This window comes from Rutilus rutilus (genome assembly GCF_951802725.1).
Source record: "Rutilus rutilus genome assembly, chromosome: 10".
NCBI classification, from domain to species: domain Eukaryota; kingdom Metazoa; phylum Chordata; class Actinopteri; order Cypriniformes; family Leuciscidae; genus Rutilus; species Rutilus rutilus.
The window spans coordinates 25,742,328-26,030,685 of record NC_140215.1 but is presented as its reverse complement, the minus strand read 5'-3'; the positions used below and the strand labels follow the sequence as shown (position 1 = coordinate 26,030,685).

The window sequence follows — 288,358 nt, the reverse complement described above, 5'->3', positions numbered from 1 at the left end:
TGATGGCTGATCTTAAACTTTTGTGTACCAGCTGTAGCAGGTCCAGTGTTCATCATGTTTCCTAGATAGAAACTCAAATTCTACAAATCTTTTTAAATAAATAAATAAATGAAAAAATGAATAAATAAATAAATAAATAATTTTAACTTACAGTTTTATGTATTTATATGTTTTACATCTTTTAGCGTCAAACCATTACACTTATCCATAGACAACAGTTCTTATGCTAGTCATGTAGGGTAGGCTACATTATTGCATCTCACTCCTTCTCAGGGTTATTTTCATTAACTAAAACTAAAACTGTTCAGAACATGTTTAGTAATTGAAATAAAGGTTAAATAAAATAAAATAATAAATATTATATGGAAAATATTGCCTTGGCAACAAACTAAAATATATTTAAGCTGAAGCACTAAAAAAAGAACTAACTGGAAATAAATATAAACTAAAACTGGACTAAAACAAACCACAACAACATAACAAAAAAATTACTTAACATTAAAATGAAAAATAATAATAATAATAATAATAATAATATTTTTTAAATAAAAAATAATTCAAAATAGCATGCTGTCAGAAAAGTGCTTATTTGAAATATTCTTATTTAACATCATGATAAATGCTTGATTTTAGACATGTTTTCAGCCCTTACTTATCAAACGTTGTATCAGTTCATGCAATCCTTAGAATCGAATCCATGACCTTGACGTTGCTACATGAATTCTTTATTTGCCCTTTATAAGGTGTTGTCAACATGGATCATGATGGTGTGCTATGATTAGGTGTGGTAATCGGCCTGAAGCAGTTGCTGAAGAACATCTGTTCTTGATGGAATACTAGGACTAAGTTTCTGTATATGAGCAACAAAAGCCAAGAATGTTCTTGGTGGATTATGGTTATTGCATAATATTTGATCTCTGATCTGAGACAACAACAAAAGCAGAAAAGCATCCTGCACTCATTTACTTCTTAGAATTTAAGTTCCTTATTTTCCATTACTTTAATAGGGAGTTCATTAGTCAAATGCTGTCAAGGCACCATGAAACCAGATGCCAGTGCCACGTTGGCAGTCGTGTTATCTGGGACTTTCACTTGCGACCATGGGGGAATGCTGGGAGTTTTTGTTTTGCTCTGTCCTAGTTTTTTTTCTCTTGAAAGCTTTTATTTTTAAGTGTCTCGTGTTTAGCGTGGCCCTGTTAGCTCCTGCTTGTAGATGCTAGAACTTAAGCAGTAAATTCTGATGAAAACCATATTTGTGCAGGCAACATATAAATCAAAAATGTTTCTTTGTTATAGCAGATGTTTTAACAGATAGTAACAGTGGTAGATGTTTTTGTGGGCTCTTGAAAACAGGACTTTTTGGATATGTATCCCTGTCTTCTGCGTTTGATGTCAGAACTCAGGATTGATGGCATTGAAGGGTTTGAGTTTTGTGATATCATCAGAAATGTATGCTTTCTTGTGGCTCCAGAGTGACTACACTTGTGAAAAAGAAGTACACTTAAGCATGCTTTAAAAAGAGTCCTTTATACTGAAAAAAAAATATTTAAAAAATAAAGTTGAAAAGAATATACTAAACTCTTGTAATGCATTAAAACAAACTGTACCTGTTGCATTTCCGGATGTCACTGGTTGGCTGTAGCTTAATCTACAGATGATGCGTGATTCAGAATGAACGAGAAATATATATTTTAATTATTTGATGCATAGAAGTGGACAACTATTCAAAAAGTTTTATTTTGTTTGTGTATGTATGAGTTTTGATGGCATAGTTGCACTGCACATCAACCTCTACAGAGGACACTAGTGCATCATCCTATACATTGCCACCAAGTGGCAAGACATTGTACTTTATGTGGAATTTTTTTCTCCAAACCGAGATGGCCGATGGCCATTCAGAAATGCCAATTTGCTCCGGAATATCAATCAATTTTTTTTAGTCCTAGGAGACAACAAAAAATGTTGTAGCATCAAGTAACATCTAAAGCCCTATTTGGATGGGATTAGTTTAACATGGAGAGGTGTGGTAAAGTAATTATTACCAGAGCTTCTCTGTGATTTTAGTCCCGTCCGAATGTGCCATCTCAGTAATTATTACGGGCGACTTTTATCGTCTGAAAAAAGGTTCGGAAAAATTACCTCAGGTAATACTAATCCTGTGCGAATAGACCTGCTGTAAATATGTACGTAAATATTCCGTCATTTCCTGTTTAAACTTCCAGTTTAAAAGTATGGAGATGCTTGAAAAAGCAGTTGCATTCTAGGCGGTGTAAAAGTCTGTGGCAAAACTCAAGTTTTTTCCACATACCATTCAAAAAGAAGGTCCAAAGTACTTGTTAGAGACATGAAACTTATTTTAGTGTAAGGTCAGTGCATAATACCAACATAATCCAATCTGAATTTAATCAATACATCGTTCGACCGGACCTAACTGTTTTATATATATATAAATATAGGTTATGTGTTTGTGCACATGGAATCAGGAAGGTAAATCATGATATAAATTGAGTTACCCTTCCCACTTCTGCTAGTTTTACTGAGATCTTATCCTGTGTGAATTATTATCTAATTATTATTACAGACATCCTGTGGTAAAATTGTGGTAAAAAACGAATCCCATCCGAATTGGGCTTTAGCCTTGCTCCATTCTCATTGCTCAGGACAAGGCCGAGCAATGCCTTGCCACAACAGTATTTCTTCAGTTAAAAACAAAAACAAATACTGTTCACTCAAGTGGACATATGAAAATCTCTTTGAAAAATTTGACATCACACTTCTTTTTTACAAGGCTTACAGCTTACAGCGTCAGTGATTGGCTCAAAACAACTTGGCTGAAAAACTGAGCACACACAAGCATAGATGGCAGTTTCAAATCCTGTCAATCAACTGCCAATGAGATGGCAATGCTTTCTCCCGGTATTAGACCTCTTTTTTATATAAAGTGTATAACCTGTTTTATGTATTATTTTACTGATCTTGAATGTATCATAATGTCCCTGGTGAATCTGAGCTTGAATCTCTAAAGGTATCTTGATTTAAGTCCCTGTTATAATGGTCATCTTTGTGTTTTACTTCTGAACTGCCGCACTTTATGTTTGAGTCATGGTTGTTACAGGCAGTCCATTAGGTAAAATTAGGTCACATCTTCATTCTGGTTATTGACCATGTCTCATAACAATGGATGGCCAAGTTAAAATCTCTCGGATGACTGGCTCCTTTTCCTCCAGACTACCATTTCTTACGATATGACTTAGAGACAGCCAATGTGAATGCAGATGGCCTCTTTAAAATGTATGGCCTCAGGTCAGATCTGAAGAGTGCTAATCCGCCTTACAATTTCCTCCTCCACTGTCTTTTATCTTCTGGTGTCCAGATGCTTTGGGAGTATGAGCGTAAATGTCAGGCCGCAGTGCACTATCATCCAGTGTTTCACATATTCTCCCAGTCTTCGTCTTTTCAGGTCACTAACAAGGTGGTTTGATGACATCCTCCAAATCTTTGATGTTTGTGATGTTTTGGCTCAAGACTGCTCATTTGATGTGCAAGTCTTCTAAGCCAGGAAAGTTCAGAGATAAAGGGAAAGGACACATTCTCATTTTTACTTTTGGTGATGTTTTCGTCACTGTGTCTGATCTCCAAAAAGCTTGATAAAGACAAGTGTTTGATGTGTTTTCTTCTCTTGAACTCACGATATCTGATCTCCTTCAGTATCATTAAGTCTCCATGCTCCCTTGAGGAGTTTGTGTGTGTGCATGCTTGCGTGCGTGTGTGTTTTTACAATGCTTGAAGTACAAAATATCTTCCAACAGTATAAACAGTTACAAGTTATAATGAGATTTCATTTTCATGGCCTTGAACATTGCGACCCTCATCTAATTTTACATGAAAGGCAGGACAGGCCTAAAACTATTTATTATATTTTATATATCTGTGATATTTTATTAGCAGTAAAAGTCATTTTTCAAGTATGACAATTATTTTCTACTGAATAGAAGCATTTACTTAGTACCAAGTAGACTGGCTGCTTAATATACTGTATGATAACACTTTATTTTGATGCTCCCCCAAATTACATTCTACTGACTATAAGTAACTTTGCAACTACTGTATATGTCAACTTATTCTTCTAACCTACTCTAGTGAGAGTTAGTTGACATGTAATTGCAAAGTTACTTATAGTTAGTAGAGTGTCTAAAATGTAACCTTATTTATTTTATTTTTTTCTTTGTGCTCAAATGGGTGAGTTACACTCTGTTCACTTGTTCTAGTGGCATCAATCAAAAGTTTGATCCAGAACATTTAGTGAGGCAAAACTGCTTGGATGGCATAACATTGTTTTGAGTGTGCATTTTCCTCTATAATCCTTTGGGGCATGAGATCAAAACCTTCTAGTACTTTAGGGTCATATTTGCTGTTAGAGGGAGTGAAGTAATCAGCTAGAAATGTACAGCAATGCTGTTAGTTTGAAATATTAATCAATATCCTTCTGCATCTCTTCCTCTCTGAAAGGTTTTGATGCTCAGAGTGAAGAACATAGTAAACAACTTCCCGATATGACACAATGGAAATTACTCTTTAATATCACATACCCATGCCCCTGTCCATTAAAGCTTGTAAACATATACCGCTATGGAATTTATCTCTTATTCATATCTTCGATTTTGGCAAAGGTACATTTCTGATAAGCTCCAAAAAATGTTTCGCAACCTTTAACTTCGTGAACTTTTCAACTGTTTTAACAGAGCCAACAACTCCAAAATAACCAAGGGCTGTGTTATGTATCTTGAAGTTATCTATTGTGTTGAGAACGTTTTTGATTATGGTAATCTTCACAGCAGACACTACAGAGATGATAAGCTTTATTATTTGTTATATTATTTATTATTTTTATATATATGTATCAACAACAACATACACAGCATCAGTGGCCCCAGACGGACTCACTGGTTCACATATTCATTTACACGCTGTGAAAGCAACAAGCGTCAGTCTCTTGGGTTTGCAAGCACAATTTATACTCGCAGCGGAAATACAGAAAGGACATGATTCCGCAGCTGAAGAAAATTGAGACTATGAGCAAATATGCCATATACTGCAATATTATTAAATTGAGTCCTCATATACTCGGTGCCATTACTTACTGTTTATACTCCATGGTGTCAGATATATAGAATGTGTCAAATATATATATAATTATAGCCATATTCTTTGTACTCTCTCAAACAAACTTTTATACAATTCTGTAGAATTAACTATTCACCAGCTCAGTATAGATTTAATTCATTACTTCTAAATTAGCTTTTTTTCACTGTGTTGAAGGAGCATTGAGATAAACCATCTTTCAACAACCAAGGCAATAACACAAATGGCTGTCACAACAATCATAGTACAGATTATTATAGATTATAAGTAATATCAATACAATGAACACAAGCCTAGATATTACATCCTTTAAAAACCAACAAAGCAAATTCACGACAGTGGTAAACAGATTAATAATGTTCAATTTTCAAAGAAAATAAAAAGAGATCACAAGCTCACGAAAAACTCACAAACACATATAATATACGGTTTAAGGCATTGGTGGCCTAAAGTCTATAATGTTTCACTTTTTCATGTAGTCTTGTTTTCTTTTCTTTTTTTTTTCTTTCTAGTCTTGTTTACACAATACATACATCAAATTTGAAATCATTTTAAAGTATCATTAAATCCTATTATAGTATTACACAAAAGTAATGAAATGTAACCATAGAGTAGATAGCATAACCCCACATTCATTCATTCAAAAAATAAAAATAAAAATAAATAAATATTAGTCGTCTTTGTGTTGTACAACCTGAAATACATTTCAAGCATACAGACCAGCATAAATCACTGCAAGCCGGAGGGAGGACACATTTCTTTCATTTGCTTGGTTGCTTTTTTTTTTTTTTTCTTAATCAGAAACACTAAGCCTTTGTATTTCAGCAATGACTTGTAGGTAGAAAAATCTGTGACAGGGTAATGAAATAAAAGCTATATGATGTACAGTACACACTGCAAAACTAGTGGAGGTAGTGAGTTTTCTCCTAGGACTCTATACATAACCTACACAGAGACCCACTACCGTAGGGCATACAGCTATGGGCTTTCCTATGCTTTGGTGGCAGCATCCATCTTTTAATTAAGGATTTTCTGTATGGAACATGTCACCACAGATGCTGGGGTGGAGATATCAGTGTATGAATGTCAGTAGATGTAATAACTTATTTTAGATGTCTCGCTTCAGCTTGAAGCCTCTGGAGGTGGTTACACCTTTATAAAACTGATTTGGTTTCACTTTATTTTGATGGTCCCTTTAACACATTCTGTTGACTATAAGTAACTTTGCACCTACATGTCTTCTAACTCTCATTAGAGTGTTAGTAGAGTATTAGACTGTAGGGTTAAGTTGACGTAGTCGCAAAGATAGTCAGTACAATGTCTGTTAGGGGAACATTACAATACAGAGTTAGAAGATATTAAGCAGTCATCTAATACTCTAATGAGAGTTAATTGACATGTAGTTGCAAAGTTACTTATAGTTAACAGAATGTTCAAAAGGGACCATCAAAATAAAGTGTTACCACATTTTGACCTCAAGAGTATATAACATTTCTGGGTTAGAGTCACTTTATTAGGCATCTTTAACTATGTACTTACACATAAACATGTTAGGTAAGCTACAACACACTTTGCTGCTATTGAGGTGGGACACGTGTAAGTTTAGGGATGGGTTTGGTGGTATTAAGGATTAAGGGAAGAGTCAACTGTATAATGATACAGAAATTAATAACAGCTGTAATTACATGCAGGTAGTTTTTACATACAAGTACAGTGTACAATGTACACAATAAGTGCATCAAATCATTATTCATATATATATATATATCAAATAATTTAAATGTTAGTACATAGTAAAAGTAATATAAAATTGGGACCACATTTACTACTACTTCTTTGATATATTAATTGTCGGTTATTCTATTAAGAATAAGTATTTAGCATATTTATTTATGCATGATTAACATTTATGTTCTGTTGAGATTTTGAATTTATTTAATAATTTATATTTAAATATGATACTGTATGTAATTTAATTTATTTTGTATTAAGTAGAATCTTTCAAGTTATTAAAATGGCCTTGTGATATAATAGTAATGCACCTGTACATTTATAGTTTTTTTTTTTTTTTTTATGATGGATCTCTCCACCAGTTGCTTTGCTCTGTACAATTTATTTAACAATCATTCACAAGGAAAATACAAGTCCGCTAAATATAGAAACTAAGAAACTATGATTATGAAAGATTAAATTAACATATGCACTTCATATGTTTTTATTTAAAAATGTTGGTGACTGGGGTGAATTTTGGAGAACGTCACTTTAATTAAATGTATAAAATGTTGACGTGATGAGCACAGGTTTGCTATTTGTTTTAGAAAGCACGATCTGTCATCAGTTTGCATGAGCCAGTAATAGATCATGATGCCTTCTGAGTGAAATCTGTCCACTGCCTTAGTAACAGATGCTGCTTAATCCTGGTTACAAGGCTAAGCTGCCTGCAAAAGAGATGAACGTTTTAATACATCATCTAAAAAAAAAAGGTTTAAAAGGACATTTTGGCTTGACCTGTGCACACTGCACATAAATCAAATCCAATCTTTCAGACTGACCGTCATTGTGTAGGTGATGTAATTTGATTTGTTTGTGCAGACAGTTTAGTTCATATCCAGTGTATCTAAATCTTCACTTGCTATAAGCGTCAAGAAAACCTAAAATGTCCATCCGCTCATGTCCATCATGACATCTTGCTGTTATTCTGAACTCCTGAGGCACATCAGAGTGACATTTTGAGTGACATTTTATACATTCATGCAAATGCATATGTCCAAAGTCATTGACTTGATCAAAATAGCGAATGTCATATAATGGGAAAAAGTGAGAGCAGTCAAAGTCTATAAGCACAATATTGTAAAAAAAAAAATAATAATTCTGACTACAAATGCTCTTCTGACTAAACACATTTTAGGCAAGTATGCCAAAAATCTGTTTTCTGTCTGTGTAAAGTTGGCTGCCTCAGTGTTTCTTGTCATCTTGACTGATGGTGCTGTTAAACTTGTATTTTCATCATGCTAACTTTGTACAGAAGTGGCAAGGTGAAGCATTTCGAGGAAAGACTACACAGCATAGCCGAGAAGAGCTGAGAGGATGTGTATGTAATCTAATGAGAACACTTGAGTTGTCTGTTGGTTTAACACCATGAAGAATGTGGTTAGTTTAGGCTTCAGATTATATCCTATTAATCAGAAGAGAGCTGTGGGCCACAATAGCACAATGTGTTCGAAGCTCTCACCGTAGACTTCTCAAACACACCTCAGGGAAATCAATGTTTTACAGCCTTACCATTTTCAGCCCTAGCACCCAAGTCTGAGAGCATTAACAACAGTGAAACGCCTCCAGGCAGAGGCAGGCGTTATGATGTCCGACTAATTAAAGTGTCCCTCAGCTCATTTATGAAATGACTTTTCTACAGTTGTTTGCCATCTCTAAAAGCTTATTGTTTCACTGGATTAACATGGCAGATGTTGTTGCTGTCTGTTCGGACGTATTCATTTAAGTGTTTAGAGTTTAATTGATTCCATGTTCCGCTAATCCAAAAACATTACGTCAAATGTTTCCTTCATGAGAGCATTTCCTGAATTAAACTAGCCTGTTTTGTGCAACAACAAAAAAGTGGTGGCCTATGAAACATTGAATTCACAATAGGGTCGTATCCATATTATCTTTCACAAACGACATATGTGCCAGCTACAGCAGGCTGTGTTACATTTTACTATTGCTTTCACACTTCAAAACGTATTCTTACTAAATTTACCAAGTTATGGGTTTTTCTCTTGCTTTGTGGACTTTTTTATACTATTAATAAGAAAACATTTTGTAGCATGCCAGTTGTTTTTCCAGAGGGAACACATGGTTTTAGTCTGGATCCAAACCTGACGTTTGCTTCAAAACGTCATTCACAGGAGGATCTGTAACACTGGCTATACATTGGTTTCATTGGTCTCATAAAAAAGGAGTCATGGTGGGCTTGGAAAGGTCAGAACTAAATGCATCTGCTGACCTCATTTCTCTTCTAATTAGAATAAAACTGAAACATCTGCCAAACAGACATCCATCCAAACCCTCTTGAAGACTGAGTGATGCAATGCAATTTAAAGATTGGGTCATTTAAAAGTATTTCGATCCTTTTTCAAAGCTTGCAATCAGGAAGAGTTCAAATGGTCAGTTTCAACCACAAATGCCATCACCTTTTCCGATCTCAAAATACTAATGGGATGCTGTTTAAAAATGGCAGAAACAAGTGAATCTGACAACATTGTCTGGAGGATCTAATAAAACTAATCTTTGTGTGTGATCCTGAATACCGACCCATTATCCAAGGCATGAGCAACACAGGGGAAGGATGCTATTAAAACCCTGGCTGGTGCATCAGGGAAAGTTTGGATGGCCAAGCGGCATACATTTAATGGGGGAATTGGCAGGTTTAAAAGGGGTGCTGTGTGATGGGCGGCCATCAGGGCTGGGGAGGAGTGTGGATAACAAGATATCAGTACATTACTGACATTGTTCACTGCAAAGTAGGTTCAGAGAGCAGATGCACATTAATTAGAAAGCCAAGGGAAAAAAAGAGAAACATAGAAAGCAGGGAAGAAAGGGACAGACATTTGGAAAAGAGAAGATAGGTGACAAAATAAACAGAAGGGAGAGTAATAGGAATATTCCAGGGAGCTCGATTTATGCTCAACTGGATCTACGATGTAAAGAAACCTTTTGCACATAATGATGTTTGAAGTGAACATGAGCAATGTAAAGTATACAGACAGAAGTAACTCAGTGCCATCTTTTAAAACCAGAGTTTCCCAAGCATTTTTGTGTTATGTATCTCAAAAGCCCTATCAGTAGAGCTTCATCAACACCAAACCAGAAATGTGAATTTGGGTGAAAACAAGTCTATGAAAACCTCCATAGTCATCAGAGTTGTAAAACAAGTCTTATTGCTGAAATGTATGCAGTTCAAATCAGTTGTGTGAGAATTGTTTTATGACCAATTTACCTTCATTGTTTCATTAATGGTGCCTATTATTTGGTTTTCTTTCATAATAATGGAACTGAAAAACATCATGACATGAATCAAAATGAGCTATTCTAACTAATTACTACTTTATATGTTTAAAAGTTCCCCTGGGATTGACTTACAGTCAATGTGACCACTTACTAATAAGTTAGTAATAATGTTAGTAATTATGTTTGGATGCAAATTGCAGATGAATAATTTTTCAAAATAAATGGTGTACATGCAAATTTATGAATAATTATATATATAAACAAGATACCACAACAAGTATGTCATAACCTCCTACTAAATTTCAGCTTGATTTTCTTAATTTTTTCTTTAATTTCAAAGTGGCTGAGAAAGTGCAACATACTTATCACTGCAGGTTCTCACTTTGGCAGTAGTTTAATTTTACTTAAAGGCAGCCATGAATTTGATGTTTTCTATTTTAGTGGCTTCGACCATTTTTACTGACTCAAGTCTCACCTCCCATGGGCATCAAAAATATCTGACATTAATTCTCATTAATATCTGACTCTCTTTCTCTAACCTGCCTCAAATTTTTATTTTTATTTTTTCTCTTCTAAAAGAAGGAGAAATGAAACAATCACAAATCAGGTTTGAATGATCCTATTTGAGGACCATATATAAGGACCTTAATAAGATAATATTTCTATACAATTTATGAGAGCATGTAAAAGCAGTCATAAATCAGTCTGTGAGATTATGACAGATCGGCATGAGTTTAACCTAATCGGGTGTCTTACGTTCTCGTTCAGTTGAAGTGACCTGCATTTACCGCAACTCAAGACGATGAGTCACAGATTGTGAAGGCCATGAAGGACATATTTCAAAATAAAACAAAACCTCTTTGGCTCCAAAAAATGGGATGAAACCAATTGCCAAAATCATTGTCTTGTCTAGCAACAGACCATCATCATTAACCACCACATTAGGTGTTTGTAATACTGTAGAATATTGTGACTACAAGCATGCTACCTCAGACTTTGGAGAGCTGTTATATGTCTGTGTTCAAGAGTTCTGATCACATCACATAAGTGAAATATTTTACATTATGCGACTACTACTCTGAAGAAAACCTTGAACTCAGAACAGATTTTAAAGAATTATGCAGGCACTTAAATCTACAACAAAAGGATAACTTCACATACAATGTCTAAGGCGTGCATTCCACTAGCTATTGTCAGTCATTTACATAGTTGTATGAGAATCATAGGAGATCAGTGCATGTAGCCATCCCTCGATGAGTGCTAACGACTCCAGAAACTCTGCTTCCTGCTGAGTTGATGGACTCTGACAATCGCATTTTTGACATTACCATTATCACGATAAGGCCGACCAGTGAGCTTCTTCTCATCCTGAAGAATCGTTGTCAGGTTTGAATCTGATCCAAAATTCCTCTCAGCAAACTCTAAACCACATGCATCAAACGCTGCTTGTTATTCATTGTGGTTGCATAAATGAGTGTTTTTCTGGGGTTCTGCAACACCAAAATGACTTCCTAATTCAGTCAGAAATAATTGTTTCGTCATTTAGTCTTTCTTTTGCATTCTTAATGAGTGAGAGTAACAAGTAACAGACCTTCAACAGAAGAGGATGAGGTTGGTGTAACCGCTCCTACTGAGTTGTTTTAGGGCGGCCTGTGGGACACCACCTTAAGTATATACATTTATACATTTATAGTCTCTAGCGAGTTTGTGATGGATCATAAAACAACGACCAATGATGTGGTTTGCTTGGTTGCAAGTAGGCGATAAACAATCTAAGTCTGTCCATTTGAATACAGCCGCTCCCTTCTACCAAAGTGTAAACCCTGACAATATGTCAACATCAACCCCAGTTCTCCTCCATCTTTCCCAGCCTTGGTCCTCTGAGAATCAGCACGGTCCCATTGTGCTGACAGTGGTGTAGTTGAACTTAGACATGGACGCTCCGGTGGCAGTGACCTCATCGTCACCTTCCCTGAAGCCTCTTCTACGGCAGGGCCAGCAGCAGCAAGAGAAAGTGGTGAGAAGCGCCTTTCGAAAACGCTTGTTCATAAAGCAGTAGATGATGGGGTTGACGCAGGCAGAGGTGTAGGACAGGAGGTGGATGAACGAGATGGGGGCTCCAGAGAGAGCCCTGTGGGCGGAGGGAAGGTCAAACGCTTTCCAGGTGTTAACGGAGTATAGGGGCATCCAGCAGATGAAGAACATGGCCACGATGACGATGAGCATACGGATCACTCGCTTCTTTGCCATCAGTTTAGCCTCGGAGGTATTGCTACGGGGTCGGTCCACCTTTGCGGAGCCCGTTGGGGTGAGGGCTGACATCTCCATGGAGTTGGGCCTCTTGGACACCTGGATGTAGCAGCCGTCTCCGTCATCGCTGGGACATAAGACTGTGGCGCTAATACCATTTTTCATTCCTGTAGAGAAAACATTGCATTTTCCTTAAAAAGAAGCTCTGAGTACTGAGATAAACACACATCAAGAGAAGGCTTACATTTTGAAGCAGATTTGCATTTGCTGAATGTACTGTAGTTCTAAGGTGGCAGATAAAAAAAAAAAAAAAAGTGTTAACGTTTTAGGTAAGCTCAGGCTTTAGGCTTTTTTTTTTTTTTTGTGAATGAAATGCTGCATCAAAACCGCTTTGTTGTTGTCATGACATGCAGCACACATCTTGTTTTCTATTGGTCGTGTACAAAAAAATTACCATCTTTGCAGTATAAATGTGGCCATATATATATATATATATATATATATATATATATATATACAGTGCTATGCATAAGTGAATACACCCATGCTAAAGTTGACTAAAAAGAGGAATAAAAAAATCATATTTTGGAAATTGAACTTAATGCCTTAATTTAAAAAATTAGGAAAAATCCAACCTTTAAGGACACCAATTTTCTTTGTGAATGAATAATGTATCGTAAATAAATAAATGTTCTTCCTTAAAATACATGGTGCATAAGTGAGTACACCCCTATGTTAAATTCCCATAGAGGCAGGCAGATTTTTATTTTTAAGTTTTTTTTTTTTTTTTTTTTTTAGGATACTATGCATCCTGATAAAGTTCCCTTGGCCTTTGGAATTAAAATAGCCCCACATCATCACATAGCCTTCACCATACCTAGAGATTGGCATGGTTTTATTTCAGTTAGCCTAAAAGCTAGTTTGATTTGCATTGAGAGATGATCTTATGGAAAGTACCCCATGCCAATCTCTAGGTATGGTGAAGGCTATGTGATGATGTGGGGCTATTTTAATTCCAAAGGCCAAGGGAACTTTATCAGGATGCATAGTATCCTAATTTTTTTTTTTTTTTTTAATACTTGGGAATTTAACATAGGGGTGTACTCACTTATGCACCATGTATTTTAAGGAAGAACATTTATTTATTTACGATACATTATTCATTCACAAAGAAAATTGGTGTCCTTAAAGGTTGGATTTTTCCTAATTTTTTAAATTAAGGCATTAAGTTCAATTTCCAAAATATGATTTTTTATTCCTCTTTTTAGTCAACTTTAGCATGGGTGTATTCACTTATGCATTGCACTGTATATATACATATATATATATATATATATATATATATCAGTGGGGATATCCTGCAAGGGAAGCTCGGCTTCCCCTATAATGTCAAAAAAATAATGGTCAAATATGTACTATTGTGTAACACCTCAAGGGCCAGAGTTGAGAACCCCTACCTTAAGGAAGCGTTAAATGGAATCATAATTGTTACATTTCTTATTACATTTCACAGCTCTTGTTTCTTTCACTAAACAATAACATTTATAAGACCCCACAGCAGGTTGTATTTTGACATTCTTGAGTTTCCATCTTTTGCACAAATTATTAGCAATAAAAATGGGAAAGGAAATTACATTTTGCTAATTCAACTGAAAACATCTTAATGGGTAGAGTGGTGACTCAGCACTGGAGAGTTTGAATGCTAGATTACTGCAGCCCAGGGGAAATGGGGCATATTTATAACATTAATAGAATGTGATTTAGTCAGAACAGCGGAATTCAGGATGGGACATAATCAAAGCAATCCAGCATAGATTAACTTCTAAGGGCTCCATTAATGAGCAATTTCAAGGAAATATTCAAGTCTATATTGCCTCCTTTTGTCCTTATTTTTTTAGGGGCAGTTACGGAAATTTTTCACAGCTGCAATTATCTTTTTGAAAGTCCTATAGGTCACATTTCATTACTTAGGACTGGCTACGACTGTACACATAGACAATTAAGTCCTCAGGGCAGGTCATGCAATATGGTCACAGCGACTAGCACAGTTAATACCCTTTAGGATGGTCTGGGGCTTACTAAAAAATGACACTAAATCAGATTGTACTGTGTTATCGCCTTCATAGGTCTCACCGCACTGTCCCTTCTTCTGTTCCAATTCAAACTGTATTCCACGGTAGAGCTCACGAGATATGAGCCCATAAGCGATGATCATCACCACTCCAGGAATGAAGAACAGAACAAATAGCAACAGGATGCACCTGAAACAAAGATAAACCTTTTGAAATTCCCAATCATCACACAAGCTTGCTCTTCAACCAACATTCTCTATTAGACTTGAAAAATGTTTCACGCGGATAATTCAAAAGATTTTAAATTATATACAGATTTATTCTGATTATACAGATTTATTCTGATTATAATTATGAATTATTTTAAATCTAAGTAATTAACATCAGAAGTGCATAGCCATGCATCCGCACATCTTGAAGGAAACATATTTGTGCCTAACAATGCCTATTACATGCCTAGCCTATATTCAGAAAGAATAAGGAAAGTGTACAAGCAAACTCAAAGGAAGAGAGAGAGAGAGAGAGAGAGAGAGAGGGAGAATACTGTTGTCATCCCTTGCTGTCTATGTACATAGCAGTAGCTGTCATAAAACATGAATGTGTCGCAAGAGGCAGCCAGCTGATTAAGACATTGGCTCCTTCTTTATATGTTTCTCTGTTTTTGTCTTGTATAGAGACAGACACAGACAACCAATGATGTTACATTATGACTAATAACGGGATGTTTTTCCCATTAAAGGGATGTTCCAGGTTCAAAACAACTTAAGCTCTATGGACAGCATCTGTATCATGCTCTCAATTACTACAGACAATAATTTGAATCTGTATGTCAATTTGAGAACAAACATTGTGTTTACAGGTATGCAGTATAAGAGTATAATATATACACTCTCAGAAAAAAAGGTACAAAAGCTGTCACTGGGACAGTACCCTTCAAAAGGGTTTTAATATGTACCATTTAGGTACTAATATGTACACGTTTGGTACCAATATGTACCTTTGAGGGACTTATATGCACTCTTTAGGTACAAAGGTGTACCTTTTGAAAAGGTACAGCCACAGTGACAGCTTTTGTACCTTTTTTTCTGAGAGTGTATAGTATAAGAGAAGTATATGTGGGCAATGCGTTCTGGAGGCTTTAAAAACAGAAATGTGCATCTCATGTTTTAAATAAAGCACTTTATTTTGAAGATGGTAACATCTGATGTTCTTGTACTTTATCAGGTGAAAGTAAAAGGGTTTAGCAAATGTACGTCATGACTGGAGCTGGATTTAACTTTGCATAGACAAGATTAGTAAGCAATTTTATCTTGTTACAGTCAGTGTGACATGTTTAATGATTATGGCTGAAGTGTTTTTTTTTTTTTTTTTACAATGTTAAATAAATTTTTTTCTTACCCAACATAGAAGATTGTTCAAGATTTACTAAAAAGGGCAAATTAGCGTGACAGCGCAATTCCAAAAAAGCGCAGATGGGAGTGGAAAGTTCTGAGCGTGATCTACTGATGACGCAAATGAAAGAACACAGACACAGCTGGATCATTTCCATAATGACCAGCGTAATCTACCAAGAGCAGCTCAAATTAGCGTCTGGTTTGAAACATTGCACAAATTGAATAGTGCAAACCTTAGTAAATCACCTTACATTATTCATTTAAATACTCTCCTACCATAAATTTTGAGTCTGAAAGGGAAACTCCTACAAATGCATTTAAGGTGCCTTTTCAGCGCAAATTTTTCACTTTGTGTCTCTATTTAACACCAAAATAGGGTTTGCGCAAGCTGTTAGTAAATCTGGCCCTTAGTATGTGGAGACAACTATAAGGTGTAAACTAGGCAATTCTCTAAATGTACACTACTATTCAAAAATTTGGGGTGAGTAATATATATATATATATATTTTTTTTTTTTTATATATATATATATATATATATTTTTTTTTTTAATTACTAATCGCCCGGTCGTGTTGCTGTGATCCTCAGTCGTAAAGGAGCTAAAGCTAGGCCAGTCACTCACTGTGAAACCATTCCAGAGACTGTTCATTCTGATGGCAGCTGCATCCAACTTGATTGGTTATATGGATTAAACATTGGTTCTTTTCTCAAGGTCCTGTGTTAGAAGCTCATTGTCATCGCGTCACACTCATGACAGATGCTTCTCTCATGGGCTGGAGAGCGGTAATGGAAGGCCGCTCACCTCAGGGTCTTTGGAGGAGTCATCATGTCTCTTGGCACATACAATGCCTGGAGATGATGGCTGTCTTCATGGCATTAAAGCACTTCCTCCCAGACCTGAGAGGCCATCATGTGCTCTTCCGCACACACAACACATTGGTAGTCTCTTACATAAATCACCAGGGGGGTCTGCGTTTGCGTCCACTATGCAAACTGGCGCACCAAATCATCCTGTGGTCCCTAGAGAAGATGCTCTCTCTGAGAGTGGTATACATCCCGGGCAGTGGGGGTTTCTTTAAGACTGCAAGGGAAGCTCGACTTCCCCTATAATGTTAAAAAATGTATGGTCAAATATGTACTATTGTGTTAACATTTTATTGACTAAAAATGCATTAGAAAACGTTCATCTCAAAGACGAGTTTGTTCAGAATCAGTTACATATAGCAGGTCGGCTGACTCGATTTCCTTCTCATACATTCCCGTAGCGTCACAGTGCATTTCCCTGTTGAAGCCCAGCGTCCATTGACTTCAATGGGGCTGCTTTGAACTGTTTTTTTCAGTGCTTCGAAACTAGACGGTCATTGGATAAATGCTGCGATTATGTCCCGCCCACGGACACTCAGCGTCTCTGGGGGTGAATGGAGGAGTGGGCTGGCCTGGACTCCGGGCTTCTGCGTGATGATTGGAGGGTCTGGCGAAAGGCTGCATCTCCTTTTGATTGACAGTGATTTCATACAATAAAAAGTCGCTGAAGCTATTCGAGCTCAGTCCATCGCGGATTTTTCAAGTGTAGTCAAAAGACAAACTGCAGCAACCTATTTCTTGGTATTTGCTTGTCAAAATTGCTAGCCAATTTTCATAATACATTTCACACAATTATACATTTATACCTTTATTATATTATTACTTATTATATTTTTTATATTATTATTAGTAATAATTAAAAAATAATTATTAAAATAATTACAAATATATTATTATTATTAGTAGTGTTCTACTTTATTATATTATTATTTATACCTTTATTATATTATTACATTTATACAATTATACCTAACTCTGCTGGCCATTGAGAGGACACTGGTCAAGTGACTGGAAAAAACGCCTAGTTGGAACGTCAGGGTCACAGAGCATTTTCTTGAAAAGGAACGTTGGGCAGAATTTATGTATAAATAAATGGACAATTTTTATGATGTAGGCCGAAAATGAGCTTCCCCTCTTTGAAAGACCAGCAGCCGCCACTGATCCCGGGGTACCAGAATGTAGGAGCAGACATCCTGTCGAGGCAGGGGCTGAGGCCCGGGGAATGCAAACTTCATCCCGAGGTGGTGTAACTTATATAGGAGGTTTATGGCCAAGCTGAAGTGGATCTGTTTGCGTCTCAGGATACAACTCACTGTCCACTTTGGTTCTCCCTAACACACCCAGCCCCCCTGATTGCTCTGGTCCGCCGGGACGGATTAAGTCTACTCCTAGTAGAACCGTACTGCCCGAGCAGAATATTCTATCTCAGGCGGGAGGTGTGATCCTTCACCCCTGCCCTGAGATATGGAACCTGTGGGTTTGGCTTCTGAGGGAGCCCAACTCATAGACTCAGGTCTCTCAACTGTTGAGACCATACTTCACTGCAGAGCTCCTTCCACAAGGAAGCTTTATGCCTTGAAGTGGAGACAGTGCGACACTGGGATCCAGTTAACTGCCCGGTTGGTTCAGAACTAGAGTACTGGGCTATCCTCTTCCATACTAAAGGTGTATGTGGCAGTATGTGGTGTATGTGGCACCATATGTGGTGTATGTGGCAGCCATAGCAGCTTACCACGTCCCTTTGGATGGTGTATCTGTGGGGAGGGACCCGTTAAGAACACGTTTTCTTCGTGGCGCTTTGAGGCTTAGGCCTGCAATTTGTACCAATTCCAATTTGTACCAATACCAGAGTTCCAGCTTGGGATCTGGATATTGTGCTAGAAGGTCTATCTGCGGCTCCCTTTTAGTCCCTTGAGACAGTTTCGGAAAAGTTTCTGACCTTAAAAACTGTGTTCCTTCTAGCTATATATTCTCTAAAGAGAGTAGAAGATATTCAGGCCCTGTCGGTATCCCCCAGGTGCCTTGAGTTTCAAGGTCAAGGCATTCCTTTACCCAAAGCCAAGCTATGTCCCCAAGCAGCCGACCAATAAACCTCTGCCTAATGTTCTGCAAACCTTCTGCCCTCCTCATTTCAGAGATCAGGACCAGGAAAAGCTGAACCTTGTGTATCCAGTAAAAGCGCTGGATACTTATGCCCACAGAGCTACCCTGTAGAGGAAAACCAATCAGCTATTTGTTTGCTTTGGATCATCCTAAAAATTTTAGTCTCTCTGTTTATCCCGAGGTTTACTGTAGTTAGCTGGATGCAGGCCATATCCAGATCAGATGGTGGACCTGCGCCTAGACACGACCAAAACGCATAATGTAGTCAGCCAGATCCGGGCAGTATCCTGATCCGATGGTGGACCTGCACCTAGACACGACCATTGGAACATTTTGATAATAGTGTAAACCATTGATACATTTTATTTCAGGATTCTTTGATGAATAAAAAAGTTCAAAAGAACAGCATTTATTTGAAATAGCAATGTTTTGTAAAATTAATGTCTTTACTGTCAGTTTTTATCAATTGAATGTGTCCTCACAGAATAAAAGAATTGTATTTAATAATACAAGTATTCAATATTTAATTAAAGTATTAAAAAAATAAATCATACTAAGCCCAAACGTTTGTAACCTCTATGGCTCTATTGAAATAGTGCTTCAAAATATTGTTTGTATATCAGCCTGAAACTGTCAGAGCTGTGGTGTAGTGGTCTGTGCACATGTTCTGGACACTGTTGGCTCAGGAGGAACCAGGTTTGAGTCTGACTCTGGTCCTGTCCTGATTCCACTCAAGTGTTGCATGCGTTAATCCACTAATTTTGACAGACCTAATTTTATATAATTAAACATAAACATATGTATTTATTATATTCCTTTGCTCACTCGGTTCCTCCCTGTCCACACCTGTGCTCTAGTCAACTGGTCTAGTCTAGTCTAGTATGCTGCCGCGTTGGCTCGTCATTTTCACCAGCATCCTCACCCTCCACACTTTGTTTTTTAAAGCTCTGCATTTTTAGACGACAATCCTAAATTTCCTGAATTCCTAACTTGTGCATTTTATCATTCGTGCGCGTGTAAATGATTGAAAATAGGGACTTTAAGCAGCAGCTGCTGACACAACGGCAACAGCATTTTGGTTTTCTGTTGCGCATGCATGAATTTAACAACTATTTTTTGACGTTCTACTGTAACCGTCTACTACGGGAGAATAGCCGATTTGCCGTAGTCGATAATTCGTGACAGATTAAATAAGTCCCTAACGCAAGTGCAGGTAGGCACACACTGTTTATGCACTCGCACAAATGCGACCACGTCAAATTTTGACTCGCTCATTCTCAAAAAATGGTCGCTGTCTGGAGCCCTGATAAGTGTGTTACTCCACACATGAGCACTTACCACGCTTGCTCCACCTCGATCTTCGGCCAGTCATGGCGGCACATGTGAGCCGTGATGTTGTTGGGTTTGTTCAACTTAATCAGGGTGCTGAAAATGGGATAGGGTATCATAATAAGGAAGGACAGAACCCAAGTGGAAGCGATGACTTTGTAGGCGTGGGATCGGGTCTGCCATGCACGTGACTTCAGCGGGTTGCAAATGGCACTGTACCTCTCAATGGCTATAGCCACCAGACTGAAGGTAGATATGCAGACGGAAATTCCTGTGATAAAGCAGAATGACATTTTTGATCAAAATCGGTACATTTACAATGCGCAAACTGCAGTCAAAAGCTTAAAGATCGTATCTAAATAGTTTATCCACCAGGTTTTCTGATTCAGTTGCTCTTATCGTTGTATTCACTGCACATCTGTGATTTTTTCCGATAGCTTGATGCCTTGCAAAATTGAAAGTGACAAATCCTTAATACGTTCTCCTAAAAGTACAAAGCTTTCTGAAAAACATTACGAAATGGCATTCTTGTTGGTGAACGTTGTAAAGCGAGATTTCCGACAACCCCTCATGTTTGAGGAATTACCCCGATGCCCCAAGAGCTTTGATCTGATCTCGCCCTCCGCACCAGAGCTCATCCCAGGGAAATTGTTCTTTGCTTTACAAATCCCCTTCCTTCTCCGCCTCATCAAAAAACAAACAGTGGGAGGGAGGCTGTGTTTGGCACTGCGTGTTGGATGTGCTGCCCTTTCGCACTCCCGACACTGTGTGGGCCGCGGGCCGCTCGCACACACTCAAGCAAATAAGATCTGCTCTCTTCTGAACTATGTCATCTCCAGGGCCTCCATCAGACAGTGACCATAATGCTGGAGAAAAACATCCTTTAGAAACTCTATCTGATCGCCATGCGTGCAAGGACAAATCATGACAGTGTAATTGTTTTCGAGTCACCATAGCTGATTAGTTTCTTTTGACTTTGTGCCCATGACTTTTTTTGCAAATATGCTACAATATACAGTAGTCCGCTGCTGTCCAGAACAGAACTGTCTTAAGGTTGTTTAACTGTCTCACTTTATTGTTGTGTTTCCCTTCAATCCATTTGCCAGAAGCCCTTGTGTGTCAAATCTGACCTTGGCATTGTATCGGTTGGTACTGAATGGGCATTGACTTTCAATTAGGGAGGTAGTGATCCATGAAAAAGTGCAGATCAAGCTGGGTGCATTCATACATATGCCTACATCAGTGGCTAATTTCTCAAAGTGAGAGTCAGTGCCAAGATCTGAAATCCAGGTAATTGTATTACAATTTAACAGTAGTCTCACATAGCAAATTTGACTTGAATCATATACAGACCCTTTCCAAAAAATTAGAATATCATGGAAAAGTTTATTTATTTCCATAATTCCATTCAAAACGTTAAACTTCCATAGATTATAGATTCAGGGCCCACAACTTAAACGATTTCAAGTATTTAGTTGTTTATTTGTACATAATTTGGGCTTCCAGCTCATAAAACCCACGAAAGCAGGATGTCAAAAAAATTAGAATATTACATGAAATCACACAGTAATTACACAGTGATACCATGGTCATTAAACCAGGTTTTGGTTCTTTTGGCAGTGTGGGCAGGTGCAAATCCTGCTGGAAAATGAAGTCAGCATCTCCATAAAGCTTGTCTGCTGAAGGAAGCATGAAGTGCTCTGAAAATGTCCTGGTAGACGGCTGCGTTGAGTGGACAGCACAGTGGACCAACACCAGCCGATGACATGGCTCCCCAAACCAACACAGACTGTGGAAACTTCACACTGGACTTCAAGCATCTTGGATTGTGTGCCTCTCCATTCTTCCTCCAGACTCTGGGACCTTGGTTTCCAAATGAGATGCAAAATTTGCTCTCATCAGAAAAGAGGACTTTGGTCCACTGTGCTTTATTAAATCCAGAGTCAACGCAGCCGTCTACCAGGACATTTTCAGAGCACTTCATGCTTCCTTCATTTTCCAGCAGGATTTGCACCTGCCCACACTGCCAAAAGAACCAAAACCTGGTTCAATGACCATGGTATCACTGTGTGATTTCATGTAATATTCTAATTTTTTTAAATCCTGTTTTCATGGGTTTTATGAGCTGGAAGCCCAAATTATGTACAAATAAACAACTAAATTCTTGAAATCGTTTAAGTTGTGGGCCCTGAATCTATAATCTATGGAAGTTTAACGTTTTGAATGGAATTATGGAAATAAATAAACTTTTCCATGATGTTCAAATATTTTGGAAAGGGTCTGTAAATATGTGCACTGCAGTTTGGGAGCCACAGTGAAACAGCTTCTGCAAAGAGATGTACAGGAAATACCAAATAAATTATTGGAAATGTGTGTAAACTATTATGACACATTGGGAAACACTTTATTTCACAGTGTCTTTGTTACACGTTACATGTACTTACTGTAGTAATAGTAAATTATGCTAATTATATGCAACTAACCCTGAACCAAACCTGGTAGCAGCACTTTATTTGACAGTCCTTTCCCACACATACATAATATGTACTTATTATAGTGATTACAATAACTGTGTAATAACTATACTAACCCTGAACCTACCCTTAAACCTAACCTTAACCCATGTAATTACCACCCAGTACACGTAAGAGCACATACTGTAAAATAAAGTGCAACCCCAAACCCTAATCCTAACTCTAAAAATATTTATAAATGTATATAAATGTATAGTTACACTGTAACAAGGACACTTTACAATAACCTAATGTATAGTTAAATGCATTAAAATACCTAAATGTATAGTTATACTGTAACAAGGACACTTTAAAATAAAGTGTAACCACACTTTGTTTTAAAAAGTAACTGTGATGTGGATGATTGGCTCATGAATATTATTTAGATCATGGATGTTAAATATGCACACAATTCTTTTAAAAATACTTTTGACTGTTTTGATGTATAGTTGACATTAACTGCTGTTCATCAGGTCTATTACAGAGTATTGTTCATATACAGCTAAAAACTACTTGCTCAGTTTACTTTTTAAAAATGAAATAATGCAACACAGGCCTACTTGAACATTTTGTCAAAGATTAATTTAATTGTGCTCACTTAGGCTTGGTTTCAAAATCATGGCTTAGATTAAGCCAGGTTTAGGCCTTAGTTCAATTAGGATATTTAAGTAGCTTTTAGAAAGGTGTTTAAAAAAAAAAAAAAAAAAAAAAAAAAAAAAAACATTACTGATGTGCATCTTAAGACAATACAATGGCACTGACATAATTATTTTAAGATATGTCAGTGAAAGTTGCTTTCAGTTTAAACATCTTAAAAATCCACTTTAGTCTGAGACTAGGTTTAATCCTTGTCTTAGCACCCAGGTTTAAATTGGTAAAATAAAAGTTACTTAATCCATTTGTGCTGGTACATGAATCATTCATTGGCGTTAACTGAACATGGGCAGAATATTTTTAAGAGAGGGATTTTTTTTTATTAATTTTTTTAAGATTTACTTTTTTATTGGGCTTTACTTCAGTTCATTTAGGTTCCCCATATGTGGAATTGAATTATTTTCAGCTAGAGTTATAGAGTTTTTGAGTGAATAACATAAATGTCCAAAATAATAATACAAGCAATAATTCTTAATCCTTAGGTGTGGCGAGCATCGGCCACTTTACCACACAGTGCATCAATTCAGTTATAACGCTTTATTCCATCATTGATCATGATGAATTACTGCTGCCACGATTGAGAGAAAATGTATTCAAACACGTCTTTTTTTTTAAATCAAGGAAGGCTTGTTTGCACAGAAAAGACTGACTTAATTTAAATATTCATGCCCCAGCAAGCATTTCATTGATGATTGCACCTGGATAGACTAAACTGAAAAGTGAAAAAAAAAAGAATATCTTTCAACATTTTGAAGGCACATACATTTCTGCAGATTTAGGGAATAGTGCTTAAAGCCAGTGCATTTGAAGAAATGACAGTCCATCTTACCCATAAGATAGGCCACAATCTTGCACATAGCAGCTCCAAAGATGAAATCCTCCAGCAGGTTGGGAATAAGAGTAAATGGCATACAGAAAACAGCCATCATAAGATCACTAATGGCCAGGGAGAGCAGGAATGAGTTGGTCACCGTCCGCATTCGCTTATTCGCCACCAAAACCACAATGATGAGCAGATTACCAAACACGCTCAGCAGGAATATGAGGGAGTATAGCAGTATGCGCAGCGAATCCATGTCTGAAAGACAAAGATCAAATAACAGAGCAGCATATTAAAAGACAGATCCCTGCTTTTGAAATGACAAAATATCAACAATTAAACCTATAAAACCTATTCTATCATGTTTGATATGCACATTTCTATGATGTCTGATTGATAGTTTATGCTTTTTTAGCAAATAAAAGTCGTTTTAGTATATTTCTACAAATGTCCCCTTTGCGGTATATATGTCTTTTTGCTGTGAAATCTTTACTGATTTTTATAACTTTTATATTTTTGGTAATGTTTTAACATGAACATTTACTGAACTGAAGCAACTTGATTATCCATAAAATATATATATATATATATATATATATATATATATATCATTGTAAAAAAAAATCAAATATGATAGATTAGGCTTTTGAGGAATGTATATTGCTCCTCTAAATTATCCATAACAATATGCATTTAAATATAATCTTTCTAAGACATATTATTAGGAGACATTGAGTGACAACTGAAACTTACATTGCATTTTATGTAAATACTGTAGTCTGTTATTCTGTTACAAAAATCTGGAGATATAAATATCAGCAACGACACTAAATTGCATATTTTTGCTCAGTTTGGGTCTAGTGAAATTGATTAAATAAAAAAAAAAATTCCCCCTCAAATATGAGATCCATATTCTTATATTTCATACAATAAGAGACATAATGGATCAAGTAATGATACTCAAGCAAAACACACATGCAAACTATATATAGTCAACATTTGAAGTGGATCAAAACCTTTCATCAAAGATATACATGAATTTTGAACAATAACCGTTCTTGTCTTAGGACAACTTTGATGAACTTTTTTAATCCACTTCAAATTTTGACTACTGTTAGGGCTAACTTTGCACATATATTTAATTACTGAGATTGTTTAAAAGGTCGCATTTAATGAAAGCCTCCACACTCTCCTTTGATTACTTTTTGGGTTTATTTTCCACACTGTCAGCAATTTCCTGATGTAAATTATATATTTATATATGAATCACAGATAAATGTAGTTATTTCTAAATTGTGCAGAGAGGAAAGACATGACCTAAGAAAAACATTTTAACAATTTGAAGCTCATTGTGACATGTTGGATAGAGTTTTTAATTAGCAAGTAATGGGACTGGGATTCGTAGATTAATAAACGGAATGCCTCTAATGGTCCTCAGTGTGTGTGCTGGTAATGGAAAAATTCCAGCCATCATTAAATAACATCTCCAGTAAGTATAACAGCTCACTCAAACACTCGCTGTGTGTTTTTCAGACATGGCTGATGGATTCTGTTTTTTTAGCTGATCAATTTTGACACAGAGAACCATTCTTCCTGCTACAGCCTGTCATTTCATTTAAGCAATGAGTTGGAAACTTGATATCTGTAACTGAAATGCTGATGTGTAATTGGAAAGTTGATCAATCAGAAGGAACTGCAGTGATTAATGGAGAAAAATTGCAGAATTAAAGCAAAACAATATTAGAATATGAATCGTAATTCTGCACGAACGTCATAAACTTCCAATGTATTCATTTAATGGGATTATAAACATGGATCCCTTAATTTGCCACTTCATATTTATATGTTTGAACTGAAAGTTTCAGAGTATTCAACCCCTAAATGATAGTGATCTATCCATATGGGTAACATTATTATATTTACATAAACAGGCTGTGTTGCTACAAAAAAATAAATAAAAATAATAATAATTTTAATACATTTTAAGTCAGGACCAGATAAGGTTTGCATAAATGTTTCATACCTTCAAGATTTATTATGCTAATACTAGACTGTATGCATCTTATCAGAATCTGTGCAGTTCCTACAGAGCTGACGTGGATTCAATTCATTTCCGCTGAGTTTAATAAAGGCATGACACTTCATGCTAGACAAGATACAATCATTGTAATGCCACAGAATAAATAAAAAGAAACAGCAAAACATATTAATGATCAAAGTAGATATGCTATTGTATTTTATATGACATTTCATATAATAAATAATAAAACAAATATAATTATTTGTTTAGTCGGACAGGAAAAAAGGAGAGTTCAGTGATGTAACCAAAGATACAGGGTACCAAATGTAGAATTGTGAGAATCAGTCATTAAAAACCATATTTACACCATTATTCTGAATATGAACACACACCCCTTAATGTCTAAAGTGTTTATGACCTGACATGTGAATTATTCATTAAACTTGCACATTATGATAAATTTGACCAGTGGAACACACTGATATACTGTGAAACACAAAAGAAGATATAAAAAATAAAATAAATAAAAACACACACAGGCAAACCATTTGCATATGACTGCCTCTAGAGCACTGATAGTTTTACATCATCGCACCATGCCCCGCCCACTGGTGTTCAGCCACTTAACGGCTGACAGGTCTACACCGGATGTGAGTGTCGTGTCAAAAGAAAATAGAACCCATTATAATCACTGATGCTGTCTACACTGCATACAGTATACTTACTGCAAGTATACGTACTGTATACTTACTGCATACAGTATACTTTCCAAGAGTAAAATAATGTTTGCTTTGACATGTGACACAGTTTGACAATTCTCCTTTTTATGTAAAATTGCAGTTTAGTTTAAATGATTTATCTGTGCACATCAATATATATATATTTTTAAATCCATGTGCCCTTTAAATCTTTAAAACATCTTCCCATCCCTCTTGCATCAACCACTCTATTCTCTTATGATCTGTTTACTGGTGTGAGGGCGGAATCAATCTGCCACTCACATGACATCACAGCAATAGCAAACCACAACCATCCAATGAACTCCCACTATATAAAATCAAGTCCTACAGTCATAGGCTATTTTTTCTTTTCTTGTTTGAGAAGCCGTTTCACTCGGATATACAATCCCTTTCATGCTGACTTTGTCAGGAACAAGTTCAGTACCACTTTAGTTCAGGGTCCGTCAATAGTGGGGAAAGAGTTAATAAGCAGTAATCAGGAGTTTATTGAGGCAAAAGTTGTAGTTAATAGTAGTGTTGGGAGTAATGCATTACAAAAGTAACGCCATAGTACTATGTACTTGAATTACATTTAATAATTTGATACAATGGACGTATTGTATACATACATGTTTTTACATTGTATTTATATTTTGAAAATACCTGCATGTAATTACAGCTGTAATAAATGTATGTAATTACATTAGTAATTACACTGTTGGCCCTTCCCTTACACCTTAATCCACCCTTAAAACCTGTATCACACCTCAATAGCAGCAAAAGTGTTTTACAATACCACATGAACACAATAAGTACATTGTACTTATTTTTCAATGTATGTAAGTACAGTACTTAAAGCCACTTAATATTAAGTGGGACCTTGTTTGATTTTAAGAATTTTCCAACACTGAGAGATATTCCAGCACCAGAGAAAAAATTAGGCGGGTAAAATAGTATGTCTATTTCCTGTTGCTGGATTTCGATGGTTGAGATGACTGCAGAGACGGATTCTATTTGTGAGATGGACATACTCCCATTATTTTCAGTTTGTCAGAGAAAAGGTAACAAGAACGTAATAGTCAAGTGCAATCAATGTGTGACACAGAGGGAACTCTCTACATCGAGAAATAGCACAAGTAACTTGAAGAAACACCTGGAACGGTGCCAAGTTAACACTAAGCTAACCAAGAGAGCTGCAGGGTCGGAGAAGAGACAGAATGCTAAAAAAGTAAATAATAATTACATTTCTCTTGGTCTGCCATGCTGCTTGAACCCCGAGAAGTGAAGAGACTGGTGTCCACCCAATGCATGCCAGGTTTGTGCTATTAACTTGAATAAGAGAAAAGAAGCGAAAAGAAAAAGAGCTTGTGCGTCTTGCCATGTCATTAGGCTATAGGCTGCATTATATAGGCCTCTATTTCTATAGTGTTTGGTATCTCTACCATAATTTACCAGACTTTGATCGTGACAGTGATTGTTACTTATTCTATTGTGTCATGAGCCTTCAGTGTGCCTATTACTGTTAGTAGTAGGTAGTTAGTAGGCTCGGGGGCCTACACCACATCGCCTTCTACTTGATGTATAATGAGCAGCAATAAAATAAATTTTAGAATGCCTAGTCACACTTCTGTGATTATTTTGGTGAAAACAACTCAAAAGTAACGCAGAAGTAGTGTAACACATTACATTTTAGAGACAGTAATATTGTAATGTAACTAATTAGTTTCAAATAACAGTAACTAGTATTATATGTGGCAAGCAGGATGAGGCGGAGAGCCATGATAGAACGGCCGTGACGCACCGGTCTCGTATCTCTCATTGAGGAGCGGAGGCATAAAAGGAGGAGCTTCGATGGTGAAGGACGAGAGAGGACCAGGCCTGGATTTTACGTTGTGTTTTGCTTTATTATGTGTGGCGGCAGTTGTCCATGAGGGGCTGCCGTCTTTATTTTCATTTTTTAAAAATCTTTAAATGTTTGCCGGTTCCCACCCCGTCTTCTTCCTTCCTCACACTGAAATCGCATAGTACTATATAATGTATTAGATTTTGGAAGTAACTTTCCCAACTCTGGTTAATAGTTAGTTAATAGTGCGAATTGGACCCTAATCTAAAGTGTGACAACAAGCTCTAATGGCATCCCGGATCGAGTAGGATTCTATGTTTGTTCTGAGCATTTGACTGCAATTTGTTTTAACAAAAGGCGTTTTTTAAAAATGTTAGTTTCCACATTTATGACTCTTTTTTGTTTGTGTGTGTGTGTGTGTGTGTGTGTGTGTGTGTGTGTGTGTGTGTGTGTGTGTGTGCACAAATACATGTCACAAGCTATTTAAGACTTAATCTGCTCTTGCTGTAGTGATATTTGACATAGAAAAGCTCCACAAACCTTTCAAAAACAGAACTGAATACTAAGCCTTAATTTTTGGGCCTAACTTTCAGACATTGACAAGAAGCCATTTTTTGGGCAAAGTTCTATGTATTCCAGCTGTTTTCCATTACTGCATCTGCAGAGAGCAGTCAATGTGAGTCAGCATGAGCAGGGAGGCTTATGGGATGTGAACAGTCATATCCTGTTTGTGGCTTAGTCAGGCTAAAGCAATCAATTGAGGCCACCTTTGACTACAGTGCAGGGTTCTGTGTGTGCTCCATTACTGATAGCCTGTAGCCTCTAGTCTTAAAGGATTAGATCCACCAAAATGCTGCTGACATCCTCAGGACTTTGATCTCATGTGACTGGCTTGACTAAAATCGATATAATCTCTCTCTTTCCCGTTGTTGCAAAAAATGCTTCCGTGTTTATCAAGTACTCTCTGCATGGCACTACTTTCTGTGGGAAGCTTTAGCCTAACTATGTGGGAGAAGCGTGAACTAAACTGTTTTCTGTAAATTCTGTCATAGTCGTGGGCTTCACCGGCCATGGGATTGACTTGATTTAGGGTTAAAGGCAGGGACACACCAAACCAACGCTAAAGAACTAGCGCTGATGAAAGCCGACTGTGTTGTCGCCTCATGTCACCTGCGTCAGGAAAAAAAAGCTGTGCTTGAACACACTGAAAGGACTGCAGGTGACTGTCAACTAGCATTTATGCGTTATGCGCCTCTTTGTAAGGAGATATTTGTATAAAAAGGGAAACCAACACTGTAGGCTGCAGATACACAAACCATAACAAAGCACCACGTGCTTACACTGTAAAAAAAAAGATTTTTTGGTGAAGTAAATACTACTGAAAAAAAACAATGTAATTTACATGAAAAAGTTAGTTCAGGCAAGAATAAAAAAAACGAAGTAAATTCCATATCAGTACTTAATTCAAGCGAGTAGAAATGAAAGCGTAAATATCAACTCAATAAAATTAAGTAAAAATTACTCAGCTTTTCTGATACTGGGGTTCCCATCATGCACTGGACCTTGAATAATTAATGAGGTTAATTTTTCACTGGTTTCCAGCTGTATTTACACTGTTTTATCATTGCTTTTGTTGTCAGGATTAGTAACTTGCCATTTTGTGAAATTTCGAGTAAATTTTCTGCTCAAAATGACACATTCAAACACAAAAACGGTCCATCAAATGTTACCGTCATTGTGTATTGTCTACCAAGTATTGAGGTCTTTGCATTCACATGATGCTTAACATCTGACATGCTGTAGTATAAATTACTTAGATAATCTAAATAAAGCACATACTATAAATGACTGGTATAATTCAATATTATTGTTTGAGTGAAATGTAATGCAAAGGAAATTTCAACTAAATCGATATTAATCAACCTTTTACTAGCCAAGTTAAAATTACTTATTTTCTGTGTTACTTTCACTTAACTAGGTTAAGTAAAGTTTACTTAATTCCATATTCCAAGTAAATTTAACTTAAAGATTTCTAATTAAAGCTACTGATGAATATGTTTAGGTTTTTACTTGGCAAATCTTTGTAAATTTACTAGCATTTTCTGAGTGAAAAAAGTTGCCTAGCTTTTTTCAAGTAAATCCTACTCCAAATTTTTTTCAGTGTACCGTTTTGAATATCAATCATGCTGATCACTTTCTTAATTCCATTCGGCTCATGTTACTATGAAAATATTCCTCCAGGAACACTCAGGTAAGATGATGTAAAATAACAACAGCGGTGTCTTGGCTTCTTTGCAGGCTCTTTTGCTATTATTCTCGTGCACTGACTCATTCGGTAAACTGAACAGCCAATCAGAGTTCTCTCTCTCACCGACACCAATTCTACATGTTGAATCAGCCCCCTTCAAAAGACAGAAGCCGTCCAACTAGAGTCAACGGTGCGGAACACACTGAACAAACCAAGTCGGTCGATGTTCAAAACCGGTCCGACACTGCCAGATGGACGATCATCGGCTTGTTGTGTCCCTGGCTTTAAAACAGCATGTGTCATCATTGCTGGTTGGATTAATTTACTATTTTGATCTCTATGATATAATCTATTATATTGTGCTTCATATTCCTTTGTATAAGCTTTACGAGTTCAAGTCATTGAAAACCCAACTAGGGCCCTTCTTTTCATAACTACGAGTACTTATGAAACTGACAACAGTTCTCTTGTGAAAAAGAAGTACACTTCAGCATAATTTTTTAAATATATATACTTTCACTGTGTGAAACTGTCTCTGTCTATGTATTGTTGTTTGTCCACATGCATAAATATATATCAGGAGTATAATGGCGGGCAATTGTCTGTTCCTCTCTGCCCTCGCTTCATTATGTTAAATACGTGTTAAATACACATTGTTTTTGTGATGTTTTTGGCCCTCTTGGCTTTCATAGACATAAGAGTCTAGTGGCTCAGATTACGGGTTTGCAATAAGAATCTAGTGGCTCAGATCTCGCGTTTGCCTAGACAGCGCGTAGATTATGGGTCTACATATCTGCAATAAGAATCTAGTGGCTCAGATCTTGCGTTTGCCGAGGCAACGTGTAGATAATGGGTCCGCAATGTATATATATGTAGGGAACTGAGCACATGGGAATTCCCTTTCTCTCTTTCTCTTATGATTGTGTGCAAACTAGTGTTTGCATACTATTATTTAGGCTATGGTTCTTTTTGTTTGATATTATAATATGAATGTTCAGAATATGCAGCCTGTCATTCAGACTGTGTATTCAATTGTCTGCTTGTTTCTGGCTGCATTTAATTTTGACGAAATTAAATGTTAAATTCTCTTCTGATTTGAAGTCTATATTAATACACTATATTCAGCCTTTCACCTAAACCGTTTCTACTTGTCTGGTTGATATTTGACTGCATTGAATTTTTGAGAAAATTAAATATGTACTCATCTTATCTTTGAGGAGTAAGATGTCTGTATCAATATACTATTGAGCTTTTTCATCCAGACCGAAATTTGGCTGCATTTAATTTTTGAGAAAATTAAATATGTACTCATCTTATCTTTGAGGAGTTGTTTGTTGTCTGTATTAATATACTATTGAGCTTTTTCATCTAGACTGAAATTTGGCTGCATTTAATTTTTGAGAAAATTAAATATGTACTCGTCTTATCTTTGAGGAGTTGTCTGTTGTCTGTATTAATATACTATTCAGCTTTTTCATCCAGACTGTGTTTACTTGTTTGGTTGATATTTGGCTGCATTTAATTTTTGAGAAAATTAAATATTCATCTTATCTTTGAGGACTTAGATGTCTGTATTATTATACTATTCAGCTTTTCATCCAGACCGTGTTTACTTTTCTGGTTGATATTTGGCTGTATTTGATTTTTGAAAAAAATAAATATATACTCATCTGATCTTTGAGGAGTCATTTAATTCTGAGGAAATAATTGGGTAATTCCTGGGGGGAAATGGATAACACCTCATTATATGGTGCCCATCTCCCTTCAGTGCCCTCCATTGAGTTCTAGTCTCAGTGACGATCCTCCGAGGAGTGTCGTAAAGCAGTCAGTTCGGTTGTTTCCCACCGGTTCGCCGCTTCAGGGCACCGAGGTGCCTGCATTTCCCAGCGATCCTCCGAGGAGGGTTGTAGAACAGTCAGTTCGGTTGTTCCCTGCCGGTTCGCCGTTACAGGGCACCAAAGTGGCTGTTCGTCCAATACCAGAGGCCAGTCTCGAGAGGCTGGTTCCTTTTAGTAGTCTCAGTAGTCTCAGCCGTAGTCGTCTTGGGATAAGACAGATCTGAGCATGGGCGTCGGAAGAAAAAAAAAAGTGGGTGGGTCCTCCCCCAGAAAAAATGTTTACTGGAGTAACTTAACTGTTAAATACCATTTCATGTATTCTGGTGCCTTTTAATTAAAACAAGTAAACTAAACTCCACTTCACGTCGGGCGGTTCTTTGCCTCCACGTCGTGCATTAAATGCACAGCTATCCGTGGATTATCCCGCTAATACCATGGTCATTTGCCAGCAATGACAACTTAAAGCTGTTATTGATGTTTGCAACGCAATATTTGACTGGAAGGGTACAACGGGAGGTTACTTTCATCAGTTGCGGCTCGTTGAGAAATATAATGTAGCGATTCAACGGAAATGGAGTTTAATCTATTAGGGAATTCCTCAAGTGGAAAGGATTTGACTGACGGCGCTATGAAAAGAGAAATGCGCTGAATCAGAGACGGTAAAAGTAAGTGGGTCCAATATCATTGGTCTTAAAAAGTGGGTGGGTCTTGTCCCACCCATATACAATGGTTCCGACGCCCATGGATCTGAGGACAGTCGTTATCTCGAAGAAGGCTTCGACTAAGAAGAAGTCCTGATGCTGAGGCCGTCAGACTTCTGAGGGCAGTCCCCTCCGGGGAGAAATGGTTTCCACCTTATCAAAATACAGTGCCCATTTCTCTTCGGCGCCCTCTGGGAAGTGACTCTTTGAGGAGTGTTGCAGCGCTGCCAGTTCGGTTGTTCCCTGCCGGTTCGCTGCTTCAGGGCACCGAGGTGCCTGCATTTCTCAACGATCCTCCGAGGAGGGTCGTAGAACAGTCAGATCGGTTGTTCCCTGCCGGTTCACCGTTACAGGGCACCGAAGTGGCTGTTTGACCAATACCAGAGGCCAGTCTCGAGAGACTGGTCCCCCTAGTAGATTTTCTGGCAGCGTGGAAGCTACTGCCAAATATATCTCGTTGGGTCCTGCTTACTATAGAAAAGGGTTCAGAATTCAGCGGTTCTCATCCGCCCAGATTTATAGGGGTCCTCCCTACGGTGGTGGACCCAGAGCAGGCTCTGATTATGGAGCAAGAAGTACAGACTCTCCTGCGAAAGGAGGCTATAGAAAGGGTTCCTCCTCCCAGTAGGGAGTCAGGGGTTTACAGCCATTACTTCATTGTTCCAAAGAAGGATGGAGGCTTACATTCAAACAGATTGTGTCACAGATTCAGTCTGAGGACTGGTTTGTCACTATAGATCTGAAGGATGGGTCCTTCCATGTAGCCATCCATCCTTCTCATCACAGGAAGTCCCAGAGGTTTGCTTTCGGGGGCGAAGTGTACCAATATCAGGTTATTTCCTTCGGCCTAGGTTTATCATAGCTCAATCCGAGCAGGTGGCGGTTTGGCATCGAGATGTCGTTTTGTCTCACATGAGAAGGTTTGGCTAGGCCAGTCATTCACTGTGAAACAGTTTTAGAGACTGTTGGGTCTCATGGGCCTGTACATGAGGCCCCTACAGTGGTGGCACAGAACCAAGGGGTTTTCTCCGAGGGGAAATCTGTTTTGCATGATCAAGGTCACGCGGCGACACCTACATACCTTAGTCATGTGGATGAAACCTTGGTTCCTAGCCCAAGGCCCAGTGTTGGTGGCTTCTTATCATCGCATAATGCTGGGGGGCGATCATGAGGGATCATAAGTGGTCGCTCGGCGCAAGGTCTATCGGCACATGGCAGGACCATCTTCTTTCTTGGCACATAAATCGGCTAGAAATGATGGCGGTGTTTCGAGCTCTCAAACACTTCCTCCCAGACCTGAGGGGCCATCGTGTGCTTGTCTGCATGGACAACACATCGGTGGTCTCTTACATCACCATCAGGGGGGTCTGAGGTCACGTCACTTATGCAAATTGACTCACCGGATCCTCCTGTGGGCTCAAGGGAATTTGCTGTCTTTTTTAGGCATTTACATCCCGGTTTTTAAATCATTTTCATAAATCAGGGAGCAGACATCCTGTCGAGGCAGGGTCCGATGCCCGGGGAATGGAGACTCCACCCTGAGGCAGTGGAGCTCCTATTAAAAACTTTGGTGCAGACGTGGCCGAGGTCACGTCTGTACGCATATACCCTCTTTCTCTCTGTTCCCAGGGGTTCTGGAGAGAATTCGTTGGGACGAGGCCCGTCTTCTGTTAGTAGCCCCGTTTTGGCAGGCCCGAGTACAGTTTTCGGACCTAGAGTCTCTCCTCGTCTGCTCTCCTCTGGAGATTCCGCTCAGGGGGAACTTTTTCTCTCAGGCGAGCAGGTGGATCCTTCAGCAAGCGGGTTGAGCTCACTTTGAGTTGGAAACTTTGGGCTTGGCCTCTGAGGGGGCCCAGCTCATAAGTTCAGGTTTATCAATTGAGATTGTTGAGACCATCCTCCACTTCATAGCTCCCTCCATGAGGAAACTCTACACCTTGAAGTGGATATTTTTCCCTTCCTGGCAGAGAGCACTAGCCAGACCCAGTTTCAGTATCTGCCCACTGGTTGCAGTGCTGGAGTTCCTGCAGGAGCGTTTCTCCGCAGGTCTATCCCCCTCCACACTAAAGGTGTACACGGCGGCCTTAGCTGCTTACTACGTCCCTTTAAGTTGAGGGAACTTAAGTCTCGTGGCACTGTGACCAAGAGACTAGGAGTATGGCTGCTTCTAAAACATTATCGTCAGGAGTTCCCTCCAAATTTGTTTGTGATGTAGCAGGATGTTGCCTTGCCGCACACATTAGTGAGGTTTTTTACCTTGACCTCGGCTCCACTCCAGGGGACTATATTTTCAAAAGGCAAAGCACTGCTACTTCTGCGGACTGATTTACTTTGAGCAAACTCTCTGCTCTTCACCACGGGGCTTCTCAGGTGCTGCGAGCAAATCACTCCGCCCAAGTAGCAGTGCTTCGCCTTCTGAGAATATAGTTCCCAGTATGTATACGGTTAGAAGATGACTGTGTCTCATGTGACCTTGTTATTTGTACACGCTGTGACTAAACAAATCACAAAATGTAAATAGGAAAATGTTGGCGTTATTTTGTCTTATTGGGAGCAGTATGCTAGCTGGAGCCATTTACCTCCCGTCTTTGTACTAAGCTAGGCTAGCGGTGTGTGCGTCAGACAGAGTTATGGCACTCACGGAGATGAAAAGGGTATGAATGGACTTATCTAACTCTGGGGGATATGGTGAATAAGCTAAAGTCCCTAAAAGTCGGCGTGTTCCTTTAAAGTACAATACAAGTGCACATTCAGTGCAATTAAGCACACTTCTTTTTTCAAAAGGGTTGTTAAGCTAACTTAGATGGACCGCCCACAAAGACCAGACAAACAGGCTGAGACAAAGTAGAAACATATAAAAGAAATCGCTGGTGAGTGCTATCAAAACTTAGTTAGGAGAAAAGAATTATGAGGCAATAAGTTAGATTACAGAGAATGAAACGATTGATCTCCTTTCACAAATGAAATGTTACAAAGGGACCTTCTAATCCAATTCAACTACCTCTGTGCTCTTCTCCCTGTGGATAAATGTCTTCTTCGGCATATTTCACCACGCAATCTTGGCGTTTGTGACAGATGTTTGCTTTAGGATGATATCTCAACACGTCCTTTCTCGCACAAACCTGCACTGTCAACTTTCGCAAGTCACATCACTATTCAAAACATCCAAGACAGTATGGTGTGTCCAAACACTGTCTTGGCGTTTGTGACAGATGTTTACTTTAGGATGATATCTCAACACGTCCTTTCTCGCACAAACCTGCACTGTCAACTTTCGCAAGTCACATCGCTATTCAAACCATCCAAGACAGTATGGTGTGTTCAAACACTGTTGGTCATTGATCATTTATTTAACCCTCTGAGGCTAGAAGACTTGTAGATCTTTAAAAAAAAACATGTCTAACCATTCAGGGAGTGATATTACTTTCAAACCACCATATGTGAGGGCCTTTTATTTATTGGGTATTTCAATGTGAATTTTCATTCAGCTCTATTAATAAATAAAAACCATGCAACATGGATATTTTAATGACATACTATTCAAGGCTTTTTGTTGACTTCAATGCTTATATTTGTAGAAATAGGGACAAATGGGGATATAAAATACCCACAATATGGACATCTAGAATATTTTCTATTTAAAGAGAGATAATTTATTATGTTATTTTAAACCACAATTTATGTAGGTTAATGGGTTAAAAGGGCATATTATTGCTTGAAGTGCCCCTATTATGCTGTTTTAAAGGTTCCTAATTTTGTTTTGGAGGTCTCCTACAATAGATTTATGTGAATCCAGGGTCAAAAACATTTTACTTTTCTCATAATATACATTGCAGAATCACCTATTTTCCTCACATTTTCTGACAGTTCGATAAAGTATTCAGTCTCTCTAAACCCATCCTGTTCAAGAGCCTACTCTGCTCTGATTGGTCAGATGGCCCAGTCTCTTGTGATTGGTCTACCGCTTATTGCATGTGTTGGAAACTAAATAGTGTATGAACAGTAACGATGGCATCGTTTTTAGCATATCAAAAATAGCGTGATGTATACAACACTTAAAATTATCTAAAATGTGTATACAAGAATACAAGATATACAGATCGTTAAATCAGATGGATATTGTTTAAAAGTGAACTGAATATTTGTTCTTAGATGGGATAAACTGCAGCTCATGTGATTAAATGCCTTGGCTCTGTGTCCTGTAAACAAAACATTATTTCTCATCATCCCTCATCCATTTCCATCTTCCAACACTGCGCCTCTAGAGCCGCATAGCTACCGTTTCAGCTGTTGAACTTCCCCTTTCCAAAACCCTGCTATTTCATCAATGCTTTTGGCCTCATAATCAATTCATGGGGAGATTGAACTGGGTTATGAATACAGGTATGGCAAGCCGTTTTAACATTTCATTTAGTGTCTATATTCATGCTACAAGTACTTTTTTATTTATTTATTTTTTTTATACTAGTATCTAATTAATACTAGTATCTAATTTTAATACTAGTATCTATTAAATACTAGAACTAATTAATTAGCAACTAGTGCTTATTTTTTAGGTACTTGTGCCTATTTGTTAGATACTAGTGCTTATTCTTTAGGTACTAGTACCTTTTTAATGATACTAGTACTTATTCCAAGTGTCTAGTATTTAATTATACCTAACTTGTTTTATAATAACGATATAATAATAGTCTACCTTTTTAATGGTATTAGAGTAAAAAAAAAAAAAAAAAAAAAATGAATAGGCATATGTAATATACTGCATATATGCTCTTATTTTGACATGAGTCTCATTCTCAAACGCAGATTAATATTCCGAATTTTTGATTGTAAGGAATTATGAATGCTCTCCAAAAATCCCAATCTCTGGGTATTGTGGTTATTTGGCTGGTGGGTATGAACCGGTTTTTGGATCTACTTAACTGTTGTTTGAATTGTATTATTGGCAGTTAAGTCTTTATTATATCCTACTGTACATTCAAAACAATAAATGTCATATTAAACACATATCTTTCCTTGCGTTAATGCTAACCAATTAGCTAGATAAACCAACAAAGCCAGTTACTTACGAAAAATCTATCTTCTATAGCCTTCTATAGCCTATACCTATTGTTGTTATGTTGTCACTGTCCCTTGCCATTATTGTTGCTTGTTCATTGTAAAACGTCCTTGAGCCCTGGAAAGGCGCTATATAAATAAAACATTATTATTATTATTATTATTATTATTATTATATGAACTCTGATTGGATGGTTGAGAGTATACTCATGTTTATGTAATGATCTGTTAAAAGAAGATATCTCTTAATATTTTCTTACTAGTTCCTTAGAGGTTGAAGATATCTGCAAATGTACTTTTTTAATTGTAACTAGTGGCATTTATTATCTTACCAGTCACAACTGTTTTTTTTTTTTTTTTTACTCGTCTTGTTATGACTAGTCAAAATGGCCACTGTAGTATGGCAAGCCGCATTAACATTTAATCCTTAAAACCTACTAGTATCTATTTTCATGCTACTAGTACTTATTGTTTATATACTAGTATCTATTCCATTAAGTACTAGTGCTTATTCTTTAGGTACTAGTGCTTATTTTTTTAGGTACTAGTACCATTAAATGTAAAACTAACTAGTACCATTAAATGTAAAAATAATTGTAGAAATCAATTAAAAATCTTACTAGTAACATTTGGAATAAATACTAGTATCTAATAAGTATGTACTAGTATCTATTGAATAAGTACTAGTAGCTAATTAATAAGTACTAGTATCTATTTAATAGGAACTAGTATATATTTAATAGGTACTGGACTATTTACTATTAGTATCTATTGATTAAGTAATAGTAGCTAATGAATAAGTACAAGTATCTATTTAATAGGTACTAGTATCTAATGACTAGTATTGAACAAGTACTAGTATCTAGTAATAGGTACGAGTATCTAAAAAATAAGTACTAGTACCCAATGAATAACTACTAGTATCTAATAAATACGTACTAGTCACAATTGGAATACATACTAGTCAGAACTGAATAGTTGATATCTGAATGACAGATCCCCATAGAAGTCAATGGCAAACATTTTAAATGTGTTACTAGTAACAAAAGAATAGTTACTAGTCACACAAATAAGTACTAGTATCTAATGAATAAGAACTAGTATCTATTTAATAGGTACTGGACTATTTACTAATGAATAAGTATTAGTATCTAATAAATAAGTACTAGTACCAATTTAATAGGCACTAGAATCTAATTAATAAGTACTAGTGTCTATTTAATAGGTACTAGTATAATGAATGAGTACCAGTCTCTAAAAAAACTAGTATCTAATGAATAACTACTAGTATCTTTTAAAAAGGTACTAGTATCTAAAGAATAGGCTCTAGTACCTAAATAATAAGCACGAGTACTTAATGGAATAGATACTAGTATTTAAAGAATAAGTACTAGTAGCATGAAAATAGATACTAGTAGGTTTTAAGGATTAAATGTTAAAATGGCTTGCCATAATATGGGTCTCAAACCAGAGAAGGATGAATAATGAATAAAATACAATCAAGGGGAATCAAGATATCATTAAAGTTGGTTGCGTGAATTATGAATCTGAGGCCAAATGTGAGTGCATAAATATTTTACACTTGCATAAATTTGTTTCCTCACACGTCAGCTGCATTTTACATGCTCCAAGTCATTGTTATAGGACCACTGCTATGACTAACTTGAGGGGAATAACTAACGTGGTATTTTTCTTAAAGTGTAATTGTTGTCATGAACTATTTCTATTTTTTGACTTGAATAAAATCAATGAATTCTAAATGTGTTACATTCTTACATTTTTCAGTTGACAGTCACAGTGTAGATCATCTGCTTTAAGTGGCATGTCTCTATGCTTTCTGATATTTACGTGTTTATATTCTAGATTTTCAGTTGTATTCAGTGTGATTTATTTAGTGAGTGTTTTTTTTTATTATTATTATTTATTTATTATTATGTTTAATGCTCTCAACCTAACTGGTCAACCTTTTTTTGAGCCACAGCAATATATTAAAATATAGAGATTTAAAATATAAATTATAAAATCCAAAGATAATATATTGACCCTTTAAATAGTGCCTTATTTTTGTTAAAGTGCCCCAGTTATGCTATTTTAAATGTTCCAATTTTTATTTTTATTTTTTTGGAGTCTGCTACAACATGTTTACGTATATTAAAGGTCAAAAAACACTTTTGTCATAATATAGATTGCACATCACCTCATTTCTCAAAGAGCCTAAAACCACTCATTCGAATATTCAGCGGCCATTTACACGACACTCTTTTTCAACTAAAAACAGAAAACAACGCGTTTTAGGGGCTTGATGCTGACTTTTTCAAAGTCCAAGTTTGTGAAAACGATACCGTTATTGTCTCCGTGTATAGCCTACTACAAAAATTTTAATTTGTGAAAACGATGACTTCATGCGCATGTGTGCAATCTGCATTAAGCCTTGTTTATACTCAACGCGTCCGCACGAGCGCGAAGGTGCGCGCGGCAAAAATTATGTCATTGCGGTGTGGGTGGTCGTGCGCGTTGGGTTCGCAAGACCCAATTTCGCCTGGTGGTGTGCGCGACATTCTTTGTGAAGCCTTGGTTATACTTTCGCCTGCGGACGAGGCGTTTATACTTGACGTGCTCGCCGTTGTACTATTCTGTGAAACGATAGGGGGCGACTCGAGTAATTGTCCTCTAAACCATCAGGAATCAGCGGTGAGAAGAAGAAAGCTACACACGTGACAATGTTTATTTTAGTACACCACCACCAATACCACACTACAAAAAGAATCGTGTAAAACCCAGTAAACCCTGAGATTATTACTCGTGGCAATAAAACAAAATATATGGATATGAGAATGTGTATACAATACAAATAAATTAACAATCTCTAACATATTTTCTAATTTCACTAAACATTTCATTAAGTTTCATGAACATTTTTATTAAACATGGACCTTTATGTTCATTAAAAATACTTTTTATGCTATTGAATGCTCATTTTTTAAATGTAAGCAACTAATTTAGACGTGCAAACTGGGTGCTGGTGTGGTGAGAAGTTCGAGCTCGGCCAGATTCGGCTCGAAGTCGTTCATCTTCGGATGCGGCGCCACGCGCGTTGTTAAGCCTCTGTTAAGCCTGTTTTATACTGCGTCGAACTGCCGCCGTAGCTACGTCGTAGGCTGTGTGTAGCGCGCGTACCCTTCGGCGTACCCTGACGTGCACCTCTCCAAAAATGTAACAACGCGTCAATTCTACGCGGACACAAGCGCTGTGATTGGTCTGCCAGAACCCCTCCCTCGGGGTAACATGCTCCCCAGGTGCGCGTCAACGCGGACAACGACACAGAAGTATAAATTAAAACCAACACGTTGCCTACGGCGTATAGGCTCCGGCGTAGGTCCGACGCAGAAGTATAATGAGGCCTTTATACTTTCCGCGACCGCGAGGGCGCGAGGGTCCGCGTGACGTAAAAATCGTCATCGGGGGTGCGCGCGGAGGCTCGTTGCGGACAGCCGCGTGCCTCCCAGTTTTTGTGACCGCGCGGACAAAAGGGCGCGCGTTCATTAGGTTAAAACCGCGAAAGAGATGGAAATAACATGGACGCCAAATTTGAAAAAACGGAAAACGTGTGCATGCTAGAAATAGAACCAGTGCCTATCAGTACCAAGCCTGTTGGAAGCGTTTCCAGGCAAAATAGAATAGGAAAAGATGTTTATATGTCATTTTGACACGAATACATATTAATAAATGTAATTTTGATGTTTGAAAGTGTCTAGGTTTTGACATAAATGCAAATATAAACTATAAATATAAAAAATATTATCGATTATACTGTCCAGACCGATCTACTGCGCATGCGTTGAACGCGTTCACCGAGCGGACCTCAACAGAAAGTATAAATACAAGTAGTCCGCGTCCGAGCTGTGCGCAGCTGTTGTGTATGCGTCCAAACTGGAGTATAACAGAGGCTTTACAAAATCTGCCGTGCACACAGGCGAAATGGGCCCTTGCGCACCCAACGCGCGCGACCGCCCACACCGCGATGACGTCATTTTCCCCACGCGCACCTTCGCGCTCGTGCGGACGCGTCGAGTATAAACCAGGCTTACCAACACGCGCGGCGCCGCATCCGAAGATGAACGACTTCGAGCCGAATCTGGCCGAGCTCGAACTTCTCACCACACCAGCACCCAGTTTGCACGTCTAAATGAGATGCTTACATTTAAAAAATGAGCATACAATAGCATAAAAAAGTTATTTTTAATTAACATAAAGGTCCATGTTATGAAATAACAAACTTAATGAAATGTTTAGTGAAATTAGAAAATATAAGAGATTGTTAATTTATTTGTATTGTATACACATTCTCATATCCATATATTTTGTTTTATTGTCACTAGTAATAATCTCAGGGTTTACTGGGTTTTACACGATTCTTTTTGTAGTGTGGTATTGGTGGCGGTGTACTAAAATAAACGTTTGCTGAGTCCCAATTCGCATACTATCCGTCCTAAATAGTATGCGAAACTAGAATTAGTACGTCCCAAATCGTAGTATGCTGAAATGAGTATTCCAAAGATACCCGGATGGTCTACTATTTCCGGTTAGAATTCGAAGTGCAGATCAATGCACACTCTAACGGCTAATATTGCCCACAACCCATTGCGTGCGGGAGGGAGGAGCTTTGTGGTGATGGTGGTGATGTAAACATGGCTGGCGGTGTGGTGAACAATCGAGTCCGATTGAAGAGATGAGTCCGAGCTGCGTCAATAGCAGAGGAGAAAGACCGCGAAATTTAAAAATACGACCGGATGCAGAATACACACCAGATGCAGAAGCGGAGATGCGCCCTCAGTTTTTAAAGCAGGGCTCAGTAGTTTCGGGATTTCTTCGCTGTATTCTCGCTTTTTGCTCGCAGGTTTCTCTCTAGAGCTCCCCCCACAGCTTCGGAATAGATATTTGACAACACTGTTGTAAAAACTCGTTGGCGATTCTCAGACACCAGAGGCTAGTAGATCAACGACATCAAAGCAGATGGGACATTCTTTAAAACGTCTTCTTCATTCGGATTCAAACAGCGTGAGGGAGCGCAAAAATGACAGCATTTTAGCAGATTTCTTTTGGCCGTAAAGCAATTGTTTACATCGCGAGACCTGATATCACGCGATACTTCCTGAAGCGGCGGCCGGCGGCCCGCCGGCTCAAAGTTGCAAGTGCGTATTTTCCGCTCACGGGCACCAGGGGGGTGCGAAACCACCACCATTCAACCCGAAATAAGTATTATAACCATTCCAATGACTCCGAAGCTGTTCAGTTAAGGTAAAAAAGTTACTTAGATCACCTTTAAGTGTAAGAATTCAAATGTTTAACCCTAATTAAAGTTATATTTTATTGTCTCGTAATATTAATGGGTTTATGTTGTGCCAAAAAAAGTACCGTGTTTATCTTGTAGGGTAAATAAAAAGGCTCTAGTACAGTGTCATGCAAGTGTCTTTTTTTATGTATTTCTTTTGATGTTTCTGTCTTAGATTTATACCTTACTATAAACTCTTATGAAAATAAACACCTTTTACTACACTAACCATAGTTTAACCACACTGACTTATTTGTAGTAATACTGTGGCTGTACAAATGTCAACTTTATCGCTCCAACCAAAGAAACACGGTTACTACACTTTTACTATAGTAAAAGCATGGTTCTTTTTCATCGGGTATTTTTGAGTATTATACTGCTACATAAAGAATAAAATTAAGTATAAAATACGTTAAACAATAGTTATACTATAAACTTTAAATATTTTAACTCAGAAAATAAGTAGCTTTCGTTACACACATTGCACATGAACGTCAGAACCAGCCGCCTCACAAACGACCTGCGTTTGGTTGACGCCCTGCTTCACTCCTCAATTTGGTAAAACACATTTGTAAATGTATTGTGGAAAAAAAGATGGGAATAGTAAATAAAATTATATTGGACATATAAGAATGAATGAAATGTAAAATGTTTTGTTAAACAGTCACGGTGTGCGTAACTAGGCAACCACGTTCTCGTTCACGTTGCATGACGTCATCGAAGTATGTCCCAGAACGTGCATACTCTTTTGCTACACACTCAAAAGTATGTATTTTTCCTCACAAAAAAAGTACATACTTTTAGGTCGTAGTATAAGTAGGCGAATTGGGACTCAGCCATTGTCACGTGTGTATAGCTTCTTCTTCTAACCGCTGATTCTTGATGGTTTAGAGGATAATTACTCGAGTCGCCCCCTATCGTTTCAAAGAATAGTACAACGGCGAGCGCGTCAAGTATAAACGCCTCGTCCGTTTGGGGAGGCGGAGACTCACGCTGCGGAGCCAGGCGAAAGTTTAAACAAGGCTTTATGTGTTCAATATATAGATGCGTAGTGTTTCTTTACAAAGTGACATCGCCAATTACTGGCCTGGTATGAATAACTCAGCATTTTTTGTCGTTTTCGCGCATCCATGTGAACGGGGATCATTCTGACAATGACAATTTTCAGTTTTTAGTACAGGGTTGTTATGTAAGTGAACCTCAGTCTCTCTAAACCCCTCCTTTCCAAAAGCCTACTCTGATTGGTCAGATGGCCCAGTCTGTAGTGATTGGTCTGCTGTTTAAAGCGCATGTAGGAAACGAAACCAAAGTAGTTTAGGCCTCGGCTAACTCCAGTGTTTGAGGGCGGGTCAAAGTAGATGTTGTTTGTGAGGACCCAATGAAGACTGCAAAGAAGACTTTTGGGAAACAATAACTCCAGTTAATGTGTGCTTTAATCTTTGAAACTTTGCAGGCCTTTTACATCCATAAACAGCTATATTACACACTATATGAAAGACAATATTAGAAAAAGCATTATAGGGCACTATAATTAGATGTATGTCTAATCATGGATTTTGGTAGAAAGCACGACGGTCAAAGAAAGTCAAGTGGTTATCAGTCCTTTTAGGCTGCAGTCAATATTCCCAAAGCAGAGAAGTAATCCATGCTATTTCCTGTTTGTAATTGGTCTCCACAGTGAGGCCAAGCGCCTGTCCGTAATTGAAATAATCATCTGTTTGCTAATTAAAATGCAGGACATAACACAGGATAAACATTCGGCAACAGATTGTTTTGAGTGTGACTTACTGCATTTGTCAAAAGTGAGCGCGGCGCTACAACAGCTGGCTGAACATATAGCTGAAATGGAACAAAGGTACCCAGACTCTCTTTTAATCATTCTTGGGGATTTTAACAAAGCAAATCTCTCCCGTGAACTGCCAAAATACAGACAGCATGTTACATGTCCTACCAGAGACAGTAATATATTGGACCACTGTTACACCACGATAAAGAATGCGTATCACTCCGTCCCACGGGCAGCTTTGGGGCTCTCTGATCACTGTTTGGTTCATCTTATACCGACCTACAGGCAGAAACTGAAATCAGCTAAACCTGTATTAAGGACTGTAAAAAGATGGACCAACGAAGCAGAGCAGGATCTACAGGCCTGCTTCGATTGCACTGATTGGACTGTTTTTGAAGCTGCAGCCACCGATCTGGATGAGCTCACAGATACTGTAACATCATATATCAGTTTCTGTGAGGATACATGCATTCCTACCAGGACATTCTTATCATTCACTAATGATAAACCATGGTTTACTGGGAAACTCAAACAGCTTCGTCATGCCAAAGAGGATGCTTACAGAAGTGGGGATAAAATCTTGTATAACCAGGCCAGAAACAAACTGACAAAGGAGATCAGAGTTGCTAAAAGAAGCTACTCTGAAAAGCTGAAAAACCAGTTTTCAGCCAACGACCCGGCATCAGTCTGGAGAGGCCTGAGGAACATCACCAACTACAAATCACCATCCCCCCCATCTGTGGAGAATCAACAACTGGCTGACACTCTCAATGCATTCTATTGCAGGTTTGAGAAGCCCAGACTCACACCTCACACCCGCCCTGATGTGCACTTCACACATCCACCATCACCTCCTGCAACCCCTCTCCTCCCCCCTTCTGCCATCCAACCTGAGCTTAAGGTCTGTGTGGAGGACGTGAGCAGAGTCTTCAAAAAACAGAAGACTAGGAAAGCTTCAGGCCCAGACGGCATCTCATCTGCTTGTCTAAAAGCCTGTGCTGACCAACTGGCCCCAGTCTTCACGCAGATCTTCAACAGATCATTGGAGCAGTGTGAAGTTCCCTGCTGCTTCAAACGCTCCACTATCATTCCGGTTCCCAAAAAAACTAAAATCACTGGACTTAATGACTACAGACCTGTCGCTCTCACGTCTGTGGTCATGAAGTCGTTTGAAAGACTGGTGTTGGCCTATCTGAAGGACATCACCGGACCCCTGATGGATCCCCTTCAGTTTGCTTACAGAGCAAACAGGTCTGTGGATGATGCAGTCAACATGGGACTGCACTATATCCTGCAACATCTTGACAGACCTGGGACTTATGCACGGATCTTATTCGTGGACTTCAGTTCGGCCTTCAATACCATCATGCCTGATCTTCTCACAGCCAAACTGACTCAGCTCTCCATGCCATCCACAATCTGTCAGTGGATCTCCAGCTTCCTGACGGACCGGCAGCAGCTAGTGAGACTGGGGAAACTCACATCCAGGACCCTCACCATCAGCACTGGCGCCCCCCAAGGGTGCGTTCTCTCCCCACTGCTCTTCTCCCTGTACACTAATGACTGCACTTCTAAAGACCCCTCTGTCAAGCTCCTGAAATTTGCAGACGACACCACTGTCATCGGTCTCATCCAAAATGGTGACGAGTCTGCTTACAGACTGGGGGTTGAACAGCTGGCTGTCTGGTGCAGTTATAACAACCTTGAGCTGAACACGCTCAAAACAGTGGAGATGATCGTGGACTTCAGGAGAAACACCCCAGCACTCCCCCCTCTCACCATCATGAACAGCACTGTGGAAGCAGTGGAGTCATTCAGGTTCCTGGGCTCTACCATCTCCCAGGACCTGAAGTGGGCAAATCACATTGACTCCATTGTGAAAAAGGCCCAGCAGAGACTGTACTTCCTTCGCCAGCTGAAGAAGTTCAATCTGCCACAGGAGCTGCTGATCCAGTTCTACTCAGCCGTCATTGAGTCTGTCTTAAGCACTTCCATCACTGTCTGGTTTGGTTCAGCTACCAAATCGGACATCAGGAGACTACAACGGACAGTCCGGACTGCAGAGAGGATTATTGGTGCCCCCCTGCCAACCCTCCAGGACCTGTACTCTTCCAGAGTGAGGAAGAGAGCAGGTAAAATCATCACAGACTCCACTCACCCTGGACACCCCCTGTTTGAACTGTTACCGTCAGGACGGCGACACAGATCACTGGCCACAAGAACTTCCAGGCACAGGAACAGTTTCTTTCCACAGGCCATTTCCCTTCTGAACACTTAACATGCCCCCCAAAGCATATGCCTGTAAGTGCAATACTCCCACTGTCTAGTGCAATAAACTCAGGTGATATTTATATCTATATTATTCATACTACTCAAAATACTGTAAATATGTTTATAATCTGTAACATGCGCTAGACTCCCACTGTCTAGTGTAATATTCTCTAATTCAGGTGATATTTATATTATTCATACTACTCAAAATACTGTAAATATGTTCATAATCTGTAAATGTTTATTCAGACTAAACCCAACTGTGACCCTACTTTTTTACTTTTATACTATTTTTATTTATTTTTTATATATTTTCATTCTTAGAATTTGTATTACTGTGTTCTTGTTGTATTTGTATTTGTATATGTGCACTGGAAGCTTCAGTACCAAGAAAAATTCCTTGTGGGTGCAAGCACACTTGGCAATAAAGCTCTTTCTGATTCTGATTCTGATTCTGATTCTGATACATCAAAGAACACTACACTGCATACTCTATCCTATAATGCAGTGTGCATGGCTTGGCCTTCTTTTTCAAGTGAACCGTTTCTTTTCTTAACCCATTTATTTTGACTCATTTTTTGATCAGACTGTCAAAAGAAAAACAAGAAAAAAAGCCTATTGTTCACTTGCTATTTTTGAAGATCTCGTTTAAGTGTTGCTGTGGTGTACAGAGTCCTTGAGCTGTGTCCTAGGAGAAATTAATGGATGTGGCTCATTTCTGCAAGCCGATGGCCTTCAGTGATCCATCAGTTTGCTCCTCTCCATCTGGATCATTCTGTAAACTGCTGTATAGTACTTCTGTATTTACCAGAATAGGCCATTCAAGGACCTGAGAGACATTCTGTTAGCAAAACACAACAGAAACTAATAGTATTCACCACCGCATCATGATTATCAGCTGGTAACAGACTGTGGAGAATCAGGGAGCCTTGCAGGTGTTAACTGTAAAAGTGTCAGAGGATGAGATTGCATGTTGCTGAGTAGAAGAGCCCACACAAGTTTACAACTCAACAGTCTCAACAGTCTGAAGTGTCAGGTGAAGTCGTTATAGATGGCAACACTTTTATTTACATTCAGAAAGGTTATTAGGAACATTCAGAAAACAGACATTTGTTTATCCAATTAACTTTAAACCTTTGGGCAAGTGAAATCAGTGCAGTGGAAGAATTTAGCAGGTATTTGGGGGGAAATGCCACTGAGCCTGAAAAAAATTCCATCAAAAATTTAAATGAAAAAAAAAAAGAAAAAAAAAAACCTGTAGTGATTTCCTCCATTTTAACTAACATGTTATAATTCATTAAATTCTATTTAAGTGTTATTTTTGTATTATTTCAATGTTATTATGGTATTTATTAATAGTTTGAATACATTTTTCAGTTTTAATTAACTTTTTGTTAGTTCACATTTTTCATCCAATATTTCTATTTTATTTGATTCCATCTTTAGTTAAATTAACGAAAACAATGTTTAATAGTTTTAGTTTTAACCCTGTTCTATTCTAGGCCTGTCTAGTTATGGGTTAAGTGTCTTTTTAGTTACTTTTCAGATTTATTAATTGATTCAATTAATCTGTTAAACGCACACCTCAGGTCTTTAGGGACCCGGGACGTCATCCATTACCCTCCTCCTCATTAATTATTTTTAAAGTTAGACATCAACTTTCTGTCACGTCTCTGTTTGAGTTTAGTTCTGTGATTTAGTTTTCCCCTGTCTGTTCCATTAGTTCATCTGTCTCACCTGTGCCCTGTTAATCACCCCATTTATTATCTCGTTAGTTTTGCCCCAGCTGTGTCTTATCTCCCTGATCTGTTTCCCAGTGTATTTTAGCCCTGTGTTTTCTTTGAGTCTTTGTCGAGTCATTTTATTGTCTTCATTGTCGCTGAGCCTGTGTAAGAGAGTTTTCTGAAGTTCCTGAATTCCTAAGTTCCTGAGTATTGAAACCAGCTCCATTGAAATCCTGTCTCCTCGTCTCCAACCTGCAATACCCTGACACTTTCTTAGTATTCCTCAATCAATTCATTATAAACAATATAACAAGAAAAAAAATTATAAAAGAATGCCTGTTTTCCCAATCATTTTTTGTACAAATTGTATAGGGTCGCTAATGACCAGAATATGTAACAGTGTATTTTTTTTTTTCTGCACAACAGTAATTTAATCTTTGATGACTCAATAAGTGCAATTCACCTTTATTCCACAAGCTGACATTGTCTGATACACAATGATGAAGTGACGTTTCACTTATAGTTACCGCAGGCAGAAAACAAAAGAATAGGAAATATCATCAGCAAAACTTAAAATGACTGAACACAATCGAATATTAGTGTCACTGTCACTTGATGGTGGATCTGGTGAAGAAGCTGTCAGCGATCAAAATATTGATTTTGAAGATAATGTGTTTGAGATCATGAATATAAGTCAGATGCTGAATGTACTGGGAAATGAGCTCTGATGAGGACAGTGATGATGGTTTAAAACATTTGCTCAAACTGAACCCTTCCAAACTCCAAAAGGTAACAAAATTATTGTTCTGTAATTGTTACTCTAATATCAGGAGAGTTTTATATTATTGCGACAGGCAGAGATTCATCCGTGTTAGATATAGATCCGGGTCGCTAAAGATCCAAATATGTAATAATGATTGGCGAAACATTTATGCATTTAAGGTTTAAAAAATCAATGGCATGCTGTATGTTATTATGTGGTTAGAAAAATCCCATAATAAAGGTAAAAAAGCAATTCAGGAATAAGGAAAGCATGTCCCTTTAAAAACAATTAATAATTTCTAAATTAGTAATTTCTCACTATAAATTACATCAAAAGTAGAAAACGTTAGTCAATTTTTTTTATTATTTGCACTCAGTGACCACCAAACGCAACTTTTAGAAGCCATCTATTTTTAGCTTAACTGTCACAGAATGGAAAGCACAGGATTGTGGGATATCATAGGCGGCGAAGGAATTCAAAATTTGATCAGATGAAGACATTCTCCGAAGGCAGCATTTTTTAGCTTTTGGATGCAGCCACAGACTCTTTCCAAACACAAATATGTATGGAAAATAAGTAAGTAATGCAGTGTGGACACAAAATTATAATAAATTTGCTCTTAAATGACCGGGTAGCAAATGTTCTTGAGTTATTTGCTTTTACATGAAAGCCAGAAACATAGGTAATGCCATAATTTTGATTCGGATCACTGTCTGATGTGCTGAAGACAACCAAACAGCACATTTGTCAATTAAGACCATTATACCCGTTTAGGCACATCGTACACTGCAATAATACAATCACAATTTTTTATTTTTTTCAGTGAACAATGTGAAAAATTTATTCTGATTTGCTGCCTGCTAAATCACTGTAGCTGTATGAAGCCATATAGCATCCAAGATGTAACCAAGATATATCCATAGATGTATAACCCACTATGAAGAGAAGTGTAACAGACAGGCAGTAAAGCAGTAAATTATCTCATGATTGGATCCTAAATATGTAAATATGCGTGAATCATCATCACGTCAAGAACTGTCAAGGAAGTTTATTAATCACATAAAACGTTTCTATATTAAGCAAAAGCATGACGTTCTGCTAACCTTTGTGTCCTTTTAAATTACCCGGACGGAGCTTCATCTCTGGAATCTAAATGTTAAGGGCTCATGACTGATGACCTCATCCTGAGAAGACTCAACGGGGGTCTTAACTGAGATCAGAGGTTGCATTGCTTTAAGCCAAATGACTTATACTACCTGCCTTGTCAAGTTAACACAGCACGTGTTTAAACTTATACTATAGTACTTCCCAACTGGTAGGTCGCAGGTAGTGTTCATTTCGACATCAGACAACGCTGACTTCATTAAGCACTAACTGTGACTACAGTATATCAACATGCAATATTGTTGACGGGAAAAGACTCAACTAAAATGTAGTTTAAAAATGTAAAAAACTTTACCAAAATATGTCTATATTAAGCAGAAAAAAATGTATACGGTTTTAACAAGCCTCTATGAGCTTTCGTGCTTGGGGTTGCCATTTGAGTTTCAATACCCCAATCATGTTACGTTGATTGGGGTAGACGTTAGCCAGGCTATATTGGAATTACTATTAGGAATTTCACTATTTCAGCTCTTGAGAGAAACTTTTGAAGTAGAGAGTGTTCATTTATACGATAATATTATAAATCAGGGGACTAGATGAGTAAATGTGTCAAATGAACCATGCGAGTTTGACATTCTCTTGATTTGTGCTTAGAGGGGAATTCAATTTAATTTAATTCAATTCAATTCAGTTCATTTATAAAGCACATACATCTACAAGTGATCTGGATGGGTGGTGAGTAACAAGTCAGAAAGGTATTTAGGTATTTAGGTGCTAGATTGTTGAGAGCTTTATAAACAAATAATAGAATTTTTAAATCAATTCGGTATCGGACTGGCAGCCAGTGCAGAGAGCTTAAAATGTGTGTGATATGATGTAATTTGCGGCTCCCCATGAGCAGACGGGCAGCTGCATTTTGGAGCATTTGGAGACGAGAGATGGATGAGAGAAGTAGCCCGACATACAATGAATTACAGTAATCGAGTCAGTAATCGAAAATAAAATTGTGAATAACAGTTTCAAAGCTATCCCTACTTAAAAAAGCTTTGACTTTGACTAACAGGTGAAAATGGTAAAAGCTAGCACTAACTACAGCATTAATTTGTTTGTCTAATTTAAGACTACTATCTTGGTAAAATCCAAGCGTGCCGCACAAGCCCTGAAAAGTGAAGCCAAAACGTCTCGATCGCCCCCCGGTGACTGGTCCTAGTATAGGTCATAAGCCCCGCCTCCCCGTGTTATTCAACGGGACGTGAGACCAACTAAACAATTAAATTACACTTCAAATATCTTTTTTCCAAAGGTGGTTTCTTTCATTTGCTGTCGTTTTTATCACGCTGATGTAAGTTCAAGTGTCTGTTTAAAAAATAAGTTGGTTTTTAGTTAGTTACGTGATGCGGTGGTGTAACGTCATGATTGACAGCTGTGATTGACAGGTTCTCGAGCGAAGTAGTCACTGAAGCACCAACGGACATTTTTTCGGGATCTTCGGAGGACTGAGGAGATTGTATTTACTTTATTTTAACAAGTCTCTTGTCGTACTGCAATCAATTTTTAAAAAAGTGTGCAGAATACACTCTCCCTGAGTGCATTCTGCGAGAGTGAGGGCGGAGCGCTGATTTCGCGGCTTTACTTCCTGCTCACTACTGCGCAGGTCTGGTCCCGAGATCGCTACTGCGCAGACTCAAGTTCCAATATGTCAGCGCCATATCAGGACTCTGGTGGCTTCAGTTCTCATCAATGGAAGAGAGCGAAGGGGTGTCGTCCATCTTTTTTTACAGTCTATGGTAAAATCCTATATCTTTAACGTCAGATGTAAGGTACGGCATGAGGTAGCCTAAATTGATAGAGTGTTCATCAGAGTGCTCTTTAGGCCCAAATTGGATAATTTGGGTTTTATCATCGTTAAGTAGCATAACATTGTTAGTGAGCCACAATTTGAGTTTGTGAAGACAGACTTCCAATCTCTTAAATGCAGAATTATCTTTATGTTCTATAGGTATTTAATACACGGCTCAGCGGAATACTAGATTCTGATTGGTCAATCGCGCCATCCAGCGGTATGTTAACACAGGCTCATCCAGGTTACTGAAGTCAGCAACGTTATATGCTTGCTAGGAACAGTTTTTCTTCGTGGAAGTTTTGCATTTGGTGAGCTAATAAAAAACTAGATGTACCGCATGGCGGTACAAAATATGACCGCCGCTCAGGCCTGCACTGGCTTTCCACAAAAATAAATGACATGGAGCAATTTGGCTGTATTGCGTGTTTATGTATATAAGTTGTATATTTTAAAAGACTGTCTGGAGTATTCCTGTGGATCATGGATAATTTAGAGTTTTGTAATTATTTGCTATTACTATTTAAGTTTTATATCAAAAGTCATTAGTTTAGACATCTAACATCCGTAATGTGAAAATGTCACATTCATAACAGTGGTTTTCCCTACATAATGTATTATAAAAATGAGTTTCAAAAACACACTTATTGTGTTCAAGCAAGTCTTTTTCATGCTACATTGGTAACAACAAACAGCTTTAAAAAAAAAAAAAAAAAAAAAATTAAACTCATTCCCACTGTACCTAGTAGAACACTTAAGTAAATGTCCCATTGAAATTAATGGGATTTTATGGATTTAGGTGAAGAAAGTGTACACATAATACATTTTGGTCTGTACCATGAAGAGAAAACTGATTCAACTATATAAACTATATATTTTCTGAAAGCGTAGACTCTCAGGATGTGATCTAACATGGCATGAAACATGTCCCACCCACCTCATTAGTATACTGCCCAAGCATAACACATTGGGTATTGGTAAATCGGGTATATGGCTGATACCTAAAAAAAGTAGTAGTATGTGCATGTCTGTCTGTGTGTGTGTGTGTATGTGTGTGTGTTTGTGTATGTGTGTGTCTGTGTGTGTGTTTGTCTGTGCGTGTATGTATGCGTGCGTACATGTGTGTGCGCGTGTGTGTTTGTGTGTGTGTGTGTGTGTGTGTCTGTGCGTGTGGATGTCAGTGTGTGTGCATGCTTGCGTTTGTTTGTATTCCTGCATGTGTGTGTGTGACAGTATCATCCTAAACCAGCAACCCTTCGCTCAACAGCACCATCTACAGGCCGATGAGTGTACAGTCACTAAATGTGCACATAAATGAATTTATTTTATACCCCCCCATGGATGAAATTCTACGAAACTTAGCATACCCCCAGAGGATGTCAAGTTAATCATACACATGAAATATGGTGCAGTTCTGAACATCTCAACTGAAGATAGGGGCGATTAAAGCAGAATAATATTGCATTTTAATTTTTTATGGGAAGGGGCGCAAATCACTAATGAGTGATTATGGGCTAGGTTGATGTGGGCCCTTAAGACCAACATACCATAAAAATTTCTTCATCCTCGGTGCCACGGTTCAGGTAGTTATTTAGGAAAAACTGCATTTTTTGGGTTTGGGGGGGCCCAGCGCGGGGGGGGGAGTGGCCCCTGGGGACCAAATGAAATTTTTCTGTAAAAGTCTAGTGGGGCTACATGCCCACCAAATTTCATGTTCCCCGGTGTTTCGGTGTCCCTGGTATCGTTGACGAAAAATTCAGTAGATGACAAAAAAAAAAAAAAAAAAAAAAACTTTGACAATCCCTATATGACCTATACCTATATCCTATACCTATACCTATAACCCTATATGCTAGCGGCGGTCATAATTAAACCTCAGTCAAATCAATATTTTGTGTATAGTTATTTAACTATGTCATCCAGTATGGTGGACTCGCTCTCTCTTGTTTCATACAAACGCAGCTGCTGCCACTTTGCGACTATTGTTTTGTACACTGTAATGCATTATAAGATAACAAACCGGTACAATTTTATTGTGTCTTTTAGAGGGGTATAACGGCGTATGCAGGCAAATATGACGCACACACAAACTTAGCGTGACTACTCTGTTTACTCTCTCATACATCACTGACATAACACCGGAACATATCCGGAAACACATGTACAAAGTGCATCATGGGAAATGTAGTCACATAAACAGCGTTAACACAATATACAACATCTCCTTCCCCCTTATTCTTTCAGGTCTAACACAAAGATTACAAATTAAACTGTAATATCAGTAGTCATGAATTTAGGAAATTCAACTTCTCTTATGAACTTTTTTTTTTTTACTCAGAACATTTAGTCTTCTTGTTGATTTCCTTATGTATATGAACACAACTAATTCCCTGGGAGTGAGGGTAGACTACCTCAAACCCTAGCTGACCCTTTTAGGGATTATTCTGCCCCGAAGCAATAAGGGTAGCTCATAACTAAGTATAATCCAAGAAACGCTGAGGTGGGTGCCGCTCCCTAACTGGGTATCGGCAGCCTATTTGGTTTCCAATTTCTGTCAGTACAACAGGTGATGCCTGTTCCTTTACAGATGGACAATTTGAGGTCTTGGCAGGCTCAGTGGTGAGTACTTCAGGAGCTGTCTCTAATTTGGTCAGTGATATCCGCGACTTCGGGAAGATCCGTAAATGCGTTGGCTCCCTTAAGCAACTGATCAGTGTGTCTCCTCCAAGATTCCCAGCAGTTTTGACTTTATACGAGACTGGACCCGTCTGGGCCTCCACAGTAGCCGGAACCCATTTCGGACCACCACCATAGTTCTGGGCCAGCACTGGTGAGCCTATTGAAAAGGTTCAGTCCTTGGCTCACAGGTTCCGTCACTGTACCTGATTCTTTTGCTGTCGTAAAACAGTTTCTTTGAGTGTTGCTGGTTTAAGCAGCTCAAAGCTTGTCCTGAGCTCTCTATTGAACAACAAAGACGCTGGTGACACTTTGGTAGTTGCGTGAGGAGTACTACGATAGCACAGCAAGAAGCTATGAAGGCGTTGATGAAATGTCCCCTGCCCGAGTGAAGCTTTCAACGCATGTTTCATGGTTGGACAAACCTTTCTGCTAACCCATTTGTTGCAGGATGGTAAGGTGATGACGTGATATGCTGCACCCCGTTTGCTTGTAGAAATGTGGCCATCTCGTGAGATGTAAATTGGGGGCCATTATCTGAGACAAGTTGCACTGGAGGTCCAAGTCTACTGAAAATTTCTCCCAGTTTCTCAATTGTCTTTTCAGCTGAGGTAGATTTCATGATAGCCACCTCAGGCCACTTACTGTGTGCATCCATGACAACCAGCAGCATTTTGTCCTGGACTGGGCCTGCAAAATCAACATGAATGCGATGCCATGATTTCTCTGGATATTCCCATGGCTGCAACGGTGCCAGTTGTGGTACATTACGTATGCGCTGGCATGACGTACATGTTCTTGCCTTTCCCTCAATTTGGCCGTCCACTCCTGGCCACCAGAAGTAACTCCTGGCAATTTCTTTCATTCGGACCATTCCACAGTGTCCCACATGCAGCTGTTTTAGCACTGGCTTGCGCAGAGCTGGGGGAATAATCACTCTTCTTCCCCACAGCAAGCAGCCTGACTGCACTGAAAGTTCATGACGTTGAGAGATGCATGGTTTTAGCTCCAGGTCATCGCTCTCCCCTTTTCCTGTCATGATGATATCCATGACCTTGGACAGGACAGGGTCATTGCATGTGCTCTTACGTACTTGCACAGCTGTTACTGGGGCCCTTTCCACCTGGCTGAAGTAGAAAATTTCCGCAACTTGTGCCTCTTTTATCCAGTCAGCGAGAGGCAATCTGGACAGACCGTCCGCATTTCCGTGCAATTCCGACTTCCGATATTTGATGTCATAGGTGTGAGCGGATAACAACAAAGCCCATCTTTGCATCCTACTGGCAGCAAGAGAGGGAATGCCATGGTGTGGGACAAAAGTGGGCGATGATCGGTCAGCAACGTGAACTTCCTTCCAAAGATGTACTGATAAAACTTGCGAACTCCAAACACAATGCTCAATGCTTCTCGCTCGATCTGAGCATAGTTTGCTTCTGCTTTACTCAGACTCCTGGAAGCAAATGCGATCGGCCTCTCTTGACCATTTGGCATGATGTGGGACAAGACAGCTCCCACACCATATGGAGAAGCGTCGTAGGCCAGCTGGATGGGAAGAGCAGGGTCAAAATAAGTGAGGGCATTTGATCTTAAAAGTGTCTGGCATTCAGAGGTCCACCTCCAATTTTTCTCATGACACAACAATTTGTGCAGAGGTTTCAGCAGCATAATTTCAGCGTAATTTAGTAAACCGAGGAAAGATCGCAGCTGGCTTACATTTTCGGGCACTGGAGCATCCACAATGGCCTTAACCTTGGATGGAGATGTATGTAAACCAGAGGCATCAATGACATGGCCTAAGTACTCGACTGAAAACTGGAAAAATTCACATTTATCCTTGCGCACTCTCAATCTGTATTCTTTCAGTCTCTCAAGGGTAGCATCCAGATGTTGTAAGTGCGACTCTTCATCAGTGCCAGTCACTAGAATGTCGTCTAAGTAACACACCACTCTGGAAGGCCTGCCAGAATCTGATCCATCGCTCGCTGAAAAACGGATGGAGCTGAAGTAATTCCGAATGGTAACCGTTTATACCGAAATAGGCCTTTGTGGTTGTTGACGGTGAGAAGTTCTCTGGACTGTTCCTCAACATGCATCTCCAGGTATGCTTGGTTGAGGTCGATTTTACAGAATTTTTGCCCTCCTGTCAACCCACCACAAAGATCAATAATGTGAGGCAAGGGGTATTGTTCTGCTGACAACACTGGATTTACAGTGACTCCCCACAGATCCATATGCCTCCGTCTTTCTTTAAAACTGGAACAATGGGTGTTGCCCACTTACTCACACTGACTGGTTCCAGCACACCCTCCTTCATGAGTTCAGCTAAGCTTGCCTCTACCTTGGGTTTTAGCGCATATGGAAGGGGCCGGGCCTTTAAAAAGCTTGCCTGACCACAGTCAGTTTCACCTTGATTCCCTCCTTGCTGCCCAACTCCTGTCTGAAAACATCACTGTGTTTTTGGAGAATACCTTCAAGGTCCAGTGTTTTAGGTGTCATATATGTATGGCCGGCCAGTCCACCTTGAGTTGCTCCAGCCAAGAACGTCCCATCAACGAGGGGTAACCACCCAAGACCACATACAATGGCAGTTTTTTTGTTTGTCCGTTCAGTTCAACTGTTACCTAAGTGAGTCCTTTCATGGCCACCGCTTCCCCAGTGTAAGTCTTAAGAACCACATCAGGTGGTGTGAGTGGCAGGTGGCTCAGTATTTCGCTGTATACCGCATCCGACACAAGAGACACAGCAGCACCAGTGTCAATCTCCATTTTCACAGGCTGTCCTTCCAGCAGCATGGTGACCTTATAAGCCTTGGTTTCACCTGCGACAGTGAGCACATGCAAAGGAAATTCCTCATCAGATGTGTCAGTAACCTCCTTGTTTTCCTGCCCAACTGCAAACACGCGTTGCTTTTGCTTCCTTCTGTATACTGGTTTCTGCTGCGTTTTTTTCTTCTTTTCTGTTTTATTTTTACATGCACGCTCAATGTGTCCTTTTTTCTTGCAGCTGCGGCACTCCACATCTTTAAACCAGCACGAAACAGGTGAATGTCCCGTCTTACCACAGCGAAAACATGGGCCTTTATTTTCAGTTTGTTTTTCGGTCTCCATCTTATACACTTTACTGTTTGAGCTCAGTTGCTGTGCTTCCTTTGCAGCCAATTTCATAGACACACTCAGCTCTTTGTAGTGTCAGGTTGCTCTCCGTTAACAGTCTTTTTTGTATGCCCTCACAGCGGAGTCCGCAGACTAATCTGACCCGAAGTGTGTCATTTAGCACTTCACCAAATTCGCAGTGTTCAGCAAATTTTTTTAGCACCGCTACAAACATTGTCACGGTTTCTCCTTCCAGTTGATTTCGTCGATGAAATCGAAATCGCTCTGCAATTACTAAGGGCTTTGGAGAGAAATGTGCTTTGAGAGTGCCCGCTATTTGATCATACGTTTTCTCTCCCGGTTTTTCTGGCTGCAGGAGGTTACGCAGTAGTGTATATGTCTTTGGACCCATCACACTTAAAAAAGTGGGTACAACTTTCTCTTCAGTAATAGCATTCGCTGCAACAGAGTACTCAAATCTTTCTGTGTAAGAGCTCCACTGCTCACTACTTTCATCAAAGGGACCAATGTTGCCAAAAACTGCTGCCATTTTGTGCTGTTCTCTGTCGCTTTCAATCAATTCAGTCACTTATCTGAATCGTTGTCTTTCTTCCCCTTCTTCAGTCAAGAGGTGGATAAGCAGCAGGCTCGTATTATTTCTCATTTCCAGCGATCTTGCCGTCAAGCCGCTTCATTTCCGCATTACACCACACACGCGGATTAAAAAGATCCTAGTCGCCACTTTATTCTGTCTTTTAGAAGAGTACAACGGTGTATGCAGGCAAATATGACACACACACAAACTTAGCGTGACTACTCTGTTTACTCTATAATTAAAAAAGTAATTGTGTGCACATCCCACCTTCTGGTAGGTGCAGGACAAAAGGAACTAATAAAGTGAACAAAATGTGATGTCCGCAACACTGCTTATAGCTCCCATATTTAATAAAAAAGGCAACGTTTCGACCCTGCTGGGTCTTCTTCAGGCAAAATATCTGTTTACTCTCTCATACATCACTGACATAACGCCGGAACATATCCGGAAACACATGTACAAAGTGCATCATGGGAAATGTAGTCACATAAACAGCGTTAACACAATATACAACAAATTTTAAAACAGTTTGATCTCAAATAAATATCTGTTATTCCCATAATTATTTATGTGGCGAAATGCAGTGTAATAAGTCATATGACTGTACCATAACCCTTAAATGTCAGTCTAGTTTGAACTTGCCACGCTAGCAACTGCTCTCTCCGCGGAAGCTTTGCGTTTAAAGACCAAAAAAAATATTTCAACTCAGATCAATATTTCGTGTCTATTTATTTTCTTATGTGGCAAGTAGCCGTGTAATAAGCTGGATAATGTACATCCAGACGGTTGTTATCTCAGAATAAACCCCTTCAGGGTGATTCAAGACCCTCATCACCCTGTCTGTGATTATTCTGAGATATGTATCTCCTTATGATATGTAGCTCCTTATCTCCTTATGTAGAGTTTGGTGTCGTCCACATAGCAATGGTACGACACACCAAATCTAATTATAATTGATCCCAAAAGAAGCATGTATAATGAAAATAATAGGGGTGCCAGATTCGATTCCTGGGGTACACCACAGATGAGGTAAGCCACAGAGGATGAATGAAATCCTAAACTAACAGAGTTAGACAATTAGACAGGAAAGACTGGAACCATTTGAGTACCATACCTGTTATACCAATAGAACGTTCCAGATAAGATAAAGGAATACTGTGATCTACGAAGTGAAAGCGCAATAGATGACAAATATCATGCTCAGTACAATGTTGATCAAAATAATTGAGATAATCAGTTTAACCATTACACATGCACCATGACAAGTTTTCACTGACTTAAATTCCCAGACTTTTACCCCACACACACCTCACAGACACAGTCCCAGATTAAAATGCATGTATGTGCTGTTTTAACTGAAAGCAACTTGCACTTTTTAAAAAGTATTTAAAAAATATATAAAAATGATTTAAATGTCCTAATTAAACTAAGGCCATACTTGGCTTAGTCTAAGCCCTGTCTGTGAAACCAGGATTTAGTCAAATAAAACTTGACTAAACAAGCAAATAACCAGGATTGGTTGATTAAAATATAAAAGATATATATATATATATATATATAAACATTAAAAAGGGCATTTGACACAGGACTAAGACTAAAACAATTTAAATAATAATACAAAATTATAAAAACAAATAGCTGACACCAGTCACAGGTTTGTTTTGATGGGGGTCAGCAGAGAAAAATATGCTAAGATTTAAAAATAAATCACTGAGATGATACCAAAGTAAGCATGTGCATGCCATATAGACTCATCATGAAGAAAAATGAATGTGTAGTGTATGCTAACAGTCCAAAATCAGTGGATTTGAAGAGGCTGTTGGAGCACTATGTGATGGAGATAATGACAGACGTCTGTTTGATGATCAGGGTTTATTATGGACCCAACGACAGAGAGCCCAGCGGCCTCTGCTGATGGAGGAAATGGACAGCGAATATGTGAATTGTCGAGAAGTCTCTGATTAGGCTCCTCAGTGGCAATGCACTAAATTTAGCCTGGACCCCGGAGGTATGCTGAACGCTTACTCCAAACCACCCACAGAGAAAGAGGCATTGCTTGTTTTCGCTGTAGAATGTGAACATATGTAGCGTGTGCCTTAAAGAGCTGTTTCGACATCAACTGACTCTAATAAAGGCATGTTCAATAAGTCTTTAAATAGCCTAGTATTTTTGATATAAAAAATAAAGTATATAAAATAATAATTAAAAGCAGTTAATTTAGATGTTGAAATAATCAGACTTGTTTTTGTTACCAATATGATTCATTATTTATTTTTGAGTCACATCTAATTGTTTTGTTTTCTTCTGCTTATATGATATGTTAACTTCATTATGATTAGTGAAATTTGTCTAGAAAGGCTCTAAAAGGGATTCATTTAATATTCAGTTTTCATATTCTAGAAATCCAGTCACAACCATGAAATTTACAATCCTGTTAAAGCGCTCAACAGTCTGAAGCCTTGGGGACACTGTTTTTATGGCTTCATATGTTGCAAATGGCAGTTGGAGCCTGTCGTGTAATGTCCATCACTAATCTAATATAAGGAAAATTTAACTTCTGTTTTCTTCCAGTAAAGCACCCTTTAAAAACTCCTTTAATGCTTTGGGATATATTGTATACTTTGATAGTTTACTGTTTTATGTTTTAACGTTAACATTTCAGGTGATGTTTTTATATAAGTCTGTAGAATTACTACTACTGTACATTTTGCTTCTTCGTGTCATAAAACGTCTCTCGCGTCATAATGCCCAGAGGATGAACATCCAATGAACGCAGTGAAGTCTTCTGAATTATTCACATGCTTTGACTGTGATTCTAATAGCAGTGGAAATGCTGCAAACTCTATTTCCTGAATAGGCACCGCTGGTGTCATTTAGATCTGTAAAATTTAATGAACTTGTTCAATCCAATATTTTCTCATCAACGTGAGCACATGTGTTATACTTCTTGGATAGCTTAATGAAACAACAGTAAAACCAACAGTAAAAGTGTGTTTTATTGCTAAATTTTACAAGTGCCAAACTAGTACAAAAATGCTTGTTTGTTTATAAATACCCAACAGAATGTTGCAAATAAACTAACTTTCTGTCTTTCTTTATTTGATGATAAAAATAAAAAAAAATGCATGCTTCATTTTACTTTAACTTTGTTTTATTTAATGCAGTTTGATGTCGCACTGACATCTGAATTACCACTCTGCAGTGACAAATCAAGCTGTAGCGATGCTGCCAGAAACAGTTTACAGTTTTCCAAGATATAACAAGTATTGACCTATCCCCTACACCCTACAGTAATAATCCTTTAGTAAATTGATATACACCATCTGATATAGTACACCAATTTGATATACACCACTGCTGAATGATTACCATATCAATGCCATATTCTAGTTATATACCATGATACAGGACATACACATCCTGGAGTCATCATGAAGAAGAATGAATGTGCAGTGTATGTTAAAAGTGCAAAATCGGTATTTGAAGAGGCTGTTGGAGCACTATGATGGCAACAATGACAAACGTGTTTGATGATAAGGGCTTTTTCTTGATACAAGAACAGAGATCCCAGCAGCCTCTGATGGAGGAAATGGGTAGCAAATATGTGTATTATCTACATGTAGCTAGAAGTCTCTGAATAGGCTCCTTGCAGGCTTACGCTTTAACTATCTAACTTTTGTGGTTAGCAACTGAAATGTTTTATTTTATTTTGTTTATTGTATGTAGGCTATAATCTTTAACGCCCCAACCACTTCAAGCTTTTGGGGGGTTCTCCAACCTCTCCATAATGTCAAAGTCAAGATAAGCTTTTAGTACGTATTTGTTAGAGTGAACGAGAACGAGTGGTTTTGAATGAACGATCTGAAACGGCTGTCTGGCATGTCGAAAGATCCTCACCTTTGGCGCGCGCTGGTTCCGTCTTGGGCAGCTGGCGCGCGTCTCCGCAGGTGCCGTTGGGAAACTCCAGACTTCCGTTTGAGGTCCCATTCTGAAGCTGGAGACATGCCCAAATTCCAAACGTATCATTTAGCGTTTGTAAATCCATTTCGGACCTAACCACAACTATTTTAGTTGTTCCTCGCAATCATTAGTCAACAATCAGTGTCTAATGAGAGCGCAATAGTAGCTAAGTGGCTTAGAGAGTATTTTACGTTTAAAGAGGGTATTAAAAAGCAATAAAAACAACAAAACAAAAAAAAGGTAATCAGGGATAAATAGGATTCGTTTATGCAGGTTAAAACGTTTCAGCCGTTGTTGCTCAGCAGTGTGAAGGCACAGTTGCTCTGTATGAGAATGTGATGAAGCGCGGAGCGGCACTGAGTCTCTCGCGCGTGGACTGAGGGTTTATTGATGAGCTCTTAAACAGCAGTGGTGGGAGGTTGGGGGTGTGTCGGTGGGATTCAGGGATTTGAGCATCCTGGAGAGGTGGAGACATTGAAAGGAGTTTGTGGAGTACGTGCGCAAAAGGTTTAGGGAAAGTTATCAATGATGAGACAGGTGGAGTGGAGCATCAGCTCCCTCTTGTGGAAGCAAAACTGGTTGCAAGACGTCGATTTTCCAAGGCTGGGCATTATGTTTGGACACTACTGTATATTACTAAGAATTTAGAATTGCATTGTAATTTTAACTGCAAAAGCCTCCTTCAGGATATATGTAGTGCAGTTTGGTTACTTGGATTTCGATATTGTGGACTTGACAGTACCTAAAATGAGCACACTCTTTTTACAGCCATGAAATAGCCATGTTAACCAAGTATATAAAGTGTATAAGAGATATCCTTGCAGACTTTATAGATTTACAAATGAAGGTGCGTGTCTTGTTAAAACAATATCTTTTTTTTTATATAACATTTATTTCGGGTAGCGTATAGTCACACAGCAACAGAGAATAACCCTCCAGCCACGGGACATGGTTAAATAACTCACCTTTTAGATCAACCTTTGGCCTTTCAAAGTCCTTCACACACACTTACACAGTGCTAGATAACACCTGAGCAGAAGCAGGCAGCCACCTCCTTTAGACTGGGACACTGAGGAGACTGCAGCTGGTGAGTGACATACACTCCTTTTCAGAACATAGATACATATACGTTTAAATATTATATGCTTTGAGGTGTAACTTACAATCTGGAAAATAGATTCAGAGTCATGTCATTTGAATGTTTTTATCAGAATAGAATAGAATAGAATAGAATAGAATAGAATGCAAATTGAATGTATAAGTTGGAAAATATATAAAGAGTCATGCCATTTGAAAGTTTTTATCAGAATAGAATAGAATGAAAATTTAACTTACAACTTGGAAATATATATTCAGAGTCATGTCATTTGAAAGTTTTTTTTTTTCAGAATAGAATAGAATAGAATTGAATAGAGTAGAAATTTTACTTCCAATTTGGAAAGTATATTTAGAGTCATGTCATTTGAAAGTTTTTATAAGGATAGAATAGAATGGAATGGAATGGAATAGAAATGTAACATACAATTTGGAAAATATATAGAGTCATGCCATTTGAAGCTTTTATCGAAATAGAATAGAATTTAACTTACAACTTGGAAAATATATGCAGTCATGTCATTTGATTTTTTTTTTTTTTTTTTTTTCAGAATAGAATAGAATAGAATAGAATAGAATTGAATAGAATAGAATTGAATACCCAGACCCCTTAGTTCTCGTTTGGAATCTTGTTAAGAAATGTTATCATGCGACTTCCTGGCCCGTTTGACAGCTTAAGTGAAATTCTTGTTTTCAAATTATTTGTACCAGATGAGAAACTTGAAGCAAGTAGCATTAATTATTAAACAGCAGAAAGGAGGTAGTTTTAGGCATAATGCAATGGTGTGAAAGCATTACCAGCTCATATAGCAGTTCATGAAGCACTCAAGTGTGAGAAGTGTACTTCAGCTCAGCTGATGTGTGAGGTATTATGTAATTGATATGGCATCTGTGGTGCTTTAATATACAGCTATGTTTATGCAGTTTTCCCTGGTAAAACATTTATGAAAATGAACAAAGGCTGTAGGCAATCTTGCTAAAGCCGTGGAAGCCTTGATGACGGGTCCTCACATTTGAGTCTACTGTTTTGTAAAGATTTTATGATTGACATTCGTAATTACTAAGATAATGTACAAGCATTTTAGACCAAAACATAGTTTAAAATAAATACCGTCAGCCACTTTGATAACAATGAACAATTACAGAATCAGAGCGCTCCCTCACTCACTCACTTTCTTTCTTTCTTTCTTTCTTATTTCATGATCTGTAATCATAATTGCAGAGACAAGGTACAAGCGTTTTAGAGCAAAGTGTACTTGGACATAAAAACATTTATCCACTTTGTTAACAATTAACAGTTGGGTCAGAGCGCTGACTCTATTATTTATTTATTTATACATTATTTCTTTCTTTATTTTACACATTCCTGGTATTATTGCGCATGATTAAAATGTTAATACATTTAATACTTGCTCTACTCATTTAATGTGAGCTAATTAAATTTAGTAACTAATTTAATTCTAATTTATATTTAATTAAGAAAACATACCTGCTCTGCCTCTGAAATGATTTTATCTTTTATGTGATTTTAGCTAAATAACCTGCTCAGAAATATAAGTGAAATATGTTGACTTTAAACCTAGATTGGCAGATGCACCCTAACACAGGTCGATGATTATATGGCCTTTGATAATTCTATATTACCCCAGTTATCACCTCCATTACAAGAACATAAGATTACATAATCGTGTCAGCTTGGAAGGGTTCCTCTTTGTTTAATCTGCACTTGTCTGCTGCCATTTATTACTAACACCTGTGATTTATCTCACAACATTTTGTCATTATAACTCTGCTGCGTATAGTGAGAAATGAAATCAGTCTCCCCTCACTTCAGTGGTACATTCTAGATTGTAATCACCAATTTGATCACCAAATGACTGTTAATGAATTGTGAGCATCTGATAAGATAACATCAGATGTACCAAGAAAGAGTATATTATCACATGTTAGATGACCTCGGCGTGAAGGCAACACTGATCAATAAATGTTTCCAAACAGGAAAAATGGCTGGGCCAAAACCACGTATTATTTCTCTGACCAAGCGAGAGGGACAGGGCTATGGCTTCTACCTCCGAGTGGAGCACGGCGAGGAGGGTCACCTGATCCGAGCCCTGGAGATGGGTGGCGTGGCTGAGCTGGCTGGTCTGAAGGATGGAGACCGCATTATCAAAGTCAATGGAACTTTTGTGGACAGTTTGGAGCACAGTCAGGTTTGACATATTTGGAAATGGCTTTTCTAAATGTTAAATTAATCTCATGATTGTGGCTACTGAAAGGAAAACAATGTTTTATTCTAAAAGTTTTACCTCGCACTTGACTTTTTCTCGGGTCAGGTTGCAGATTTGGTGAGAAAGAGTGGGATGAGCGTCACGTTGCACATTCTTGGAGAGGAGCCATATAAGACAGCCAAAGCCAAGGGTGTGAATCTTGCCGACCCTCAGTCCCAGTCAGGTCAGAGCCAACCCACCATGAATGGAGTGTCTGCACCAGCCGCTAAAGCCAAACTTTGTTATCTGCAAAAATCCAGCAGTGGATTGGGTTTCTCCTTAAAGTCCACCAAAGGTAAGCTATAAAACTCTCCCATAGACAGATCTTTGACTAACAGCATAACACCTGGTCTAAAATTTGGGCCAAGGATTGACTACTTGAACAAAATAGACCATCTGACCAATATGGGACCGTGATAGAAATGAAATATCAAATGTGTGAAGAAAAATTTGTAATGAGTACACTTCAAAATAAAGGTTCCAAAAGAGGGATTTCACACCCTTTCCACTATAATGAACCTTCTGTACAATGGAAAGATTCCATGGATGTAAAAGACTTTTAATGAAATCATAGATGGCAATAAAAAAACTTTATTTTTAAGAGTGTAAAAAGTAGATTGTTCCACAGCTATAACACATGCGCACACACACACACACAAAAGCAGTAAATCTAGTTAAATTTCTCCCTCAGTCTGAATATCTTTTAAAGATTTGCCTCTAAACTGGCTAACGCTGGTAAATCCAGTCATTAGTTCATCCTCAGAAATGCTCATAGTCAGCAAGTCAGGTTGCCAACTCAAGAACGTGTTTTCCAGTGCTGTCAACAGTCAGCAAATGGTCATCTGAGGCTGAGAAAATTAAAGGTTAACTCCTTTTCTCAGGCCTGTCTTGGATAAATCAACCAATATGTTGATAATTGTCTGAAATATTTGGAATGGCTTGTGAAATGAAGTACTCACAGTAGTTATTTGTTCTAACCCTGTTTTCTCTCAGGTACTCATGGCATGTTCATGACAGAAGTGGTGTCAGGAGGAGTAGCTGATCAGGCGGGTGTGAAGCTAGGTGATCGTTTGGTGGAGATAAACAGCGAAAATGTTGAGAGTCTCACACATGATCAGATTGTGCAAAAGGTAAGTTAAATAGTCATCCTAACTACAATAATTTCTGTCTAACATTTCCTCTTTGTCAACAATTTTATAATACAGTTGCTTTAGGGTTTCAGAAAATCTTTAAATGGATCATTCTGTCATCATTTACTCACCCTCATGTCATTCCAAACCAGTAGCCTTTCTTTCTTCTCAGAACACAAAAGAGGATATTTTGAAAAATGTTGATAACCATACAGTTTCGGTTCCCATTCACTTCCATTGTATTTTTTTGGCCATCACTGGGACCCGAAACTGTATGGTTACCGACATTCTTCAAAATATCTTATTTTGCCTTCCACATTATGAAAGAAAGTCTTACAGGTTTGGAGCGACATAAGGGTGAGTAAAAGATGATAGAGTTTTCATTTTTAGGTAATCTATCCCTTTAAAGAGGCCATATTATTTCTTTTTTGACTTTACTAGAATAGGTTTTAATGTTTGCATGTTCAAAAACACATTATTTTTCACATATTTTACATTGTTGCAGCACCTCTCTTCCCAGTCTGTCAGTAATGTTCTGTTAAGTGCCTTCGGAAGCCCCTCCTTCCATAATGTGCTCTGATTGGTCAGCTGGACCAGCGTGTTGTGATTGGTCAACCGTTTCAAGTGTGTTTTGGAAATGTCATGTCCCTTACCATAACCGCGAGTTTCAACACACTATTAATGTAACTCATCCAGGCTTCGATTCTTTTTTTGCATATGCCTTGGGCAGGAATTATATTAAAGAAACATTTGTGACGTGTACGTTACCGGAAGAAAACTCAAGACTACAATTGAGGCATTTCAGGTAGTTCAGAAACAGTGCTTAGTGACATAGTGAATAAATCCCTTTGGAATGACATTGTGCTTTGCAGGCCTTTTTCACGTTCATACAGCAACATTAAGCACTAAAGTTGTAAATGTAAAAGTAGTCAAATGGATATAATAAGATAAAAAAAATAATAAAAAAATCATAATAGGTCCTCTTTAATAGTTGCCTTGCATGCTGCTGAAGACCTTGACCCTAATGTTTTACCCGGCATTACCCCAAATATCAGTGCTTTGAGGAGAATATTGTAATAATGTATTCCCTTTGTTATTGCAGGTGAAAGCAGCCGGTGACAGAGTGATGCTTCTGCTGGTGGAGGAGGATGCTGACAAATACTTCAAGAGCAAAAGCCTTCGACCAGGGGTGGCTCATGCCACGGTCAGGCACCTCTCACATAAGCCACGCATTGCAGACATGATCAAGAAAGCAGATGGTTATGGCTTCATCCTGAAAGAAGATCCTAAACGTTCAGGTGAGTGTGTGCCATCTGCCATAGTATATCAACATGAAATTCGCATTTACCCTTTTACACGTCACTTAAGTCAAATGTGTTATCATGCTCATATTGACTTTTATCTTTTGCTTTCTGCTGAGGGATGTGTTATAGCAGTGCAGTGCACCAGCCAATGCATGTAAAAGTAGTTGTAGATTTGAATATTTAATGTCACAAGCTATTTATTCTTTTTGTAAGTAGTACGAATTTCATCCTTAAGATAGTTATTTTGCAGATGCATTTCATTATGCGTATAAGTACACTAATTGCATAGATGGACGTCTCACTGGAGCAACCTGAGATTAAGTGCACTGCTCACAAATACAGCAGGATTATAATGGTCTGGGTCCTGGAAATTTGATGTTAGCAGCCCAGATTCTATTAACCATTGCATTACTACCGTTTTGTTTAGCATGGTGGTGCCAACTGAACTTACTGAAGTGTATTGCAATGTAAGGACAATGTTGTCAAACTGACATTACCGTGACTGAGGAATTTTGATAATGTACAATGCTGTAATGGCTCTATGATGCTGTAAAAAGCATTTCAGTGTGATTTTATACCTTGACAGCATGGATATTTGAGTTGACTAAACTTAAAATGTTAAGGCAACATGAACATTTACTTTCAATTCTGCTGTAAAGCAGCTCTAAAAAGACAATACTAAACAGTCATTGTTCAATTGAAATCAGTTCAATGTTGATACATTTTGGTTCAATACCTGTGTAAATTATGAAACCAGTTCAATTCAGATAAAATAATATCTACTACAACCTACTCTAATGACAGTTAGTTGACACGTAGCTGCAAAGTTACTTATAGTTAGTAGAATGTCTAAAGTGGACTATCGAAATAAAGTGTTACCTTTGCACTTTGGTTGGTTAAATATGCATATTTTTATTAGAACTAATAAATGAATTCCAATACTAATAACAGACTTTGTGAAAAGATAAAGTGAGAAGTAGAAAAATGTCTGTGTCATGTTTCAATATTTGATTCATATCATATGTTGTGCCGTATCTCAGGTCATTACATTGGAGAAATAGACAAAGGAAGCTCTGCGGAGAGAGCAGGACTGAAGGATATGGACCGACTTGTGGCTGTGAACGGAGAGGAAATCGATAACCTCACACATGACCAGGTGGTGGACAAAATAAGTAAAGGAGGAAACAAGTGCTGCCTCCTGGTGCTGGATGCTGAAACCATGAAAATGTACAAATTGGTGAGTCCTTTTCATTCACTGACATTGCTGCAATACAGCAATAAACATTCATTTGAATGTACAATGTCTGGTGACTGTGTACTTGAATTAAAATAAAAAATTGGGCACACTTTATTTTGATGGTCCTCTTTAGACATTCTACTAACTATAAGTGACTTGCAACTACATGTCAACTAACTCTCATTAGAGTATTAGTAGACTGTCTGCTTAATATCTGCTAACATTTTATTTTGATGCTCCCCAACAGACATTTTACTAACTATAAGTAACTTTGCAAACATGTCAAATTATTTTAACCCGAACCCTACCACCTAACCCAAACCTAACAGTCTACAGTCTACTGATACTCTAATGAGAGTACACATAGTTGCAAAGGTAGTATTGTATGCATAGTATGTCTAATGTGGACCATCAAAATAAGTGTAACCAAAAATTGTAGTCTTAAATATGCCACTTGCATTTGTTTTATATTATACATTACATTCTATATTAAATTATTGAATAATACTGTAATGTCAAGGGTGGTGCTTCTCCACTTCTGTACTGGGAGGAAATGAGAGGATCCCTGCCCGGCTATCCTGAGCATGAACTTGCTCCAGCAGTGCCTGCGCCTGTCCCAGCTGTACCTGTCCCAACTGTACCTGTCCCAGCTGTACCTGTCCCAGCAGACGTGGACTGCAAACCCAAACTGTGCCGACTTGAGAAGACCGCTGCTGGATTTGGTTTCCATCTCAATGGCATCCAGGGAGTTAACGGACAGTACATCAAAGAGGTCTGAGAAATGCCCTACACTGACATTTATAGAAAGCTTGTCTAGATCTATTTTTTACAGGTTCAGAGTTTCAATAGGTTCACTCAATAGGTTCAATAGGTTCACTCATGACATTTCAAACTTGTATGACTGACTTTCTTCAGCACAACCCAAAAGGAGAATATTTAAAGAATCTCCCTGCTGTTCTTGTCCATTTAGTGAAATTGAATTGGGTGTGGTGTCTGTCAAGCTCCAACATATCAGGAAAGCACCATAAAAGCATTATAAAAGTATCATAAGTGTTGTCCACAAACCATATAATCCAAGTGTCATATACTCAAAATGTAGTTATAAATGTAAGATTTAAAATATCCATCCATTTAGATGGAACGTTAACCATAATAAACTTAATGTGGTGCATATTTGTCTGTAATACATCCATTAAACAGGTAAAAAAAAAAAAAAAAAAAAAAAAATAGGTAAGATTTCTGCAATAGTACTAATCAACTGAACGTGTTTTAAATAAACAATAACCAAGTTTATACATTTATCATCAACCAAACCAGTTTATTTGAATCTCACATATTTTAACTAATTAAATATTGCTAATTCTACAGCTAGCCATATTTTAACCATGTTCATACATGTTAACTGAATAAATGTAATCGTTTTCATGGCGAACAGAACACCCATATTTGGAAATATGATTATTTAAATAAAAATCTCAGTTTTGTCTGAGAATCTGAAATTTTGACTGCAATTTAATTTGTTATTCACTTATAAGCTATATACATTTATTAGTATTAATATTTCAGTAAATGGAGACTTAAGCCACTTGTATGATACTTTTATCAATTTGGAGTTTAATAGACTCTCTAGGAAAACAAATTTAAAATAATCTTCACAAATATCCTTCAAATATAGAACATGAGGGTGAGTAACTGTTTTTCATTTGGAGAAAAATAATCCTTTCATGAATTTTTCTGCCAGGTGGTGAAAGGTGGAGCAGCAGACAGAGCTGGACTGGAGGATGAGGACATGGTTGTGGAGGTGAATGGGGTGAACGTGGAAATGAGCACACATGAGGAAGTTGTTAACCTCATCCGCAAGAGTGGGAACACGCTGGTCCTCTTAGTGGCTGAGAGGACAGCCTATGACCACCTGAAAGCACAAGGGATCGCCATCACCCCTCAACTGCTGAATAAAGAGCCCTCCGCTGATGTCCCAGCACCAGCTTATACACAAGAGGACAAGAGGAAAGACTCAGAAAGTGACAGTGAAAGACCAGCCACTCCGCCAGCTCAAACCCGTTCAAGGGTCAGTACTGCTTTTCAACATTTCCCATTATCAGCAGACAGAACTACCTTTTAAAAAAAAATAAGAAAGGGTTTCAACATTTACAATATACCTCACAATACTTTTCAGTCCCTCCAGGATTTCACGATTTTTTTGTGTGATTTTTGCTATCAAAATGACTGATTTTGTGGTGGTAATTTCCAGAAATTTGTGCAAAAAATTGCGATTTTTATATTTTATAATTAGGACATCACATTTACCGTAATAGTATTATGTCAGATGCACAATAGTCATACATGACACAAATCACAAACAAAATGCATAAAGCTTGTTTATTTTGGTCTAATCAAATTCTCATCAAATTAACCTTTAAAACAACCTATGGGCAATTTTTCTACCTGACCTATGTAAATATTAACAGCAGGTGTAGTAATTTATACTGTAGAACTGCGTGTAAATCCTGAGTTGAGGGGTCCTGAGCTGCAGAAGGCAACCAGTTCACTTATAGTGCGGCGTTTTGCATGCCGTCCCCACTGCGTATACGCAGCAATACGAAGTGACCGTTCGAAAGGGAACTACTCGGTTACTATCGTAACCTCAGTTCCCTGAGAGGAATTTTTTTTCCCTGAGAAGAGTATTGCGTAGCCGGCCACACTAGTAACCTGGCAAGTTGTCGTTTAAGTCGTTAAACCTGCTACAATGGCGTTTTTCTGGGACTAATATCATATAGACAGTAAAAGAATAACATAGGCTAAGGCCGCGCCCGCGCCATTGGATGTGCAGTTGCCGCAGCACAGCCAATGAGTGAGCCAGACACTCACTGTGCAGCTTCAGTAAATCGAGGAAAAGGAGTTTCCCCTTTTCCCGCAACATCTGTATCCACGTAAAAATGCATTGAAACATTCATTAAACGAGATATTTCAATTGGGTGATTATAATTTAATGTTTTCTGAGGTCTTTTTAATTTTTGTGATTATTTTGCGGTTAAATTAGGAATTATGCAGGATCGCCAAAAAATGCGACATTTTGTTGATTTTGCGTTGTATTCAGCGATCGCGGAATCGCGAAAAACTGGAGGGACTGACTTTTTGTTTTTATGACCCATTATGTCATATTTTACTCACCCTCATGTCATTCCAAACTTGTCTGATTTTTTATATATATATATATATAAGAAAGTATTGCCTGCTCTTTCCCATATAATGAAAGACAGGAGGGTTCTGGGTTGTTGAGACCTAAAAATGTATTTCTAAAAGTAGTCCATACAAAATATGTGCTATATTTTCTTCTGAATATGTATTTATATCTGAATATGATTTTTGTTTGGAATGGCTTAAACGTGAGTAAATGATGATAGAATTTGAACTTTTGAGAACTATTCCTTTAAACTAATTCATTCAAAAGTTTGGGCGTCAGTTACTATTTTACTCAAATAAATGCTGTCTTTCTGTTCATCAAATAATTCTGAAAAGACAATGATTTTCATAAAGTTAGATTAGATTAAGAAAATTAGAAGATTTCCATATTAAGCAACACAACTTGTTAACTGATAATAATTATGTTTCTTGAGCAGAAAATCATCATATTAGAATGATTTCTGAAGGATCATGTAACACTAAAGACTGATGATGCTGAAAATTCAGCTTTGCCATCAAAGGAATAAATTACATTTGAAAATATATTCAAAAAGTTATTTGACATTGTATGAATATTTCGCAATATTACGGAATTTTTTATCAAATAAATGCAAGCTTGGTGAGCATAAGTGACATCAAAAGAATCCCACAAACGTTTGAACAGTATACAGTATATTGTTATTGTATTTGTTTTGTCATATTCTATGACTAAACCCCCCCCCCCATAAAAAAAAAATCTTAACTCCAGCATCTATCTTTTCACCCTAGGCTTCTTCTTCATCATCCTCATCATCATCATCATCTTCAGCATCAGATGCGAGTGAGGACGAAAGACTCTGAACACACCACACTTTCCTGTACCAACAGATACTTTCAATAATATCACTTTATTTTAGTGTCCTTGTTAGACATGTTACATGTACTTACTATATAGTCATAAAAGGAAATTATGCATAATTACATGCAACCAGCCCTACACCAAACCCTACAGTAAGTGCATGTTTATTATTTTACTCAGTACTTAAATATATAATTACACTGTAACAAGGACACCTTAAAATAAAGTGAAACCCTTTCAATACTGTGATTTAGTGACAGGTCGATGCACTTACCTGATAAACTACTGCACAATCTATTAAGAGAGGAAATGCCCATTTGAACAAGAGACTGTAAGAACATTGATTAAAGAAAGGAAAGTAAGGATATCAAATACAACAGATTATTTCTGTACTGATTTCATTGGGATCTACAACAACGACAATCTATTTAAACATTATTTCACTTTTGATGCATGAAATATTAAATTACAAGCAGTTACAGACTTTCAGACAATGCATACTTCTTGATGTGTAATTTATTCTACGGAGGTTTTTTTTTTTTTTTTTTTCTGGTGGATGCCTATTGAATAAAACCTGCTCTTTATTTGGTGCAACATCAAATCGAATTCTGTGTAACCCATTCTTTTCATTTTAAAGGTGCATTTACCAAGTTCTTTAGCAAGTGTTGGCATCACTGTTCTTCGTGTACCAATTACAGTGTTGTAAGACAATGTTTTATGCAAATTGCACTGAGATTCAGAGAGCAATCTACACAATAATTAAAGTCGGCATGTAATTGAAGTTGCGAAAGTCTTTTATTCCATATTGTGACGTATTATTCAAATTAAACATTGGACTTGATTTTGTCCATTGGGAATTGATTGGATGGTTGTGGTTTGCTATTGGTCGATCTCATGTGTGACAGGCTGTCCCGCCCTCACGCTAGTAAATGTCATCAGAGAAGAAATGTTGGTGCAAGAGGGAGGGGAAGTTATTTTGATTACAGAGGTACATGAATTTAAAAACAAATAATGAGGTGTACAGATAAATCATTAAAATGAGAATTTAGCATTTTGTGGTGACTTCCATTTTACCTGTCCCAAAAAAACTAAAAGTTTTAGACCCGTTTTTGCTTTTGTCCGTCTTCCTGTGTTCAGATCTTTTCTGCTTCTGTGGCTGTACAGGTACTGATTCTCCAATTGTCTCCACTGGTAAAGCATGAATAAGTGTAGATGGGTCCACACCATGTCGGAATTACCGTAATTACCAGATTTCAAGCATTCACTTTCTCGTAGAACTAATTACAACTTGTAAACATTTTCTGAGAGCTCCGACTTGTACCTCATGACTGATGTATGACCGCTACAGATTAATTTTGCTATAGAAACCCATAATTTCGAGTCCGAGGATGTGAACTGCTCTGAGTAGAATGTCACGAGTCGTCAATTACAACGTGTGTGAACGCAGCAAATGCTTTGTTGCTACAATAATGCCCAATCCTATTCTTGGAGTTATAACTCCCTTCAAACACAACTGAACCAGCTAAATAAGAACTTCAGAAGCACTTGATAATTACAGATGTGTTGGAAAAGGGTTGGAACTGAACTCTGCAGGAAGGTAGATGCAACAATTAACTGTCTAATTTTCACTCTTCACATCACCAAACAACACTATCCTAGCATTTCTACAGAGGTGGCAGCCAATAAATGTAAGAAATCTCGGAGACATTTGGGCCGCTATCTTGCACCCAGCGCAATTGACTTTGTACACCGACGCATGCATCATTCCTATTTTGCACCCGATGCACAGCGGACTTTTCCCTCCACAGACGCACGTCGGTAAATTAGGGAATAAATTTGCGCTCTGTGGGGGCGGTTTAGGGAAAAGAGGAGGCGTGTTCCAGCGCAAACGTTCCCTGGTGCTATTTTGCAGTTTCAGAAAACAATTCCGCCACTGACCAGGAAAAACCTAGTCTAAAGTCAGTGGCGCGTTATTAAGATGCTATTTTAAGGGCGCATGCTTGGCCATAATGTAGCGTGTGCACAACGCGCATACACTTTGCAAACACAGACGCAGCAGTTCCAATTTTTGCAAACCATACATAATTACAAGGAAAAACATTACCACACAAGGGAAATCATTGTGGTGTCCATGAAGATGTGAAAAAATAGGTATAAATCTAGCTTACACATTTACCCAAATTATTATACGCCTGTTTAACCGAAGCTAATTTGGGTGGGTTTCTCCCATCCTCATACAACTTCACTTCACGTCGGTCTCTTCGGCTGTGAACCGCTCCTGGGGTGCGCCTGGCAAATCCGCCGTTATAATAGCAATCCGCCATGGAACAAGCGCATCTGCTTTTAAAGTGAATGTGAGATGATGTTCTGATTGGTTTATTTCACGTTACGTCCAAACCACACCTATGAGTAATGTAGCTACTTCAGACCAACCCATTTTAGATTTGCGTCGAGATCCGCCCACAAAGTTACTTACGTTTTCGCGTTTGATACTTGCGTTTCAGATCGTTAAAATAGGGCCCTTAGAGAAACATCACCGGTCACGTCACTTCAAAATGGTGAAATACGTTGAGGGGACAGACTTGCAACATGCATATTTAAAACACTTTTTATAAAAAAAAATAAGTATGCAGAGTACAGCCTTCAGCTCATGTGAGTGTACACAATTTAGATGGTTCTTCACTAAAACACTTCATCTCCTAATATGTAAAACCTTTTAAATCAGCACCAAACTACTAAATGCACCTTTAAGAAACTGGAAATGCTTGAAAAGCCTTTTAATTGAATTCTGAGCTGACTTCATTTGAGCATAAACCCCAGACGGTTACATCTCTGGCAGAGCCTTTTTAGTAAATCAAAAGCACCCGTCCATCTAACACAAAAGAATAACACCATAGCCCTAAACTAACATATATGCCAGTGTGATTTCAGATTATGACTCTCACTCACTCTATACAGTATCAACATGTGAATCATTCTTAATGTCCCTGGACAAGACATGAAATGATAGTAACGATTAACAGGCTTGTAAGAAAAACAAGAGTCCAACAGTCCACTGTAACATCTCTGGGTGTTGCTGAGATATATACAGTATGTGTTTGTCTATTAATGATAAAAGATGGTTCGAGGCTGATTTCATGCCAAACAAACTAGTAAGACGGGTTATTCCACCTACCGTGGAAAACATAACACCTGGTATGGGAATTTTTGTGCTCTTTATAAAAAATTACACCAATATTGTATGCAATTTTGTTCCCTCCAATAATATAAGTCTATTCAAATGATACAGTGAACCAGCATCACAGTCTTTAAACCCAAAGTCAAATAAACACTGTCTCTGGGCCCCTCCTGATTCAGGAAATACAGACCCAATAATACTCATTACAGGATAGAGGCATGAAAGTCCTTCAAAAGAAAAGGCACATTTCAGTCCTGCGCGTCTGTCTCTCTGATGAGGTCACTTGTGAGGTCACAGGGTCATGTGCTTCTCAGGTGCCTGTTTATGGGCCAGGTAGAGGAAGAGGATGCTGGAGAGAGCGCTAACCAGGAAGATGACGTCAAACCAGCGGTGGTAGAAGTTAAACTGCAGCTCTCCCAGTACCTCAGTCACTATAGTGCGGTACTCTAAAGGCATGCTCATCCGCATCAGGAGCACCGACGACACAAAATACATGCCCTACAAATAGACAGCAGAGAGAGAGTGTGAGATTCCACACCATTTTGAGTATAGTAAGGATTTACAATATTAACAGTTGGGAATCAAAAACAGTTGCACTTTTTTTAAACAATACTGGAACCAAATTTGTTTTTTACTTTTGACGCTTTTAATGGTTCTTGAACATATATTGGAAAATTAATTTAGAATTGGAACCAGGAATGTTTCTTTATGATTCCTTTCACAATATATTGGAGACTATATTAGTTTCTATCAGTCATATATTTTTTTCATGAGATAATATTGATTATAACATAATATTAGACTATTTTTAATTTGCATATATATATTTGAAAAATTATTAATCAGTTATCTATAATTTCTGCTGCACACTGAACTGTTTTTACACTTCCAGAGTCCATGTTTTTGAAAGAAATCTCTTATGCTCGCCAAAGCTGTATTCATTTGATCAAAAATACAGTGAAAAACTGCAATATTGTAAAATATTTTTTTCTATTAGAATATATTTAAAAATGTAATTTATTCCTGTGTTGGCAAAGCTGAATTTTCAGCATCATTACTCCAGTCTTCGGTCACATGATCCTTTAGAAATTATTCTGATATACTGATTTGCTGCTCAAGAAACATTTCTTATTATTATCAATGTTGAAAACAGCTGTGCTGCTTAATATTTTTCTGATAAACTGTACAACATTTTTATTTATTTTTTATGAATAGAAAGTTCAACAGAACAGCATTTATTTGAAACCGAAATCATTCGAAACACAAATGTCTATCACTATCACTTTTTGATCAATTAAATATAAATTTTGTGGAAAAACATAAAAACAAATATTTTGTAGAAATCATGACATTTTTGTTCAAGATTATTTGATAAATAGAAAGTTCAAAAGAAGAGCATTTATTTTAAATATAATTCTAGTGAAACGTAAATGTCTTCACTGTCACTTATTAATTTAATATACATTTTGTGGAGATATATATATATATATATATATATATATATATATATATATATAAAAAGATGTATACATATATATGAACTATATACAAGTTAATACACCCATGCTAAAGTTGACTAAAAAGAGGAATAAAAAATCATATTTTGGAAATTGAACTTAATGCCTTAATTTAAAAAATTAGGAAAAATCCAACCTTTAAGGACACCAATTTTCTTTGTGAATGAATAATGTATCATAAATAAATAAATGTTCTTCCTTAAAATACATGGTACATAAGTTAGTACAGCCCTATGTTAAATTCCCATAGAGGCAGGCAGATTTTTATTGTTAAAGGCCAGTTACTTCATGGATCCAGGATACTATGCATCCTGATAAAGTTCCCTTGGCCTTTGGAATTAAAATAGCCCCACATCATCACATAGCCTTCACCATACCTAGAGATTGGCATGGTTTTATTTCAGTTAGCCTAAAAGCTAGTTTGATTAGCATTGAGAGCAATGCAAATCAAACTAGCTTTTTAAGGAAGAACATTTATTTATTTACGATACATTATTCATTCACAAAGAAAATTGGTGTCCTTAAAGGTTGGATTTTTCCTAATTTTTTTAATTAAGGCATTAAGTTCAATTTCCAAAATAAGATTTTTTATTCCTCTTTTTAGTCAACTTTAGCATGGGTGTATTAACTTATGCATTGCACTGTATATATATATATAAAAAAAAGATGTATACATATATATGAGCTATATATATATATATATATATATATATATATATATATATATATATATATATATATATATATATATATACACAAAACAATTTTCCATGACTGTAATGTACAAATAATTATCAGTATTGGCCAAACATTTGCTGATGTATGAATGTGTCTTAAATTAACAAAAGTTGTCCCTCTAAAATAGTGCAGTTATTTCTGGTCTATTTTATATTATGTCTCACCATGATCTGAGCCAAGACGAGCACAATGACATTGGAGGACTTGCTGCTGGAGATGGCATAGAAAAACTGTGAACAAAAGAAAGAGATTACCCAAAACTGCTTTTTATGAGCTTTGAACATCATTAATGCTTTTCAGAAACTGAATTCGGCCAATACCATGTTGCAGTTGCTCAAGGATATAATCTTCTCCCTTTACACTGGCTGAACCAACACGCCTACGCACATGTAATACGTGACTGTTTTCCCCTAAGTGATAAGACTGAATGAAAAAAAAACATGTTCATCCTTCATTACCTTTGTGAGTGTGATTAAAAGGCCTCGAATGGACGTGACTATGATGATTCCCACCAGGATAAAGGAAATGTGCTGAGACCAGAACTTGACCTGTGGGAAAACAGAGGTTTAAGTTCTTCTGCACATAAATTAAGAGGCTTTATCCATTAGAAAAGGGATGAGCAGCATTTGCGCTTAGCAGTAAAGAGCGAGAGTGAAGCCGGACCAAGATTACATGTTTAAGAGGCTGAATCATTACCTTCTCATGGGGAAAGATTAAACGTCATTAAACAGGCTGGGGAACAATTAACTGCCAACCAAAGCAGTAAATGTCAGCTGACACAGCACACACAATCACAGCTTGCATATACAACCGCAGTCATGAGTATAAAGTCTATTAGGGCGGATACTAGTACACAGCGATTATGCATATGATTGTGGAATAACAAATGTAATCATTTACTATCATTAAAAAAGGTAAACAAACAACTGGTGTGGTAATTTGTCCTGCTGTGACAATGCGATTGAATCTGTCTGATGAGTTTTATATATTGGCCAATAGGAGGCAGAGAAACACAAGAAGATGAAGAGACATTAAAAATGTAAAGGTGAAGGGATGATTTATGCACCTCTATCATCACCAAACGTTATCCTTGAAAAAAGGATCAGTTTTGTGTAAGTAAGATAAAAAAAAAAAAAATAAGTTAATACTTTTATTCTGTAAGAATGCATTAAATTGTTCAAAAGTGACAATGTTACAAAAGATTTCTAATTGAAATTCTGTTCTTTTGAACTAACAAAAAAAAAAAAAAAAAAAAACCTCACCATTTCCACAAAAAGTTGCCATTTAAGAAATGTTTCTTGAGCAGCAAATCAGCATATTAGAATGATTTCAAATATGGCTGCTGAAAATTCAGCTTTGCCATAACAGGAATACATTACATTTTAATTTAGATCTGAATAGGAAATTCAAATGATATTACACAATATTATTGTTTTACTGTATTTCTTATCAAATAAATGCAGGCTTGGTGAGCTTGAGAGACTTTCAAAACAATGCAATGCTGAGTAACAAAATTTGAGCAAAAAAAGAGAAAGACAAAATGAAGACTCAGTCTAATGGAGATTTAGTTAGCCAAAATATGTAAAGCAGTTTAAGTTAATGGTGATCATAACGTACATCAAACTGAATTCCGAGGTAGTTGACTGTGATCTCGATTCCTCTTGTCACCGGGTCAGTCTTCCCAACACGGTCAAACACTATGTTTATAGTGGCCTACGAAGAACACATTACATCACTGAGTGAGATTCATTCTTACAATACTCTATTAGTACATGCCAAACATAATGTGAGAAAACTATTCTTACCATGAATATTTTCCACACGCAGTAGATGGAGAAGAAATAACCCAAGAAGTTGAAGTATTTCCCTTGAAATGTTTTTGAGTATTCTATCCGTTCCTTGGGATACAGAGACATAAGACTGTTCATGTAGTGCTTTTAATATTTATTTTTATTTATATAAAGGGTATAAATAACATATTTTGACCAAAAAAATTACATAACTACTAGATATTTTAAAGCCAATTATGACAAAAGACTAAAACAAATCATTTACAATCATAAAGTTGCGCTACAAATAATCCGTATCCATCAGTTTGACTGAATGAGCTGTACAATTTCCTTCATGTTCTCATGTTCAGATTACAATGTACAGTTAATTAACATTTTTGATTAAGGCAACGTGTTACATTTAACACGTCCGTAATGTTGCTGCAGAAATAATCGGGGGTAATTCGTGGTCTGCGGTAGAAATGTGTTAATGCTTTTACACTTTTTAAATGTCCTTTTAAATGTTCCATGGTTGAAGGTTGAGTAGAATAATGGCATCTCATTGTATCCAGTCTTTGAAAATGCTTACTGCGTTCATAGAGCAAGCCTTTCGTTGATTTTTTTACAGTTTAACGGAAGTTGCTCCCATAATTTGTGCAAAGTGCCATGGGGCGTAGGAAAAAGGTGGATAGAAATAAATCTCAGGCACTGTATTTCATTTGATAAATACCTTGGTGGCCTGCAGGTCCACGGTCTCCAGAAAAAGCTGTCTACTGAGTTCCTCCAGAGCATCCACTTCCTGCTGGATCAGGGAAAGATCTGCAGTGCCAGAGTTAAGAAACAACCCTCAGAGGAACCACAAGTCATAGCAAACAAATGTTCAGCCTGTGGTCCTAAACCGGTGCATCACAACACCAAAAAATGGGTGCTCTCAGTGTCGAAAACAACAAATACTGTAATACAACATGAAGTGAAAGAAAATACAATCCTGACTACGTTAAATTTAGGTTTATTGTGGAAGCTTGTTTCTGACACGGAATACAATTATAAAAAAAAGGTAATTGTGACTTTGTATCTCACAATTAGTACTTCATTACTTGCAACTGTGAGTTTATATCTCTCAATTCTGAGAAAAAAAAAAGTCAGAATTGCAAGACGTAAACTCACAATTGCAAGAATTGTCAAATAAAAAGTCCTTTTTAATTTTTTTATTCCATGGTGGAAACAAGTTTTAATAGTTTATAGCCAATTTGAATTAAAAATATGAATACATTTCAATGTTTGACTGTGCTTTTGGCAAAACTAAAAATGTGTATTTCAAAACCAGTTTTTGAGAACCATGGCTTTTAGCCAGCAGGTTAACCAGTCTATTTAAAACACACACACACACACACACACACACACACACAGTGTTTCCATGTTTTATGGAGATTCCGTAGACATAATGATTTTTATACTGTACAAACTGTATATTCTATCCCCTTACACTAACCCTACCCATCACAGAAAACCTTCAGCATTTTTACATTTTCAAAAAACATCACTTAGTATGATTTATAAGCTGTTTTCCTCATGGGGACCAAAACTTTCCCCACAAGGACAAGGATTTTAGATATTGCTATCTTTGTGGGGCCATTTTGTCCCCATAATGTAGGGTTTACCAGACCACACACAAACATATTTTACTGCCCATTAACTAATGCTTTAAAGTAAATTGTTGAGGCAGTCCTTTAGGAGTGAACAGGTGTTAAGCTCTTTGCTCAGACACTTAGAGCACAATGATGATAAATATACATGATCTCAGTAACTCTCCAGTTGCTGGGTCACTCCTAAATGAGACAGAAGGAGGCCTGTAACTGCTGTCTCAAATAAACCGGGTCATTAAGGATACTCTCACTGCCTGATGGTGAGGAGGTCACACTCTTTATCATCCCCCAAAATCCTGTCTGTTTATTCTGCTCCTCTCCACGCTGGTACATCTGCCTTCTTACCATGGCAATCCTACAAAGAGAAATTAAAAACGTATTAAAAAGAAAAGTATTATTCTGTTATGATAAAACTCTTAAATACAAAAACGTATGTTCTTAAACTATTTACTTTGTATGGTCATATAACATCCATATGTGTTGGGTCAGAAGAATTTTTTTTGTAAGAAATACATATTTTTGTTCAGGGTTCAGGTGATCAAAAGTGACAAGAGTAATAAAGTTACAAAAGAGTTATATTTCAAATAAATGCCGTTCTTTTGACCTTTCTATCCATCGAAGAATCTTGAAATGTATCACTGGTTCCACAAAATATTAAGCAGCAAATAATAATAATAATAAATGTTTCTTGAGCAGCAAATCAGCATATTAGAATGATTTCTAAAGGATCATGTGACACTGAAGACTGGAGTAATGATGCTGGAAATTCAGCTTTTCATATATAAATATAAATATATTATATTCTATATAAACTTTTGAACAGAAATAGCCTTTATGTTATGGGTGAGTAATGTTGAGAGTGAACTGATTGGATCACTATCTTTATATCGCTTACCTTTTCTTTTTACTGACAATCATGTCCATAGTCTGGAGCAGTCTTCTCTCCAGGGCCAGGATATCACTGTCCGTCACATTTCTGAGCAAACAAACCAAACAAATATCTAGCATAAAAAAAGAAAATACAATACAACACTCTTTTCTATGTTACTGTACGTATTATATGTGTCTGAGAGCAAAGTTACCTCAGGAAATAAGACATGTATGTATAAGGACAGTTCACAGCACCAAAGCCAGACAGAAGAGCCATCAGCGTGACCCCAATGACCCCCACACGACTGATCAGCTGCTCTATGGACAGAATGCCTGAGAACACAAGAAAGAGATATACATCTACATATTGAGCTGGAAAACATAATTTAGATTATTAATATGTTTACTTTCTTAATACACACTTAATGTGCATGATTCACTGATGTCCATTATTCAAAATGAAACAAATGTTTGTTCTCATAATCTACTTTGAAAAAAAAAAAACATTGCATATACCAATCAATTCTATGTTGTTGTTGTTTCTTGTTAAATATCCTGTTTCATTCAAAAATACATAGTAGGGGTGGGTGATATACCGGTAGACATGATTCTTTTGGCCGCATAATTGGGCTTGAACGATTGAATACACATATTTAAGTGTCAAAATGCCCGTCTTTAAGCATCCTCGTAAACAGAACGTGAACAGTTGAGAAAGAAACGCATGTGGAACAGTATATTGGATCCATGCATTCCGTCTTAAAGTGACAAGAACAGTGCCTACCATGTTTTGGACTAAGAATAGGGAAAGGATCGCCCAGTTTCCAGAAGAAATACATGAACGTGAACCAGACCACACATGAAAAAAGCAACCTTTGTCTATGCACTGTAAGAGAGAAGAAAGCAAACGTGCGGTGCATGAGCAAATTTTGAGCAAATGGAAAAGTTAAGGAATATAAAGTGAAAACTGAAATGACTTACATAAACGTATATTACTGACCACAAAGTAGCCAATGTAGAAAGGCACCACAAATATTAGAACTAGTAATATTACATACAAATTCAGCTTCCAATGGAAATACCTGGACCTGTTTAGAAACAAACAGCATGTGATCATCTGATCTACAGTTCTCATCAATTATGATTTCATCAAGTAAATCATGAATACTTACGTGCTGCTTAATGCACCAAGAATCTCAAAGATAATGAGCTCAAACATAGTGCAAGAAAAGGCAAATGTGACAGAGAACACCACCTGCACAACATACTGTCGAACCTGATGAAGAATTGAGAAAGATCACCTGTATGAGAAATACTGAAAGGCCAGAGTCAACAAAACTGGGTTAAATATATACTCTTATGCACAATACCTCATAATCTTTAAACAACTGCCGCATGAAAAACAGCCACCCGAACCCGAAAAACAGCACCTGTGTGTAGAAAACTATGTTAGCTGGAGCATTAATACATTCTTCAAGCTTTTCTTTGTGGAAAAATAATAAATACAACACAAACCAAACAGCTTCAAAAGTACTTAAACAACTACTGAGAAGAATGATGGCCAGAGATTGGAGAACTTGTACTAAAATGAAAAATGTATAAATATAAATTATATATATGTATATATATGTAGGCCTATATATATATATATATATATATATATATATATATATATATATATATATATATATATATATATATGTATATGTATGTGTATGTGTATGTATGTATATATGTATGTGTATATGTATGTATAATATGTATGTATAATATATATATATATACACACACACACTATTTTAAATACCATTGTGTTTCGTTCAAATGTAAAATAAAAAAGACCTGTAATTAGGAATACATTATCATTATCATTAGCAGGCATATGTTATATAGACAAACGGACACTGTCATAATTTGAGCAATTAATTTAATCCATTTAACCTTTGTAACATGTTGTTCATTGTACAATTAATGAAGTAATGACATTATGGGATCATTGTTCATGTTGATATGCATTTAACAATGTCAGAGAGATAAGACTTACCTGAGAAGTGAACATAATCACGGAATCTACGAAGAAAGACATGGCGTAGCATGTGGTACCAAGTTAATACACAGAAAATGGCAAACGCGCTCTCAGCTCATAGTGTTACAATTATCGGTTAATACAGAGAAACAAATATTGAACAGAACAAGTGTCTGTCTGACCAAGCTGTCAAGCTGCTGACGTCATGACATGGGACACACAGGTTTTCCGGCGCACAGTAATGTCATCATCGATTGTTTCGTAATGCGTTCACTAGAGGGCGTCACCACCTCAAATATTAAGAAAGCGCAAACAGACGAGACTGTTATATCATAGATAGATAGATAGATAGATAGATAGATAGATAGATAGATAGATAGATAGATAGATAGATAGATAGATAGATAGATAGATAGATAGATAGATAGATAGATAGATAGATAGATAGATAGATAGATAGATAGATTGCAGAGAGAGAGAGAGAGAGAGAGAGAGAGAGAGAGAGAGAGAGAGAGAGAGAGAGAGATCATGCTGCTCTTGTGTGTGATTGAGGGCAGGGCTGGGTGTTTCATTATTAAGATTGAAAGTCTCATCAGACTGAAGCAACATATGGAACAGAGAACATGGGTGTCTTGGCTAAATCACATCCTGTGAAAAGCTGTCACCACACAGCAGTCCCAATGGGCAATGGCCCATTCAGCCTGTGGTGTCATTTTTATAACATATAAATATCAAAACGTCACTTAGCCTACATCATTTGAAGATCTTTTTCCTTTGCTTTATTAATTTTAGTTAAATGTCAAAATTCAATCAAATTGTATTTTGCATATTGTCAGACCTTTATGGTAATAATTATAAATTTCACCCACAAAAAAGGAAAAATTACAAATAGGATCATGTTATAAAGAGCAACAATTTTAAACAGTGATCGTGGCCTGTACACAGTGGTTCGATTTTTGTGATGCAGAATTCTCATGTGTCTCAAAAGTTTCAGAAGAGAAGAGATCAGTAACGAACGTCCACTGAAGGCAACTAGGCAAGTTGAAGTAAACATACAAACAAAGTTTGCATACAAGGGGAACAGATCAACGGAAGATGCCACTGTTATTGTGCTTCATAATCTTTTGGAACATCATGGAGCACAAAAACACCTATGCACGGCTGCTTTTCATCGACTTTAGTTCAGCCTTTAACACAATACGGCCAAATACTCTCCTGCTGAAACTTTGTAACCTTGGACTGAACAGGTAATTATGTTACTGGATATTGGACTTTTGAACCAACCACTCTCAATGTGTGAAAATAGGCGAGCACGTTTCAAACACCATACATCAATACTGCCCCCCAGGGTTGCTTGCTCAGTCCACTACTCTACACACTATACACACATGACTGTTCCGCCTCCTTCCCCACTAATCACGTCATTAAGTTTGCTGATGACACAACCATGCTCGGCCTCATAGCAAACAACGATGAGACGGCATACAAGGAGGAGATTGAACTACTGGCGGAGTGGTGTCATCGGGTCTGTCCTCCCGGAGATTTCATCTGTGTACACCTCCCGCTGTCTGCGTAGAACACACAACATCATGAGAGATCGGTTCCATCCAGTACATGGCTTGTTCTGCCTGCTATACCATCGGGGCAGGAGGTACAGGTCTCTTCAAGCCAGAACCACCAGAATGGCCAACAGCCTCTACCCCCCAGGCAGTTAAACTGCTGAATAAGAACTGTTCCCTTCTCACTCCCCCTCTCACTTAACATTATCCAACAATTGCAATAACTGCGAACTGGACTTTGCATTGATGCAGCGCACAATTATACACATTTTCTGGTTAATAAGGATTCTTCGCCTCATATGCCGTTACTTGTTAGTTATATGTCGCTTTGCCCTGTTTTTGTGCTATTGTTGATCTCACTCAATCTGTCTATTATGCATATTATCCACCAATGCAATAACTGTGAACTGGACTTTGCATCACTGCAGCACACACAATTATAATAATTTTTCCTGGTTACTAATGATTCTTTGCCTCTATACTGTTTTTCTTGTTGTTCATTTGTCGCTGTGCCCTGTTTACAAAATATGCTATTGTTGATCTCTTGTACTCCATGAAATTGCACTGTCGATTGATGCTCTAATGTAATTTCGTTGTATCACTGCAATGACAATAAATTATTATTATTATCATTAAACCCAAGTGCAGCTTTTATGTACAAAATTTGAACAAATACAAATAAAAAACACGACAGCAGCATGACTCTAAACCTGAACATAAACCTGAACATAAACCTGAACATAAACCTGAACATAAACCTGAACATAAACCTGAACATAAACCTGAACATAAACCTGAACATAAACCTGAACATAAACCTGAACATAAACCTGAACATAAACCTGAACATAACGAGTAACCGACAGCAAGTTAAATAAAGCTAGACAAAGAACAATGGTAACATGAGGGCTATTTATACACAAAGACTAATGAATAACAAGAAACACCTGAACACAATGAACCAATAAACCAATGAGAGCATGAAACATAAAACAAGGGAACCGATCGGAACATGACACGAGACATTGGCTGCGTCCGAAAACTTAGGCAGCTAACGTGTTACCTCTGCAGGACTCTGCAAGCAGCATCTGCACACGAAGGTACCTCACGAAACTGATTTCGGACAGACTTCTATGGCAGTGTTACGGTTTAATGATCTACAGCAAAATAGAGCGAGCTTAGGTGAAAACTAAGTGAATATTTAATGACTACAATAGTAATTCCTCGCTAGAAATGGCATCATAAGTGAAAAACATTGATCAAAAATGTACATTTACACACAAACTGACGACCAGCCGCAACTTTCAGACGCCATATTTATTTTTCTAGCTCAACTGTCACAAAATGGAAAGCACAGGATTGTGGGATATCAAAGGCATCAAAGGATACATCTACACTGCCTTCAAAAATCTATCAGAAGAAGGTATCTCAGGAGACAGGAAGTGAAACATTCAGATATGCCTTGATGCCTTCCGACCTTGGAATGTGTCCTCCGAAGGCAGCATTTATCAGTTTTTGGATGCAGCCTATAGGAAAGTATAAGACAGGATCACATGATGGGATAAGGGAATCACATGACAAAACCAAGAAATAAAGGAACCATGAATACTACAAGACATGAACTATGAACATGCAAAACAAAAAACAGGTTTTGTTTCATATTCAAAGTTCATCGGTTCCCTCAATGGGTAGCCCCTGACACGGATCACCCACCCCAAAACAAAAACAATGCAAAAAGCCCAGAAGGGTGGAGGAGCGGAGGCATTCAAAGGGGAGAGATGGAGGGCCAGGCCCGTGAAGGGGAAGAGGAACTGGATCATGGCCTGGGCTGTTGAGCAGTGGTGGGCCCGGACTGTGGAGCAGTGGGACAATGTACAAGACCATGGTGGATCAGGTGGCCATGGTACAGCCATCAGTGAATGCGGATGTGAGGACCACCAAAGCAGCAAGAGATGACCTCTGGGAATCAGGAGGCCATGGCTGAACACAGGCCTGGACAGTCCTCCTGGTCGTGAAATAGTGTGTGGCAAGTCTGTTAACGGACTTTGTGGTTGTAGCATGGGGCACAATGAGTTCAGGGACGGCCTCCTTGGCCATAGCAGTCGCCGACGACTCAAAGGGAAGTGTTTGCGGCCCATAACAGGAAGTGCAGCTGATTGTGACAGGACTTCAAAAGACTACTGGACTTGAGACCACAGGACTTGGAAGCACGGTCATGGTAGAGATGTCCAATGCTGGACCAAGCTCCGAATCTGCATGCAATGTATTCCATAATGGCTGGAGGCTCTACCATGGCAGCCATGACATGACGAGGCTCTAGCCTGGCTAGTACTGAAGGATTCCTGGGATTCTCATCCGCAATTCCTACAGTAAGAGAGCATCCACTCAGTAATAAAGCTAGGTCAATATATTCCTCAAGGGTTTCTGGTCTGTTGCTTTGGAGCATTAGATAATCCATTTCGGAAAATGCCCTTAAGTGCCACAATATTAAAATCCACCTGGGAACATAGTTCACAAAAACCTCCGCCATAATCCTCAATGACGCGATCACCTTGACGGAGGAGCAGGAGGCGAACTGCTGGGTTAATTGTTGGCGTTCTAGCTTTCTGTAATAAACCTCCACTGAAGGTAAGTTAAAGTGAACCCAAGTGCAGCTTTTATTACAGAACTTTAACAAATAGAAATAAACAAAACATGAAGATGGCATGACTTAATTATAATTTAACTTGAACATAAAACCTGAATATAAACATGAACTTGACACTGACTCACTGACAGTAGGTTGCATAAACAAAGACTTAGACTTAGAATTAGACTTAGACTTAGAATTAAGGGGATTGTACTATATGTAGGTTGGTGGAGTAAATCATAGATTGTAGGTAGTGTCAATGGTTATGGCCTTTGCAATGTTTCACTCGTTTCAATTGAAACGGGCCTCATAAGGAGCCTCCACTTGCACTCGAAAAAGAGCCCTGCCATCCCATCATCACGGAAATGAATGGGGGCGAGGGGCAAAAAATGACACCAAAATTAATAAAAATGTCCCTAAAATTCAAGATATATGGGTGAAAAATGTCCTTGTTGTTTTTAATAGTTATAACAGACCATATAATGCTGTTTTCCCGAATATCAGCACAATTGCAAATGTGACAGCCTATTGATTTCATACAACAGTTCAATAAACAAGAAGTTAATGTTAGGTGACTTTCATTTTAGTCTTATTATATTTCACCAATGAAAATAGTTCCAAACAAATCCACCGAGGCATTGTGCGTCTCCAAGCAGACTCCAATTGCAAAGGCCGCCTCTGGGTGGCGGTAATACACTTATGTGTCTGTGATCCATCATAAAACAAGAAGAAGAAGAAGAAGAAGAAGAAGGACATAGGTGCAAAGCCTGTCTACGGAAAGCCTGTTCACTCCAACGCCCTATTAAGTCCTATTGGTTGTAGTTCCAATCAGAGTTCCACTGGGGCGCTCGCCATGAGTGCAAAATGAATGGGAGTCAATGGGGCTAGACGGCTAAATTTGTCTCCCTCACCCGATTGCCGTTGAGAAATCTCAGATTTGACTGTAGGTTTTGCAAGTTCAACATGGGTTATAGATCGAAAGTTGAATGAACGAGTACTTATTTCTTTTCGATTTCTTACAGGTTGAGTTGTTGTTGCCCATAACACGCTAGCATTCTGCTAATGACATCATTGACATTTTGAAAGACTTTTTAAAGCAAATAAGTGACTCTAAAAAATCTAACACCAAGCAATGTGTAATTTCTTTGCATCCCCTTTTGAAAACAACATTCAAATTACTAGACAAAAAATGATATCCTAAGAAAAGTGGATTTTGAGCGGTATAGCTCCATAGACCTCCATTCATTCTGCACTCGTCATGTGAGCGTCCTCATATGGAACAAGAGTAGAACTGCAACCGGAAGTTTATTGAGTGGCACTTCTCCCCTCATTAGACATTCTCTGATAGGTGTGTGACTATGGAAGCACATGACAGGATCACATGATGGGCTAAGAGAATCACATGACAAAACCAAGAAACAAAAAGCTTGTTTGACTGATCGGCGGCTGACTTGAAGCACCGCATGCCGGTTAGAAATTTTGTAAGACTTGAGACGACGCCAATGCCACGTCACTGTGACATATGCCAACAAAGTACCTACTCAAGAGCGGCTGCCCAAGCTCTGATGACGTCATGATGACGTTCTATGATTGGCTGGAGTCCAACTTCACGTGTCCATTTTCAGTTCCTCCCCGACTGCAAGCAGCAACTCTTGCCGATCGGTTGCATCCAGCCACAGCCGAAGTCGAATGCACCTATTGGAACCATGACTACAAAATAAAAGGCATGAACCATGAAACAAAACCAAAAACAGACATGACAACAGCTCCTCATACGCATAAAGTCTGCATTGAAAATTCTGAGATTTTTGGGACACTTAAATATAATGGTTCCAAAAAGGTTTTTTTTTTTTCACAGCGATGCCATAGAATAATCATTTTGGGTTCCACAAAGAACCTTTCAGTTCTTAAAAGAACCATTTAATTTCTTAGATTTTTCCTCTATAGAACCTTTTGTTCAATGGGAAGCTTACAAGTATGTTAAAGGAGAAGTTCACTTTCAAAAAAACTTTTGCTGATAATTTACTCACCCCCATGTCATCCAAGATGTCCATGTCTTTCTTTCTTCAGTCGCAAAGAAATTAAGGTTTTTGATGAAAACATTCCAGGATTTTTCCCCATATTATGGATTCTAATGGGACCCAAACGGTAGAAGGTCCAAATGACAGTTTAAGTGCAGCTTCAAAGGGCTTTAAACGATACCAGATGATGAATAAGGGTCTTATCTAGCGAAACGATCGGTCATTTCCAAAATAAATAAAAAAGTTTAAGTTTTATAAGCACAAATGTTCGCCTTGCTCTGTTCTGTGATGCGCGTTCGTGACGTCACGTAATACGCAATTACGTTGAAAAGGTCACGCTTGAAAAATTTCTGTCCTGAAGAAAATGTTCTTTTTGGCTTTTTAATATTAAAACACCCAGGATACGCACACGAAATGGGCATTTTAAACGATAAACTGACACAAATACATTTGAAAATGTGTATATGGTCCTCCTCCTGCACATTTGTAAACACGTCAAGCGTGACCTTTTCAACGTAATTGCGTATTACGTGACGTCACGAACGCGCATCACAGAACAGAGCAAGGCGAGCGTTTGTGCTTATAAAACTTAAACTTTTTTATTTATTTTGGAAATGACCGATCGTTTCGCTAGATAAGACCCTTATTCATCGTCTGGTATCGTTTAAAGCCCTTTGCAGCTGCACTGAAACTGTCATTTGGACCTTCTACCGTTTGGGTCCCAATAGAATCCATTACATGGGGGGAAATCCTGGAATGTTTTCATCAAAAACCTTAATTTCTTTGCGACTGAAGAAAGAAAGACATGGACATCTTGGATGACATGGGGGTGAGTAAATTATCAGCAAAAGTTTTTTTGAAAGTGAACTTCTCCTTTAAAGGTTCATCGTGGAGCCGTAGATGCCAATAAAGAATCTTTATGCTATCCACATTAATATTTTAGCACTCTACTAGTACTGTGTCAACATTTGTCACAAAAAAACTTTAGGAGAAACATCTGAGAACATCTGAGTTAATACTTGACTAAAACATGTCTTGTGAGCTTTAAAAGACCAATAAACATCTGATTCTTGAAGTGAAACCCGTTGAGAACAGCTGCTTTAGCCAACCACCACTCTTCTTTTGCTACAACTTGCCGAAAGTAAATAAGCATTAAGTCAAGACCTCCCGCAACACCACAAAAGGCTTGACTTCTTCACGGCCCCTGAAGTGCTTCTTGACAGTGCTGAGGTGTAAATTGAAACAGATGCTCAGGTGTCCCTCAGCACTGTCAGCAGACAACTTGAGGTGACAGAGAGTTTTCTAATTCATTGGCTGATTTATTTATATACTGTAGGAGTCCATGTCTGATGTGTGGGGAAGCATCCGCCGTGGAGACTACGAAGCGATGCATGCTTAGTGTTAGTGTTTCTAATGAGCTTTTGGGACTCTTGGGAAGTCAGTATTCTTTGAATGTGAGAGAGCTTAAGAAATACAGATCTCTCAGGCCTCTTTCAGATCCTATCTTTTATTTTCATATAACACATTGATTGTCTGGAGGTATTTCTCCTTTTTATGTGAATATGCTTTATGTTTTTCTAATTGAGAAAACACTGAACACAACAAAGCATTAAACCCTGCAAACAGTTTTAACATAATCCATTTACAGGGAGTCAATGAGATTAATTGGCTCTAATGTCACATAAATATCAGCATCTGGGTTTCTCATCCTTGGCTCAAAAGTGGCTCATCTTTGACCTTTTACTAATTGCACACATTCTATATTTATTTATTTATTTCAATTATTATTTTGAAATGGTATTCTTTATGGTAATGTTTTATCTCTAAAAGGGTTGCGTGTCTGTGTGTGCATATGAGCGAGAGGGAAAGAGAAAGTCTGAAAGCATGTTTGTGTATGTGTGGGAGGAAACAGCTGTCACACACAATCTGTGTCAGAATCCTCTTCTGTGAGAGCTAAATTAAGCCTGTCCCACATGGGCGCTCCTTAAAGACACCTCCATGGCAGTGTACACACAGCTCAAACGTCCATTTCATGGTTCAGGGCATCAGTGTCAGCTTTAACCTTCAGCTGTGGTGATTAATGTTATAATTCTACACAAATCTGCTCATTTTGCAGTCTCAACCTGTGCAAATACAACCCACACATTGCACAAATTGTGCACAAATGCATGAAATATCATTGGTTGAGCCAGCGTTGCTGTGTCTGGCTGTTCGCAATGTTCAAACAAATGTAATGTCTCTGCAAAATAAGCTGTGACTGGAGAAGGTACTTAAAAAAAAAAGTGCCATGCTATTCTATTCTATTCTATTCTATTCTATTCTATTCTATTCTATTCTATTCTATTCTATTCTATTCTATTCTATTCAAGGAACAGTATCTGATGATGAACAGAAGGATTTGTTGTTTTCTATTCAAGGAACAGTATCTGAGTATATGGTGTTGAACAGAAAGATTCATTATATTCTGTTCTGTTCTATTCAGTTATATTCTAGTCATAGAACAGCATATGATGAAAACAGAAGGATCACCTCAATTATATTTTACTCTATTATATTCTGCTGTACTCTATTCATATAATATCATCGATGAAAACAGACATATTCTCTTCTCTTCTCTTCTCTGCTCTTCTCTTCTCTTCTCTTCTCTTCTCTTCTCTTCTCTTCTCTTCTCTTCTCTTCTCTTCTCTTCTCTTCTCTTCTATTCTCTTCTCTTCTCTTCTCTTCTCTTCTCTTCATGGAATGCATCTATAAAAATCCATTCCGTTCTGTTCTACTCTACTCATTGACCATTATCTGATGAAATGAGAAGGATCCAGTGATAAGGATCTATTCTATTCTATTCTATTCTATTCTATTCTATTCTATTCTATTCTATTCTATTCTATTCTATTCTATTCTAATATTTATGGAGCAGAATCTATGTAAAATGCATTAAATTATCTGATGATATGAGAAGGATCTGTTCTGTTCTATTCTATTCTACTCTATTCTATATGTTGGACTTGAAACAGCATCTAGAAAAAAAATTATTCTATTATGTTAGACCCTATTCATAGGACATCATCTGATGAAATAAGAATAATCTATTCTATTCTATTCTATTCTATTCTATTCTATTCTATTCTATTCTATTCTATTCTATTCTATTCTATTCTATTCTATTCACACAACACCTTACAAATTATTCTATTGGTCCACACAAAATTATAATTATACATTATAATTATAATTAAATATTTACTTCTTATTAATTGTTTTAACAAGACAATTTAATATATTATTTCATCATGATTTGCAGTGTGTGTGTGTGTGTGTGTGTGTGTGTGTGTGTGTGTGTGTGTGTGTGTGTGTGTGTGTGTGTGTGTGTGTGTGTGTGTGTGTGTGTGTGTGTGTGTGTGTGTGTGTGTGTGTTCACTACTTACTGTTCCTAATGTGTGTGCACTAACTTGGAAGGGTTAAATGCAGAGGACAAATTCTGAGTATGGGTTATACTTGGCCATCACGTCACATTATGTCAATCAATCAACAACTTTGAAACGGTTGCTGAGCCACTATTTTGTGAAAGAATTGTTTATTCTGATTATTATTATCATAAATAAATTGTACTATGTATTCATCATATTGCTTTTTTTATAGCAATAAGCCATTTGAGGTTGTGTTTACATTGATTGTAAGGCCAGAACACTGTATTGTAGGCCTGCACATTTCATCACACAGCACTTGAAAAAAGAGCTCTTACAGCATCACAAATATGTAATCGTGATATGATTCTTTTATTTAAGGTCTGGAAATATGAAACGTGGAGGTGTGTTTATTTTGGCTACAGCGCTGGTAAGCTGTATGCTTTACAGCCTCTACAGAGTGTGACAGTGGACATGTTGAGGCAGAGAGAGAATACCCCGCCACAGATAAATGGTGATACCGAACAGAGATAGATGTGATAAGGAGAGAGAGAGATCTCTAAAAGAGAGAGAGACAGAGATAGGTTCTGCTATTGCTTTACACATCACAAAAATAAAACATTCCCCAGGGCTGACACTTCAGAGCTTCATCAATGTAGTGTGGAGGAACTCTCTTCCCCCAGGCCACGCACAGAAAGGACGAGATATTTCGATCTGCATGTTTGTGGTAATTAGAAGCCAAATGAGTCTTGTAAATTCTTTAAGATGCTTCAAGGGGTTTAAGAGGTCAGCGGAGGATTATACTATAGGTATTGGGCGAAGGTGAAGACTGCATAGATTTAGTATATGAGTACAGACAGGGTGTAAAACTGCACTACAATTGTAAATTTTCCTTTTCTTGTTTGCCTGTTCACCTGAAGTAAGTGATTTGTATTTTTCAAAGTCAATTGTGATTCTTGACTTGAGATATTTGCATTTGGTATGGCTACATGCACGCATTAGGTGTAAACAACAATGAACACATTTTTCTACATTTTTTACAGTATTTACCAATGTTCATTTATATCTCTTTTTTTATTATTAGAATAATTAACATTAACCTAAAAGTGTATTAAGTCCATAATACCTACATTAACTAATTAAATTGTGTTGTAAAGTGTTACCTTAAAAAAAAAAAAAAAAATCACTAAATGAAGTGAATACCTGAAATCATTATGGCTGTTCCTCTATTATCTAAGTGCTCCTTTATGTATCCTTTCTGCTATAAAGGGAAATGTCCTGAACACTGCACCGGATCATTGCCTACCATGGGACTAATTTTACAAGGCTAATGTCCTCTCTCTGTTAGGATTAAAACCATTTCTCATCTTACTCAAAGGATTAGTGCACCCAAAAATTAAATTCTGTCATTAGTCACCTCATGTTGTGCAGAACCTGTATGATTTTCTATCAGCGGTGGAATAAATCGTGAGTTTATTTGTTTTGTATTGTTTTGACTATTTGTGCTGGTCACTCTTTCAATGCAATTCCAACGAATGGAGACTAATGCTTTCAAGCTTCACGAAATAAAGTGTCATTAATGTGATCTAAACAACCTTAGCTTTAAGCCTCCTGAAGCCAAATGATTATATATATATATATATATATATATATATATATATATATATATATATATATAGGTTGGGTTTCACTTTATTTTGATGGTCCCTTTAACACATTCTGTTGACTATAAGTAACGTTGCACCTACATGTCTACTAACTCGCATTAGAGTGTTAGTAGAGTATTAGTAGGCTGGTAGGGTTAGGGTTTGAATAAGTTGACATGTAGTTGCAAAGTTACTTATAGTCAGTAGAATAGGGGAGCATCACAATAAAGTGTTATCAGATATTAAGCAGATAGTATACTAATACTCTAATGAGAGTTAGTTGACATATAGTTGCAAAGTTACTTTTTGGCCCGGTTTCACAGACAGGGCTTAGACTAAGCCAGGATTAGACCATAGATCAATTAGGACATTTAAGTAATTTTTATAAACATGCTTAGAAAAAAACATTACCGATGTGCATCTTAAAACTAAAAAGGCACTGATATATTTTTAAGATCAGTCAGTGCAAGTTTATTTCAGTGGAAACAGCTCAGACTTACATTTTAGTCTAGGACTAGTCTTAAGCCCTGTCTGTGAAACCAGGGGATAGTCAACAGAATGTTCAGAAGGGACCATCAAAATACCAGGAACTGATTTAGGTGTAAGTGCTGAATGCTGATTGAATTAGGGTAGTTGTGGCGTAATGGTTAGAGAGTCTGATTTGTAACCCCAAGGTTCTGGGTTCAATCCTCAGTACTGGCAGGAAATGTTGGTACATAAATAAAATTATGTAGTTATATTATTGTTCATTTATTGAATGAACAGCGCTCTCTTCCACTCTCATTACCCACAACTGAGATGTCCTTGAGCAAGACACCTAACACCCAATCGCTCCCCGGGTGCCGCAGCAAAAAAGATGGCTCCCCACTGCTCTGGGTGAGTATGTGTGTGTTCAATACTCACTGCTGTGTGTGTGCACTTGGATGGGTGAAATGCAGACCACAAATTCCATGTATGGTTATGAATACACATACTTGGCCTCACGTAACTGTTTTCGCTTCAATTACAAGTGTGTGCGTGTGTGTGTGGGTGTGGGCATTTGTGCGAAGACCTTGTGAATAAAGGGTGTTAGAGGAGCATCACAGGTGAGAGTTCCAAATCATTCTCATGCCATTATCACCCCACTAGACCTTTAATGAACAGATTCAGTGCACAGGAACTCTTTCAGGCAAAGAACTGATAGATCACACTTTTCAAACAACACATTACAAAGACAGCTTTTTTAAGTTTAAAAAAACAAAACAATAGAGTATTTGGACATATATATACACTCACCTAAAGGATTATTAGGAACACCTGTTCAATTTCTCATTAATGCAATTATCTAATCAACCAATGACATGGCAGTTGCTTCAATGCATTTAGGGGTGTGGTCCTGGTCAAGACAATCTCCTGAACTCCAAACTGAATGTCAGAATGGGAAAGAAAGGTGATTTAAGCAATTTTGAGCGTGGCATGGTTGTTGGTGCCAGACGGGCCGGTCTGAGTATTTCACAATCTGCTCAGTTACTGGGATTTTCACGCACAACCATTTCTAGGGTTTACAAAGAATGGTGTGAAAAGGGAAAAACATCCAGTATGCGGCAGTCCTGTGGGCGAAAATGCCTTGTTGATGCTAGAGGTCAGAGGAGAATGGGCCGACTGATTCAAGCTGATAGAAGAGCAACTTTGACTGAAATAACCACTCGTTACAACCGAGGTATGCAGCAAAGCATTTGTGAAGCCACAACACACACAACCTTGAGGCGGATGGGCTACAAGCAGAAGACCCCACCGGGTACCACTCATCTCCACTACAAATAGGAAAAAGAGGCTACAATTTGCACGAGCTCACCAAAATTGGACAGTTGAAGACTGGAAAAATGTTGCCTGGTCTGATGAGTCTCGATTTCTGTTGAGACATTCAGATGGTAGAGTCAGAATTTGGCGTAAACAGAATGAGAACATGGATCCATCATGCCTTGTTACCACTGTGCAGGCTGGTGGTGGTGGTGTAATGGTGTGGGGGATGTTTTCGTGGCACACTTTAGGCCCCTTAGTGCCAATTGGGCATCGTTTAAATGCCACGGCCTACCTGAGCATTGTTTCTGACCATGTCCATCCCTTTATGACCACCATGTACCCATCCTCTGATGGCTACTTCCAGCAGGATAATGCACCATGTCACAAAGCTCGAATCATTTCAAATTGGTTTCTTGAACATGACAATGAGTTCACTGTACTAAAATGGCCCCCACAGTCACCAGATCTCAACCCAATAGAGCATCTTTGGGATGTGGTGGAACGGGAGCTTCGTGCCCTGGATGTGCATCCCACAAATCTCCATCAACTGCAAGATGCGATCCTATCAATATGGGCCAACATTTCTAAAGAATGCTTTCAGCACCTTGTTGAATCAATGCCACGTAGAATTAAGGCAGTTCTGAAGGCGAAAGGGGGTCAAACACAGTATTAGTATGGTGTTCCGAATAATCCTTTAGGTGAGTGTATATACTAACATAATTGAGTACTCTGTAAGGACACCTGTGTGAACTTGAAGAGAACTGATTTCATCCTCAAGAATACACTTTGTACAGGCATGTGAAATGACACTGAAACAGATAAGTTACTACTGAATATGTAATGTAAAAGTTTACTCTATACTGAAGTTGAGTGATCCTCTATATATCTATTTGGATGAAAGATAAGACCAATTTATGAGGGTTATCAGACCCAATTTGAAATCTGTGTGGTGAGATAGAGAAACTGTAAGTGGGCAAAAGTAACAAGGTCATCCAGAGTCTAAATTAATAGCGACTGGAAAGAATAGAGATGAGGAAATGCAAGAGCTGAGTTCAAACAAAGTTCATTCAAATGAATTGTAGATAAGTTTCAAGTGAAGCGTTAGACATCAGGTAGAAATTTGCTAGGAAGTGATTTGCTGACATAAATCTGAGAGATTATAGGCCAGGGTCAAAAGCTGCCTGCTGTAAATGGTTCATCTCTTAGTGATGAGTTACGTCAAGCACTCATCTCACTTTAAGCCTCATGCCTTAACCTTTGTCCATCCCTCGGTCTGTCTCGCTCTCCTCCAGATGTTGAATGATTTCTCTAATACTCCCTCTGGGCCAGACTCATATCAGTACACAACTCATATATATCTAACTGTTGGCTCTTCAAACAAGCAGTAAAGGAATTAAATAAAAGGATACAACTGCATTGATTCTTCAGATAGTGGATAAACCAGCCTTAGTTTATGAGGAGCAATGTTAGTGCTGTCAATCGATAAAACAAATTCAGATCTGACATTGAAGGTCTCTCACAATCACTCTAAAAAATAATGATATAATAAGGTAAACAAAACCAAATATGTGTGGCAGGATAAGTGATGTTGCCCTCCTATTGGCTTAAGTGTGGCTTCCACCTCGGAAGCGGCCACAATATTTAAGGACCCTTATTTTGACGGGTGTATGGGTCCTCGTAAGTCAGGGTTCTTCCCTTCCTGGCAAATTTCGCTTCCGTTCTCGTTTCTTCAGAGTTTAGTTAGAGCGGGTCTGGCAGTGCTGGCATTATGGCAAGTTTGTGGCGAAGTTCACTCAGCAGTAACAACACGCTACAGGTGTGTGAATGCTGGCCGGTAGACAAAGAGTAACCATACAATTTTGCGTTTGGTGGTTGTTCTACCTAAATCGTAAATGGGGAATGGAACATCACTATCTCTAAGCCCTAACTGAAGACGCTACCTGTGACACCGCTATATGTGACACCGCTATATGTGACTCTGCTGCTGTTTTGCTTCCCGGCAACATTTTTTTTTTTTTTTTGCTTCCCGGCAACATTTTATTAGTTTTGTTTGTTTTGCTTCCCGGCAACATTTTCTTTGTTTTGCTTCTGGCAACATTTTCTTTGTTTTATTTGTTTTGCTTCTTGCCAACATTTTATTAGGTTTGTTTGTTTTGCTTCCCAGCAACATTTTCTTTGTTTTGCTTCTGGCAACATTTTCTTTGTTTTGCTTCCCGGCAACATTTTATTAGTTTTGTTTGGTTTGCTTCTTGCCAACATTTTATTAGTTTTGTTTGGTTTGCTTCCCGGCAACATTTTCTTTGTTTTGCTTCCGGCAACATTTTCTTTGTTTTGCTTCCCAGCAACATTTTATTTGTTTTGTTTGTTTTGCTTCTCACCAACATTTTCTTTGTTTTGTTTGTTTTGCTTCTCACCAACATTTTCTTTGTTTTGTTTGTTTTGGTTCTCACCAACATTTTCTTTGTTTTGTTTGTTTTGTTTCTCGCCAACATTGTATTAGTTTTGTTTGTTTTGCTTCTGGCAACGTTTTCTTTGTTCTGTTTGTTTTGCTTCTTGCAAACATTTTCTTTGTTTTGTTTGTTTTGCTTCTCACCAACATTTTGTTTGTTTGTTTTGTTTGTTTGTTTGTTTGTTTGTTTTGTTTTGTTTGTTTTGTTTGTTTTGTTTGTTTTGTTTGTTTTGTTTGTTTTGCTTCCCGGCAACATTTAATTTGTTAATGTGTGTCTCTTCCCTCTTTCTCCAGGAGCCAGCGAGGACTAGGTGTGGAGCAAGGGAGGCTACCTGCTTCATTCGGTAGTGTGTGCTTCACCGTGTGCTGTGTGTGCTGGTAGTCGGATTCATGTAATAGTGAATCACTTTACCCTCCATTTGAGTCTTGCCACATTTAGAAATTAAATAAACACTGCATGTGATTTGTTTTGCTAATGTCCGCAAGACTTAAAATTTGCCACAGCACTTTTTGATTGTTTGTTTTTTAATTAAAATGAAAATCCCTATACTGTTCTGCAAAAAAAGAGAGAATTTCTTACACTTTATGGTTGTCAAATGTTACATTTACATTTACATTTAGTCATTTAGCAGACGCTTTTATCCAAAGCGACTTACAAATCAGGACTAAATTAAGCGAGTCATCATGAAGAGGCAAAAGACAACAACAACGCAAGAAGTGTTCAGAATACGAAGTTCAGGCATTATTCAGAGTAGCATAAGCATGATAAGTGGGATTTTAAGGGAAAGGTTTTTTTTTTTTTTTTTTTTTTTTTTTTTTTTTTATGAGTTTAGGTGCTCATGGAAGAGATGGGTTTTCAGCTGCTTTTTGAATGTTGTCAGGGATTCAGCATTCCGGATGAGGGTGGGGAGAGTGTTCCACCAGCATGGAACTGTGAATGAGAATGATCTGGAAAGTGATCTTGTGGCTTTCTGTGATGGAACCACGAGACGTCGCTTGTTGATTGATCGTAGGCGTCTGGTGGGGATGTAGGCTCGTAGGAGTGAGTGAAGGTAGGAGGGAGCTGAGCCTGTGATAGATCTGTAAGCAAGCGTCAATGCCTTGAACTTGATGCGAGCAGCGAGAGGTAGCCAGTGCAGAGAGATTAACAGAGGGGTGACGTGGGCCCTCTTGGGCTCGTTGAAGACAAGACGAGCTGCAGCATTCTGGATCATCTGAAGAGGTTTGGTAGCACATGCTGGAAGTCCGGCCAGAAGAGCATTGCAGTAGTCAAGCCTAGAAATGACCAGGGCCTGGACGAGGAGTTGTGTTGCGTGCTCAGTTAGGAAAGGCCATGTTAATGGAACATGTTAATGTGATGTATTGCATAAATAGCCTTGACCTTTGAAAGTTATTATTATTTTTTTTAATTACAATTGTTCAGAAAAAGTGGTTAGTTCTAAAAAGATCTATGGAGACATTTTTAAGTTTGACTAAAGTATCCGACTCAAATTATTGCCCACTCGTCTTAGTCTCTCTATTAATCTGTTCTCTCTTTCTCTCTCATTTTGTGTTTCTCTCTTGGTTTTAACCAAAGTCAGTCGGTCTTGGCTTTTTCAGGTACTAATGAGAGGGCGTCTATCTCTTGATTACAGGAGAAATCACCAGTTCCATCTTGATCTTTTTTTCCAGCCTCCATGACTGTATTTTTAAATATACATAGTATGTGAATATGAGATTGAATCCTGATATTTCTTCTGACGTTTAAGCTGCAGGAGAAAGAAGAGATTAAAGCCACATATTTTACTGTGATGAATACTGTCTTACACCATAGGTCACACTGAAGCCAGTTTTCTAGGTCCTTATATCACAAAGCAGAAAGAGAAATCAAGATCAGGCCAAAGGGGAACCATCTTTCACTATCTTCATCTTTCTTCCTCTTTAGTGAAGAGGGAATATTGGAGCAATATTTATAGTAAAAAGTGTTATAAGAATTCCTTTGAGAAAATTGTGGGTTATGCACACTAAAAAATTAAATTAATCTCAGAGTCTGAAACAATCAGAATAATCAGAAAAAATATACCTAAAAAAAAAAAAAAAAAAAAAATTCACAGGAAAATATATTGTTTAAAATGTATTGATATTTTTTTAATTGTAATTGTATTTATTATGGATATTAAAATGAACAACTGTATCAGCTACAAATTGTCAGATGAAGAATTAATTTAAGTTGACTGATTTAATTATTATTATTATTATTTTAAAGCCACTGGAAATCAATTCCAGGGGCACTGACACTGATTTGTACGCATTAAGTTTTCTGGAAGGGTATTATGCAATATAGTACAATACGACTTAGTAGTATATGATCCAGATACTTCAGAGGCTGGTAAACTCTTCAGGGAGGGCAGTGAATATCATGTGATCCCACCCTCATCCATATACAACCCTCTACACATAAACACGCATGTTCAGCGATATCCTGTATCCTGTTAGACAACAGAATCAGGGCATCAGATAAACCTCCCTGGAGGAAGAGAGGGACATAAAGAATAATCCTCCTGCATTATAAATCAGTGAGAGACATTCACTGCCCAAGTGGTGGCCCAATTTATAGACTTCATTTCGGATGGACAGACTCAATCAGTCTTTCTATCATTCTTTTAAGCTGGTTATATTTCTCTCCCTCCCTGTTTCCCATCATCCTTTCTGCTCAGGCCTTTGATCTCTCTCAAATGCAGGTCTCAGCATTTTTTAGATAACACGTTGTATTAAAGATTTGAAAAAAATGTTAGAATCTTCTGGCCAGCCCATCCAACTGTAGTCGAAGGACCCAAAACCACAGCCCAGGCCTCATGACTATCTGACTCCACTGTGGTTTTCTGAACCCAATGTTCCACTTCAGACTAATTCGACACATCGACTCCCATGATGTATAAAGTGACAAGTGATTAAAAGATGGCTAATTCGTACGAATTCGTACAAATTTGTACGATTTGTCTAAACTCACGTGATGGTTAGGTTTAGGGGCGGGGTCAGGGGTAGGTAATTCATACGAATTCATATGAATTGGGCAACTCGTAAAATATGTACGATTTAGCAAAAATCGTACTAATTCGTACGAGTGAGGTCGTATGAATTTGTAGAATTCGTAAAAAAATTTATGAATTGCCGTGAGATCGGGTTGGTCATACCTCCAGCTGACATAGTCATTTCACTTCAGTAAACCTCTTAGGTAGCCTATATTTGATTGTATTTTATAGTTTCCTCCCATCAGAATCAGTGTGCATCAGTTATTGCACTCTATACACCTTCTTGTTTGTAGGTTCTTGTATACACCTCATTATGGGTTCTGCATCTCACTTCTGTGGTTCGACACTTACTGCTCCCTAACTGTTTTTTTTTTTTTCCGTAGCTTCTTTCAAAGTGTTGTAGCACTTTTTTCCTGTTCATGATATTTTAGTTGTTGTGATGACTTTCAATTTCTTTGTCTTCCTGTCCCTCATTCTCCGGTTTAGTGTGTGTCGTGCCCTACTGTCTCCGGCTCTCAGAAAAGAGAAAAACAGACAGTGCCGCTGCAGCACTTTTTCTGCTGTGTCAGGGAACTTCTCAAAGAAATCACACCACTACACACACACACACTTTACAACATCATCATTTCATTGGAGTGAATCCACATAAAAATCACAATTATGTCACCATGTTGTTACAAACCAACAACTGTTTTGATTTTCTTTCTTCTGTGGAACAGAAAAGAAGGAATGGTAACACTTTACAGTAAGGTTCCATTTAGTTAACTATATTAGGTAACATGAACTAACAATAAAAAAAAATGCTTCTAAGGCATTTATTAATCTTAGTTTATGTTAACATTCACTAATGCTTTATTAAAATTAAATTAAATAAATATCAAGCATAACGTTAGTTCTGGCAGGTCACGTTAGTCAAGCTCGCATCAGCTGATCCACATCTACCTATAGGAATACGACACCTATCACCATATACATATATAAGCTCCTTCAGTATTATCAGCAGCTATCGCGTTTCTCAGGAGCTAATTACCCTCCTCCATCCCCAGCTCCTCCTCTCGCCCAGTCAGGATTTGACATTCTGATTCCCCTTGAATCAGAATAATTATTGAATAATGTTGTACTTTAAATCTTGAATTAAATATATTTGCAAATTTTCATGTTGGTTCTGTTCTGTTTACCCCAAGGGGGATTATTGCTGCTTTCCCTGCTCTTATCCATGCTAGGCTGCATGGATGCGCAGGGAGTTCTCGCCCAGAACGGAACCATTCCGCCAATCCAAACTGTATGCTAATTGTCAATCATATTTGACGGTAGTGGTCCTGACAGAAACATTTGTATCCATTCAGATTGTTAATGGACTTGAGCTAACCTGAGCTAACAATAAACAGTTGTATTTTTATTGACTAAGCAATACATTTGTTTAAATAAAAAATACTGTAACTGCTCATTGTTAGTTCATGTTAGTAATGCATTAACCAATGTTAACTAATGGAACCTAATTGTAAAGTGTTACCGATATATCTGCCCTTTCCAGTTAACACAAGAATATGCAGTAATCTCAGACAATTTAATCCAGATATTTTAATCAAATCTGAAAATTCGTTTGAAGAACCGAATTAGCCAGAGATCAGATTAGAAGATCTGGCATCAGTCAAATCCTCTCAGATGTATTCATCGAGGTACGAAGAATGGACCCCTGTTCATGTATTGCCTTTGCATTGGTAAAGCATGGTGTTCTTTCTTACTTTGGATACCTGTCTTTGTTTTGTTTTGTTGTTAAATAAAAACACATTTTGCTGCATTTGGATCCACCTCTCCATCTCTTTGCCTGCACACACTGTAACAACTATAAGTTGCTCTTTACAGACAGAAAGCATAATTGCGCTGCTTTTTCAGTGTTTTACATGACAACTTGTGCTAGAATAGTCAAGTTCATTCAGAAATGTCACAATATAGGGATGAAAAGCTTATAGAAAATTTGCAAGTAAACATGTGACACACAGATATGCTAATTAGGTAGAAACTGCAAAACTAGGTGAAACAGGACAAAATTAGCCCATCGATCTGTTGTACACAACATGCTTTTGCTCCAGATGTAGCCTAATGCTTAAAGTCTTATGTTTGGAGTAATTTAGCCTTTGGAATAAGTAGGGTGAAGGGTGATACTTTACGTTTATTAGGTTTACTGCATGATGATGACTTTCCGCTGATTACACAGCTGCTTACTAAATAAATAAATAAATAAATAAATAGACATTAAATATTGATTTGTGTTGAAATGATTTCAATGTGTAAGAAAAAAAGAGTGACACAAGGAACATGAAACAGGTAGGCTATGTAGAAAATAAGTTGCCAGTATAGTTGAGTGGCAGTTATACACAAATATTTGACCGCAGAATGCCACAGCTGACCAATCAGAATCAGGTATTCCAGGGAGTATATGCAGCACTGGAACGAGTTAAGCTATCTTGAAGCACTGAGCTAAAAGACTGACACATGACCCCTGACTCTTGAGGTCATTCCATCTATGAGCAAATGACACAATCATATTTTGCCTCACATCTAATTAAGAAAAGTCAAATATAATAACTGTAGAGGTGACTGTTCGTGGCAGGCTTCCTTGTCATATGGCCTCTGGGCACATAAACACACACACACCCACGTATGCACGCACACACACACACACACACACACACACACACACACACAGCGTGTTGACACATATGGTCATATGATGTCAAATAGAATGGTTATGCAAAAAAGTTTATTTTTGTGGAAACACAGCTGTGTTGTGTGTGTGTTTTTGTGAGTGTGATGATATACTCAACAGCACATACAAGGAAGTAGGAAGAGAGCAGCTGGGAAGTTTTAAAAGTGTCAGTATACATCCATAAAAAGGAAGCTCTGTTTTCATTTACTTGCAACACTTTACAATAAGGTTCAACTTTTAAACATTAGTTAACTACTGTACATTAGTTAACATGATCTAATAAGGGAAAAAAAGGTAACACTTTACAAAGGTCCCATTAGTTAACATTAGTTAATGCATTAACTAACATTAACTAACAATGATAAATTAATTTGTTAACATTAGTTAATAAGGTTACACTTTATTCCAAGGAGACATAGTTACATTGAATGTACTCAGATAAGTACTATTATAATATATATAATAAGTACTAATATTAATTTACTACATGTACTTACTATTGGGTTAGGGTTTTTTTACGGTTAGGGTTTTTACGGTTTAATTTACGTATAGCAAGTACATGTAGTAACCTGTAACTACGTCACCTTAAATTAAAGCGTTACCGTTAATAAAAATACAACTTTTTATTGTCTTTAGATTAAAATTGTAATAATGTATTAACGTGTACTAATACATTATTAAAATATAAAGTTGTATCTGTTAATAATATATTAGTTGATCTGAGCTAACAAGAACTGAAAAAATGAAAAGTTGTATTTTTATTAACTAATGTTAACAACACTCATTGTTAGGTAATGTTAGTTAAAGGGATAGTTCACTTTGAAATTAAATTTTGGTATGTTTAACTTACCTCAAGGGCATCCAAGATGTAGGTGTCTTTGTTTCCGCAGTAGTTTCAATTTTGATATTTTTAGGTCAAACCGTTCTTGTCTGTCAGTCATATAATGCAGGTCTATGGTCACTGTCTCAAAGAGCATGCACAAGTCCAAATTAAAACAATTTCCCATCGTCCAAATGAAACAATTCCCCATCGTAAGTACACATTGATGGCCTAAGACACGAAACGAGCGGTTTGTGTGAGAAAACGAACCGTATTTATATAGTTTTTGCCTCTTGAACAAAGCCGCGTCCAACTGATCTGACGGCGCGGGCGGGTATAGATATACACTGATGTCGCCTTGGCTAATGAACTGCAATAGCGAAGGCGACATCTAGTGCTAGTGTTTCTATACCCGCACGCGGGCGGATATAGATATAGAAACACTAGATGTCGCCTTCGCTATTGCAGTTCATTAGCCAAGGCGACATCAGTGTATATATCTATACCCGCCCGCGCCGTCAGATCAGTTGGACGCGGCTTTGTTTTCTCACACAAACCGCTCGTTTCGTGTCTTAGGCCATCAAAGTGTACTTACGATGGGGATTTGTTTCATTTGGACGATGGGGAATTGTTTTAATTTGGACTTGTGCATGCTGTTTTGAGACAGTGACCGCAGACCTGCATTATATGACTGACAGACAAGAACGGTTTGACCTAAAATATCAAAATTGAAACTACTGAGGAAAAAAAGACACCTACATCTTGGATGCCCTTCAGGTAAGCTAAAACATACCAAAATTTAATTTCAAAGTGAACTATCCCTTTAATGCAAAACCATGATCAGCAATGCAGTGATTGGCTGGCGGCAAGACAGCAACGAAATTACATCATATAAAAAATAAATAAAAACATCACACACCCGATGAAAACATTTCTGGACCTTTATAAGGAAACAGCCAAGTGACCAAAATGACACAAATATTATAATAAATAAAAGAAATGTGAACTGTTTGCTCCATGATTCCTAATTATTTGAACTATTTCACGATTTCTAGAATTCGTACAGACTTTACATTTTTATTTCAATGTTGTAATTAGCAATTTATTGAATTTTACCTGTGAAGCAGCATTAAGGGATCGTTCACCCACAAATGAAAATTCTGTCATCATTTACTCCCCCTCAAGTTGTTTCAAACCTGTAAGAATTTCTTTTTTCTGCTGAACACAAAAGAAGATATTTTGAAAAATGTCTGTAACCAGACGGATGGACCTCATTGACTTCCATAGTAGTAAAAAATAAAAAAAATACTATGGAAGTTAATGGGGTCCATCACCTGTTTGGTTACCGATGTTCTTCAAAATATAATCTTTTGTGTTCAGCAGAAGAAAGAAAATCATACAGGTTTGAGACAACTTGAGGGTGAGTAAATTATTATTATACCTTTATTTAACCATGCAGGAGAGAACCTCACTGAGATTAAAATCTCTTTTACATGAGTGTCCTGGCCAAGATAGGCGGCCCAATTATTCAAACACACATATAACAATAAAACAATACAGCACACAATAAATTGGTATTAAAAATACAATCTCAGAAGCATTTGCAAGTCATTAAATCTTTCTCTAGCGCATGTATAAGTGTTCTAAAATTGCTGAAAGACACCAAATGATTCAGCCTCAATGTCATTTGGAAAGAGTTCCATTCTGTTGGTACAGCATAATTAAATGATGACAGAATTTAAATTTTTAAGTGAACTATTCCTTTCTCTGTTGACTTTTGGCCTACATTATGTTTTGTTTTGTAAAAGCTATGACTGCTCTTTTGTTTGTACTTAAAAACTGAGATCAAGTAAAGATTTGAGTTATCTGAGATTCTGATATTCCTTCTGCACAAACTGTCTTCTCCGGAAGACCAGTAGCTTTCCCTGACTGAGGCCCCGTCCACACTACTGCGTTTTCGTTTAAAAACGGAGACCTTTTGCTACGTTTGCACCTCCCGTCCACACTAAAACGGCAAAAACGGAGACCCAAAACGGAGAAGTTTAGAAACGCTGCCGACCCGTTTTTCGTTTTGAATCTCCGGAGGGCGTTTTAGTGTGGACGGGTCAAAACGGAGGACTTTAGAAACGATGACGTAGTAGAGGCTCACGCTCGGCTCTATGATTGGGTGTCATCAGTCATGGCGTAGGCTATATCTTTTCTAGCAGCTGTTGTGCAAGTAAATTCTGCATTTTACAATGCTAACTGCCTACATGCGCCGGAGGCAAGCTATCATTCGAGCGATCTGTGACAATTCCCGGTAAAATAGTGACAATGTGACAATTCCCGATAAAATAGTTTACGTTTGACAATTCCCGGTATCGACCGTGTACATGGAGCGTCGGTTTTGGGTTAACCCGGGAAGAACCAGCTCATGGTGGGATAATTTTATCAATGAAGTTGTGTTTACACCGGCTCGCGCATGCCCAGTGTTGGTGAATGGTCACGTGATCCGCGTTTTCAGTCGTTTTAATGTGGACGGAGATCAATTCTAATACGCAGCTAAAACGCTGGTGTGGACGGAGATCGTATTCGTTTTAATTCTCCGTTTCTAAACGAAAACGCAGTAGTGTGGACGGGGCCTGAGAGATCTGGGTTCAAGGCCCGCCTTCAACACCTTATGTCAGTCCATTGTGACAGTAAGACTCCAATAAAATAATTAGGTCTCTCAATGAGTAAAACTCGCTGTGTCTATATTATGATAAACTGCACAACATTATAATAATATTTCATTATTATCTTAAATAATTATTGTTCCTAGTTCAATAGGGTACTCTTGTAAGAAAGTAGCAGTGGCCTCGACAGACTTTAAGTAATCCACTGAGTAAATTAAAAAGGACACTCAGGTATTGATAGACATGTGTATTCTACATGCCAAACGGCTCATCGCCATTTATTGGAAAAAGATAGAAAGGCCTACTATAACTCGATGGTTAAGAGAAATATCTTCATGCATTGCAGTGGAAAAGATAACATATATTCTTAAGGGTAAAGAAGACCAATTTAAGAGGATTTGGAGTCCCTTTTTATTATTTATTGAGCAAGGGGATATGAACAATATAATAGAGGAGGAACAAAATGCTTGATTAGGTATTATATTCATTTGAAAATATATTTTAATTTGCACTAACCCTATTTTATTTTATTTTATTTCTCTTATCTGTGGCTATTATTGATTGCAGTGTATTGTTAACTCTGACTTCCAAAGTACATACCTTATTATCCAATGTTGGTTTGTGCTATTGCACTTTTCATGTAATATGAGCCCCGGGGTTTTTTTTTTTTTTGTACATTATATGTGATGTTACAGACATGTGATGTACATTGTTGTGTAAGTGGTTAAGAAAATGCAATAAAAACAGTAAAAAAAAGTAATCCACTGAGTATTGAGTAATCTAAGAACGGGCCCCAGGAGGAACTGAGGAAACCTGAAGGCTTAAATACACAGGATAACAAAGCAGACAATGCTATTTTTCTTTGACAATATGTGCTAGAATCATGTCTCGCATTACAATTTTTTTTCATGTTCGAGAAGCCTTTTCACTTGGATATATAATAGGGAAGAAAATGATGACGCAGTGTCCGTTTCATGGTGACTTTAAAATGCAGCATGTATATTGAAAGAAATTTAACTAGTAAAAACCATGTCCTGTGTAAACCACTAGTTGCTGCAAAACCACTTTGCCATTTTTATACCACTGCCCTGTGTCTCAAAACGCAAGAAAATTCATTCTGTGCGAATATCCCCAACCATGACAACTGGCCTAGATTGGAATGAATTTGTTTTGCATGATATTACAAAGTTTTTTAGTTTTTTTTTCCCGTCAATCTACTGAATTTTCCATCAACGATACCAGGGACACCGAAACACCGGGGAACATGAAATTTGGTGGGCATGTAGCCCCACTAGACTTTTATGGAAAAAATTCGTTTGGTCCCCAGGGGCCACTCCCCCCCGCGCTGGGCCCCCCCAAACCCCCAAAATGCAGTTTTTCCTAAATAACTACCTGAACCGTGGCACCGAGGATGAAGAAATTTTTATGGTATGTTGGTCTTAAGGGCCCACATCAACCTAGCCCATAATCACTCATTAGTGATTTGCGCCCCTTCCCATAAAAAATGAAAATGCAATATTATTCTGCTTTAATCGCCCCTATCTTCAGTTGAGATGTTCAGAACTGCACCATATTTCATGTGTATGATTAACTTGACATCCTCTGGGGGTATGCTAAGTTTCGTAGAATTTCATCCATGGGGGGGTATAAAATAAATTCATTTATGTGCACATTTAGTGACTGTACACTCATCGGCCTGTAGATGGTGCTGTTGAGCGAAGGGTTGCTGGTTTAGGATGATACTGTCACACACACACATGCAGGAATACAAACAAACGCAAGCATGCACACACACTGACATCCACACGCACAGACACACACCCATACACACACATACAAATCCACATGCACAGACACACACACACAAACACACATGCGCACACACAAACACACACACATACACACACACAGAGACAGACATGCACATACTACTACTTTTTTTAGGTATATACATAAACACGCAATACAGCCAAATTGCTCCACGTCATTTATTTTTGTGGAAAGCCTGTGCAGGCCTGAGCGGCGGTCATATTTTGTACCGCCATGCGGTACATCTAGTTAACATGTATTCCTACTGTAATTCATGACTACTTCAGGTAGTTGTCAGTTTATTTTATGCTATTTATGCCTCGTAAAGCTTTTACAAAGGAGATTTAAAGGCTCAGATATCTTCTAAACAGAAAAACTGAACAAACACAACACAGAGTGATACAGAACATAGACATATTTATTACAAGATGCAAAAAATGAAACTGTACAACTGATAACTTGATATAAAATGACCTCTTGAAAGTCATGGAAAATACAAATTCCTGTAGACCTTCAGAAAAACATAACTGTGCAGTAAAATGAAACTAAGCCTCTGCAATCTGATATATGTAAAATATGTAAAGTGTAAACATTGCTGAGTAAAAATGTACAAAAAAAAAAAGAGTGCCAAAATACAACAAATATATTTTTTTAATAAAACAATAATAATCAGTGTCACTGGTTTGGAACGCGCATCGACCGCTGCCGGAAGCCAGTTATTTTCATTTATAAAGTTTTAAATATGTATATTTTTACGACAAAACCGAACGGATTACCCTCAGAAGGCCTTCGTTTATCCCCCTGGAGCCGGATGGATTACTTTTGTGAAGGATGCATGCACATTTTTGGGACTTGAAGGAGTGGACCCCATAACTTGAGATTATAATCACTGAAAGATCTAAGACATTTTCTAAAATAACTGAAAATGTGTTCGTCTGAAAAATGATTGACATATGCATCTCGAACGGCTTGAGGGTGAGTAAATCATGGGTTTAATATCATTTTTGGCCGAACTATCCCTTTAATTAGACCTTTGTCTCGAAATATAGTCAATAGTTTTAGAGATTCTCATTCGCTTCTTAAATCCACAACATAAAAAAAAAAAAAAAAAACATAAAATATTAGATCAAATTAGTGCATAAGTGTTTCTGCCTGTGATCGCGTCAAGGATCAGCCAAATTTCCACGTGCATCTTGCAAAGCGGATGTTTTTGAAAGTGTTGCGGCAAGCTTTTGTGCCATCTATAGAGGAAAGTAAAATCAAAGGCACCTTTTACCCCGGTGTGCCTTTAGCCCCGTTGTACCCTGCTAGCAAACAGCCAATATCCTTATGCATGCTAATAAGCAACTAGTTAATGGTGAGAATTGGGCCCTAAACAGTGTTACTGCAAACTCTTTTAGCCAAAAAAAAAAAAAAAAAACCAGTCCAAACCCAGATCACTAGGGTTAAAACAAACAAAAAAGTTGGCTAAAGCTTAAACCAGTCTTCTATTTTATTCAATCCTCCTATCATGAACTAAACAAATATGATCTCAATTTATATATCATCTTTCAAGGAGCCATGAAACCAAATATGACAATGGATTCATTTTCAGCCATCTCCACCCACATCAACCTCACCCAATGGTCTTAAGAAGAGGTCTGGAAAGCCAGGTGTTGAGCTCTGAGGCTTTGACAGGGCCAGGTGCCACCGGATCAGTCTGAACATGGCTGAAGAAATGAGCTCACAGTCCCTGAGGCAATAAGTGTTGAGCTGATTTGTACAGAAGCACAAAGCAGGTTTTGAGGAGACCGTATTGAGGCCTACTGCAAACTGCATTAATGTTAAGACATTAGTGCTTCAAGCAAGTTTCTAGCCCCAGGTTGCTTGCGTGTGTGGTTGTGTTCATAGATACCACATGGAAACAAATACAATACTTTTTTTGTTCCAACTTTTTTTTTTTTTTTTTTATGACCTTTGCACAGGGGTTGTCAACTTACAGGTCTGTTTTTGTTTTATGGACAGGAAGCAGAAACACACCAATAAATGCAGATAAAATACAGATCAAAATATTTGTGTGTTATGATGACAGCTTATCATCTTGTGGGTGCAAATTCATCTATAGCAGTAAGCTAGTTAAATGAGGTGGATGAATGTCACAGATTGTGTTGTAGAACCCACACAAACACGATGATGAATGCAAAGCCAGAATTTAATAAATCCACAGGCAATAATCCACACGAAGAGAACAGCATGCAACACATCTAGCGTAAACAAGACCTGAAAGCAATAAACAGAAACAGAGGAACTTTTGTATACATGCAAACAAGGATAAAGACACACACACCTGAACTGAATGACAAAATCAAATTACCAACCATGACAACAAACTCAACAGGGAAAAAGTGCAAACAGAAACAAAGTCTAAACTGAGTGAGATTGTGACAATGCAAAACAGACATTCTCAAAAATCATAAACAAATATATGCATAAAGCATAAAAATATGACCCACACTGTTTTTTTGTGCAGTAAATTATTGATTGTTAAGAGCGTGAAACCGCTGAATTTCAAAAGACATTTGGATATCAGTTTGATATCAGATATCAGTATTAGGCCTAATGGTTACATTTTTAAGTTACTTAAGAACCATATTCTTAGCTGCTTGATATTACTGATAATAATAACATTAATCAAACTACCCAGAAATAAGAAGCCCTGAGGTTTTAGATCAGTGGTTTGTACATAACTTTAGATCAGTCGTTTGTTCAAGAGAACTTTGTCAGAACGTTAGTCAGAGTTCTTTGAAAGTTCCGTCTCATCTGGTTTTGCTTCAGGACCCACATTTTACATTGAATATCATAATATAAAAAAAAAATAATAATAAAAAAATATATATACCTTAAATTTGATCCATCATCTGTTAAGAGTGAGAGCTCAGTTTGAGCAGAGTCTGTTAGAGTCAGTGTGTCCTCATTTTTGCACATCTGTTTTCTTTTTTTATCTTTTTACTGATGACAGGAAGGAAAATAAAAAATTTAAATATGTTAATATGGGCAGCTTTGCAGCAGTCTCTAAGCAGCATCTCCTTTTGTTTTCTTTCATACTGAGATGACGTGTATGCATACAGATCAAGCAGCATAAACTCAAATGACTTTGGAATGTGTTTCATAATGACCTAGAAGAAACAGTTTTAAGCTCTGAACGTTTGTGGTATGCCGTTTTTATTTATTATTTATTTATTTATTGCACCTCAGATGCTGGACTCTTGTGACAAGAATGAGATATGTAAGAAGCTTGCATGTACCAGTACTGTAGCAAAAGCTGCATAAAGTTTTATACTTTAATGTTATTTCTGCCTCACACTTTGAAAAGGTAAGTAGTACAGTAAATAACTACTTTTAACTCATTTAACTTATTTTGTATTTTTTTCTCAGGTAATGTTTCCTCTTTTCCACAGTATCCTACACAAAACAGTGTGTCAACTAAACTTCAGAGATAATAAACAGTAACAGAAGTTCAGAAGGTTGTTGCAATCTTTTAAAATCCATTTTTTTGTATTGTTTTACCCATCCAATTAAATATTTTCTGTTACTAAACATATTTTATGTATTTTACATATCCTGCAAGATTTATAATGAGGCTATGAAGAAGTATTTTTAGATTCATCCCGGGAAGGCCCAGCTGAAACACTCAAGTGAGACAACAAACAGAAACCGACATGATTCAACTCTATGTTGTTTTGCAGTTTTTGCAGAGGTCAACAGAGACAAACACAGAAAGACCACTGTGAAGGACAGAAATGGTGGAGCTCAGTGTAACATGAGGAAGATGTTGTTGATGTGTTGACACAGGAGCTACAGTGAGTAGACTGGCACACATCATCTAATGTGTTTTTTACTGCCTTTGTTTGAAATCTTTAATTCAAATTATTTTTTAATGTGGTTTTCTATTGAAATGGTTGGTTTCCAACTGTTTTATGGTTTAGATATTATTTACTATTTTTCCCTAAGAAAGACAAACAATCAATTATTGGTTAAACTATATATTTTTTCTATCTGCCCACCTGGCCTGCAACCAATCTAATCACTCACATGTAAGGATTTTGGGAGGGATATATTTTAAATGTAAACAATAAAGTCATTTTGCGGCAAGGGTTTTGAGCGGGATACATTTCCTCAAGTTTACCAATTTAATAACTTTTGATTGAAGTCTGTTTGCTCAGTGGCCCAATAGCTGTCTGGTTAGGGGGTGGGTCTAGCCTCAAAGCAGCCAATCCAGTTTAACATGACTGATCAAAGTGGAGGGCAGAGTGGCACAAAGGTGTGAATGTCCCCCTGTAAATGTTTTATTTAAGAAGATTACTTGCCATGGCGACAAATGGCTGTTGCACGTACCGCAGTAACATACATCCAAATTGGTACATTTTCGGCAGTATACGGACCTGTAGTATTCCCCATATCTGGTCAGTAATACTCCTGAATTCGTCCGAAAATCTATGGTGTATACAGGCATATACTGGTCCGTATACACCTCTTTTCATGCAGTGTGTCCAATAAGAGGAACCTCGAGTTAAGGCCTGTTCACACCAGAATGATAAATACAAAGTTCTGTCATGAAACTCTAGATGGTGCAGGCTGATAGGTCCTAACTCAATTAGTCAGCGATCACATCATCTACATGCCCCAGCTGATTGGTTGCTGTGGCATCACACATAGCATATCTATTCCACCAAGACCAAATACATTAACATTACCACAACCATTACCATGCCAATGAGAGTTGTCATGACATAACTATTGATAACTATATTAGTAGACACATCAACGCACAATATCGTTCTGTTTATTCTATGTGTGAGCTGCAGTTTTGTAGTATGCCGCTTAAAATGCTTGAGTATTTTAAAGCAGGATGGATTCTGATTGGCTGTCAAAGTTTTTATCTTTCATCAGCTGGAAAAAAAAAATCATTCTAAAAGTGATTCCATATTGTTTCCCTCAGTCGTAATTGTTATAGGTGTGGTGTGAACTCTGCTCTTATTTTATATTTAGAGCAATTTTACGAACTATATCTTTCTCAATATCATTATATATCTTTATAATATCATAGTTATCGTATGAACGGGCCTTTAATCTCACTTTAGGGAATAATGGTGATAGCTCATATTGCAGAGTCTAAAATTCTGAGACCACATTGGTAACACCTTATTTCGATGGTCCACTTTAGACATTCTACAAACTTTGCAACTACCAGCCAGCTACTAGTTATTAGAGTAGGGTACGTTTATATAACAACCTTGTACTAAAAAGTTTTTCCTTTAGATTTTTATGTACAGACGACAACATTGTCAAAACAATCCCTCTTCACACGGATCCACGAAAACGATTAAAAACGCTGTGTTATGCATGTCAGTAGTTGGCGCGGTCACTAAAGAAAAACTACACACCAATAGACTGAACAAGTGCGTACATGCGCGTATTTCACAAATGCGCATTTTTGTTGTTTCCACGGAGACATTAACGGAATCGTTTTCCAAAACTTGCACCTTGAAACCTGTTTAAAAATGTTGCATTTTCTGGCCCCCAAAATGCTGTTGTAAATGAACCGCCAACACACATAAAAAGTTTTCTATTTGAAAACAGTGTTGTGTAGACGGCCCCTACATAGACTGTCAGCTTTTGCTACATTCTACTGACTATAAGTAACTTAACAAGTACAACTTATTCTACAAACCCTAATCCTACCTAACAGTCTACTCTAATGAGAGTTGGTTGACATGTAGTTGCAAAGTTACTTATAGTAGGTTTAATGTCTAAAGTGGACCATCGAAATAAAGTGTAACCCTTTTCTAAAGGATTCTTTGATGAATGGAAAGTTTATTTGAAAATTGAAAAAATATATCCTTTTTTATTTGAAATAGAAATCTTTTGTGACATTATCCCCTGATTTCACAGACAAGGCTTAAGCCTAGTCCCAGACTAAAATGCATGTTTGAGCTGTTTTAACTGAAAGTAACTTGTACTGACCTAAAAATTGCATTATTTCATTGAATGCCTCCTTGCTGAAAAAGGAAATATTTTTCTTTAAAAAGATCAAAAAGATTAAGACCCCAAACTTTTGAACAGTAGCGTATGTTAGCATTTTAAGTGTTCACATGCTTGCTGAACTGGTCAGCTCTGTGGGTGAAACAGAAAACACTGGTAACAAACTCATTTAATATGTCTTAATTTGCTTAGTGTTTGTTTTACAAATTTATTTTTGTGTATTTTAGCTATGCTTTGTATGTGACCTGACCTTAACCTTGATATTTATTTTGAATACTGTCAGCGCTATCATTTCAGTTACACGTCGTTTCAGTGTTGTCAAGGAAACATGACAGTGGCTTTGACAACACATTTACAATGTAAAATACACATTTCATTCAATATAAAGAAAAAATTATCCCTCGTTTGTCTGGATTATAATAAAAGAATAACTGTTCTCATTGAAAAACAATTGTATTTGATATATGAAATATTTCTGTGAGAACATTGTAATTCAGATGCTTAGCCTATTAATATTTCTATTTCAATTGTTCCTTAAAAAGTACTATGGTGTTACCATGGTAGCACCTTTCTGTCTGTGAGATTAGGCAAGCAACATGTTTGCCCAGCTACCTGAAGTGACTCTCACTGATCTGAGTAATGCAAGGCTAAGCAATCCAATTAAATCTACAGAGTCAAAGCGTAACATTCTCATCGTGAATGTAAACACGTTTACTGTAAGCAGCGCTGTGTGTACGCATGAGAGGAGGAAGGATGGGAAATAGAGATATAGAGAAGGTACCTTGAGAATACATAAACACTCAGAGGGGAATTCAGTAAGAATCAATTGTGCCCGCTGATAGGGTTGTCTGTGTTGTTTCAACACCCGATTCACTAAAGGAATTATATAAATCATGTAATAGCACATGCACATCCAAAAATAAGTGCCGAACAATAATTGCGCAGAACATTCACCATTTTGCATTGCGATTCCAACACAATCTCATGGCAATTCATGGTAACACTTTAAAATACTATTCTGTCATGGTTCATAATTAATGCGAATAATGCATAACATATAATTAATTCTAAAGTAAAGGTAAAGATAACTCACTAGTAATAACTCAAGTAATTCAGAAGGAATTACTAATTATTTGGATCAGTATTCTAAAGTGAAAAGCATGATAATTCCCTAATAATGACTGAAGTCTTTGTAAGCTTTTGAGGTTTTTGTAAGGTTTTGGATAGTAATGACTCAAGTGTTACTACATCGTTTTAAAAGAATATTCACATCATACGAATCCATATAAAAAATTGCCCCCTCTTAAATAGTAACGTTTTCCAGTGAGATTGTGTTACCGGTTCTGGTTCTATTTGGTTGTGGACTAGAAGATTCAGTATAACACACAAATCTGACATTCTACTTTACTGTGACTCTGCAGCATTATTTCTACTCCAAACCAGTCACCTAAATCAGCTCTTTAAAATGCAGGAAGCGTTGAAAATAAATGGTGCTGTCAGCCTGTGCAATTAATTTTCAGCATGTCTGTCAAAGTCCTTATGTGCAATAAACACTGAATGCAGCACTGCAAAAATGACACAGTGCACAACAACAGTCAACATTGCACACGGTACTCATTCTTGAAAAATAGTGGCAGCAATGAGTGGCTGAAAGAATATATGACCCATATGACCTACAGTGCTCTGAGTGTAATAGGGGTAATGTGTTTAGCACAGATCCACAGACAGAACGGATGTTTCTTATCTATCATCCACCTGACTGACTTCTAGTAAAAGATTTTTCCCTTTAGGCTCAATTACAGAGAGTGAAACAGCAGTGGGATAAGAGCTTCTGTGTTTGCTCATCCGTGTGTGAGGGGCCAGAGAATGAAGCTTGCCCCCTGCTTCATTGCCTGCTCATGGGGAAGGTGCCAGGCTGGCACAGGACGTTCAAATGACTGAAAGTCATTGAGATAACATTTTCCCAAATTTAAACAGCTGAGAACTGAGATCCTGCAAGGATCGGAAGCTTGTTTCCGGAATAAAAAGAAAAAAAAAAATCGCCACTTATCTCAAAGTTATGACTTTTTTCCCCCCTCACAATTGCAAATTTATATCTCACAGAGAATTCAGAGAGAAAAAAGTCAGAATTGTGAGATATAGATTCGTAATTACCTGTAACTACCTTTTTTTTATTCCCTGGTGGAAACAAGCTTTGTTTTATTGACAGTGTTTTATTGAATAACAAGGGCACACACAATCAGGAACACAGGGAGGAATAGTGAGGCAAGTCAAACAGGGGGATCAGGGATGGTTCCAGCCAGGTATGAGGGAGTGCTATGTCAGCCCAACAGGAGGCGTCGGAGAAGGGAAATCTAGAGTGAACGGCAGAGCAGATCCAAACAGCGACACTGGGAGAGAAATTAATGAAGTCCGAGGAGAACGAGATAGGTAAGATGAACACCTGGGGATGTAGCGTAGCGATGGCAGGGGAGGGAGAGAAAGTGAACCGGGTGAGCAGAGATAGGGACATGGCGATGGTAGCTGGAATCCTTTGTGGCAGGTGGGTAGGGAAGATCCAAAAAGGAACAGTAAGGGAGCAACAGGAAGGACGGTATCTGGAAGACAGGGGAGCTGGGGAGCTAAAAAGAAAAGGGGAGGGGAAAAGCTAAACTAACCAGACAGGAGCTCAAAAACAAGGCTAGAAGCACATGATAAGTAAACAAAATTTAAAAAATAACCAAATCTAAAGAACTTCAGATAAATGGCAGGAAAACAAGACAAGATTAAGACTAAAGCTACAGCAAGAACAAGATCAAGGATGGGATCTGGCAGACAGGGGAGCTGGGGAGCTACAAAGAAAAAGGGAGGGGGGGAAACTAAACTAACCAGACAGGAGCTCAAAACCGAGGCTAGAAGCACGGGATAAATTAACAAAATTAAGAAATAACGAAATCTAAAATAACTTCAGATAGATGGCAGGAAAACAAGACAAGACTAAGACTAAACCTACAGCAAGAACAAGATCAAGGTTAAGGTAAACACAAACAAGAGCCGGGTAAACTCAGCAAAGCAGAGATTCAGTCTGGCACAGGACAGAAAACAAGAAGGAAATATAAAGGGTGACATACAAACTAAAACAGGTGTGAGCCATAATGAAATAACAAGGCAGCAAGAGGGGCAGAGTAACAATTGACAATAGAGCACATGGCATGACAACACAATCACCATGTGTCAGCCATGTGGTTGAGAAAAAGGACAAAATACAAGCAAGCCCTGGACTGATCAGACAGGCACCCTGACAGTACCCCAACCCCCCACATCTTTGGGAAGACCATGAATCCTAAAGATGTGATCGACTACCACTAGACCAGTTTCCTTGGTAGAGGGCAATTTGGGAAGGGGAATGAAATGAGCCGCCTTAGAAAATAACAGTATTGCTCTTGGAGGTAGGGAGGCCAGTGACAAAGTCCAGGACAATACGGGACCAGGGGCGACTGGGGATGGTCTGAAGCCACAGCAGACCAGCGGGAGGCTTGTTAGAAGTTTTGTTCTGGGCGCAAACCGAGCAAGTATGTTCCTCACGGTAGGCTCAATTCCTCTGTCTGCGGGCTCTATTTCATTGTCCGTGCGGCTGGGTGACAGCAGGCTGGGCTCTGGATTAGAAGCGGAGCTGGTGACCTCCTCCTCAGCGAGGCCGATTGTCAGTGGTGAATCGCAGTTCATCAGCACCCACTCCATGTACTCTGCGAAATTCCCCCGAGGACCCACATCGGGCAGACGTGCCTGGGAGAAGACGCTCAGCGATCAATCTATGAAGCTGGTAATGCACAGCAGGTCTAGAAATCCATTGGTGTGGGTCTCGAAGGATTGCTGCTCCTGCTCCAAGCATAACAGGACTGCCGGTAAGTCCATTCTTGTTACTCTTTTAGTGGGTCCGTTCTTTTGTCACGGGTTGCTTGTATAAACATCATGAAGACGGAGAATCAGTATAATAGTATTTAATATTAAAAGCTCAGAAGATCAGAGAAAAACCAACATATACAATATAACACTGATGAGTACAGACTGAGAATGAAGAAGAACTTAGGGTTTAATACATGGAACGAACAAAGGGAACTAATGAGATACTTCATGAGATGAGAGGTGAACATAATGACTAATCACACAAACTGAGAAACTAGGTCACAGGGAATCAAGGAAGACAGAACCAAAAAACAATGCAACATAACCAAAACAGAACATATATATAAGCATAAACAGATTGTACGAAAATGAATGAGATTTTTATTTCCAGGTCCAAAATAAATTTTTCAACTAAAAATGGAAAACTTTTAAGGATTTTTTTTAGCCATTCCTTTACACAACAACCGTGTTTTGGGGGCCTGAAATCGCAAACTTTTGAAAACAGGGTTCAAAGCGCACAACACTGTTATTGTCTCTATGCAAACTACAAAAAACGCAAACTTGTGAAAACAGTGAAGCCATTACATCTTGTAATGTTTCTTTACAAAGTGACATCGCCAACTACTGGTCTGGCAGCATAACACACCCATGTTATGAACAAATTGTTGTTGTGTAAACATACCCTTTCTTGACATGTATAACACTGCTACCACATGCATTAAGCTGAAGCTGCTCTTGCATGTTTCGACTTTCAGTATTTATTCACTTCGAATATTCACATCAGAAATATCTGCTTTCGCAGCTGCAGTTGTTGTAAAGTGATCTGCCAGGTTAAAGTCACTCGCTTTGAGCAGAGTGTGTGTGATCAGTGAACGAAGCCCTGAGAGAACATCTCCAGCGAGCTCTGGTGAGTGCAGCAGACTAGAGGACAGTGGGGTTAATGGTTAGCGCATGCATATTTCATGCCCGTATGAACTCCAAATTCAGAGGATGTGCAGTGCTATGCTCTCTTACTCACTCTGTATTTGTGCTTAGCATACATTACCATGCTCGATGTATTCACTCTTAGCAGTCAGTAAGTTAATGAGTGATCCAGGTTCTTTCCGGGTTCAGTTCTAAGAACAGTTAGGCATGATAATGTAAAGAGAGATCAGAACATTTGAGATTTTGTGCTCATACATGCATAGGGCCTCTTGCACCAAGCCTAGTAATTGTTCTGGGCCTTGCTAAATATATTGTGCCAGTTATAAATTACTGACTACCTCAGTCACCCAAATTGTGCTTTTCTATTTTTATTTTTTCCTGTCTGGATGCAATTTAAGTCTCCCTATAGTGCCGTTCGTCAGTCATTTGGAGGTTGTTAAGGGAGAAGGCACTGCAGTTCTTTATCTGACCGAGGCAAAATGAGAAATTACATGGTGCTCATTTAAAACATGCTCTGTCTGAAACCACTGGTTGTTGTAGCGAGGAAAGGACTTCAGAGAGAGATTGTGCCCTCTTGGGTGTTTCATCATTCACTGTTTTTAGCTTTTAGTTCAACATGGTTTGGCAGCACTGCATTGTAATTCCTCACACATTCTGCTCAGGGTTTGTACTGAACCTTTGGCTGTGAATTTAGCCTAAACAAATCACCAACTTTATGCAAAATTGTTTTGTAGATCATTTTAGTTTGAGGTGCAGTTTTTTGTATGATTTCTACGTAAGAAACATGATCAACACTGAAAATATAACTGACAGCAATGACAATTTAATATTTTGAATGTTTTTAATTGAATTGTGTTTGTCTCATGTATTTTGACTTTTTAAAGCCTGGTTGCACTATGTCTATTGTTGTGTTTAAAATTGCATTATTTTATGGTGTGTGTCGTACTACAGAGCCCCTAAAGCAGGGATATCCAACCCTGCTCCTGGAGAGCTACCATCCTGCAGACTTCAGTTCCAAACCCGAACACCTTGATTAGCTGGTTCATGTGCATTTGATTGGGGTTGGAGCTGAAATCTGCTGGACGGTAGCTCTCCAGGAGCAGGGTTGGAGATCCCTGCCCTAAAGGGACATGAGATGAGAAAACGAGATGGGAGGAAGTCACCAGTGCTTAAGTTCTCTCTGTTTCTGTTCAGTTTGTCCTGCCTCATTTATGTTTTGTGGAAGTTATTACAGTATGTGTTCCTGGTACCTGAGAGCTATTAAAGTACTTTTGATCATCATCTTTGTTCGTGTTCGCTACAAAACGTGACAGAAGGCAGGACCTAGATAAAATAAGCGGTGTATTTTTTTTTTCTTTTTTTTTTTAATGTGAGTTCATGTTTTTTGTTCTGTTTTCCGGTCATCATGGACATTCCTGCAGTTCGCCTGTTGTGCCTTGAGCAGGGAAATTGCTTCCTTGAGGAACACGTGGAGGAATTTATCGACCTCACATATCAATCTACCTTCCCGGACAACTGCTTATGTTCGTTCCTGTATGCCAGCCTGAACACCACCACTATGGCGTAGTTGTCCAGGGAGGGTCCTCGAGGGAGTCTTATCGAATTGATGGAGTGGGTGCTGGCTTCCTGTGGATCACTGCTCACCATCGGACCCATCGACAACGACGCCAGTCCCACTCAGAATCCAGTGCTCAGCCAGAATTTCTTCAGCTGCAAGGAGAAGCAGCAAGTGTCCATCGCAGACACAGAGCCAGACTCAGCTGCAGTGTGTGAGCCTGTGCCAGGAGTGACCGAGCATAACATTGCAATGGAGCATGAGCGGAGCCCGTTTGCCCGTCTGGTGTGCGAGCCGGCTGTCCTGTCCATCGCCGAGGGTATGTGTGTGGGGCTCAAGGATTGAATTGGATTGTAGACCTGCCCACCCTCCCGTCACTGAGAGTGATTTGCTGGACTTGGACTTTAATTTTCGTTTAACCCCACCATGCCTGTTTTTGTTTTGGACTCGCTGGTCCCACCCAACCTCACAATCCCACCACCTCATCAATGCTCTCCTGTGAGTTTGTGTCTCCCTAGTTTTTCTGTCCCTCTCCAGTCAGTTATCCAGCCCTCAGCCACACCTGCTACCCAGTCATCACTGTCTTCCACCAGTCCATCAGAGCCTCCGTTACCTCCTCTGTGGCGTGGTTACACCGCAGGCCTGCTGTCAGCCACCTCATCCTAGGCATGGGGATCCGGCTCCAGTCTCTGATCCTTCCATTCTACCTCGGTCTGTCACTCTAGCTCCTGCGCTCTTTCCTCCCTGAACTACAGTGGAGACCATCGGACATTCGGCATTGCCGAGCTCCCTTGGAGCGTCGGCTCCAGCTGGGTCAGTCATTGCGTCACCTGCGCCACGAACCTGCAGGCTGTCTGCTGCTCTCCGGGCCTCCACCCCTACGGCTGTGGCTAGCCTCGCCTTCCCTAAGTCTTCACCTCCACCCTTGGTCGCTCCAGCTCCGCCTCAGCCCTCCAGATCTTCCATCTCAGGGGGTTGTCACTACGACTCCATCATGGCCCACTAGACCATCGGCATCATTCTACTCCATCGGCTCTTCGTCTGCGCCGTGGGCTCCTCCATCGTCGCAGTCATCTGCTCTCACCTGCACTCGTCCTCGTTGAGACTACCTCCACCATGGCTCCTCCCTCGAAGGAAACCTTGCTGTGGGTCGCAATCCTGGCTGTGGCCTAGATCCCCACCTGGACATTCCTGCTCAAGGCCATCCTCTGGATCAATTCTCCATCTACTCCACCCTGGACTTTTTTGTTGAGCCCTCTCCCGGGTTCCCGTCTTCCACCTAAACCTCCTCTATCCATCTGCCTGCGCAAGTCGCACCTTCAGAGAGGGGCCCTACTGTCACACTCACACACTGTTTGGACCTTGTTTTCATTTTTCACCATTCCCTTTAGTTTGTTGTCATGGTGGTTAATTGATTTGTAATTTAGTTCAGCTGTGTGCACCTCGTTATCACCAGTTACCTGAGAGTTATATTAAAGCGGGGCTCAGTAGTTTCTGGATTTCGTTGCTGTATTCTCGCTTTTTGCTCGCAGGTTTCTCTCTAGAGCTCCCCCCACAGCTTCGGAATAGATATTTAACAACACTGTTGTAAAAACTCGTTGGCGATTCTCAGACACCAGAGGCTAGTAGATCAACGACATCAAAGCAGATGGGACATTCTTTAAAACGTCTTCTTCATTCGGGTTCGAACAGCGTGAGGGAGCGCAATAATGACAGCATTTTAGCAGATTTCTTTTGGCCGCAAAGCAATTGTTTACATCGCGAGACCTGATATCACGCGATACTTCCTGACGCGCTGGCCGGCGGCCCACCGGCTCAAAGTTGCAAGTGTGGATTTTCCGCTCACGGGCACCAGGGGGGTGCGAAACGACCACCATTCAACCCGAAATAAGTAATATAACCATTCCAATGACTCCGAAGCTGTTCAGTTAAGGTAAAAAAGTTACTTAGTTCACCTTTAAAGTACTTTTGATCCTTCATTAAAACTATTTAGAAATATAAAATAATAATAATAATAACAATAATAACAATCACTTAAAAATTCAATTAAAATGAAAAAGAAAACTGAAAATATAAAAAGCTAAATTAAAATATGAATACAATCCTGTAACGGTATATAAATAATACTAAAATAACATTGATTTGGACCTGCTGTACTGCTTTTTGTAGGGAAATGCATATTCAGGCATATTCTGGGTTTGTGTTGATTGTTGTTTCATGACAACATCAAAGTTGCTCAGTTTTTGCAGCTGTGGCGAGCAGGACGACACCGAGGGCCGTGGGAGAACGGCGCGAGGCCGGTGGCGTGATTACTGATGAGCGACACCTGCAAAACGCACCAGTCTCGTATCTCTCACGGAGGAGGGAAAATATAAAAGGAGGAGCGACGACAGTGAAGAGCGAGAGAGGAACAGGCCTGGACTATTTTATTTGATGTTTTGTTTTATTATGTGTGACAGCTGTCGTCCGTGAGGGGCTGCTGTCTTTACTTTCATTTTGTATTGATTTATTTTACGTCACTAAAGTTGTTGAATGTTCGCTGGTTCCACCTCCTTCTTCCCACAACAACGAACATTGCTACAGCAGCATTTCATTTCTGCGGTGCAAAAGCCTAAAACACACTCTTACCTAAAACACAAACACTATTGCTGCCTTTCAAGCACTAGTATTTCCTTTAAGAAATACTGATCTATTTGAAAATGTTAAGTGTTCTTGTATAATCTACGACTCATTTTACAAGGAAAAAAACAAAAACTTTGATCATGTGCTGAATTCAAAACTGCATGTTCACATACTAAAATTACACATCTACTGTATGACCTCTTTTGAGAATAAATACTGGTAATAATATTTGCTTTAAGAGATGCAACCATTTCATATAACAATAAAAGCAACAAAATACTGTCGGAAGCCAGCAATGATGAAGACTAGCTGTAATATCTGTGTTTGTAACCACAGCCTGCTGAGGATAATTACCACATAAATGCTTACCAGCCACTCAAACCAGATGTGTGTGACTCTTCAAGACAGGGGGAGGGGTGGGAGAAACTAGAGTAGAAGGAAGAAAGAAAGATACAGAGGTTATATCGGGCCAGTTTTAATGGACGCGTTGTATAACAGATGAGGAAAATATGCAAAAAGTACCTCCACACTTCCCTGCACAAAATACGCATAAACAAAGCAGGCTAGAAGACCGTGTCCAGATTGTCATTCTGAGCAATTCATTCCACACTAGATGAATTTATATGACAAGATGCGTGTTTGTGACCGTGTGGCATGATTATTAGATGGCAGGATTATTCACTTCCCGTTCCTCATTGGGATTCCACTCAAGGCCACTTTCATCTTGGACCAGCACACATAACGCACGCAGTCGTGTCCGTCACTGCCTTTGTCGCCATGGTAACAACCTAGTTCCCGTCGGTTAAGGGGGGAGAGCGAGCTGGATCGTGTAATCACTGAGAACTTAACAGACAGTCGGAGAGCTCTAAAGATGGGAGGTGTTACACTAACATTTCCCACCTCCTCTCAGTACTTACAGCAGCGGCCTACGGATAAGCAAATCAGGACTTCTGTAGCTAAAGCAGCTAATCAGCTAATCCATGAAGGGCAATTTATCCCTATAAATGTGTTTTTTTTTTTTCTGCCTTAGCTTAGGCTGAGATGCTTTGCCTACTGTAAAACAAAAATAAGAGATCACAAAGAACAAACATTGTTTGATACTGAAAACAACGGTGGGCTGGGTAAAAATACCAGAAGGCATTAGCGTAATGTTAACACCGAAGATAACACTTTCTTTCAAAGCCCATTAGTTAGGAGTAGTTAATCTGGCAGTGCTGATTTGATAATGAACACATTATCATAGACCAAGCTGATAAGTAAATGAGCCAGATCTGACACACTGGGCATTCAGAGAGAGAGAGGCTGAGACAAGAAGATCATGATGGAGCTGTGTATCAACACGATTATGATGATCTAATAAGATAAGACGTTATCTCCTAGACATTAGGATCAAAATGCATTATGTCTCTCTTAAGGATCATCACTAAATATCTCAGAATATTGGCGCAGATTCCTTCAGACAGATATGGATTTTAATTTCATGTTTACATGACATTATAGTAAATCTACTGTGATGTAAAAGTTCAGTGACGTATAAGATAATAATTACACAGATATTATTAGGGACGCATGATATCTGTACAATGATATCGGTATTGAATATTGGCTATCATAGAGAATTTTTCAGTAGTTGATATTGTACAATTAACTGTGTATGCTCATCGCACACTATTTTTACACAAAAATTACCTTTGCCGTCATTTAATGCTCAGTTAATGTTTAAAAACACTAATATTTAATTATTTGTATACAGTATACCCAAGCCATCCAAGAGGTTGAGGGATATTAATATTAACATTAATATCTAGTTCAGTCATGGGCGCAGGCGGATAGGTCCTTTACGTCATCGTAGTGTGGGCAGTCATGCGGCACCCCAGGGCTGCATCAGAAAGCACATAATTCCCTACTATATAGTAGGCGAAAAACAGTATGTGACAAAAGAAGTATGTCTGAATTCACTGTACTCATAAAAGAGTAGGCAAAAAGAACCTGGATGACCTACTTCTTCTGGCGAGATTCTGAAGAATGCATATGATGGACACTTTACTATCCCATAATGCCACTGGAGAGGATTTATGAATGGCAATGAAGTGACATAACTGACCCTGGTAGGTCACATGATAAGGGCAACATGAAGAATTTAGTACGTCCAGATTACATTCATACTATATCAACAGCAGTGCAAAATATGAAAAGACAATGCAGAAATGCTGAGCGCATGTGGCGGAAGACAAAACTTGTAGTCCATTATAACATCTATAAAGGCAGCCTCCATGCTTTCAATGTGGAACTAGGCAAAGCTAGACAGACTTTCTTCTCAAATATTATAAACAGAAACATAAACAACACACGCACTCTTTTTGCTGCTGTAGAGAGTCTATCAAACCCCCCAATCCAGATAACCAGTGAAATGCTCTCAGACAGCAAGTGCAGTGAGTTTGCTTCCTTCTTCTCTGAGAAAATCAATAATATCAGAAAGGCGATCAGCATATCCTTGTGTGGCACTGAGGTCAGACAGATCAGACCACATCCGCAGAAAGCTGCTAAGTCTGATTTTGAAGAAATTTGTGGTAAAATTTTGGAAGAAACAGTACAGCACCTTAAAACATTAACCTGCACCCTTGACACAATCCCCACTTCCTTTTTCAAAAGTGTGTTAAACTGTTTAGAATCAGATCTCCTAGAAGTGGTAAATTCCTCACTTCTCTATGGGACTTTTCCAAAGTCCCTTAAAACTGCAGTTGTCAAGCCCCTCCTGAAAAAGAGCAATCTGGATAGCAACATATTGAGCAATTACAGACCAATCTCAAATCTTCCTTTCATAGGCAAGATCATTGAAAAAGTTCTCTTCAATCAGCTGAACAAATTCTTAATATCAAATGGATACTTTGACAATTTTCAATCTGGTTTCTGACCACAACACAGCACAGAGACAGCGCTCAAAGATAATAAACGATATTCGCTTAAATACTGATTCAGGCAAATTATCAGTGCTGGTACTACTCGACCTCAGTGCTGCATTTGACACTGTCGATCACAACATACTTCTTGACAGGCTGGAAAACTGGGTCGGGCTTTCTGGGATAGTCCTAAAATGGTTCAGGTCCTACTAGAAGGGAGAGGTTATTATGTGAGTATAGGAGACCATAAGTCTGAATGGACATCCATGACATGCGGAATCCCTCAACGCTCAATTCTTGCACCACTCCTGTTCAACCCGTACATGCTCCCACTGAGCGAAATAATGAAAAAGAACCAAATTGCTTATCACAGCTATGCAGACGACACGCATATCTACTTAGCCCTATCGCCTAATGACTACATCCCCATTGGCTCCCTGTGCCAAAGCATTGATGAAGTGAACAGTTGGATGTGCCAAAACTTTCTTCAGTTAAACAAAGACAAAACTGAAGTCATTGCGTTTTGAAAAGTTCTCAAGGTGAACGCATACCTTGACGCTAGGGGTCAAACAACTAAAAATCAAGTCAGGAATCTCGGTGTGATTCTGGAGTCAGACCTTAGTTTCAGTAGTCATGTCAAAGCAATAACTAAATCAGCATACTATCATCTCAAAAATATTGCAATAATTAGATGCTTTGTTTCCAGACAAGACTTAGAAAAACTTGTTCATGCTTTCATCACCAGCAGGGTGGATTATTGTAATGGACTCCTCACTGGCCTTCCCAAAACGACCATAAGACAGTTGCAGCTCATACAGAACGCTGCTGCCAGGATTCTGAGCAGAACCAGAAAATATGAACATATCACACCAGTCCTCAGGTCTTTACACTGGTTCCCAGTTACATTTAGGATTGATTTTAAAAGTATTATTACTGGTATATAAATCACTCAATGGCCTAGGACCTCAATACATTGCAGATATGCTCACTGAATATAAATCTAACAGATGACATCAAAAGGATCACATCAACCAGAAATTCCAAGGGTTCACTCTAAGCTTGGCGAGTCTGCTTTTAGCTATTATGCCAGCCGCAGCTCGAACCAGCTTCCAGAAGAGATCAGATGTGCTCCTACAGTGGTCACATTCAAATCCAGACTCAAAACACATCTGTTTAGCTGTGCATTTACTGAATGAGCGCTGTGCCACTGTGCATTCGACTGATTACACTGTGTTTTAATCCTCCTTTTGATTCTAAACTCAAATGACGCTAACAATTGGATAAGAGACAAACATAGATTACTTAATTGGAGAAATTGAGAGATAAAACCATGCTGATGACCTGGGTCTGTGGTGGAGTAGTGAGTTTGATGTGTCAATTAAACTTGAGGTTCTGTGGGGTGCGGACTGGATTGACTCCATTCCTAGAGCTTTTGAACAAATGTTTTTTTGGGGGGTGCAGACTGATGGGACAGTGAACCCTAGGAGTCATTCCTAGAGCTCCTCCTGTCCGATTTTAGGGAAAAACGTCACATAGATTTTTAGGTGCGTCGAAAGATCACCACAGACACAGTACAATCCACATGGGATAATCTCACAGTATAACAAGCAGCTGTACAAAATATGATACACCAGTGTTTTGCCACTTTATCTCTTTTAATTCTTTTTATAACTGTATCCACTGTACGTCTGACTGACTGCACTGTATTCTTCCTTTTGATTCTAAACTGAACTCAAATGGCACTGAGAATTGGGTAAGAGCAAAATAATATACACCGGTGCTTTGCCAGATGAGAAGTGTATTCTATGTATCATCTTTTTACTACTTTAATTCATTTTACTCTAATTCATTTTATAACTGTATAAGTTATCTATTTTAATTCCTTGTTTTAATTTCCCTTGCTTTTATTATTCCTTTCAATATAAAGCACTTTGAGTTGCCATAGTGTATGAAATGTGCTAACTTGCCTTGCCTTGCCTACATAGAACGTATTTTTTTTGTGGCCGTGAAGTAATTAATTATTCAAAATAAGTACCTGTCCATGGCTCTTCAGCAGACTTTTAACCGACAGTCAAAGTGGCAAGTCTGAACTTGGGGGAAGATCGCGGGAGCAGCAGCATAACATATCTATTCCAACAAGACCAACTACATTACCATTGCCTTATTCAATAACATGCTAAAACTATTTTGAGAGTTGTCATGATTGAAATATAAATATGGGATATAAGTATGGGAACTGATCAGTGACAAAGATGTTAACTCAACCAACTTCATGAGGTACATCCAAGTGTTGGAGTTGGCGTCTTTTTACAAAATGAATTAAAATATTAGTTTTGTAAAGAAATTCCTTTGTAGGCACAAGTTAGACTGAATATATCTCAAGCCTTGAAGTAAGCTATATGCCTTTAGATCAAATATTAGATTGTTTTAAGATATGAGTAAGAAAGATTCAGTCAGTTCATTTAACTGGTAGTGTATTTTAATGTGTATGTGTAAACAGTGAGACCACAAAGCAGTTCAGCTTGAGTTATCCTTTTTTCAAGTTATCCTCATCTTATCCCCAGATACCGCCTCTGACCATGTGTTGGATGAAGAAACAACTTTTTTGTGTAAGCACTTTGTAAGCAGACAAAGCAACACCACATAAAAAGAAGTTATTCAGAACTGAGAGCTCATGTCGGTGACATGTGTAACGCTTCCTGTTCTCGGCACTGCATGTTTATGTTAGGAGAGCTGTCTGCACCAGTTTACGCTGGTTCTGCCAAATAGCTCCATCTCAGGACAGCAGGAAGAGGCTGTTGGGGCCCAGTGGGAGGGTGAAACGGATGGCAGACCTCAGCTGGTGATCTGCTAGATGTAGGAGAGCTTTCTACAGGGAATACACAACACCATCAACACCATTTGGCTCTGTCTGAACCACCTTTACAGCCTCCAGCAATGAGGGACAAAAAAAACAGACTGAAAGCGAGAGGTTTCTAGCGGTGCTGACGTTTTCACCTCCTGGTCCCGACAATAACCTTTGAAAGCTGCCTTTTGAAATCACATATGCTTCAGTGGCTTGAGCACAATTTGGGAAATTAACCATTTCATTCAGGCTTTTAGATGCCACACAAGCGGAAGGCTTGAATGTGCATGTTAAGATGAGTAAAGACCAACTGTGAGGGGTTCAAATGGGCTTCTTTGAAATGAACTGACCCACATCACATTCAATCAGACGACGCTGATCATAGCAGATGGGTCTTGATGGCTAAAATGTCTTTTTTGTGTCTCCCCAAAAAAGCCTGAGTGACAAAATCTCTGTCCCTATGGTTACCGTTCCTCATTCGGCTCTAAAACTGCCCTAATTATCATCCTTAAACATAACAAACAGAAATGAATCAGGGCACTGGCCAGATGTTAGGGAAACATTAATGATGCAACACATTTTCTCTTCTTTACTTCCTGTGAGTCACAAATGGAAATATTAAACAGACAGAATATACTGTTCCGCAGATGATTATAAGGATGACGATGCTGATGAGCTGATTGGAGAGTAACTGGCTGTGATGATAATGAAGACGCTAAGTGATCCTGATCACCATAATTCTGTTATTCAAAGAACGAGCAAGAGAAAGAACCTCTGCTTGATGTTTATTCTTTGATCCAAGTTCGCAAGTGTATGCTAATGAAGATGAGAGAGCATATGGGGAACAGAAAATGAGCTACAAATAAACAGTAAACCATTACACTGCAGGATCATTTACCACAGTGGTGAACAAATGGCTTGCGTTGATAAATAACACTTGGTCATCCAGAGGGAAAGTCTCATTACTTTAGGCCCTCCCAACATTATGTGCTGTCTCCAAAAGTGCTGAGACTTTAAAGCTCCTCATCTCTGATGTGAGCACAAAGTAAGGATAGCTACAGCAGTAACATTTCAAAGGTAAAGGATACACGAGCTCAATAGATTTAAAAGGTAATGAGGTGGAAAATACAGAAGTAGCAGATATAACTTTGTTCTGCTACCAAGAAGTCGGCCCAGTGAGAGGCAATGGAAGTAGAAGTAGGAAAGGAGAAGAGGCTTTGACTAATGAGGGGTTACTGGGTGGAAAGGGATAGAAGGTGGAGAGATTCCTTTAAAGGGGGATGAATATTCAGTGCAGAGTGTAGACCTGGTTTTAACCCAGAAAACTCAAACTGGGCCATATCAAAGCCAAGCTTAAAGGGACAGTTCATCTATAAATTAATGTTCTGTCATTATTTAATGACTCAAATGTTGTTCAAAGCTTAAATGACTTGAAGGAACACAAAAGAACATATTCTGAAGAATGTTTCAGCTGTTTTGGTTTATACAAGGAATGTCATTGAATCCAAGAAAGGACATAAAGGTGGCATTATACAACGCAAATTGAATTTAGTTCATTTAATAAACTATATTATCGCCCAGCTCAAATCTGCTAAAATGTGACTACAAGGCATGAAGGTATTAAGATATTATAAACATTAACATCATGGTTTTAAAACAAGGTGTATTGTGAAAAGTGCTATTCAAATAAAACGTACTTAATTTGACTTGAATGCAATCCACACAAATTGAATCAATGAAATGCAATGGTTGTATTGCTTCAGGCAACTTGGATTAAACCACTGAATTTTAGTGGAGTACTTTACTTTCTAATTGTAACATTACATTGTGTATTTTGAACTCTTAAGATAGCAGAGACAGTGCACGAATATTACTATGAATGGGGGAAAGTGCAACCTGCAATATGGTGGAATAAGTCCTGCCTTCTAAATAAAACAGCCAATCGCCAGTTGGTCATTGCGTCACTGCAGCTGCTCACAGAAACAGTGGTTACACTTTATTTAGATAGATCCCTTTTAAGACATTCTGTTCCATTGACGCTAAGTGACATTGCACCTACATGTCAACTAACTCTCGTTGGTGTATTAGTTGAGAATTAGAAGACTGTTAGGGATAGGGTTAGTAGAATAAGTTGACATGTACTTGCAAAGTTACTTATAGTCAGTAGAAAGTCTGTTGGGTTACCATCAAAATAAAGTGTATATGAAGCAGACAGTCTACTAATACTCTAATGAGAGTTACTTAACATGTAGGCTCAATGTTACTTAGTCAACAGAATGTCAAAAGGGGATCATCAAAATAAAGTGTTACCGAAACAGTTAGTGCCCTGAGACATGTGCTTATGTGCACTGGCTGCATGGTCCAGCCTGAAATATACACTTTTTTAACGCTATTTGAGCATAAGAAACAACATTTATGGGTCAGTCCATGTCAGATTTTGTTGCCGATTTGAAATGTTGATGTTATTTAAATGTGAGTATGGCAAGCAGTTTTTAAGATTTCATGATTTCCATAGTCAAATACATATGCCAAAAATAGCTGTCGCTGTCTTGACCAGTGAACAGACTTTCCTTTAAAAGGGACTTTGATGTATTTTCTGTGAAGCTGCCTTGAAACAATATGTATTGTGATACGCGCTATACAAATAAACTTAAATTAAACTTAATTACTTTGTATCATGAACAGATAAAGTTTATTCATTGAATTATTTATGCATTTGGCAGGCGTTTTTATTCAAAGCAACTTCCATCGCATTCAAAGTAGGCTGTGCATTTTACTAAGTTCATGCATTCCCTGGGAATCAAATCCATGATCTCAGTGTTGTTAACGCCATGTTGCATTGTTTGAGTAAATTATGACGTTTTGAAGTTTTGGATTAACATAATGAAGCTGGGTACACATTATACATCCTTGACAGAGTATTTTCTTCTTTTTTTTCCCTCACAGGTGTTCAGTGGCAATGTCAAACAAATGGTTCAATTTTATCATCCTCCTGGAGGAGCAATTGTACACTCACTCCCCCCATCATCAACACTAGCAGTGTGGCAAGCATTGCCATCTAGGTCTCTCTTCCCCGATGACCTTTCCAAACAAATAACACATGTAGTCATAGCCGGAGTGTCACTGCATCAACATAATTGTGCTGCCAATGAAGCAATCACTTGTAATGACACACAAATGAATGAATAACTGCAGACTGGCAAGACATTTACTTATTGACATTAAGTAATGAAACAATTAAGAAGCAGACTGTTTTCACGAAGGGAGGTTGCTCCACCACAGCATATCATATAGCAGAAGCTTCTTGCAATATCATACCCAGCTGATTTTTTTCATGACAACTGTCAGTTCAGATGACACAGTCGTTTTTTAACACGCGCATTGCATGCTTGCGAAATCATGCATAATTCAAGGCTTTGTAAATGTGTATGAACTAATAAAATAACAGTCTTGAACTATGATTAGCCGCTTGCTAATACAGTCAGGGGAGGAATGAAAACAGTCGAAAGTCAGACAACCCATAAAGATTGTGCTCACATTTGTTTTGCAAAGGAAGTAATACATTTGAAATATTGCTGATTTTATGTGAAAATTGAAGTGGCAAACAAGTAATCCAATGTATAGGGACTTTATGTTTTTTGTTTTGTTTCAGTTTATGCGGTCTGTGAGGGGCTGCCGTTTTACTTTAGTTGTGTTGTTTAAATGTTTATTTTATTATTACATTTATGTTTAATGTTCAACGGTTCCTGCCTCCTTCTTCCCTTATCAACAAACCTGGTTGCAATCTACAATAGTACTTCTACTTCAGCACTTCAACAGTACTTCTTTAAAGCACAACAAAACAAATTTCTTCATGCCTTAAAATATTTTGCATGTAACTAACCTTTCCTAATTTAATATACGCGGTTCTATGAATATGCAAATTAGCCCCGCCACCACTCACTCGCATCAGATTAGAGATCAACTCTTTGACGATCACATGTTGATGTGATTGGTTACAAGGTAGTTTGTGACTTCAGAAACACCATCGATTTCAAACCACGTCTTTTGTTCACTGCAGTTTAAAGGAGAAAGAATTGAGCAATGGCGTTGACTTATGAATATGCATATGGTTTGTCTTAAAGCATATTAAAGACACCACATAGAAATAAACAAATTTGATTGTCACAACAGGAGGACTTTAAAATAGTAAAATAACAGTCGCGCTGGGCTAAACACTAAGGGAAGCTCTACACACCAACCTTATGGCCACTGTACTCGTACAAATCTATTTATTATTTTAGGATATTCTTACTTAAAGCTAGTCGGAAAATAGAGCGGCTGAGATGGATAGAGCGCCGCTAGCCCCCCTACCTGTCAATCAAGCGCTGTGTGTATTGAATCAGCTCAGAGGCTCCGCCCCTCCACACTAAACTCATCTGATAACACCGAGAGCCGGAGGAATCAAAGACACCGACTACACGGTCGCCCGTTACCGCTAGAGCATCACTATCGATCACGCAGCACGTCTCCAGCTCTCTCTTGATCAAAGCACGCAAACAATATCGACTGGAAGGGACCGAGAGGAATATATTACCCCCTTAACTGAACAATGAACGCGGGCTGATTTTTCAGGTAAGCCGCGCGCGCACGAGCCTGTTATAATAGCAGCGTTTTGCGAATGCAATATTTAATAAGCCTCAAATTACGGGATACTATGAGTACATGCGTATTTTTTTTGCGTGTTTGTTTTTCATTGAGCCACATTCACGCTCGCAGTCACTTACTACACGTTGCTCCGTCGCCTCTGTGGAGACGATGAAACGGACGCGAAATGAAATGATTTGAGCGCGTGATCCAGCTGTGCAGTTCTGCAGTGATGGCTGCACAACATCTGAGTGCTTTTGCTTGTAAACCCTGTGCTGGCGTTCAAAACACACGCAGTGTTGAGTTCAGTGCGCTCCATAACCCTGCCCTTCTGTGTTCACTTGCGCTTCATTTGCTGTGCTTGCTGAAGTTCAATTAAATACCTTAAGGCAGCCCTGAAGTGCAGTTCTTCTGATGGTATCTACGAGACATCCAAGAGCTCTTTGTCTGCCAGGTGAGCAGGCGTGAGGGAACATGTGGTAGGGATGGGAGTTTTAAATGAATAGACTCACTTCCAGGTTTCAGTCTTGTTAGTTGCATGAGTATGGTGTGCTTTTGAAATTGAAAATGTCCTCAAAAAACAGTAAAAAACAATTTTTGTGGATTGCCAATGGGTTCTTAATTACAATCTTCAAGACAGTGTTGTGCTGCAGCCTTTGGAATGATGCAATGTGTTGGTTGTTTCTTAGTACAATATAAATTCATGTTCCAGTTCAATTTGATATTTACATGGTTTCTTGGTGAAAGGCTTATGTGCTATCAACAAGGAACAAACGCTGTATATTAAAAAAATATTAAAAAGCATCAGTGTTTCATCAAGTATTTTCGTTTATTCTTTGTTTGGCTATTATTATTATTATTAGTCACATTTTATTTAAAGAGAGATTATTATTTAATAAATCCTCGGTAAACCGTGTAGCCTACTGATGGTGGCTTTAAAATATGTTAACTACATTCACTCACCGATTTCTTTCTTCCTCGAGTAGCCTAATTTCTGCTTAATTCAAGTTAATTTCTCCTGAGTTGGTAAATTGTTTACCTTTTTATTAGCAGTAGTACCACTAATTGCCAATTAGTCCATTTCACTGTTATCAAGTAGCCTACTATTATAGTGTTTATTCATATTTTGTATGAATTTATTTTTATATTCTCAGTTTTCATTTTAATGATTGTTTATACATTTTTTTTTTTTTGCTTTTGTAGTTATTAGTTTAAATAATTCTCTATCTCTCTCTCTCTCTCTCTCTCTCTCTCTCTATATATATATATATATATATATATATATGTGTGTGTGTGTCTATGTATACGTGTGTGTGTATATAATATAAATAACATAAATGTATAAATAACATTTTTGGAACTCAAAGAGAACGGGAGGCAAAAGAGATGTTGCCTACGTCTTTAGTCTTCATCCACTGCCGTTGAAACAAAAAGTAGTAGCCTATAGTTATTATTAATAAATTATTTTGTATAATTACATAAATTAGGTTTCTGCAAGTATACAAGTTTGTGTGTGGGTGACTGTTTGTGCCTTAGTGGGTGTATCTGGGAGATTTTCCAGCATGACAACAAGAAGCAGTGTGACAGAATCAATCCAAGAACAATGGGACATTTTCTGGAGTATAGAAAAAATGCCTATAATGGGAAATAGTGTCTAGAGACTATGTGTGCAGTTTTAAGAACAAGAAGAAGACCCGGCAGACACATAGCCTGTGTTGTGCTAAAACACACCAAATGTGCAGATCTATGAGAGACTAGGCTATATAAAGCAAAGCGTTTCAAATAAAATTAATCTGTGAATTGTTATAGAACTATTTAGTTCAAGGAATTTTTGGGATTATTATTTTTGTTAGTGCTGTGATTTGTAGAATGTCTTTTTCTTGCTTGTCAGATGGAAAATCTGGTTAATCAGTTAAGTCTCAATTTTGTTTTGTGCATAATGTTAAGTTTAGAGTTCAGCTACTAAAATACACTAAGAAAATCAGAATTTTGCTTTTACAGTATTCATAGTGTAGGTAAAATGACCACACCTTTTTTTTTAAGTTGTAAATAAAACAAAGCTCATTTGAGTAAGTTTTCAGACAGATAGTCTTTCAACTTAAAAAAAAAAATGTTTAATTCAATGTTACTTGCCATGTCTTTGTCATTTGGGAAAGTTAGCAATTTCTGAGTAAATATAGTTTCAAAGTAAATCCTACACCAATTTCAGTATCGGTTTCACAAGTACAAAAACAAACTCGCATTATCTTGGATCTTGGATTTTGAGTTATCCGGATGCCAGGCCATTATTTAACACCAGTTCTCAGAGGAGAGACAGCCCATATGACATGCGTATGAAAACACTGGCAGTAGATGCTAGGGTTGCAGTTGGGAGTTCATTTTTAAAATGAAACATGAAACATGCTGGCTATATTGTCCACCAGGCCAAATCACACATGTGGCTTATTGACCGTCACGTCACTGCATCTTGCTCTTGCAGTTCCTGATCAATGGTAGTATCCATTTGTGTTTTATGTTGTATAGATTGTAAGAGGGGTCAGTAGAACACTGTTGCCTTTTAATAGTTTTCTGGTCAGAGTTCTTTGCTTTTATATATGTTCAATATGTGTTTGTATCACGTTATAGCCTATTGTGTTTAGTACCATCGAGGACAATGGTTTTCAAAATTACTTTAAGAGCGACCCTTTTTAAATTGACACGACCCATACAACCATTAACACGCAATCAAGTCAGACCATGCTGTGGTTTTGTTTGCGCTGCAGTTGGCCATGAGGTGGCTTCTGCTTTTGTTGTGGGGGAGGGGTTAGGATTAGGCAATCAGGTACTGACTTCATAGCCTGACCTAGTCAGACTTCTTACTTCCGCTCAATTTCATTTCGCTTCTGTACTCAGTCTGAGACAGCATAATAGCTTTCCGTTTTCCTCCGGCCTGAAAACAGCCGGCCAATCAACGAACAGAGGGCGGGCTGAGAGCCGTGACGTAGACACTGATTGTACCGTGGATGCGTAGATTTACTTCACATAATCTGCAAAAGTCGTTCACAGCCATGTTCACTCCGGTATTTCGCTCGATGGTTTTGTTTTCGCATCATACTACATGTGTTTACAGTGGAAGTTAGATGCGGCTGAGCATGCGCATAACACACGCCATAACCAAACGTTATGTGATTGGCTTACGGGAACCAATGATTTTAAACTTCAGACAAGCGCCTCCCCGCGAGAAAGAAAACGCTTTTCAATTATGCCATGCCAGACTCTGTCTACGAAGCAAAGCGAAGTAGCAGAGTTTGGTATTACCAGGCTACTGACTTCAACGAGGGGGGTAATAATTTGGCAGGGGGTCGAAATTTGGCACAACACCGGTTCCCGCCGCCTCCCTCCCTGAGTCATGAACTTTGTTTTATATGTATATGTGTCTATATGTATGTATATGTATATGTATATGTATATGGCTTGGTTGAATTCTAATGTAGAATGCGGTCTGTTATTTCTTGATAACAGACCACTGCTAAGTATAACACACCGTTGCCATGAAAAACAGAGCGTTGCTATGGACGCAGGATTCTAACCGTAGAGACGGAATGGACTATATTCTTTAGTGGAAGCAATAAATCGTTTTTAAACGAATAAAATCCTTTTTAAATCAATATTTTGTGTCAAATTATTGATTTATTTTGTAGGTAGCCATGTAATAAGCGGGATAATGTAGAGCGAGGCAGTTGTTATAGCGAATACAACCCCTTCAGGCTGATTAATCAGCCTGAAGGGGTTGTATTCGCTATAACAACCGCGATTTCAAGTATTTAGTTATTTATTTGTACATAATTTGGGCTTCCAGCTCATAAAACCCACGAAAACAGGATTTTAATTTTTTTTATATTATATGAAATCACACAGTAATTACACAGTGATACCATGGTCATTAAACCAGGTTTTGGTTCTTTTGGCATTGTGGGCAGGTGCAAATCCTGCTGGAAAATGAAGTCAGCATCTCCATAAAGCTTGTCTGCTGAAGGAAGCATGAAGTGCTCTGAAAATGTCCTGGTAGACGGCTGCGTTGAGTGGACAGCACAGTGGACCAACACCAGCCGATAACATGGCTCCCCAAACCAACACAGACTGTGGAAACTTCACACTGGACTTCAAGCATCTTGGATTGTGTGCCTCTCCATTCTTCCTCCAGACTCTGGGACCTTGGTTTCCAAATGAGATGCAAAATTTGCTCTCATCAGAAAAGAGGACTTTGGTCCACTGTGCTTTATTAAATCCAGAGTCAACGCAGCCGTCTACCAGGACATTTTCAGAGCACTTCATGCTTCCTTCATTTTTCCAGCAGGATTTGCACCTGCCCACACTGCCAAAATAACCAAAACCTGGTTCAATGACCATGGCATCACTGTGTAATTACTGTGTGATTTCATGTAATATTCAAAAAAAAAAATTTCGTGGGTTTTATGAGCTGGAAGCCCAAATTATGTAAAAATAAACAACTAAATACTTGAAATCGTTTAAGTTGTGGGCCCTGAATCTATAATCTATGGAAGTTTAACGTTTTGAATGGAATTATGGAAATAAATAAACTTTTCCATGATATTCAAATTTTTTGGAAAGGGTCTGTATATACACACACAACATGCGTTTTCTCTAAACTATTTATTTTCAAAACTGACTGCATTTATCTGAATACTCGGCAAGACAGACGTTTTGATAATTTTGTATATATTTGACTGTTTAAGCCCAATAAGCCACAAAAAGACGACAACTTGGTACTTGCAAGCTGTTTGAGCTATCGTTTGCAGTCATTTTATGTGAGCCTCACTTATATATTTCAGTGGTGCGCGTGCTTTAGGTGAGAGCGCAAAAATTACTAAATTCAAACCGAACAAATGTAATGAGTAGGACAGACAGACAGACAGACAGACAGGCAGATATTTAGACGGACGGACGGACAGACAGACCAACTTATTTAGACGGACAGACAGATATTTAGACGGACAGACAGACCAACATATTTAGACGGACGGACAGACAGATATTTAGACTGACATACAGAGATATTTAGACAGACATTTAGATGAACAGATATTTAGATAGACATTTAGACAGACAGACAGACATTTAGACATTTAGACAGACGTAACATGCATTGTGCATGCCGTGACCATTTTCACAGATTCAGTGTTTTGAAGTTTACACGGAGATGATAATGGTATCTTTTTCAAAACGTGTTTTCAAAAACGTGCACTTTGAAAACCTATTGCATTAAAAGTTGTCAGTTGAAAACGGTGTCATATAAGCGGCTCCTAAGGTAATAACTAATGATTTTTACAGTGGAAATGAATCAAATTAAAACTTACTTAAACTGGACAATGACTTTCTTTTAGATCTGCTGTACAGCCAAAACAATATCCGTTCCGTTCATTTCTATTATCACTGTAAAGCTGCTTTGAAACAATCTGTATTGTAAAAAGAGCTTCTGTCTTACTTTCAAGTCAAGTCACCTTCACTTTTTACAATACAGACAGACATTTAGACCGACATTCAGACAGACAGAACGATAGATATTTAGATGACAGACAGACAGACATTTAGATTTTAGAAGACAGACAGAGATAAACTAACAGACAGACAGACCCTGGGCACTGTTTAGCATAAAACTAAATTTTCATCAACTGAACAGCCAGACTTAAACTCAATAGACAAACATTGACACTCCATTTATCAGAAGATCTAAGAGCATGATGACAAATGTGGCTGCCACTGTACATAAAATGGGGAAAGAAATCAGCACAGTATCATACAGAGAGAGCTGAAGCAGAGACAATAGATATGCAATATGCAAGGTATCAGAATCCTACAAAGCCTACAAATAACCAATAGGCAATATTCCAAACATATTTATATATTATCATTTTAAATTGGTTCATGTGCATCTTTTACCCCGACTGCATGCCTGTAGCTCAGTGGTTCCCAATTCCAGTCCTCGTGACCCACTGCTCTGCACATTTTGTAGGTCTCTCTTATCTGACACACTCAGTTCAGTTCATGGAGTTTCTCCTAATGAGCTGATGATCTGTTTCAGGTGTGTTAAATAAGGGAGACATACAAAATGTGCAGAGCAGTGGGTCACGAGGACTGGAATTGGGAACCACTGCTGTAGCTTATTTTGCAACAAAGTGGAGGTTTGTAATTATCGCGGTTCTCTTCCACACACAACACTGAAGAAACCAGGGAAAAGGTGTTTTGACTTTATTCAGAGTTTCCCCTTCATGCAGAATTAATTAGCACTGAATATTTCAAAGACAAAACACAAATCAGAAAACAAAGCCGAATATACACTCACCTAAAGGATTATTAGGAACACCATACTAATACTGTGTTTGACCCCCTTTCGCCTTCAGAACTGCCTTAATTCTACGTGGCATTGATTCAACAAGGTGCTGAAAGCATTCTTTAGAAATGTTGGCCCATATTGATAGGATAGCATCTTGCAGTTGATGGAGATTTGTGGGATGCACATCCAGGGCTCGAAGCTCCCGTTCCACCACATCCCAAAGATGCTCTATTGGGTTGAGATCTGGTGACTGTGGGGGCCATTTTAGTACAGTGAACTCATTGTCATGTTCAAGAAACCAATTTGAAATGATTCGAGCTTTGTGACATGGTGCATTATCCTGCTGGAAGTAGCCATCAGAGGATGGGTACATGGTGGTCATAAAGGGATGGACATGGTCAGAAACAATGCTCAGGTAGGCCGTGGCATTTAAACGATGCCCAATTGGCACTAAGGGGCCTAAAGTGTGCCAAGAAAACATCCCCCACACCATTACACCACTACCACCAGCCTGCACAGTGGTAACAAGGCATGATGGATCCATGTTCTCATTCTGTTTACGCCAAATTCTGACTCTACCATCTGAATGTCTCAACAGAAATCGAGACTCATCAGACCAGGCAACATTTTTCCAGTCTTCAACTGTCCAATTTTGGTGAGCTCGTGCAAATTGTAGCCTCTTTTTCCTATTTGTAGTGGAGATGAGTGGTACCCGGTGGGGTCTTCTGCTGTTGTAGCCCATCCGCCTCAAGGTTGTGCGTGTTGTGGCTTCACAAATGCTTTGCTGCATACCTCGGTTGTAACGAGTGGTTATTTCAGTCAAAGTTGCTCTTCTATCAGCTTGAATCAGTCGGCCCATTCTCCTCTGACCTCTAGCATCAACAAGGCATTTTCGCCCACAGGACTGCCGCATACTGGATGTTTTTCCCTTTTCACACCATTCTTTGTAAACCCTAGAAATGGTTGTGCGTGAAAATCCCAGTAACTGAGCAGATTAGGAAATACTCAGACCGGCCCGTCTGGCACCAACAACCATGCCACGCTCAAAATTGCTTAAATCACCTTTCTTTCCCATTCTGACATTCAGTTTGGAGTTCAGGAGATTGTCTTGACCAAGACCACACCCCTAAATGCATTGAAGCAACTGCCATGTGATTGGTTGATTAGATAATTGCATTAATGAGAAATTGAACAGGTGTTCCTAATAATCCTTTAGGTGAGTGTAGTTTGTAAGGAATTTGTTTGGCAAACAATAAGACGCAAGTCTGACCAATTGCGGTACTCGCAAAGCTCTTTTAAGACACCACCATATACACAAATCTTAGAAGTCTTAATTTTTAACAACCTGTCAACTTCTATGCAGCATTTTACCCAAACATTAAATGGTTATCTTATACTAATACTCTTATGTCATTCCAACCCCCTAAGTCATTTGTTCATCTTTGACTAAATCGATTGATGGATTACTATTTCAATGTCTTTTTGAACTTTTTAATGCATTGAAGTTTTGACTACTTTCAATTGATCAAATTATTTAAGTATATTTGTGTTCCAAAATGAACAGACATCTTATAGGTTCTTACCTTTCTAAAATACCCAGCGAGTTGACAACAAAGCGGTCATCAGTGGACAATGTGTATCAGACTGTGGAAGAATACTAGTGGTAAAAACGCCTCAACAAATGTCTCACAACTGAATGGCAGGGGAAATTGTGTTCACATATAGCCAGCAAAAGCTTTGGACTTTAACACTGGAGAACTGAGATTTGGTCTGGTTCACGTCTGACATTTATGCTTTCCTTCTGAAATGACCTTGTACTAGTTAAGTGATTTCATTGTTTGGCGGGTTAAGATTACTGCGGCTGTTGTGCGGTAATTATATGTGCCTGATATTCTTTGTGTACATTAGGATGTAATGACTTATGAGTGATTAAATCTGCAAATCAGTAGTGCGGAAGTTCTTCACCCTTCTGCCTTTTCTAATTACCTCAACCTGATTGCAGCTCCGCTGTTCTCTTTTTTTCGATTGAGAAAAACACCCACACAAAGAAGACTGCTTCAGAAAATGCATGTCTGCTGCGTGACAGTCACATTCAAAACTAAACCCTTATGGCCATTCAAAGGCGGAAAAGATTAAGAAATATTAAAGAGGAAACAAAAACAGTACATTTTTTGTTTTAGACATGTTTGGGATTGAACAAAAAACATTTTGCTTAATAGCTGAATACTTTTCATTCCCCACATATATAATTTTACACTACATTATATTATACTACACTGTCAAAAGTGATCAGTTGACTTAACTTTTAAAAAGAAATGTGAGGAGACCCTTTGCCTTAAAATGATTAAGTAAATAAACTTCACGTGTAATTGAAAAAAATAAGTTATGTCAACTTGACAATTCCACATAACTTATTTTTTTCATTTCATTTATTTACTTAAGGCAGTTAAATCAACTGATCACTTTTTACAGTGTACATAGTTTCAGGCTAGTTGACAAAACTGTCACCACCAATGTTCCTAAGGTGTTGTTAACTAGTTAGCCTAGTTGTCATATTAAAGGTACTAGCCTATATGTTTTTTTTTTTTCATGTGGTAATAGCTTTTTTATTGCTAATGTTTGGCCAGATTGTAACGAAACTTAAAAAAAAAACACTTTCCCTTTTCTAGGTTGCCTATGAAAGCCTGTAGACTGATTTTTATGTGAGGGATGTTTTTGCCAGGAAAATCAAAAGGAATTGCAAAATTTGTGCTCTTGAAAGTATCAGTTAAAACAGGAAATTTGAATTAAATGAAGTACATAACATTTCCTTAAATCCATCTAAATACATTTGTCTAAATCATCCAGAATTATATATTTTTTAAAACAAAATAAATAAAATTTCACATTTTAGTGTAGAGCCAGGGGAAATTTTGCCAGTTCAAGTACAAATCTGAACTAGTGGACCAGGAAAAATCTTTTTTTGTTGAGGCCTAGATCATAGGTTTTCACGGAGACTTAAAAAATGGGTCGCCAGGATGATATAAGGAAAATGTGTGTGTGTGTGTGTGTGTGAGTGAGTGTGTCAAGTCACCTTTATTTATATAGCACTTTTTACAATATAGATTGTTTCTAAGCATCTTTACAGAGATAACAGGAAAATAAATGCAAAAAAGTTTGTTTCTAGAAGAAAATAAATAAATAGTGATTGTGAAAATAGTGGTGGTTCATTTTTGTTGTAAAAAAGTTATTAATTTAGTTAATTATATATATATATATATACTTAGTTATTAATTGTATATATAATATATAATATTATATATATATATATATATATATATATATATTTAGTTATTAATTGTATATATAATATTATATATTATAATATTATATATATATAATAGTATATTAACAAAATATATATATATATATATATATATATATATATATATATAGCTGCTCTGATGAAAACCGTGATGTCATCGTCCAGCTCAGTTCAGTTCTAATGGTGTCAATGCAGGCAGATCAATAATATTGTTGGATATTAAATTAAATGTCCCCAACAAAGCAAGCCGAAAAGCAACAAAGGTGAATATATATATATATATATATATATATATATATATATATATATATATATATATATATATATATATTAATGACATTAATTAATTAATTAATTAATTAATTAATCGCATCCAAAATAAAAGTTTGTTTTTACATAATATATGTGTTTTACATTTGATTACTTTCATTTCTGTAGTATTTAGCTGAATACAATAGACCCACCTGAAAAACTTGTTTGTCATGTTTATTTCATTTGTTCCTTTATTCTATTGAATTTATTTTTAGTGCTGGGCGATCATTCGTGACAGTAAAATAGGGCATTCTAAGTCAATCTACTGCAGTATCTCTGTCAGTCAGAATGTGGTTAACACCCAGTCATGCTTGAAAAAAATAATACGGTATAGTTTTGAAAAATACTGTGATACAGATTTTTGGTCATTCCGCCCAGCACTATTTATTTGTGCTATCGTTTGCAATTTGTTAATTTGTTCTTATTTTATTACTGACTGTTTACTTGTCTTTTTTGTAAACCGGGTAGTTCAATGATTTCAATAAAGCCACCTGTGCTAAGCTATTACAACAAAATTACCCCAAATAAATAAAAAAAAATTCAATTATCTGTATGATAGTGGTATTGAAAATGCTATTGAATATCTATATTTTTCAATGTATATCGAAGTTGTAAATTCCAGTATCGTGACCACACTAGTTGGTACATCCCTGTTATAACAGCTTACAAAAATATGGTTTAGATGGTTGCCCTAGTCATTCTCTATCTCATAAAATACTAACGCTCATTTAGTTTTTTTAGGCCATTCATCCACACTGACTTACAGTATGCTAATTATAGGGCTGAGTCCCATGGAGCACCCTGGCCTGAGGTCAAATGTATTGCTATGGCACAGTAAGAGCAGGCTAGATTATGATCACCGTAAGTCTTTAGTTCCTGGGACACCATTGCTTGGGTATTAGACTTGAGCTTTACAATGCATTACAAAGTTTGTTCGCCGCTTTAACCTTCAAGCCACCACCATCGGTACATTTGCAAGTCCTCCGTAAGACAAATAGAGAACAATGGGTTGTAACTTGTAAGTACATTAATCTGAACTTTTGCCTTCTTTGGAGTTTGCTTGCGGCTGATAAATCAATGTATTCATATGAACATGTCTCAACAATTTCAAAGGCTAAGCACATCTAAGATCCCTGAACTAAAAATAAAAAAAGCTCCTGCTGTTATAAACACTGCACAAAAACTTCTAAGCGATCGAACAGAAAAGAATCATTGCATGTTAACAGTGTTTTCTTTCTATTCTGAGGTTGTGTGCTATAGATTTATTAGAATGTGGTTGAAGTGTTGACGGTCTCATTCAAGTCCCATACTTTGAGGAAGTATGATGAAGCACTGTGTTTGAACTCAAAGCCGTGCCGTTGTGTGGCAGTGAGCCACAGTCTCTCTGGTCTTAATGAAAAAAGCGAGATTGTCAATCATTTCAGAGCTTTATGACATCTCCATCTGTTCCTTGAGATTATCTGTATTCTGTGTCTGTATTAATTCATAATATTAGTCAGATTTCTTGATTCGCCAAAGCGAAGCGCATAACATTTGGCATGATACTAACATTTCAGTTGTCAGTTTCACTTTTTGTTTAGTCTTTTTGTATTTTCTTGGGAATGTTATTTAAATTTGGTCAATATTTTGTCATTTATAGATTTTACTGCAAAAATTGAGTTGCATATACTATTAGTTAACAAATGAAATTTGTCTAGTGTTGAAAACTGTAACAGAACATTTTTAAAAAATGTATGAATATTAAAAATGCATCAAACATTATGAAAGATTTATCAATATAAATAAAATACAGCATATTTGAAAACCAGAGTTCCTGAAAAAATATATAATTTTAATGAGTATACTGAAGTACTGTTTAGAACTCTGGTGTGAATTCTTCATGCTTTACCTATTGTTCCTATTTTTGTCAAAATTATTATTATTTATTTTTCATGTAGTGTAGAGCTTTTTACACTATACAGTGTTGGGGTAATGCATTACAAGTAACTTGGGTTACGTAATCAGATTACTTTTTTCAAGTAGCTTGTAGAGTAACATATTACTTTTAAATTTGCTACAAAATATCTGAGTTACTTTTTCCAAGTCATGAAATATACTTTGTTTTTTCAGTTTATTGACTATTTACTAATCTCACTTGCACAAAAACAGATTTAGTTTTCCTCAAAATTAAGAAAGTGAAACACAAACTCGGAATATTATGCAAACCTGCAATATTTAAATGTTAACTTACACACATGTTTGTTGTGTGTGTGTGTGTGTAGAGAGAGAGAGAGAGAGAGAGAGAGAGAGAGAGAGAGAGAGAGAGATATTCAAACTAATAACTACAGAAGCAAATTTTTTTTAATAAACAATCAGAGAGAGGCCTGATTATATTACTATAATATTCACAATGTGAGTGGAAAGTGGGTCAAGAAAAGCAATTATTTTAAACCTGTTTAAATATTTACTTAACATTATACATTCATGTCTTTCTCTGTCTCGTGCAATACTTGTTTACAAAGATTTAAGAGTACCGTGAAAATACTAGTATCAGTATTTGTAGTATTTACTATTTTACCAAAGTACTGGTACTTTTGACATCCCTGCTAATTTGACTTAGGTTTTCGCAGCTCATATTTTCTTATTTCCGCGGCCGGTGGAGCGTAAAGCCGCCGAGCCGTCCATTAAAGTGACTGAGGGATGGATGGCTCGCACACGGCCCTGTGTGTCGTTCCACTGCTCTCTGTGGTGCTGTCAGGTGTCAGGGGCAGCCGCTGCAGACTCTGGCCCAGGGGAGGAGACACAAGTGTAATTTTAGATGACAGGCAAACGCTGAAGCTCTGGGTTAGACCTCCAAGCGCCCAAGAGGGTACATTTATCTGCGGTGGTGCTTTGGACCTCAACGAAATTGAGTGAACTTCAATTAGAAGTACACAACGCAAGTGTAATTGAGTCTAACAGAAAGCTTGTAAACCCCTGAGCTGGGTGTGAGCTGGTCACTGTGGTGGCATGTTCAGGTAATTGCTAATTCTGCAGTGAAGGAAATACTGTGCGCAGATGGCTTCTCTGCAGACATAGCAAGTTGGTTATCAAAGACACGACACCATACACTGCTTTTAGTGGGAGTAAAGCGTGTGTTTATGACTGCTGGCTGGATGACCAAAACATAAATTAAAGATATCAGTTTTATGATCTTTTTTAACTTGTTTGAATACCTCTCTTTATCTTTTGCTTTCAAGATGAAAGATGAAATGACTTTATTGATATAGTTTGGTATGGTTAATAATAAACACATTTCTTTTTTTGTGTTCTTCTCCCAACACACAAAAAGAAAGGTAGGCTATTGAAATCTTTAGCTTTAGTGCGCCAGTAGGAAATATCAGCTTGCATTTCCAAATACTCATTTTGCCCTTTAATTGTATTAATTACATGCATCTTGGATATGGTGCCACAATTATGGATTTCTTCTGTCTCATGTTATTCTGTCTCGTCATGTAATCCCCGGTGGACTCGATGGTGAGATCAGATCTCTGTGTGAACCTGAACCATACAGTCTGTCGTCACACCCCTTGATTATTGCAATGATTATTAACAAAAGGAGTGTTTGGATGTTGTAAACTGATTTCTTGTCAATTCTTCGCAATAAAGCAAGTTAGCCTACTTGTTACTTTGGGGTGAAGATCATTTGGTAACGCTTTATTTACAGTGTCCTTGTTACATATGTTACATGTACTTATGCATAATTATATGCGACTAAACCAAACCCCATTCCTAATTATAAGTCTATAGTAAGTACATGTTGTTAATTATTATTGCTTAGTACTTAAGCGTATAACTACACTGTAACAAGGACACCTTATAATAAATTGTAAGTGTAAGTCTCCAGTCTTCTGTGTAAGTCTTCTCTGTGAGAATCTAAAAAGAGAACTGACACATATTTTGTAAATATACATTCTCCTCATTCACTGAACAGTTTGTAACATGAGCCGTACATAAAAACATTCACATTTGTAAGACCTAAAATGTATATAAACCTGCACATCATGGCACTACGCATGAGCGCAGGGTATTTTCGAATCAGAGTGAGAAAATAGTCCAAATATAGAGTGAGAAAATAGAAAATGTTAATTGTTGATAGGATTTCAGGTCTACACCACCACTTTGAGCTCAATCTGATAGATTGAGGTGTTCACATGAAGGCTTTTCAGTCCGATCGAGCCATCATCTGATTATTTTGGTGCATGTACATGTGCGTAACAATAGCTACGTTTACGTAATGTAATTACATAAGTAATGTGCAGCGGTTTTCACATTAGTCACACATCCACAGTTCAAAATTGTACTTCTACATTATTGCAAAACTGGTTGAGACATCTCTACCTCCACAATCTTTGCATGTTACACGGTCTAGGAGCAATCGAAGCAGCCAGTCAGCTGCTGCTTCTAAAGGTGTGGTTAAGGTGGTCAGACATTTCTGTTTGTCAGTGTCATGCATGCCTCAAACTCATATGCCTTCCTGTTTGCGTGTATGCACTTGCAGAGAGGATTTTATTTTTTTGAAAGCTTTTTTTGTCACATATGCACCGTGACAACACATCAGTCAATTTCATGAAGTGTTATATTGCAGTCCTGTTTGATTGATGTTGGTTATTAGTAATAAAATGGGTTTTATTTATTGTGCCTGTGCCAATCAGCCTTGATATCATTGATGGATTTTTCCAGGTATTATAAACCTCCCTGATTGCAATAGGCAGGAGTGTTAGATATTTCAGAATTATCTGGGCGAACTTGTCGGGATGACAGTCTGTACTGTGCGAAGTCCTTTGTGTTTCCCAGGATTCTGTTGAGAGGTGTTCATCCTGCTGTTAGCCGAGGTTTTCTTTGCGATGCAGAGCTCTGCATATTTTGTCAGGTATGCTGGGAAGTTCTTTTCTTTAGCTCTGTGTTTTTGACAAACGTATCATTTAGCTCTTATCACACTGCCTCTGGAAATACCCATTTGATGCATCTGTCACATTTAAACCGTAACTGAGATAACACATCACTGTCTGGGTTAAGGTTTTTCCTTTGGGTCTGCGTACATTTTGTTTGATTTAGAGTATTTAGTTGAAATCCCGATCTGACGTAAATGATCATTTATTAAGGTTTTTATTTATTTTATGAAATGTAAAATAAATTTGACCCCCCCCACATACACACACACACACACACACACACACACACACACACACACACACACACACACACACACACACACACACACACACACACAGAACAACCATAATTTATACAAGAAGCCGCAAATAGAAAGGAATTAAATGGCATTAAAATGTAATTTAAATTACCATAGCATGTTTTCGACTTACCGTTGCATTAAATGACCTTTAAAATATTCACCATGGCAATTCCGATTAACTTCATTTTGCCACTTCATACAAAATTTATTGTTATTGCTGTAAAGCTATAATTAATTATGAAAATGTGTCTGCAGCTGTCTTTGAATTGCAGTCTGAAGCAGTATACAATACCCTGAAAATATGTATTTACACAGACTTAGTGTTCAAAATATGTAGTTTTATATTGTGTATGTCTCCAGCTAACCGGCTAAATCACATTATTACTGTCTTACTGAAATACTCAGCTGTGGGCCACTATTACCTAAAACTGTATATTAATGCAGATTGTCGGTTGTTCTTACTACTTTGTGTAAAGATAAAGAATGGAGCAAGATTTGTTTTACAAACTTTAATGTCACATTAGTCATTCACGTTAGTGCTCGGCTAACGTATGCGCTGTTATTGATATAGTTCCCGCATAAGCACCGCAATAAATTAGAAATTTGCACATCGGTTTGTTGATGGACATACACTTGTAAATGCTGATGGTGAGGAACATCTCATAATGTACCTCAAACTGAGTAGTGTGTCACTGAGAAACGTCCTACTCAAGTCGTCCTTGCGATGGAGTTTCGGGTTGAATAACTAGTCCTTCCAATGTTTCACCATCAGACTCTATCAGACGAAGAGGCTTTGATTGTTTGCAGTCTATGCTGATGGACGTGTTTGACTAGTCTCTTGTGGAAGGTGTCATCATCTTTACCACTGTTTGTGGTCAGCAGCATGAATGAGACCTAAATACACTTTAACAGAGTCATCAGGAATTTTGGCTCAGTTATCAGACACTGCCTTGGCACGTTGGAGGCGATGGTGAGCGTTCTACTTTCAGCAAATCTGTACTCCATCATGTAGCATGAATGCCACCCTTTACTTGGCACAGCTCAGACAAAAGGGCACATTCAGCAACAAACTGATTGCACTATGATGCATGAAAAGAGACAGGAAATTCTTTGTTCCATGGGCTGTCGAGTTGTACAATGCATTCCCTATCTGAATAATACGTGAACAATCTGTCTGATGTGCACATTTTTATCCTCTCATATCATTTTCACTGCTTTCGCCACAATATAAAATGTTCTGCTGATATCCCTAGTACTTTTTTGTTGTTGTTGCTTGCTCGGTCTTGTCAATCCTGTGTTGCATTTCATTTCACGTCTGTTTCCACGCTGTAAAACGAGTGTGTCATTGTGGTCGTACTTTGACCTTATCTTGAATATGAAAAAATCAAGGATACGCAACCGTCACAGAAAATCGTGAAAATATACTACCTGCTCATTTGTTGCAAATGGCTGTTATGGTTGTATCACTATAAATCTCTTATGCTCAGCAAGGCTGCATTTATTTGATCGAAATACAGACAAAGCACCAATATCGGAATAAAGAAAGTCATACAAGTTTGGAATGCCATGAGGGTGAGTGAATAATTATTATTTCTTTTTCCTATTAACACTAGAAGTGCCAGAATTCCATAACTACTAGAACTGCCGCAAGCGGTCATTTTGACCGCTAGATTCCAAACTCTATATCTTTAATGATAAATACCCAATTGAGAGATTAATGCATTTATTGTATTAGGATATCTTTTAAAAACAAAACAACACCAAACTGTACATTTAAACAAGTTTAATTATAGCCTACATCTATAAATAATAATATCCGTAGATGTCCTGAACAAAATGACGGAGTAGGCTAGCCTATTTTCATGTTTACACTGTTCGAAATTCAGTGCGGTCAAGACCGTCTATGGCCGAAATAGGTAAATATGTTCATTTGTTTTTTTGCCTTATGTGTAATTTATATGAAAAACATTTTAAATGAAAATACAGACACTTTTAGGAAAAGTCAGGTATTTTTCAGTTTGTTTTTTCAACAAAGTTATTGCAGATATAAAATTCAAAACGGTCAAAATGACCGTCATGGCAGTTCTAGTGTTAAGCTACACCAGGTGGCGGCAAAAAAACAAAAAAAAACAATCTTCCCTGCATGTGGATTCATGGGAGGGTATAGATTGAAGTGTATGAGTGTATATTTAAATGGATTCCGTGGTAGTGGACTGTTGCATTTGTGGGTGGCTATTTGTGTGTTATTGCCAATAGTCATGTATGTGAGAATTGGCTTCTGTTCATCAGAACAGTTGGGAGACTGTCTGTCTCCTCTCGGTTGAATACCAGACGTCATCCTGTGCCCAGGTACACAGCGGCTTTCTGGACCGCCACTCTCAGGTTCAGAGTTCATCCATGTTTCCTGTGGAACAGATGGAGCCTGGTATGGGTAAAGGTGTGTGAGCCTTTAGTCTTCACCTCAACAAGCTTTTCTCTCTGGGCCAGTGTTTGTTGTCTATCAGTTATTTACTGATATTAAAATTAGTGACGGTACAGATAAGCTAATGATTATTTTAATGTTATGGCTGATAACCAATAAAAGGCAGAAATGAATGCAATCAGAGAGAGAGAGAGAGTAAAAAAAACTATATATTGTGCCTCCCTAAAGTCAACTGAGTACTAGAGGAAGAGGTTTATTTGCACTTTTGTTCTTTAAGCATCTTGCATCATGAACTACACAATAACTCATTTTAATTTAGTGAGTCAAATTACAATTAGTTCAAATATTAAATGCATCCTGAGACTCCTGCATTCTATTTCATTTAGTTGTGGAAAAGAGAAATTTACAGCTAAATTGTAAAATACAAGCATGTACAGAAGAAACTTTTATCGCAGCTTTTTTATGAGATTCCAAAGAGTCTCAAGAGGGAGACATTTTTCTTTTTCTCTGCTGTGACATGATCTAAAGCTGTTTGCTTTCTTTCCTCTGAGATAGTTGCTGTGCTTGTGCGTAAGAGCCCTTATGGAGGACTTGTTTTAAAACCAGGCATGGAGCTTGCTGTGTGTGTGTGTGTGTGTGTGTGTGTGAGAGAGAGACTGACAGCCTGCTAGATGGTTGGAATGAGGGCCGAAACGGTCGCCTGCAGGGTGAGTGCGATACCTCGTGTTGAGCGCCAACTTGGCATATACACAGATACTAGTTCCAAAACCTAGTGGACTGCCTACTGCCTAGATAGGTAGCCACCTTCAAAGGCAACATCCTAGCTGAAATAGAACCTCATAAGTGACTAATTTGGAACATTCGTCATAGACATATAGCTCCTCACACAAGCTGCAGGCGATGTGAGAGGAACTGCGCAATACTGTAATATGCATAAATATACATAGCACAAACACATTTAAGGTAGAATGGGTTAAAAGTTGACACTGAAAAAAAAAAAAAAAAAACTTTTCAGTATTGAGTGAAATTATTTATAATCAACATTCGCATTGTCCACCTTTTTGGGACTATTATTTTTTTGCACTTATTTTTAAATAGTGTTTTTTATATACTATTTTGTCTAAATATCTAGTTTAGTCATGAACCTCTAGAGGGAGCGGACTGATAGGTCCTTTTACATGCAATTTGCGAGCAATCACGGCACAAGCTAGCCAATGAGATTGCTTGTTCAATATTTCAATAGTCTGGTTCAGTGTTTTCGTGTTAGGCTGGTCTTGCAGCACACTTTCAAATGTACTCTGAAACCCTCTACCTCCCCAGCTCCACCTGCCTAGATTTGCTACGGTATTTATGCATGTCTATATGCAGCAGCATATCTCACATGCTCACAGCAGTGTGTCTGTGCATCTATTTGCAGTAGCAAGTCCATACTTGCACTGCAGCAGCAGCAGATGTAGTTCACCAAGACCAAATACATTGTTGCCACATTCGATAACACGCTAAAACTATTCAGGGAGTTGTCGTGATTGAAATAATTTTTTTTTTTTTTTTTATCTTACAAGTAAATTAAGGCATCACAACATTTATAAATGTACAGAATGAAAAAATATTATTAATTGAGATTTGCTGAAGATTACTTTTTAACAATGTTATTACATTATTAGTGTTTTTAAATATTTTTATATGCCCTATATTTTTATACTGAAATAAAATGGGAGACAGCCGAATTAAAGGGAAATGAAAATGGTCATCAATTGCTTATCCTCATGCTGTTCCAAACCTAAGATTTGGAAACAACGTGATAAGATAAGATTTTCGCTCATCTTCGAAACCCAAATAAAGATATTTTGGTAACACTTAACAATAAGGTTAATTAGTTAACATTAGTTCATGTATTAACTAACCTGAACTAACAATGAGCAATACATTTGTTACAGTATTAATTTTATTGTTTGATCATGTTCGTTCACAGTGCATTAACTAATGTTAACAAATGCAATCTTTGATTTTAATGTATTAGTAAATGTTGAAATTGATATTAACTAAGATTAATAAATGCTGTAGGAAGTACTGTTCATTCTTAATTCATTTTAACTAAGGTAGTTAACTAATGTTCACTAATGAACCTTATTATAAAGTGTTTTACAAATATGGTAAACTGATGCTCTACTGCACTTGCTTGACGCATGAGAACAAACGCCATTGGTTCTTGTGGAAGCTGACATGCAAGAACAAACCTTGATGTGTAATGGACTTTCAGTTGAGGGACAGAAATTCTCTCATTTGTTTTTGAAGATGAACAAAAGGCTTATGGGTTTGGAATATGAAATAAATAAAAACAATTATTTACCTTCAAGTTACCTTGTTTTTGGAATAGTCTTCACCTCATGATTTGGCCTACGATGCCTTTAGGTTTTGGAACAGATTAAGTATGTTCAGATGTCAGGGTTCTAGTTTTATTGCTAACCTTTAGGTCAAAGTGCTGTTTATGGGGATTATAGCAGCACTTCCTGTTCAGGCTTCTGTTCAAGTTGTAGATCAGAAGCAGAAAACCAAGCCAGACTTATTTAAATGTCATGATTTAGTCCTCATCTAAAATAGTGCTGAAACCAGAGATCTCTCACTCTCAGACAGAAAGAGGAAGACTGAGAGGGAGTAATGGGAGCGGATCGCTTCACAGCTGTCCATGTGCAGTGGTAAAGCCCCTTTTACTCGACTTCATAGGGGTCCTGTCCTGCCCTCTTTTCCCAGGGCCTGTAAGGCTCTCTGGATGAGCAAAGGGAATTTGTTGGGAGGCATTAATGGGAACACAACTTAAACGTTCCACTCCAGGGCACTAACACACCTGCAAGACGCAAATCGAAGACCATTAACGGTGGTGAGTGGCGCTTTTTGTTATCAAGTTGTTTTTTTTCCCTTCTCTTTTTATGGTATTAAATTACGCATGGACATGAATCATGCCTCATTCGAGGATTCTTGAGTGACACCGGGTGCAATTATGAGTCTGCTCTCATGTTCCACAGAGCCTCGGGAAAGAGGTGGTGGGAATGGCATTGTGATTGTACTCCTCCTCGTCCTTTTAAAGAAAGAGATGAACTCTTACCTTGGTGTATTCGACCCCAAAATCACAGTTCAGTCATCAGTTTACTCAGTCATGCATGTTGAAAGTCATCCAGATGACTTTCTTCAGTGGAACACAAAAGGAAACTGTTCACGCTGATCTTTTCCGTATAATGAAAGCAAATTGTGACCTGGTGCTGTGAACCTTAAAGAAAAACAGGAAGGTAAAAGCGGTCCATATTAAGTCTTTTCAAACCTTGTAATATTTCTGAACTGAGGGTGTTTATTCAGTGTTAATCTTGCTTGAGAGAAGTGGTTCCTAGTCACTTTCATTGTATGAAAAAGAGGTACCGGTACTCTGAAAAAGAGGTACTTTTTTGCTGCAAACTGGTTTTGAGAAACATAAGTGGGTGTAAATGTGACCATTTTCATTTGTGGCCGAGCTATTTCTTTAATTTAGGCATTCATTTCTAAATCGATTTTCTTTTCACTGACAATCTCTACAGCCTCAATTTCTTCTCCCTCTTTTGCCTTTTTCAGCTGAGCTATTGAATCGCTCAAGTGTTTGGTTCATTTTGACTCTGATTTGAAGGCGTCCGTGGTTCAACTGTCATAAACTGCAGAAAGATCAATACGGTGTATGAATTACAGCTCTCTAATGAAAGTGTTGCTCTCTCAGTGCCGTCAAGCCAAGACTGCATTGATGTACTGCATGCTCAGGTCGTTGCTTTGCTCGTAACAGTGGCTAGGGCTGTCATTATTATCAAATTTTCATGAATAAGCATCAATCAAAAATTCATTTGATTTGTTTTCTCAAAATATTTGTGAACAGATATTGAAAATTCTAAAATGACACAAGGTCATGTTTTAAATATTTTAATATTTTTTTAGATATTTGTTTTTTACACTTTCCATTCACCACTAAACTATTATTATTATTATTATTATTGCATTGCAAGGCTGTGTGGTTGATATACAGCTCTGGAAAAAATTAAGAGACCATTGCAAAATTATCAGTTTTCTATTTATAGGTATGTGTTTGGGTAAAATTAACATTTTGGTTTTATTCTATAAACTATTGACAACATTTCTCACAAATTCCAAATAAAAATAGTGTCATTTAGAGCATTTATTTGCAGAAAACGATAACTGGTCAAAATAACAAAAAAGATGCAGTGTTGTCAGACCTCGAATAATGGAAAGAGAAAATAAGTTCATATTCGTTTTTAAACAACACAATACTAATGTTTTAACTTAGGAAGAGTTCAGAAATCAATATTTGGTGGAATAACCCTGATTTTCAACCACAGCTTTCATGTGTCTTGGCATGTTCTCCACCATTCTTTCACATTGATGTTGGGTGATTTTATGCCACTCCTGGTGCAAAAATGAAAGCAGCTCGGCTTTGTTTGATGGCTTGTGACCATCCATCATCCTCTTGATCACATTCCAGAGGTTTTCAATGGGGTTCAGGTCTGGTAATTGGGCTGGCCATGACAGGGTCTTGATCTGGTGGTCCTCCATCCACAGTTTGATTGACCTGGCTGTGTGGCATGGAGCATTGTCCTGCTGAAAAAAAACAATCCTCAGAGTTGGGGAACATTGTCAGAGCAGAAGGAAGCAAGCGTTCTTCCAGGACAACCTTGTGCGTGGCTTCATGCATGCGTCCTTCACAAAGACAAATCTGCCCGATTGCAGCCTTGCTGAAGCACCCACAGATCATCAATTTTCAGCTTTGTCTAACACCTGGTCGTCTAATGATTAGACAGAGACCTGGAGAGGCTTACAAGCCACAGTGTCTCGCACCCACTGAGAAATTTGGTGGAGGATCGTTGATGATCTGGGGGTGCTTCAGCAAGGCTGGAATCGGGCAGATTTGTCTTTGTGAAGGACGCATGAATCAAGCCACGTACAAGGTTGTCCTGGAAGAACGCTTGCTTCCTTCTGCTCTGACAATGTTCCCCAACTCCGAGGATTGTTTTTCTTTTTTTCAGCAGGACAATGCTCCATGCCACACAGCCAGGTCAATCAAACTGTGGATGGAGGACCACCAGATCAAGACCCTGTCATGGCCAGCCCAATCTCCAGACCTGAACCCCATTGAAAACCTCTGGAATGTGATCAAGAGGAAGATGGATGGTCACAAGCCATCAAACAAAGCCGAGCTGCTTGAATTTTTGCACCAGGAGTGGCATAAAGTCACCCAACATCAATGTGAAAGACTGGTGGAGAGCATGCCAAGATGCATGAAAGCTGTGGTTGAAAATCAGGGTTATTCCACCAAATATTGATTTCTGAACTCTTCCCAAGTTAAAACATTAGTATTGTGTTGTTTAAAAATGAATATGAACTTATTTTCTTTCCATTATTCAAGGTCTGACAACACTGCATCTTTTTTGTTATTTTGACCAGTTGTCATTTTCTGCAATTTGGAATTTGGGAGAAATATTGTAAGTAGTTTGTAGAATAAAACAAAAATGGTAATTTTACCCAAACACATACATGTAAATAGTAAAACCAGAGAAACTGATCATTTTGCAGTGGTCTCTTAATTTTTTCCAGAGCTGTATGTAGATATCTATGTAAATAGTAATTTTACTTTATTTAAAACAACCATCAAAATCTAAAGTCTATTTCACTGTAAAATGTAGCCTTAATGAATACAAATATGGCCATTTGCCCTTGTGAAGCCTCTCATCAGTCAGTGCAATAACACAGATAGCAATTGTACTGGTTAAAAATGAATTTTAAATCTCATTGGTGGGTGAGCTCAACTATGCTACATGGATAATGCTACTGAATTTTATATATAGTATTGAATGTATTATTTTGTAAATTAAAATCTATATTTAGATTGATAGAAATCTTACTTTTAACCTTACTTTCTCAATGGGTGCTTTCATAGATAATTCATTTCTATAAATAATTAATTTCTGTATGTGAACCACTTACTGTGCACCTGGCATCTGTGCACGTCACATGGAATTGCTAGGTTGTATGATGCAACATCTGGTTTTTACTGCATTTAAGTTATTTGAAGCAAGTTATATTTATATATACAGACTGGCATCTACAGACCCTTTTTGACCCTGACCTAGCAAGGTTTATGGGAGTTATGTTAAATCATCAATATTTGAAACTTGTACTAAAAAAGAAAACCTTTTGGATTTTCAGCGTTTTAGATGGTACAAACAGGTTATAGGAAAGAAACAGGAAATGTATTGCAACAGTCCTTTCCCTTTAGGACTTAATGTGTTTCTTCTAACCTACCTAAAATTTGATTAAATGTTTCGTAAGTAGCAAATGTTACTTTTGGGTTTCACAAGATGGTAATCCGCTTCATTTGAGCAGTTATTTGCAGTCACCCACTCACTTTTTTGTGAGCATGCTTTGCATTTCATTAGTATCGACCATGCACAGTTGGTGAAAAGTGTGAGTTGTGTTATGAAAATAATATAAAGTACACTTCAGAGTCAGACGTTTCCAAAGGACATCTGCAAAAATAAATGTCAATCAGGTTATAAAATAAGGAAGAAAAGCTTGCTGCTTTTGGACGATTTTTTTTCAACGTCTAGACTGATCAGACGCATATGAACACGTATTGTAAAGCATTTATTTTCTCTCCTGCAACCCAATTATTTCCCTATTACGCATTTAGTGCTTGTGTGGGTAGAACTGCCTGCCTGTAAATAAGTATACCATCTCGTAAAGTGGTGCCGTCCAAATGAGATCCATTACATAGTAAATATGCAAGGCATCTCGTAAAGGAGCGCGGTTCAAATGGGATCCATTACGTTTCATCTGGATGCTCATTTCTCAAGGTCGACATCCTTTTAAAACAATGCGTCCAGGTATCGTTTTTATATATAATCAGATTGCTCGTGGTCTCATACCTTCAGAGAGTGCTTTCTAATTACCTTATAAAAGCAAATAGGATGTTTACGCCCCTGGCAGCCCGTATCCTCCATCTCCTGTGCTGATTCCCTCTCTGAAGCGTCCTGTGATTTGTGCTGGCTAGGCTCGCACATTAGCTATTTAAATGGATGCTTCACAATCCTGTGACAAAATGGATGAATAGCAATATCGTCCTGAACGTCCTCCGGCACGCAGGCTTTGAGCATACTTGTAAAGAAATGATTCTTCATCTTACTTTAGCTCACTTGACTGGGCCTAAATTAAAGGTACTAAGCATTTACAAAAGCCTGCCAACAACTGAGAAATTTATCCCCCCTTCAGTGTTTATATTATTTCGTTAATTACCTCAGATTATACCGTTAAACATTTGGAGAGGCATCAGAATGAAATCTATGAATAATGGATGTGTGGGAACCGGGCTTGTTGCTATGGGAGGTGTGAATTCAGCCATAACTTTTACAAGCTGGCCTTGGCTTTTCCCATCATTTCGAATGAACACTTTCACGCCACACATTCATGTCTGTCATTTCCCATTTTCCTCTTCCACTTAAGCTCTTAGTTTTGAACCGCCAGTGACTGTTTCTATGTTCCCACAACCAGGGATGTAAATTAACTGTTTTGATTTAATAAAAAAAAAATAAAAAAAATGTATACTGTATATCATTGAAACCAATTATAATAGTTTATTGCACGTCTTGCGTAATATGTTCCTCCAAACGGTATATAAATTGATAAATCAGTATCGTATCATGAGGGTCCTAGACAGTAAAGACATTTATAATGTTACAAAGATTTACATTTCAAATAAATGCTGTTCTTTTAAACTTTCTATTCATCAAAAAATCTTGGAGAAAAAGTATAACAGTGTCCACAAAAATATTAAGCAGACAACTGTTCATCATTAAAGGGATATTTCACCCAGACATGGAAATTCTGTCATTAATTGCAGGGCCGGCCCTGACCAATTTGCTGCCCTAGGCAAGATTTGACCTGGTGACCCATGCATCACAGCCCATTTCACCACGTCATTGTGTTCATGATTATTTAGCATATATATATATATATATATATATATATATATATATATACACACACACATACACACACATACACACTACAGCCTAAACACAAATAGCAAGAGCTTTACATCTAGCATTCAAGTCAAGTCACCTTTATTTATATGGCGCTTTTGAGCTTTATAAGCTCAAACATGCTGCATAACACGAGAATGAACCTCATTGGTTCTTGCTGAAGCTCAAATGTGCTTCGTAACACGAGAATGAACCTCATTGGTTCTTGCTGAAGCTCAAACGTGCTGCGTAACACGAGAATGAACCTCATTGGTTCTTGCTGAAGCTCAAATGTGCTGCGTAACACGAGAATGAACCTCATTGGTTCTTGCTGAAGCTCAAACGTGCTGCGTAACACGAGAATGAACCTCATTGGTTCTTGCTGAAGCTCAAATGTGCTGCGTAACACGAGAATGAACCTCATTGGTTCTTGCTGAAGCTCAAACGTGCTGCGTAACACGAGAATGAACCTCATTGGTTCTTGCAGAAGCTCAAACGTGCTGCGTAACATGAGAATGAACCGCATTGGTTCTCGCATGTCACGCGAACATGCTTGATCTTCCGTTTACCACGACTGATGTGTGCACTGATGAATATGTGAATAAAAGCCTAAATTCAATCTGTTCATCACATGAAGCGATTGTGTCTCTTCAGAAAATTTGGATTAAACCGCGCAATTCACATGGATTAGTTTTACAATCTCTTTATGAACTTTTTGAAGCGACAAAGTGTTAATTGCGTATAACTGTCGATGAAGGGACAGAAAGTTCTCAGATTTCATCAAAAATATCTTCATTTGTGTTTACTGACCTCAGATTTAAATATGTAATTTTAATTAAATCATTTTGATGGTGGTGGTTTTGTTGCAGATTTACAATTTTCATCATCATTACTCTCATTAAATCTAAATGTAACATCCAACAAATATTTGATCGAAATGAATGTTTTGTTCGAAATAATTGTGCTGTTACAGTGTTGTTAGATGTTCTCAGTTTCGCTCTGTCTGGTTGATATGCATGAGTGCTTGCTCACTCTGTGAAGACTAAAGTTTTTTTTGTAACTTGCTGTTTTGTGAAATGAGCTATAGTTATATGCTGGGGAAAAACATCTCTCACTCCATTAAACGACACAAGCAATCTGTCAAAACACCTGACGCGACAACCCACACAAAATTCTATGCTAATGAGCCTCTTTGAAGCATTTAATGCAAAATACTTTGGCTTGGACTGGTTGAACTGTGCACTTGTGCCGCAATGGTCCTCACTGACTGTGGTGCTATTTATTTTATACATACATTTAGGGTAACACTTTACAATAAGGTTGCATTAGTTAACGTGAACTATGAACAATATCTCTACAGCATTTCTTATTTAATTTCAATTTAATAGAAAAAACAAACAAAGAAAAAAACAGAATTGCGTGTTTATATCGGAGTTTACAGAATTTTTTATCAGGATTGGGACATAATAAACTCTCAGATCTTTTTTATTTTTTTTATTTTTTTATACTGTGCCGGAAACAAGCTTTTATATCACACAGCAGTGATTCAGAGGAACCTCTATTCAACACCTTCCTTTTTTCCTGTCGTCTTTGTCCTTTTCTCAGCCTGTCTCTGTTCCTTCTCGGGGACGTGGTCCAGATGGTGGCTTTATTTCTGGTTGCTGGTGAAATCTGTGTTGGTTTATTTAAAACATTTTTCCAGCTGGATGAAGGCAGCACATTTGTACAGCTCGTGTGCATTTGTGCAGCTCTAAATGGACGGCAGATCAGAGGTGCAGGTGAGATTTTTCTCCCTCAGTGTTTTAGACCACAAGACTTGGGTTAATGTGCGCTTAGGGATGACTGCGCTTTTGAAGATGACTATGGATCTGGAGATGCAATGAATCCTGCGGGACTAAAAATGTCTGGCAGTGGATTGGGTTACTGGAGTGCATTAGCAATGTAGATGAAAGGTTCAGGTTAATGGGTTCACTGTGTGACAGTGAACATGTGTTTGCTCATCAATCTGCTCCCTCTGCTCTTCATGCACATGCAGTCAAATGACCCCTGAGTTGATTTCCAGAGGGCGCTGCCTGGTCATCCATAATGGAGAGCGGTGTAAATGCGAAACGGGGTCACACAGAGATGGACTGGATTGAGACCGGCTGTCTCAGGGTTGTCTGCTCAGAAATCCCTTTCTTATCTCTTCCGTTCTCACTTTCGCTTCTCGTCTTGTATATTGATTGCCCTCCGCAAGGACAGAACAAGCCTCAAGTGCAATCGTTGTCTTCGGTGAAATTGATGAAACGCTTGTGGGTTTGTCAGCGTGGGAGAATAAAACCATCTACAGTAACAGATTTCTGTGGGACTGCCAGAAGAATGGTTTGCTCCTGCTCTTTGACCCTCAGAATTAAATGGATCGTTTTTGCTACTGTAGCTATCTTTCATGCCCTGCCAGCTCGTTCAAATGAAATTACATATTTTATTTTTAGCAATGTATAATGGTCAGTAGGGAAAAGAGTATAAGATAAATAAATTCTGAAAAAGCATTGGTAGTCAAATGTTAATTGCGCATAATAGGGAGTTGCCTGAAGCCCCTTAATTTCTTTCGATTTAGTTAAGTCTAGTTTGGCTGGTATTAAAACAAGTACTGTTACCTTCATTAAATGGAAAGGTTTTTTTTGTAAATGGATGGGTTTGTTGCAAGCTTTGGCGAATACCTGGTACACATTGTATGATTTTGGGCTGTCCCAGACGAAAGATGAGTAATTCTGTGGTCGTGGCTCCTAAACCGTGCGAGAGGTTCAAAGACGGCCATTGTCACATCTTGAGACCAAAGATAGCCTGCGATCATTTTCTGACAGTGTAAGTTTAGCATGATCACCTCACAGTGTGTTTGCTGCTACGACCTACGTCTACTGACTCACTGGTCCCCTGAACTGTCGTCTCCGCCCTGGCCGCCTGCACTGCCGGCACTGCCTGCTCCACCCTGGCCTCCCGTCCTACCGCAGTCTCCAGGTCCTCTTCCGCTCCACGGGCCTGGTCCTCCATCCCGCCCCGGGGCCCGCCTCCGGGCCCGCCTCCGGGCCCGCCTCCGCTCCACCACCCTCCTGGACTGTTATCCTGAGAAGCGTCTGGAATCCGCTCCTTAAGTGGGGGGCTACGTCACGATTCATGTCTGTGTTCCCCTGTCTCATCCTATGTTTAGCAGTTCCCCGTTATGTTGATTAGTCTCCCCAGGTGTTTTTCATTAGCCACGCCCCCTTGTTATCTTGTTTAGCTTGTCTGTCTCTGTATTTACAGTTTTTCTCTGTCGCTTTGGTACATTTCTCGAATCATCCTCGACATTTGCAAAACAGTAAGTGCATTTCTCAAAACAATTCGTACAAATAGCAAAACACCATGGATTACCTGCAAAAGCCAGTCTCTTGCTCAAAATCATTAGTTCATCTCTCAAAAGTAAATATCTGTGTCAATGAACATGTCAGTGCCATCAGAATGACAAGTCCTTGTGTCATTGTGTACGGATAAGACAGTCAAAATGCTTAGTCATGTTGTCAATAAAACACTGCACTCTGTTACTATTACCTGATGTAAACTATGGCTTGTTTGGATGACAGTTACTGTATTGAAATGTACAAAGCTGCGCTTCTTCTGTATGCCATATATCCATTTCAAAAGTACAAATTTACACACTACTGTACGTGAGTTATTGATTAAAAGAGACTGGATAGGATTCACAGTTACAACTTTACTAGTGGTCTGACAAAAAAACAAAACATTACAATATTATTGTGATATAGAAAAGAAAAAGAAATAGGGGCACAAAGGCGAAAATACAACATTAGAAAGGCAAACACAGGAAAGACCCCTTAGGCAGAACTTTGCTTTTGCATGCAGCACTGTATATATGCTTGACAATTGAAGGTTCATGAGATGTAACTTTGAGCTATTTCAGAGAACTGGTTTCTAATTGGTTGATCTACATTCTCTTCATTGGTGAAAGTCAAGATTCGCCTGCATAATTCATCAATTCATGGCACATTTACAAAAAGTCTAATATAAATGTGTAGAAAATATGCTTGACAGTCTATGACAACTAGATCAACCATTTTGCATTTAATGACTTATATGATTAACTAATGACTAGATGTTTTGAGGGGGAAGACTATTGCACAGAGAACGTCTCCGGTTACTTTCGTAACCTCGGTTCCCTGAAAGGCAAGGAACGAGACATTACGGATGTCGTATATGGGAACTCCTCTCATCCTTCACTTCCGCTGAAATCTTATAGGCTAACGCCAGCAGAGCTGGCCAATTGACGCAAATACTGAAACACCGTTGCAGTTATAATGCAAGTGCAGCGTCAATTCCCTTCAGAATCGAACAACGCTAAATTAATAGCGAACACGGCGGCGAGCGTAATGTCTCGTTCCTTGCCTTTCAGGGAACCGAGGTTACGAAAGTAACCGGAGACGTTCCCTATCAAGGCTACGGAACTCGACATTACGGATGTCGTATATGGGAACTGTATAGAATCCCGCCGTGGCAGCAAACTACTGAACAGACCCAATACAAACCTCGCCCCCAGAATGGAAGTGCCTGATAGGCCGAGATTGACAAATAGCGAACCTCTAACCTCTGATAGGTCCAAAGGGACCAATCACAGGAACACACCAACACTACCGGAATTTGCATATCCCGAGCAGTATAACTGGGGGAAGGTTGCACTGTAGACCAACAGGGCAACAACAACAACAGAGAAGCCAACGCATAGCGGTGACAATAGTATAACACACAAATAGCACACAGAACAACTCATGAGCAAAGCGCAGAGCTGCTCTCTTAATGCTGTGTAAGCGATCAACTCACCGAAAGCACTCGAGACGCTACAGAGGGTAAATCCAACTTATAAAATCTGGCAAACGTGTTCTGAGAAGACCAGCCAGCCGCAAGACATAAATCCTGAATAGACATACCCTTAGTCCAGGCCCACGAGGAGGCAATCGCCCTAGTCGAATGGGCCTTGATGTTCAGGGGACATTCCTGTCCCAGGCAATCATAAGCCAAAACAATAGCGTCCACGATCCAGTGAGCAAGCCTCTGTTTTGAGACCCCCCGTCCCTTGTTGCATCCACCAAAGCACACAAACAGCTGGTCCGATTGTCGAAACGCTGCCGAGCGAGAAATGTATTCTCGGAGCGCTCTGACTGGGCAAATAGCACTCTGAGCATCCGAACCCTGAGAGGTTGATGGCTCAGCGGACAGGGCAGGCAGAGAAACGATCTGCGCTCTGAACGGGGTATTGAGCGACTTAGGAACGTAACCCGGTCTCGGTCTGAGAGTAACATTACAGTTTCCCGGTCCAAAGCGAATACAATCTTCACTTACAGAGAAAGCCTGTAAATCCCCAACCCGCTTCGCCGAGGCGAGAGCGAGAAGCAGAGCCGTTTTAATCGATAGCTCCTTAATGGCAATCGAGGCTAGGGGCTCAAAAGGCGGTCGTGACAAAGCCTCCAAGACCAAAGCTAAATCCCACGGCGGCACAGAAGGCGGCCGTGCAGGGCACAATCTCCTAGCTCCCTTGAGGAACCGTGTCACCGACGCATGTCTACCGATAGACTGTCCGTCAACAGGGGGGTGAAACGCGGCAATAGCGGCCACATAAACCTTCAGAGTGGATGGCAGGCTCCCTTCATCCATCCTATACTGAAGGAAGCGTAGAATATCCGACACAGAACAGTCCGCTGGGTCTATACCGACATCCTGACACCATTTAGAGAACACACCCCACTTCAGAGCATACAGGCGCCTGGTGGACGGAGCTCGCGCCTCCGCGATGGTATTCAAAACCCGCGAGTGCAGCGCGTCCCGCCCGCTCAGCGACCCTGTAGTGGCCACACATGGAGGCTCCACAGCGCGGGGCTGGGATGCCAGATCGTTCCGCTCGCCTGAGACAGAAGGTCCTTCCTGAGCGGGATCTCCCATGGCTGCCCTGCTAGCAACTCTACCAAATCCGCGAACCAGGGCTGATTCGGCCAGTTCGGGGCTACCAGAGTCACCGCCGCCTTCTCCTCCCTGATTTTGCACAACACCATGGGCAAAATTTTCACCGGAGGAAAGGCATAGAGACAGACTCTCGGCCATCGCGCAGTCAGCGCGTCCACCTCCCGGGGGGAACGGGACAGCGAGAAGAACATCTGACAGTGCGCGTTCTCGCTCGTTGCAAAGAGGTCGACCTCCGCCCTGCCGAAACGATTCCATATCAGCTGAACCGTCCCGGGGTGAAGCCTCCACTCCCCCTGGGGAATCCCGCTTCTCGAGAGCATATCCGCCCCGCGATTTAGAACACCGGGGATGTGCGCCGCTCTCACCGAGAGGAAAAACCGGTCCGCCCATAGCAGAAGGGATTCCGCCTGCCTGAATAGGGCTTTGGAATGTACACCGCCTTGGCGATTTATGTACGAAACCACGGAGGTGTTGTCTGTCCGAATCAACACATGCCGCTGCTCCAGCTGAGACCGGAAGGTTTTTAGAGCTAGAGAGACCGCTTCCAGTTCCAAGCGATTTATGTGCCACTCCATCTGCTTCTCTGACCACCGACCCGAGGCGGGCTTGCCCAAGCAGACCGCTCCCCATCCGGTGGATGAAGCGTCCGTCAGGACCTCCACTCGCTGCGTCACTAAGCCCATAGGGACACCTGAGCTGAAGAGATCTGGGTTCCTCCACGGGGCCAGGGCGCGGGCGCATCCGCTGGTGACCATAACGCGCCTGTGGCCAGAATACCACGCACTCGGGGGAACGCGCGCTTTCAGCCAGTGTTGAAGCGGTCTCATATGCAGCAGCCCCAGATGACACACCGAAGAAGCCGCTGCCATCCGTCCCAGTAGTCTCTGAAACTCTTTCAGTGGGACGAGCCTGCCAGGTCTGAAGAGACCGAGAGAAGAACTCAGAGCCTCCGCTCGCTCGGGGGAGAGGCGCGCTCTCATTCTCACCGAATCCAAGCACACTCCCAGGAATGTTATCGTCTGGCTCGGTGTGAGCACACTTTTCTGGACGTTCACCCTCAACCCGAGCATCTCCAAGTGTCGAAGGAGGGCATTCACGTGGCTGACCAGCGTTTCTCTCGACTGAGCGAGAACTAGCCAGTCGTCCAGATAGTTCAAGACGCGCATTCCGCTCGATCTGAGGGGTGAAAGTGCCGCGTCTACACATTTTGAAAACGTTCGGGGGGCTAGGGCCAGTCCAAACGGAAGCACCGTATATTGGTACGCCGAATCCTCGAACGCAAACCTCAGGAATCGTCTGTGACGTTTCACTATCTGAATGTGAAAGTAAGCGTCCTTTAAATCCACTGAAGCGAACCAATCCCCGGGGCGAATTTGCGCCAGGATTTGCTTCAGTGTTGTCATCCTGAAGGCGCGTTTGTGAAGCGCTCTGTTGACAGGTCTCAGATCCAGAATGGGGCGGAGACCCCCTCCCTTCTTCGGCACAACGAAGTAGCGGCTGTAGAACCCGCTGTCCCGTTCGCTCGGGGGAACTGGTTCTATAGCCTTTTTCTCGAGCAAGCTGCACACTTCCTGCCTCAGCACGTGAGCGTTTTGGGGCAAAGTTAATGACTGAATTACGCCGCGAAAGCGGGGTGGTCTGCGTTTGAACTGAAGTGTGTACCCGCGCCGAATTATATTCAACACCCACGGCGAAATGCCCGGAATAGCTTCCCACGCTGCCTGGAAACGACTGAGCGAGGGCTGATCTAAACCTGCGGTCATCGCCGCTGCGGTCATGGCCGCTATGTGAGTGTTGGGGGTAGTTATTGACCGTGACTCTGCGCTGCTCGAGGGCAGGGCGGGTAACACAGTGTGTGGTGCAAGAGGAGAAAAAAGCTCTGTTTGTGAAGTAGTAATTTGCTTTATTTGAACAACATTCACAACATTTACACACACAGAACAACTGCACGCGTCGCTCACAGAACTCTGAGGGACGAAGTGCACTAGAGCGCGCCGCTTGCACGCGGGGCCGGCCTGGCGCTTTTTCCTCCTCTTGCCCGAGCGGTCAGGACGACTGCTTGGGCCTGGCAGGGGACGCGGTGGGCTTTCTGCGCGGGCTCCTCTGCGTCCTCCTGTTACCCGCCCCTTGCCACGGACCGCTGCGGCCTTTACGGGCATCCTGTCCCGGGCGGGGCGCTGTCTGTCTTCTGGCCGCAGCCTGGGGTTGGCGGCCTGAGGCTGAGGACGAACGAGAGCGCGGCTGCGGCTGCGGCTGCGGCTGCGGCGGCGGCGGCGCCCTTCGCGGAATGACGTGGCTCATAGCTTTGGCCTTTTTCTGCGTCTCGGAGTAACGCTCGGTTAGGCAAGGCAAGGCAAGTTTATTTATATAGCACATTTCATACACAATGGCAATTCAAAGTGCTTTACATAGAAGAAATTAAAATAATAAAAAGAAATAAGAATAGTTAAAACAGTTTAGAAGAATACAAAATAAAATACAGTACAAACAGTCGGACGAACATTGGCACAGTGCTCATTCAGTAAATGCATAGCTAAACAGATGTGTTTTGAGTCTGGATTTGAATGTGACTACAGTAGGAGCACATCTGATCTCCTCTGGAAGCTGGTTCCAGCTGCGGCTGGCATAATAGCTAAAAGCGGACTCGCCATGCTTCGAGTGAACCCTTGGTATTTCTAGCTGATATGATCCTAATGATCTGAGTGATCTGTTGGGTTTATATTCAGTGAGCATATCTGCAATGTATTGAGGTCCTAGGCCATTGAATGATTTATATACCAGTAATAATACTTTAAAATCAATCCTAAATTTAACTGGGAGCCAGTGTAAAGACCTGAGGACTGGTGTGATATGTTCATATTTTCTGGTTCTGCTCAGAATCCTGGCGGCAGCGTTCTGTATGAGCTGCAACTGTCTTATGGTCTTTTTGGGAAGGCCAGTGAGGAGTCCATTACAATAATCCACCCTGCTGGTGATGAAAGCATGAACAAGTTTCTCTAAGTCTTGTCTGGAAACAAAGCATCTTATTCTTGCTATATTTTTCAGATGATAGTATGCTGATTTAGTTATTGCTTTGACATGACTACTGAAACTAAGGTCTGACTCTAGTGTCACACCAAGATTCCTGACTTGATGTTTAGTTGTTTGACCCCTAGAGTGAAGGTATGCGTTCACCTTGAGAACTTCATCTTTGTTTCCAAACGCAATGACTTCAGTTTTGTCTTTGTTTAACTGAAGAAAGTTTTGACACATCCAACTGTTGACTTCATCAATGCATTGGCACAGGGAGTCAATGGGGCTGTAATCGTTAGGCGATAGGGCTAAGTAGAGCTGTGTGTCGTCTGCATAGCTGTGGTAAGCAATTTGGTTCTTTCTCATTATTTGGCTCATTGGGAGCATATACAGGTTGAACAGGAGTGGTGCAAGAATTGAGCCTTGAGGGACTCCGCATGTCATGGATGTCCACTCAGACTTATGGTCTCCTATACTCACATAATAACCTCTCCCATCAACCATTTTGCATTTAATGACTTATATGATTAACTAATGACTAGATGTTTTGAGGGGGAAGACTATTGCACAGAGAACGTCTCCGGTTACTTTCGTAACCTCGGTTCCCTGAAAGGCAAGGAACGAGACATTACGGATGTCGTATATGGGAACTCCTCTCATCCTTCACTTCCGCTGAAATCTTATAGGCTAACGCCAGCAGAGCTGGCCAATTGACGCAAATACTGAAACACCGTTGCAGTTATAATGCAAGTGCAGCGTCAATTCCCTTCAGAATCGAACAACGCTAAATTAATAGCGAACACGGCGGCGAGCGTAATGTCTCGTTCCTTGCCTTTCAGGGAACCGAGGTTACGAAAGTAACCGGAGACGTTCCCTATCAAGGCTACGGAACTCGACATTACGGATGTCGTATATGGGAACTGTATAGAATCCCGCCGTGGCAGCAAACTACTGAACAGACCCAATACAAACCTCGCCCCCAGAATGGAAGTGCCTGATAGGCCGAGATTGACAAATAGCGAACCTCTAACCTCTGATAGGTCCAAAGGGACCAATCACAGGAACACACCAACACTACCGGAATTTGCATATCCCGAGCAGTATAACTGGGGGAAGGTTGCACTGTAGACCAACAGGGCAACAACAACAACAGAGAAGCCAACGCATAGCGGTGACAATAGTATAACACACAAATAGCACACAGAACAACTCATGAGCAAAGCGCAGAGCTGCTCTCTTAATGCTGTGTAAGCGATCAACTCACCGAAAGCACTCGAGACGCTACAGAGGGTAAATCCAACTTATAAAATCTGGCAAACGTGTTCTGAGAAGACCAGCCAGCCGCAAGACATAAATCCTGAATAGACATACCCTTAGTCCAGGCCCACGAGGAGGCAATCGCCCTAGTCGAATGGGCCTTGATGTTCAGGGGACATTCCTGTCCCAGGCAATCATAAGCCAAAACAATAGCGTCCACGATCCAGTGAGCAAGCCTCTGTTTTGAGACCCCCCGTCCCTTGTTGCATCCACCAAAGCACACAAACAGCTGGTCCGATTGTCGAAACGCTGCCGAGCGAGAAATGTATTCTCGGAGCGCTCTGACTGGGCAAATAGCACTCTGAGCATCCGAACCCTGAGAGGTTGATGGCTCAGCGGACAGGGCAGGCAGAGAAACGATCTGCGCTCTGAACGGGGTATTGAGCGACTTAGGAACGTAACCCGGTCTCGGTCTGAGAGTAACATTACAGTTTCCCGGTCCAAAGCGAATACAATCTTCACTTACAGAGAAAGCCTGTAAATCCCCAACCCGCTTCGCCGAGGCGAGAGCGAGAAGCAGAGCCGTTTTAATCGATAGCTCCTTAATGGCAATCGAGGCTAGGGGCTCAAAAGGCGGTCGTGACAAAGCCTCCAAGACCAAAGCTAAATCCCACGGCGGCACAGAAGGCGGCCGTGCAGGGCACAATCTCCTAGCTCCCTTGAGGAACCGTGTCACCGACGCATGTCTACCGATAGACTGTCCGTCAACAGGGGGGTGAAACGCGGCAATAGCGGCCACATAAACCTTCAGAGTGGATGGCAGGCTCCCTTCATCCATCCTATACTGAAGGAAGCGTAGAATATCCGACACAGAACAGTCCGCTGGGTCTATACCGACATCCTGACACCATTTAGAGAACACACCCCACTTCAGAGCATACAGGCGCCTGGTGGACGGAGCTCGCGCCTCCGCGATGGTATTCAAAACCCGCGAGTGCAGCGCGTCCCGCCCGCTCAGCGACCCTGTAGTGGCCACACATGGAGGCTCCACAGCGCGGGGCTGGGATGCCAGATCGTTCCGCTCGCCTGAGACAGAAGGTCCTTCCTGAGCGGGATCTCCCATGGCTGCCCTGCTAGCAACTCTACCAAATCCGCGAACCAGGGCTGATTCGGCCAGTTCGGGGCTACCAGAGTCACCGCCGCCTTCTCCTCCCTGATTTTGCACAACACCATGGGCAAAATTTTCACCGGAGGAAAGGCATAGAGACAGACTCTCGGCCATCGCGCAGTCAGCGCGTCCACCTCCCGGGGGGAACGGGACAGCGAGAAGAACATCTGACAGTGCGCGTTCTCGCTCGTTGCAAAGAGGTCGACCTCCGCCCTGCCGAAACGATTCCATATCAGCTGAACCGTCCCGGGGTGAAGCCTCCACTCCCCCTGGGGAATCCCGCTTCTCGAGAGCATATCCGCCCCGCGATTTAGAACACCGGGGATGTGCGCCGCTCTCACCGAGAGGAAAAACCGGTCCGCCCATAGCAGAAGGGATTCCGCCTGCCTGAATAGGGCTTTGGAATGTACACCGCCTTGGCGATTTATGTACGAAACCACGGAGGTGTTGTCTGTCCGAATCAACACATGCCGCTGCTCCAGCTGAGACCGGAAGGTTTTTAGAGCTAGAGAGACCGCTTCCAGTTCCAAGCGATTTATGTGCCACTCCATCTGCTTCTCTGACCACCGACCCGAGGCGGGCTTGCCCAAGCAGACCGCTCCCCATCCGGTGGATGAAGCGTCCGTCAGGACCTCCACTCGCTGCGTCACTAAGCCCATAGGGACACCTGAGCTGAAGAGATCTGGGTTCCTCCACGGGGCCAGGGCGCGGGCGCATCCGCTGGTGACCATAACGCGCCTGTGGCCAGAATACCACGCACTCGGGGGAACGCGCGCTTTCAGCCAGTGTTGAAGCGGTCTCATATGCAGCAGCCCCAGATGACACACCGAAGAAGCCGCTGCCATCCGTCCCAGTAGTCTCTGAAACTCTTTCAGTGGGACGAGCCTGCCAGGTCTGAAGAGACCGAGAGAAGAACTCAGAGCCTCCGCTCGCTCGGGGGAGAGGCGCGCTCTCATTCTCACCGAATCCAAGCACACTCCCAGGAATGTTATCGTCTGGCTCGGTGTGAGCACACTTTTCTGGACGTTCACCCTCAACCCGAGCATCTCCAAGTGTCGAAGGAGGGCATTCACGTGGCTGACCAGCGTTTCTCTCGACTGAGCGAGAACTAGCCAGTCGTCCAGATAGTTCAAGACGCGCATTCCGCTCGATCTGAGGGGTGAAAGTGCCGCGTCTACACATTTTGAAAACGTTCGGGGGGCTAGGGCCAGTCCAAACGGAAGCACCGTATATTGGTACGCCGAATCCTCGAACGCAAACCTCAGGAATCGTCTGTGACGTTTCACTATCTGAATGTGAAAGTAAGCGTCCTTTAAATCCACTGAAGCGAACCAATCCCCGGGGCGAATTTGCGCCAGGATTTGCTTCAGTGTTGTCATCCTGAAGGCGCGTTTGTGAAGCGCTCTGTTGACAGGTCTCAGATCCAGAATGGGGCGGAGACCCCCTCCCTTCTTCGGCACAACGAAGTAGCGGCTGTAGAACCCGCTGTCCCGTTCGCTCGGGGGAACTGGTTCTATAGCCTTTTTCTCGAGCAAGCTGCACACTTCCTGCCTCAGCACGTGAGCGTTTTGGGGCAAAGTTAATGACTGAATTACGCCGCGAAAGCGGGGTGGTCTGCGTTTGAACTGAAGTGTGTACCCGTGCCGAATTATATTCAACACCCACGGCGAAATGCCCGGAATAGCTTCCCACGCTGCCTGGAAACGACTGAGCGAGGGCTGATCTAAACCTGCGGTCATCGCCGCTGCGGTCATGGCCGCTATGTGAGTGTTGGGGGTAGTTATTGACCGTGACTCTGCGCTGCTCGAGGGCAGGGCGGGTAACACAGTGTGTGGTGCAAGAGGAGAAAAAAGCTCTGTTTGTGAAGTAGTAATTTGCTTTATTTGAACAACATTCACAACATTTACACACACAGAACAACTGCACGCGTCGCTCACAGAACTCTGAGGGACGAAGTGCACTAGAGCGCGCCGCTTGCACGCGGGGCCGGCCTGGCGCTTTTTCCTCCTCTTGCCCGAGCGGTCAGGACGACTGCTTGGGCCTGGCAGGGGACGCGGTGGGCTTTCTGCGCGGGCTCCTCTGCGTCCTCCTGTTACCCGCCCCTTGCCACGGACCGCTGCGGCCTTTACGGGCATCCTGTCCCGGGCGGGGCGCTGTCTGTCTTCTGGCCGCAGCCTGGGGTTGGCGGCCTGAGGCTGAGGACGAACGAGAGCGCGGCTGCGGCTGCGGCTGCGGCTGCGGCGGCGGCGGCGCCCTTCGCGGAATGACGTGGCTCATAGCTTTGGCCTTTTTCTGCGTCTCGGAGTAACGCTCGGTTAGGCAAGGCAAGGCAAGGCAAGTTTATTTATATAGCACATTTCATACACAATGGCAATTCAAAGTGCTTTACATAGAAGAAATTAAAATAATAAAAAGAAATAAGAATAGTTAAAACAGTTTAGAAGAATACAAAATAAAATACAGTACAAACAGTCGGACGAACATTGGCACAGTGCTCATTCAGTAAATGCATAGCTAAACAGATGTGTTTTGAGTCTGGATTTGAATGTGACTACAGTAGGAGCACATCTGATCTCCTCTGGAAGCTGGTTCCAGCTGCGGCTGGCATAATAGCTAAAAGCGGACTCGCCATGCTTCGAGTGAACCCTTGGTATTTCTAGCTGATATGATCCTAATGATCTGAGTGATCTGTTGGGTTTATATTCAGTGAGCATATCTGCAATGTATTGAGGTCCTAGGCCATTGAATGATTTATATACCAGTAATAATACTTTAAAATCAATCCTAAATTTAACTGGGAGCCAGTGTAAAGACCTGAGGACTGGTGTGATATGTTCATATTTTCTGGTTCTGCTCAGAATCCTGGCGGCAGCGTTCTGTATGAGCTGCAACTGTCTTATGGTCTTTTTGGGAAGGCCAGTGAGGAGTCCATTACAATAATCCACCCTGCTGGTGATGAAAGCATGAACAAGTTTCTCTAAGTCTTGTCTGGAAACAAAGCATCTTATTCTTGCTATATTTTTCAGATGATAGTATGCTGATTTAGTTATTGCTTTGACATGACTACTGAAACTAAGGTCTGACTCTAGTGTCACACCAAGATTCCTGACTTGATGTTTAGTTGTTTGACCCCTAGAGTGAAGGTATGCGTTCACCTTGAGAACTTCATCTTTGTTTCCAAACGCAATGACTTCAGTTTTGTCTTTGTTTAACTGAAGAAAGTTTTGACACATCCAACTGTTGACTTCATCAATGCATTGGCACAGGGAGTCAATGGGGCTGTAATCGTTAGGCGATAGGGCTAAGTAGAGCTGTGTGTCGTCTGCATAGCTGTGGTAAGCAATTTGGTTCTTTCTCATTATTTGGCTCATTGGGAGCATATACAGGTTGAACAGGAGTGGTGCAAGAATTGAGCCTTGAGGGACTCCGCATGTCATGGATGTCCACTCAGACTTATGGTCTCCTATACTCACATAATAACCTCTCCCATCTAAGTATGACCTGAACCATTTTAGGACTATCCCAGAAAGCCCCACCCAGTTTTCCAGCCTGTCAAGAAGTATGTTATGATCGACAGTGTCAAATGCAGCACTGAGGTCGAGTAGTACCAGCACTGATAATTTGCCTGAGTCAGTATTTAAGCGAATATCGTTTATTATCTTTATGAGCGCTGTCTCTGTGCTGTGGTGTGGTCGGAAACCAGATTGAAAATTGTCAAAGTATCCATTCGAGCATAAGAATTTGTTCAGCTGATTGAAGACAACTTTTTCAATGACCTTGCCTATGAAGGGAAGATTTGAGATCGGTCTATAGTTGCTTAATATGGTCTTATCCAGATTGCTCTTTTTCAGGAGGGGCTTGACAACTGCAGTTTTTAGGGAGTTTGGAAAACTCCCAGAGAGAAGTGAAGCATTTACCACTTCTAGAAGATCTGCTTCTAAACTGTTTAACACACTTTTGAAAAACGATGTGGGAAGTGTGTCAAGAGCGCAGGTTGATGTTTTAAGGTGCTGTACGGTTTCTTCCAAAATTTTGCCATCAATTTCTTTGAAATCAGACATAGTAACTACTTTCTCAAGTGGTTTGATCTGTCTGACCCCAGCGCAACTCAAGGATGTGCTGATCACCTTTCTGATATTATTGATTTTCTCAGAGAAGAAAGAAGCAAACTCACTGCACTTGCTGTCTGAGAGCATTTCACTGGGAATCTGGCTTGGGGGGTTTGTCAGTCTCTCTACAGTAGCAAAAAGAGTGCGTGTGTTGTTTAAATTGCTGTTTATAATATTTGAGAAGAAAGTCTGTCTAGCTTTGCCTAGTTCCATATTGAAAGCATGAAGGCTGTCTTTGTAGATGTTATAATGGACTACAAGTTTTGTCTTCCGCCACATGCGCTCTACTTTTCTGCATTGTCTTTTCATATTTTGCACTGCTGTTGAGTTTCTCCAAGGTGCCTTTTGTCTGCCACTCTTCTTCCTGACTTTAACAGGAGCAATATCATCAATTACACCTTTAACTTTTGAGTTAAAAGAATCAAGGAGAAAATCAACAGAGTCTGCAGATATGCTTGGTGTTAAGGATATAGCCTTCATAAATAGGACACTAGTGTTCTCATTTAAGCATCTCTTCTTGACAGACACAGATCTCGCTTCAGTGGCAGGAGAGATCAATATATCAAAGAAAATACAGAAATGATCAGACAGTGCTACATCCTTAATAACAATCGATGAAATGTTTAGACCCTTACTGATAAGTAAATCTAAAGTGTGTCCACGATTGTGTGTGGGTCCATGTACATGCTGAGTCAGATCAAAAGTTTTTAAAACAGTTTTGATTTCTTTTGCCATATTGTTTTCTCCATTATCTATATGGATGTTAAAATCTCCAGCAATGGCAAAACAGTCAAACTCTGAGGTAATTGTTGATAACAGTTCTGTAAAGTCCTCAGCAAAGGCTGGAGAGTATTTTGGAGGCCTGTAAATAATGAAAAGTAAAATGCGTGGAGCACCTTTTAACACAATACCCAGATATTCGAAAGACAAGTAATTCCCAAATGATATTTGCTTACATTGATAGATATCTTTAAAAAGAGCAGCTAGACCCCCACCTCTCTTAACAGCTCTGCAGACACTCATAAAAGTAAAGTTAGGAGGGGCTGCTTCATTGAGGATTGTTGCACTGTAGCTGTCTTCTAGCCAGGTTTCATTTAGAAGCATAAAATCCAGGTTGTTTGTGGTTATTAAGTCGTTGACTAGAAGTGATTTATTTTTAAGTGAGCGAATGTTTAAAAGAGCTAACTTAACAGACTTACTTTTCCCCACAGCAATATTAGTTTGACGTGTAATAGGCACCAGATTAGTTGGGTTTGCTGTACGGCTATTGAAGGCCTTAGACTTTCTATCATGTAATAGAACAGCAATAGAGAAAGATACAGGCACACTGGGTTCCCGCTTGTTTTGTAAACATTTGAGAAAGTTACTGTTATCAGAGCGGGCACCCGACACATATCACTGAGAGCTGGTATCAGTTGTTTTTGGTTCACCTCGAGCAGAAGGAGGAGGGTGTGGGCCCTGGCGTTGTGGCAGAGGCCGAAGAGCTCTCACAGGAGGAGGGGGAGGGCGAGCTGGGCCCGCAGGCTTTGGTGGTAGTGGTGCCTGTCTTTTTTTAGTTGGTATCTGGGGGCTTGCAGCAAAAGAGTGGGATAGTCTGGTTCCAGCATGCACCAGTTCTTCCATTTTCTGTGAGAAGCAGAGTAATGGCGTTGCAGGCGAGAGGGAGAAAGTGTCTGGTGAAAGGGGCTGTTGCTCTGGTGTTATAGGAGGCTGTAATATGCTGTCCTGGCTTCCCTGGCTGTTTTCCAGGAAGTCGTCCTTGGGTGCTGAATCTTCAAGCAGTTCTGATATGGCTGTCTGTGGTGAGCTCTGTGGGCAGGGCTCAGCTGAGATTGTGTCCGTGAGCAGAGGTTGTTGTGGCGGAGTGGTGTTATCATGTCCATTTTGCTGCTGAAGTGAAGTCCCGTGGTCATTCATACTGTGTCCAGGTGTGTGTGTGCCATTCAGATTGAGTGGATTGGCACAAACCGCAGAAGGATGATTTAGGGAGAAGTAGATATTGTCCTTTAACACTCTTGAACCAAGTTTGTTTGGGTGATGGCCGTCCCGATGAAACAGTTGTCGTTGACTCCAGAAAAGATTGAAATTGTCAATGAAGTTCACTGCTTTTATATTGCAGGTTTTTTGCAGCCATGTATTTAGCCCAAGCAACCGTGAAAACCTGTTTGTTCCTCTTGCTGGGAGAGGTCCACTGATGAATGTTTGAACTTTCAGTCTTTTAAGTGTTTCAAAAAGTTCATTGAAATCCTTCTTAAGGAGTTCTGACTGCTCTTTATGAATATCATTCTTCCCCACATGTATGATAAGTCGATTTGCAGTCTTATGTTTCATCAGAATGTTCTGAAGTTCCCTGTTTATATCAGAAGTTGTTGCTTGTGGAAGGCAGCACGTAGTTGTATCCCTGTTGCTAATGTTTCTGATTATGGAGTCCCCCACTATCAGAGTCCTGGGCTCGGCTGCGCTCTGAGCTGAGTGCCGCTGTCTGCTCGACCTTGAGCGCCAGTTAGCATCAGTGTTAGCTACTGGCCCATTCAGTCTGTGTTCGATCACATTCATCACATTTGTGAATTCCTCATTTACATTCATTAGTACTTCAAATCTGTTCTCAAGATGTATAGGCGGTGGTAGGAGGCCAGTGTTTGCAATCCTTGTCAGAGCTGTATCTGGGGTAGAGGATGCTACTGCGGTAATATGTGATGCTCGTGACAATCTGATGTCTCGAGTGCCTTTGGGTTTAGCTCCCTGTTTGTGCCATCGATTAGTAAGTCGATCGGCTTGTTTCTCTACCTGTCGAGGAGTACTAGTTTCATGGGACTCACCGGTATGCTGTGGGTGTCCATGACAAAGCTCTGTTGTGTGCTCCGTCTGGTTTGGTGGTCCCGTAAATAACTTTGTTTCTAGAACTGCAATCCTTTGTAAAAGTCTGTGGCAGTTAGTGCAGCAAGTAGATTCCAGAAGAGGCATTTTCTCTTATCCTTGTAGGCAGTTGTGTTTTCCTTTCCCGGTATGTAAGCTGGTCGGGTAAAAGAATTCTCAGTTTTTGTAGTAATCCAAACTTTGTCGTATGAGCACTGTGCTGATTTGCTGAAGTTAAAATTAGGTGATAAAAGGAAATAAAATAAAGGAAATCAAATATAGAAAAAATAGGAGATAAAATGTAAAAGCGATAGAGCAAAGCGCGGAGCAGTAAGCAAGAGCGTCCGAACAGTAGCTGAGCAGGAAGTGTATGGTTACTTTCTCCATGGCGTCTCCGAACAGGCCTGCAGGGGAAATGGGCGCGTTCAAGAGCGTCTTCCTGTCGGCTTCCTGCACGTCCGACAGGGTGAGCCACAGATGCCTGTGGAGGACCACGAGGAAACCCATAGAACGGCCGATCGCCTGGGCCGAGCGCTTCGTGGCCAGGAGCGCGAGGTCCGTGGCCGAACGGAGATCCCGGATGGCGTCAGCGTCAATAGAGGCGGCGCCATCCAGAGACTTCAGCTGCTTTGCCTGGAGCACTTGGAGAAGGGCCATAGCGTGCAGCGCGGATACCGCCTCCCCCGCGGCACCGAAGGCCTTGTTGGCCTGGTGGGCCGTAAATCTGCAGGCTCGGGACGGCAGGCTGCGGTCCGAGCCCAGGGCGGGAGCCGACGGGCAGAGATGAGCGGCGACGGTCTCCTCGACGGGAGGGATGCCGAGGTAGCCGTGGTCCCCCGCCTCGTCCACGGGGGCAAACATAGCCTGGGTGGAAGTGAGGGTGCGCGCCGATTGCGGGGCCGCCCACGACTTCACCACGTGCTCATGCACGTCGGGAAAAAACGGTGTTCCCCTTTTCGAAGCGGCCTGACGGCGGCTCGATTGTAGGAACCACGTATCCAATTTGCTCTTAGATGGTTCATCAGGAGCTTTCCAGTCGAGGTCCAGCTCCTCGACGGCCTTAGAGAGGACACGGAAGAGCTCGTCCTGCAGGTCCGCAGGGGTGTCCTGCTCCGCGGCCGCCAGCGGTGCGGCCTGCTCCGCACCCCAGTCGTTCTCGGAGGCTGACAGCGACATGGAGTCGTCCCCCTCACTCACCCCGAAGGAAACGAAGTCAGCGACGTCGCGAGGGGGATGAAAGGTGGGGTCGGGGAAGCTCACCGGGGAGCGAACCTCGACTCTGCGGTTGGGGGGGGCTACCAGCGGCTCAGAGGCGGCGGTAGGCCCAATTCCCGCTGCTGCGCGAGCCTCGTCCCTCCTGGCTCTGAGGGCTCGAAGGGATAAATCCGCGCAGTGGTCGCAGGACCCTCCGTCCCCGAGGGCTGACTCAGCGTGGGCCAGCCCCAAGCACGCGATGCAGAACAGGTGCGTGTCGGGGGGGGCGATGGGGCCCGAGCATAAGTTGCAAGTAGTTGCCATCGGATGCAGGAGACAGTGCGAGTATCTCCGACGCAACTTCAACGACGGCGAATAATCCAAGTTTGTAGTATCAGCTTTCTAGCACACGATTTAAGCGTGAAGAGAGAGATTCTGAAGGGAATTGACGCTGCACTTGCATTATAACTGCAACGGTGTTTCAGTATTTGCATATTTGCGTCAATTGGCCAGCTCTGCTGGCGTTAGCCTATAAGATTTCAGCGGAAGTGAAGGATGAGAGGAGTTCCCATATACGACATCCGTAATGTCGAGTTCCGTAGCCTTGATAGGGAACTATTTAATACATTTTGAGCAAAATGGCATTAGCAACTGATAATGTAGGAAACCGCAGACAGTTGTACATAATCAATTGCATGAATGCACCAAAGCAATCGCAACTTGTTCAAAAGAATGAGAAACTGCTTTTATGATGTGCACAAGTGACTTAATGATGTGGAGGTTGAACAAGTAGTTTTGAGAATTTCATTTCTGATCTGAGAAATGCACCAAAGCGACTGAGAAAAACTGTAAGCCCTGTGTCCTGTTTCAGTCTTTGTGAGTTCATGGCGTTGTATGTTGGCTGTTCCTGTTCCCGAGTCTCTGTCTGAGTTTGCTATCTTTTGAGTTTCTTTAATAAAACCTGCTTCAAAATCTGCTTCAGCCGACTTCGTTACACACATACACATATACACACACACATATATATATATATATATATAGAGAGAGATAGAGATAGAGATAGATAGATAGATAGATAGAGATAGATATAGAGATATATAGATAGAGATAGAGATAGATAGATATATAGATATATAGATAGATATATAGATAGATAGATAGATATATAGATATGGGTTCCATGTGAGTGACAGGTTGATCACACCCTTGTGCAAGTAAACACGTCATCAGAGAAGACGAGATGTCGATGCAAGATGGAGGGGGAAGTTATTTTAATTTAAGATTGTGAGGGCACATGCATTAAATTAAATTAATGATGTGCATGGATAAATTTATATTTATGCAATATTACCAAAAAAAAGAAAAAAAAAGTTTGACACCTGAATTGAAACTGGTCCAGCTTATGAAGCTTTGCTGAAGTGGTTTTCGTGCTAAACTGCAGTGCAGGTCCAGAGTGTTGTACTACTGCTACACATGATGTTCATTTGTCTGAAGCTACTGCAGTTGTTTCCATGGACTGAGGTTTGTGCGCGCATTTGTTGTTGCTCGTGTGTTTTAGTGTGTGTGTGTGTGTGTGTGTGTGTGTGAGAGAGAGAGAGAGAGAGAGAGACTGACTTATAATGACCTGAAGGAGCTCTGAGAAGTCACCCGGTTTTGATGGGTTGTGTGAGTTTAATGAATAATGTAACGGATGTGCCGTGTATCTCCCTCGCTCTTCTGCGCTCTTTCACTGCCCCTTATGTCTTCCCTCTATTTGTACTTTTTTTTTTAAACACTGTTGGCCGAGTCATTTCAACATGCTCTTGAGGTTTTATGTAGATTTCTGCATTTGCAGTGCATTTGTGTCTGTCAGTTTCAACTCGTCTTAGGTTCAGGGGGAAGGAAATGCGGTAGGCAGACTTTGCAGCAGACAGACTGTGTCTGTAGCATTTTATTTTATTTTTTTAGATCACATCAAGCCAAACTAGGGCTGGGCGATATATCGCATGACATTATGCGCATCTCGTCAGTAAAGACGGTTCCTTTATTAGTAGTAAATCGCCATTACCTGCTTTCAGATGGAGCGGCATTTACTACACAGAGCCGTAGTTAACTGACAAGCTGAGCCATATCGCATTAATTATCGCAGGCGATACGTCCCGTATTACGTGTTATACATCTTTTCACTTTAGCGTTTATCTCCGAGTCCTCGTCACATTTGTCACATTTCACACATTTCACTGATCACTGATGTGAAAATCCTGGCACACTCAGCTTCTCCTTTCCACGTTGGTCATGTGAATTTGCTGTGCTGATCAACAGAGAATTGCTTGTTTTGAACGTGACATATGTGTGAGCAGTGCTTCATATGTCGTTACAGTTATTGAAAGCCACAGGCTTTTGCGTAAACTGATGGCAGTTCTTGCTGAACACTCGCTGATCAAGTCAATAAAAAACGCATCAAAGACTCTCTGTAGATTATTGTAATAATCACAATATGCAAACACTATTTTCGTTGCGATTTGCTGGGGCGTTTGTAGTCTTTCAGTACTGGGGCACATCAAAAAAAGTGTTCCCTTTTTTTTTATATATATATATTTATATATATTTTTTTTTATTTATATATATATATATATATATTATATTATATTATATTTTATATATATATATATATATATATATATATATATATATATATATATATATATATATATATATATATATATAATATCATCATATATCATTATGGATAGGCTACAGACACAAATTGTCTTTACCTGTAGTAGAGAGTCGTTCACAATTTGCACGTGCATTGAAGAGCTGCTTCGTTGCTGACAAACGAAATTTTGTTTCTACAACATTGCAAGTAAATATCATTCTCATCCAGCAGTCTTTTTGTTTTCTGTCTTATAAAGTAAGCGTTACTTGTGCAACCACTGCAAATGATTCAGTGCGTGAGTGAACTGTCCAAATGAATCAGACTGAATCGCAAACAAACTCAGAGCTTTTTGCGAACCCGTTTGTTATCTATATATGGTGATCTCCATCATGAGACAAGTATTTACATGTAGCATCAGCTCTTTTCTCACAGTTTCTGGAAGCGTTTCATAAATGATCAAAGCTCTCTAAACCCCTCCTTTCCGAGAGCCTCCTCTGATTGGTCAGATGTCTCAGTCTGTTGTGATTGGTCGACCATGTACAGCGTGTGTCAAACTCAACACCCATTACTGTATTTGAATTTCAGCTCTGGAAGCTCCCTCAAGCACTTGTATACACTGTGATACGAACAGTAACGATAGCGTTTTACCGTATCAATTCAAGCGCAAGTCCTCATCCTTTGGAAGTCAAGTGCATGCAATGTGGATTTGCTTTCGCAGCACAGAAAACAGTGTCTTCTCAACATGTCAACAACATGAACCAAACTCTTCCAGATCTTTGCTGCAGCTACAGTGTTTGAGAGCGGGCTAAAGTAGACGCCGTTCGCAGGCCAATGAAGACCATAGGCTGGCATTATGCAATTTTGTAACAAACCAAAGTTGGCTTGTGCAAGAAGTAACGCCTGATTCACACCGGACGCCGAAGCGACGCGGAACTGAAAATCACGCGCGGTCCGGCGCCTGCCTGTTCACACCAGACGCGTATTCTCCGCGGCGGTCGAAAAGCGCTTCTGCTCAGTTGTTGTTTATTCAGAGCTATTTTTTACATCATGGGTAAGTAAATAACCTCATAAAATGAATACACCATGTTTCTGTAACCAAGAAGTTTGTACACTTCTTTTATTAATCCGTTGTCGAGACACACACACAGACAGAGAGAGAATATGGTAGACAGTAGTAGTGTAGATATACCGTTGAAATACATCCTCTCTTCAAATTTATTAAATCTATTTTGTTGTTTTTTCTTTGTTTGTTTTCATCTTTCTAGTCTGTTTAGATACACAAATATGATCGCATTTGTCACTCGCGGTATTTTAATTTGAAAATTGCTTATATTTTGACAATTGACCGGATGTCTCATGTTTCTTGGTGTGACTTCCTGCCGGAATGGACGCGGATCACTCGCGGTCGCGCAAAAAATAGACCAGACGCCGAAACTGGCGCTTCACGGCGCGGGCCGGCCGCGGCGCTCCGCATCTGGTGTGAACGACGCCATAGGTTAACATGGGCGCCGAAAGGAAGCGGCCTCCGTTCCGCGCCGCTTCCGCGTCGCTTCGGCGTCCAGTGTGAATCAGGCGTAAGACTGGAATTACTGACGACTCAGGCTGTTCAGAATCAGTTCTTTTCTTTTGGAAGACAACTTCCTTTATCCTGCACTTTGCACTTCTAGTCAGTTATCTGGGTCTAAAAATCAAGATCTGGGATGCTTAATTTCCTTTGTCAGTGGGTTGTCTGAGCAAGACGTCTGTCTGAATTGTCATTAGAAATATTGTGAAATATTGAGCAACATCAAATTCACAACGACCAACAGTTTGAGCCTTTTTGAAAGCATTCATCTGACAGACACGACACGGTCCTTTAAGCACAACAACTCACAAATAAACCTGTGAATCCTGCATAATAACAGGAGCATTGCTTACCACAGGACATTTGAAGACTTGCAGTGATTGTCTTGAAATGTTTTGTTGAATATGATGTTGTTCACAAGCATGGCTATAGCGGATTTGAATTACATTTCAGGGACCAAACCTCTTTGCTGACTGTTAGTCTGTCAATTATTGGACAATTCTATCTCTTTAAAAGCACCACTGCTAAAGATTTTAAACGCATTAATTAACTGGGGCCTCATTTATAAAACTTTGCGTAGGATTTGCGTCAGAAGTGGCGTACGGATGAAACATAGGACGTGCGTACGCACAGAAATATTCGAATTTATAAAACCGTGCGCACGCACATCCTACGCAGTTTTCCCTTAATAAATCACAATCAATTCTAAATGTAGCGCAGCTTTTGCGGCTTCGTGTCATACCCATAGTTGCCCATAAGTAGTCCGTGAAACGCCCACAAGTTAATATTCATCGATTGCGAAATCATGGCAAACACAGAGAGGAAAACCAAGAAACGTAACTTCACTCACGCGCAAGCGTGAAGCGCAAGATCAGCCATTGTGCGTCATTACGCATTGTGATGGCATCATGGCATTTTATTACCATCCATTTGATTGCATCTGACAAGCTACAGATGTGTTATGAGGATGACTTGCATAACATGCCAATATTATTGCAGAACATATTTCACTTTTCTCTTTGCAAATATGTGTTAATTTGCATTTCTGTTGTAATCTTCGTTTGATTTTGTTTGTTTTACACTGCAGATCGATCAAACGGGTGTTCGTGTAGGCTGTTAATTGTAAGACTTGCTTTGTGAAGTCTTCATGTTATTTATGAGAGGCAGTATTGCCATTTCTTTTACACAACGGTCTACAGTTTCACACACTTTCACGTGTTTCTTCCATCTGCCGACGGTGTCGCCATTTCTCATTTCACCCGTTTTTGTGCGTACCCCTGGGTCAGAGTTTGCGTGAAGGACTGCACATTTTCCCGTCAAGTTTGCTTTTTATAAATACCAATTATTGCGTAAAGAGCGGCGTACGCCGCCTTTTGTGCGTACGCAACGTTTATAAATGAGGCCCCATGTCTGTTGTTGGACGACTAGTCCAAATGGGATTGTTTAAAGTTGGCCACTGAGGATTTACTTTCTACCTCCACATCTCGCCACACACCGAGGTCGAGACATCTACTTCGCTTCCTCTTTCAACCCAAACATTTCTGGCAAGAGTAAACATTATCATAAAAGAACCGAAACCACGTCCTGTGTTTGTGTGTTCGTTCCAAGGAAGAGACTCATGAAGTGCACAGACATCTTTGGTTAGAGGCTTATGGCGTGACATCGCATTCATGTGGGGTTTAAAAAAATAGTTTATTCAGTTGGTTTATTCATTTGCCCTCTACAGTATGAGGACATGCTGATGTCCTTGTAATTCAAAATACTAAATAAACATACAAACTTTTTTTTACTGAAAATGTAAAAAATTCTTAAAGTTTTCTGTGATCCATATTTTATATCCTGGGGATATATTTAAATGTCTCGCTCGTTGTGACATCTAACCTTTACCACTCCCACATGTTTCAAAGTAGCTGGAGAAACCTTTTATTATAGGACGAGACGCATGATAGTGATGTATTTACGCAATTTCGCACGAAAAACATCATGTCTAAAATGTAAACACTTATGATGGGCTTACCGTAGTGAATCAGGCTAAGACAAAAACACATTTTGGAAGTAGGATTGATGGTGTATTGACTTGATTGGGTAATTTTGAAAAGTACCTAGTGCACCTCTAATATGATGCGTATTTGTCAGTCAAATTAAACGGGTAAAAAATTGGTAAGATTGATGCTCTCAAAAAAACCATGGCTTTAACTATTTGAGTCTATATGATTATATTCAAATCATATTTATAAAAATCCATATATTCAACTGGCTTAATCTGCACAAATCTGTTCATTTTGATAAAATATGACTAGCTGTGGAACAAGCAGTATTATTAAAATATGTGAGATCCAGAACAAACTGGATTTATTCATTATGAATATATAAATCTGGTAATTGTGTAATTCAAACATGACATTTTATATGCAATTAAATACACAAATCTTAAATGTAGGCATAAATATCCATTCCACAAAGTGTTACAGTAGTAAGAGGTTTTTCTTTTGTAAGTTGTTTTGCACAAAATAGACAATGGAAAGACTGATATGACAGCAGGTGTTCTCATGTCTAAATTGAGATCTGCAGTTAGAGAATAGTGAAACAATACAGTTAACTAACAGTGTATCATGAGTGGTCTCAGGGGAACCTTTCTCAAAGGAAAGTGATTCTGTTTTGACAGAATTGGTTGCTGTCTTGGTACTATGTCGGTGTGTCTGTTCTACACAGCTTGTATCAAGTGCGTTCTTTTGAATTATTATTCAGAATTGTGAAATTATGTAATTTAATTGAACGGTTTATTGAAGTTATGATAATATTTTTTTTACTTGATGCATGGTACTAAACTGGCTCTAGTAGTGATAAAATAAGTTAATATACTGTACCAAGGAATGATGTTAGATGCGTATGTAATCTGTCATCACTTCTAGAGCCAACCTCTTATTTTTTTTTTATCCCTCACAGAATGGTTTTCTTCACCTGATAATATAGTTCTCTGTCTGAACCATCACATACAAGACTGATTGATTTCACAATGTAACCGGTTGACAGCCGTTAACACTAGAAGTGCCATGGCGGTCATTTTGACCGTTTTGAATTTTATATCTGCAATAACTTTGTTGAAAAAATAAATAAAATCCTGCTGGTACCTGACTTTTCCTAAAAGTGTCTGTATTTTCATTTAAAATGTTTTTCATATAAATTACACAAGGCAAAAAAACAAATGAACATATTTACCTATTTCGGCCATAGACGGTCATATTGACCGCACTGAATTTCGCGGTATTATTATACATATACCAATATACACAACCATAAAATGTGGTGAAAAATACACAAAACATATTCCACAACAAATCATTTAAATGTAATGATATTCAGATCAGAACAAGAATGAAAAAATAACTATAAACAAGCTAAAATGAAATACTTTATAAGCGAAAGTGAAAGTAAGCGGCATTGGGCTCACGTAACTCTCTAATTAGAATCAAAATGTTTCAACATTTGCGATGTATTTGGATGGTAAACTATTCTTTATTATAGGCTTTGTACTTCACTCACGTTCCAATATCGACAGAAAAAATCATCTTCTTCACATGCGCAAAATGGTACGAATTGTACTAGGCTACTGACTATATAAACTGAGCAGTGGAATTTTTATATGTTAGGTTGAATATTTTATTATTATATTTTATTATGGCTATAATGAACAGGCTGCAATGTCAAGATTGCAATGCTGGAATATGGTGTGTGTGTGTGTGTGTAAGGAGCGGGCGCGATTGAACAGTGGAAACATGAAAACATAGGCTACTCCGTCATTTTGTTCAGGACATCTACGGATATTAGCCTATTTATTTATAAATGTATAATTAAACTTGTTTAAATGTACAGTTTGGTGTTGTTTTGTTTTTAAAAGATATCCTAATACAATAAATGCATTAATCTCTCAATTGGGTATTTATCATTATAAGATATAGAGTTTGGAATCTAGCGGTCAAAATGACCGCTTGCGGCAGTTCTAGTAGTTATGGAATTCTGGCACTTCTAGTGTTAATAGTTTATTATTAGGTAGTTAGCTAGTAGGAATAATGATAATATGGTAACCCTTTACAGTGTATTATTTTAGTTAACTACCTTAGTTAACAAGAACTAAGAATGAACCATACTACTTCAGCATTTATTAATCTTAGTTGATATTAATTTCAACATTTACTAATGCGTTTTTAAAATCAATTGGTTGTATTTGTTAACATTAGTTAATGCACTGAGAACTAACATGAACAAACAATGAACAGCTGTATTTTTATTAACTAACATTAACAAAGATTAATAAATACTGTAACAAATGTATTGCTCATTGTTACTTCATGTTAGTTAATACATTACAATAAGGTTCATTAGTTAACATTAAAGTCTTACCAATAATATTAATAATAGTAATAATTCTGAAGGAAATCATCTAAAAATCTGAAGAAAAAAATACTTAAGTTATGACAAAAAAATGTTGTATCCTAATTACTGTAAAAGTCACCAGAGCATGTGTGACATTGTTGAACTCATGGTCTGTGAATTATGGAAAAAAATACAGACATTCAACCTAAACTCATGGCTACACTGACTGTACACTGACTGCACAATTACATTCAGTCGTTGCTAATCTCAGTCACTGAACATTTTACTTAAGGTAAAGAGAATCTCACCTGAAAATCAGATATTTTCCAACTTCACTGGAGTTTTTCATTGTCTTTTTGTAATAATGCTTCTCCACACTACTGAAGTCAACTGAAGTGTGTTGTGACCTAGTACCTCCAGTAGGTGGCAACACACGACAGTTAATGTAATCGCACAGCGTCAGTTTTTAAGATTGACAACCGCATTTACTTATAGGTGGTAATCTTGAAATGTCCTGTTAACACAGCAACTTACAGTTGCGTCTTGATTACTGTCTCTATGAACATGCAGCGAAACCACACATGAAAACCCGCAACACATGGTAGACACGTGTTTGTGCTGTGCTGAGCTGCTCTCTCACACTGTATGATGTGATGGACAACTAGTTGTACATCCCGGTTCCATTCAGTGCACTTTGTCAGAGAATGAGGTTGAGTCCTGAAAATGTACAGGTTGAGTTTGGTTATAGAATGCCATATTTGTTTTTAATAAGAATGTCCTGTCCTGTTGTAGGCCTTCTGCTGACAGTTCTCCAGTTGGGTCTGGAGTGCAGCGGCGTGCGGCCCAGAGGAACGCTAGAAGATGAAGTCCAGTCTGAAACAGTGGCGGCGGCTCACGCTCGGCCTCATGCTGGTCTGGGTGCTGGTGTTCCTGGGGCTCCTCTCCTACTTCATGGAATCACGAGTGGACGACCCGCACTCCGCTGCCGCTCTCTCCTACACAGACACTCGCCGCCTGACCTCACTGCAGGGCAACCCCAGGACAATTATGACCACCCATTTAGGCCTGGCCACCTCCTCCACCCCCTCCGCCTCCAGCAACACCCAACAGGAGCAAAGCCAAGAGGAAAACCCCAGTGCTGACCCCCAACCTAGTCCGCTCAGCCAGGAAGCCTACCCTTATCCTGACCTTCAGAGCCTGGCGGCCTGGTCCGCATTCGGCACCCAGGATGTGGGCTCGAGATCAGGCGCCATAAGTCGCAACCGTGAACGACTAGAGTACAACCAGGATTCAACTCAACAAGATGAAGATGAGGAGGAGGTGTTGGGTGGGGAAGAGGAAGATGAAGAAGAGGGAGACGAGGGCAGGAGGAGGACGACTAAACGGGCGTCAAGGCATGAGGACTCTGACCCGGACGAGTACTATGTTCCCAGATCAAAATCTGTAGTGCACGGTCTGTGGAAAGGGAGTCTGTCCGTAGGCATGCTCAGTCCACGCCTGCAGAGGGCTGTGAAAGACTACCTGAATAATAATAAACACGGCGTGGCCTACAGGGGGCACCGGAAGGCGTTACAGAACGGCCAGCAGGTGCTGTGCGAGCTGAAGAAGAGGCAGAAGGTTCGAACTTTGGATGGGGCTGAGAAGCCTTTCTCCAATTTAGGCTGGCAGAAAATCGTACCTGCATTACCCTTAAGCCAGATTTATGGGGCAGGATTCCAGACCTGCGCTGTGGTCACCTCTGCCGGAGCCATGCTCCACTCGGGACTCGGCAAGGAGATTGGTGAGTGACAGATTTTTAACTTTGGTAAACCCCTCTAGAACGTCCTCAATCATATTTTTACTATAGGCAATACCTGAAAATAATACTAAGAATATATGTGAGTGGCTTATTGGTATGGATTTACTGTATTTAGCCTATTGAAATCTCAATTTAAGAGTTTTTTTTAGGATAGTTTTAGTTTATTTTCTTATGTATGTTTACTCTTGATTGTGTGTGTGTGTGTGTGTGTGTGTGTGTGTGTGTGTGTGTGTATAAAGTACATTGAGATGCTTGCTTTTAATGTGCTATATACATTTTTTATAATTATTTATTATTATTATTGTCATATTGCTGTACCATATATCATTATTTATTTATTTATTTTTTTTTTTTTTTTTTTTTTTTTTACAACTTATTGTGTATGTTTAAATTTTATATAACTAAATCCTTAAAAAAACTGATTTAATAAGTCTGCCAAATCTTATACTTAATGGGCCATATCATACATCCGGCGCAATGCAGCGCCAGGCGCGACGCAAGTGTTTTTTGCTAATTTCAGCCTGACGCAGTTATCATTTTCACGTCTTGCGCCACGTTGTTTAAATAGCAAATGCATTTGGCCCATTTGTGTGCCCATGCTGGTCTGAAAACGAGGTGTGTTCAGGCTCATTGATGGCGCATTGCTATTTGAGGCAACTGAAATAGACTGACCAACTGAAACCTGGTCTAAAGTCAATGTTTTTTTGTTTTTATTTAAAGAGTGCGTTAGTAATGTGCGCCTATAGGCGGGTCCACAACGTAGGTAGACTGCTTATTAAACACGGAGCAGCACACAAACATGCCAAATATTAAAAATAAAAGGATTACAAAGTAAAATATTATTATTGTGTACATAAAGATATGGTGGAATCCGGCTTGTCCCGTAGATGGTCTGCTTGCACACTTTTACCTCGCGCATTAGCAGATCCGTTTGTGCTCTGGAGACGCGTTCGGTCTTTCCACTATCAAATTCTGTCATGTAAATAGCGAATCTATGGCGTTATTTTCCTGTCAAATGTCGAGAGCGCATTATTGTAGCGTGAAAGTACATTAATATAATGCGCAAGCGCGAATCTCTCTGTTCACGCGCGGAATATGTGCCGAGCGCGAATCGCTCAGAGAATATGCCTGCACGATGTCGCGTTTTCGTCACAATGTCGTTGAAGCCTATTTCTGATTGGTTGTTGCCGTTTTGACAGCGTTTATGCCAAGAGCAAAGAGAAAGAAATCGAAGCGAAGAGTACTTAGGCATGCGTGAACGCACGGGACACAATCTAAGCACATACACGCTTACTTTAAGCGAAGAGGAGAGATTCGCGATTGCACTGAACACGTTTTAAGTGCAGGCATATTCTCTGAGCGAGCCCAGAGAAAATTCTTACAAGAGCAGCGTGTATCTGAGAGCGCGCGCCCAGTTCCCGTGCGCGAGCAGAGAGATTCGCGCTCGGCACATTATATTCCGCGCGCGGGCAGAGAGATTCGCGCTCGGCACATTATATTCCGCGCGCGAGCAGAGAGATTCGCGCTCGCGCATTATATTAATGTACTTTGGCGCTACAATAATGCGCTCTCGACATTTGACAGGAAAATAACGCCATACGAATCCTCCATGGCGTGACGCAACTGGCATTTAAAGGGAATGGGAGATGAGACTCTGATTGGTTTATTGCACGTAAAGCCCAAAACACACTCATTAAGAGAATAGGGACAACCCTTTTAGACCGTGCGCCGGGTGCGCCGACCATTTTTCCCGTCGTTAAACTAGCAAAAGTGGATTCGGACACGCCCTAACTGCCTAAATTAATATAAATGAATAATCAAAAGAGTTTGTTGGAACTGATTAATTGATTTGTAATATTAATTTAGCTACCTCAAGTTAATCCAATTAACTGACCCAAATATTAATAATCAATCATAATTGATCATTATGATGAGTTATTATTAATATTTCCCCTTTGAGCTAACTTGTTACACAGAATACTGTTCATGTCAGCCTGTTATCTGTTATCTTTCATAAAAATAATGGCAATAATTATCAGCTTATCAGTACCATACAGAGATTTAATAGTGGTTCATCTGTCAGAAATATTACTTTTCAAAAGGGGAAATTGTCAATGGATTTATTTTTCCTTTTGACGTTTTTTTTTTATTTCTAAACCATCTCAACCTTGTATTTGTTTTTATTGGCGATTTAATCTTTTCACTGATATAAATATCAGCCTATACTGATATCTTAGAGAGCAGGGTATATAAAGCCGATATAATCTCGTACTAATTTAAAGATAATAAAAACACATGCATAGCAATTGCTGAAAATAAATATACATTATATACAAAATGAATTAAAAATGAATCTGTAAAATAAACAGATTTATACTTCAGTAGGATTACAGAATTAATTTACAGATTTGTTTACCTCCTTTTTATTCATATTTTTTCCAACACACTGAGTACACCCGTTTTTATCCAGTCCACAAATGCACACTTCAGAGGATCTCACAGCTGGATTTGACTATAAATTAAATGTTTATTAGATATTCAAAGGCTTGCTTAAATTATATAAATGTGTATTTATTGAACGCTGATGGTTGATGAGTAGGTATTATAGTGTTTGCCTTTCTATTAATAATATAAAAGCAAATGCAATTTCATATACTGTATTTTTTTTCTTTTTCATATATTCGTATATTTACTTTATTTGTTTAACAGTTCTATCGAATTACGTGTTACCTCAGCGCTGTCAAAATAAAAGTCTGGTGCACCATCAAAATAAAACATTATCCGAAACATTGCCCAAACAGAAAAACTTATTATATATATATATATATATATATATATATATATATATATATATATATATATATATATATATATAAAGCAAAATATCAGCTGATATATCGGTCAACCACTATTTATTTATTTTTGTTATCAGTTATCTTTTCCATCATAGTTGCTTCAAAGCTACAATATTTGTCCTCTTTCAGCTTTCACAGAAGAGTCTCCTGCAGGATGTGAAATTAGTTTTCAAGAAGCCTGTGAAGAAAGGTTGGGTTTAGAAACCGTTCTCTTTTCATTCTCACTGGTTTCTGTGGTGATGCCAGTTTCTCTGAAATGGTCGGTGGGAGACTGATGCCCTTTACGGTTACATAATCACAAGTATCACAGGGCACACAAAGAGCCCATATTCTTCCAGCTTTGGCACCTATGGTGGCAGAGCGGTAGTGAGCGCAGAGGAAGGCGTTTCCATGGTGATGAATTGTTTCTCAGGATAATGGTGTCTGTGCCATCTCGTAAAGACATTTGGTGATCTAAGTTCTTTAGATGAGACAAATCGTTTCAAAATCATTAAAAGTGGATGCTTTCTAACCGTCTCTTCTATCATCACGATTCTAATAACATTTGTAGGCTACTTGTACTCAAGGGCTTCTTCTTTCTCGCTTCATAGCTGCACTAAATATCCCTAGATTTCCCTGTGGGGCAATTTCCTATCCTTCCATATTTATATATTATTGTTTTATTGCTATGATTATGATAGTAATAATATGCTAGAAGATTTTTGTGTTATTTTTTTTTTTTTTTTTTTTCGTTATTAAGGAGCCAGGTGCCATCGGGAAATACTTTAGCTTCTGTTGTTTATATTGTGCCGGATTTTTCTTCTTCTGGCTAGAATCTAAGACAGGTCATTATACAGTATATTTAGGTAAGAAATACTACAGAAACTAAAGTAATCAAATGTAAAATAACACTGGATGGATAGTCTTCACTGTAAAAATTAAATACAGATTAATGCTTACAATTAGTTACAAAAGTTATTCAGTCGAGCAGCAAGTGATTTTCTGTCTTTTATTATTTTATAACATGACAGACACCAGCAGGTTTATTAGACTGCTGTCACTTTAAGAGTTTATATACAGATCCAAAATATATTGTTACACAACATGCAATTTATTTCTCAACCAATTAGGTTCCAAAACTAACTGTTTCACTGAATATTCACCAAAACGGGCATTTTGACATTTTGTTTTTGGTACTTGCGACTCACAAGCTGCTTGAGAGGTGGTGTAGCAACTCATAATGTAATGTAAAAAGTATTAGGCTACATTATTATTGAAATGTTCATAATGTAATAATTTTCTCAAAATGTAATAAAATCTTGAGCTCATAATGTAATAACAATTTTTACATTATTATAAAATTATTACACTATAAACTCACCAAAACGTCATATTTTCATTATTGTAATAGCTTTTAAAACATGAACAATATTAGTATTCCCTTACAGTAAATTTAAACAATCTAAATCCAGTCTTAAAATACCTGCAAAATGCAACATTTAAATATTCATGCAATGGATATTGCCGATTCCGGTCCCTGGCCGGTCGATCGGTGTATCTAAAAACAAAAATGCATACAGATGACGACCGTTTTCAAAACGATCCCCATTCACATGATCCGTGAAAACAACTAAAAACACTGTATTCATGCCAGGCCTGTAGTTGGCGATGTCGCTTTGTAAAGAAACACTACGCGCCTATAGACTGAACACATAATATGCATGCGCATGACGTCACCGTTTTCACAAATTTGTTTTTTTTGTTGTTGTTTTTTTTCGTGGAGAGAATAACGGTAAACCCGTATGCGTTTTCAGGCCCCCAAAATGCTTTTGTCATGTAAATGAATGGCCAAAACGCTTCTCTCTTTTTTTTTTCTTTTTTTTTTTGTTGTTGTTTTTGTTGTTGTTGAAAACAGTGTCGTTTTTGAACAGTTTTGAAATTTGGTTTACTGATTGGGGTGAATTTGTTGTTTATGAAAATTAGATGCCATTTTAGTTAAATGGACAACAATTAATATGACAAAATATTAATAAAATTGCTTCTATTAAATTGTATCCAATCCTCGCCAAGGTCTTTGAAATCCACCAGTCTTTCAAATCCACTAGCGCTCAATCAGGTGTGCCAAGACCAAACAAATTACTACCGTGTTTATGCCACTGATGTGCTTCATGTAATTTCTGAATGCAGCTGTACGGATTGAATATCTATTGTATTATTTGTATAGTAGCAGTTAATATCTGAGCACACATAATATCTGAGAGTATGGCTCTCATTGATTTTTTCCCTACATTTTCATCTAGACTCAGGCCAGTTTTGATCAGGTTATACTTCTCCACAGCCTCTTTAGCCTGTATATTAAATTCAGCTTGTCTTGTCTAAACACTTCCTATCAGCTGTGCCAACCTAGTTTGCCCTCCAAATATACTCAAGGACGAGCCAGAGAGCCAGCAAATCCTCAGCGCAGCCAAGAGCAGATCTGCCAGAGCCCCCGATAAGCCTGTCACCCGCTCGTGTCATCTAAACCTTATTTTCCTGAACATTCATCTATGCGTTCAAAAAATATATATCTGCCATTGGTGTTTAACAATTTCCTGTTATTAACACTATAGTTTGTAGTTTATCACTTGGTTATTTGCAGTTATTAGCATTGATATTTCCGCTTTGATCAACATTACCAACATTAGCATTTCATACTTAATTTGTATTTCCTGTCTTCCTTTATTTTATTTATGCTGTCATCCATTGCTAATTCATTGTTGTAAGTGTCTATTTATTACTATATTTGTTATTTGGTTGTTCTTTCAGCAAAAAAACAAACAAACTGCAAGCGGGAGGGAAGTTCATTTTATTAAAGATTATGAGGACACATGGATTAAAAAAAAAAAAAAAATGACATGCACAGATAAATCATCTATAATACTGCAATATTGCATACAAAAATAAGAATAGTCAATTTTGATTTCATAGTAACTTTAACATTTGGAAATGAAGAAATGAAGACTTAAAGGAACACTCCACCGTTTTTTTAAATAAGGCTTATTCACCTTCTTTCCCACATTTAGATAGGTGGGCAAATGCATTTTTGTCTCAGTGCATGCGTTGTTTTAGTTTGACAGGGTCGGCGCTAGCTTAGCTTAGCACAATGAATGGAATCCTTTGTTGCCAGCTAGCATGTCCTGAGTAAAAGTGATTAAAAAAAACACCTAATTACTTCTTGTGGCCTGCGTATTCACAACAGGTACAAATAGCGATGCAGATTAAGACTAGGCGATTTCCTTGGCAGATATTGACTTGGGACTATATTAGGGGGAAGCACAGGCGAAGCACGGCTACTTAGGCGAAGCACTGCTACTTGGGCGCAGAGATATCACGCAACACATGAAATGTGAATATGTGGTATAATATGTGAATGTGAATTCGTGTTGGCTCTCATCCTCAAGTCCTCAGGCTGTTGAGCGATCGCAACCTCCTCCTCCTGTCATTCTATTTCCAAAGCACGAAGCTCATCTTCTGAAAACTCAGGTATGGTTCTGGCTCTGGCTCTTGACTGTCTGAGAAGTCACCATCTTCGTCTCTCACAAAATTAGCCATGTTCATTGCCATTCATGTACTGTAGGAAAAATAGCCAGCTACTATTCACGCCGGTATGTTGACGGAAGTCGTGGGATTTCATGTGTTGCGTGATATCTCTGCGCCCAAGTAGCAGTGCTTCGCCTGTGCTTCCCCCTAATATAGTCCCAAGTCAATATCTGCCTAGGAAATCACCTAGTATTAATCTGCATCGCTATTTGTACTCGGTGTGAATACGCAGGCCACAAGAAGTAATTAGGTGTTTTTTTTTTTTTTTATCACTTTTACTCATTTTTAGGACATGCTAGCTGGCAACAAAGGATTCCATTCATTGTGCTAAGCTAAGCTAGCGCCGACCCTGTCAAACTAAAACAACGCATGCACTGAGACAAAAATGCATTTGCCCACCTATCTAAATGTGGGAAAGAAGGTGAATAAGCCTTATTTAAAAAAACGGTGGAGTGTTCCTTTAATATAGAATTAGTACTGTAATTGTACAGTTGTACTGTACATTAAAATGATTTGTCTTATTACAGTACAATATTAAAATAGTAATATTTCTTAATTTGAATAATAATAATCGTTACATTTTTAGATAACCATTTCTGTTATCTAAAAATTATGTACTTACTATTTTTAAATGGTCAGAAATTGTGATAACATAATCTATACACATCATCAATCTAATTTTTCTACGAAATGAGTTAAAGTTAAAACAAAATGCAGTAGACATGATTGCAACCTTGTTCAGTAAAGTTGCCACCAAGAAGACAAAATTATATTAATGCCTCAATATAATTTTTAGTATCCTGCTACATTGCATTTCCTTTGAGTGTGGATTATTTAAATAGTATATCAAACTGACTTTTAGTGTTCAAAAACATGTTCCTGTAAAAGCAGCAGCAGTACCTTAGCCTCTTGTTCCTTTTCATGTTGTATCATCTAGTTCAGGTACATCTGCCCCCAAAATGCATGTGAAAGGTATTGTGATAGCAATGAAGAAGACCACCTGACCGACATGCAAAGTTGGAGCTATCAAAGGTTTGGTTAAATGAGACCACTAGAAGAACCCTAGTGTGTTGCTGCCACCTAGTGGTAGTGCAGTGTCTTTCCAACACACACACACACACATATAGTTTGTAATGTGACAGACTAATGTTGAATTTTCAGACAGATTTCTGTTCTTTTATCATTGTATCTTTTCGCGTCCTGTGTCTATATAATTTCTCACCATTTCAGCGTTTCACAGCCATATGTGGTCGTTTTTTTTCTTTTTTTTCTCCTGATGTGACATTCTCTCAGGAGATTGATGTCTCTGTCAAAGTAGTGGGGACATGCTCAATGTCAAGCTCAAATTTACTGCTTTGAAAATATTGCTAGTTGATGAAGGCCAATAAACGGCATGTCAGCTGAACTGAGAGATAGATGAGGGGGTGAGGGGCTTCCTTCATAAATGCAGTCATTGTCACGTCACATCCGGTGCAAAAGACTATTCATCATTCACTCTATTTTCTCTCTCTGTCTGCATTGGATTTAGATGTATGAATGTGTGTTTTGTGTGAACGTTATATTGCAGTATACAGTTCATCCACTAGATAGCACTGTTGTTTTAGACTACAGCATTGGCTTTGCATTGGCTTTTGTATTCTGAAAATGATCCACAGCAATGTTGTGTAATGGGTAAAGGACATTACAATTACTTTTATCAATGCTTTAAACATGGAATTGTATATCTTTAAGTATGTTATTATCTTTTATATTTGACAACATCCTGAATTTAAATCATTTAGTTATTTAAGTAAACGTATTAAGCAATCAGTTAATGATAGTTAATCAGTCAATGATAATTAATTTTAATTATTAAATCACTTTGTTTTTTTATTGAAATGTTATTAGATATTAATGTTAATTCATGTTGTTGTTTTATCTATTACACCCTTTAAATCTATTAAACCTTCTTTTGGCGTAAATCGATGCGTATACGGCCGTCTGCTGGAAGCTAGTTATTTTAGTTGATTTAGTTTTAAATATGTATATTTTTCAACGCTTTACTTCAGAAGGCCTTTATTAACCCCCCAGAGCCGCGTGGAGCACTTTTATAATGGATGGATGTGCTTTGATGGACTTCCAAAAAATATATACCCATTGACTCCCATTATAAGGCTTTGAAGAGCCAGGACATTTTTTTAAAGGGTCATGAAACCCCCCTCTTTCAGCTCAAGTCTAGCTCACAATCTTTTTGAAAAATGCAACTTAAATGGGCGTGGATGGCTGTGAGAAGAAGGGAGGGGAGTGGGTGTGGTCAAAGCCAGTGGCCCATGCATATCGACTGTCACTAAAAATCAGTGGTAAAACGTGAGGAAATGCTAGATTTTTTTTTATAGCTGGCAAAGTTAAAGTCTAATGAAATACACTGACACCTTATTTTTGTCCTTTCAAAAGTAACTGAATGCCCTGCTACACATATTAGCCTACTACAGTAATCATAATTCTATTTATAATATATAAATGTACATGCATATGTATAATTATGCCATTATAAAATATATATTTGTTTATATACACACTATAAATGCATATATTTGAAAATAATACATTTTCTGCATTTTCCATAGCCTAGATCTACGCGCCCACTAAACCCACATAATAAAGATGGACAATGACATAGAAATTTGCACAAACTAAGCACACGTTCCATACAATTTAGGTATTATCGAAATATCTACATTTTAATAACGCCACAAAAACAAACGCGCGTCCCATCATTGCTCTCTCATCTACTACGCGATATCACAGTTTGACATATCTATCGTTGGAAAGTTCCACGTGGTGCCATGAATAATTAAGAGAAAGTGTCTTCTCATTGGATAAGAAAACTCAGTCATGAATAATTATGAGACACCGATGAGTCATCAAAGTACGATGAAGATTTTAAACCCGGAAGACGGAAATAGCGGAAAAAAACCTACAATTTAACCATTTTCCCCCTACCATTAAATCTAACAGATGCTAACATTGTCTTCAATGGTGTTCAACACACATACCTCTGTTAAAATCTCAGAAAATTTGGTTTAGGGTTTCATGACCCTTTAATCGTCTGAAAGAAGAATGTCATATATACCTAGGATGACTTCAGGGTGAGTAATCATGGGCTCATTTTTGGGTGAACTATCCCTTTAACTGAAAGCAGTATTTTTAGTTGAGTATGCACAATGTGCATATTGAATATAATCTGCTACAGGCAGATCCTTAAAAACAGTCACTACATAAAATAAAGAATGAATGAATGAATGAATGAATATGTACATGTATGTATAGCCTGTATCTGAGTGCAATTCAAAATATAAGTAAGAGGGTGGAAATTCATGGCATGGTATAAACAAGGGGTGAGAGATGGTTGGGAGTTTAAAACCTGCAGCATTTTAGGAACAAGGGTTGCCTTGCCTTCCTCGTTTGTGTCCTAAAGCCTGGACAGCACAGGCATCGTCCTGAGCGGAGCCACTATTAAACTGAACACAGGACATGTGAAGGGTCTTGTAAAATCCTAACAGCCAACCTCAGCATTTGCTGTTTGCCTAAAGTGGAAAGAGCCCTAACAGAAAGTCAGATCATTTTTGAACAGACTTTAACTATGCGCTCTAAAGCATTTCTATTTTGAAGGCTGATAGAATGAAACCCACAAACGATAAAGAGTGTTGACACTTTCAACAAAGGAATAGTAGAACATATTGAGAGTTCTTACTAACCCCAGATGAATTGAGCTTCCTTTAAGAGGTACTGCCGCTTTTGGCATTTCCGAAGAATCTCATCTGTGTTGGAAGTAAATTTCAGCAGATTGTCGGAAATTGTGCCCAAGATTGCCTCCTCAGCAATCTCTTTGGGGTTTAATAATAATAGTAGTGACTGCCATAGCCGTTTGCCTCTGCTTATTTGTACCTTCTCTTAAGTCTTGTTTACATTTAGCTCCAAACAGGAGTCACACCACTCAACATATTTCTGAAGAGCTGAGCCGTGATGCTGTGAAGGGCCAGAGCTGAGACAGAAAAGACTGTATCATCAGCAAACTTGAATAGATGATAGTTGGATTGAGTGGACCTGCAATCATTATCCATATACAGAATGAAGAGCAGAACAGCGTTGTCGAAGTATATGGGCCATTCTACAGAATTGATTCAAAGTCAGAGTTGGAAATGTCTTGGGAAAAAAAATCTTTTTCCACAAATTTTGTATGTATGTATGCAAATTGTATAATATCCAAGGTACACATTTATAGTAATTGTGCAGTTAATTATCATATTGTATTTTCAGAAAGTTTGGGAATATTTTCCTCTCACCAAATTTGTCACTACCGAAACACAATAATAAATAATTTGATAAGAAGGCTTATATTGACTTATTAACATTTTGTTTGCATCTACCTTTTAAATTGTTTTTTTTGCTATTTAAAAAAAAAGAAAGAGTTTTCACTGGTAAACCAATAACAATGACAATTTTAACAATATTTCAAGTGTAATTTTATACGATTTGTTGTATTTTTAATCCAATCTTTCTTTGTAAAAGGCATTCAGTTAATCATACTGATTTCAAAGTTAAAGATACATTAGTTTGAATATACATTGAAACCAAACACTATAATAACATCTTAGTTGATAATTCAATATACTTTATTTTGGACAAAACAGGCATGTTTCGGTCGTGACGGCACATTTTTGGTAGTGACAGTAATGTTTTGGTAGCGACCACATCATATTACAGAATTTTAACTCTCATAGTAAAACACTACTAAAAGATACTAATGATTTGCACAACTGTACTAAAATTGAGTTTATTTCCCCCAAATAAATGATTGTGTTTCCTTTTGTCACTACCAAAACAATGATGACATGTTTTGGTCATGACTTTTTCGATAGTGACAATTTTAGATACTTTTGAGCCTAACTCAAAGATGATAGCCAGCACATGGTTACCTAGCACAGTTCTGTAGTTAACATAAAAACAAAATTTTAAGGAATAACACCCAAAAAAGTTTGTTTAATTGCAGAAAAAAGGTGTTTGGTAGTGACGTTCCTTAAAGGGAATTGCATTAATAGATCCGTAAAAGGGTTAGTTCACCCAAAAATGAAAATTATGTCATTAATGACTCACCCTCATGTCGTTCCAAGCCCGTAAGACCTCCGTTCATCTTCGGAACACAGTTTAAGATATTTTAGATTTAGTCCGAGAGCTTTCTGTCCCTCCATTGAAAATGTATGTACGGTATACTGTCCATGTCCAGAAAGGTAATAAAGACATCATCAAAGTAGTCCACGTGACATCAGTGGGTTAGTTAGAATTTTTTGAAGCATCGAAAATACATTTTGGTCCAAAAATAACAAAAACTACGACTTTATTCAGCATTGTATTCTCTTCCGGGTCTGTTGTCAATCCGCGTTCACGACTCTGCAGTGACGCTGCTGACGTAAGACGCTGCACTTCACTTTTCAAAAGAAATCAAAAATATATTTATAATATATTTTGGAATAAAAAAAAAAAAACACATTTCAATATAATTTTCACAAGTTAAAATTGAGGGGTTGGGGTTCGGGTCAGCCACCTCCCAATTGGAAGTACCCAATAAATTATAATTTTATATATATATTAAGCTTACTAATATTTTAAATATTATTGTGGGATAGCTAGCAATATATAATAGAAGGATACTTGTAAACATCCAAAATTGTAATACTTAAATGCTTTGTAAATGTGTTTTTTGGTTGTAGGACAGCAGTTTGCACCAATTCTGTAGAATGGCCCATATAGGAGGTCAGAAAACACTCTCTGAGACCTATTGGTTAGAAAGTCAAATATCCAAAAAATCAGCTGGTTCTCCAAATGAAAATGAGTTTTTCAGCAATAATATGTGGCTGCAGTAGTGTGTCAAATGCAGAAGAAAACGTCAGCAAGCAAAAGTCTGGCTGTGGTGTTAGAAGACTTGAGATGCTCATGAACAATGTCTGTGATAAACACCTTTGCTTCATCGACCCCTTTGCCTGTGCGATATGCAAACTGAAGTGGGTCAACTGGTTAAATTGTTTATTTGTATTCATTTGTATTATATTTTTGTATTTATTTAGATATTTTTATTTAATTAAATATTTTATTTAGAATAAAACCGCTATTTAATTGTTTTTAAATTATTATTATTATTATTAGTAGTAGTAGTAATTACATTTCATTCTTTGTTGGCATTTATCACCATCTAATTAACAAACCAAGGTTTTGTAGATCTACATTATGTTGTGCTTTTACACAAAAAAAAGTTTTGTTTTTGCAGAGATGAGATTTTCATGAAAATGATAATTGTCTTATTGTCATTTCGTTCCAAACACCGTTGATTCTCACCTGTCTCATAACCGATTGTGATGCACCAAGTTTGAATAGGTGGTGACATTGGTAACCACAATGGAGGGCAGTTCCCATATTTTTGAGTGAACTTAACATGACCTTTGAAGTCACTCAATCACACGGCAGATTAAATGGAAGATTTCCAATCAATAAAAAGCTCCCAGAGATGAACCCAGTAATAAATGGCTTTGTGCTGTTAAATAAGCTGCTTGCACAGTTCCTAACAACAGATTACAGGCTTGAGCAGTGTGAGGAACATGTTTACCAGTGCTGCACCCTCACATTTCCACCAATGCACTCTTGTACATTGTGTTCTCTGTGTTTACTGATTTGTATTATTATTTTTTTGCCTAAAGCCTTTTAATCAGAAAGAAACTTTTGACTTTTTTTTTTACATAGTTGTTGTTAATGGCTTTTCTTTTTCTCTTGGGACATGTTGGTTTTGTTATCTGGAGATGTGCAGGAGTGAAATGCCTTTGCTGTTCATTCATTGTTCTTTTAAACATGACTCAGTCTGAGGCACCATGTAATTAAAGCCCCCATTTTTGTAACTCCAGACTCCCATGATGCAGTGCTGCGGTTTAATACAGCTCCTACCAAGGGTTATGAAAGAGACGTTGGGAATAAAACCACCGTACGCATCATCAACTCTCAGGTGAGCAACGTTTGATGTTTTCAGCATCCATTAGTAGTAATGCAACTTTCAGTGAATCAGCCACATAACTGAAGCAGGTCTCATTTGAATACCCTCTGGCTCGTCCTCCGGCTGTGTTTGTTTTCAGTTAGATCTGAGTCATCAGTCCTAGTGGACACGTGCTCACCGGTACAACCTGAAACCATGCTGCCAGAGAAGTTGTCAAATATGCTGGGTCCTTTGTCATGGCTCATGAATTAACAGATCAATGGGAACAAGATGGGAGCTGCAAAGTAGTGTTTTGAAAGTTCAATCACTGGCTCACCTGTGTGCCATTTGTCTCCCACAGAACAAAGTCAGTCATACAAGTTTGAAAAGACCATGAGCTGTCAGGCTCTGAATGGAACAAAAAAAAAAAAAGCCCAAAAAGGCTTTATAAAAGTGGTTAAAATGGTTTACACATTGTATTGCAAGTCCTCTAAAGTCAGCTTTTGTGGGGAACAGACTGAATTTAGGGCATTATTTTTGTAATAATCTTTCCCTGCCCCATAGTTATCAAATATTCACATGTCTACGTATTGAAAATGTACAGTAAACCACCGTTCAAAAGTTTGGGGTTAGTAATTTATTATAAATTATTCATATTTTAAAAAAAAGTATCTTATGCTCACCATGGGTGCATTTATTTTATCAAAAATACAGTAAAACATCAATATTGTGAAATATTACAAATTAAAATAACATTTGATGCTCAGAAAACTTTCTTATAGATGTTGAAAAGATGTAATGCTTTTTGTAGGAGTCTATGAGCATTTGTTTGATTTGACATTATAAATGTCTTTCCTGTCACTTTTGATTAATTTAATGCATCCTTGCTGAAGAAAATTATCAATTTTGTTTAAAGAAAAAAAACGTACCCCAAACTTTTGAATGCTTGTGTCACTGTATTTTAAACATCAAATGTTTTAGCTAACTGCATTTTGTGCAGCATGTTCACTTTCAATGCAGACTGATGAATTTCTCTTCGCTGGAAACATTATCACATTGCACATGGTTAAGTTAAAGTATGTGATGCTGTTGTGTTTTCTGACTAATCAACAAGTTAGTTGGGCCTCAATTCTGTGTCTCTTCCTCCTTTTGTTTGTATTTTTGTGTAACATAGTGTCTCTTTTGCTTGCAGATTCTGGCGAATCCCAAGCACCAGTTTAACACAAGCTCATTGTACAAGAATGTAACGCTGGTGGCGTGGGATCCTGCTCCATACACCCTCAACCTGCACAAAGTGAGAACTGGCTGTTTTGTTCATTAGTTATCAACAAAATTTGAAAGGGAACCTATTGTACTTTTGTCACAATTTTTATTTATTTTTTGCTGAGAAATCACTCCAAAGGCATATTCTCTATATCAGTAATCAAGGTTTCTGAACTCAAACACCTCAATTTGTAGTCTTGATTTTTCTTCCGTGAACGTACGTCACAATAATCCTCATTTAAAATTGAATAATAATTTACAAATGTAAGTTTTTCTAAAGATTTTAGAAGGTTTTTTTTTTTTTTGCATCTAAAACAGTTTAATGGCAAATTGAGTGATAATGTCAATTTATAATGTTATGCTTTTGAGTTATAGCATTTTTAATTTTGTAATACAGCTATGCCATAATTATTCGATCCCTATTAAACGCTACTGTTTTTAAGTCACTTATTTGTATGGTAAAAAAGTGTGTTAAAACACAATTAAGCCTTTGGAAGCTCTATAACAAAATGGAATTAGCTTTTGCTGTTACACATGCATACATTTAACCCATGCATAAAGTTGAGAAGCAAATATGGCCAAGTCAAAAGAGCTCTCAAAAAATCCATAGAAAACTAATTGTTTTATTACATTTAGAAAGTCTATTGCTATAGGAAACTTTACAAAACACTAAAAGTTTCTAGAGACACGGATGGCAGCCTTATTCATAAGTTTAACATTTGTTGTGCCAGAAAACCTTTGAGGGTGTTGAAGCGCAAGATATCATTAAGGGGAATACAATGTTTGATCGGAGCAACTAAGAAAATCCCTCAATTTAATGCCAAAGACTTGCAAGATAACCTGATGGAGGAAAAAAACAAAAAAAAAACATTTAAATGCAGAGTATAAGAACACTAGACAAGCATGGCTCTTGACCGAGAAGAACATTAAAGCAAACATTAAAACTTGAACATTTACATTTAGTCATTTAGCAGACGCTTTTAGCGTCTGTCCAAAGCAACTTACAAATTAGGACTAAATTAAGCGAGTCATCTTGAAGAGGCAAGAAGCAACGCAAGAAGTGCTCAAAATACGAAGTTCAGGCATTGGTCAGAGTAGCATAAGCCCGATAAGCGAGGATTTAAAGGAAAAAGGAAAATATATTTTTTATATATATATATATTTTTATATATGAGGTTAAGTGCTCACGGAAGAGATGGGTTTTCAGCTGTGTTTTGAAAGTTGCCAGGGATTCTGCATTCCGGATGAGGGTGGGGAGAGCATTCCACCAGCATGGAACTGTGAATGAGAATGTTCTGGAAAGTGATTTTGTGGCTTTCTGTGATGGAACCACGAGACGTCGCTCGTTGACCGATTGTAGGCTTCTGGTAGGGATGTAGGCTCGTAGGAGTGAGTGAAAGTAGGAGGGAGCTGAGCCTGTGATAGATCTGTAAGCAAGCGTCAATGCCTTGAACTTGATGCGAGCGGCGAGTGGTAGCCAGTGCAGAGAGATGAACAGAGGAGTGACGTGGGCCCTCTTAGGCTCGTTGAAGACAAGACGAGCTGCAGCATTCTGAATCATTTGTAGAGGTTTAGTTGCACATGATGGAAGTCCAGCCAGAAGAGCATTGCAGTAGTCAAGCCTAGAAATGACCAGGGCCTGGACGAGAAGTTGTTGCATGCTCAGTTAGGAAAGGCCTGATCTTCCTGATGTTGTGCAGTGCAAACCTGCATGATCGAGCTGTCTTTGAAATGTGATCTGTGAAGATCAGCTGGTCATCCAATATTACTCCAAGATTTCTGACTGACCTTGATGGGGTGATTGATGATGAATCTAGATGGATAGTGAAGTTGTGTTGTAGAGATGGATTGGCAGGGAGGACGAGAAGCTCAGTCTTTGCCAGGTTGAGCTGCAGGTGATGTTCCTTCATCCATGTCGAGATGTCCGCCAGACAGCTTGAGATCCGTGCAGCTACTGTGGGATCATCTGGTTGAAATGAGAGGAAGAGCTGTGTGTCATCAGCATAGCAGTGGTAGGAGAAACCATGTGCCTGTATGATGTGTCCCAGTGATGTGGTGTAGATGGAGAAGAGGAGGGGTCAAAGAACTGAACCCTGAGGAACTCTTGTGGTCAGTTGATGTGCTTTGGATATCTTGCCTCTCCATGCAACCCTGAAAGACCTACCTGTGAGATAGGACTCGAACCAGTGGAGGGAAGGTCCTGTGATGCCCAGTGATGAGAGGGTGGACATAAGGATCTGATGATTCACAGTGTCGAATGCAGCTGACAGATCTAGGAGAATGAGAACTGAAGATTTGGAAGCAGCTTTTGCGATCCTTAGGGCTTCTGTGACCGACTTGAATATGATAAAATCCATTCAAATAGACCTGTGGAGTTCTGAATGAATGATTTATGGAGTGATGTGACCAAACTGGAACTGTTTGGACATATTTATCAGCGGTATGTCTTGTGCAAAAAGGACATAGCTTATGAGCAGAAGAGCAGCATCTCCATGGTCAAACATGCAGGTGGTCTAATCTTGGGGGAGGGGGTGCTTTACTGTATGAAGGACAGCATGAATTCATTAAAGTTTCAAGCCATTTTGGTAAAGATGGTGATGTTTTGGTACAGAGACTGAAGCTTGATGGACTTTCCTGCTGGAACTTCAGCTTGGTTAAGAGATCAGTCATAGAATATTCTTTAGTAGCCTGTACATTCTTTAGATTTTAATCTCATTGAAAATATTTGGTGAAATTTGAAGCAGTGGTGACGTGTAAACCAAAGATTATCATTGATCTGGAAGCTTTTTAAAGCAAGGAATGGGCCAAGATTGAAGTAGAGTGGTGAGGTTGGAGGTTATAAATAATAAAAGATTCTGCACGAAATTTGACTTTTGGGGTTGAATAATTTTGCACATGAATGTTTACATTTACATTTTTAAAATCAGTCAAATGTGCATTACTAAACTTTTTATAATAGTTTAGTAAAATAATAGGCAGCAAAATGTCTTTAAATCTCTAAAATGAGATAAATAACTTAATGTGAATTTTTTTTTTTTTTTTTTTTTTTTAACAATCAAGCATGAAAACCTATTCCAGTTGACCCCAAAAACAAAATCAAGAATTTGTATAAAAAGGGCTTAATATGTCCTCTAACATTTAAGGTCTTCAAATGCAATCACATCTCTAGAATTACATACTTTTCTTTGATATTTCTTCCCACACGTTTCCAGAGAGCAGGTGATGTGGTACATTTGCAATTCGCACGACACCATGCTGGAAGGTTATTCTGAATTGTCTGGTCTGAGCACTTCTGCTCACACACCACTGTGAACCATAAACCACGATACCGGGGAGAGCAGATTACTATAAATGCTTCTAATCTGTCCTTTGTGCCCTTACCGCACTGGAACAGCCTTATGCCATTTCTGATGTTCACAATCCCATCCATCTCTTTGTTATGGACAGTAAAGGAGACATTATGGGATACATAGAGTCTCTATACTGCTTTGCCTTGACTGACTCCCACAGAGTAACAGCACGTCCCCGACACGTGTGCCATCTGACGATTGCTCGATCAGACATGGAAATTGCACCATTTTCACAGCAAGTCCTTAGAAAAAGAAGAAACTAAATATCTGACCCCATTGACAAACTGGGAGCCAATTAGATTGCGGGGCATCCAATTAACCCTTTCAATAAAAAGCATTTCTCTAGAATGAGTGGATAGTAAGGTCAATAATTTATGCCGCCTCTCCACTGCACATGACATTTGGACACGACTGTCAGAATTTGCAGAAGTCGCAATGAACTTTCATTATGATCTTGCGTGGCAACATGGGTAAACTGACGCTTTCTCTGAAATCCTTCCCTTTGAGGCGCATCTCTTAAAAGGAACCTAATACTTGAGCTAGATATTTTGTTGCCCACCTTGATTTGCAATTTTTTTTTTTTTTATGTCTTTATAGAGCCGTTATCATCTGATCTCACCATGGTGGAATATTATTAGTAGTTATAGTATTAATATTAATAGTCAATATTAATAGTTATTATAACTGTTACTTATTAACAACCATGCATTTTTAATGAGTGTTTTAAATACTGTACGTGTTTAAATCAACGCATTCTCATCCTTGGGCGTCATATACTGACATATAATGACATTTCGTCTACATCGAACGCACATGGCACCCTTTAGCGTCAATATGAGACGCACAGAGCTTTGTTCGGTTATGGGTAGGTTTAGGTCTGGGGTAGGGTTAGGGTTAGACCGCTAGGAGGCGCCTTCTGGCCCATTTCTATCGGCGTCTCATATTGACGCTAAAGGGTGCCATGTGCGTTCGATGTAGACGAAATGTCAAAAGCGTCAATATATGACGCCCTAGGATGAGAACGGGCTGGTTTAAATGTATCAGGGGTTTCTAAAAAAGTTCAACAAAATGTATTAATTCTTTTTACAATCTGATTGAAATACATTGGAATACATCACATCCGGTCGGTGTGTCACATAAGGTTTAACGCATCCAAAGTTCAAATCAGATCCGAAAATTTGTAGATGGCCGGCACCCCACGCAGCCCCTGTCCGTAGCAAATAAATGACTTCCCGTCCATCGGCTGTCGTGTGCAGTGGAAAGGCAGCTTAAGTCTCTCTCTCTCTCTCTCTCTCTCTCTCTCTCTCTCTCTCTCACCCGTTTTTAACCCTCCATCTCAGTTGTGGTCTTTTATTTTCCCTGTCAATTCAAGAATACAATAGTATGTCTTATAAAGCACATGCACTTTCCTGTGGAGCATTTTGAGAACAATGTGCAGTGAACAATGAACCTGCTGTATCTGAAGTATGTTAAAAAGAATATTTCTTTGATATTTTTTTTTAACGTTGTGCTAATTCAGAGAAATTGTAAGTATAGAGGTGTTGTGTGTAAAAAATGATGGTTATTGTAGTTTTAGAATAAAATGCAGTTACTCATCTCACAGATTCCGTAGTACTCAAAATTAAAGGGATGGTACGGAGTAATTTCAACCTAGGGTCCTTTGCACCATGACCTCGAGCCAAACCCCCTTATGCTACCGCTAACCCGGATGTTGAGGTCACTTCCGTGTTTTGGGAAAAGCACGTAAAAGTCCTGGCAGAAAGCGATGCATAAGGATGTAGTGTAACGACGCCCAGTTCCAGGAATGCACTAATATGTTGTTGGTAGTACCAGTTTGCAACAATTATTGGTTAATACGAAGTTGTCAACACTTCGGGAAAAATAATAAAAAAAATGTGGATATACCAAAAAACTTTTGAATTTTGAAAGTTTTATAAATGCTTGTATTTTCAGATCAACACTTAAAAAGTATTTCGAATATCATCCAGTTATCAATAATGTCTATGGAGTGTTAAATTCACTAGCTTTTCCCTTACACTTGTGAGTTTTGCAAACGTACTTTTACGGGCTTTTCCCAAATCACGGAAGTGACCTCGATGTCCGGGTTAGCGGTAGCATAAGCCATCAGGCAAGTGTTATTTAAATAAACTCCTGATGTACTTACAAACTTTCCAATGCCTCGTTTTATGAGTACAGAACCTATTTGTGCTACTGTAGAAGTTTGGTACCATTCCGGGCATTATTAGTGGGGTAATTTACGAGATACAACCTTGGATCCATTAGCGCCTGCTCTAAGCCATCCGGCTGATTTCTCGAAATAAGCTCTAACTTTAATAATGTTCGACCAAGGGAAAAAAGCTTCATGGGGGGTGTTTGGCTCGAGGTCATGATGCAAAAGACTCTAGGTTGAAATTACTCCGAACCATCCCTTTAATAAAAACAGTGAAATTCAATCTCAGAACATTGCACAAACCTGCAATAATTATAATAGTAATTTACCCAACTATACTTTGTTTTTAATCTCCCTTTATTAACCAATGTATTTGCTGCTGACCTTCGATTATCCACTTCAACAAACAAATATGCAAAAATTACATTACATATACATTACATATACATCACATTTGTTTATTTTTTTTAATTTTTTTTGCTGAAGCGTGTTGAACGCTATGGCTGGGACATGGTTTATACACCTGTTGTTGATTGGATTGAGGCAGATCTGAATTGTAACGGAGGGCAGGTTTAAGCAGAATAAATGATTGGAGAAGTCTGGCATACATGAGCAAAAAGTCTGTCATTTCACCAGTTATGACATTTTGATGAAACATTGCAAGGTCAATAAAAAAATCATACATGTATGATTCATTCACAAAAAGATGCATTTGGAAAATGAATAATGCAAGGCATTAACTCTTAATAAAAAAAAAAAAAAAAAAAAAATGATCAACTGTTTTGTTTTGTAGTGGTACTCAAATCCAGACTACAACCTGTTCACACCATACATGGAGCACAGGATGCACTTCCCCGCTCAGCCTTTCTACATCCTGCACCCGAAATACATCTGGCAGTTATGGGATGTGATTCAGGGGAACAATCTGGAGAACATCCAGCCCAACCCACCCTCCTCAGGGTTCATAGGTAAGACCCGCACATACGCACTCACACATGCCCATATTCTGTGCTACCGTTTCAAAACTCCAGGAGTGGAATTTGTAAAATTGCACAAATAACTGTTTTTAAACCACGTTCACAGTCCCAACCCAAACTCTTTCCAGTATTTGAGGTGAAACTCCCATTTAAATCCCAGTCGGACAGCTCAAACAAACTGATTGCATGTTTTTTTTGGTGCCACAGAAATTGCACACTTCACCTTTACTTTACACTTTGTCCCCAAATGCACATCTTGTTACCGTATCCCAAGAAAGAGGCTGTGTTTTTAGAAATCTGTCCTTGAAGATGTTTTATTTGCCTCTCAACTGTCATGTTTCCATCATCACGTGAGTACTACCTTAAATGCTAATAGTGACTCTTCACCAAAGCAGCTAGGTTACAACGAGAAGCCACAATCGTAAGCATTCACTTCACTTCTCATGTTTTTGCCCTTGTGGTTTTGAATCTAAAATGTAATGCTCATAGAATGGTACTTGTGCATGTCTGTTGTCAGGCATATGATCAGCAAAGCACAAAGAAGGCCATCCAAATTTTAGACAAGAGTAAAATGACAATACTAATATTCATGGCTGTCTTAATTATTGTTGTAGAAAACCGCAGGGAGACCTTAAAGCTTCTATTTGGTTGACAACAGATTTATTAAAGGAGCATTTCACCCATGGGAACATTGATCTTTATTGAAAGTGGGTCATATATGTAGTCGTAATGTAAAATAAATTTTGAATTTGGTGCCTTCTTGACCGAGGAAAGAAAGAAAGTAACTTCAGGACGCATTTGTATGAAAGACAACAACTCCCACAATGCACCACATTGCACAGCTGCGCAAGCCACTCTCACTAATCCAGAACAGCATATGAATCACTCATCCGTCCATAAGGCTAGCTACCACCGGAGCTTGAAATTCATTTCACACAAAATGTCTAACGTTAGTTAGTTGGCGAACTCATTAATGAATTACTCCTCATTTGTATTTCTTTCGAAGTGGTGAATTATTGCATGGTTACGTTACCGGGATGTTCAGTCAGATGCGGTGCGACCGTGCGAAACTAGGATGGTTCACAACACAAACGTCCGTGTCCTCGTCTGATTCAGAGATTTCGTCCAGGAGAAATTGGCATCGTTTAAATTCTTTGCAGCAGACGGACTCTATCTCTGTGTTCGTAGCGGTTCGTAGTTGCATAGTGAGATCACCGGCGCCACCAGTCCGCCCTAACTCGAGCCAGTCTGGGCTTCTCGTCCGCGACAGGCAGGTCTTCTGCCTCGGCTGCTCTTCGCTATGCGGCTTGTAAAGGTAGCCACAAACACCTGATTCGAGCATCAGACTTCCGAAATCCTCTTCTTCTACATCATATTGAGTAACGTTACCCTCCGCTATTGTCATATCTTCACAGCTTGCTCCACAGTGCCTGTTAGCTTAGCTTCCAAACAAGATGGAGGATATTGCTTTTAGTTTCAGAAAGTGAAGTCCCACCCACTGATCTGTAATAGGCCTGTAGCGTGAGCGGGTCCCGCCCCCTGGAATAATGAGGAGCTAGTGTTTGTAGTCTCTACACTTTTCAATGAAATGTGACTTCCTGCTTATTATGACGCAAAATGATGATTTTTACGTCATAATAAGCAGGAAGTAAAACACTTAAATCCTTATTTCTCCCATCTCAGGGAAAAATTAATGAAAAATCCACGTTTATTATAATATATGACTGGGTTTCTAACAATACAAAGCTTAATGCAAATGGGTGAAGTGTCCCTTTAACTACTCTCATTACGAAATTTGGTAAATGGTTTGCACATGTTGAGTTTTCAAATACACAGCGCTTGAAGAGATACGTTTCTGTGGAGCATTTTTTACTGAGAAACCAAGATGCTGAAAACACTGGATCATGAGCTCCTCGCGTGTAAAAACAGTGGTGCGCTTCACTTTGAAATATCCAGCTTGTCATACTATATAGTTATATAATTAAATCTCATTTTTTTGTATTAGTTAATTGCGCCAAACTCTGAGTAACACTAGTTCATATACTAACTGGTTTTTACTCCCATTTAGCACTTGGCAGGTGTTAATCTGAGCCCTGGCTGAAATAATGAGGGTGTCCTGCACACAGCCGCTTGCTCTTTTAGTGCTGTCGGCAGCAATCATAAATACGGAAAAATCACATCCCTGGTTGTGAATGTATTGCAACATGAGCTGCTTGCTGAAGGCAATTATGCAGAGGTGCGCATCAATGAGTAATGCGCTCCAATAAAACGTACACAAGCAGTGGAGTGCAGTGGTAAAGGACTACACGCCTGTGCACATTTATATTCAAACGCTCATACCTTTGGACTGAACACGTAAATGCGCATGTGCACGATGTCTGCGTTTTCACGGGTTTGCGTTTTTAAGGTTTGCGCAGAGATAACGGATAATCGTTTGCACCTTCGAACCTAATTCAGGGAGTGCGTTCTCGAGACACCAGGCACTGTTTTGTGCGGACGGGCGGCCGGAGTGCGTTAAGGATTTTCCTGTTAGAACGGTGTTTTGTTAGCGGCCCCTAAGTTAATAACTAATGATCTTCGCAACGGAAGTGAATCAATCAATCAAAACTAACTTTAGCTGGACAATAACTTTATCCTAGAGCTGTTGTAAAGCCTAAACAATCTGTTACGGTAATTTCCTATTATCTCTGTAAAGCTGCTTTGAAACAATCCATATTGTTAAAAACGCTATATAAATGAAGGTGACTTGACTTGACTTTAAAATGAGGCAAAGTCCTCAGTATTTTTCTTTGTAGATTTATCAAATGTAAATTCATGTCCCTGTTAAAATTAATGTTGTCAAATTTCCCTGGTTAAACAAACATTACATAAAGACCAAATACAATTCTATTTTGTATTTTTACACTATATTATACTTTAATAAAACCAAGTTTAAATCAAAGTATAAAGTTAGTGTTTTTGCACATTTTTACATTTATTCCAAAATAATAAAGCCAGTGACAATTTAAACAAATATATTTTATTTTATTATTCGAACTGTTGTTGATCTGCAGTTATCTTATTTTCATCAGTCATCAAGCTCTGTAAACACTGGTCACAGACACGAAAATGTAGGCTACCTTTTATTTCATCAAGCTCATTGCTCACAAAAAAAGTCAAAGACCATTTCAAGTTTGATTTTAACATGACACAAAGCAGTGATATCTAATTGGGTGAGTTGTTTACTTACTTTTTAATTAGTTCTCCCATTCAACCTAGTGCTGGGCGGTATGACCAAAAATTTATATCACGATATTTTCAAAATGATACCGGCTTCATGGTATACGACGGTATTTTTTATTTATTTTTTTACGCATGACTGGGTGTTAACCACAAAACTCCACAAAACTCCTTATTACACAGAACGTAACTTGAAATATAATTATATTCATAAATGACTGTTAAAACATCCCAAAACAGCGCCCAAACCTTGCAAAGACCTACCTCATTAATTATTAAAATACAACAGCCAATGGCAAGTCTCCAGCAGCAGACCTTTCAATATGTTATTTTTGTGTTAGTAGTTTTATTTATTCAAATTACAATATGCAGTTGTGTGTAAGTGTGTATATATATATATATATATATATATATATATATATATATATAAATCATGCAATTAATTTAGTTAAGCATACAACGTGTGTGGAGACGACTCTGGAGCTAATGAGATGGTAGGAATGGAGAATTTGTCTAATGAGACACAAGTTCACAGCGCAGCGGGTGTAATTATGAATGGGCCTACTACTAGTGACGTGATCGCCGTCGCTGTGGCTGTGACTGGGCCAAAGCTGCAGGCCATTGATCTTGGAAATGAAGGACCGAATCAGATCATTTTACAGCGATACCCTGCTTGCTTGTATAATAATAAAAATAATAAAAATCGCTCCTTTGTGTCTTCATGGTATCAGACCAGTAATGATATAGCCTACATTGATTGTGCCTGTTACTGAAGAAAGCCACTAGATGACACTGTGTTGTGTATGTGACGAAAAATGCAAAACTACTAGCTAAATGTGGAAATGTTAAGAGAAAATAAACAGAGACGTTGAGATCATACGGTGAAGTATTTTATTTGAATAATTGAACAAAACAAGACTATTGTGGTCTATTTTAGTTAGAGCCTAATATGGGTTGTTGTTTTGGTCTGTCTCAGATCATTAAAAAAAGTGTGCCCCCCTATGAAAATGAAATGCCCCCCCCATTTGGTTTGTTCTGGCGACGGCCCTGTTTCCAGCCATAACGCTCCAGCTCCCGTGAGCCTTCCATTCCTGCCTGATCTACACAATGAGATCAGAAAGGCATGGAAGAACCCGTGTTCAGTGCACATCCATCGCCATCAGCGAGCAAACTATGCTGATGTTGAGGGGATGCGCAAACACGGGTATGTGTCGATGCCTCAATTGACGAGAGCTTTGCGAACTATCTCGCGGTTGTAGAGGCATCGACACTAAGTGCTCTAGCCCTGCCTTTTAAACAAACATCGTGCTTAAATGGCAGGACATACACAATGGTGGGTCTGGCTAGTGATGCCTTGCACACAATGGCTGTGCTGCAAGCACACCATGCTGATCTGCTGTAAGATTTGGACCAAGGTCGGGGTCTTTCCCCTGACGCAGTGGACGAGCTGCGCTGCACTACAGATTAGCTCTCCAGGCCACCAAACAAACAGCCGTCACGATCGGATGAAGTTGATGGTGGCCAGGGATAGGCATCTGTGGTTGAACTTGGATGACATTGGGGAGAAAGAAAACTTTTCTTCTCGATGTACCAGTGTCGCCTTGTGAACTTTTCAGCTCCTCCGTCGAGGCAAAGAAAAAATCACCTCTGTGATGGGAAAGTTCAGAGAGGCGAAGGCGCGCTCGGCTGCATTAAATCTTACATAATACTGCGGTCCGAATCTGCACACTTCCTCACCCTAGGCGCCTCTTGCATCAGCCCTGAGGCTGGACCTGTGATGAGTCATTCCTTCAATTTGGAACCCTTCTGTTGGTCTAGTGTCGGGTTTGGTAGTAAGTGTGTTCTTTCGAGAGAGAGAGAGAGCCTCACCATCTTCAAACTAATCCAAGCCTTGCTCTCTCTCCTACGCGCATATTAATTAAAATCAATTGACAAAGGTAAATTGTAAAAGGTCGGAAGACCGAAGTTTCACGTGGAGCATTCGAAGATTTTTTTTTTTTTTCTTCATGAATTACCGTTGGGTGTGAATTGTGAAAAAAAAAAAAAAAAAGCAGGATTTATCGCCCAAACCAATCATATCCAACTATAACCAATCATAGAACAAGAGAGGCATTGCCTCTATTGCAACTTTCCCACCACGCAATTGCCACAACTTTCTCACCAAACCCACCGCACGCTTTAGGGGGTCTGTTTAAAGTCAGTGGGCTCAGAGAAGGCAAAATAAACGGTGTCCCACTGTGACTACCTGTGGGTGTCGAGGTTGGACAGTGTTACTGTGTATAAATCACTCGGTTTTCTATGTCATACATTGTAATATTTGTGTTGTTTTATTTCTGTAATATCGATTATTTTCTCATCCAATTTTTTTTTTTTTATGAGACACTGCCTCCTTTGCCTCCTCGGAGGAAACGCCCCTGGTACACAGAAGTCTAAATGGCCATCAGTGTTTAATTTAAATTAATCATGCATGGTGATTTACTAAGGTTTGCGCTCATCAATTTGCTGATAATTGCACCATTATTTACTGCCCCAAAAAAAGTCTTAAACCAGATGCTAATTTGCTCTGCTCTTGGTAGATTGCGCTGGTCATTATAGAAATGATCTGTGTCTGTGTTCTTTCGTTTGCGTGTCGTCAGTAAATCACACAGAACTTTCCACTCCCCTTTGGAATTGCACTCTCACGCTAATTAGCCCTGTTCCGTAAATCTGGCCCTTAGACTGCATTAATCAGCCAAACCTTGACAAACTGAACTCTTATGTCAAATGAAATCAAATCTGCTCCAAAAGTGTGTGAAAACACCCAAATTGTGGAAAGTGACCTATAGCAGATTTCTAGGTCTGACTTCTGCTTTGACAGGAGCTTGTGGGATGTTTGCTTAGTCTGTGTTGGCTAAAACCACAGATAGAGTAGCAGATGGAGACCTCACGTTTTCATCCAGCAATGGAGCTTTTCAACCTAGAGCTTAGAAGAGTCTGACCCACATTCAGCACCAGCAAAATCACTCTGACCATATGTACGATGTTGCAGAATTCATTATAGTGTATTAAAGTCATGGAAGGGAAATACCAACAGATCTTTTCTTCTGAATTGTCACGTACATTCGAGGGTAATGGATTATCGTGAAAAAAAGTAGGGCGGTGACTTGATTCTATCCATCGGATGTTGATTGAATGGAGGCAGTTCTGAATGTTTGCTTGCATTCAATCGTCAGAAAGGGACAGGTTTATACTTTGTCCATCAAGAATTGATTGGATGGTTGTGTTTTGCTATTGCTGTGATGTCATGTGAGTGACAGGTTGGTCCCAGCCTCACTCCAGAAAACACGTCATCAGAGAAGAGATGTCGCTGCGAGAGGGAGGGGGAACTGTATTGAAAAATAATTGTTCACGGATCAATCATTTATAATAAATATTGCAATATTCTAAAAAACAAAACAAGGATATGCTTAATTTCCATTTCATGCCAGCTTTAAATGATGACAAAGAATGATCCAACCATCTGTTTAGTCTCAATGCCTTGTCTCTGGAAGTCTTGCATCTACAATCATTCACTCTCCTCTCCTCATAAAGCTTGAGCTTGGCTGATAAAATGCAGCATGACATTGCTTCAGGCTCGTAGCTACAGATCTACTAAACTCCACTGTGTATGAGGGTCTTTTCCATAGGTAATTCGCTGATATCATGATCCTAAACTTTATCTCCATAGCAAAATCTAAGGCCAGACAGTGATTCATCATTTCTGAATTTTTAAAACAGTCATGTTTAGAACACTGTGAGGCCGGAGACTGGCAATTTTTTTATTTATTTTTTATTAGTTAAAAATTTGAGGTTTAGAATCAAACTGCCTTGTGTTGTAACCACTGCGCATGTTTTCTTCAGTTTTGGTTGAACAAATCCTGTTTAAATTAAATTTTGTTTTGTTTTTTTCAGTTTCATTTTTATTAGTTTAGCTCCATAACACAATCTCAGTTGGCCAGACAGTGATTCATCTTTTCTGAATCATTAAAATGTTGGTGCCTGGAGACTCTAGTGTACACCATGATGTTGTTAAAAGCATAGCTTAACCCTTATATGCATGAATGTTTTGTCAATCATAAGTGCATATTCAGGTCTTAGCAACCTGTATCGATATCTAACAATAGTGGATCTGCTACAATAGTATAAAACTCTCCTTAGTGTTTTAATAATAACAAAAATAATAATAATAAAAAATAAAAAATACATTGTTACCTTTTGGAATTTGGAAGTAAAATGTTGTCATCTGGCTCATATTTGTGATCTCTGATTGCATTCAGTACTTGCTCTGCAGTAAATTACCATTTCAAGTTTTGCTGATGATACTTCCTATTCTTTTGTTTTATGCCTGCGGTAATTATTAGCTAAACATCACATCAGCATTGTGCATCAGACATTTCCACCTTGAGGAGTAAAGGTAATTGTCCTCAGAGATTCAATTGTTGCGGCGAAAAATATATGATTATACTAATTATAATTACTAATTACTACTATAAAAAACTAATTACTAATTATACTAATAATATAGCCTGGGTTGCTATAGCGACCCTATACACTTTATTTTATAAAAAAATAAAAAGAGTAATTAGAGAAAACACACATTATGTGTGTGTGTATATGTGTATGTATATATCTTATTATATTGTTGATAATGAATAGACTGAGAAATACTTTAAAAATCAATTAGGGGAAGGGTAGTGAATGATGCCCCGGGTCGCAAAAGCTCTCAGGTATGCGTTTAAGGGTTAAAGGTGTGCTATAAATGAATGGTGCTCTTAAATGGCTGTTGGGATGGTATTCACTGAATACAGATGAAACCGAGAGGAAGCTTGGACCCAGAAATGGTATTTAATACTTCATTATGACTTAAGCGGATACCACTGAGTTTGAATGCGGATACATTTGTTTGAAAATTGATATTGTGGCAAGTCTAGCATGGTGCATAGTTTTGTACAGTGGGAAACAAGTTATAATTACTGGTTCAGAAAGGGTTTAAAGAAGGTTTAGAATTCAAACACAACTCACAATCATTTAATAGCTGTTAATGCCTCTCTGACAGACAGGTTCTCATAAATTATAAGCCCGGGACACACCAAAGGAACTAGCGCTGATGAAGGCCGACTGTGTTGTCAAGCTGCACTTGAACACACCGAGAGAACTACTGCCGACTGTCAGCTAGAATGCGTGTTCTGCGCCTGCGTGTAAATGAGTCAACGGTCTATTTCTGCAGATACATTCATCTATATTCATCATTCAAAAAGGGAAACAACTGACACTGCAGGCTGTAGATACACAAACCATAAACAAAGCAGTGCGTGCTTACCGTTTTGAATATCAGTCCTGTTAAACACTTTATTCCATTCCGCTCATATTGAAATATTCGCCAAGGAACACTCAGGTAAGATGACGTAAGATTAGAACAGCCTTCTATCTGTACCGTTTTGACTTCTTTGCTCGCTGTTTTGCTATTATTCTCGTGCACTGACTTATTCAGTATTCACTAAGCTGGACAGCCAATCAGAGTTCCCTCCTTCACCGACGGCCCGACTCTGTTTACACATGTCGAAACGGCCGGAAAAAGGCAGACGAGGACCAATTTCTGCCGACGGTGCGGAACACAGAGAAAACTTAGTCGGCCGACGCACAAAAACTGCCCAACGGCCGTCTGTCGGCTTGGTGTGTCCCGGGGGTTTAGACTTCTGCAATCAATTGGTGGTATTCATACATTGATCTGCATTTATACAGTACAACAAATAAAATGGCTCAACAATTTGACAAAAGGCAAATATCCATTTTGTACGGTTGTGACAATTATTAATGAGGCTACTTTCTTACAAATAGACATATTTAAATGCAGAAATGCTCACATTGTCCCTCTTGGTGTGTTTGGCACTTTATACACAATCAGGGTTATAGCGATGGGAGTGATGTTCATGAGGTCGAACAGTGTCATTGATCCTTAGAGACACTATTCAACCCCAGGCATACATTCAGCATGTTGCAAAAGTTTTTTTTTTCTTAAAAATCCCTCTGAGAATTCATTGTTCTGGATCCCAAGTGAATCTGTCATACTTGTGTATTCTGCATAATGTGTTTTGATCTTTTGGGATGAAGGTTCCCTCTGTGGAAATGGATCTTTACTTATTGCGTTGTTCCTGAAACACTGCCGTTGTCACAGATGTGAAGTGCTCTGGATCAGCGTGCCTCTACTTGTATTCTAAAACTTTTATTCTAGTTTTGTATACATCAGTGACCTGGGCTTAAGACAGCAATATAACTCATCATATGATATATAACTGGGAGAAATGGAACAATATGAGGTATGATGGAACAGATAAGTGCTCTCTTTGGTATTGGTAACAAAAAAAGGAGTGTTCCTTAGCAAGAAAAAAGCTTATTGTTACACTCAAATATAATATATAATTCATGACATGTACATGTTCAGTAGTATGCAATATGGCTACATTTTGTCCTTCACAGTTTGCATGACAGACATTTAACACTAAAGAGATACTGCTCAATGCCTTGTACAATATCAGCATAGTCAAAACTTGTTCTTCATGATGACAGTTTCAACAATAGCAATTGACTAGTTAAAATGAAACATTAACAGTAAGAAACTTTTGATTTTAAACAGTTAAAGACAATAAAAAGATATATAAAAGAAATGGAAAAAGCAGGGCTGCAAATACTTATTAAATCTAAATATTCCACATCATGCGTAATGTGCAAATTAAGTAAAAAAAAATAAAAGAAATGCATGTTTCACATGTTGTGCAAAAATGGTTCCAAATACTTTACAAAAGTAACAATATATTGTGCATATTACAAAAGTTACTATATATTGTGCAGATAAAAAAAAAAAAAAATACATTTTGAAAAGCAGCAGAACAGTTTAAATAAAGTATAAATAATATTGAAGTAAATTTGAAATCATAAATTGTTGTTTTGGTCTTTTAGTACATCTAAACTTTCAAAAGTTTGGGCTTGTTAAGGATTTTTTTTTTTTTTTTTTTAGTTTCTTATGCTCACCAAGGCTACATTTATTTAATCAAAACAGTGAAAACTGTTTATACACTAAAACCGGTAATATTGTGAATTTTGTTTAAGTTTTCTCTTTAAATATATTTTAAAATGTAATTTATTCCTGTGCTGGAAAAGCTCAGTTTTTAGCCAGAATTAAGTTCAAAAGATCAGCTGAATAAAAGTATAAATTTCTTTCAAATGAAATAAATAAATAACTTACCGACCACAGTATTCTGAATGGTAGTGTATAATGTTTTTTTTTTTTTTATGTGTTAAAGGTGACTAAATGAATTCTTAGCAGATATGTACACAGTAGTATACTAGTCTTACTCTTCCGAGACCGTATAGAACCATTTTCTGTTGGGACATGTTTTTTTTTTTTTTTTTAATCTTACATATTACCATAAAAGAACATAATTTAGATTGGGTTGTTTGTAAAAAGAAAAAAAAGAAGAAAAAATATATATATCTTTTTTTTTTTCATTGATGCAGCTGTAAAAGGAAGCATAGGAAAATGAAAACTGTGGAGAGGGAATGAGTTGTCTAGTTGATAGAGAAGGATGAAAAAGGCCAAGACAAAGAAAACCACTGGAACAAGACTGTTACATTCCGTAAAACAAGGCAGGGTTGAGGATGATCCACATCCTGGTCTGGGATGGCTCCGGTTAAGAGGTGACCTCCGGGGGGTTGGATCTGTCTGTGGCAGGAGTGCTGCAGTTGTGGATGCCGGTGGAGATCTGGGCAGTGCAGGCGATAGTGTTACTGTAGACTCTACGGTTGAGCTGGATGACTGTGGTCTTGGAGGGCATGGACGTGTGACCATTCTGCATTAAACTCCTCTGACAGCAAAACAAGATGCGGAAACACCTGTAGAACTTTAGACAAAAAGAGAAACGCTTGAGACCTGAGAAATACTGTCAACAGTCGCAAAATGTAAAGGCTTTTCAAACAGAGTATGGATTTTTACTTCAAATTTTTGGCTAGAAAAGGTTTAAAAAGAAAACTATGTTTTGAAGTGAATGTTAAATTAAAGTGCTCTAGCAAAAAAGGTCTGTTATCCATTGTCAATAGAGTAGCGGTGCATGAAGCACCTTTCTCACAGAAATTCCTTTCAAACCAAGCGTTTCTCTGTTGGTAAACGCAGCAAACACGCAAGGCCAAACACGGGCGGAATATGCCTGGAGAACTTTTTCGCCCTTACACAACACTCCTGATCATGCAGATTCCAATTTTCTATTGAAATGTCTGGATTTCACCAGCAAAGGGGATTAGAATATTGTTAGAGTTTGCAAGACCAACTTGAACACGACTGTGTGTCTGTGTGTGGAATCTGCCCTTGTTCGAAACTCCCGATTGTGCGGATTTCTATTTCTTAAAGGGATACTTCACCTCTGGAAAGATGAATGTGTATTTAAATTGGGTCATTTATGTAGTAGAAATGTGAAATTATTTTAGAATTTGGAGCCTTCTAGACTGAGAAAAGCCAGAAAATGTATTTTTGGCTTATGTGGATGAAAGACAACAACTCCCAGAATGCACTTGCTTCGCTGCTCTACGAGGCCACTCCCAAGCCACGCCTACTGGTTAGAGAGCAGTTAAACAACAAAGCTAAGCCTCCGTGACAAAAACTCCGTCTGCCCGGGTTTTTGAGATCGTCCAAAATGTCCGGGATTTGGCTTTTGCGTTCTACAGTCGCCATTCATTGTGTTTACTGTGGCGAGCAGGACGAGGCTAAGGCCGCGGGAGAACGACGCGAGGCCGGTGGCGTGATTACTGTGAGACGCACCGGTCTCGTATCTCTCAAGGAGGAGCGGGTATTTTCTTAGCAATGGTAAAACGCACATCAACCGATCACTTGTTTAGCGTTCATGTAAACACTACATTCAGATTCACCAATCGGAATGAATTCAGTTAGATTGAAACAAAAGGTGTGCATGTAAACAATGAATGGCGACCGCAGAAATCAAAAGCTGAATCTCGGACATTTTGGACGATCTCGATGGCCGGACATGTCCGGGAAAAAGAGAATGTACGGTAACCCCTACTACTCAGCTTTCTCCACAGAATAAGAACCCGTTAGCTTAGCTTCCAAATAAAAGATGGCTGATACTGTTTGTACATTCAGTTAGAGTGAGTGAGTGAGATCCCACCTTCTATGGGCGGGTTGAGAACATGCGGAACTAGCTCCTACTACTGGCTGTAGTCTTTAGCCTCTGGCCAAAAAATCCTCCGATGACGCAAAATGACGATTTTTGCGTCATCGGAGGATTTTTTCCAGACAAAAAATACATAATTCTCTCGTCTCAGGGGGATAAAAGCATGGTAATTCGAAAATACTACAGGTTTTCTACTGATACGAAGCTTAATGCTAAATCCTGAAGTATCCCTTTAATGAAATTACTGGATTTTGCCCAGCAAAATTTCACAGAGCAGCAATAAACATAACTGCACCTTTAACAAAAGTAAAATGCATTCTGGATTGTATTTTGCTTATGTAAAGTATATGCTGAATTTTCTCAGAAATTGGTGAAATGTTTTGCTGTGAAATAATTATTTTCTGCTGTGATTGGTTATTTTGTCTTGTTGATATTGGTGTGAATAGACAGCCTTAAAGTCAACATGAAATCTAATTTATTAATACACATTATAATAACATGCACTGATAAATTGTGCCTTGCAATAACAAAGGGAAAACAAATCTTTCATCAATGTAATGACGTCTTTAAAATGATAGACTGTCGGCTGACTCACAAGGAAATATATAGAAGCTTGTTTCTGCCACTGAATGAAAAAGAAAGGTAATTGCAACGATTTTTCTCGCAATTTTAAGTTTATCTTGCAATTCTGACTTTTTTTCTCTCAAAATTGCAAGTTTGTATCTTACAATTTTGGCTTTATAACTCACAATTGTGAGTTTATATCACGCAGTTCTAAGAAAAGTCAGAATTGCAAGGGGTAAAGTCAGAATTGTGGGATAAAAATTCGCAATTACGTTTTCATTTTTTATTCTGTGGTGGAAACAAACTTCCATAGAAATATTGATGTTATTCAAGTAAATGGGTTGTGACTGTCACAGTTTGAGTTTTTTAATTAGTGATTGACCGATATGGGTTATCTCTGGTGGCTAAGAGTCATTCGCTGTTGATTCTGACCACATGTTCGCTCTATTACATTTTATTTTCCTCAACATTTGGTAAAATAAGTAAAAAAAAATGAATTTGCATTGCTGAGAGAAAAAAAGTCACAGATAAGTTGCATCTGTGTACAAGTCACATTTGATTACATTCAGTAATGATGTAAAATACCGGTAAATAAAAAGAAACATACAACAAAACCTTTAACACTAGAACTACCGGAATTCCATAACTACTAGAACGACCATAGCGGTCATTCTGACCGTTCATACTTTGACTATCATATGGCCGTACTGAACGTCATTTTCGTCATGTCATATCTATTGTACATGTTAACCTTCTCTTTTCCAATGAAGCTTTTAATTCCTGTCGTCATAGCCCTTAAAACAAGCACAAAAGAAAGATTGCCCCGACAGGTGCAATTCCTATGTGAGGAACGTTTTGCGTCAAAATAATATTTTTTTCACCGCACTCACCACGTGAATAGACATGCACAAAAGTTAGGAAACGTCAAAGCTTCATACCGTTTAGTACAGCCCTGTTTGTAAATAAGTTCAATAATCAATACAAAATCTAAAAATAAATGGATCTGTTATGATAGGTAATAATAAACAGGACACACAATTTTAATTCAGATGAATGTGAAAATGTATTTTCCAGCCTAATTGATAAATATTTTCTTATTTTCTTTGTACAATAAAAACAAATCTTATGATACAATAACTTATAACATATATACAATAACAAAAACACTGATACATTTGAATACATTGTAAAAACTTTCACGGACACGTATGCAGCACAATACAGTAGCTACACACACAAACAGGCTAAGAAAAAACATGAACATTAGCTAAACAAGAAAACGAACTGCTTTAGAACGATTAGTTTCAGTGAACAAAAAATATTAACGAACAAAATCAGGTTAACTGCCAGTTAATATTTTTTGTTCACTGAATAACTGCCCATTTGAATGGCGCAAACACCCCACATCTTTGACGCTTACGCACATTCCACACAGGTAAACACCGCCTTTCGTGTGCAGCTCCCACACACCACTTTGTGACATTTGGCACATGTCTCCTTGGTTTTATTTTGTTTGCAGTTCCTCCAGTTGTATGGCTTTTGATTCCATGTGGTCAGAGCGAAGTTCGCTCGTCAGTCGTGTGATGAAGTCCCTCCGCGAAACTTGCAATGTAGCGGACTTATGATATCTATAATGCGTGCGGTCAAAATGACCGTCATGGTTATTCTAGGTAGAAATAGTCAGAACTGTTTAGTGTTTTGTGATTTTAATAAAATAACAGTGTCAGAATAAAATATACACATATTTAGGAAAAGTCAGAGTCCTACAGCCACATTTATTTTATTTTAACAAAGTTATTACACTGTAAAATTTAAAAACGGTCAAAATGACCGCCTTGGGAGTTCTAGTGTTAAATTTAACTGTATCCAGAACTGAACAGGAAAGAAAAATATATTAAGTAGCTTATAAAACAATTTCATTATTATAAACATTTATTACAAAACTACCTAACAGAAACTACCAGTGTGTGAGAGGTGTGCAAGAAACTTGGGCTCACTACTGCTCTCATTTGGCGTGAATTGCGCATGTTTTGCGTGCTTGATGTTAATTGCATCATAAAATGCAATGCTGCGGCATTGAAGTCACAGCATGTTTCAGATGATAAAAACTGTTTTTCTCTTCCCCTCAACCCTAATCTCATGTGGTGTGTGTGGGCTGCTTTGTTAATATATCTAGTTCTGTGTGTGTTTCAGGCATCCTACTGATGATGTCCTTATGTGAAGAGGTCCACGTTTACGAATACATTCCTTCGCTACGGAAGACGGATCTGTGCCACTACCACGAACGTTACTTTGACGCCGCCTGCACTTTGGGTGCGTATCACCCCCTGCTCTACGAGAAGATGCTCATCCAGCGCATGAACGTCGGCTCAGAGGAAGACCTCAAACGGAAAGGCAAGGTCACACTCCCCGGTTTCAGGAACGTCCACTGTGAGCCCTGAACAGAAAGACGCAATAACAGACTTTGTAAAAGCAGAAGAGCTCTGCAGACTGACGCAGGACCACGTCGAGCCGGCTCACAACGGACCGTGTTAGGTAGACTATGGATGGTGTTCTGCGGGGCAAAACATTCTGCTGTAGTTCCACTCAAAAATGCATTGCCTGAGCCTATGCTTAAATAAAGATGCGAGAACAGCAATAGATACGTCATGAGAAAAGCTTTTTTTAAGATCCGTGGATTTTTTTTTTTTGATTTTTTTTTTTATTCTTTTTAATTGAAACTCTGTTTTTCACAGGGTTGGAAGTATTAGCAGTCATTGACACTGAAAGCTACACTGTTGAAAGCAAGCATTCACAAAGGCTAGATTTAAAGCTTCTCGCCATAACGTGATTGTTTTTTCTTTGTAAATTAGGTGTTGTTTTCTGTAATGTAATATACAATGTGCCACATTCAAAAAACCTCTGAGAATGTTTTGCTCTTCCAGAACGTCTCACTGAACTGTGGCAAATGAATCAATAGTTTTTAGAGTACTTTATTGACATTTACCTGTTATTGTACAAATCGACTAAAGGAGTTTCTGAATGTGACAGTGGTTCATTTTAATTCTCTTCAAATGGTTTTATACTTTGAAAACTTTCAAGACAGGTAGTTTACAGAAATTGTTGTTGAATCAGGATTTGATTCCTTGTAATCTGGGACTTTAAGGATGCTGGCAATATAACAAGTGTGTTGGTGATATCATTTGTTAAGGTTTTAAATGTCTTGTAGCCCCTAAAATCTGGAGACTCCCGTCGGAGACTTCTTTAAAAGCGAATGACTTACCAGAGCATCTTTGCGTTGTCTTCTCTTACATGTACAGTTGTTCATTTGAAACAATTCACTTTGTGGTGCAATTTTTCTACAGAAGGTAAAACTTGAAGGTTTATTTACCCGTGTGCATTGTTTCAATGTGTGCCATTTGAATTAAAACAGAACTGATTTTTCTGTAGATCTGGTGAGGAGAGCTAACGTCTGTTTTAATCGCTGTTGTATATTGTAGAAGTAAACTAGTAATTGGTGATTTCACTCAGGAGCTCACGATACTCTCACCAGGGTGAAATACTTCATCTTCCTTCTAGTCCTATGGTAGGCTGAGGTTGTAAAGCAAATATTTGACCTTTACTCTGTCCTGTTTCCCCATGTTGGGGGATTGTAGATGTAGAGAAACACTTTTTTTTTTCTTTTTTTTTTTTGTATACTGTTGAATACTAAAATAGGTTTGGCTGTAAAATTTCATGGCAGGTTTAGAGCCTGTGAACATGCAGTGTATCATCTTCTCATTGTGACTCATTGTGTGACGTCACACTCACCTCCAGTCTGTGACAGACAGATAATAGAAGTGAGTTTTTTTGGGGCCTTTTCGCCACTTTTTAACGGCATGGTAGTGGAGAGGACGGGAAATGACTGGGAGGAGAGCATGTACGCTTTCGTTTCAAAGTTTGGGTTCAGTCAGATATCTCTTATGCTCTTCAAGTCGGAATTGACTTGATTAAAAATACAACAGTAATATTGTGAAATATTACAATAAAAAAAACTGGTTTCTTTTTGAAGCTGCTTTCTTTTTTGTAGCAGCCATTCTTAGCAATGTTGAAATCAATTCAGATTTTTGTGGAAACCAAGATATTGCTTTCCATGATTCTTTGAAAAAATAGAAAGTTCAAAATAACAGCATTTATTTTAAATAAAAAAAAAAGAATAATCTTTTGCAACATTATAAATGTCTTTACTGTCACTTTTGATCAATAAAAGTGCTGGTTCACACAGAATGGGCTTCTTCTTGTGAAAGGCGGCTTCTTTTGTTAAATAGAACTTTTAACTGAGCACTACATTTTTAGAATGGCACCATTCGCGAGACGGTGCAGAAGACGCGAGTGCAGCGGTCAAACGTGTCTGTCTAGCGCATTTCACATAGAAAAACAAGAAAAATCCGTTATGTGAAAACCTTCTTTATGTGTCCTTGCTGTAAAAAAAAAATTGAATAAAAAAATTAACTTATTTAAAAAAATGTCACTGATCCCAAACTTTTATAGAATGGTATACGTTAACTGTTAGGCCAAGGCTCTCCCAGATTTTTTTATTTAATCTACATGATGGCCAAATGGTCATGTGACCTTATAGAGGGACTAAAGCTCTGCCTTCTACCTTCTCTTTAGTCTTTAAGCACCCTGCGATCAGAGGCAGAGTCGTACGTCCTTCCTCTGTGAATGTCTTTAAGCCTTTAACAAGGTGTCTTAGCGGCATAAACTCTGTCTCTCACCGAGAAGAGACCATGTGACTGGAGATCTTGCCGTTTTAAGAGTATTATTTGAAGTATTTTCTGTAAATTGTTTGGTTTTTCGTGTTATGGGGTGATGTGACTACTTTCGGGGAGGGCAGGGGAGGGGAGAGCATGTGACAAAGCGGGGCTTGTTAGTATTCATATAAACCTTAACATTAGGATTTAGCCTGTAATGGGAAATATGAGCTGGGTCTCTAGGTTTAGCTCTGTTTTGAGCATAAGATCTTTGTTAACGAAAAGAGGAAATGCAGGTGATTTCACTGGTGAACCTCAATGTTGTGTCATAGATGTGCACAGTACGATTCTGAGGATAATGTGCGGTTTTCCTGAGTTTGTGTGTGAGAATGTTTGAATGGTACTGTATCAGTGGTGCTGTGTATCTGTGTCAACTTTTCTTAATTTAATTGACGGTTTCCTTTCTTCTGTACCTTTCCTTTTCATAAATGTTTTTTTTCTGTAATTCTACACCACACAGCCTTTTTTTATCCCTGCTACTACTGTATGTTATATCTGTGAAAGTATTGATCTTTTGACTGTAAATATCAGCAATTGTCTATTACAGGCCAGTTCACGTTCAAAAGCCATAGGATGTTTTATAATGTTTCTTTCTCCATGTGTTAATACACATTTGTCATGGAGTTAAATTTCTAAACCACTACATGATTGTGTGTTCTTTTGACCATTGATTCTATAATAAATACTTGACCCAGTAACATATTGTGTGTGCTACTTGTGAATTTCTTGTCCCTCTTCTGGTTGTTTTTGTAAATCTGTCCAGATTTGACAGAAAACAAAAATGTATTTGTAATGTATTCTTTAAAATATCTGTAAAAGCAATGGTTCTCAAACAGGATGATTTGAACATTTAAAACAAATTATTATTAATCTATTAAAATGAATTATAATTTAAATGGGGGAAGGGGGGACTGAAACTTTTTTTCACCCTGAATAACGTCTCGGTTACGTACTGTATGTAACCCTCGTTCCCTGCGTAAGGAACGGAGACGTTCCATCAGTGACTGACGAAATTGGGGGTTTCAGGGAAGATATTTTGATTAAAGATGACGAGGGTACATTAATTTAAAAACAATGATGATGAACATGGATAAATCACACTACATAACTGCAATATTCCATAAAAAATAAGAATAGTCAATTTTGATTTCATGGTGACTTTTAAAAAAAAACCTGAGTATTCATAATAAATTAAATTAACCATGATACATTTCGTGATTCCTGAAGTTTCAAGAGCTGAATGTTCTTTAATAGAATCAGTTCCCTTTCGTACGGTCATTACGAGTTACGTCAGTGACTGACAAAATTGGGGGGTTCGCTTAGAAGCCGATCACCTTCAAGTTTTAGAAAACGAGCCAATGGCATGAAAATGCCTCTGGGGAATTTGCATGCCGCGACTGCGCCCCACCATGTGGGTATAAAAGGAGGAGCACTGGCAATCTCGCATTATGTTTCCTCTCTGAGGAGCCGAGACTGAACTCCAGGCTATTCCAGCGGTATAGCGGTTGTGGCAGAGGGACGTAACGTTACATATGTAACCGAGACATTCCCTTTCGTACGGTCACTACGAGTTACGTCTGTGACTGACGAAATTGGGGGTCCCAGTATAATCACGCCACATCGGCTGTCTTCCAGTGCCCTGCGCAAGACTGAGCTCCATGTAGTGAGACTAGCACGAACGAAGGGCTAGGCTTAACATAAGAATACCAAGGTACACTGGGTAACATATCCCAGGAGGAACATGTAACACAATGCCTACCCGTTGGGAGGACTTAAAATACACATATGACCCGCATACGGGATGCATATGGAAGACTCAGAGGTATCCAGCCCGCAGGTTGGAATGTTTCAACCTTGAGGGAGAGGGAAAACACGAGCTTGATGGAGACTTACCGTGGAAATACACATGGGGGTCACCCGACGGGGGAACCATGCACATGGAACACCTAGCCAATCACGAGGGCTGAACAACTGGGCAGCACTCTGGTGACGGCATCATCAGTGAAGGAGGAACTCAAGGTCTTGGAAGGAAGAACTCATCCGCACGTATCCAGTCCGTGGAGTGGAATTGCGCAGCAAACGATGACACCGAGCGGGTCCTATTACCGGCCACTGGGGGCGAGTACATGAGAGGACACTGGCTCCACTCTGAGATTGCAGAATCTCGCGAATGTGTAGGGTGTCGCCCAGCCTGCAGCTCTGCAGATGTCTGTCAGTGAGGCGCCATGCACTAAAGCCCAAGAGGAAGCCTGGTGGAGTGTGCCTTCACCCCAAGGGGGCACGGTGTGTCTGGTAAGCCAAGACAATGGCGTCCACTATCCAGTGAGACAACCTTTGCTTGGAGAGAGCCTTTCCCTTCAGCTTCCCACCATAACAGACAAAAGAGCTGGTCTGAGGTCCTGAAACACTGCGTTCTGTCTACGTAAGCACGAAGGGCACATATCCAGGCCGGGGTCTCAGGATCACATGAGTGTTAGCCGGCCCGAATTCCAGGCATGCTTCGTCAACTGAAAATGCCTGCAGGTCCCCTACCCTCTTGACGGAGGCCAAAGCGAAGGCTCAAAGGGAGCTCTCTGCAGGGCAGATAGTACCTCTGTGAGGTCCCAACAGGGTACAAGAGGAGAGCGAGGAGGATTTAATCTCCTCGCTCCTCTAAGGAACCTGATGACCAGGTCATGTTTCCCCAAAGACTTACCTTCAACTGCATCGTGATGTGCGGCGATAGCGGCAACATACACTTTGAGGGTGGAGGGAGACAGCCTTCGCTCAAACCCATCTTGCAGGAAGGAAAGCACGACACTGATTGGGCATTTTCTGGGGTCTTTTCGGCAAGAAGAGCACCAGATGACGAAGAGGTTCCACTTCACTGCATAGGCATGTCTCATGGACAAGGCTCTAGTGGAAATGATGGTAGCCACCACCTCCAGGACCCACACGTGCAGGTTCCATAGATCGGGACGTGGGTGCCCCGTCTCTGAGAAAGGAGGTCCTTCCTCAGAGGAATTGGCCAGGGAGATGCTGTCGCGAGAAGCACGAGTTCGGAGAACCAAGTCCGGTTGGGCCAATGAGGCGCAACCAAAAGGACCTGCTCCTCGTCCTCCCTGATCTTGCACAGGAGCTGTGCAAGAAGGCTCACTGGGGGAAACGCATACTTGTGGAGGCCCCGCGGCCAGCTGTGCGCCAGTGCATCCGTGCCGAGGGTCCCCTCGGTCAGGGAATAAAACAGGCTGCAATGGGTAGAGTCTTGGGAGGCAAACAGTTCTACCTGTGCGTCACTGAACTGTTCCCAAATCAGCTGAACCGTCTGGGGATGGAGTCTCCATTCCCCAGGAAGTGGCTGAAGCCGTGAGAGCTCGTCGGCTGCACGGTTTAGCTCTCCTGGGATGTGAATGGCTCGAAACAAACTCAGATGCTTCTGATTCCATAGGAGGAGGTGGCGGGCGAGTTGCAACATACGGCGGGAGCGTAAACTACCTTGTCGGTTGATGTACGCTACTGTCGCGGTATTGTCTGAGCGGACAAGTACATGTTGGTCCTTGAGCAATGCACGGAAGCGGTGCAGAGCCAAACGTACCGCCAGCAACTTGAGGCAATTGACATGCCAAAGGCACTGGGGTCCTGTCCAGGAGCCCGCAGCAGCATGTCCATTGCACATGGCACCCCAGCCCGTGGTGGAGGCATCTGTTGACACAACAACATGCCTGGAAACTCGTTCTAAGGGCACTCCGGCCCGTAGAAAGCTGAGGTTCGTCCACGGGGTGAAGGTCTGACGGCAGGCCGGAGTAACTGGTACTCGGAGCGTGCCTGGTTGCCATGCCCACCTCGGGACTCGATTGCGAAGCCAGTGCTGGAGGAGCCTCTGAAAAAATTTAGAAATGTCTCAGGCAAGTCAGCAGCATAAGCTGCGCACATGGCGACCGAGACTATTTCCATACCAAGAAAAGAGATCCTCTGCACGGGGGAGAGTTTGCTCTTTTCCCAATTGACCTGAAGGCCCAGACGGGTGAGATGCGGGAGCACCAGGTCCCTGTGTCCCCAAACCTGGTCTCGAGAGTGAGCTAGAATCAGCCAGTTGTCAAGATAGTTCAGGATGCAAACCCCGTGTTGATAGTTCAAGATGCGAACCCCGTGTTGCCGGAGTGGCACAAGGGCTGCCTCGACGACATTCATAAAGACGCGAGGGGACAGGGCTAACCCGAATGGGAGAACCGCGTACTGATTTGCCTGCCCCTCGAAAGCAAACCGTAGAAACGGTCTGTGTCAAGGAAGAATGGAGACATGAAAGCAGGCGTCCTTCAGGTCGATCACTGCAAACCAATCAAACGGACGAACGCATTTGAAAATGCGCTTTGCTGTCAACATCTTGAACGGAAACCTGTGAAGGGATCGGTTCAACGCGCAGGTCCAGAATTGTCCATAACCCACCGCTCTTCTGTGCTACAATGAAGTCTACGATCGTACCCTTCACCAGTAGGGTGGCGACCTCCGCACGCATGACAGAGGCATTGCCACCGACCATGGTGTAGCGGACTCCCCGAAAGTGAGGTGGAGGCCATGCGAACTGAATCGCATAGCCGAGCCTTCTGATTCTCGCTACCCAGTGGGACAGTTTGGGAAGCTCTAACCAAGCTCCCAGGAACTGAACTAGCGGGGTCATGCGAACCACAGACGTACCCTCGGTGGGGCAGCGAGGCGGAATGAACGGCCCAGACGTGGGAGGCATAGCGTCCCGTTGTGGGGGCACGGTCATTTGCCGCGTCCTGACAGAGGAGGCCAGGGAAGGACCAGCGTTCCACAGGGGCCTGCTCTGCTAGGGGTCTGGCGACAGAGGGGGACGAGAGTGGCGAGGCGGAGCGTCGCACACTGCCATCCGCGGCCTCTTAGGGCTCAGAGATGGGTGTATCAGTTCTTTCTTTGACTACATTAAAGGAACACTCCACCGTTTTTTGAAATAGGGCTTATTCACCTTCTTTCCTACATTTAGATAGGTGGGCAAATGCATTTTTGTCTCAGTGCATGCATTGTTTTAGTTTGACAGGGTCGGCGCTAGCTTAGCTTAGCTTAGCTTAGCTTAATGAATGGAATCCTTTGTTGCCAGCTAGCATGTCCTGAGTAAAAGTGATAAAAAAAATTAAATAAAAAAAACCCCACCTAATTACCTCTTGTGGCCTGCGTATTCACAACGAGTACAAATAGCGATGCAGATTAACACTAGGCGATTTCCTAGGCAGATATTGACTTGGGACTATATTAGGGGGAAGCACAGGCGAAGCACTGCTACTTAGGCGCAAAGATATCAGGGAACTGATTCTATTGAAGAACATTCAGTTTTTGAAACTTTAGGAATCACGAAATGTATCATGGTTAATTTAATTTAATATATGAATACTCAGGTTTTTGTTTTAAAGTCACCATGAAATCAAAATGGACTATTCTTATTTTTTTGGGAATATTGCAGTTTTATGTATTGTGATTTTTTTTCATGTTCATCATCATTGTTTTTAAATTCATGTACCCTCGTCATCTTTAATCAAAATATCTCCCCCTCCCTCTTGCATCAACATCTCTTTTCTGATGATGCGTTTACTGGCACAAGGGCGGGACAACCTGTCACTCACAGGACATCACAGCAATAGCAAACCTTAACCATCCAATCAATATCCCATGAACAAAGTCAAGTCCCGCCCATATTTTTTCTTGTTCGAGAAGCCGCTTCACTCTGATATACCCCACAAAGAAAAGATAAATATAGCAACTTCCATTTCATGCCAACTAATAAAAAAAGTTTGAAAACAAGCAGCTTTCTCATAATTGCAGCAAAAAACTTCTGAGAAGTTTTATTCATGCATTCAAGCCCTAGTAGTCTCTAGGGTTGGGCGATGTCTACCAGTTTGTCATCAGACGATGTCTACAGTAGCTGATGTCTGTCAGCCATCGCAATGGACGATGGCATCGTCTATCGGCCCAACCCTAGTAGTTACTGTGTATGAAATATAATTTAGTTAGGTATGCTCTTACCTGTTTGTTCATCAGGATGTATATTAGCGGGTTGATGACTGTGCTGCTCTTGGCGAGGAGAGAGGGAACCACGCTGGCCACGGGTGAGATGATTCCTGGCTGGCCAAATGTAGCCATCATGGCCACGACACCATATGGCATCCAGCACAAAAGATAACACACCACGGTGGTGATCACCATGAACAAAACATGGTATTCCCGTTTTCGCGCTGCTGTCTTGCGTATCTTTCCTACCTGAGAAAAAGACAGACACAGGGACACTTATATATGAAGTGATAAGAGGTTGTAGAAAGAACTGGCAAATTTAAAAATGTTGTTTCTCAATGTAAACATTTCATAACGGCCCTTTGTCAATTCAACTGTGTGCATTAATACAAAATGATTCTCTTGAATTAAACAATAAAAAAAAAAAATCACTTTTTTTAACAATTTTTGATTTAAACAAAAATGTCTTATAACACAGGGCTGTTGAAAGTTTTATTCTAATTTGTTGATGAACATTCTAAGGAGTGCAATAGAATGCTGCAGGGATGATATATTTTTGTTGGCCAAAACCTGGAAACTAATTACCATTTTAGCCCTTGGGGATCCATCCTACAAAAGTCAGTTTTTACAAAAAAAATTATGTTTTTAGTTAAATGTCTAAAATAAGGTATATATTGTTAACACAAGCTCAAGATATTGTCATGTTTTATTCTACGACAAAAAAAAAAAAAAAACATCACTAATAAAAAAATGTTTTAAGCTTTTACTTAACTTTTTTTCTTGTAAAAGGCAGTTACTAACAAGTGGCTAAATAGAACTACTGAGGTTACTTTGACATTAAGCCAAACAAGATGATGTGGGTGTGTGTAATTTACGTTGTACAGCAAAACATCCAAGTATTGTCAAGTCATATTTACCACATACCTTATTTTACTCATAAATTGAAAACCTCCATTATTAAAACCCATAGGAAAATCTTGATGGAACCACTGGCGAATTAGTGTTCCGGTATTTGACGTCAAGACTGCAGCACTCTATTATTTTCTAGTAAATGCACAGCTATGAAGTTCCCGGTCTTTTGTCCCTATTACAGTTCCACATCACTTTGGCCAATTATTTGTTGAATATTCTGTTATAAGTAAATGGATTGTGAATGTAATTTCATGGTGAATTTAAAGAGAGGTTTGTGAATTATATTTCAAAATATACAGCACGAGGAAGAGGTAAATAACATTGATATTTTTTTTTTTTTTAATGGCAGGCAGTAGCATTATTGCCTTTTCATCCATTCGTAATGTTATGACGACCAACTTACAATAACTGAGAAACAATAATCTTACTGTACATTTTTGAAGTTCTGATTTCATTATGACACTGTGGGTGGGGATGAAAGTAAGTGCTTATTTATCTTTGACACTATCCTTCACGAGGACCCTTCATGAGGTATGGTCCTTACCAATGCCCAAAGTGCACTCTGAAGCCTGAAAAGTCCTGTATAAGCCACAACATTCAATTCAAATAGTATTTTTAATTTGCATGCCTTTCAGAAATGACAAAACAACAGTCTGTACTTATCGGAGTTCTCTGTGCATTATGTAGAATTGCAACTTGTAAACTAAATATTACTAATATAACTTCTGGGATTTATTCAAGAGGGCAAGAGGTACACTAGTGACTGACGCTAGAAGCAGCCATCTTTAACGTCCTTGTTGGCACGCCCACTTCCCATGCCGGAGACCCCGGTTTGAATCCCACTCCGACCAGGTCGAGTTGGTTTGGTTACACAAGTTTTTCAGGTCAGAACATTGAAAGATCTGCAAGGGGTATAGTATCAACCAAGAGGTGATGCAGGAACTGCACTCAGTGGCCGTCTGTGCCTTACGGGCTACAACGGTCACACCACAGGATCTGGATCAGGCGATATCTATCCGATACCCACCTGTGGCTCAACCTTGCAGAGATGCGGGATGAAGAGAAAGTACACTTTCTTGATGCTCCAATCTCCAAAGGTTGCCTTTCCGGCCACACTGTCGAGGACTTTGCACAACAGTTCTCTACAGTGAAAATGCAGACGGAGGCCATCAAGCACATTTTGGTGGCCCCTTGCAAAGGCTGCACCGGCCCTACCACCATTTGGGCCGGCAGCTCAACCCCCAAAGAGGTCATCTCGCAGGAAAGTAGCACTGCCTTCCCGTCAGCAGACTGTGAAAAACCCTGACAATAATTTGAAGCGGCCCTGAGATGGGCGACCCCGGGAAGGAGGAGAAGCTGCCGATCTGCCTGCCCCAGGACTGGAGATAGGCCTCACTCCCGGTGAATTTTTTTGTTTGTTTTATACTAATCCAAGTGTAAAATAATAGATCCGAAACCAAAATTATTCAGGGCTGTGAATAAATACTCATATTCTATGCGAACGAAGGCTTTTTGTGCATCTACCGATAACAGCACCTCTGGCAGACATGAGCTGCTTTGCGAATAAAGTACACTGAACAAAATTATAAACGCAACACTTTTGTTTTTGCCCCGATTTTTCATGAGCTGAACTCAAAGGTCTAAGACTTTTTCTACGTACACAAAAGGCCTATTTCTCTCAAATATTGTTCACAAACCTGTCTAAATCTGTGTTAGTGAGCACTTCTCCTTTGCCGAGATAATCCACCCACCTCACAGGTGTGGCATATCAAGATGCTGATTAGACAGCATGATTATTGCACAGGTGTGCCTTAGGCTGGCCACAATAAAAGGCCACTCTAAAAGGTGCAGTTTTACTGCACCTTTTTTTACTTTACTGGTCCGAAAACCAGTCAGTATCTGATATGATATTGTGGCCTGTGGAATGTTGGTTTCCACTGCAGTTTAGTACAGCTTCAAAGTGGATGGGATTATAGACTGATCGTTATAGTTGCGCCGCCACCTTATCTACTGACCACGATACAGCCATTTCTTGCCACTTCAAGTTGTGTGCGATGGTCGTTTAAAGCAAGTCGTTTAAAAAATGTGTGCGAACAAATGATACTGCGGTGGCTGTTGCTGATTATTTATATCTAGCGGGTTTGGTGTCTCATGTCGCAAATCCAATGACTCTGGTAGTAATGATTCTATCTGACTAATTAGAGATCAGCAGAGTTTACACGTCACATTTTAGTACCGGTACGGCTTGGTTGTAACTGAGGTGGTACTAAAAAAAGTACCAGGTCCTAGGTAATGTACACAGTGGAAAACCTCCCAAAAGTGAGCCGTACCGAGCCATAACATGCAGTGAAAAAGTGCCATTAGTTGCTCGCATTGCGCCTTTATCTCTGTGGCCTGGACCTCGACTTGTTTGTCTGTTTTCCTCCACCGTCACACTCTAGGCCATCTTATCTGGTTTGGTGCATGTACAGTGCACATCTTCACATCTTGCCGTCCAAACCGGAACCAGGGACCCCAATTGCCAGTCTCGACACAGCGTCTTGTTTCATCCATCAGGGAACAGAGATTACAATAGTAACTGAGACGTTCATGCAATATACTTGCATCCACACAGAAACACAATGACAAAAAACGAATTTATGGTTTGAATGCATAATATGCATTTCACAGTTTAATCTGTTTCATGTTGAAGACTTGTGTGTCTTAAATAGCCATTAATGAAAAAAGAGGCTAACCAGTCAAATAGGGCTATAAACTTTCTCTTTTGTTCTTACACATCTACAGAACTCCCTTGATTAACAACTGTAGTCACACTTGCTTTGTGTAATTGTGCAGCTGGGACAGTCTATTTGTTCCATGTGATTGTCTTCTCTACCAAGAGACATTAAACTCTTCACCAGTTATCGATCTCTGCTGTCCAAGATAGAATAAAGAAAAGAGAGAAGGTGCAGAAATGAAATGAGGCTGAATGGATTAGCCATGTTCCACAGAGAGTCGCAACTGAAGGAAAGTACAGAGAAAGCACTGGAGTGGTTAAGAATTTGAGCCATGTACAGTTCAAAAGTGAGAGGTTGATTTATAACCAATAACCTCATACATATTATATGAAATGTCGACCCAGGATAAGTTACAGGACTGTGCAAACATTAAGAGTGTTGATGGAGTCCATCTATGTTTTGATCATCGTTCTGAATCCAATCCAGATATAGTCTTAGAAAAAAATAATAATAATTTGAGCTTTTTGCTCAAAATGTTGCTTTTTTATGAAACCCACATTTAAGTGTTGATTTAAAAAAAAAAACGAATGCATGAAGCTTGAATAAAGTTTTTTTTTTTTTTTTTTTTTTTTTTAAAGCAGATGGTCTGTTCTTTCTTTTGATATATTGAATAATCAGATATTCATACAACAAAACATTCTGGGGGCCATGAGACTTTTGTGAAAATGATCAAAAACGCTGGCAGTGGGTGACGAATTATTATTTTATTTTTTTTTAAGCTGGCGGGGAAAGAGTTAAGTATTTGCCTTTTTAAATCCAAACAGCAACTAAAATATGCCAAGAAATCTTCCTTGTCATGTTGCTAGCTAAGCACATAAGAAATGATCTCTAGCATAAATTTTCTTCTGGATCAAGCTTAGATAGATAATATTTGTTAAGACTTTTCATTCCAACTGAGCTGAGAGTTGAATTCTTAATGGCTCTATGTAAACGTCACTAATGAATTTGCAAGGCTTTCTAATTACACTCACTATAATTGACATTTACAGAAACTCCTCTTCCTCCTTGATCTTCAGTGAAGTAAAGGCTCATTTATTTGTTCCAAGCACCCGTCCTCCCTCTGCGTAAATTAAATTTCTCTGATTGATGGTGAGTAGATGGGATTAATGTCTGAACATGTCAAGGTACCCAATTTATTACATAGACCCTTCACATTATATATGAAGCATCATATGCCAGCTTCAGATTTTCACCCAGCAAGTCACAGATGTAAGTGTGAGAAAATGTGTTGATTAATATTACATCAGATTTTATGATAAACTGCATATATCAGGATCTGTCACACATGCAGGCTTGTACATTAAAGCTGTCCTTCTCAAGCCAGAGTGAAATTGTATCCTCCTCACAGCAGCCAACTGAACCCAATTGCATTCCAGTGACTGGGACGCCCTGATAATACGCCATCCAAATCCAATCACACTGCTATACACACAAATGAGATTTGATGCACTCTTAACCGTTTTTTAAAGGAACCAGCAACTTGGGCAGAACATGCTGTAACTGTATAAGAAAATAATTTTAAAAATTCATGTTTAAAATGAAGAAAACTGTCTTGAGGACAGAATAGCACTCTTTTAAGATTATGTTCTTACTGTACAGGATGTCTGGTCACCACGACAACATAAAGCTTATTTGATCAGGTTACAGGTAAGCTTTTCAAAGCCCTTTTCATTTCTCTTTTATTGCTTTCAGGAGGGAGAATAAATCTATTCAGAGTTGGCATCTGACAAGGTGTATATTTTACTTCTCAGTTGAAACTAATATCTAGATTTAACAAAAAAGAATGTCAAGAAAAAAGAAAGCATGTTATTTATCGCTTTCATGATCATGAAAAGCGATGGTGGCCAGACATACAGTAAGAAAATAATTTATTTTTTATTTTTGTCATGACATTAACTCTTTCCCCGCCATTGACGGAAATTTAAGTAATTTGTGAGATAACGCTTATTTTTTGCCATGACATTAACTCTTTCCCTGCCACTGACAGAAATTTAAGTCATGAGATAACGCTTCCCCGCCATTGATGGAATTTTCCAACTTTCCATGTTTTTATTGTAATACGGTAGGGGAGCGTTATTACGCATCTTCTGAAAGAGTACAGAATCTCCAGATCAAAACACATGCGAAGAAGGTAAAGAAATAAGCAACATCATGTGTAATCATATGCTTATGTAACATGAAGCTTATGAATGAGATGTCGACCCAGGACAAGCTATAGGACTGTGAAGCTTTGCGGGTGTTGATGGACTCGATCTACTCCATCTATGTTTTGATCGTCGTTCTGAATCTGATCCAGATGTAGTCTTTGACAAAAAGTTTCTCAGCTTTTTGCTCAAAATGTTGCTTTTTATATGAAACGCACCCACATTCAAGTGGGAACCCACATCTGCAGGAGGCTCGTATCTGAAGCTGGGTTCAATCCGTTCATGAACGTTCATTGCGTCTGTCACGTGACAAATGAACGAAAGACTCGGAAGGTAAAGTAATTATTTATGTTCCCTGTAAATTATTTTTGACTGCATTATAATGATTTCTTAATACAGAATATGATAAAGACTGCGTAGGTTGGATGTGTTCGGGGAATTTGGCTGTTAAAAGTATAACATTTAAAGCCCCTTAAATGAACGAAATGACTCGAAAAAAGATTTGTTCATTTTAATGAACGAGATCGAACAAGCGAGTCAGTAAAATGATCCGAACTTCCCATCACTCACAGGGTGCCATCAAGTGACAGTCTGTTCCTGGTGTCAGTCTTGTTTAGGCCAATAACTGATAAGGTTCGCTCAGCATCCGCATTTGAGTGTGGCAGGCTCAACACAATCTGGGCAACCTTTGATAATTTAGGGAATTTTAAAATGCCACTTGCCCGATTTGCCAAAACGTAAGCCTATTTTTATTGAGCAATTAGCTAACCCTCATAACGCACGTCAGACAACGTTCGCAACTATAGTTGAAGTCTACTCTCGGCACACAGACTGATTGGGCAAGGCTACGTCTCCAGTGAAAGGCACACCATTTTATTATCTGCTTACCTTGATTGTCATCCAAACTTTCAAACGCGCATCAGTGGGCTCCGACTCGGACTCCGAACCTATGCTCTGAACTCTCTCTGAACTTTTCACACGCAACTGACGTATCAGATGCAAGGTTTTCAGCGAATCAACGATCAGAGAATACTGCAGTGAGAACGTTGTAGGCAGATGTTACAGCTGTGGGCCTTAAACTCCTCTCCTGTCATTAATACGCTGTGGTCTAGTCATCAACAGAAAGGCCAGATGCGTGAGAGTTGGCAACCCTGAAATGATCAAAAACACTGGCTGTGGCTGGCAACTTTTTTTTAAATGCTGTTGGGGAAATAATTAATTCAGATCTTTCTTGTCCAGTGGGCTGTTTTTGGCCAAAACATGCTGCAAAATTGGACAAATACGTGATTGTCATGAGCAGCAACTATGTTTGCTTAAAAATGCAAATGAATTCAGTGTTTGAGATTATATACAATCACACTCTTGGCAAGTTCTCTTGAAGGGTTTAGGTTTTTGTCCCGACAGGTTTCTTCTACTGCTCATGATTAAAAAAAAAAAACAAAAAAAAACATGGGTTTAATCGAACCGTTAACAAAGTTGGATAACCATTTTTCTTTTCCAGCAACCAATTAAACAGTCCCCTTCCTCTGAATTAGCACTTCAGTAGGTTTGACTGAATGTGGATGATTCCGTGTGCATTCAGAAAATTGGCTGCATCTTCAAACATCTTGAGATCCTGTCAGAGCCTTTACAAATTCAGTAACATAAAATAATTTTTTGCCTCTAATCCCAGGCCGTTTTCTGACACGCAGCACAGAAACGCAGTTTACCTGTTTGACAGCATAGAGCAGTCTTCCATAGCAGTAGACCATGATGAGCACTGGTAAACCCAAGCAGAATATAAACAGGCAGATGATGTAGGCATGGGACTGGGCCGTGCGCTGGGTCCATGATACAGAACAGCTGGTTCCCGCTCCCTCCAGCCCGTAACTACTCCAGCCCAGAAGAGGGGGCACTGTCCAGATCAAAGAGTACAGCCAAGAACCCCCTACTGCCAGAAGAGGTTTGCGATAGTCTGGACCCCGTTTATGGTACATCGTCAATGTGCTGTAGCGGTCGTAAGAAAGAACCACCAAGGATATTAGAGACACGATACCTGAGAGAGAAAGAGGACAAACAGTAAAGGTCTGTTCCACACCGAGGACGTAATGATAAAACAATAAAAAAAAAGAAACCTCCTCTCACTGGGTCTCATTCATGAAACACGAGCAGAACGAATTTTTGTGTAAATCGTGTGTAAAGTGGTTTTGGCGTAAATTTTCGGATTCATTAAAATGTTCGTATGTTAGTTGGTACGAAATAAATCTACACCTGCTCCCAGCCACGCGTAAATAGTGCGTTTAACATCCGAACGTTTTGCTCATTAATAAGGCTGCATTTTAATTCACCTTAATCAGAAACATATTTACACAGCAATTTAGAAAAATATTATATATAGTAATTACATACGTTTTTTCTTTTTACTTTTATTACAAGAGCCAGTAATAGCATCTGCAAACGGAACACAAGTCCGCAAGTTTTTATTTTTTTATTTTTTTATATTCAAGCTGTTTATTCATTTTTCTTTTCTTTTTTTTTACAAGTCCGCAAGTCACAAGTGTTGCAGTCAAGCTTAATGTCGAACCATTTTCTTTTCACTTCTGGGACTGTTCGATTAACAGATGAAACTCCATAAACTGCATCTGTAATATGCTGCCAAGCATTTTTACCTAAAGCATTTAGGTAAAAGCATTATTACTTAAAAAATCCTTCTTTTTTTTAGGACTGATACACCACTATGTATGCTTGAAAATAAAATGTGGCGTTTTGAATGAACCTCTGATAATAAAACTTCAATTTCTGCATCTGAGAAATTTCTCTTGTTCATTCGCTTTTGAGAAGACATGTTGAAATCCTTCGTTTGGTGTCATAATATGATGTCCATATAGTTGTCAGTCGGTTTTAATGGGCGGGATTTATGGTAATTGAGAGAATGAGCGTGCACGCGCGTCCCATTTACGACTGATTGGAATTCATTAACACACACACACATTTCACTATCAAATCTGACGTTTACGAAGTATTTGTGAATCAGGAGAAGAATTTTTGGGAATGCCTCTTTACGCGCAAATCACTCACATATTTACTCGTATATTTACGAATGTTTCATGAATGAGACCCACTGTGTGTGTGTGTGTTACTTTAAGAGAGCTACCATACATCTGTTGTTTTATTTTCTTAGTTTTTTTATTAATTTTATAATCATTAGTCATTTATGTGGATATAATTTTATTCATTATTTTATTATTATTAATGTATGCCATTTTATGTTTTGTTTACTGCTTCTGCTGTGTAATATGTGTAAATATTTGTGTGAACATAAAAATATTCATCAACTGGGACATACAATGAACAAATTTCAAAGACATTTGAAGAGCAGAAATGGAATAATGAGTCCCTGAACAAAGGGGGGTCAATATCAAAAGCATTCATTATCTGGTGTTGCCACAGAGCATCTCATCCTCATGAACTGCACAAGATATTTGCCAGTTATTGGTGTGAGGTGTTACTCCACTCTTCCACCAAGGCATTTGCAAGTTTTTAAACACGTCTGGTGGGACATAATGGTTACACGTGGTTTGGCACAGCAAAAACAATCAGCTCTCTCCTTGTAGCATTGTCTTAAAGTCCCCCTGTGGTGAAAATCAAGTTTTTAATGTTGTTTGTATGTCTATGTGGTGTTTTAAATTCCTAAGTCAACTCCATTGCTGAGTATTTTCTCTTTAAAACTGCAGTGAAAAAAAGACGCTATCGAAATCGCTGGTGTTTCTGACTACCTTAAACCCAATCACGTCAACATGCTGGCAGGCTTTAGCATATCATATACTAGCGAACTAGCAGGGGAGTCTCAAGAGAAGCCAGGTTATCCCGGTATTTATTTATTTTTGTTGATATGAAAAATCTGATGATTCCGTTTCTGATGTTTGTCTGAAAGGGAACGTAGCTTGTGTAACATTAGCAACACATTATTAGCTGTTTGATAACAAGCAAAAAGGCTAATCATATTAATTACTGTTATGTGTCTGACAGTATAAAGAGCGATACCATTGCGCATAGTTTACCTCAGTAAGTTGGCAGAGTGATTCTGTGAGCTGCCTGAGTAGAGGTGGGGCTAATTAGCATATTCATGGATCCGCATACTAAATGAAGCTAGGGTGTAGAGTTACATTCAAGCTATTTTATGGCATGACACATTTTTTTTCACAGGAAGAAAACATTTAAATATGTCATTTTGGTGATCAAAGATGAGTTTTAAGGGATAACATTATTTACTACAGGGGGACTTTACGCATCTTCGAGCATACCGGTCACATCTGCAGTCCTCATGCCTCCCTGCAGCAGGACTATCATGTTCACGCAGATGAGCAGAGACCCTGGGCATCTTTCTTTTGGAGTTTTTAGAGTCTTTTTTCAGGTCTCTTTAGTGTGACCTTTAAAGGCGCTGTATGTAACTTTTTTCACTCTACTAAAGTATAAAAATACCATAATATTTTTGCATATACTGAGGAAAAATGCTAAGTTCATATACTAGTTTCTCTGAAAAACACTTCTACAGCCAGTTATTTTCCTTTGAAATGTGCTTTTCCAAGCTGAAATGTTTGTTTTTGTTTTGGTCTGGGATACTGCACATTGCCAATTTGCCATTTTACATTGTCCATTGTGCTCGTTCCTGTTGCGTGCGCTCAAACTGGAAACCTGTGTGAGCGCCGTCCAGTCTGAGAAGCAGGTAGCGGGAGAAACGACGATCTCCGATATTTTGAATTTGGACTGCAGTACCTATGTCGACCACTAGTTGTCATTCTTACAGACTGCACCTTTAATTTTCTACCGCCTGTAAACTCTTACTCACGGTTTCACAGACAAGGCTTAAGCCTAGTCCCAGACTAAAATGCATGTTTGAGCTGTTTTAACTGAAAGCAACTTGCACTGACATATCATAAAATCTAAAATCATCAAGCCAAGGCACTCGAGAATTTAAGGAAATATATAAAAAGCCTTTATTCAGTCATGGCTTAGGCAATTAAAAACAGGTCACACATAACTGTGTGCAAATAAACCAAAACCTTCAGGACACTTAGAAATGTTAAATTTTATTTGCTTTAGATTATCCAACCAATCCAAAACAACCAATCAAAAGCACGAATATGTACCTTTAATTGCACCAAGCTGATCGTTCACAAAAAAATATAAGTAGGTGAGTTGTTTACTTACTTTTTAATTATTCCTTCCATTTATTCATTTGTTCACAGATGCGGAACACGTACTAAAACAAGAGGTGGGATTTACTGCGTGAACAAATCACAGCCAATCATAACCAATCATATCCAATCATAGCGTGATGGAGGCATTGCCTCCTCTCACGTGACTTTCCCTCATTCATTCTCAATAACCCCCCACTAAACCCACCACACACATTAAACTCAATGGGCTCAGGGGAGGCAATGACTTTTGGGGCCACTGTAGATTCTCAAAAGTCTTGGTTGATTTGGTTTATTATTGTCTCCAGAGCACCAATAAAGGCCAAGTCCAAAAGGTTGTGTGTATCTCTGAAAAAATAAGCTTTTTTAGAGGTCTTCATTGAAAAAGCCACATAGGGACATGAACTGTCATTTCATATTTGTCACTTCAAGGCTTTTGCCACAACAAAAATCCCCTTCAGCTGTTTCACCCTCAGACTTTTCCAGTACACACACACATAGACACAAACTTTCTTTGGTGTATTCTTTATTATTCCGTTGTTTAGTCACAAACCGTGTCCTGTGTCTCTACTCCAATTGTTCTGTCCTTCATTACCATAATAAAAACTCTTCCTCATAAAGACATAGTAATGAGTTAGCAATGCAAGGTTGTGGTCAAACTCTATAAAAAAAAAAAAAAAAAAAACACACACACTTAGAAAATGGTACATTTTCATTGTTATGCCCTTTCACACCCTGAGATCTTGGTCCTTTCTCTCATTCAGTCTTATCTATAATGAAAAAGCAGTGAGCAAGGCAGCACAGTATGAAGCTCTTCAGTCCACCTCTCAATAAGCACTCGACTGATGGACACAGGGATCCAGAAAATGTCTTCCGGAAAATGAAAAAATTGCATGCATGTGTTTGTACGGTCCGTGTACTTTTTGATCATTTCATTTTCTGTTTGGAATGGAATAACGAGAAATGAAAACCAGCTCGTTAATGCGTTTTTTTTTTTTTTTTTAGTTTTAAAAAACGAAAAATTTGATTTTGGCTCGATTTTTCATTTTTCGTTTCTGGTTTACAAATCAGTTTATGGGTTCAATATTTCATTTGCACAAGTATTGACTCTTATTCTGTCTGACAGAATTAAAAGCTCGTACTGAAAGCGGAGCATTTTGACCAATCAGATGAAAGGGGCGTTTCAGCGCCGTCCACATGTGCAAATGAAATATCGAACCCATAAACCGATTTGTAAACCACAAACGAAAAAAACAAAAATCGAGCCAAAATAAAGAATTTCATTTTTTAAACTAAACAAAAAAACGAATAAACAAGCTGGTTTTTATTTCTCGTTATTCCATTCCAAACAGGAAATTAAATGATCAAAAAGTACATAGACCTTGTACAAATGGCCTCTCATTGACACAATGTAATGGCCATGAAATCAATGAAATGTTAGAGAAGCTGACTTAATGAGTTTAGGTCCCTCAATATCAGCAAGACATGAGAAGTGTTGTTCTGCTACCTGTACTGAATTAATTTACCCATAACTTACAAATAAGGAATATAATCAGCAATTCATCTTAAGCATGTTCACATAACATTACTGTATTTTTTGAAGAATTTCCACTTAGCAGCAAGCTTGTCAAAATATTAAGACAAGTTGGGTGATTTTTTTTATTTATATGAGGAAAAGTAGAAATCAATAGGGAGAGAGAAACAGAGGAGCAGCTATATAGTGAGAGACAGAAAACAGAGTAGGGGAAGAACACATACAGTGTTAGGAACACAGTCAGGTTTGGCTTCCTACAGACGCAGTGTGTATCTCCTGCTGCAGAGCCCTGCTGTGAACTGAGGCTGCATGAGATACTGCTCAGATGAAAAGAACACATTCACCTTAGTTCCTTTAAAGGAACTTTAGATATACAAAGTATATATATATATAATGCTGGATGTTTTGCTATAAATTATAGACATGGCATCTGAGGATTTTTTCTCATTTTTCTCAGATATTTTGCTTTATTTCCAGATCATAGGCTCGTTCTTAAGTACTAGAGCATGTTCGCACATGCACACTCTTCTAAAACAACGCTTTAAATCTCTTGACAAACTAAAAGACGTAAATGACATTTGTATGCATTCCAAATAAAAGATATAGATTGTACTGAATGTCAGCTTTCTTATTTGGCTCAAGATAAGAATTTATTGAGTCCACATGCCATGCAAACAAGAAATTATGCTTCTAACCACAGGTCGAGATCTGTCGTTCCAACCACTCAACTTTGCGATGCTGTTTGCGAAAGTTCGTTAGAACTTTGTTTTTGTAAAAACACCGACTTGTTGAACTATGCTGACAACGACTGAACTTGCGACCATAGTTGGCTAACAATGTTTTTGGGAAACACATCCCGTTTAGTTCCTGCAGAGCCCGTCTACGGAGAGCCTGTCCACTCCCTATTAAGCCCTATTGTACCGAATTTTGGTTGTAGTACCACCAGAGTTCCACTGGGGGCGCTCGCCATGAGTGCAAAATGAATGGAAACAATGGGGCTAGACAGCTAAATTAGTCTCTTTCACCCGATTGCCGTTGAGAAATCTCAGATGTGATTGTAGATTTTGCAAGTTCAACATGGGTTTTAGGTCGAAAGTTGAATGAACGAGTACTTATGTCGTTTTGATTTCTTACAGGTTGAGTTGTTGTTGCCCATAACACGCTAGCATTCTGCTAATGACGTCAGCATTCTGACGTTATTGACATTTTGAAAGACTTTTTTAAAGCAAATAAATGACTCTAAAAAAATCTAACACCCAGCAATGTGTAATTTCTTTGCATCTCCTTTCGAATACAACATTCAAATTACTAGACAAAAAATTATATCCTGAGAAAAGTGGATTTTGAGGGGTATACCGCCATTGACCTCCATTCATTCTGCACTCGTCCTGTGAGCGCCCTCATATGGAATCAGAGTGGAACTGCAACCAGTTCAGAAGCCGGAAGTGTAGTGAGAGTGAAACTTCTCGCCATATTAGACATTCTCTGGTTCCTGTCTCTATGAAGCCCACCCTTCTGAAAAGTGCAGTGTGCTCTGATTGGTCGGCTGTATCAGTGTGTTGTCATTGGTCAACCGCTTCGAGGGTGTTTGGGAAATGTCATGCCCCTTACAATAACCACGAATTTCAACACTATCATCAGCCAGGCCTCACCCCCTTTGGGCTTTTTATTTTGGGCGGGAATTGTTTAAATGAGTAATATCGTGATGTGTAAGTTCCCGGAAGAAAACTAAAGACTACAATCAAGCTATTGCAGTGCATTCAGAAACAGTGCTTACTTGAGAATAACTCCCCTTGGAATGGTCACTCTTTATGAAGTCTTGTTTGCCCCGGCTACATTTTTGATTGCCATTTTCCCTGTTGTTCTGCCCATGTTTGACTCTGTCTTGGACTACCTTTGTACAAATCTCTGCTGCCTGCCTACATGTGTTTGCCTGGACTATTGCTGCTGCTGTTTGCTGCCTGCCCTGATCCTCTGCCTGTTATGACCACCTTTACTGCTCTGCCTCTGATATTGTTTGCCCTGGTATTTTGATCCTCACCTGTCTGTACCCTGAACTTGCTTTGTTTTTAATAAACCGCACACGGATTCCATTTAGCCTGAGGTGTTTTGCAGGGTTTTTTTGTTTGTTTGTTTTTTAATGAATGATTTGATATCTGAATGTAACACTTCTGCTAACTTCCAACAAGCAGGAATATGTAAGTCAAGTGTAAGATACCTGTTGCTTTTGGAGGTGTCTAATTATTGTAAATATTGGTATTATTGTTTTATGTTATTGTTAATATTGTTTCATTATACTGTACAATTGAAGTTACAACCACTGCTCTATATAAAATGACTATATATAGATCAGTGGTTACAACATGGAAGTGAGAAAAATGCAAATACATTTTCTGCTTGAAAATTAATTATAAAAATGCAATTTGCTTAGCTTTTTGTTGATGGAACTGTTGATTTCATAAGTTATGGAAGCTTGTTTATGCCAAAGAATAAAAAATTTAAAAGGTAATAGCGACTTTTTTATTTCACAATTCAAACTTTTTTTTTTTTTTCACAAATGTGAGTTTACATCAGAATTGTGTGATATAGTCAAAATTGCAAGTTATAAAGTCAGAATTGTGAGATATAAACTGTAAGAAAAAAACAGTTGTGAGAAATAAATATTTTTTCCTCAGAATTGGACTTTATAACCCGGATTGCGACTTTGTATCTTACAATTCTGAGAAAAGATGTCAGAATTACGAGATATCAACTCGCAATTGTGAGAAAAAAAGTCAGAATTGCGAGTTTATTTATACCTCGCAATTGTGAGTTTATATCTCGCAATTCTGACTTTATGACATGCAATTGCGACTTAATATCATGCAATTCTGACTTTACAAGATTTTTTATCTCAAAATTGCGAGTTTATATCACGCAATTCTGAGAAATAAAGTCAGAATTGTTAGATGTAAACTCGCAATTTTGAGATAAAAAGTCACAATTATTAGAATAATTATAAATTACAATTATAAAATGTTTTATTCTGTGGTGGAAACAAGCTTCCATAATAAGTAATTCCAAAAGCATTCGGGTATCATAAAAGCGGTCCATACAACCTATATTGTGCACTATATTCCAAGTTTTGAATATCTTGCCTGGTTGAATATTTGTCCAAATACATAGCCTACAGTCTCATGCTAAGACCAATGATGTTCATGTGTTAAGCTTAAACTTCAAAACAGTGTGATAATTATATATTATTAATTATTATTCTGGTTCTATAAGGTCACCCCATAAACTTTCATTTTAAGTGTCTTTCTGTTTTTATGTTTTCATTTTAAGTATAATAAAAAAAATGTGTACTGTATGTTTTAACACATTGAAGGATGAATCAAAATGAGTTTCTGTTGTAATCAATAGCAAGTTGCATTTAACCTGGAATCTTCCTTTAACAATAAAGTATATTATTACAGCAGTATTCCTGTGGTGAAAGTTTGTTTTTCTCCTCTCATGTACTGTTATTTAAATTGTTCTACACGTTCTTCACTGTGATAAGAGTTAATGACTACACTATCAGCAACACAATGAACAGACCCTGGCCGTGTCTGATAAGGATATATAATCGATGTTTGCTTATTCTTCAAGGAATTTCTGTAACCATTATTAACAGTTAACACTAACCTTTGGACATTCAATGTAATTTATATTAATTAAAAATTGCAAAATGAACATTTAAACAGGCGGTTCATATGGAACAATATTTGTTCAGTTATGTCATGTGAAACTAAGAAGAAAATATATCAGATGTGCTCATAAGAGAGACCTTGGAGACATTATTTTAGTCTGGCATGGTGACTCCAGGTCAGCTTCAGGCTAGTGCAGATAGATAGTGTATAAAGAGAAATAACCAGACATAGTGCTAAAAGGCAACCAGTAACATACAGTAGTCTCACTTAACCAGAATTTTACCTGATTTAAGGTCTGGGCTCTATAGAGCAGGAGTCCTAAAACGCAGAAACAAGTTTCATTTCTGAACTTCCATCATCCTCCTTTCAAAGCACAGGCAAAGCACTACTTGGGCGCAGAGATATCAGATATGATATATCTCTGCACCCAAGTAGCAGTGCTTTGACTGTGCTTCCCCCTCAATATAGTCCCAAGTCAATATCTGCCTAGGAAATCGCCTAGTCTTAATCTGCATTGCTACTTGTACTCGTTGTGAATACGCAAGCCACAAGAAGTAATTCGTTTTTTGTCATTTTTTGTATCACTTTTACTCACGGCTTGCTATCCGGCAACAAAGGATTCCATTCATTATGCTAAGCTAAGCTAGCGGCGGCGCTGCCAGACTAAGACCATGCATGCACAGACAAAAATGCATTTGCCCACCTATCTAAATGTAGGGGAGACCGTGAATAACCCCTATTTCAAAAAATGGTGGCGTGTTCCTTTAATGAATTGATTTCCCTCTCGTTAGTGTAAATCAGTCAGTCTGGTGAAACGGTGTTTACTGAATCAACATCTGACCTCACTATCGCTACTATCTGCAATGTCTGTCTCAAAGAGAAAGAAGATTACTGATTGGTTGTGTGAAAGTGACCCTACAACCTTGTTGTCATGTGTTTCTATGTGAGCCTGTACTGCCACTGCATGTCAAACATTTAGCTAGAAGCTATCACACCAGGAGGGATTTAGCCAACCTCAGGAATATATGGATGACTTGCTTTTATATTAAGCTACTTCAGCTATGAAACACTCTTCAAACATGAAACTGAGGAAACTCCATGGTGGAAAGGCTTCAGAATCAAAGAAAAACATCCCCTTCAACTAAAAAGTTTCAAATTTCATTTGAAATGTTCATGGTGGGGAGCCCCACACAAAATGAAATCTCATTGGAGTGAAGTTTTTTCTTTGTGTACATTGTCACATGAAGTGGATTAGATACAGAAACAGAAACACTTTTCATTCACTGCTTTATGTATTTCTTAATAACAATAAAATTGGATCAATATAATTGTAGCTCTGTTTGCTTGTGATGAAATTGGAAGCATTGGACAAAAATAACATATTCTTTTGTTATGAACTGTAATGGAATCAATAAACACAGAGCTCCAGGTGGCTGATTGTATTTTTCATACCAATAAAATTAGCTTTCTCTTTCTCCTATTTACAATAGAAGACAGAAATGCCATTACATGTAACATGGGTTGCATCGCTTGTAAATCAGTGCTCTTTTAAATCTTGGGAAACATCAAGTCACATAACAGTTTTAAGTGTTAATTGTAAATTTAGATGTAGATTTAGACTAAAATAAAAAAATAGTAAAATAATACTGAAAAAAATAACCCATAACACACTGTTTACAGTTGAAACAAAATACTCAGAATACTCACGAATACAGTTCAGCTGTGAGAAATATTAGAAATATGAGGCTTTTAACCCAGCAAGCAATAGCCGTCATTTCACCGTCTAGGTTAACTATAGACCCGATATAGTCCGGCTATGAGTAACCCACTTCTAGTCAAAATAACCTTGAATTTGGTTTCATGTCATTTTTGCCAAAATAACTTGTGAAATGTATGATATTCCATCATGTAAGCAAAGTCAACAGTGATTACAAGGTGTTTGGTTTCATTTCTATGACATGTTCTATGCGTAGCCTGTGCGTCTATTCTTGCACTATGGTTACCCTTACGAAAAAGAAGTATACTTCAAGTTCATTTTATTAAGGATACTTAAGTAATGTTCAAGTATATTTTTAAGTATACTTTATGTATTAAGTATACTAATATCAATGTGTACTTATAGTAAACTTGTAAGTGTACTATTTCAATACTGCTTGGCACTAAATTGGCCCACTTTTAGTATATAAAAGTATACATTTAAGTGTACTATAAGTGTAACAGTAGTAAACTTTAAGTCTACAACTAGGTTTCTCATTTGTAATGCATCTGTACTACAAGTGAACTTGTAAGTATACTATACTACTAGTAATACTAAGTATTATAAGTATACTAGTTTACTATTTTAATACAATAAGTAAATGTTTTAGTTTATGAAAGTACACACTTAAGTGTAATCTCAGTAAACTACTAGTTTAGTATATACTGCAAGTATACTTGTAAGCTTTCTTTAAGTGAACATAACATACTTATAGTTTACTATTTATTATTTTTGCACTTGCAGTATACCACTATGTTCAAATGTAGATATTATTTAGTATACTTGAAAAACACCTTTAACTGTATGTTAATTTTAAAAACATTTTATTAGCTTCATGCATCCTTTTTTCAACAATTGAATATTGGTAAGTTTCATAAAGAAAGGCAACATTTTAAACGAAAAAGTTGAGAAAATCACATTTTTGTCAAAGACTACGCCTTGATCAGATTCAGAACGATGATAAAAACACAGATGGAGAAGATCGAGTCCAACACCCCCAAAGCTTCACTGTCGTTTTCTCTTTATGGGTTCAACATTTCATTTGGTAACATTAACCAGTTTTGATTTACATGCTGTTTAATGTTTGATCACTTTATTTTACATTTGTGTGAGCAATCTTCTATCACTTGGTTCAGCTTCTTCTTCTCCTGTGTTTTGATCCACAGATTCTGTACTAGAAGATGTGTCATAGCGCCCCCTACCGTATAAGAGTGGATGACTGGAAAATTCAGTCAATGGTGGGGAAAGAGTAAAATAGAATCATAGTAAATTCTACTCCTATGTGCACTACCAGTGGACTAGCCTACACAAAAATTCAGATACACATAATTAGAAACATATCTGTTTTATATCAATATTCTAATCAATATTTTCAAACAATGTAAGTTTCATAAGACTGTATATGAAAAACTATGTAAAAAAAAAAGTATATTTAATAGGCTACTCGATCAAAAGAGTTAACTCAACTACTAGCCAAGTATACTTTGAATAGACTTTTCTCTCAATATAAGTCAAGTACACTTAAGTGTAATTTTAAGTATATTTCTGAGAAGTACATAAAGTATATTTCTGAGAAGTAAAATGTAGACTGAAAATATACTGTCCTATTTTTAGTTTAAAAGAAGTATACTAATAGAACACTTGAATAAACTTATTTTTTGAAAGGGTAGACGTCTATAAAATTTTCACTGAAACACCAAGTTTTGCCTTCATTTAGCCTAGACGTCAGGGCTGTAGTTGGACAGCTTTTAGTCGGCTTTTAAATGCAAAATTGCTTGCTGAGAAATAATGTTTACAATAGAGTAAAAATGGGACAAAAGCACGCACATCACTGGCAAAAATGTCTCAGTGAATTAATGTATCCAAAAGCTCTTATAGCTATCACTGGAATACTGAGCAACAATCAAATTTATTTGTGCAGGCCTGAGGGAAAACTAATGCATTGTGAGAGCTGAATTTTTTATTACATCTAGTATCTTTTTCTGTATCTCAGTGTTAAAACTGTGCAATCTAACATGCAGCTAAAATTGCCTGTTGTGAATCTATGCTAAAGACAGGAAAAAATAAAACTGGAATAGCAAAATAACCAACCCATTCTCATGAAATGCGTCTCTATAGCACACATTGAATTTATCATGCAATTTAAACACAAAAATTTGTTTTTACATGCATATGATACCCACTGTAAACCCCTTGGGTAGGATTAGTGGTGTGGGGTACTTACGTATTACACACCATAAAGTGCATAACTACGCATCATATGCACGTAAAACCAAATTTTCACGTAGAAATTGGACGACAAATACAATGCGTGCAGTAGAGACCCATTTCATGAGATCAGGCTGAAATAATATATAACGACAATGATCTTTCATGATTTATTTATTTATTTTTTGCATACTGTAAGAAATTTCTTACTGCTCTGTTTGAATTCAATCTCTGTCTCTCTCTTTGCCACCTTCTTTCTTGTGTAATTGTTATCAAAACCCATTTGTTTTCAGCCTCAATTTCCATTAATCCCCAAGAGAGAACAACATGTGTGTCTGATAATGACAGGAGCAAATAATAAAGTCTGTGACACAGGCTATTCAATTCTGGATTTGATTTTGATTGTTTTTTTAGTTTTTTCTTTAATCCTAGCATTTTAGACAATGATACAAGAGGAAACACACAGGCACAAATTTTTCAAGATAAATTTCAGATAACGGAATGATTTCAATGCATTCATCTGTAAAGTTTACGGAGATACAGATAGCAGAGAATGGCCGAGTGCATGTTTATCCTCTGGTATGGCAAGCAGCTGTGAAGCCAGGGCTTGTCAAATGAGTGGACCTGATGGTCATGACAAGGCAGACGTTGCAGCTCCAGAAACCTAATTCAATCAGAAGAGCCGTTTAAAACCTTTAGATGACCTTAAAGAGATGATTCACCCAAAATGAACTCATCCTTATCTAGTTCCAAACCTGTATGAACACAAAATAAGATGTTTTGAAGAATTCTGGTCACCGAACAGTTTAGATGACCACTTGTCTATGAACAAACAAATAAAACATTTCTCAAAATATCTTATTTTATGTTACACAAAAGAATTTGTATTACTTATATAGATTACTTAATTGGCATATTGTAACGGTGTGGTGGTAGTTGAAGGCACAAGACGAAGATGAGGGTACAACACAATTGTAAAAGTTTATTGATCAAAATGTAATTTATGTAATTTATTCCAATTAAAATGTCTGCCCGATGCCAGTCCAAGGTTAGAACTAGAAGTCAGAACAACAGATCTCTGGTGTAGCAGGACATTAGAGCTGCAGATAAGCTTGAAGGGGAATTGTGGGGCTGTTTACATGACACAGTTTTCAACCAAATATACGTAAAAAGGCGTTTTGGCCGTTCATTTACACGACAACGGAGTTTTGGGTGCCTGAAAACACAACGTTTTTGAATATGGTCTCTGTGTAAACAACAAAAACGCGAATCTCTGAAGATGTGATGCAGTCTATAGTGTTTCATCGCCATCTAATGGCCTGGCAGCAGAATAAAGTTTTTATTTCGTTTTCGCGGATCATTTTGACAATGGTGTGTCGTCCAGATTGATAGATAATTGCATATAAATTAGTAATATGTGGATAGATAACGTGGGAGTGTAGGGAGTTGTTTAAAAAAAATTGAAATTCTCCTCATAATTTGTTTTGATGCCATTTTGCACATGTGAATTAATTATTGGAAATTGTTAATTTTTATTGCCATTAACGCTGGATAAAAACATTTTACAGAATGTTACATACTTGCAAGATTTGCCATTTACTTTCAGCATTTTTATTAATTTTTTTCTTTACGGGGGACATACATAGTTGATATGTGTCATTTTTTTTACATCATTATTTTGGCACATTTAGCTTTATCCCCACACATTAATTGCGTGAAGCATTTTCTACACTTTTTGTAGAACTGATGCAAATCGATTTCTCCTTTATTTCTGTACATGTTCTGTAATTCTCAATGGAAAATTACTTTCAGAATGGTTAAGTCATTTTAATCTCTAATTTACAATAATCTCAAAATCCCTGCAAAAACAAATTTAAGGGATGTTAGCCCCTTCTCCTCAACCAAATACAGGACATTTGATTATGAAAGATTATATTAGATTGTATTATTAATCGCATGAAGTTCTTTTTTTATTCTATTACAACTTTAAGTAAGTGTACAGTTTGGCCTCATCACATAGTAGGACATCAATAGAGTAGTTCTTTAGCAGCTAGCCAGCTAATTTTAGGTTAGCAATAAAAACTTAACCCTCGTTCCCTGAAGGGAGTCGTTACGTCAGAGACTGACGAATGGGGTTTTCGCTAGAGAGCCCTATCACCTTCGAGTTATTAGAAAACGAGCCAATGGTATGAAAATACCATGGGTCTGCAGAATTTGCATCGTGAAATCCGCCCACCGTGTGTGTATAAAAGGAGCCGCGAGTGCAATCTTGCATTGTTACCTGCTGAGGAGCCGGGACTGTGCACCCCGGCCGTTTCAGCGGTACAGCGGCAGTGGCATGGGGATGTAACATCTCAGTTCCCTCCTTCAGGGAACGAGGGTTACATACGTAACCGAAACGTTCCCTTTCAGTCAGTCACTACGAGTCACATCAGAGACTTACGAATGGGGGTCCCAATCTAATCTCGCCAATGCGGCTGTCTTCCAGTGTCCTGCGCTCCTTGTCGTGAGACTAGCACGAGTGAAGGGCCAGGCTAAAGCAAGAATACCAAGGTACACTGGGTAACATATCCCAGATGGAATATGTGACACAGCGCATACCCACAGGGAGGACTTAAAGCAGAGCTATGCAGTTTTGGCAATTTCTTCGCTGTTTTCTCGTGGGTTTCTCTATAGAGCTCCCCCTACAGCTTCAGAATAGATATTTGACAACACTGCCGTCAAAACTCGTTGGCGACTCGCCCCCCCCCCCCCTCCCATCTTCACCCTCCTGTCATGTGCATTTGTTTTCAAAGAAGCCGGCGAACGCACGGAGCCATGTCCACTGAGGTAGGCTATGTATGATACACAGAAGGCTAGCATATAAATGTTTAGATAGTGTATGTGTGCAGTGCCGTAAAGCAATTCGTTACATCGCGACCTGATATCACGCGATACTTCCTGATGCCGGCCCAAAGTTGTAAGGGTGGTTTTTCTGCTCAAAGGCGCAAGGGGGGTGCGAGAAGACCACCATTCAACCCAAAAACAGTCATATAACCATTCCAATGACTCCGAAGCTGTTCAGTTAAGGTAAGAAAAACCTGCATAGTTCACCATTAAAATACACATATGACCCGAGAACGGGCATATATATATATATATATTAGGGCTGGGGGAATTAACGCATTAATCTTTGCGATTAATTTGAGATGTTTAACGCATTAAAAAATAATAACGGAATTAACGCAGCGCGTTTTTGTCTCGTTTTAATGACTTCCTGTTGCGGCTGCTATTGAAAAGGCCGAAAATATGCCGTCCCGCCCCTCCGTGTTCATGAGCGGGTCTTTTCCACTCCGTATGTGCGCCGCGCTCTGTGTTCCGTGTGTGTGTGTGTGTGTGTGTATGTGTTTTAATTATGTAATTATTATTTGAAGTGCCACAAAAGATTAAACATGTTTTAATTTTGTCATGTGTTGTCATGTCTGCCCTCCTTTTACAGCATCAGCATTTTCAATCATCTTGTGGATGTCCTGGGAACTAAGATTCTCTTAAAGTAGGAACTGTATTGCTTTTCCAACTTGGGAACTACAGACAGTCACAAAGAATTGTTCTTTACACAGAATCTGAGCCAGTGTCACATACCATAATAATGTCAGCATCACTTGGCCAATGAGTATAGTTTGGCCTCCTCCTAATACATCCTATAAATGTTGTTGCATGTCTTGCACATACCCAATCTATTTTTTCTTCATTAGCAATATCTGAGAGGTAAATTTGGTCAAAGGCAGCTCTTCATATGAAATTATAATGTCATTTTTAGCTCCTTCCATTCTTTCTCATGTAGACAACAGGTTCATTAAAGAGTCATCAAAGATTGCATTGCTTGCAGAAACTAAGGTCATTTGACATGGAAAAAACGTTGATGTGATGTTGAGTCGCTGTTAAATTTTTCACTGTTGTGCTGGTTTAATTCTCTGAATGTGAAAAACAAGAATTGTCTTGAGAGGATTGTAAACCAGGGAAGTAAAATAACGGTGAGGAAGCAGATGACTATGGCCCAACTATATCATAGACAGGTTTTGGGTAAAGCCCAGAGCATATTGTTAGATTATTCCCGCCCCATGTATCACAAGTTTTACCTCCTCCCTTCTGGTATTCGGTTTAGAATTCCTATTACAAACCGGATTAGAAATTCATTTATCCCCTCAGGTGTAAAGGTCTTAAATTTAAGGTGAATACTTTTTAGAACTTTTTTTTTGTTTTTTTTTTTGTCTTATGTGACATGCTTGTAAGCTGCAACCAATATGCCTTAAATAAATGAATAAAGATTAAAGGTAGGGTAGGTAATCCTGTTCAGAAACACTTTTTTTATACTGGGTGAAATGGTCCTTCCATCCTGAGAGAAGTCAATACATTATGTGTTTAGAAAAAGGAATGAAAAAAATCAGACCTCTGTAGCAGCTGCAGGACAGTAAAAACTCTGACCAATCACTGCCATTCGGTGCGAATGTAAAGAACCAATCAGATGCCTTCATGTCTCGTGCCCGAGCCCCACTGCGCGCGCTGCCCTGCGTGCACTCATCACATGTCACCGTTCCCGGAAATATTCAGCTCAAAGCACCTGCATATGCAGTCAGCGAAGGCAAACAAGGCAAAAACTACTTCCTCGGACCCTGCCCGCACTCTTGAACGACCTCCTCTGCTTCACCCTCAACCCCGGACCTGTCCTCGAACCAACGATGCGGTACTTGTCTCCGGACTCGGAGTGTACGTTAGTCTTCATTAGAGTCAACAATGTTTTCATCATGGAAACTCTTACATGCAAAACACCGTATATGTTATGAATCTTACACAAAATTCACCTTCATCACAGTGTAACTGATGGTAATGGAAAAACTTGTATCAATGCAACCTGTTTTTAGTTTTGCCTTATAAATATAGCTCGTTACCGAATGAAACTTTACCAGTATCGATATGCTAGCTTGATAGTGAGTACTAAAAGAAATCTTATTTGTTTATATTCATAGTGATAAAATTAGGTATTTTATTACATGTGATTCTGACATGATGTCACTGTATGTACTGCGCTCCTTCCTCTCCACTCGTCTCAGGTAATAAATGCGTCTTCCAGCTGAGCCTGAGCGTTTGGCGTCGCGCGTTCATGTGTTTTGGGGGCGTGGCTTTGGAAGGAGCTCAGAAGGGAGGGGGTGGAGTGAATGGAAATAATGAGCTGTGTTTATTGCAGATTAAAAGGTCTACAGTCACTCGATTTTTATATTTTCTTTTTCAGAGTACTTACATTTTAATTATGTACTGGTATATAAAGACAGTTTAAACAAATTTGGAATGTTTTTTTTTTAGGAAAATCCTACCTACCCTGCCTTTAACTGAAATTACCTGAACATGATCGTTCTCAATCTGCTATATACAATCTCTTTCAAAGGTCGAAATCCTGATTGAGCGAACTGGCAAGCCACTTTAAGAGCGCCAAAGAGACATTTATTGCTTGTATTTCATGATAAAATTAACAGAATTTGAAAGCTGAAAGTTTAATTGTTTACTAAAATTAACAAACACATTAAAGGTGACAATTAAGCACAAATCTTACTGAGATTATGGATGGCTGCGCTACAAATAATGTGAAGTTCAGGCAGTAGCCTAACAGAAAACAGCAAAGATTAAGAGATGCATATCAGTATCAATTATTGACGAGAATTGTTAACGATTAGTTCGCGTCCACACAGCTGACGTTTATCTATACTTACCTATGGATGTGTGCACGAAATAGATGCTGCCTTCCTGCACTTTTACAGTACTTGGATGTTCATTCATTGACATGTCTCCATCATTTTCTATCTCTCTCATGGCGCGTTGTTGCTCGATGAGGGCTTTTTGAAAGCCGCTCAGTTTATTTTATATAGGCTAACAAAAGATGTGATTGGCTACTCATCACAGAACATGCAGGTAAAACGGCACACAATTTTTAGCAATAACCAGTGGCGATCTCAGCAAAAATATCACTTGCAAATTAATATTTTTGGTTTTGGTCATATTTTTGCGACCGTTTTAGACACAGTCTGGAGCCCTGCTGCAGAGCATTGACATACTGGATTCAATTCAAAACATAGTGATTACTCCCCCTTCCCAAATCACACTACGTATTGGATTTAACCCTTGTATGGTGTTCGCGTCTGTATGACCCGTTTTCATTTTTTATCAAAAGAAAAATGATACGATTAATTGTTTTTTCAACCTCAGACTCATTGGCCTTGGCCTTTCTGTGAAGAACATATATCAGAACACATTTTCAATGACCACACACTGTACACCCTGTGTGTGTGTGTGTGTGTGTGTGAGAGAGATTGTGTTTAAGTGTGAGAGAGAGTGAGTGCAAAAGTGAGTTTTGTTTCTACCCCTGCCGTTCCCGCACAAGGTTGCAATTCTTAAATGTGATCTAACAAAGGTAAAGGGAAAATATTAACCATATATGCTGTTTATATCGCTTGTAATTAGGATGAAGTAAACATCTGTTGAGTGTTTTAACCTAAATTGTTTGATTATGTTGAATTAAAAACCCCAAAATGCAGTGGGTCCACCAGACCCACGTATTGTTTGCTGAATAACAAAAATATGAACACCACACAAGTGTTAATTGGATTTACGGCATCGCGGTACAGGCTGCAGCGAGGACATCTTGCATATTTTAGGTTTCGTAATATTGTTATCAAAAATAAAAAAGCTAAAAGCTAAAGATCACCACACGCCACTGTAACCACGTGTATGTATATAATGCATGATTAAACTAACTGCTTCTGCTCCATCTTTCATCTTTATTCATCCCAGAGCTCATGCATTTTTAATAACATATTCAGTCTTAAGCATGTATATTTCCATTACAAATCCACATTGAGAAGAAGAGTCCCCCAAAAAACATAACTATCAGACCACCACAAACCATGTGTCCACTTCATCAATGAATAAATCATACATCAAATGTAGGCTACCAAAGGAACATTAAATATACATGAAATGATCCTACATCATAGCTAGCACACAGTAATAAGAGATACATCTCACTATGATTAGTTAATTTGGGGACCACAACTGAAGACCACAAAAATCAGTTGCTGATCTGGATAAAAGATGTAACATTTCAAATAATTGAGCTGCTATTGCTTCCCCAACAGACCGCGGTATAAGGGCAATATTGGCCACTAAAAGCTACAAACATATTCATGGTAAAATCATCCGTTTATTTATATAATGTGTATATTAATGTTTACATTTCATTAATTCGTAACAGCAGATTGGTCCAATATCTGTTTTTGTTCTATTGTCCAGATTACATTAACATTACCATTTAAAAGGTTGGAGTCAGAAAGATTTTTTAGGAAGAAATTAGTAAGCGTACTTTCGTGTCTCAATCGTTTTTCAACATTTCTACGCTTTGTGTTCAAGGGGCGGGCATTCAGTACAAGGTCATCTGCTTCGGGCTGTCCCTGTCGCCCACATCTTCATGAAGGACGCAGAGGTTGCCCTTGCCCCACTAAGGGAAGTGGGGAAGTGGGTCGCATTCTCAACTATCTTGATGACTGGCTCATTTCTGGCCCACTTGTGCAAACAGGGATCTGGTGCCCAGGCACCATGTGGGGCAAGTGCTTTGTGCCATTTACATTTGGGCGAGTTCAATCGTGCAGCCGACGAGCATGCACATCAGCTCACGCTCCCGGGAGAATGGAGACTCCACCCCCAGGCGGTCCAGCTGATTTGGAGACGCTTCTGGGCTGCACAGGTAGACCTGTTTGCCACTCTGGACACATCCCTCTGCCAGTTATCTTACTCCCTGACCAAGGGGACCCTTTGACACGAATGCTCTGGCACACAGCTAGGGATGTAACGATTCACTCTGAGCCGGTTGAAAATGAATGAATTGAAACACTCGCTCTGCTCTGCAGTGTGCACGCCACGCACCTTCAAACAGAAGCAAACATGGCAGCGGCAAGCGTGTAGATGTTGACGTTGAAGTTGACTCATTCAAATCAGAGGTGTGGCGGCATTTTGACTTTACGAAGACTAATAATCACCACAGTGAGAAGCTCCAGTCACCTGTCTGCATGTAAAAAATATGAATATTAATATTAATGTGTTCTGTTTTTCTAACTCTTGCAAGTGTAATGATGCAAATTCAAACCTTTAATAAAATATGATTAAAATCTTGCCTTTTATAACAATGTGAAACCCCTGTCAATGTTGTAATTAAATGTGATAGTCTTTTTGTTTCTGCTATTCCTCTGTGCAGGATGAGGGTGAAGAAGGTGCCAGTGTCCACCCTCCTGAAACAGACAGACTGAGCTAAAACAACCTCCTCCTGAGAAAAATAAAAATAAAAAATTGGGATTTGTTTTAAAATGAAAAATTTACACCAATACGTCAGTTCAGTCAAACATAACTTAGAATGTGACTGACTGATAGGGAACGTCTAGGTTACTATTGTAACCCTTGTACCCTTAATGAGGGAACAGAGACGTTCAAGTCCCTCCTTCAGGGAACAGGGTTTACATTAGTAACCTAGACGTTCTTCACATAAAGATATTTTATGGCTTCTGAATACTTATGCCCGGTACACATTGTACGATTTTGGGCTATTCCAGACTAAAGATGAGCAATTGTTGTGATTTCTGTGGTCGTGGCTCTTAAACGGTGGTCCAACGTCGTACAGTGAGAGGTTCAAAGATGGCCATTGTCACAGTCTTGCAATCAAAGATAGCCTGCAATACATTTCTGACAGTGTCCAATAAAAATGCAACATGAATAGTGTATTGATCAAAGCAACTTTCCTCAAGCCATGACCGTGTCCATATTCTCCTCTTTCGCTTCCTCCTCTTTTTTCAGCACACATAAAAACAAAGTGCGATTCATCTTGCTCTATTTGTTTACCACTAGTGCATGCTGATGACGTTTTATTCTTCTATACTAACTTGCATCATAGACTATGATTCAATAGGTGGCATCATTGTACAGCCAACATACATGCCGTACCCAAGTTTATTAGATCCATGTCGTACAGTGATTCCGTATTGTTATAGGATTGCCGAAATCACACAGTCTGTAGCAGGATTTACACTGCAACATGAGATGTTTGGAATACTCTTATACTGTTTTTTTTTTTTTTAGGGTATAGGGTGGGGTTAGGTGCTCCAAAATTATGAAATAATTTCTACTTTTCTATAAATCCATGCAAACAATTAAATGTGTCTTGATCTGACACAAGACAAACAACTAAAAGCAATGGAGTACCACGTTGACAAATTCACATACAAAAATGACACTAAAGGGTTATCCTGTTCGTTAAAAAGTGACAGGGAGGTGTCATGACCAAACGTTCATATTTGATTATATGGGACTGAGAATGTGATGACAAAACATGTATCCAGATCCCGACACTGAACCGAAACCAATCCAGACAGGAGTGCCAGGATCCAGGCAACCTGCCCTGAACACAACGTGGACATGAGAGCACACGCTCACACATGGACAATAGGATACATTAGTGTCAGGGTTCTGTCACCAAACTAAGAATAAGACCAACCGGAGTGACCGAATCCTGACAAGATCAGGTTTGCAGTGTAGTTGTTATTAATGAGAGCACAGAAATGACTTGTTCTGATATGAACTGACAGGAGAAAGGAAATATTTGGAAAGAGTGGAAAGAAAAAAATTGGCATGCAGTGACCCACAAAATAACAGAAGAATAAGGATGCAGCACAATGTTTGATGCCTGTCACAATTCCCTATGAACCCAGCCAATAAATTGCACAACTTTCACACACACACATTCTTGTACATCTATCTTTATGAGGACATTCATTGACACATTGCAATCTCTAGCTGCTTACCCTAACCTTACCCAGCACAACTAAGTGCCTAACCCGAACCCTTACCCTAAACCTACCCTTAACCTAATTATAACCTAAAACCAAGTCTTGACCCTCAAACAGGCCTTTAAAGGGGTCTCAGAAAGTGAGGACCAGCCAAAATGTTCTCACTTTACTCTCTTTGTCCTCACTCCAATGGTCTAAAACTCAAACTGGTCCTCACAAAGATAGTTGTACAAGTCATACACACACACACACACACACACCTTGACTGGGCACTAATGGATATCCAGTGCTGGTAGTAACTTTAAAGCAGAGCCGGCCCGAGGCATAAGCGAACTAAGCGGCTGCTTAGGGCCCCATTCGAGTTTTTTTTTTTTTTTTTTTACTCATTTTTTTTTTTACATATTAATTAACTTAAACAAGTGACATGAATGAAATAATGACTAATTCAAGACAAGAAAATTCTGATTTCATGATCAATATACCTGCCTACAACTGCTGCTGTGTCTGCCAGTGTTTGAGTCATGCGCATAACCTCGCGTGCATAGACAATTCGTGCGCAAAGTCACGGTAATGTTTAGCCATGTCACAAAAATTTGATCAATGATTGATGATTGACATTTAAATCAATGATTTATCCTTTATATTTAATAATATTCAGAACAGAACAAGAATTTAAAAAAATAACTATAAACAAGCCAAAACGAAATAATTTAAAGCGAAAGTGAAAGTAGGCCTAAGTGGCGTTGGGCTCACGTATCTCTCTCATTAGAATCAAAATGTTCAACATTCGCGATGTATTTGGATGGTAAACTATTCTTTATTATAGCCTTTGTACTTCACTCGTGTTCCAATATCGACGGAAAAAAGCATCCTCTTCACACACGCAAAAAAGTGCTTGGAAACATCACAGTGGAGCGGAGCTTACACTGAATGGTACAAATTGTATCACTGAATATTTAAACAGAGCAGTGTAATTTTTATATGTTAGGTTGACTATTTTATTACGGCTATAATGAACAGGCTGCAATGTCAAGATTACAATGCTGGAATATGTTGTATGTGTGTGTGTGTGTGTGTGTAAGGCGCGGGCGCGATCGAACAGTGGAAACAAAAACATACTCCGTCATGTTCATACAAGACATCATTCAAACTGCAAAGTGTTGCAAAACGTTGGAGGATATTTTGCAAATAATTTATTTAATGTGTTTTGTTTTTAATGTGTTTTTGTTTGTTTTCAGAAGTTTCAAAGAGTAAAAGTAAAAAGTTAAAACTTTTTATTTAAGTAGGCCTATCTATTTTTTAAGTATTTATTTTGTATTAATACATAACCTCATTGTATTAATTTATAATGTAACATTATTTTGTGACATTTGTGTCAATAATCGTCAAACAGGTGACTCCGCGTGGTGGGAGGGGGCCCCCAAATCAAATTCTGCTTAGGGCCCCCAAAAGGCTCGGGCCGGCACTGCTTTAAAGGGTAATAACTTTAAAGAGTTAGGTCACCCAAAAAGGGTTAGTTCACCCAGCTTCAGAGACTGACAAGGAAGAGCTCTCGGATTTCATCAAAAATATATTTGTGTTTCGAAGATGACCGAATGTCTTACAGGTTTGGAATGACATAGGGTGAGTAATTAATGACAGAATTTTTTTACTTTTCACAGTACCCCAGTGCCCCAGTACTTTATATTTATATATTCCGGATATATGTTATTTGTTTATTAGTTATATGTCATAAATAATAATATTTATATATTTTTTTTATTCCGGATGATTCTTTTGCATGTTAGGCTCTGATTAGGTTGTGCTGTCACAATTTAAAGAGAATACTATATACGTGTGTATTAGTGATGCGCGGGTCGTCTCATAACCCGCGGGCCCCGCGGGTAGCCCGCGGGTCGGGTTGGGGCGGGTCAAAAAATTGTCACTTTATTTGCGGGGCGGGTTGGGGCGGGTCATTAAACAAAATAAAATAAAAATCCATATGTTGCATGCAATGTCCAGCCTATATTAAATATTTGGGAATATCAATCTAATCATATTTTAGTAGTTTATTTGATAAGGCCGTAGCAATGCAACTTGCGTGATTTCCCCAAACCTTTGGCGTCACGTGACACAGCTCGCGCCAAGCAGCTCCCGCCGCCAGCCACAACAACAAAGACGGAGAAATAAAAGTGAAGATGGAAGATGAGGTGCGGGAGAAATTGAGGTCGGGATTTTACATAATTAAAAGAAAAAAAGGTGAATGATGAATTAGATGAATACAAACGCTGCTTTGTAAATATTGAAAATGTTTAAATCATTATCTTATTAATATGACCTGATTTATGGTTCATATTCAGAATCGTCTGTTATTGCCAGTTTACAGGGCGATGTTTCCAAGCACTTTCAGGCTGAAATAAAGGCTGTTTTCATTTACATTACAATGCCTAGTTTGTCTATTTAATGGTCGCGGGTGCGGGGCGGGGCGGGTTGGAAAAATAGATACAGTGGTGCGGGGCGGGCTGAGGCGGGCCAAATAATTTCATAAAAGCGGGACCCGCGGGTTGGAAAAAAAGCCGACCCGCGCATCACTAGTGTGTATATATATTCAGCCATCAAGAAAGTCTCACTTCAACCAGGTATGTTGGCAACCATGGCCATCACACTACTCATTGTTAGCATATGCATTTACACCATCAAAATTAATGATCACTTAAACAAGAGGAATTTAAACAAAATGAAAATTACAATCGTGGCTTGCTGTCAGATGATACAGACTTCTAAGGGCTTTTCATTACATATTTCACACAAAGAATATTCTTGTTGCCATTTTTTTTATCATGCTGATGCATTTATTTAGTTATTTAATTTAGTTAATATTATCATTTAACATTTAAAATTGTAAATATAGTTTAACAATCATCAACAGTTTCAATTGTGAAACATAAAACCAGTTGAATAAATGTAATAAAAAATATGAATTCAAATAAATTTACATTCTTTATTGTCACTAAAGCATATACACAAGTATCAAAGTGAAAGTCTTGGATGCAATTATGTTGTGAAAGGAAAGACCAGAATCCACAAAACGTTACCTGCATACAATACATGTATTATCAAGATATACATAACTATACAAAATGCACAATTACAAATACAGAATACATATTTAAAATTCATATACATTTTAAATGATGCAATGATCCTCTGAACAGTTCCTGTTGCAGTATAAGTAACAAAGCAGTGACTGGGTGGGTACAAGGATATAGTCCACCCAAAAAATTTGAATTCTCTCATCATTTACTCACCTTCATGCCATCCCAGATGTATAAGACTTTTTCTTCACATGAACAAACAGATTTTGAAGGAAATAATCCATCTCTGTGAGTCCATATAATACAAGTGGATTGTAACCCATGTACGTATGACAGTTGGTCGGAAGTGATTTTTAATAGTTAAAACAGTTTACATTATTAGTATTTATTTTATCTAGCCTATTGTTTCACTTCAGAAAGCATTGATTCATCCACTGAGGTCGCATGGACATCACGGTCACTATGTGTGGTTTATATAGGACTCGCAGAGATGGATTACTTTCCTTATAATCTTAATTCATGTTTATCTGTAGAAAGTAAGTCAAATGCATCTGGGACAGCATGAGGGTGAGTAAAATAAGTGAGAATTTTTATTTTTGGGTGAACTAGCCCCTTAACATTCATATGCTGCTGGTATGCTAATCCAAGATCAGCATAGACTAGAATAAAGTGCCGCAGTTATGTGATACAGAAAAAGATACTAGATGTAATAAAAAATTCAGCTCTCACAATGAGCTGAATAACATCGTATCTATAATGTATAAGATAATTACAAAAAACATTCCACTCCAAAACATCCTGTAAAATCCATACTTGCCAAGTCAGTGCATGAAATCCATTCTGTAGGATCATCTTGTTCATTAACATTGTCAGGGTCTGAATCGGGCTCGAATTGGTTTGAAATTGACGCCATCCGCAATATTTACACTAGAGAAGAACTCGCAGTTATGGAGGTGCGCGCCATCACAACACACTGGGCCAGCTAACCAATCACAGCACATTTCGTATTTCAGAAGGAGGGGCTTCGACGGAATCGGAGTGTTCGAGCCAGACTGAGGAGACAGGTGCTGTAATAATGTAAAATATATGAAAAATAATCAAGCATGAAAACATATTCTAGTACACCCCAAAAACAAAATCAAGGGCATAATTGGACCCCTTTAAGAAGGTTGATGTGGAACTTTAAAATTAATGAGGGGCAGGGTGTTAAATGACGTGTTAAATAATGCGTTGTCTCAGGGGTTCCCTGGTACACCAGAAGTGTGAATGGCCTTCCTGCACTACATGAAAAAGTTTTCTGACATTGTTAATGCCCATAATGGACGACACCTGGGAGAACTTCTTCAGGCAACATGGGCTTTGGAAAAGTGCATAAGCCTTTTCTCTTCCACACTCCAGCGGCCAAGTTTTCAAGATTCAAAACACATTTAAAGTAAAATGCCACCCTTGAGTATTAAGCTTTCACATGAGAAGTAAAAGTCATCCAGGCTTTATATCTATATATTTTACGAAAATAATTGAAATGGCATAAAAATATTAATAATGGATATGCGGCTTTTTAAAAGACTGGAAGCATGTTCAATAACAGCAAGGATGTCTTGTCTCATGATTGTCATTTCTGTGGCCCATTTTGATTTTTTTTAGCAATTTAGCAGTGTCAGGTGTGGTAAGTTAAATTAAATTCAATTCAATATTTTGTATCAGTTTTGTTTCCTTTAATATCAAAATGTATCCAGTAAAATCATACTACTAAAAAATTATATTTTAATAAAACATTATATATCCTTATAGCTTATTTCAGAGTGCATTTGTTTGGTTAATTTTATGTTAAAAACAATAATAAGAAAAAACATATTTGTTCTAATGATGTTCAGATATTTTTAATTCTAAAACAAGTTGTTATTTGTGTAAACAGTTGTGAACAGATGGGACAATAATGCTTGGATATGATCTAAACATTGTCTTGCAGTGTAAAAGCACCCTAATAGACCTGCTGTTGTGTACATGAACATGAATCAAATATATCATGAAATAAATCAAATACAAGATCAGACACACAATGATAAATACGATAAATAATCGTGGGAGTCATGTGAACTCATATCAAACAAAGACCCAAGCAGGCTCTAAGAATTCTGGTCTCCCTCAGACCATAATTAAAAATGTATTACACACAAATCTACCCACTCTTATTATGCAAATAAGCTGTATAGCGAGGAACAAAGAAACCTTTTCCTGCTCAAAATTACAGATTTGCATTGGTCAAGCCACGCTCGAGAGGTGTGTGACCTCGGTAGAATTCAAAGGACATTATCTCAATCAGTCCAGAATTAAAGTAAGAGGAGTAAACAGGAAGAACCCTCAACACCGCAGGACTTCGTCCAGGAGCTGGCGCTTCTGTACCGGCAAGGCCTTCATTTAACCCCGGAAGAATCCGACACAACTTTCAACACTACCTTCTTCAACCGAGCATCGCCAGCTCAAGTAAAAAACATTCATAGACTTATCTGCATCCAGAAGTTCATTACACTACTAAGGGTTAGTTACCAAGGTGCTTTAAATTAGGAAACATATGGTTTTACTCAGGTAATGACTTGCTCTTTCACTTTCATTATTACTTTTCAATGTTTCTTTTCCCGTTTCATTAATCCACTTTGCATTTTTTACACACTTTGTGTGTGTGTGTGTGTGTGTGTGTGTGTGTGTGTGTGTGTGTGTGTGTGTGTGTGTGTGTGTGTGTGTGTCTATTCCGGTGGGGACTTCAACTTGGATGCACACTGACGCATGGGAAACAAGCTTATAAATCATACTGAATTTTTAAATGTAAAAATGCAGAAAGTTTTCTATGATGGGTAGGTTTAGGGGTAGGGTTAGTGTAAGGGGATAGAATATACAGTATAAAAACCATTACATTACCATTAGTCCCCACAAAGATAGCAGACTAGATCTTGCTGCATGCTATAATGCATTAGTACTGTAAGAAAGTTTTCTTTCAGTGGTCAGATTGATTATATAACTAAATAAACTAAATACATATGTTTTATAACTAAATAAAAATTATATTTCACTTTTCGAGGATACCATTACAGTTCAACTGGTTCAATATTGTTAGGGGTAGGGATAGGTGTAGAGGAGGGCTTTAGGGATAGAGACAAGAATGTCCTAATAAGGCAGCATCAATTTATGATTTTAATAAATATAATCATATATACTGAAAATGTCTGTGAAAAATTCACTTAGTGTAAAAGGCATCTATTGCACTTTGTGCAAATAGCCTCTGCCAAAATGAAAACATCAGCAGTTATAAGGCTATACACTCATTAAAAACTCAAACCCAATGATTAAGTGTAACGGGTACGTGAAGATAGGAAGACGTAGATACAGAAGTTGAAAGATTCAAACGGGTAACTTTACTTATAATAATCCAACAGGTAGCAATCCATACAAAGAACACAAACACACACCATAGTGTTAACAATACCAGACAAAGAGTGCAGGATAAGGTGACCTATACACAAAGTCAAACAAGATGATAAAACCAACACAGCTCACACGAATGAACTGAGAATAACGGTAACCAAGGACACTGATGAGTGACGTTAATCAGAACAAAGACACTTGACAAATGAAAACAAACTGAAAGTCCATGAAAACTAAACTGAACAGAATGGTGACATGAAGGTTATAATAATGAAGAGGTGTTTTGAGTCTGTGTTCAGATTTTTCTCCATGGCTGACCATGTGTGAGTGTAAATAGAGACATTAATGAGTCTGATGACTCTTCTGGCATTCAGTACTCATTCTTCAGCACCTCTAGTATCTACTAGCAGACCCTTGGTTCTGAATGACTCGAGAGTAGCACAAATGTACAGGCTCAGACATTAAAAACAAAGATAGAGACGGGTTAGAATTAGAAAGGAGAAGAAAAATGAAGATGAAGAAATTAAAGAACAGGAAGAGATTCATTGAATTAAATAAAATGAAGCACATGAGAGAGGACTAGCAAACTTCATCTTTTTTACGCATCTCTTCCCTTCTCACACACATTACGTCATTGCACAACACTTCAAAATAGTAGTCCCAACACAATTCTTCTTATGAACACAAAATATAGTATTGGGTTGGTCATAAAATCTCAACATGCTGGTCCCCATGAGACGACTTGCTGCAATAAAATAAAGCATCTTTTGTTGATTTTGAAATGACTGGAGTCTTTCATGTGAGTGTACATTTAAAGCAAGAGGGGACGTGTGTGCAGGAGATTCAATTATTTAATACATATATGCAAATGTGACAAATGTGACACATCACAGAGAAAGCGTGCGCATAAATACACAGCCAGAGTGCTGTTGAGAGGTGTCAGCTTGACTACTCGCGTTCTACTTTCAAAGTAACATTTATATAGACTTTAAAATAGTTGGTTCTGGTTCTTAAATACCGAGCAGTGTTCCATAAGAGTTAATGTAAGAGTCCAACAGCACTGGGAATTTTCACTTTCTGTATCACTCTGCTCGTCTGTGTTTGTTCCATACAGAGTGTGTGTGCATTGGTGTTGATTTTCTAGTAGATCTTTCTGCATCATTACACTACTAGGTGGTGACAAGTGACTGTCTTTATGAGTGAATCATTTAAATCATTCTCAACCAGTTTGTTCTAAACGCTGATTTATTCAGGAACCAATGGCAGGCTGTTTTCAAAATCACATACTGAGTAATTTTGAATACTTTGTGACCGGTAAAAAGTGCCTTCTATTTATTTTCAATGTGTGTACTATGAATGAAATCCAGGCGCACTATATTTGTCATGTTGTCATTTCATTGTGACTTTCACCATTAGATGCGTCACTTTATTGCCATTCACAACTCCTCTCCCATGGTTTGTTTATTTGTCAGTCAGTCAAAAAAGCACTGTCACCTCTGACACCACAGCGCTCATTCAGACAGACAGTGATTGCCATGGCAAATATATTCGCTTGCTTTGACAGATCTGTGATTTACGGTAACAATGGCGCCACCGGAAATGTTTCAGAACCAGACATGCAAAGTGGCATTCCAATTGCGCATGATTTACGTCCTTTAAATGGTCTATATAGTAGGGAAGTATACATATTCTGATGCAGGGACTGTCTTAATGAATGATTCACTGAATCCTTTATTCAACTGAGTCATTCAGGAACAAAACACCACTAATGTGTGTTGCAACGGTTTTGCTGTGGCTATATGTTTGAAACTATTTCTGTTGGAAAAAGCAAAAAAGGAACTGGCAAAATTTAGCCTGACGTCGTCATACTCAGATTCTAGTCAGAATGTGAGTCTGATACTGCTCCGTTGGGCTGTGATTATGGGGCGTGTTTCAAACGAACCAGGAAGGAAAATGCCTCTGCACTCAATTAGATAGACCTACAACCAATCAGAGCAACGGAGTAAGTGACGTATGTTTTTCATTCATGTTTCCGATCGACAAATGCCTTGATCGCGGTTCTCTGTTCCTCTTTTAAAATTAATGCGCTGTCGATATCTTCTATAACAGACGCAATGGCGGAATCTACACATAATGTTTTATAAACAAAGTTCGGGAGGAGCACGTTCACATAATCAATCCAATCAACTTGTCATCAAACAATTACCGTCTACACTATCTGCAATGAGAGGAAGCATATATATATATTCACTCTGTCAACTCACCAAACATTCCTTGACAGTTTCCAGCATCCCTCCACTCACTCTCGGCTTGTTCTTCCACAGCCAGGAATACGGGGGGAGTAGCCTACTTTGGGTTCGGGCCGAATACCGATCCCGGAGTCTCTCCTCGGACAGCACGCCAAATATGCAATTATTCTAAATGACATATTTGTATGTTTGAACTCGTGAAATCTCAATTCTCCAGCGGCAGTCATCTTTGTTGTAAAGTAAACAAATTCAACCCAAGCGCTCTTTGATGACGTGGATGATTACTGTTGCTCATCTGTCCATCATCGTATAAAGCCCGCCCTAACAATTTGATTGGTCCGAACAATTTTTGTTCGGGCATAATAGCTCCTCAACGGATCGAGTCCAGACCGAACTTCCCGACCTAAAAATGTTGTGGGCGGGGCTAAGTTCGGCTGGCATCAGTGGTGTAGTGGTAAAAAAAAGAGGTGGGTAAACTATAAATTCTGGTGGACCACGATGTGGTCACCCGGAAAGGTGGGCCACTGCCTACCGGTGTATGTGTATCCTGATGACATCGCTATAGGCTATCATTTGATGGTACTACCAAGAGTATTACTGGTTGTTCCCTCATCATAGGTCACACAATCACTATTCAATTCATACATTAATCTAAGTTCTTGTTAAAGAGACTCAAAAAGGAATAATATGGTTGAAATCTATAAAGTTTACTAAATCACAAAAATATTTAAGAGAGATAGAGAGGGAGGCTTATATCCAGGGCTTCCAATGCAATGCACTTGTACATAATGATTAGGGATTTGGGATTATTTTCACAGTCGATTAATCTGTTGAATATTTCATCGATTAATTGATTAGTTGTTTGGTCTATCAGAAAAATGTGGATCAGTGTTTCCCTGTAAAAGGGAAAAGTCTTTAACCTGGTGCAGGCTTGATTCCCTCTGAATCTCTTGTACAGTTGGGTTTTGCTCCCTACATTAAACCAGCTGCCTGTAATGAATAAAAAAAATATATATATATATATATTTTGCATCGTTTTAATGATTTCCTGTTGCGGCTGCGATCAAGTTTCATTCTCGCGCAGCTTGTTTAGTAACTTCACGAGCGTGTTTTCTGCTACGTGTGTGCGCCGTTCTCTTTGTTCCGTGTGTGTGTGTGTGTGTGTGTGTGTGTGTGTGTGTGTGTGTGTGTGTGTGTGTGTGTCGGCGCGCTGCGCTCTCTGCTCAATGTTCTGCTCCGTGTTTGCGCTGCGCGTTCTGCTCTGTCCTTAACGGCACAAATGCTCGAATCATGTACCGATCGGCGATCACGCCCTGGAAAAGCAAAGTCCGCTCAAATAACGTGAAATTTAGAGGTGGATAAACGCAATGTAGAGGTGGATAAACGCACTTTGGAGGTGGGCAAACGCTATTTACGAATTTTGGGAGGTGCGTAAACGGCGTTTACGTGCGTTTAGCCTCCACTACATCCCTGGCTGGCATCCAGGCTAGGCAAAATTGTGTCTAAAATGTAAATTGCTCAATATTAACACTATTGGACATGCTGCGTATACTTCAGTGCTTCTTGGAAATAACACAAGCGATCCTTGCTCAAATTTGGACACATCTTTTATGGTGCTTTCACACTGGCAGTTAAGTTCGAAACAGGGTGCAGACCAACACACGGGGGCCACCAGGAACAATCCCGCTCGGACTCGAACCGCGGCAAACGAGCCCAGTGTGAAAGCCCCCTTAAATAGCAGTGATAGAATTTGTAGCATAAGAAAGTAGTTGCACAGACAAGAGAGTCTTACAACTTATTTGTTGAAATTGCTATTATATTGCTTTAAACTGCAACTTTTTCTACAGCAAAAAGCAAAAGTTGCCATCTACAAAAAAAAGTTAATTAAACTTTATTCATATGTTAATCCCGAGCAAAAGCAGGAAATTAAATCTAAAGCCACGTGGACAAAAACCTGCTACAAAAATATTAGGCGTCATTATAGGCATTAAAGCTGGTGCCAAAACACAGGTCCAAATCAGAGGTCAGTGCTTCTGACCAGTGAAATTGGCTTGGGTGTTTTCTCTTCCATTGAACTAATGGTTGAGCATGCTCAGCACAACAAAGACAGAAAATGTGAGGAAAATTTTGCTGTAAAATACTAAAATTAGACATGCCGCAAGGTACCTCTGCATTTTAGCTTGAGAAGTGTAAAATTCAGGCTGACAAAAGAGAAACTCTTAGATAGAGGATGACTGAAACTGAAATGAATTGCTGTCTGATTTATATATTCCACCTGCTTCTACACAGCTCCAGTGAGATAACATGGCCTTTTACAGCAGGTCATTCATGTTTTGAAAATGTTCATGCCTGTGTATATGCATCCAGACACTTGTGTGTTTGAAGTCGTAAACTGAAGCCTTCAAGCATGAATTTTTTTATATATTTTTTTTTTATATTCTTATCACAAACCTTGCAATAGAAAACATTCCTATTGTGTTACATTAAAATGCATGCAACACATTTCATATATAGCATACATTTCAGATGGGAATCTCTTCCTCAAAATGAGATCTTTGACGTAGCCAAAGCTGCAGCCTGAATCTACTAAGAAAGCATAACCCACTGTGACAAAGCACAGCATCTTGCCATTTGAATAATTGTGATAACCTCTGTGCTTCACAGCTGAATAAACAAGTAGGCTACCCAGTGCTAGAAAACTGTCAAAGCTTGCTGTAAAAGTAAGCAAGCGAAGACGAATAGATAAGGCAACAGCCTTTAATTCAATAAATATAAATAAAACAGGTAGGAGAATCTCAGGAAACACAGCAAACATCGACAAGTCTGGAAACAGAACTGAACAAAACAGGGAGTCTATATACACGGACTATGAGACAATTAATTGAACGACAGGTGAACAGAATGATGAATCATGTAGACAAACTATCACACACTTGGAAACTTGGTCACATAGGAAAACAGGAACAGGGAAACCAGAACTAAAACCAAATGAAACTAAGGGTACGTTTACACGACAACGATATGCTTAAAACTGAGACGTTTTTTCTTTAAGTTTTCCGCGTGTACAGACACTAAAACATTGACAAAACGATCACCATTCAGAAGGATCTGCCAAAATGTGTATTGTAGATCTGTATTCTGCTTCCAGACCATTAGATGGCGATGAAACACTATAGACTGAACACGTAATACTCATGTGCATTACGTCATCGTCTTCACAGATTCGCGTTTTTGTTGTATACACGGAGACCGTTTTCAAAAACGTCCACTTTGAAATCCATTTTCAAAAGTTTGCGTTTTCGTGTAAATGAACGGCCAAAACGCATAAAAGGTTTTACGTTTTTAGTCGCAAACGGTGTCGTATAAACAGCCCCTAAGCCAAAACAGAACATATGTGACAAAAACACTAAAGCACAAAACAATATCTAATCAATATTCATGCGTGCACTGGTGAAAAAAATAAAATAAAATGCTAAGTATACTTGCAGCCAGACTAATTATCAGTATACTTCAAGTGTGTTAATGATTGTTAACTTGAAGTGTGCTATTTTGAAACAACTAATTTTGTACCAAGTATAATTCAATTGTAGTAAAGCATAACTTTAAGTGTATTTAGTGTACTTGTGTTTACTAAATTGGACCAACTTCAAGTATACTTAGTATACTTTAAGTATATGCCTGTGTAGGGACTAATTACATGCTTGATTAGTGATATTAAAGTGTACTTTATTTGTGTTAGAAGTACAATACAAATTCATTACGAGTGTCTTCGAAACAAAAATAATAATAATATATATATAAAAAATATTTTTTTTTAAATATAACGTTTACACCTTTTTTAGGATAGGACTATCTAGAGAGAGAGAGAGAGAGAGAGAGAGAGAGAGAGAGAGAGGGGCTCAGGAAAGGTCCACGAGCCGGGACGCCAACTCGGGTCTCCCGAAGCACAAGCACATGTCGGCGCACTTGCCCACGAGGCTATCGTCGTTTGATATATTTGAGTAAAAAGTATAGGCTCAAATTGCATACTTTGTCTTCAATAACAAATGTACATTATTAGACAATAAAACTTAGCTATACTTTGTACGAAATACTATTGTATACTATAATGTATTTTGAAAGTATACTTTAAATACATTGTTACAATGATCATTTCCAGCACACAGTTAAAATATACCTAAAATATATTTTTTAATAAAGTGCAAATAAATACACTTTTAAAAAATAAACTGAATTTTCACTTCAAGTATATTTTTCTAAAATATATTTTTAGAAAATATACTAAAGTACAATTATTTTAAAGTGGGTTAAAAGTTGTATTGTGAAAATAGGTAAAAGCATGATGTTAGATTTTTGTTAGTATATTTACAATGTAGGCTACTATTGAAAAAGGGAATATATTTCAAATACTATAAACTATATACCTTTTTTTCACTAGCGTGTCTATATTAAAAATTGGTAAACTGTTTCCTAAACACAATTAACCTTGGGGAAATTAACTGTTGCGATAAATGTGAAGAAAAACATGACTCATCTAAAAGCACAGCTCATGTATGTGTCTGGCATATATGATCTCTTTCACTATAGCGCAAACATCAATGAAAGTTTCTTCCATACAACGGTTCTCCTCTTCATGTTACAAACCCACACACATAGTGCAGTGAAGGTTGTGCCATTTGCCTGTCTTGAGGTGATTAGTTTTGTATAGCAGATCACCCAGTAGTATTTAGATAATCAAAAAATGCAGTATGTCCTGCTTTTTTCACCTCTATATAGCTACAATGTCAAAACATCAGAATCCATCGTAAGAATCCAGAGCCTTCAAGCCAAATAAGATCATTACGCAGCACATGCAAATGGATACGTTTAGATAATGTAGCTATTATGGTCTCCGGCTTGTGGTAGAAGCCTCACACAGCTTGTCTTTTTCTCTAACATTATGAACCTTGCAACTATTTTTCTTTTTTCTTTTCTATTTTGCTGCCAGTCCAGTTTTTCCCTTGAGGCTTTCTTGACATAATTTAGCTAACATCCTTCCTGACTGATAATCCCCAGTACATTTCCATTACTGTAATGTAGATGCAAATAGATTCATTCTCTTTTGAGAGAGACTTTTATCCAAAGCAACTTGCCCTGCATTCAAACTACACATTTGATCAGTTCATGTATTCGCTTATAGACTCATGCCCTATAATCACCATGCTTTACTTATTGAGCTACAGGAATACAGAATAGTTAGAAAATCAATTGATAAAACAATAAAACAAATTGCCTATGCCCTACCTTTAATTGAACCCTGCTTGCTGTCAAGATGAGCCTTTATGCAAAATGTAAATATTTAAATGAATGTCCAACATTTACTGATAATGATATAACTATAAAATGTACAGTGTGATTAATCGATAATGAAATCTATAGGTGATTAATTTCATTATTGATTATTATCGGTTTTATCGATTAGTTGTTGCAGCCTTGTCTGTGAAGTTTGGAGTGATATTTGCATGTGATGTGATGATGTTTTGAGGTTTTAGATTCTTTCAGTCTGAAAATGAATGACAGCAGACCATATCCATGAAAGTGGGTTTATCACATTCACCCTCACTCTCATGTCACTCCAAACCCGTAAGACTTTTGTTCACCTTCGGAACACAAATGAAGATCTTTTTGATGAAATCTGAGAGCTTTCAGTCCCTTCATTGACAGCTCTACGCAACTAACACTTTGTCGCTTCAAAAAGTTCATAAAGAGATTGTAAAACTAATCCAGATGTATTGAGCGGTTTAGTTTAAATTTTCTGACTTGATTGCTTTATATGATAAACAGATTTAATTTAAGCTTTTATTCACATATAACATTCTTCAACGCACACATCAGTTATGGTAAACGGAAGCTCATGAGAATTAGGGCTGCCCCCTATAGTCGACTAAACTTTAGTCAATTAGAAAAGGCTTAGTCGACCAAAATTTTATTAGTCAGTAAGTTGCAGGGGGAAAAAAAACTCATGGTGAAGTCACGCAGTCTGTGAGGAAGAGATCAGTAATGGCTGTCCTTGTGGTAATTACAGTATGTTAGGCAGGAAATCCAAATGTTTGCCTATCATCAAAGTCCTTTTAGGCAAGTCGTGCCACTCGGCCGCCATCTTGGCAACGCCTCCAGGCAGCTATTTTGGACTAACAAGACCAGGCTCCTATCTAAATGAATGGGCAGAGAGTCAGAACTGCACTTTCACTGGTCACCGGGACATAAAAACTGCATGTATAGAAACAGCAGTAAAATATGATAAAAATCGCTGAAAAAGTTTGATGACTTTGCCCCAAAATAAGGTTTAAAACGCCTTTTTCCCCACAGGTTATACTTTCACTACGCATGCGCAAGAGTTTACGACACCAACTTAATTTACGTCTCTATCCAGAATGCCGGTGTTGTGCAATATCAGAGACAATTTATATGGCAATATTCAATGTCAATATTGTTCTCCATTATTTAAATATAAGCAGGTTTGCACTTTATCAGTAATAACAATGTATTGTATAGATCAGTTCATTCATTAAAATGAATCGGTTCAAAGGAGTCATTAGTTCGCGAATTGGACGTGTCATATGGTTGTGTGATTATCCCAGCAGTTAGGACATGGACATCCCACAAGGTTAGTGTCAACACAGAAAACATAACATCACTGGACAGGTTTTTTTGTTTATTTAGAGAGTAATTTTATGTCAGCTGAATGTGCGGAACGCATTTCAGAGAAGATCAGGCAACGTATTTTAGCACAATTCACACCCAGCGGTAATTCAGGGGAAAAAAAAAATCTCTGAATGCTCCAACATGAAACTTTGGTCTTCCGACCTTTTACCATCATGTCGTTTTATTTTGATTAATATGCGTGCGGGAGAGAGAGCAAGACAGCGCTTAATTTGGAGACGGTGAAGTCTTGTTTACACTTTCGCCTGGCTCCGAAGAGAGAGAGCGACCGGGGCTCTCTCTCTCTGCTTGTTCTTTCAGTTAAATATGCGCCCTGTCACAAGCGCAGCAGTTCATCTACATTACTCACCGATCAAATAAGACATATTTTGTGTCTTTTAGTTAGAATGTAAGGTAAATATTTGTGGTCGATATAAAATGCTTTAACTACCTTGGTAGCTGTCGCAAAACCTTAACTGTGCGCATGCGTCAGTGGAACCAGACGATAGGCTTAAATGTTTCCCGGCTTGACTGTTAAAAGCAGATGATTGGCTTTCCAGCGGGAGGGGCGGGACATGTGCATACAACTGCCATCTTTGCCGTTACGGGTTTTCCTTATATTGTATTGAGGAAGTGTCTCTTATATAAATTGTCTCTGCTATCATCTATTGACCTCAAATAAGGCTTTGAGCTTCCGCAAGAACCAGGTTCATTCTTGTGTTATGCAGCACATTTGAGCTTCCGCAAGAACCAATGAGGTTCATTCTCGGGTGTTACGCAGCACGTTTGAGCTTCTGCAAGAACCAATGAGGTTCATTCTCGGGTGTTACGAGGCACGTTTGAACTTCTGAAAGAACCAATGAGGTTCATTTTTGTTTGTGTTATGCAGCACGTTTGAGCTTCTGCAAGAACCAATGAGGTTCATTCTCGTGTTATGCAACACAGTTTGAGCTTCTGCAAGAACCAATGAGGTTCATTGTTTTGTGCATGTTTGAGCTTCCAAGAACAAAACACCTTTTTTTCAATAAACCCACGTCAAAAAAAAAAAAGAAGCTGTACAGCAAGTTGCATTGAAATGTTAAGTTTAAATTGGCCCCTGCCAAATGCATAACAAATGTGATTTCAAACATTTAGCATTGAATTAACTGATAGTTGACAAATGGAAAGATTAGTTGTGTTCTGGTGATTAAATCGAATGTTCTCAGTAGCCTATGTGGCAATAATTTTGTTTAAAATCAAACATAAACAGCCAGTCTGATAAAAGCACAAAAAACTACAGTTTTACATTGATATTATAGGTGTATAGATAGGCTATGTGAAAATGTAGGCTACAATTTCGAAATGGAGCTGTTTTTTTTTTGTTTGTTTTTTGTTTTTTTTGTACGTACCGAAGCAGGAGTTGATGAAGCCGTACCACATGCAGCCGTGCCGTCCGAGCAGCCACCGTCCCCGCACACTGGACGCGAAGCTCAGGGTCGTCCCGAACATACACACCAGCATGTCACTGACGCTTATGTTAAGAAGCAGCATGTTCACCGGCGTCCGGAGCATCTTGAACTTACAGAAGAGGACTAATACAATAAAGTTGTTGAAAAAGCCAAAAGTCATTATGAATCCGAGGAACACGGACAGGGCGATGAAGCCCGCGCGAGAGAGCGTCTCCACCGGCGAGTCTCTCCAGTCCTCGTCCAGGGGAGTTAACCGGTCTTCCTCGCTCATGTTAAAGCTGTAGTTTAAATCAGCCTGCTCAGAAAACATTCTTAGGAATAGTTATTTTGAGGCAGCGCTGGATTTTTTTTTTATTTTTTATCTATCCGTTATTCTCCTTCACTGAACACCTCAGCATACTCCGGCGCATCAGCATCATGATTCAATTAGAAATGATGATGATGATGATAATTCTCATTGACAGTGCGCTTCACCTTTGATGGACTTTTGAATATGACAGCGCTTCGCTTGAATCTAAAGAGACACGCAAACTGACTAAGTACTAAATAGCTGTCTTCTCATTAAGGTGCAGTATGACATAATCTATATCTGCCTGATTAAACGATTATTGTTTTGTTTTTTTACGAGGTCGGAGAGCGCGCACGTGTCGCAACAACCTACTGTGGTGAATTAATGTTGACCTTTTGATGTCCGTTAATGCGCTACTTCGTTTGTCTACACATTGCATCCTAGAAGCAAAGCGTCCCCTTCTCAGTCCCAGCTGTCGTTCAGCATTCCAGCTGAGTGCGCGAGCTTTGCTGGACGCGCAACAGGCGTGTAATATAAAGGCATTTTGACGTCACGAGAACTGACTAACACACCAACCTACTTGAACAACTACATTCTGTGCTATATACCTTAAAATATTAGCTACTGATAATCACCATAATGATGGTAAAAACAGAAGTGAAGTTCATTAAACTCATTCCATGAACAATTAATAAACATCGATGTGCACAATATCAGCACCATGAGTGCAGGTAAAATCGAATTAACGCTGCCTTTAAACAATGATAAAGTAGCTACGAATATAACAAGAAACAACTTAATGTACGTAACTAATATAAAAATAAATAGGCTACAATATCAAATCCCTATAGTATTCACATATTTCATCCCCCAGAGAGCTCACATTGTCAGGGATGAGAATCAGTTTAAATGGCTATGGCTGTCTGGGGACTAAAGCCTTTTGCAGAGATTACTGCCAGATGGATACGCTTTCACTTATCCATTCAGCATTGTACATAGATGTCAATGTAAAAGGGGAATCGGACAAAAGCATGGCCGAACGCAGGGTTTTAGAAATACCAAGGTCCACGAGTGCATTTTAAGACATCTAAAAGGGCAATGATTTGACAATGTTCAGCTTTAAAGCCATGCCAGTCTTTTTGTTTCCATCTGTGTCAGTGAAAAAGAAGTAAACACATGGTCGTGAAAAAAACTGCCTTTGGGATTGCAATGACAGCATTAGGTAAATCATAACGGAATGATAATAGAATTTTAGGTGTACTATTGTATTTTTTTTTTTTAGGTGTACTATCCCTTTAAATGTTGAGCCAGCCATGGACATATCAATATATAAAAGTTGCATTTTGGGGTTTTCTTGCCTGCAGGTCAACCTGTTACTCACATGAGATCACAGCAGCAAACCATAACCATCCAATCAATTCCCAATGGAAAAAATCAAGTTCCGCCATACACTTTTTCTTGTTCAGGAAGTCGTTTTACTCGGATATAATGTCACAATAGAGAAGAAAAGACTATGGCAACTTCCGTATCATGCCGACTTTAGCTCCGATTGAGTTGTTTGAATCCCTGGATATTAACATTTCTACAGTGTTACACATTTGTCAAATATTAAACGTTCAGTTACTTACTTGCATCTTACATCTTAGAATTCACATAGATTGACCATCTCAGTCATTTTTTTTTTATTTATCAGATGAGAAAGTCGATAACATTGTCATTGTACAAAATCTTTTAATATCTTAATAGGCAATTATTTCACAACTTTTATTATACACTTCATAAAAAATACAACCTCAGGGACCTTAATGTGGGTATAGAACGCCATGGGAAAAGGAAGAATCTCAGGTCATTTATCTTAGTGATAAGTATGTGGTCTTTTTCTACTGCTGCCTGTTCCAGATATTTAAAAAAATGTATTCCTCTGTAAACAGAAAGATGTAGCCTATTTTTCCCCTATAGATGCTGTTTAAGGTAATTTTTGTTTAAAAAAAAAAAAAGACCTGAAATGTTTGCACTGACACTATCATATTTCAGAGAATACATACAGCTCTAAAGAAAGACCATGTGGACATAAAAATACAGGTATGCTAAGAGATTAAACACAAAAGGAAATGGTTTTCACAGCATGTTGGTTTCTTTAGAGATTCAAGACTGACCCACCTTAAGAGAATATATAACTTAGAACATTATATTTTGTTGCAAGTATTGAAATAAAATGCTAATGAGACATGATATAAGAGACAAATATTATACATAATAGTGTTTTC

General features: G+C 38.8%; 5 protein-coding genes across 7 annotated transcripts; 2 read left to right on the top strand and 3 right to left on the bottom strand.

The window, feature by feature from the left end:
• Nucleotides 1-10,129: 10,129 nt before the first annotated feature.
• On the bottom strand, nucleotides 10,130-63,886 carry cckbrb (cholecystokinin B receptor b). The gene is made up of 5 exons (XM_084420302.1): nucleotides 63,653-63,886; nucleotides 24,155-24,403; nucleotides 20,168-20,429; nucleotides 14,530-14,657; nucleotides 10,130-12,563 (listed from the first exon to the last, which is right to left on the bottom strand). The coding sequence occupies exons 1-5, from the start codon at nucleotides 63,798-63,800 to the stop codon at nucleotides 12,034-12,036; spliced, it is 1,317 nt and encodes a 438-aa protein (XP_084276428.1). The 5' UTR covers nucleotides 63,801-63,886; the 3' UTR covers nucleotides 10,130-12,033.
• Nucleotides 63,887-64,745: 859 nt separating this feature from the next.
• On the top strand, nucleotides 64,746-77,404 carry pdzk1 (PDZ domain containing 1). The gene is made up of 9 exons (XM_084421769.1): nucleotides 64,746-64,802; nucleotides 66,809-67,020; nucleotides 67,144-67,372; nucleotides 68,071-68,207; nucleotides 69,310-69,505; nucleotides 70,552-70,748; nucleotides 71,269-71,520; nucleotides 72,490-72,816; nucleotides 74,700-77,404. The coding sequence occupies exons 2-9, from the start codon at nucleotides 66,814-66,816 to the stop codon at nucleotides 74,769-74,771; spliced, it is 1,617 nt and encodes a 538-aa protein (XP_084277895.1). The 5' UTR covers nucleotides 64,746-64,802; nucleotides 66,809-66,813; the 3' UTR covers nucleotides 74,772-77,404.
• Nucleotides 77,405-77,531: 127 nt separating this feature from the next.
• Nucleotides 77,532-86,740, bottom strand: LOC311298662 (Golgi pH regulator). The gene is made up of 14 exons (XM_084421770.1): nucleotides 86,529-86,740; nucleotides 85,855-85,914; nucleotides 85,657-85,760; nucleotides 85,466-85,572; nucleotides 85,269-85,370; nucleotides 84,700-84,820; nucleotides 84,513-84,593; nucleotides 83,863-83,972; nucleotides 82,702-82,790; nucleotides 82,008-82,100; nucleotides 81,820-81,915; nucleotides 80,661-80,750; nucleotides 80,367-80,432; nucleotides 77,532-78,445 (listed from the first exon to the last, which is right to left on the bottom strand). The coding sequence occupies exons 1-14, from the start codon at nucleotides 86,568-86,570 to the stop codon at nucleotides 78,239-78,241; spliced, it is 1,368 nt and encodes a 455-aa protein (XP_084277896.1). The 5' UTR covers nucleotides 86,571-86,740; the 3' UTR covers nucleotides 77,532-78,238.
• A 51,415-nt stretch (nucleotides 86,741-138,155) lies between these two features.
• st6gal2a (ST6 beta-galactosamide alpha-2,6-sialyltranferase 2a) lies at nucleotides 138,156-232,266 on the top strand. Of its 3 annotated transcripts, none has more exons than XM_084421060.1 (6): nucleotides 138,156-138,367; nucleotides 192,964-193,951; nucleotides 207,315-207,412; nucleotides 208,572-208,673; nucleotides 214,956-215,130; nucleotides 230,313-232,266. In XM_084421060.1, the coding sequence occupies exons 2-6, from the start codon at nucleotides 193,033-193,035 to the stop codon at nucleotides 230,558-230,560; spliced, it is 1,542 nt and encodes a 513-aa protein (XP_084277186.1). In that variant the 5' UTR covers nucleotides 138,156-138,367; nucleotides 192,964-193,032; the 3' UTR covers nucleotides 230,561-232,266. The 3 variants fall into 3 exon arrangements, with proteins under 3 accessions (XP_084277186.1, XP_084277187.1, XP_084277188.1); XM_084421061.1 differs by lacking the exon at nucleotides 138,156-138,367 and adding an exon at nucleotides 158,612-158,844; XM_084421062.1 differs by lacking the exon at nucleotides 138,156-138,367 and adding an exon at nucleotides 159,202-159,250.
• On the bottom strand, nucleotides 224,752-286,585 carry tmtops2b (teleost multiple tissue opsin 2b). The gene is made up of 4 exons (XM_084421063.1): nucleotides 285,743-286,585; nucleotides 246,437-246,762; nucleotides 238,910-239,143; nucleotides 224,752-226,274 (listed from the first exon to the last, which is right to left on the bottom strand). The coding sequence occupies exons 1-4, from the start codon at nucleotides 286,110-286,112 to the stop codon at nucleotides 226,065-226,067; spliced, it is 1,140 nt and encodes a 379-aa protein (XP_084277189.1). The 5' UTR covers nucleotides 286,113-286,585; the 3' UTR covers nucleotides 224,752-226,064.
• Between the last annotated feature and the right edge of the window lie 1,773 nt (nucleotides 286,586-288,358).

Coding starts and splice junctions, on each gene's coding strand:
- cckbrb (XM_084420302.1), bottom strand. CDS start 63,800: ATGGATTTACAAACGCTAAATGATACGTTTGGAATTTGGGCATGTCTC. Junction 24,404..63,652: donor GGAACCAGCGCGCGCCAAAG/GTGAGGATCTTT, acceptor TTTGTCTTTCAG/ACATGGATTCGCTGCGCATA. Junction 20,430..24,154: donor GATTGTGGCCTATCTTATGG/GTAAGATGGACT, acceptor GCTTTATCACAG/GAATTTCCGTCTGCATATCT.
- pdzk1 (XM_084421769.1), top strand. CDS start 66,814: ATGGCTGGGCCAAAACCACGTATTATTTCTCTGACCAAGCGAGAGGGA. Junction 69,506..70,551: donor AGAAGATCCTAAACGTTCAG/GTGAGTGTGTGC, acceptor GCCGTATCTCAG/GTCATTACATTGGAGAAATA. Junction 71,521..72,489: donor ACGGACAGTACATCAAAGAG/GTCTGAGAAATG, acceptor TTTTTCTGCCAG/GTGGTGAAAGGTGGAGCAGC.
- LOC311298662 (XM_084421770.1), bottom strand. CDS start 86,570: ATGTCTTTCTTCGTAGATTCCGTGATTATGTTCACTTCTCAG. Junction 85,573..85,656: donor CTTGGTGCATTAAGCAGCAC/GTAAGTATTCAT, acceptor GTTTCTAAACAG/GTCCAGGTATTTCCATTGGA. Junction 83,973..84,512: donor ATTGTCAGTAAAAAGAAAAG/GTAAGCGATATA, acceptor TTCTCTTTGTAG/GATTGCCATGGTAAGAAGGC.
- st6gal2a (XM_084421060.1), top strand. CDS start 193,033: ATGAAGTCCAGTCTGAAACAGTGGCGGCGGCTCACGCTCGGCCTCATG. Junction 193,952..207,314: donor GGGACTCGGCAAGGAGATTG/GTGAGTGACAGA, acceptor TTGTAACTCCAG/ACTCCCATGATGCAGTGCTG. Junction 215,131..230,312: donor ACCCTCCTCAGGGTTCATAG/GTAAGACCCGCA, acceptor TGTGTGTTTCAG/GCATCCTACTGATGATGTCC.
- tmtops2b (XM_084421063.1), bottom strand. CDS start 286,112: ATGTTTTCTGAGCAGGCTGATTTAAACTACAGCTTTAACATGAGCGAG. Junction 246,763..285,742: donor CTTCATCAACTCCTGCTTCG/GTACGTACAAAA, acceptor TTTCTCTCTCAG/GTATCGTGTCTCTAATATCC. Junction 226,275..238,909: donor ACATCCTGATGAACAAACAG/GTAAGAGCATAC, acceptor TTTTGTCTAAAG/TTCTACAGGTGTTTCCGCAT.